General features: G+C 37.0%; 2 protein-coding genes, 1 non-coding gene and 1 pseudogene across 8 annotated transcripts; 3 read left to right on the top strand and 1 right to left on the bottom strand.

Annotated features, from left to right (window-relative positions):
• The first annotated feature begins 9,746 nt into the window (after positions 1–9,746).
• Positions 9,747–165,956, top strand: PKHD1L1 (PKHD1 like 1). The gene is given in 80 exon segments (XM_089898812.1): positions 9,747–9,894; positions 11,776–11,865; positions 20,761–20,905; positions 22,047–22,155; positions 26,383–26,440; positions 27,678–27,771; positions 30,839–30,892; positions 31,451–31,524; positions 32,437–32,479; positions 36,386–36,456; positions 37,620–37,730; positions 39,662–39,751; positions 41,619–41,887; positions 43,185–43,276; positions 46,181–46,340; positions 46,650–46,785; positions 47,550–47,693; positions 49,572–49,729; positions 50,606–50,719; positions 52,180–52,329; positions 53,335–53,459; positions 58,458–58,621; positions 59,836–60,008; positions 64,670–64,817; positions 65,333–65,487; positions 67,290–67,412; positions 68,107–68,212; positions 70,688–70,798; positions 72,115–72,279; positions 73,438–73,559; positions 75,272–75,404; positions 75,825–76,020; positions 77,694–77,836; positions 78,256–78,360; positions 79,291–79,479; positions 80,262–80,432; positions 80,978–81,204; positions 82,289–83,273; positions 86,999–87,247; positions 87,952–88,101; positions 89,526–89,700; positions 90,656–90,812; positions 91,552–91,708; positions 93,414–93,493; positions 93,966–94,095; positions 95,113–95,242; positions 99,031–99,272; positions 100,363–100,499; positions 102,530–103,559; positions 104,889–105,080; positions 107,901–108,052; positions 109,216–109,375; positions 109,934–110,105; positions 114,171–114,259; positions 114,603–114,751; positions 115,991–116,120; positions 118,171–118,289; positions 120,378–120,507; positions 122,328–122,501; positions 126,808–126,911; positions 128,219–128,348; positions 129,081–129,202; positions 130,734–130,828; positions 134,079–134,109; positions 134,112–134,163; positions 134,519–134,667; positions 134,750–134,872; positions 135,434–135,545; positions 135,626–135,742; positions 137,380–137,545; positions 140,082–140,314; positions 140,507–140,674; positions 143,286–143,443; positions 146,041–146,176; positions 148,985–149,329; positions 155,806–155,957; positions 156,357–156,503; positions 156,842–156,995; positions 161,250–161,534; positions 163,544–165,956. Coding segments are annotated over 79 exon segments (12,852 nt in total). The 5' UTR covers positions 9,747–9,821; the 3' UTR covers positions 161,528–161,534; positions 163,544–165,956.
• LOC149746924 (suppressor of cytokine signaling 5-like) lies at positions 55,492–57,117 on the top strand (annotated as a pseudogene).
• An 8,949-nt stretch (positions 165,957–174,905) lies between the features above and the next one.
• EBAG9 (estrogen receptor binding site associated antigen 9) lies at positions 174,906–206,201 on the top strand. 6 transcript variants are annotated; one of them, XM_089898811.1, is made up of 8 exons: positions 174,906–175,117; positions 176,251–176,331; positions 180,661–180,785; positions 185,027–185,124; positions 188,107–188,185; positions 188,915–189,073; positions 191,282–191,389; positions 199,326–201,897. In XM_089898811.1, the coding sequence occupies exons 4-8, from the start codon at positions 185,042–185,044 to the stop codon at positions 199,545–199,547; spliced, it is 651 nt and encodes a 216-aa protein (XP_089754937.1). In that variant the 5' UTR covers positions 174,906–175,117; positions 176,251–176,331; positions 180,661–180,785; positions 185,027–185,041; the 3' UTR covers positions 199,548–201,897. The 6 variants fall into 6 exon arrangements, with proteins under 6 accessions (XP_089754937.1, XP_089754936.1, XP_089754933.1 ...); XM_089898809.1 differs by lacking the exon at positions 174,906–175,117 and adding an exon at positions 175,549–175,678; XM_089898810.1 differs by lacking the exon at positions 180,661–180,785 and having other exon boundaries at positions 174,907–175,117.
• On the bottom strand, positions 181,713–181,816 carry LOC115801943 (U6 spliceosomal RNA). The gene has a single exon (XR_004022320.1). It is a non-coding gene; the product is annotated as a U6 spliceosomal RNA (small nuclear RNA).
• Positions 206,202–211,896: the final 5,695 nt, after the last annotated feature.

Below are 211,896 nucleotides of genomic sequence, written 5' to 3'. Positions count from 1 at the left end.
GCTACATCCTTGAAAATGGCTCCCACTGTGGGAACAGTGGGCAGAATATATATTCCAAGGACAGGGGTGGGGTTGAGGAGCCTCTGATTGCTTGGGTCCATCTTGAGGGTCAACCAATGGTCATATTCTTGATTCATTGACCTCTTCCAACAATTTCTCTTCTGTTCCAGTCCAAAAACCAACTTGAACATTTTCAGTGCACATGGTTGAACTAAAGTCTCTCTTTAGTTTATAGGATGTTAGAGAAAAGAAATTTGTTAAATGGCAAATCCAAGTTTGGGGAGTATCCTAGCTCTTTGTCTTGAGATTTTCTTGCATGAAAAAGCCTGCTGTTTGCAAGAATTTTTAAAAATAAAAACACTGTGTTGGCACACAAACCATAAAAGAACTAATCAATAAACTGGACTTCATTCAAATTTAAAATTTCTGCCCTGCAAAAGACACTGTCAAGAGAATGAAAAGTTAAGCCACAGACTGGGAGAAAATATTTGCAAAAAAATATTTCCAATAAAGGATTATAATCCAAAATGTACAGGGAACCCCTAAAATTCCACAATAAGAAAACAAACAACCTGGTTTTAAAATGGGCCAAAATCCTTAATAGACACCCCACCAGAGGTCTATAGATGGCAAATAACATGTGAAAAGATGTTCTACATCATGTGTCATCAGGGAAATGCAGATTAAGACAATAATGACATACCATTACATACCTATTAGAATGGCCAAAATCCAGAACACTGACAATACCAAATGCTGGGGAAGGTGTGGAGCAACAACAGGAGCCCTCACTCATTCCCGGTAGGAATGCAAAATGGTAGAGCCACTTTCGAAGATAGTTTGATGGTTTCCTACAAAACCAAACATACTCTTACCACATGATCCAGCAATCACACTCCTTGGTATCTACCCAAGGAGAAGAAAATTATATTCTTATAAAAATCTGCACACAAGGGCTTCCCTGGTGGTGCAGTGGTTAAGAATCCACCTGCCAATGCAGGGGCCACGGGTTTGAGCCCTGGTCCGGGAAGATCCCACATGCCGCGGAGCAACTAAGCCCGTGCGCCACAACTACTGAGCCTGTGCTCTAGAGCCCGTGAGCCACAACTACTAAAGCCCACACGCCTAGAGCCCGTGCTCCGCAACAAGAGAAGCCACCGCAAGGAGAAGCCCGCGCACCACAACAAAGAGTAGCCCCCGCTCGCCGCAACTAGAGAAATCCTGCGCGCAACAACGAAGACCCAACGCAGCCAAAAATAAATAAGTTCATTAATTAATTAAAAAAATCTGCACCCAATGTTTACAGCAACTTTATTCATAACTGCCAAAACTTGGAAGCAACCATGATGTCCTTCAGTAGGTGAATGGATAAATAAACCATGGTACATCCAGACAACAGAAGATTATTCGGTGCTCAAAAGAAATGAGCTATCAAGCCATGAAAAGACATAGAAGAAACTTAAATCCATATTACTAAGTGAGAGAAAACAATCTGAAAAGACTGAATACTGTATGATTCAAACTAAATGATACTCTGGAAACGGCAGAACTATAGAGACAGTAAAATGGTCAGTGGTTGTCACGGATTTGGGGGAGGGAGGGATGAATAGGAGTGCAGAGGATTTTTAGGGCAGTGAAACTACTCTGTATGAAACTTTAGTGGTGTATACATGTCATTATAAATTTGTCCAAACCCATAGAATGTACAAGGGTGAACCCTGAACTATAGACTTCAGGTGATAATGTATCAATGTAGATTCATCAGTTGTAACAAATGTACCACTCTGATGCGGAATGTTGATAATGGGGCAGGCTTTGCATATGGAGGGGCAGTGGGTATATGGGAAACTTCTGTACCTTCCATTCTACTTTGTGAACTTAAAACTACTCTAAAAATAGTCTATTAAAAAATAACACCACTGTAGCCTTTGTGTACCATCACATTAACTAATGCACAAGTGTCTGAGACAGGAAGAGTGTAGTCATGTGTGGTCTTATTGTGGGTCTAATAATTCCCTTAAGTAGCGATGAGCGTAAATGATGTTTTAAGATAACTCCAACAACTGTAATATCATATGAAAATATCTATGCTTTCCTTGGGTGATACTGATGTTGCAGATACTGAATAACAATACTGTGGTTTGTTGTCTACATTAATAATTAAAGGAAATGGAAATTTTCACTTAGAGGAAAGTGAAAATAAAGCTGTAGTTTTTTCCCATCTAAGTTCATGAACATCTGCCCTCAGGGATCTCAGCCATTTTTGTGTTTTTAAATTCCATCTATATGCTGATGAATAACTCCCACATTTGTTCACTTACTTGACATTTACACTTGGTTTGTAAGAATAGTTAGCATTTGTTGAGAGCTTACGATATGCTAGGGACTATTCTAAACATTTTACACTTACTAAGTCATTTACTTCTCAAAACAACACTAATCAGGTAAGGTCTGTTATTCTCATTTTACATAAAAATGTAATAGCTTGTCCAAGGTTTCCCGGCTACTGAGTGGCTGAGTGAAGAATGGCGCCCAGGCACTCTGCCTCCCAAACACGTACTCTTAGCCTCTAAGCAACCCTTCTCCTCATTGGCACCTTGAGCTCAAGTTGGGCAAATCAGGAGTATGGACCTTCTACCCCAAAACAGAACCTCCTCCAGCCTTTCCACATCATAGTAAGTGGCACCACCATCCACCAGGCATTAACACCCAAAACCTAGAGCATCCCAGGCTTCCCTTACCCCGTGAATCCATTCCAAAAGTTAATAGCAGTGCTATCTCCAACCCATATCCAGGAATCTGCCCCTTTTTTAACAATTCCAGTACTGCCATTCTAGTTCCATCTTCACTATCTCTAGTCTAGACCACCACAATAGCATCCTAAACTGATCTTATTTCCATTCTTGTCTCCAATTTAATCCCTTAACATGTAGCAGCAACAGAGCATTTTCTGAAACATGAATCAGTCTAGTCACCCACCTCCACTTAAAGTTGGAGAACTCCTTACTTGAGTCCTAAAAGCTTTTCTGATTTGCCCCTGCCTCTCTCTCCAAACTCATCTCGCGCTACCTTCCCCCCAATTTGCTATCACCAGCTACACTGGATTTTTTTTCCTTCCCAGTGTTTTTTTTCTCACTCAACCTTCTTTGCCATTTATTTTAAAAGGGAGGGAAGAGGGCAATAGCGACAAATTACAAACCATCAGCACTTACTTGATCAGGAAATACTGTGGAATGTTTCATAATATAAAGTCAAGATTAACAGCTTTTTGTCTACTTTGAAGCATTTGTTTATTACCCTTTGGCAAAAGCTCAAAGGAGGCTGACTTGTTCTCAGTTCTGTACTAGAAAAAGTTTTTTCAGCTAGGATTACCCTACCATGTAGATAGTTATTTGAGGAAGGGAGGCTTAATAACTTTGTGTCTAAAAAAAACTGGGGGTCAATATAGCTTCCATATGTAAATTTATGTAGGGTTTTGGAAAAAAGAATTACCAAGTGATTCAGCCCTCTGAGAACACTGCTACCTTATTAAATCATTTTACCCAGTGCTGTGTTTTTCAAAATGGTCTGTCTCATTTTCCAGGGCTTTTAGACAAGTTATACTTGTAAAAAGTTTGTTTCTTTCAACTCATATATAATAAAAAGAAATAAGCATGCACAAGAAACTTTTGAGCCACGATACAGGGCTAATTTCTACTATCAGTCCATGTAGCTAGGTACCAACGTGGCTCATTCACTATTACTAATGTTATATTTTTCCAAAATTTGTTCAAGAAAAAGGTACTTGTACTGCTTGCTACAACCATCTAGAGTTCTTCTTTTACATGCCTTTTAATCAAATATTGCATAGTGGTTATAATGTCAGATCTTCTCCATCCTGTCAAATAACGAAATATGAAAATAAGAGAAATAAAGAGAAGAGAATACAAAACCTCCCCTCCCTCCCTCTAAAAGCATGATTTACTGATAAAAATGTTTTCTTAATTAGAATTTTGGGGGGTTGCAAACAACCGTAACTGACTGGCAAACTACAGAACTATGGAAATTTATAGGAAGAATATCTAAAACTTACATTATCATTGGGAAACCTGGCAAATCAAAATGTGGAAAACAGGAAGGAACTAAGGCATTTTCTAGGACTGCAGGGAAAGAACCTCTGAAACAGTGCTTGTGTGAACAATCTGGTCAGGTCACTTCCAAGGCAATAAACAAACTCCAGCATTCACACTCCTCTGTTCCTCTGCTTGAGATTCAAGTTCCAGGGAGAATCTGATTGGCCTACTCTAGGTCACCTCCCCCAACACCACACACACACACCTTGACTCAACAGACTATATCTAATGGGGAAGAGATCATTCCACAAAGGAGAAATTGGGATGATATAAAAAAGGGAGAAATAAGAGTGCCCCCCCAAATAACAACTGCCTACTTCAAACAATGGACACAAAAATTCCCAAGGCAGCAATAACCAAAACCAAACCCACAGGCTTGCTCGAGAACAGAAGTTTATTCTATCAGTAGGTTTTAGAGCCTCTTTATGCCTTAACATCTTTCTAGTTTCCTGACTTTTTATCTGAGAATGCTGCTGCTGACAGTGTCATCTTAATATAGGAAAGCGATTTTAAAGTCTAGTGAGTAAAGCCACTAGCTTTCCCAAAGCTGCCTACTCACTTGCTTGTACTTGCACATTTCAAGTAGCTGGAGAAAAAAATGCTACCATTCTCATTGATTGCACTTCAATTCAAGACCACCACCCTTGGCTCACTGCAGTGACTATTTTTCCCTGGGCTATTGATTTTCCACCTCTTCTAGCTTATCTTGGCAGGCAGCCTCTACAAGACCCCCAATTATCCCTATTCTTTCAGGAATCCACTCCAATCAGGATTTCACCCCCACCACTTTACTAAAACCACTCTTATCAGTTCCCAATAAGCTCCACATTGTTCAATCCAAAGGTGATTCTCCCGTGCTCTTCTTGCTTGACGTGGCAGGAACAATTGATGGTTATTACTTCTTCCTCCTTAAAATACTTCTCTACTTGGCTTCCCACAATACTCGCAAGTGATTTTTCTGCTGCCTCTTTGATCACTCCTCCCCAGTCAGCTTTGCTTGTTTTTCCTCATCTTTCCCATTACTAAATATTGGAGTTTCCCAAGGCGCAGGCTTCTGATGTTTTCATGTTTCCATTTATATTCTACTCTCTAGGTGATTGCATTTGGTCTCACTGTTTTTAAAATATATGCTCATCATTCTCAGATTGATATCTCCAACCTGGATTTCCCCCTGAACTTCAGATTCAAAACCAAACTTGCTATTTTACATCTCTGATGTCTAATAAGTCTTAAACTTGATATGTCCAAAATGAGCTCTTCATACACTCACCCAAACCCACCCCTTCAACATTCTTCCCCTGCAGTTGACGGCCCCGGTACTTCCGGGTGTTGAGGCCCAAACCCTTGCAGTCATGTTAGACTCCTATTTTTCCTCTTACCCTCCATACTCCTTGTCAGCAAATCCTGTTAACTCAGCTCTCAAATATATCCATAATCTGACCACTTCCCACTACCAACACTGTTCCCATCCTGGTCCAAGTGACCATTATTCTTGCCTAGATCATTTGCACTAGCCATTTAATTAATCTTGCTGCGTTTGCCCTTGCCCCAGTGCAACAAAATAGCAGTTGGTGTTTCTTTGAAACCATAAGTTAAAGCATGTCACATTTCAGCTCAATATTCTACAGTGAATTCCCATCTCACTCAGAGTCAAATCCGTGATCCTCCATGACCTGCCCCTCTTCTCATTACTTCTGTGACCTCACATCTTATAGCACCTAGCTTGTTCTGGCCACTCCGGCCACTCTGGTTTTCCTGCCCCTTACACACCAGGCACACTCCCTCCTCACTCATTGGCATTTGTTCTCCCAGTTGCCTAGAATGCTCTTCTCCCAGATGTCCACGTGGCTAAGCTACTCACTTCAGACATTCAGAACTTTACTCAAAATTCACTTTCTCCACAACAACTTCCTGTTCATCCTATCTAAAACTCCATCACACCCTACACACACACATATACACACTATTCTTCCCTACTTTATTTTTTTCTCTCTAGCATGTATTACTTCCTAACATACTGTATATTTTACTCATTTATTTTGTTTATTGTCTGTTTCCACTAAAAATATAAGTTCTGTGAGAACAGAGATTTTTTAAAAAAAATTACTGCCATATTCTTAATGCCTAGTATACTGAATAATTGTTGAAGGCAAACTATTGTTTTGTAGGTACTTCATTTTGTTCACCATCTCTCACAATTAGGTGCAGATTCAAAATCAGGCTCCAGCACACAGCTCATTTTCCAAGTCAGTGAATTCCTTATTCATTCTAGTTCTGCAAGAGTTATCACTTTTTCTTATTATGTTTAAATTGAAGGATCAACAAGTTAAAAACCTGTCTTTTTTTTTATCATAAGGGCAGGCAGGACCATCTATATAATTGTGAGATCCCAAACAAAATGAAAATAGAGATTCCCCCTCATTCAAAAAGTATTAAGGATTTCAGGATGGTGACAGCAGAGAATTAACCAAACGTGGGGCCCTATGAGACTGCACAAGTCATATTCCCATGATGCTGGCCCTATAGGCAGGTTTTTGTTAGAGCTAGATTTTTTAAAAACTTAAAAAGAAGCACATAGTTTGGTAGTTAGGATTCTCTTTTCATGTTTCCCCATGTCCATGTTCCATGATAAGTCTGTATTGCAAAGGTTTAAAGATTCTAAAGATGAATACAATTTAAATCATTAGTCATGTAAGCTACGTAACCACTTTTTGTGGTTCCAAGTTGATGTTTTAGTTATACAAATTTCCATCTAGTTATTATTTATTGTCACTTATGTTAATTTAAGATTAAAAATCTCACTGCTGTATTTTTCAGGACATTGATTTATCATATAAATACACACTATTTATAATAGAAATGTTAAAGATACTCATTCATTCAAGAAGAATTGAGTAAAAATCTAAAAATGTAAATTACAGTGCCTGGCTCTTTAAGAAATTTACATATTACATGACAGGAAAGCAGGCTATTTGTTGAAATATCAGTTTTCCTAAAGCCAATTAGCCAAATGATCAGTTTGTTGAATGACTAATTTGCCAAGTTTGCTAAATTAAATGAATGCAGTTTAACGTAAATATTTAGCAGCTTGAACAAGACTATTTGATTTTGGTTACTGATGGTGAAATATATAGAAAAACTATACATGCATTTTTCATATTACAATATGTACTATTCATAATGTCATATTATATATGGATATGTGTATATATTATGTACATATACACATATATAAACGTATGTTTGTATATATATTTGTACATATGTACATATATAGCTAACTTGTTACAAGACTAGGTGTACAGGAAGTAAAAATATCTGGAAGGGACCATTTTAATCTAGAAGGGACCGTGTGGTTAGTACAAGTTAAGTAGAAAAATGAAATAAAACACAATAGGAATAACCATCTTATATATTATGCCATTTGCTGGTGGATGCCATTTGCTGATGGATATACTCAAAGAATTTTGTGAAACAATCTTAAAAATATCAAAAGTTTGGCAAAACAGAAATCAACATAAAAAGGTCCCTAATCGGGCTTCCCTGGTGGCGCAGTGGTCCGCCTGCCGATGCAAGGGACACGGGTTCGTGCCCTGGTCCGGGAAGATCCCACATGCCACGGAGCGGCTGGGCCCGTGAGCCATGGCCGCTGAGCCTGCACGTCCGGAGCCTGTGCTCCGCAACGGGAGAGTCCACAACAGTGAGAGGCCCGTGTACTGCAAAAAAAAAAAAAAGGTCCCTAATCACTTTATTGATATATCCAAAACTTAAGAAAAGTTTTCCTTTTTGTTATAAACAATATAGATCCTTTCTTTAAAGAAAGTCTACCTATTTCAATAATTCCTGATTAGAAATCATAACTTCAGTATATGTCTGTGACAAGATTTTTCACCTACTTCTTTTCCATAATACTTTTGAATGACATTTTATACTTTTTTAATACTAAAAGAATCGTAAATATTCTTTTTAGTATCATTTAGCTTATGTCTTATATTCAATTTAAATTTATAAATTTAAAAGCATGTGCAAAAATCAGGATTTTGAATAAAATTGAATTCACTTTTTAGTGAAGTCATCTAAAATTTAATTTAGATTAATTTAACTTTAATTTGAAAGCACCAGAAATAAATCAAAATTAACCAAACAATTCCATATAGAAATTCCCACATTAATTTTTATTTTGGTTATTGATATTGAAATATATACTTCTACATATTTCACAGCTAATAACCTAAAGTGAATATTTTTGTTAAAGCTGCTTATTATTTCTCTACAACACTGCAATCTTTAAATTTAGTAAATTTGGCAAATAATGAGCAAATTGGCATTCAATTAGCTGATTTTCTGCTAATTGGCCTGCTTCTAGATAGCAGAGTTCGGGAAGGGTGAAAAAAAACCCTGCAGGTATACCAATTTCCAAAAGAAGATGGAAGAGAAAAATATTAGAAGTGACTGGAGAAGCAGGAAGAAACCCAAGGCTATTAGGAGGGATGGAATTTCAAGAAAGATGTCGACAGTGTCACATGCTACGGAGAGTTCCAAAAGAAGTAAGGAAGGTCAGGGTACCTTTGCTGGCACTGCTTTCAGTAGAGTGGTGACAGTCCGTTTGCACAAAATTATAAGACGACTATAATTAACTAAATCTAACAAAAAAAATTTAACCCCAATGAGGTAGATAAAACTTCTGAAGAGCAAGGACTTAATTTTATTTATTTCACTGATTTTAAGTTCTCTCTTCTATTTCTTCTCTCTTCCCGCCCAACTAGAGTTGTCAGACTTAGTAAATAAAAATACAGAATGCCGAATTAAATACGAATTTCAGATAAATAATGAATAGTTTTTAGTATAAGGATGTCCTAAGCATTGCAAGCGTTCGCTAGAAGTCTGCCAAATAGGGGCCAGTGGCGGGCATAAGAGCCCTGGCTCTAGAGTCATTCTGCTTGAGTCCTCGCTGTACACTTAGGTATACGGCCTCGGGCAAGTTACTTAACCTTCGCCTCAGTCTATGGCTTGTAACGATGGGGATCATAATAATAGTAATAGTCATTTTGGAACTATTGTGGGTTGAAGTCTCTAAGGCGCGTGTTTGGGGACGTGCCCAGAGACCAATAAACCTTAGTATGATTGTCAATAAAAGGGAGAGCACGAAATTATATGAATGGGAAGGGGGAAACTGTGTGGGGTTTGCGTATTAGGTGGACTTTGAGGCTCACCTGGGGATGATTAATAACCAAGGCAGGCCGGCAGAGGAAAGTGTACAGGTCCAGAAATGGCCGGGGGCGGGGAGGAGGGAAGAAGAAGAGAGAATGGAAGGAAGGGAGGAAGAAAGGGGGTGAGAGGAGGGGAAGGACGGGAGGGAGGACAGAAGAGGCGAGATTGTCGGCAAACTTGCCTGTTGACCTCTCTCGCCAAGAAAAAGTGGGGCTCTTACACCTGCGGAGGCAGCCGTGGGGCGTTAGCAACCAACTCTGAGTGTGGAGGTTCCATGGTTACTGACGGGCCGGGGCCGGCTGCGTTCCCGGGTGAGGGGGGCGTGCGTCTGCGCGTAAAGCCAGGGGGCGCCCGGGCGGGCGGGGGCGGGGCGGCCCTGGGGCGGCCGAGTCCGCCTGCGCGCGTGGGACGCGGCGGGCGCGCTAGCCCGCAGAGCCAGGGCGCTGGCGGCGGCTGCGAGCGAGCGGCGGGCGTAGGCTCTGCGGAACTGGCGCCGCGATGGGACACCTGTGGCTCTGGGGGACGTGGGCCCTCTGGGGGCTGCTCCTGTGCGTCGCAGACCCCCGCACAGGTAACCCAGTTGGGACGCCAGGGAGGCAAGCCGGAGAGGTCCCTGTAGACACAACCCCCGCTGCCGGTGTCGCGGGAGAGGCTGCACCGTCTGGCACTGGCCCTGGCCCTGGGACGAGGCTGAGCGTGCGGCTGCATGGCGATCCTGGGGACTAGGTTAAGCATGGCGATCCTGGGGACTAGGTTAAGCTCTTGCCACGAGGGTTGCTGCTTGAATTATGGAACTTCACCCCCTCCATCCCTGGTCACTCAGTTGAAAGAGACGGAAATTTGGCTGGGGCTTGGGGACGCAACCCAACTCCTCCCTTTTCTCACTCTTGTTGGGTCCCTTCCCCTTTGAAGGGAGGACAGGGTCTCCCAGTGAGATAGGAATGGGTCTTTGTGGCGGGTGTCAGTCATTTCCAAGGGCAGCTGCCCAGGGCCTTCAAAGTAATACCCAAGAGAGGGCTGGGAAGAGACTGATAAGATAAGAAATTGGAGTTGTCCGTGGAGATAACGGGGAGGATGAACCTGAGATAGGTGAGGAACCGCGCTTCTACGAGATAGGATCCGAACCGCGCTTCTACGAGATAGGATCCAGCTCCCTCGCTGGAGTTTCCTACTCTTGGCTGTGGGCTGCTCGAAGTTACAAATGTGCCGGCAGCATGAGCAGCCTTGGAGCTCTTGCCAAAGACAGACCCACAGCGCAGAGTCATTGGGTCTGGGGGGTAGTCATCTTTATGCTGGAGAGCTTTTGCTATTGTAGGTGAAGTCCACACTAAACTTTTCTCAGGCAGGAATGAACTCAATCATAATTTCTTTACCTTTTTCTCATTCATCCGTTTCAAACAATTTAGGTGGCTTTTCTTTGTGTTCCCACTTAAATTTTTCCACCTATCCTGAGAATTTGTTACTGGATCTAATAATTACCAGATCTGTACAGTTTAAGCAGAAAATAAATCTTTTTAGCCATGATGTAACTTTGAGTTATTTTGAAGCATTAATTTCAGTTCACCAAAGAAGCTGCTCACTCACCCCTGTGTTTGCAGAGGCGCCTCTTTGTCTAGAAGTCTAGAAGTCTGTCTTTCCCGTAGTTGGTCCAGTCTAGCTAATTCATGTTCGCTCTCCCAGATGCAGCAGGAACACCCTTCTTTCAAGAAGCAGTGTGGATGAAATGCCCCTTCTTAGGCACGTGGCCCCTGTGCTCTCTTCTGTCACTCTGGGCTCCCTAAGCTGAGCTTTTGGGAAGTTGGGACTGTCACAGATTTTTAAATGCCCAGGAACCTAACACTGTTTGTTGAATGAATTAGTGACCTTTACATTAAGAACTCACTGTCATCAGAAGGCTAAAAAGGTCCCAGAACTGATCTTCCCTGAAGTCTTACTCTGTCACAGAAAACAATTACTTCTTAAAACACAACATTCCTTTTTTGTACCTAGACTATTCTTTCAATTTACCTGGCTTTGCATTTCTTATGGGCTTTGATAATGACCTATTTCTCCACAGAGCTATTTCTCCAGCGCTGTCTGCTGCTGTGTGGGCTGATAGCTGTAGTTACGGAACTGCAGCTAGCAGAGCACTACATGAAATTCAGGGTCTAATAAATGTTTTATAATATGATAGGTAAGAATAATGAAAATGATCATGTATTATTCCTCTTCTTTGTAGCATGTAAGACAGTGCTTTGCATAAAGCCAATGAGTATTAACTAAGTTAATGACTGACTCCCTGTCAAGTCACTGGTTAGTAATAGAACCAAAAATAAAACCTAGGTGTATTTACTTTCTGTCCTATAATCTCCATGATGTTTTTCTTACACCATTGTAATTTGTGGTACAAAATTTGGCGCTTGAAATGAAGTACTTGATGCTTTTACTTCTATTGTACTTTAATATCTTTCAGATGGCTCTAAAATAATTCCCAAAGTCACAGAAATAATACCTAAATATGGCAGCATAAATGGAGCAACAAGGCTGACTATCAAAGGAGAAGGTATTGTTGCCTTTTTTTTTTTCATCAGGGTTGAGGTATTTCAAAGGCTGTTTTACATTTAGAGATTTACGGTTTTTTAAAAAAATCCACTAGAGTTGCTTCTCCATTTGGCCAGAGTAGTGAAACTCTATCCTCTTTGACACCTAAAAAAACCCCTGAAAGTCTCTATCAACCTGACCATCTGAATTTGTATCATAATTACTTGCTGAACTCCAAGGTCTGGAATATAATGATTGAATTGAAAGAAACATCTTTAACCCAACTCTGCAGTTACTTACTTTGTTCTTCATGGGTCTAATAACATTTATCTTTTTATTAAATATAACATTTTGGGGGGTTCTGGGAGTAGGATGTTAGTAGGAGGGTATGATAGAGAAATAGAACGGTAATGAATGGAGAAAGACAACTGAAAGCAAAGCTTTGGATCCCTTCTTCTGCCACCCAATCCTTATCATATACTTCATCAAAACATGGGTTATGTGTAACTCTCCTTCTCTCGTCTTGGGATGAAAACAAAGTAGGCAATTAGGGAATATATTTAATAAGCAACTGTTCCTAGGATTAAATAGAAATATGTGGTTCTTTTAGCCATTAGGCCTTTATGATCTAAATGATAGTAGTATTAATATGCTTACAAATTTTTGAAGGTTGGGAAAGAAAAATTTTTTAAGAATATTAATAAAAACTGTTATTTCGTCTTTAAAATAAGAAGAACAGTGAGAAGTTTTTGGAATCAGAAAATTGACAAAGCAAGATATTTAATAATTCTGTTGTATGTATTGAAATGTCTTTCAATACTTCTAAGTAAAATTTCTGTAGAATTTAATCTCAATGATACACCTGAAATGGTTTGAGCCTCTAAATTGTGAACAATATGTTTTGGATTAAAGTGTGTTTTTGTTTTTTTAGAGTTAGACACCTGGAGACAATGTGTTTGTTAAAGACTTTTTAAAATGTCTTTATCCATAGCTCCCTTATATTGTATATTGCTGTTAACATTTGGTTAGATAGTGTGTTTGAAAGCTATTGGGTTTCTAACAGAGATTTAAATGCCATGAGAGAAATGTCCAAAACAAACAAACAAACAAAAAAAACAAGAAAATTGCTCAGCTATTTCCTTCTGCCTCAAGACCTGCACTTTTTCTGATCCAGGAACCATGGCTTGAGTTTAGGTACATAAACTCAGAGCATCCCTAGTTAGAAACAGGAAAAAACAAAACAAACCATTCCATTCTTAAGGCATTTTGGAAGAACATCCTTATTAACCTAGCTATAATCTTTGCTCTTTGGTAGACTTTCTGAGGCTCAGGAGTAATCCGCTTACTTAGGAAGCACAAAGTGTCACAGTGAATTTCTAGTTTTCCCATCAGTTTGTATTTCTGGATGCTTTTGGCAAAGAATTATAGAATAGTTAAATCCTATTTGAATTGCAGGTACCTGCACCCCACCCTGATGTGTCTTCTCTCTCCTTGCTTTAACCACACACTATAGGGACTGAAATTGTGGTACCTTATGTCTTTCTAAGAGGCTGAGTCTAAATACTGTTTGGGGGGCCCATGATATATACAGAATGTGTGTAAAGTAATGATAATGAACTTACAAAACAAACCAGACCTCCAAAGCTACATGAATGTGGTACTTGAACAAAGTTTATTTGGAGGAACTACATTCACATCATCCATCAGTGCTGTGTCTGACCCATACTCCATGTTTAGAATTGAATACAGAGATAATTTATTAATCACAGAAGAACACTTTCTAAATGGAATTGTAAATGCTAGATCACCTAAATGTTGGTCCCCTATGACTTTAAAATTTTTTATTTTTGTAAAGGCCACGATGAAAATGTAAAATAAATATTTGACTTGAGTTCTCTGAAATTAATGTTTTTGTGTATTCAAATGACTTTTGTCTATTTTCACACCTAATGAAACTTTACAGGCAAAAATTTGCTACTGCATTACTTTGTTCTAAAGGCTATCTTCAGGAGCCAAAGGTAAAATTTTACAATTATGTAAATATTATGTATTATGTATAATTTTACAATTATGCTGCCCAAGTAAAAGCGTCTTGAGGGCTTCCCTGGTGGCGCAGTGGTTGAGAGTCCGCCTGCCGATGCAGGGGACACGGGTTCGTGCCCCGGTCCGGGAAGATCCCACATGCCGCAGAGCGGCTGGGCCCGTGAGCCATGGCCGCTGAGCCTGCGCGTCCGGAGCCTGTGCTCCGCAACGGGAGAGGCCACAACAGTGAGGGGCCCGCGTACCGTAAAAACAAAAAACAAAAAAAAAGCGTTTTGAGCAGTGGCATGACCGTGGAAATCATTGTATTTCCTTCTAAGATGACTGATTGGATGAGGAGTGTTATCATTTTGATAAGTTCTAGAGTGTTTCTAACTTTATTGTGTTTATTACTTTATATTCATACCTTGTATTTCTCAATTGTCTTCTTTGATATTTATCTTTGTTAAAAAAAAATCTGTGAGCCGGAAGGAATAACTTTTTACTTTTGGTTCTTTTTTTTCTAGCTATTTCCCTATTACAATGTCTAGCACATATATTGTTGTTTAACTGAAGTGGTGAGTTATGTAATTTTTGCAATATTATGGAAAGCATATAGACTTTAGTCGGGTCCGACTGGCTTTCAGCTCCAACTTTGCCACTCCCACTAGGGGACTGGGACAAGTTTCTTCTCTAAGCCTCAGCTTCCTCATCCGTGAAATGGGATATTAATTCCTACCTGTTGGGTCTATTATGAATATTGAAAAGGATGATGTATCTAAGGCACCTATACATATCTGCTCCATAATTTAGAGCTATTTCATATTATTCTTTTGCATTTATCTTATACAGATGGTTTCATTTTTTAGAAGTTATGCTCCATCACACTGCACCATTTTTTCCCATTGTTTTGAATGTTACAGCTTTTAAGTAGGTTTATACACTCTCAACCCTGCTTTTTTTTTTTTTTTTTTTTTTTAACCAGAGAAACCCAAAACAGCCTGCATTGTACATGGCAACTGCTGGCTTTGACAACACATGCATTTTTCGTGATAGCAGCACAGGCTGCTATCAGGAGACCCAGGTTTGGGTGTCTGGCAAATTCTGTCTCCAGTTTTTCTGCAAAAGGAAAAAAATACATCAACATGTCAGGAATTTCCATCTGAAGCCTCGACCTTTTCTGTTTCCAGGGTACACCCATCCCTTCCTGTAATCTTTGTGCTTTGGAGTACTTCTAGAGTTATCTTCTTTATACCCAATTATTTATTTAGAATTATACTTTTAAATTAAAATTATTTTTTAAAGGTGATTCCTTTCTATTGCTTTTTAACTCTTTGGAGCTAGCTACAAAATTAGAAATATTTCTGTAGTTTTTTTTTTTTCACTAAAATTTATAATGAGAATATTTACAAATCTTATTGATTTGGTTCATATTTTCCTATATATTTTACTCCCAGGAAATATATATATATCACATATATATGAGACATATATATGTATGTGTATATATACATACATACACATATAATATTAAAACAACTCCTAAGCTAAAAACAATATATATCATCTTTTGTTGGCATTACTTTTTTAATTGTTTTTTTCTTAGGAATGCTGAAGAACAGATCTGCTGTTACCATATCACTGATGTGACATATGCCTAATAGGAAAACAAACACATGTATCACTTCCTGAGCCACGCTACAAGTAAAACTTTCTATTCTTTAGTTAGTTGCCAGCAGCCCTTCTGTGTATTCCAAACTCAACGTGAACGCCAAAGATAAGCAGAAATTGGCAAAAGGAAAGAGTGGTTTTACAAATAGCTTGCTTTTCTGTGTTTTCATGTATCTTTTCACAATTCCATTTCAGCAGTAACTGCCTTCCTATATTCAATACTGCAAACTCAATGCAAATATGTTTCACATGTTCAGTTGGTATGTTTGTACATTAGCCTATTGCTGGATGAGTCCTGTTCGGTTAAGTTTTAAGCTTAGAATAAGAGAGCAGCGTTTATTAAAATCCCTATCTTTTGTTGAGTTTCTACTTACTTCTTCTATGTATAAAGAATAGGAGAGGAGCTAAGAACATAGGGTCTGGAGGAAGTTATGTTGGATAACTGGAAATAGCTTTGTAATGTGCATTTTTAAATATTACTTTTCTCTGAATATCACAGGGGTGCCAAGCTGGCATCTACAACCTGGGTTCGAATCCTGGCCACCCACTTATTTGTTCTGTTATTTTTTTAAAAACGATATTAATACTGACTAATAATAACTATTTTGTGACTTATTATATAATAAGGATATATATTAATTGAGCTCTTAACCTGTGAGCCAGGGACCATGTTAAGTACTATATATAAATTCTCATTTAGTCTTCCTGATAATTCCTGCTAAGTAGATTATTGTCATTTTCCTGGTGAGGAGACTAAGACTGAGAGAGTTTATGTCTAAAACTAATGCTCAAGTTCATACAGCAAGGAGTTCACTGGAGCTGGGATTCTAACCCAGGATGTCAGGGTCCAAATGCCCTTTCCTGTACACAACACTGTCACCTAACATGCAATGTTAACCAGAGCTGTGGCACAGGGCTATGGCATTTGATGAACATTTGGCATAGCGAAGCCCTACTTCCAGTCCTGTGTTAAACCAGGCAGTATTCATGTTGTCTCATAGACCTTTGTAGAACATTGAAAATGTTCAGTAATTTAAAAAGCCACACCACAAACCTTTGGCAACCCCAGTTCAGCCACTTTAACTAGTAGAGGTTAATGTGAGCACATGTTGTAGTGGTGATTGTTTTGTTGAAACGTACTTGAAAACTACTGACAATTTAAGGTAAATACTTAATATTTATTTTTTTTCTAACATTAATAATATAAATACTTAGGATTTAAAGAGTTTAGTGTACCTCTCTGGGTTAACCTTTTTTTCCTGCTGATTTTATTATTGTACTGTGGGACAATGTGATCTGTAGCTAATTAAGTTATGACAGTTACATAGCTTATACATTTACATTAATGACATGGATGCAGATCTTTTAGTGTAAAAGAAAATGTTTCATAATTTCAAAAATATTTTAGTCATCAATATGGCTATACTGTTTTCTTAATCTTAAGAATTTGTGATATTCAGAGAAAAATAATATGTAAAAATGCACATATTTTTAGAACTCAGAATTTAGGAATTTTAGATTTTGAAGTAATCTGGGCAAAACATGTTTATTTACTGATTTGACTTTATTCAAAAAATATGTTATAACCTAGACCACTTTGTAGATTCACTGTGCATACTAGAATAGTATTAAGTACCTTTTTAACATTTTTATTAGAATACTTAATTTTAGGATTTAATCAATAGAACATTATCCGATTATCTTACTCATAGGTTTTATTTCAGAATTGAATGTGGTTTCAGCAATATAAAACACTTTAAAAATTATTTTATTGAAGTATAGCTGATTTACAATGTTGTGTTAATTTCTGCTGTGCAGCAGAGTGATGCAGTTATACATATATATGTAGATATACATTGTTTTTCATATTCTTTTCCATTATGGTTTATCACAGCATATTGAATATAGTTCCCTGTGCTGTATGGTAGGACCTTGTTGTTAAAATACTTTTATGTGGCATAAAAATAATTGATGTTTACTTCCAAACCTAGTTTGAATTTTCATATATTTATAGTAAGATTAAAATAATCTTCTGCTCTGTTTCACATCATCCATTTCTCAGTTTCTGTTGGATCATTCCCATCAGCATGCAAACATACTATTTCACCCACCTGAAAAAAAGCAAAAGCAAAATCATCAACTGTCCCCTTGGTCCACACCGCCCCCTTCAGCTACCCCATTTCTCTGCTTCCCTTTACAGTAAAACTCTTTTAAAGGTTACCAGTATTTGTACTCTTTACCTATTTTCCTCCATCTTCTCTTGAACCCATGCCAAGCAGTCATTTACACATTGCTCACTGAAACAGCATCTTCACCCCTGCCCCCAGTCTATTCTCACCCTGCCCCATCTATTTCTGGAGCAGCAGCTTGTGAATCTTGAAAAGACTATGTTAGATAATACCACTTCTCTGTTTTAAAGCCTCCAATGTTTCCACACTCATAAAAACAATCGAAATGCCTCCATTTCTAATCTCATCTCCTACTGTTTCTCCTGACTCATACTAATGCAACCACACTTGTTAAGCCTTGAATCCACAAACATGCTCCCACCACAGGGACTTGGAACACCCTGTTCTAACTAAAATGTACGTCCCATAGATATTCTCATGGCTTACTCCTTCTGAAAAGCTTCCATGACCATCTATGACAAGTGCCTTCTTGGCATCACCTCTGATATCATAAATGTTGCAAAGTATTCCCTGGGCTCTTAATTTACTTTCAATGTCAGCTTCCCTGGTAGGCAGAGCTGTGAGTAGTATACATGGTCAGTAACTTTATAAGGAGGAAAAGGTGGTCCAAGGTAAAGATATACATCAGCTCCTGGCCTGTGGCAGATGACTTGACTAGTACAAGATTGGAAAATCAGAAATAAGAAAGTCTTGGAAAGAGGCTGGTGAATGCACTCACGACAGTGAGCATGCAGATCTATAGGTCTCAAGTTAATTTCCACAAGAGAGTATCCCCAGCCGAGGAAATGGAACAACTAGGTCGATTGGATAACTTGTTCAGGAGCTTCTCTCCTTGGCCACCTGAGTGCTTGTGCAATGGGCCTCTGAACAGAGGGCCATTGGTAAAGGCTGTGCATGGACCAACACCAGGGACTCCCTTTTACCAACACTAAGCTACCTACCGCTGTTGCTGAATACCTGTTCTGTCAGTAGCAGAGACCAATACTGACTGTCAATGGGGACTGTCCCTCAAGAAGTACACCCAGCCACTCAGTGACAAGTCGACTGCATCACTCTCCTTCCCTCATTGACAAGCAGAGATTCACTGTTTCTGGAACTGACACCTATTCCAGATATGGGTTTTGCCTTCTCTTTCCACCATGCCTCTGCCAGCCTCATCTTCTGAGAGCATACAGAGTCTGAATTACTGCCATGAGATGCCATAAAACAGGGCCTCAGAACAAGGAACATATTTTATAGTGAAAAAATAGTGATAATGGACACATGACCATGAACCCTGCATCACCCTGAAACATGTGGCCTAATAGAATGATGAAACAGCCTACAAAAGGCAAGACTAAGAACCCAGCTTGGGAGCAACATCCTGTGGAGTGGGACGCTGTGCTCCATCATGTGCCATATGCACTGAGCCAATGGCAGATCCACACTGTTGTTTCCCAACAGATAGAATACATGGAGCTGGGAGTGAAGGGTTATTCCCTGTCATTATCACTCCCAGTGATCCAAAAATTGAATCTGTGCTTTCTGTCCTTGCAATTTTAGGTTCTGCTGGATTCTGGGTCTGAGTTTCCAGATAGAGGATGCTTCTGCCAGGGGTCCCAATATGGGTTCCACTGAACTGAAACTACCACTACTAACCGATCAGTTTGAATTGAGCAAACATAAGTAATAGACTGGTAGAGATGGTCCATTCTGATGATTGTGAAGAGGGAGGGTTGCTTTCACCTAATGCAGATAAGGAGCAGTATGTCTGGAATTCATGGTATTCCTGGAGCATCTCTTGGCTTCCATGTGCAGTGATAACTGAATAGGCATAGGTGGCAACCACAACCAAACACGGGCAAGGCAACTTTGGGCTCAGATCATCAGGACAAAGGTTAGCATCACTCCATTAGCTGAGTGCTGGCTAATGGTTAGGGAAATTACAATGGGTGATAGAGAGGGGACACGCATATTAATTATAGCCTCAGGACCAGTTGTATTACTGTGGCCTGTTGCATGTCCCACTAACCCTCTTGTATGAAATCTTTAGCAGAACTCTTAGGTGGCCACTGCCTTGTAGACCTGACAATGGATTGTACTTAAAAGTAGGGCCTGAGCATATCTGTATGGTACAAGGAATCCACTGTGTCAGATGCCTTTCTTACTCAGCCTCACATCCTGGTTCCCGCCTCTTATTCTAGCCACAGAAGTGGCAAAAAGTTCCCCATGTACTTTGACTCCATCTGTGCTTCCAGCTCTAGCCTCCAGGTCCCACAGCGTGTCTTTGTCCCAGGGCTTCTTTGATGCAGTGACTAGGGACGTTGGAACCCAGATGGCATATACCTATGTGCAGCCTAAAAGTGCAGGAAAAGCCATTTCCCCCACGGGGAACTGTCGGCTCACGGGACAGGATTTGATGAATAAATGCTTCTTCCCATTGATTCTTTGCTTCTGAGAAGCAGTCTATATTTTCCTTAAAAGTCTTTTCCAGCAAGATTGAACCCCAGCTGTTTTCAGTGGTGTCCAGGTTTTCTTCTTCAGGTTTTCTTCTCTCTTGTCCCTAAGGGATCACCACCCAAATAAACTATCTACTTGCGAGTCCTTACCTCAGATTTTGCTTTATAGGTACTCAAGGTAAGGACCCCATGTCTTATAAAATCGTGTTCCCTTTGTCTCCTCTTTCTGTGCCCTTTAGCCTGCTGTTTTCATAGTAGTTATCTCCACTAGACATAGCATCTGGTGGTATATATTTGTATATTGTCTGTTTCTCCACCCCTCCCCACCCTATTACTGGGATATAAGCCATTTGATTACAATGCACTTAACAACCTGACAAATAATAAGTTTTCAAGCATTGCTTTTATGAATAAATTAATTAAAGGCTAATTTTCATGTTTCCAAAGAGGATTACAATCATAGAGGTGAATATGAAATAGATTAATTGCTGACATCAGTACTATTTCTTATTATTTATTCAATGATGCAATACGAAATAAGTGTTGGATCTTTGAAAACAGAGTTCCATTAATAATAATTAAGTGCTTTCATTATTCCAGGTTTTGCTCAAGCAAACCAGTTTAACTATGGAGTTGATAATGCTGAGTTGGGAAACAGTGTGCAATTAGTTTCTTCTTTCCGATCAATTTCTTGTGATGTAGAAAAAGATTCAAGTCATTCAACTCAAATTACATGCTATACTAGGTATGTTTTAAAGTATCTTTAATAAAATGATTTTCATCATATCAGAACCACAGTTATGCATATTAGTATTATAATAGTTTTATCACTCTGGCTATTACAATAATGTTTTTCTGATTATCAGCTATTTTTTTCAGCTATTATTTTTGATTTCATGATGTTTAGACTATTTTATACCTTTGTTATATTCAGTTATAATACTCTTTCCACATATTGGCATGATCAAAATATATTCTAGGGCTTCCCTGGTGGCGCAGTGGCTGAGAGTCCTCCTGCCGATGCAGGGGACACAGGTTCGTGCCCCGGTCCAGGAAGATCCCACATGCCGCAGAGCGGCTGGGCCCGTGAGCCATGGCCGCTGAGCCTGCGCATCCAGAGCCTGTGCTCCGCACCGGGAGAGGCCACAACAGTGAGAGGCCCGCGTACCACAAAAAAAAAAAACAAAAAAACAAAACAAAACTATATCCTTTCCCAGGTTATTAAAGCTATTATCATTATTGATCTTTTTTAGAAGACAAATGGCCACTATTAAATTGTGATGATGCTCTTCAAAATATCAAAATTATGCCTTCCTGTCCAGTTTGATTAATTTTGTTCAGAATCTTGACATAGTCATTAAGATTAAAGATGATCATTTTGTAGATTGACATTTCAAGCTCTTTACTATAAGCTCAATTTGATGTTTGTTATTAACAACTTAGGAGAAAAAAATTAATCATTGTAAATAGCAACTTTCAGTACTGAAACAGGTAGCCCATATTTCAGAGGATTCCATCTACATTAGGCTGTTTTTCAGCTTACTTAGGGAGAAACATTATTAAAACTTTTTAAAAAGTAAAAGCATAAAATAACTGTACCGAGATGATATGTTACTATTTTAAATGATTATTATTACATTTGTTTTCCTTTTCAATAAGCACCAATGCATTAGTCAGAATAAGCATTTGCCTGGGGTCTATAATGTTAGAATTTGCAGTACAGAGTTCAGGATGGAGATCATCTTCTTTCCATAATATAAAATTGAATTTAATTGTATAACAATTAGAATTTCAGACACTTCTTTTCAAAAATGACATGTACATTAATGCTATATATTAAATAACAGAGTTTTGCATTCCTTATGTGTTCTTCATTTGCTTTCCAGAGCAATGCCAGAAGATTCCTACACTATTAGAGTCAGTGTGGATGGGGTTCCTATTGCAGAAAATAATATCTGCAAAGGTCACATCAACAGCTGGGCCTGCAGCTTCAGTGTACGTGGCATCTCCTCTCTAACTTACGTATAATCAATAGTACGCTTTCTTTCTTGCGGAACTGGGTTTTTATTTTTTAATTTTACAGATTGTTATCTATTTCCACATTAAATAATTTACTAGCATGTAGTTAAGTTTAATTTCACCCACTGTTAATTATCTTCTGTAGTAATGGAAGCTCTTTTATCATTTCGTGTTTACCTTTTTAGATTAATTTTATTAATGAATTAAACTTGTATACTTCCAAACTATTTTCTTGTTCATACTATTTGTTCTCTTTCTCCATTTCTGCTCCTGGTTTGATTTTCCTTTTTCTGTTTTCATCAGACTCACCTTCATTTTAAATAGAGACATAACTCTTTTCCCTTTCTTTGTACTTTCTAATGCAATGAGATAAGATGTGACTGCATGCAGCACAGAGCCATTCAAAATTTAGTTACCCTAAATATAGGTGTTCACTATAATAAATTTTCTTCTAAGGACCATCCCATATATTTTAAAAAATTGTATTTATGCTTTAAGTTGTCAATTACCAAGTGCTGTAATGTTCCAATGTAAGATGAAATGCTGAGGAAATTAGTTATGACTTCTGTCCTCAAGAAGCGTCTACGATTCCCAAATATATTGCCAAATATGAATCCCAAATATCTCTGGCTCCTTGCTCTCTCCTTAAATGTGGAGCCATCTTTTGTTTCCTAGAATAAAATGCCAAAATGGCTCCAAAGCAACCTAAATTCAACAAATCTCAAATTGGACTTCTCGTATTCCTCCTTAACCCTACTTTTTGTCTGGTATTTCTCACACATCTCAAGCTAGAAACCTGTTACATCCTTGGTTTCTCCCTTTCCTTCATCTTCAGCCCCAAACCATGATGATCCTACCCTGCAAATTAGCTCTAAAGTTCGTCGTCCCCTTATCTTCTTTCCTGATATGGCCTTGGTTTTGATTCTGGCCTTGTCATTTCTTACCCATTATCGCTGTAGCCTGTTGGTCTCTCTGTCCTTCTTCATTACACTGTTCACATGCAACATTCAAGACCATGCACGTTATTATTCCTTTCCCCTGTTCTAAAGAAGAAACATATTATTTCTAATGTATGTACAAATAATGTTTTATATGATTTTTTGTGATATTTCTAATAATAGGCTTCTTAATTAGAAATATATTTATTGCTATTTCTGAATAAAGTTTAACTATCAATATTATCTATAGTTAAAGTTTAACTATCAATATTATCTATTTATTGATAATTCTTACAATGGAAGATGAGAATTTAGCACCTATATTCTTACATCTATTAACTTGTACTGTGTAACACAACTCGCAAGCTTAGCTTCAAGCAGCAATAATTTATATTGCTTATGTAGCCATGGATCAGCTGTGTGGTTCTTCTGTTCTGGGCAGAGCTAGACTGACCTCTGTTGGACTTGCTCGTGTGGCTGTGGTCAGCTGCGCATTAAGTAGGAGGCTTTGCTGCTCTCGGCTAGGTGCTTTCACATTTGGGAGGCCTCAGCTGGAACAACTGAGCTGATCAGGCTTTGTTCTATATAGTGTCTGTACCCTCCAAAAGTAGCCCAAAGTTATTCATATGATGGAGGCAGGGATCCCTCAGGAGAGCAGAAGTATGCAGGGAGCCTTTAGCCCTGGGCTCAGAAATGTCACGCTCCTTGAACCACATTCTAATGGCTGAAACAAGTTCCAAGGCCAGTCCGTATTCAAGCCTCCATCTCTTGATGGGAAGAGCTGCAAAGACATTGCAGGTGAGGATGCAGAGAGAGGAAAATTATAGCCATGTTTGAGATGAAACTGCTACCCCTTCCCACCTCCAACACACACAGATATCCTCCCACTCCTTCTCTCAATTAGATTTGCCCCAGTTTGGGTTAGATCAGTATTCATAACAGGATTGTGTCTGTATAAGTAATATTCATAGCTGAAACAGATACTGTACTGTGACCACATTTCTCTCTCATACAGTATTTTGTTTTGCTTGGAGTTAATAACTGGGTTTTTATGTGTGTGTAGGTATTTGCCTAGTTTTCTGTGTATCAAACTCTGCACCAGAAATATGACATTTTTTCAATGTATTTAAATCATTAGGTAATTTATCAAATCATCTTTGCCTAAAAGACATCACTCCTGAATTCTTTTGTGCTCCTTCTCCAGTCTGGACAGCCTGTTCTCTAGATGTGCTGCACAGCAGTCAATCATCATGGGGTCTCCCTTCACCAGCTTTCTGGGGACTTCCTGCCTCTCTCCCTCATGTCACAACTTGCTCCCTAAATCTTATGTCTTCCTTTTTCTTGATTTACTACTCCCTCATGTTAGTGGAGCAAAGTGTACTTAGAAAATAAACTCCTTCTACTAATAGGTTAAAATAAAATCCTTCCAATACTAAAACTTCCATGCTACTCTCACATTTGGTTGACAGTTTAGTTGGGTATAGAACTCTAGTTTGGAATTTTGAAATCATATCTCCGTTGTTTCTTGGTCCTGTGTCTTAAACAACCCATGGTGAAGGATCATCTTTTTTAAAAGTTCCAGTCTGTTGTGGCTCAGTATTATGTAAAATACAATAAAAATGTCACAGCAATGTCCAGTTGTTTTAAACGTCTCAAAGTGCTTACCCTTACTTTTTGTTCTTATCAGGACCAATAACTTTTGCACACTTTTATTGGGTTGTTTAAAACCCTTTACAAAATTGCAGACTTGTAGCATCTAATTCTCATACTATTTTCTGATTTTATCTTTAATACTTTTTATCATTATCCTTGACTGCTGTTATTATTCAGACTAATTATTCTTAATTTTCAGAACCTTCTCCCTCATTTTCTATTTTCTATAAAATAACTTGCTCTGCCATCTTCATTGATTCTTTTCTTTGTAGATCATGTATTAAATTGAAAATCTGTTTCTAATCTAGCTCCTCAAATAATAATAGTAACTAATATGTTGTTTAATATGCACTCTTCAATTATTTTTTGCCACAGATGTAATTTATATGAGTACACTGTGGCTTAGAGAGATTGATTTACACACAACTTGGTAGTTCCTCTAGCTTTTCCCTTACTACTTCTAAAAATGATATTTTGCCCAAAGTCCATTTGACTAGGTATTATATTACTTATTACTTTTACATAGATTCTCCATTAACCATTTCTGAAGTGTGAAAGAATGAGTCTGAAGTCATTCTTAGCCTCAAATTTCAAAATTTATCTCTTCTTGGAAGTCTGAAAGAAATCTGTCCTTTTACTTTAAGTATCTGGGCATCTTTCTTTTAGGTTATTCCTGAATGAGAATTGGGGGAGGGGACAGCTGACATTTAGTGGGAGTCTACTTTGTGTTAGGTTATTTTTCTTATATAATTTTTGTATTCATGTAGAGGCCATCTTTTTCGCCACCAGAAACCTTCCTCCTCCAAAAAGCTTCAGTTATTCCTTAAAAATACAGCCCATGTTTCTGTCCTCTTCTGTTTTTCTGAGGTACCCTTGTGTTCCTGCAGATGGACTGTTCTTGATCTATTTCTAGCTTGTTTTTCTCCTACATTATTTGTTTTTAGGTGTAGATGTTGATCTGCTTGTATCCCAGTTATTGAGGAAACTTTGTCTATCAGCTCTGCTTTTTGCCGGTTCAGAATTAACTTTGTTTTTCAAATTTCCCTTTTGTGGTAATTATTTCTCATTTTGTCTTTTAAAAAGAAGTTGGCATATGTTTACTTGAATAATAATAGCCAATGCGTCAGGTGGTGTTCTAAGTATATTTTGTATAATAACTCTAGAAAATTATCGTTAGCTTAGTTACTAAAGCTTACTCTGATGAACTCTTTCCAAGTTTTGCTTCTATGTTTTTGAAAAATGCTTTGTTATTTTTCCTTTATAATCTTAACCCAAAGTAGGCTTTCTTTAATTTTATTCCACCAAATTCTTAAAAGTCTTTACCAGAGAGCCTTATTACTGTGGTTTGACTTACACTGATAACAAAAGGATGATTGAATTTTAAAATTCCAAGTAGAAACACTTTGAAATGAAGGAGGATTTTTAGGGAGTAAGGAAAAGATTTTGAATAATCAGAGTAATATTCTAAACTTTATTTCTCATATATAAAAGGAATATTTTGACAGTCATATTACGGATATTGTTCAACTATAAATAATGTAAGAAGCCGAGATATTTCACAAAACTAGGACCAAAATAGAGATGACTGCTTATCAACAATATTATTTTACAGGCAAAAAGTTTCAGAACCCCAACAATAAGGAGCATCACACCTTTATCTGGAACTCCAGGTCTGTTATATGACAGCTGAAATATCTTTTTTGTTTATAATAGTTAATTAATTTTTAGTACATAAACTTATTATGATACCTAAAAATTTATAAATAGCATTTTCTGATTATAAAACAACTAAAAAATTTTTTTAATGCTTTTTAATAGCTGCATCTGAATCTGTTATAATGTATTAAACTTTCTCTCTATTGAGCATTAGTTTGCTTCCAGTGTTTATTATAATAGCTATAGTTATACCAATGTATAATTCCAACAGGAATATATGAAAATGCCTTTTTCTATAACCTTAACAATTCTAGGTACTCATTTTATTTCAAGAATTTATGTGAAAAATTCTACTCCTATATCTTCTAGGGCGCTGGCCCTGGCTCCACCCGCTCCAAGCCCAGTGGACACTGGGTGCTGGAAGGCAGGAAGCCTTTTCTCCTTTTGTTTTTTTTTTAAAAAAAGAATTTATGTGAAGAATATAGTTGGGTTTTTTTTGAATATTTCCAGTTCTTTGACTTATGTAATTAAATTTGTATTTATTAACCATCTGTATTTCTTCTTTTTATAAATTATTGGTTCATCTCTCTTTTTAAGGCTAGTCATTTTTTTTCATATTAAGTTGCAAGAATTCTTTGCATTTTAAGAATATTAACCATATATACGTCATATAGATGGGAAATATTTTTTGAATTTATTATTTGCTTTTAAAATTTATTAGTGATGTTTCTGTCATTCAGACACTTAATTTTTATTATCTAATCTGTAGATCTTAACCTTTGTTATTTCTCCCTTTATTTTTATGCTGTAGAAGATCCCACCATCCCGATTATACAAATATTATATAAATTTTCACTTATTTTTCAAGAGTTTGTATGGTTTTATTGTTTATATTTAATTTTTATTTCACCTAGAATTTATTTCACTTTTTGGCATAAGGTAGGGATCTTATTTACATTTTTTTCAAATAAATCACCCATGACCCAAGCAATATTTATTGAATAATTCATCCTATCTTCCACGAAACACCTCTTTAAGCTATAAATACTTATAGATATCTCTTTAATACTATAATTATTTGTTCATGGTTTATTAGAACTTTCAGAACAATGCTAAACAATAGTAGTGAGCACAAGATGTAAGCGTCTGGATGCTTGTTTTATTGGGAAAACCTCTAAAGTTTTCATATTAAGTGTATGGGTATATGGATAGATAATCTTACACAGAGCTTTTTCTTTGTTTTGTTTTTAGGTACACTAATAACAATCCAAGGCAGAATCTTCACTGATGTCTATGGAAGTAATATAGCACTAAGCTCAAATGGGAAAAACGTTAGGATTTTAAGGTAAGTTTTCGATGTGGAGATGTATTCTTATAATTCATAAATGAGATGTGATATCCCATGAATAATGGGTCCAATGATATTAAAAACCACTACAATGTGATGGGATTAACTAGTGGTTTTCAGCCATATTAGAGGAAGAAAAATAGACTGTTGCCATGATTCATTGACAAAGAAGCAATGGCCAGTATACCCTTCTCTTTTAGTATGACATAATTGCTTATTTTTCTCTGATGGATTTTATTTATAGAAGGTACGTGGAAGCAAGTCCAATAGTAATTAAGCTAAAGTCACAGAACTTCATCACTGGAGAATTTTGTTACTTAATCTAACTGCCTCATTTTGTACATATTAAACAAAAACCTCGGAAGCCTGGAAGTCCATCACTTAGTCAAGGTCAGGAGGAGAACACAAGTCTCCTAACAGGCAATTTGGCACTTTTTCTACCACATGTCATGTATGGGACAGTGCTGAAACTAAAAACTGTCAATAGTTTATTAACAGGCTAGGATGTGAATCCTGGTTCCTCCATATACTAACTGTGGACCAGACGGTAACATTGGCTGGTTACCTAACATCAAAAAATACTGGTTTCCACCTTTTGGGTAGGAAACTAGCACTGTCACTAGAGTTATATTCCTCTAGCATAGGTGGGGTTATCTCAGTCCTGCCTTGAAAGACTGCAAGTCCTGTCCACTTCCTACAGAATCAGTATCATAGCTTTCAAGATGCTTCATGCTTACTGAATACATATGTAAAATGAATAAATGGATAAATAATAACTCACACAGCACACATACACATACATATGCATATATAATTTTGTAAAACATGCAATTTGAAAGGTTTTACTAAATGAAATAAAGATAATTTATCTGGCATTCTGTGGAGTAGAACTCTCAGTTAAATCACATTTGTGTGAATCTATAATATTCTAGAAATAGTCATGTTGATCTTATAATAAAAGAACTACTAAAATAGAGAAACAAATATTTAACATTTCATATGGACAGTTTAGTATAACTAAAGATTTTGTGTATTTCCATATAGTTGAGTGTTATGAATGTCTTTTTTAAAAATTGAAGTATGGTTGATTTATAATGTGTTTATTTCTGCTATACAGCAAAGTGACTCAGTTATACATATATATACATTCTTTTTTTATATTCGTTTCATTATGGTTTATCCCAGGACATTGAATATAGTTCCCTGTTACACAGTAGGACCTTGTTGTTCATCCATTCTATATGTAGTAGTTTGCATCTACTAACCCCAAACTCCCAGTCCATCCCTTCCCCACACCCCCTAGTGTTATGAATGTCTTATATTCCAATTCTTAATTTGGGTTCTCTAAGTCATCCTTTTCCTAATGATGGCAGAAAATAGAAAGTTTAACTTTCAAAGTGATTCCTTTTCTTTCTCCACTGTAGTTGAAATTTACTTCTGTTTAATACAAAGGAATGGATAAAAATTATTTCATGAAATCACAGCATCACAGTCAGAAGAGACCTCAGAGGACAGGCTACCCAGCCCCTATACTCTGGTAACCCTGAGATACTATATATAAATAGAAAAAAATTCACACACCTATTAATAGGAGGGACAAAGGTTTTAGAGCTGCATTTATCTCATTTCTACCACATTCATTGTGACACTGGGGCCCTCAAGGCATTTCACTGTGCCTGAATTCTGTTACTAGGAAACAATGGGCCGAGTTCTGGGCAGGACGTCAGGAGACCCAAGTGATCAAGCTGCTTTTGCTTCTCACAAGTCTTGTCAATTTGGCCAAATCTCCAAATTCAGACCAGGTGCAAATGATAGAGGACATACAAATGACTGAAGGACCTAGTGCCTACTAAGGCACTTTTGGTCTAAAAGATCAGGTGTGAAAAAAAGTTAAATATATGTATTTAAGGCCAAATAGGTTAGTATTACCATAGAAAGGCAAACCCAGACCACTTTGGGAATTATGGGGTGCGGTTAAGAGCACACATTGGAGTAGGACTGTCTGGGTTTGAATTCCTGCTCTGTCCCTTACTGGCTGCAGGCTTGGGCAAACTACTTAACCTCCCTGCCTCAGTCTCTTCATCTGTGAAATGGAAGGGTAATAGTTACTAACCCATAAGGTAGTTGCAAGGAGTAAGTGTGGTAAGTGCCTGTAAATGTTTGCTGCTAAATGTATTATTTAGTTGCAGCGAGGCAAGAAGTTAGAAAGAGAATATGAATTCATAAATCTCTAAAATGGTTACAGTAATTCAGTTTACTTCTTTACAACCTAATGTAATGATCAAATGAAAGAATTTGTGTGTATATTAAAAAGTTCAAAGTTCTCTGCAAATAGAAGTCCCTATTTTTTATAGTTGAGGTTTGTATCTGGCCTTATTTTGAGTATGGGATTTGCTGTCCCAGAAGCTGGGGGTTTGTTCTGATGGTGCAGAGAATGTGATAGCAGTCAGTTTACCTGCAAGCCTCCGATCTCCTTGGGTTCTATCAGCCTTAAAGCAATGGGTCGACCTAGTCAGCTGGGGAGACGTGAAGGCAGATTTTCCTCTCAGCTTCTAATCCTTCTCAGCTTCTTGTTCCCATTTCATTGACACTGATGCTGTTAGACATCCTCTTCATCCAATTACTTTGTGGGACCTCTGCTGTGGGCCTTGTTTAATTCTTATAGTATGAAACTTAACTAGAAAATTATATTTTGTATTTGAATTAATTGAACTTCAGGTGGAAGAGTCCCCATTATCTACATTTTCTATTCCCATAGTATTTATCACTTTCTAACACACCAAATATGTTATTATTATCATGTTTATTGTCATTCTCCCCAAGTTAGAATGTCAGTCCTATAAGGGCAGGGATCTTTGTTCTGTTCACTGATGTGTTCCAGTACCTAGAGCAAAAACTGTAGCATAATAAGTGGTCAGTAGATGTTTGTTGAGTGAATGAATGATGGATAATAATAAGTGATTGGGAAAAAAATATAAGGTAGCAGTAAACTTGGTGGGAGGAGAGCATTTTGAAATAATGTATTAAACACAATTTGATCATTTCCAATAAAATATTTATACAGAGTTTATATTGGAGGAATGCCCTGTGAACTTCTCATACCACAATCTGATAATTTGTAAGTAATTCAAATAATTTTCTTTAGAAAAATAAATAGTAGATACAAATATACTAGATTTAAATAGTAATTTCTAGCAATATTGCATAGCTGAATGCTTTATAACATTATAAAGATTATAACATTATAAACATTATAATGCTTTGTAATATTTTTACAGTAAATTATCAATCATTTATATAGTTAGATGTAACCTGATATCTACTATCTCCAGTATAGTATGATATGAACTGCTTTTAGATTATTTTGAGAAAGATGTTTTGAGAAATACCTTTTTCAAATAATTGTTTCACTTGGTAATGTTTTAAATTCTTTGAAAGGCATATCAATGGGGATAACCAAATTAATTACAAAATATTTAATTTTCAAATGAAGTTTTATTCAAATAACTTCAACCAAGACTGGGAAGTATTTTCATTTTACAAAAATTTTTGTTGTAGCAACAGTTTCTATCCTGATATATATTCTGAAATTCATAAGATGTTTTTAAGGGAAACACAATATTTTAAAACTTTAGTGTCAATATAAACTTTGAAATTAACATATATATTTTATTAGGTATGGTCTAAAACTAGATCACCCAAATGGAGACATGGGTTCTATGATTTGTAAGACGACTGGAACTTACATTGGTAAGTGTCAGTCGTCATTCTTCATTGTTCTCAGAAATGCCTATTTCCTTGTTTTGTATTCTCTTAGACCTCTCCTGTGGCCTCATCCCTTTTTTTTAAAATTAGCATTTCCTCTTTACCTTGGCTTCTTTTCAGTGTCATGTAAGCATGTATGAATTACCTTTTTCTAAGGTTGACATTGAAGTAAGCTTCTTCAAGTTTCTTTTTTCTTTTCTTCTGTCATCCAGATGATTCCATTACTAATTTACCTGTAGCTTTACTTTTACTCTGTTTTTTTCTCCTTGCTCTATGTACTTTAGACTCATAAACCTTTTAGTTATTGAATGAGCTTTATTCCTTCTGTCTCAGGACCTTTGCAAACTTCCCATCCTGAGAGTTTCAGATAAAATGTCATGTCTTCAAAAAACCCTGATCCCCAGCTTTACATTCTCAAAGTTCGTTCTCCTTCTGATTGATAGCTTTATCACAGTTTTTAGTTCTCGGTGTCATTGCTTTTGACTGACTGTATCCTCCACTTGGCAGTGTGCTCTTTGAGAAGAGCAAACTGTGTGCTCACCCTGCATCTCTCAACCCGTAGCTGAGTGTCTGACTCAATTAAATAGCTGTTAAATGAATGAAAGAAAATTGAGGGCAATATGGTTACATATATATTCTTTTCTTCTCCTTCATTCATTATTATATTTTGTCAGGTTTTCCTGGTTATAACCTTGAGACATATTATTTTGTATATCTTAAAGTACTAGGTACTTTAAGATATTTCAGTTTCATTTCTTTGAGGATTAGTAGACGGTTGCATAATTACAGTGTTAATTTTATATTTCTTTTCTTTGTTTTAAATCAGCTTTATAATACAGAGTTATTGTTCTCCTGTGATTGAGAATTTAATTGATTGCGTATATTAATTAATTCCAGGTCATCACAATGTCAGCTTCATCTTGGATAGTGATTATGGAAGGTAGGTCATTTTGTAAATAATAATTTTCATAATTAATTCAACCGGGTAAATAAAATAAAAGTGTACATTTACTTTGTGCTATATAGATCCCTAGATTAAAAAATTAATCACTTTCTTCCCCCAAATTAACATTTAAGGGATCTATAACTCCTGTTCACTCATAATTTGTGCCTCAGACATGGCCTTCCAATTGTTGGGAAATCTAGCATTACCTAAAACAATAACTAAAAAAATCTTTGATTGTGATATTATAAAGTGTTATTTTATGTTTTGTCATCCTTCTTATTTAATTAAAATTGTTTTGATAGCTAAGTAATTAAATTCTGATTTGAACTAATGTAAGAATAAATAAAACCTCATGGTTAATATTACCTGATAATGGTTTTCTCTTAAAGTGTCAGGACAAATAGAGTTTTGAAAGATGGTAGTTATAGCTTTTAATTGTTCATTTTAACACCAATGTTAATAACTTATATTTATGATTTTTAGTAAAACTAGAACTTATTTCCAGATATCCTAATTTCAGTCAGAAAGACCATCACACGCTTACAGAAATATCAGAATATGCAAGTCTCAACACATGTTGCAAATGTCATATTATAGATAATAATAATGAACATTTAGTAGCAGGCATGGTGTTAGGCACTTTACATATATTATCTAGTTTAATACTCCCAAAGAACCTATAAATTGAATGTTATCATCCACCCCATATTGCACACTGGGAAAATGAGGCTTAGGAACATTAAATAATTTGCCCAAGGATATTCAGCTAGTAGGAAGCAGAGCTAGAATGTGAACCCATGCAGTCTGACTCCAGGGCCTAAGCCTTTTATTCCAGTGCTCTGCCATGACTGATGGAGTGTTTCAGTCACAGAACCACATCTCATCAGTATTTAACATCCTGACTCAGGATTCTCTAACATGGTGGGATCACCCCACTCCTGGAGTATTTGCAAATGTTGGGGGGTGGCATTTGTTGGCAGTCCCACTAACTATAGCATGCTAATGGCGTTTTATGGGCAGGACCATGATGTGCCAAACCTAAATGAATTGTTCTTCCCAAAATGTCATAGCATCTTCCACTGGGAAAATGAGCTGGTTAATAGAAATCCAAATAAGTTACAAGATTTAGCCATCCAGTCCTAATATGTCAGTAGTAGACCAATGATAAAATAGGTCTATTGATTTCTTTTTTGTCTCTGAAGAGAGACTCAGTGCTTAGAAGTTTGGAAAGAGTGGCAATATTGTAATCAGAGTAGATGTTATTCCTGTTCATTGTTTACAGACTGCAAGAGAAGGGTGAGATTTGGTCCCTGCCTGTATGGAAATGCAGTTGAGTCGGTGAAACCAAATCGATTATCACTGTATTTAGGCATGAGCTAGTTCTAGACACCTAGAGGCAATATGTTTATTACCAAGTTATAAACCTGGGCTGGACACTGTTTTTTTTAAATTGTGGGTCCCCAAAGCACAGGGACTATATTTTCTTTTTAAAAAAATTTTTTAACAGTTTTTTGGCCTGTGCCACGCAGCTTGCAGGATCTTAATTCCCCGACCAGGGATTGACCACAGGCCCTGGCGGTGAAAGCACCAAGTCCTAACCACTGGACCGCCAGAGAATTCCCACTGGACACTTCATTATAGAATAATATATACTGCTCTAAAACCATGAAGAATATTATAATTCAAGATAAGCCAGAGTGGATGATATGTAAATGGTGCTAAGATTTACCTTTATGATTTACATGGGGCAAATGACACAGTCCCATGACTTAACTGTGATTTGCTGCAAGGACATGGCCTACTTACATATAATTTGATAAGATTAGACAATAGGATTTTATTGAAAATACTAGAGAAATATGTCAGAAGCAACAATTACTCAGTTTTAAATTATTTCATGAACTATATATGGTTCTTTTATGCTCTCAATGTCATTCTTCCTAAGGTGAGAAAAGTGACTTCTTAGTCCTGAGTCTGTATGAAAGGTACTAATTGCCAAATCCATCATATGTTTCTCAGAGAAATAATTACCCAAAAATAGAACATTTGAGTGATCAAGCTTGAATGTGATTAATAAGTATACGTAAGTCAATATGTGGCATTAACATGCCCCCAATTTTCAGTTTTAAAAAGTCAGAAAATTTGCACGTATATAGGGAAAAATATTGCATAAAATTGTTAATTCTGTGATCTTGACTTATAATCATTTTTTTCCTTTTTAAGCCAATGGATTTCCTTTTGTATTAGTGTCTCAGAATTTAAGAAATTGTGTTTCTATATAAAACAATCTTATGAATTTAAGATAACTGTTAAAAATATGACATTTACTACTTAAGAGCCTAGTTTTAAGATTACATGGCATTTAAAAACATTGTCATTTTATAAGTTATAAAATCCATATTTTACAAATTTCAGGAGTATTCCTGAATATCAGATGAACCAATTAGACAGTATTGTGGCACCCATTCTGTATTTCTTTTTTATTTTGAAGTTTAGTTGATTTACAATGTTGTATGCATTCTGTATTTCTTTTAATAACCAACCTTCTCTCTTCTATTACCCCAAGTTCAAACAACAGCTGTTCCAAACTGATAAGGTTTAGATGAGGCTCGCTTAATTGAGAAATGCCTAGTCATTATCAATGAATTAGTGAAAATCACCTCAGTGTCATACCAAATAAATTACATTCAAATTTTATTTCAGGAGGCAATTTTCCCACCAACTTAAAAAGCAGAGTTAATTTTTCAGATGCAGGATCTGACCCCAGACAACATTGTCGGAACTGGCATCATTTCAGATCTTTGAGAAATCAGCTGAAAAGCTTATAACATAAAAATATAAAATCTAGTATGAACTTCTTAAATAACTAATTTAGCATAAAATATTTTCAGGGACTCTTTAGCTTTGCAAATGCAAATTATAATGCCTGTGTTAGACTTATAGGGAGTTAACTCTTGGTCTCCACCACAAGATTTGCATTATCCTTTTAGATTCCAGTTCATTGTGTTATAATTATGGTGAATGGGTTTAGGTCTTAATATTAGAATTTCTTAACTTTTCTAATTATGAATTTAATTGAGGTAATTAAGAGAACAGCATTTAATTTTAGGATCAGATTCCTTCCTTTCCTAATCCTCTAGACTATGGAAGTGCAAGTATGTATCTGTCAAAAACATGAATAGGTTCTGTGTTTATTAAGGGTGACTTAACTCTGGTGGACTGTTGTGAACTTGCTGTCATCCATTTGTATTCTCATGTAAGTTAGTGGCACGAGAGGAGAACTGTGTAGTACCCAGGGCTCTGGACTCAAACTGCCTGGGTTCAAATTCTGTTTCTGCTACTTACTGTCTTTGTGATCTTGACTAAGATAAAAATTCTCTGAGTTTTACCTACTTCATGTAATATAAAATTGAAAATTTAATAGCATAATAAATTAAAAGCTTAAAAAAAATCTTAGCTTAAGAGCTTAAAAATCTTAGCATACCTGATAAGTGTTCAATAATGTTAGTTATTCTGACAGTAAATGGGTTATAAGAGCATAGAGCACTCTGGGGTGGTCATCAGTAGAGCCCAGCTTTTATGAAGGGCATTCCTCCTGTCTGTTTATTTTTTATGTTAATATAAATTCTTACTTTATTGAAGTATAATTTGCATATAATAAAATGTACATATTTTAAGTGTGCAGTTCAGTGAGTTCTGACAAATATATCTTCATGTATTTGTGTAATCAATAACTAAATCAGGATGTAGAACAATTTTATCCTCCTGAAAAGTTCTTTCCTGCTCCTTTGTAAATTATATGATTTCTATCACTAAAGTAAAAAAAAAAAAAAAAAAAAGAAACAGTTTCCTAAAATAAAGGTCATTTTTAAAGCAAGAATTTTTACTTTTTTTAAACAGGAGTTTATCACAAAAAATGGCATATTTTGTTTCTTCTCTCAATAAAATTTCAATGTTTCAAACGTATGCAGGTATGTGACCTTTCTGTGTGTGGGGTGGGGGGCGGGAGAAGAGATATTTCATCAAATCAAATACAACAGTGACTGTAAAGTGTACTATATTATGTTACGTAATTCTAAGAAAGGAAACACACCTAAGATGAGGAGTGAAATAGGAAGTCCTGACATTAAGCTACGATCCTGAAAACTACATTTCTGGTGTAAGGTTGATTGAGAAATACACTTATCACACTAAAAGAGACAGCAGGGAAACTTGTGCATCTCAACTTGGGCTGTTGATCAAGGGAGGAAAAAAAAAATCTCTGCTGTCAATTGAAACCACAAACCAGCACTCTCTGAGATTTATGCTGTCAGTGTAGTCCAAAAGAATCCTCAAGCAGATCATAATTTATTTTAATTTAATGAGGTCTAAGGTTGGTAGTGCCCCTAGGCGAGTGTCAGAAGCAAACACAAACCCTTCTGGAAGAATTGTACTTCCTTCCAGGTCTGGGATGATTCAGATTTCAAAGATGTTCAAATGTGAAAAAAATGTATGTCTTGGAATCAATCAAATATGATCTATCCTGGCTTTTTCTAGAAACTAATGTGAAACTCCTATGTAAAAATACATAGAACTTTGATAGATTGAACTAATAAGGATACATTTTAATAAGAATCTACCATATGTTATGCACTGGGCTATTTTACCAATATACCTAAGACTTTTATATATAAAGCCACAAGAATTCCAATCATAGTTAATATATTAGTATATGAAAAAAATATAAGATGTTGGCCCATAAATATAAGGAAGATTCATTCTTCAAGAGCATAGAGAAGAGGCTGTTCTCTTTGCCTTCCTGTTTTCTTTTGGAACCAAACATCTATGCTCAGCCCAGGTTTTCCTTGTTCTCTGGATCCTTCTGTTACCAGTGTCTCTTTAGTACTAGTTACCACTAACGCCTGGTCCCCAGAAGATGTAGGTCTCTGTGAAAGCCATGTTTATAGTCCTCTTTGTAGGATTGCATCAGAGACAAAATAATGAAACACCTGATACTTTCATTTGGTAATCCAGTACCTTCACTGTGTTACGTACTATGGCTAGGTAATTTGGAAAATTGGTAAAAATCAAACATTTGTGTTTATGTGTAATATTCATGACATTGTATTTCTTGTCCTTCCCCTCCCCCTCCCAGAGGTCACTAAGGTTTCACCTTCACAAGGAAGCATTCAAGGCGGCACCATGCTAACAATAAGTGGACGGTTCTTTGATGAGACAGATTTCCCAATCCGAGTTTTTGTTGGAGGTAATTTTCATGATTTTTAATAAAAGAACCAATCCTTCCTTTTCTTTAATAACATCTAAGAAGAATAACAGTCTTTTCTTAATTAATGCTTAATTTAAAAGCTGTGTATTTTCAGATGGGCATTTGGTTCTGGGGCTTGATGCTTTTCCCACTGCAATTCTCCAGTGAGGACCACTCCTTGCAGCCTTATATGACCAAGATTTGGGCTTTGAGGTCAGCACCGAAGGGCACTGCATGGCAGCATCATGGCTGCCATCAACAAATTCCTCACCACACTTAGCGACACACGTACCCTCTATTTAATAGACTCTTAAATTACCTTTTTGAACTGTTATTATTTCTTAAAGGGTTAGGTAATTATGGGAAATTTAAAGTGGTATTTAGGGACACTCTCCTCATCCCCTTGTCATATACGGTGCCTTATCTGGACATCAGTAATTATAGATGATATTGGCCTTAGAAAGAGCATCAATTAATGTGTTATATGTTCACAGCTGCACATCAGGCTTGATTCTCTGGTTATGCATCACTTTTATATGTCTGGTCCAGATCTGTTCAGAGGTAGGGTGCTAGGCAGCTCAAATAGGAAGTTGGGGATGAATGTAACAGTGGGGGTCTTCCCACTCAGTTATAATGACCTTACCTACCTTGACGTGCAGGGGACAGGATATCTGCCCATGCACCTGGCACATAATTTTTCTGATAGAGCCCGCTGCTTAGGTACTTTCTGCTTTTAAGGAATCTGCTAATGAGCCAGCCAAGATGTGATTTCAAGAAAAGAAATTCATAGAAAGCAACCTCATGTAACATTCATATAATGTCTTTCCTATCCCCATGAATCCTCGCTGGCCACCTGCATAGGCCAAAAGATTTTAAACTTTCATATAATATGTTATTCTGATCAGATACTATATTTTAAATATTAGAAGCAGGGACATAAAATATTTTTAATATATATAATATGTTTTACGATCTGATAGTATGATACAGCTTATATGCATAGATAACATGTTAAATTTTTTTATATTTCATTGCCATTAATGTTACAACCAGATTTGAGATTTTGAATCCTCAATAATTTCTTGAAAATAATGATCAGTTTTTGTATCTTTGCTCCAAACAAAATGGGTTAAGTTAGTTTAATATACTGTTAAAATGTACTGTTTTCTAGTTCAATGATCTTGCATTCACAAAGCATTCAAAATAGTGAAAGGTTGTATTGAAGTATCCATTTTCCAGGCCACCAAACAAAATGTGGCAAAGATACTTTCCTCCATTTCCCTTGCTTCACTGTTCATGGGTTATTTCCGTTTCAGTAAATAGTTAATGAGGGCTGACCTTACATGAGGCACTGTGAGGAATACATGGGGGTGTAAAACGTACACTCTTACTGAAGTCTGATTGTGCTTATGTGTAACAACAGTTATTTAGAATCTTGTCTGTTTTGGTTTCCATCTGTCTGTGGAAATACCACTTACAAGTTATTATTCCTTTTGTTTTCATTTGAAAAAGTTGGACAAAACCACCATTAACCTAAGAGGACTGGGATCATCTACTTTTGTAAATTCTGAACATCACTGATTTATTCAGAAACTTTCTCCAAGGAACAAAACATAAGGCTTTGCTTTGGACCCAGATAAAATATTTCACAGTGACATCATTTTATCAAATTTCGTATTTTGTTTCTCTGAAATTATGAAATATTCTAACTCAGACTTGTGAGATTTTGCCAGCAAAATGTAGCCTGTGGAAGTATGACAATTGATGAATGCTAAAGCTTTCATGGAGAATATGTAAAGGAAATTAAGACCCTTCAACTTTGCCTCTTGCTTTTGTAACTTAGCTTTAATTGAAAAAGCACTCCAAGATAGGCTGATGTGATTTTCATTCTGAAGCTCTGTAGTAACAGTTCTGCCCTTGCTTCTCTGTAGGTCAAGCCTGTGATATTTTGAATGTCACAGAAAATAGCATATGTTGCAAGACACCGCCTAAACCTGATATTCTCAGAACTGTATATCCAGGTAAGTCAACAAAAGGGAGAAGGACCATTTCTATATTTGCGTAAGAGGAATATTATTGACAGATATCTTTAGTGTCTTAGTCCGTTTAGGCTGTTATAACAGAATACCACAGACTGGGTAGCTTATAAACAACATTGATTTCTCACAGTTCTGGAGGATAGGAGTCAAAGGTCATAGCACTGGCAGATTGGGGATCTGGTGAGGACCTGCTTTCTCACAGATGAGGCCTTCTCAGGGCTAGGGAGAAGAGACCTCTGTGGGGTCTCTTTCATAAGGGCACTTATCCTATTCATTAGGCCCTACCTCCTAATACCATCACATTGGGCATTAGGTTTCAACATCTGAGTTTTGAGGGGACCCAAACATTCAGCCCGTAACATAGTAACAAAAAATATTATTTGAATTTTTTAGAATTTGTAGTGAGAATTATAATAAATTTCTTTCTAGTTTTTTTCTTTATACTTTCTGGATTAGGAAATTTTTCTATTAATATAGCTGCATCAAGGCTGCACCAGTGGAGGTAAACCTGGCCTAAATTTCTCAGATACCCTGTGAAAACTCTATTGATAGAGTATAAGGGTGCCTTTATTTCAGATCAAATGATTATTACTAAATTTTGGTACAGGCTACATGGAAAATTTTAAAATGCTTTATTCCTGGTTAAAAAATAAACGTCAGAGGTTAAATCCTTATTTGTCTAGAATGATTTAGGCATGATCACAGGGATGAGAGACACGGAACACAAAATTCTTTTCAGATTTTCACCTGTGACCAGTGAAAGTGCATCTGATGGCCTTGCTATCTGCAACTAGACCACCGTGATGCTGTGCATGTGTGTGCATGGATTCTGTATCTCATCCTGTGCACTCAGTGAAATCAGTTTATAATTGTGTCATTGATTGGTATTTGAAGCCAAGTAAATTCATTTTATTAACCTCTTAAATGTCCTTGTTTTGAACAATATTTAAAAATTGACCGGTTTAAGAGGAGGATTTTGATATTTATAATTGATTACTTTAAAGAAAGTTGTATATACCAGAGCATGCTGCTGCTATGAAAGGTTGAAGTGCTCAAGCTTTTCTCTCACCAGACTCAGGGGAAGAGTAGTACCCATTATTTTCCAGATTCAGGCACTCCAGACAAGCCTAAGGCTGCTGAACCAAGGCCTGAGCCTGATTGTTGTTGTATTTTAAAGAAGAAAAATAAAAAGTGAGACGGCTCATTATGATTAGGAAAAAATTACACTGGCAAGTGTAAGTTCACTTTAATGAGAATGTTCTCTCTCTGATTCTGTCCAAGAAGGAGGAGAAATCCTAGAGCAAAAGTAATGTTAAAAAGAAGAAAAACAAATACTGACAGAAATGTTAAGGCCAACAGTGTCTGTTCTTTGAGCCATTAATTGAGTAACTTTTATTAGAGAGAATAATCAAGGTGAAGATTTTGTAATCAAATGGTCTGAATCTTGAAGTTTTGAGTCTTGACTATATAAAGCAACATCAGTCATATCAAAAATCATAATTATTATATTATTACTATCTTATGTAAAGCATTCACTAAGTACCAGGTATTTTACATATGTGTGATATCTAATCCCCATAGTAGCCATGCCAATCATAGTATTACTCTCATTTTACATATGTAGAATCTGAGGGACAGATATGTGAAACAATAAATTGCAGACTGTCTTAACAGCAGTCTATCCTCTGGGTACAGATACACGTAGAGATATGTGTAATTGTTTTGTTTACACACATGCTGTAAAAATGTGAATAGAAATAGAATACCTATAATCACCACCCAAGTAAAAGACATTGAGATACTGCATGAAAATTCTGATGAAAGCTTTCTTTTATTTTTTTATGTTCAGGTGGGAGAGGCCTAAAGCTTGAGGTGTGGAATAGTAGCCGTCCAGTACATCTTGAAGAGATACTCGAATACAATGAAAAAACTCCAGGGTACATGGGTGCCAGTTGGGTAGATTCAGCTTCCTATCTTTGGCCTATGGGACAAGATACATTTGTTGCACGCTTCAGTGGATTTTTGGTGGCTCCAGATTCTGATGTTTATAGATTCTACATCAAAGGTGATGACCGTTATGCTATTTATTTCAGCCAGACTGGACTTCCTGAAGATAAGGTAGGGAAGCCACAGAATACTACTTGATATTATAGAAGCAATATGATAACCTTTATACATATCCCATTTATTCTACACCAAAACCAGTGAATATATTAACGAATTTATGTGGTGGGTTCTTGGTTATTTTAACACATGTGGTATGAACCATAAAGTTGTTAGAAAACCCATTGCCTAAAAGAAAATGCTTTACCATACCTGAGTTTTCTCTAACAAAAAAACCCCCACATACATTTCCTTTAAAATTGAAGATTATTTTTATTATGGTCACACATAGGAAATTTGGAGAAGAGTACAAGTATTTCACTATCCTGCTAGATCTGTTTCACTATTACTTGGTCATGAGATTAAAGTCTATTATCTCCTTTTGTCTGTATTTTGTTTCTTACATAAATAGAATCATACATCCAATTTTATAGTCATTTTTGTCATGTATTAGTATTTTCACATATTATTAAATAATTTATATAACACCATTTTTGATGACTGAATAGTATGCTATTGCATGAGTTTACTACCTTTTCCCATACTAATGAGTTTTTAACTTACTTCTGATTTTTTATGACCACAGATCATACTCAATTGAACATTTGTGTTCATTAAATTGTTCTGTATTTTATGTTATTTCTTTAGGACAGTTTCACAAATGTGAAACTAATGAATCAAATCATAAGAACATTTTATGAATCACTATATATATGGCAAGGTTGTCTCCCAGACTGGATGAACAAGTTTAAATTCCTGCCTATAACACATGAATTCCAATTTTACCATAGCTTTTCAGCATGTTTCCTTTAAAGACAGAATAGTCATTTCTAATGGGAAGCCCAAAGTCTTCTCTTTCTAGTATGCAGACCCAATTAGTAATCTTTGGCATCTTTCAGACCTCCTTTTAATGATCTCATTTGGATTAAGTCCCTCAGAGTTCTCAGCAGAACAAAAGAATATTTTATTTAACAATAACAACCTCCTCCCTGTATGGATCTTTAAATTTCCCATTTGCAGTTCTAATTGTGGAAAAGCTATGTTCTGTGTGTGTTCATGGAATAGTGGAGTTGATGTTAGTTAAGGGTGGAAGGGGTGAAGTGAGCTTTGATAATTTTTTAAAATCCGTTTCATCATGAAAAACAGATATTACAAGAAAAATGTGAAATATTTTAACATTTTTCTGTTCATAAAAGTTCTAAGACTGACAGAAAAAATAAATGATAAATAAATGCTGAAAAGGCTTATTAATAAGTTCTTTTCTCCCTCTCTCTCTCTCTCTCTCTGTCTCTCTCTGTCTTTTTGGGATAAGGTGAGGATTGCCTATCATTCTTCCAATGCCAACAGTTATTTTTCCAGCCCAACACAAAGATCAGATGACATTCATCTTCAAAAAGGAAAAGAGTAAGGTTTTTTTCTTTTCTTTAAATTATTGTGTAATATTTAAAAACTATAATTTTATATATAAAAAGATTTTCAATTTGTTTTATTGGTAGAAGTGATACTAGTTTATTGGTTTAATTTATAATTGGTCATTCGCTATAATTTGCTAAGTTTTGTTTCTATATTTTCAAGCATACTGGCATTCAACTAACCAGGAAAATTTGAAATCTAAATTATCCCTGTTGCAGAAATTACAATTTTGTGAAATTTACTTAATCCTGCTTTAGTTTCTTATTAGGACCTTTCAGTCAATCCAGCCATCTAATTTCTCTTCTCCTGTTTTCTCTATTGCTAGAGAAAAATCACAAAAACCACATGGATTTGTACCATAATTAATATATATTTAATATTCTCTTGATTAATTCCAGACCCTGGACCAGGTACTAGAAATTTAATACAAAGGATATTAAAATATATTCCCTGCCCTTAAGGAGTACTTATTTAGTGCTGAAAGGTCATTTCCAGGGAGAAAATGAGGATATTATTCAAATAGCTAATAATCCCATTCAAAAAGTCAATTCAGGATTCCTAGAAAACAGGGAGGTAAAAGATGATATATGCAAAATAGCTAAGTTACATGGAGAACATCAAAAGTTTCACTGAAATTTTCTTCCATTTACCATTTGTATCTGTTAGGTTTTGCTGCATAAGAAACCATTCCCCCAAATTTAGTAGCTTAAAGCAACCCCGTTTTGTGATTAGCTAGGTAGTTCTTTTGATCCTGACTATTTAGTTGGTGATTAATGGTCCAGGATGGCCTCACATATCAGGAGCCTCAGCTGTCCTGATGGGAACTGAGATATCTGAGATGTCTCACTCCACATGGTCTCTCATCTTCAAGGAGGCTAGCCCAGGCTTGTCACAGTGTCCCAGCAGTTAAGAGGGCAATTCCTAATGCACAGGTACTTTTCAAATTCTGCTTGTGTCATATTTGCTAATATCCAATTGGCCAAAGCAAATGGCCAAACTTAGATTCAGTGGGTGAAAAAATGAACTTCACTTCTTGATGGGAGGAGTTTGTTTTGTTTGTTTGTTTTTTCCATTTACCATGTCACCTTCCCAGATATCAATTAGATTATGCTCATAGGCAGCACCATGAAGGTGTGATGGAGCTGGACAGAGAGGGTTGGGATCAATGGTACCTGAGAGAAATCACACTAAGTGTTCTCACTAAAGTCTTAGGAATAATAAGCTTTCCATTCTTTTTCTCCTCCTTCTAGCACTTCTTTCTAAACTTAAGCATTTTCTTTTTTAACCAAGTTCACTGGGCCAGTTCAGAGTAAATGCAGCATCTCGTTAATACCTATTGCTATTAAGTGTCAATACGCCTTCAGGCTTTGCCTTGACCTTGGAAAATGAGTTCAATTTACCTGCTTGGCAAGAGCACAGAGCTTGCATGAAGGTGACTTGTAATACATCTTGCCCCTGGTATCTGTGCTTCTGCAAACTAGCTTGAAATTTACACTGGCACTTATAATGATGGTTGTGTATTCTGAAATTGAGGCCACGCAGGCTGGTTTATTGCACAGTGGTCCCTGGGACCTTTCCAAAGGTAGCTTGTCTTGCCATTTCATTTTACTCAAATAATATAGCCTTATCTCTAAGTGCATATCGCTTTGGTCACCCCCTTTCTACTTTGAATCCTACCTCAGTGACTAACTTTTAAATAATTTTTCAATCTTTAAGTTCTCTTAGTCTCTGTTATTCATATGATCAAACAGAATAATAATATATATTTTATAGGATTTTGTGAATATTAAATATAATAATGTCTGTGAAGTGCTCAGTTTAGTGTCTAGCACATAGAAGGTGCCTTAAAATATTTTTAAGCTGCCAGTAAGGATACAGAATTTAGTGGTTCTTCTCTGAATCCTGCTCCCTAATTAGTATTGCCCACCTTGATTTGACAGAGCTGGCAAACAGGTTGTCAGGGCAGCCAAAAGCCTGATGTAATCCTCCAGTATCAGTTCTATGGGGGAAGTGACCCAGAGCCCCAGCATCCTTGCCAGATGCGAGGTAATAAATACCCCTCATTCACAGTCTTACATGAACTGTGGATACTTATTCTCCATTTACAAGAGTATCTGTTGAATGATGTGAGGCAATTTAAAGGAACTCCTAGCTGGCCTCTCCAATGATGGGAGCAGTGGTTACACTGACAGAGATTTAGATAGGGAAGCAGTAGCGGCAGCTTTTCACTCACCTGTAACAGCTGATTAGTGACCACCTTATCCTGGATAGGCATTTGGATGATGGGCACGGGGCCTCAGGAATCAAGAATTCCAAATTTAAGGTGTGAATCTCATCCACCTTATTAGAGGGCCATCATCAATCTAATCAGTAAAAGTTTCCTGCGGCAGTGTGTTGTTTCCCAAGTTACAAGTGGAGGCAATATTTGAGGAACTTAGAGTAAGAACTTTCATCGGTGACACATACAACCCCTCAGATACAAAATATATGGTATGTCTAGGTCTGCCTGACAGTTTCTTACACACGTTAATGTATTTAACCTCTGTGTGTCCTCTGTTTTATGCCAGGAAGTTTATGTTATAACCTACAATGTAATTTTGTTTTAAGATCCTTGAAGATAGGGGATAGTATCTTTTTTAATAAATATTTATTGACAAAACTGAATGAATTCATCGTTCTCTTTATCTCTAATGCAGATATCTTACATAATTCATTTTCTTTTAGCAAACTGCTATGAAACTTAATATTTTAATTGTTAAAATCAGGGATACTACAATATAAATCATTTAACAAGCAGGTGTTTTATATCATATTGAAATTTTACTCATTGAAAGAAAAATTCATGACAAGTGCTCTGGAGAAAAAGTTACATTCTTTAGTTACACTATTTTCCAGATATTACATTGAAATCTTGCTGCAGGAGTACAGACTAAGTGCTTTTGTGGATGTTGGACTGTACCAGTATAGAAATGTCTATACTGAACAACAAACAGAAGATGCAGTGAACGAAGAACAAGTGATCAAATCCCAGTCGACAATTGTCCAGGAAGTACAGGTTTGCTATGATTATAGATCCACTTTGTAGAAAGTAAATGCTAAAATATAGGAGCTCTATTTGGTTATTAATTTTACTAGGTAAGATACTGTTTTGGGGGAAAACAGTCATGGAAAATTACTGAATTGTGCCTTGGAATATCTGTAATTATAAACCAAAGAGTCTGTTATTTGATGACTTACACATTAAAATAGTTTATCATTTGCAATAAGATAGGGCAATGTAGAGGCATTGAATAGCTGACTTATGATGCTTTTAAAATGTATTTTTCCATATAGTAAATATATGCTTTTTTAAATTGGGAAATAGGTTATAACATTGGAAAACTGGGAAACAACTAATGCAACCAATGAAGTGCAGAAGATCATGGTAACCGGCCCATGTGTGGAAGCTAATTTATGTTCACTTTACCAATATAGATTAATCTATAACAAGGAAAAAACTAGTAAGTTGTAAATAATAAGGGAGATTTTATTACTCTTCATGTATAGACAAAATTATAAAAAGGTATTTGCTCTAGTCAAATTCTACTGTCTGGAAAATATAGTTTTAATAGTATGCTAGACAAAGAGGCAAAAAAATATATCATGAAGAAAACTCTTCAGACTGGGATAGAAAATGGTATCAGTAAAAACAGCTTTCAGATATATACTATAATTTTCTTCTGTAAGGATCATGATAAATGCATATCTAAACACGCATAAGGAATTTATGTATCTGTGACTCACAGGTATAAGTTAATAGGAATTAAGTTCATCATTATAGAGATAGACATTTCAGTTTCTCAAAAGACCTATGAGACACTAATTTATCTGTTAATGAAGATATTGCATTTCTATATTTTATAAAAAACCCTGAAAAAATAATTTTGCTATTTCTGTTAATTGTTTCAATGAGTAAGTATTGAAGAGTGCTTGCTGTTTGCCAAACACAATGCTTATTACTATGGGAATATTAAAACAATAAAATATGAGCCCTATCCTCAATAGATCACAGTCCAATTAAGCAGCCAATATTATTGAACTTGAATCAATTTCAGAATGTAATTTCATTAAGTGATAACTGATGGTACAGACTATAGGTGCTTTAAAAAATTCAAATATGAGACATCAGTGCTGGCTGTGATAGTGCAGAGATTTCAACTCTTTTTTTTTTTTTATTAAAACCCCTAATCATTTGACTTTAATTTTTTGTTAATTCATCGAAAAGTCTGGCTACCTGCTGACGCTTCTGACTTCATACTGCAATCAGCCTTGAATGACCTCTGGTCTATAAAACCGGATGCAGTTCAAGTAATAAGAACACAGAATCCTCAGAGCTATGTTTACATGGTAACCTTTATATCAACTAGAGGTAAGCATGTATTTCATTTTGCAATTCTGTAAAGTTTTTTCTAGGAAACAAGTTTGTATCCTGCGCAACTCCACTGAAAAAGGTAAAAGCTCCATAAAATGACAGGGGAAAGTAAATGCATATTCATAGCCTTGATCACCTCCAGGAGAAACAGAAATAAATGGTTAATTTTGTTCTACTGTAATTTAAATTTTAGTTTTACTTCAAGGAGTGTACAACTCCAATGCATGAGGTATACACGCTATATACTACAAATACACTATCAGTATAGTAGCCTACTTTACATTTAGCAAAAATTAGTGAAGATATTAATTCTGGAAATGAAATTTAAGTGAATCAGTATTTCTCAGGAGACACTAGTCTGGCTAGATCTTGTTTGATAAAAGGATTCTCTGGTCAAATCCCTGTGGGAAGGTCTGTATACCACAGCTTCTCCTTGAAGGTTGATAGAGCTCATTACAGAATATTAAAATCCCCAAGGACTCTGGCAATGAGCAACAAACAAAAACAACAATAAAAACAAAAACAAAACAAAAAAAGCAGTGCACCTGTATTTAATACAGCATTTTCCAAAATTATTTGACTTCTTTATCCTTTTCAAGTAATGGCCATTAACTTCTTATTACGTTTTCAAGTCTTACAATTTTTTTCTTTTAAATTTTTCCAGTTTTTCTTCTGCAAGTTTTATAGTTTTATTTATTTATTTATTTATTTAATTTGTTTATTTTTGGCTGTTTTGGGTCTTTGTTGCTGCGCGCGGGCTTTCTCTAGTTGCGGTGAGCGGGGACTACTCTTTGTTGCGGTGTGTGGGCTTCTCATCGCGGTGGCTTCTCCTGTTGCAGAGCACGGGCTCCAGGTGCACGGGCTTCAGCAGTTGTGGCTCGCGGGCTCCAGAGTGCAGGCTCAGTAGGTGGCACATTGGCTCAGTTGCTCTGTAGCATGTGGGATCTTCCCGGACCAGGGCTTGAACCCATGTCCCCTGCGTTGGCAGGCGGATTCTAAACCACTGCACCACCAGGGAAGCCCTCAAGTCTTACAATTTCAAGTGTCACATTTTCAAGTCTTAAAGCCAAGTTTAGCAACCAATTTGGGTATTTGGGATATTTAGCTCATGAAATAGGTCCCTGAATATGTGTTTCCTTTCTTTGCACAGTCACTATTTTCCAATTCATATAAGTAAACTGTTACTTCAATGTTTATGTCTCATTTTATGAAGTTGTTAATTTGATTGTTGAGCAGAGAGTAAAGAATTCTATTTAACATGAATTGAAGTTCTAAAAACTTCCCAAAGGTTAGATTGTCAAAAAGCTATCTAAAGAAGATATGGTTATCTTTGTTCTCTCAGAGAAAGTTAGTAGGATTCCACTGTTAAAGCATCCTCCCAAAGAAGAGAGATATGTGAGGACAAGGCCTTATTTCTTTCAGTGAGATTGTATAAACAAGGTTCGCAGGCATGGGGCTACTTCCCGGAATTCATCTTTGTACTCCATTTGTAACTAAAGAAAATATCAATTTCCCAGGCTAGCCCTTTATACTAAGATGATGGTACCGGAAGAAAACTTAAATAATTTTTGGAATATTTTATTGCCCATTGATTTTTACCTCATGATCCCAATGCCAACTTTTGTTTATCTTACAAAACTTCCTTTTACGCTACAAAAACAGAACCTTAAATATATAGCACTTTATCTGCTGTTTTGCTGTTTCTACTATGGCTAAATCTCAGATTCAAGGATCTGCATCTTCTCCATTTATCCTTTTTTTTGTGATAATACAATTCTAAATAAAACTAGTTTTGCTACATCTGAGTTTCTATTATGGGTATATTGGTATTTAATTAATTAACTTCTTCAAATTCTGTTTGGTACTTCATTGCAGGAGACTTCGATCTGCTCAGTTATGAAGTATTTGAAGGGAACAATGTCACACTGGCTATTACAGAACAAACCAAAGGAAAACCCAGTTTGGACACATTCACACTGAACTGGGATGGGGTCACTTCTAGGCCTCTTAGGCCGCAATCATCAGACGCTGAAGTATGCTCTGTGTTAGTTTTTTAAACAGAAAGCCACTTAAGCATCAGCCTTCTATAAAAACACATTTTAAGGAATAGTAATACATCTCCTTGTCATGGTGGGTTGGAGCCAACTCATAGTGAGTGGAGAAGGGAGGAAATATCACAATGACAGAGGGAGTGAAAGGGGAGTTCTTGGATCTGTGCCAACAGGATCCAGGTATCTGCATATGGTGCAGCTGTTCATGAGGAATGTTTGCTTGTGAATTACTGCATTTCAACAACTACCTGTACAATGAGTTTGAGTTAATATTTGATGACTGAAGATTGTGCACTATTTCAAGTCCTTAATTCTAAATATCTGTGCTTTATCAGAGAAATATGGTATGGAAATTATAGACCTCATGAATGTGTGCCAGTTCCTATATAATCCAGAGTTATTATTTCTTAAATAATAGTAAGAGATTACAGTATATGTATCTCTTCTTTTGAGAAACAATGCATTGGAGTATATATTTTTTCCAGTTAATTTTGCATTAATTAGGAAAACTATTCATTTGGAATCTGTTTAATTAGGTGCTAATTCATTTAGGTTTGCCTCATTGCTGTCTTTAAAAAGCTACTAAACCAATATGCCTGCCTTATGTAATAACTAAATAAGCTAAGATCAGCCAGTTGGATATAACTATTATCATTCTAAAATAAAAGTCTTGAAACAGTCATTGGATACTGAAATTATCACATATTAACTTGAAATTATTTAGCAAATGACCTCATAATTATGGCTAACATGGGAATTATGAAATTATTTTTTAATTAATTAGTAGAATTAGTAGTTAAATTGGTAATGTTCTAACTCTTCATAAAGAAGTTACTAAAGCTCATATTGTTAATTTAGTTTCAGGCAGCAGTGGAAGAAATGGTTAGCGCTAAGTGTCCACCACAAATTGCAAATTTTGAAGAAGGATTTGTTGTGAAATACTTCAGAGGTTATGAAACTGATTTTAACCTGGTATGGAATATTTAATGAACTGTGAGATGGACCAGATAAGAAATCATATAAATGTTTGGAATTTTGTCATTTTTTGAATTAGCATTAATTCCTTTAACATTTAAAGTCAAGTTTCAAGTATAATTTTGTCATACATTTATTGGTAAGGTCTGTTCTAGCATCTTCCTGCATTATAAAATGACTCATTTGTAAAAACACACCTGAATTTTCTTAATCAAGAGAAAGTAGGCAAGATGGGTAAATGTGAGATCTGTAGGTTTTTTTGTTTGTTTTCTTCATTTAGATGCAGAGTATATTCTTTTTCCTCATTGGCTTCAGAGAATACCATTTGTAGTAGAGCGTTATACAGTAAATTGCTTCCCTTGCTTCTGGTCAGTTAGTACAATGCCTAGTCATTATTTACTTCTTGATGAAATACAAAGATTTTTCTTTGATGTACAATAAATTTAAAATATACTTAACTTCCTAATTCTTATTTTGAAGACTTGAGGAAGCCAGATATTCACCATTTCCAAATGAATACCATAGGAATAAGAAATATATAGGCTAGTTATTCAGTTCAGATCAATACCCCAGAAATGAGTCCTTAAAAATATATATCATGTCATGCTTTATGCAAACAGATTTATTATTGAAGAAAAGGGAAAATCATTTAATGGGTTACGTTTTCAACCTGTTTCAATAAATATACATGTATTTGGGTTCTCCTATCCTGAATGTAGTACTTGCAGCCAAGACAATTGAACAAGTAGTTTACATTATACTCCTTTCGTACTTCATCTCCCATCATCATCACAACACACATTCTTGGCTACACTTTACCTTGACTCTCTGAGTTTCCCAGCACCACTCTCTCCTGTCCCCACTTCTTTGCACATATTTTACGCTCTCTCTGATGCCCCTTGGCTCCCTTTTCCTTTTAAATTACTCCTGTTTATTCTTCAAGGCAATTCATTTGTTACTTCTCCGAGTCATCTGTTTTGATGCTTTTATGTGAGTTAGATGTCTCCTTTCAGCCTTGGTTTTATAATCCTTGGTTCCTTTGTCCCAAACTGGTAGGCTCCTGTGTGTAGGGATAGGGTTCTTCACTATTTGAACCCTGAAGATTAAACAAAAAACAAGCAAATGAACAAACAAGTAAAAATGTGGCATGGAATGAACACAAAAAATCATTTGTGGAAGGAGTGGATAAATATCCTTAAGGAGTTCATAATATAAGGGGAAAGAGAGGACTTGGGAAATAGTCAAATACAGATACAAGGGATTATGAGTATGTATCTAAATGAGTGTTATAGGATGAGAGCCTTAGACTTTCAAAGAAGAGAGAAAACATTTCAGGTTAAAGCAGTTTGGGAAGCAGTGGGATCTGAGTTGAAACTTGAATGACTTAGGTGAAGATGTTGGGGAGTAAAGCAGGGCAATAAATCATGTTTTCATTTGAAATATTATTGTTTCTGTAGGAGCATATTAATAGAGGGCAAAAGACAGCTGAAACTGATGCTTACTGTGGTCGTTATTCCCTGAAAAACCCAGCTGTTCTTTTTGACTCAGCAGATGTTAAACCAAACAGACTACCATATGGAAACATTTTATTATTTCCTTATAACCAGGTAAGCTCAACAAAATGATATGCTAATTAAATTTGTAAAATACCTTGGTAATAAAATTTCATGAAGTTTTAAGACAAGGAAAATTGCTTGTCATGTGAAGTCACATCACGTTGGACAGGCACCATGCTTCAATTCTGTGCTTGTGATTTCCTTGTCTGTTGATACTCAAAAAATGAAATTTTAAGAATACGTAGTACCGTGCACATGTATTCTGCTTTATCTTATAATTTCAGGAAAAAAACATTATTTGCACACAAATGTAAATACTAAAACAATTTAAAATATATAATCTCATTATTCCTTCATTTATTAAGAAGAAACAAAAATAGATAGCTGTCATAAAGTGATCTTGGGTATCCAGTCATGGAAAAGTAAAGGAGGATCACGAGCAGAGGAGACGGCAGTTTTAGGATAGGTATCTAAGACTAGCAATCATAGATTTACCCTTTCTCTTGTTTTAAAATTCTCAACTTGTAACACATGTTCTAAAGTTCTAAGTTCTAAATATATCTGGCATTTTTAAGGAGTTGTAGACCATTAAAATTAGTATTTAATAACTATTGTATGGTGACATCTCTAAATGTTCAGCTGCATTCACATCCTAGTTAATCTACCTGAATGTTTCTCTGTCTTCTCTGTGTGTTCTGGAGTTTTAAATTCATTGAAGAGTTTAGTTAGAACTGGCCTTAATCCTTATATAGCTCCATGACTAGAGGGAGTGAATTATTTCTATTCTTTTAAGGAAATCATATCTAAGAAAACAATAAAAGAATTAATCATTAATTGTGAGGTCACATCAACTCCTTCCTCTTCTATAAAATCTTCCCCAATTCTTCTGCATCTCATTGTCTGAAATTAATCATTCCTTCCTCTGTGTTCTGATACATTTTGTATAAAAAATGCTCAATAGATATTTATTGGATTGGATTGAATTCATTTGAATTGCTACAAAACAATTTAATGGTAAAATATTGTTACTGATTTTTTTTAATGTTTTCCATGTAGTTATGTTTAGCCTACAAAGGATTCTTGGCAAATTATATTGGTCTAAAATTTCAATACCAAGACACAAGCAAGATTACTAGAAGCACTGATACACAATTTACATATAACTTTGCGTATGGAAACAAGTAAGTTACACTATGAATTTGAAATTTTTAAATTATAGCATGTAAACTATGAAGGTAAAATCTGTTTGTTTGTTTGTTTTTGAGAAATCGTGTGCACCATGGATCTAACTGCAATTTTTTCTGCCTTCTACATAAGCTTCCTAACAGAGACATTTGTGCCAAAAATAAATCTATAGATTATGAAAATAAAAATTGGTCTAGTGTCATCATCACCCATGACCATTTAAAAGACAAAACAGTGGTAAACTTTAGAATTTAAATTGTATATTATTAAATCTAATAATGTTTCTAGATACTGAAGGAAGGTAGAAAGAAACTGCCTTAGCGCAAGATTATCATTAGACTTTGATCACTGAAAAACAAAATGAATGTGTAAATGGAGAAAATAAAATATTTTGATGAACATACCAAAGTTAAGGGAGAAAACATATTCTTAAATACTTGGTTTGGTTGCCAAAAGTTAGACACATAAAAATGCAGATAGAGAAATATAATGCGAGAAACTAAATGAGTCTAGAGAAAGCTGTTTAATGACTGTGATTGTCATAACCTCAATCACAATTTAGTTCTGCAAAACGATTTTTGGTTTTCATTAATTATTATATCTTCTGAAATTTGTCAGTCTTGACTTTGAATTTTCATATACAATACACACAAAAATTGTACTTACAATAAAACAATGACGACACATACACACACATACAACTTTTCTATTTTAAAAAGTATTCCTCGGGCTTCCCTGGTGACGCAGTGGTTGAGAGTCCGCCTGCCGATGCAGGGGACACGGGGTCGTGCCCCGGTCCGGGAAGATCCCACATGCCGCGGAGTGGCTGGGCCCGTGAGCCATGGCCGCTGAGCCTGCGCATCCGGAGCCTGTGCTCCGCAATGGAAGAGGCCACAACAGTGAGAGGCCTGCGTACCGCAAAAAAAAAAAGTATTCCTCATAAATTTTAAAGTCATGCTTATTGAAGTGCAATTTACATAATGTCATAATTTACTCTAAGTTCATAATTCAGTAAGCATGACAAATGTATACAGTTATGTAATCATTACCCCAGTAAAGATGTAGAACATTTCCTCTCCACAATTTTAGAAGGTTTTTTTTCATGTAAAGTTTATGTCATAAAATACCCATGGTATGATTTCCATGTCTTCAAAAATATTTCTAATACGTTTCTTTTGTGTTTTTTTCTGTCATAGCTACATAAAAAATCTTCTGTATCCTGTATCAATCTATATAGTTTTCATTGTACTTTAATACATATCATTTAAGTTGCTGCCATTCTGTAATATATAGAGAGGACTTTTCTATTCTCATCATAGGAGTGGGATTATGAACACTCAGAACTGCCGTGTATGGAGCAAGTGTGAGGCAGTCAGTGCCTCGGCTTAACTGTTCAGACAGAAGGGAAGAGAAAATGATCCAAAGTTAGAAATAGAACCAAATGATACCCATAAACAAAATAAAACAAAGACAAGAAATAACAGGTAAGATGATGAGGGAGATTAGAATAACTAGATGGAAAGAAAAGGCAGTTTTTTTCTTTTCTGGCTGCACTGCACAGCTTGTGGAATCTTAGTTCCCCAACCTGGGATCGAACCCGTGCTCTCTGCAGTGGAAGTACGAGTCCTAACCACTAGACCACCAGGGAATTCCTGAAAAGGTGGTGTTGATGGGGGAGTTCACTTCTGGATGAAGAAACTACTTCCAACTCTGCAGTTTCAAGCTTCCTGCTTTCTTGATCATCCCAACACCATTTTCAAAATGCAGGGACCAGCTTTCATTCCATACCTTTAGAAATGTGTATACTCCAAAACTCATAGAAATATGTTGGACTATAATGGGAATCTTATTTGTTAATGGTTTAAAAAACTTTTCAGATGGATCCCTCATGAGTTGGGGGAAAGGGGTAAAGTGGGGAGACAACCAGAGTTGGGGCCTGTAGATGCTCTCTCGGAGCTAGGTCCCTGAATTCCATCAGGAGAAAACAAGACGTGCCCACTGGGTCAGTGACAGAAGCGGTGACAGGCGATGGAACAGACAGGTGGGTGGGAGCACACAGAGCCTGTTGGAACTGTGGGACCTGGACATGGATATCCTTAGATACATCCCCTTCCTGTGCCCCCAGCCCAGCTTTTTAACCTGAAATTTTTAAAGAAGTTTTGCCAGTGCTTATGGCTTTCTCCCTGAAGAAGTGGAATGACCTTTTGTTAAGGGAAGAAGGGAAGTTATAGTCTTCAGCTTTCAAAATAAAATATTGTATTTGATGCATACCCCTCTGGCATCATCTCCTGAACATGTGGCCCTAATGCCCTTCAGATTTTCTGATCAATTGATAAAGTGAGGGCAACTGGGAACCGATTTTAAATATAGGTGTAGAATCTCTAACCATGAGGTAGGTAGCCATAGTTAAAATGTAGATACCCAAGAGATGTTTGTCAAAGAGAATATATTTAAGAAGAGTCTTTCCAAGAATTCTTCAGGACACATGAAAATTCTCCCACTGAATATTCCTTAGATTGTTGGAATAAGCATTAAAAGATACTTATTTGTGTTTTACCCCATGAATAAAATCTAGACATGCTTCCATAGGATGTAAAGAAAGAAAATTTTTTTACATACAGAGACAGAAAGTTCATCAGATACTGAAGTTTGGTAAACTTGGAGTGGACTTCAAAGGACAGAGAGCTGAGTGAGCTCTGTGTATGAAGTGGACAGTGTTGGCACGAGCTATAAGAAGCTGCTCCCTGAGAAAGTTGCAGGACACTCTTGGGTTTTGTTTTCTAACAAAAACTTAAGAAGTCAAAACCGATTCCCCACCCACCGCCAATGAAAGAAAAGTAATCTTCCTGAATTAATGCTTTAAAAAAATGTCCTTTTCCTGGCAGTTCAGATTTCATCCTCCAGTGGCATCTGATTAAACAGTGTATGGCTCCTGTGTTTGCACTTTTGGCATGTTTTATACATTTGATCCGTCTTTGTTTTCCACAGAAGATGAAGAGGAAGATAGGCAGAGAGAGAAGCAGAGACAGAGACAGAAAGAGACAGAGGAGTATTGAAGAAAGTGTTGATTCCCCCTCCCCATGCATAAATAGATCTTTTGAGGCTATTGCACAGTTTAATCCAATATATAAAATGGGATCGAAGTTAGCTCCTGGAATGAGTGAAGTGAGTGGGAACAATTCTGCAATTCCCTAGGGTAATTGTTGACTCAGAAGAGGCCACAACTACTCTCTGTTGGCCATCACATAGGAAGAAACAATGCCAGGGGTTAAGACAGTCCTCTCCATGTTAATAGGCAAGGAGCATGGAAAGTCTATGCACAGAATGAACATATCCCACTGCCTCATACCCAGTTTGATTCAAATCGGGTAATCCCATGATGGATCATTATGAAGTGAAAGTCCTTCTTGAAGGGACATCCCTACGTGCCCAAATTGAACAATGGAATCACAATTTTAATTTTGATCACCACCACCTGTATGCATTTCACTCTTCTATTGCAACAGGATTTTGGAAGATTTTACAGATCTCAATTCTTCCATGTTAGTCAAACCATCACTTAACCATATCACTAAGTAGGTCCTTCCTTTAGCCTGCAGTTTTTCTGCTGTGCCGTATTTTGAAGATGCCCTACATTTGATGGAGCTAATGGGCTTCCTTTACCCTAAATGCTACAAGATCTTTCAACAAGAATATCATGAGTTTTAAAAGAGGTTGGTTCTCTGATTAAAAACTATTACCAATCAAGGCAATGTAAACTCTCCTAGCTGGTATTTCTAGACCTGCTTTTATGTAGGTCAGACAGTCTACTTAGATCAACTAGGTGTGTTAGCATTAGTTTATTTTCAGTACATTGTTAGTGTCAAAAAGCATTGTTCTATAACCCTCCAGAACCAGTGATGTTTGTATTTGTAAATCAAGCTTCAAAATCCCAGAAGTAAAATCTGGTTTTCCTTTGGAAAATGGAATTATCTAGCCACAAAAGCACCATGTGCTGTTTAAGTTTTGATATCATTTGTAGTCTCCATTTCTCTTATATAAAGGGCCCTGCTCAGTGTACCATTTTTTCTAAGTTGTTTTTAGAACTTGGGAATCATATAATTAGTAGTAGAAGTCTACTTAGAGGCCCAAAATACTTTTTTTAATTTAAGGAGCACTTTAACTTAATGTAGTTATGCATATAATTTTCTAAAATGATGTCAGTCTAAGCTTTGATGCACTAGAGGTGGATCCCATGATGAGTTTGTAAACCATGAAGTTTCAAAATGAGAATAGAAGGTTCCCAAACTAGTCAGTTAATCAGTACAGTGGTAGCTGATGCAAAGATTATTGTTGAACTGTATTTAGTTATTTGAATGGCAGTATTTATCTCTTTACTGCAAACTCCTGTAACGAAATTGCTTATGTAATTTATGAGATTCCAATGCAGTTAATATTTAATGGAAGCTCTGAATCTAAATTATACGTTTAGAAGGCACTCTGCAACCATTTGAATCTATAAATAACTTAGCACCTTTTGTCCCTTAGTTATAGGGGACAATGCAACTCCACTGAGCTCTTCCAGAAGTATTATCAAGCTCCAGTTTTGCTTCTTAGTATTGGATTGAAATTGCTGCTCTGTCCCTGGCACCACTAAAATGGTTTGCTTCATTCTTGTGTCTTGTTTCTGTATGCTTTCCACCAAGGTGCATGCTCCTTAGCTTACTTACCTGTCACTGCAGAATGTTATTTTACATGCCTATGTCTACTGCCAAGGTTACAAATAAAAGAAAACCTATCTTTTGGATACAACATTAAATCTTTCACTGCCAATGTAAAGTTTCTGCTTGCTGTCCCTTGTGGCTGTTTTTTTGTGCTAATAAAGCTTGCTTATGGTCTTCTTGTGGAAAAAGAAAAACTTTTACTGTTCAAGATTTTAATGCTTTTTATAATGTATTTGTTTACATTGAACATTATAACTGATCTATACACCTAATTAAACAACCATATTTCAGCTGGACCTACACCTGTATAGACCTTCTGGATCTCATACAAACCAAATACACTGGGACCAGTTTTTCTCTTCAGAGGATTAGTTTGCAGAAAGCATCAGAATCACAGTCTTTCTATGTGGATATCGTATACATTGGACAGACATCTACAATTGCAGCATTGGATGGTATATTGTATCATTTCATATCTAAAACCTAAACCTTCTAAACCTACTTTGTACTAAAATCTTATTGTGGATGTTATTTATATTCTGTAGGTTAGATAGAAACATTAATCTCTAAATATTGTTATTCTTTCATCTCAATAATACTATGGTTTAAATCATATATTTTTTTAGTGAATAGGACCAGGTGATTATTCTAAAGATAAATGCATCCTTAATGTAAACTTTGTCATTAAAGCAGGAATTAGTTTTATAGTCCTGGATTCTGTTTACAGGTAAACTGTGGCAAACATTCTAATTTTGCCTTGTTTGATTTTTGAGAAATCAACTACCAAGATAGAGATCTGTTCCTGAAAGGCAACTGTTGACATTGACGTCTGTCTAGTAAGAATGAGCTGAAACTTTCCATGGACTTTATTGTGATAATTAGTAAAACTGTAAATGAAAACTTTATTTCTCAGAGTTTTAGTGTTTTTTCTAGTTATGTTAATAGACTCATATATGTGAGATATGCTAATAAAATAATAAAAATTAAACTGCAGTCTTTTTAAAAATCAGCCTAACTCCAAACAGTCACCTTAATAAGTGACTATTACCATATTTCAGAGGAGTTTTGGAATCCTTTCCTCTGGAACAGTTTTCAAGTGCAAGGTCATGATTCAACTGGCTAAAAACTAAATGTTACTGTACTCTGAGTCGCTCTTTTTGAATCCACTATCACCAGACCTACATTGTGATTGATGGAGCACATAAGACAGCTGATCTGTGCTGAGATAAAGGTTGTAGTTCCTTAAGCAACAGTCATTTAGCACCTACCGTGTGGCAGGCAATGTGTCTAGTACCAAAGAAAGAACAGAGGACCAGGCAGTCCTGGTCCTAACCTCATGGAACACACATCCTAGTGAGCACCACGTTCAGGGACCTACAACAGAGCAAAACTAACTGGCCCACAGAAGGCTGCATAGAACCCAGAGCTTGGTGGCTTTTCAGTATTTTGTTTTACCCAATGAGGCTCATATATCTAAAGACTTTAAAGCTTTATATTCTAGAATTGAAGGTTTGCCAAGCTTCACAAACTCCTTAAGGTCTTCTTTCTAAAATTTGATTTTTAAACAGCTTATTCCATGACACATGGATATTATTTGATGCTTTTCTTTTTAGCAGCACAAGCTATGCAATTTTATCTTCCATTTACTTTGTTTATTTATGTTCTTTAGAAATGCCAAAGAGAAGACTTCCAGCATTAGCAAATAAAGGAATATTTTTAAAGCACTTTCAGGTGAATCAGACCAAAATTAATGGATCAAGTATGACCAACCAATATTCTGTCACCATGACATCATGTAATTGCAGTTATAATATACCCATGATGGCTGTGAGCTTTGGGCAGGTAAGCTTAGAATTTTATGAGTAGCTGTTTTCAACTTATGAAACATTAGCCTTGACCTAGTAAACTTAAAACATTTTTTTTTAATGAAGAACTGACACACGGATTAGACATCTTTTAATAGAACAAGACAGTTATTCTAAGGATGAAATGAAGATTTAGAGGCTTGTTGAACTTGAGCATGAAAATTCACTTTAAACATTAAAAATTTTTTAACGAAATATATTGATGGGGAGAAAAGCAGGAGGAAATAGCCTTAAGAATCAGCTAGTCAGATTTAAGTAGAGTTTTCTCTGTTGAGGTAAAAGAAAAATTTGTGGGCTCTCCCAATAAAGATCTTTGAACAGAGATTATTGAAAGAAAATTTGAGATTCCACATATGTTTTAAAATTGTTTCTGTTATAAACACCATTTATTTTTTATTTGTATCAAAATTGATACAAGGGGAAAGAGATGGTTTTCCATAATTCCAAAAGGATCTGGACAGTATTTTGTACTGTTTGGGTATAAGATCTGTATTAAATGTTACAATTATGAGGAGTATTCTTACATTTAATTTTTTACAAAAATATACAATTAGTTAATATAATTTCCTACAACAAACCAAAACCAAGTATAATAAGTTCAAGATTAAAGGTTAAATAATAATTAAATATTATAATTTGAGTCTCACAGAGAACTTTGTGTTAACAGTTTTATGATTAAAAAGACTGAAAAACTATAAGTGTTCCACGAAAATTGCTTTTACCCTATCCAGGCCCAATGTTTTAGTCTTAGTATATTCAAGATAAATGTCTTGTAAATGTTTTTCAGTCTCTTAGCTCTCTAACAAAATGTAATAACAAAATGTAATAACGTATGTGCACATATGTTAAATGTCCAGATTAATGAATTGTTTTAAAAACTGTAACTTTGAGATAATTGTAGATTTATGTGCAGTTGTAAGAAATAATACATAAATATTTCCATACCCTTCACCCATTATCCCCCAATGGTAACATTTATAACTATAGCATAAATAGCACAGCCAGAAAATTGACATTGATGCAATTTACCAAACTTACTCAGTTACCAGTTCTACATGCTTTCATTTGTGTGTGCCTGTGTATGTGTAGTTCTGTACAATCTTTATTGCATGTGTAGATTCAGCTGACCACCACAGAACAGTTCCATCACAAGGATCCCTCATGATACCCTTTTATGTAGCCACACCCACCTCCCTCCCTTCAGCACAGTCCTATGTCTGGCAACCACTAATGTCTCTATAATTTTGGCATTTAACAATGTTGTGGAAAAGGAATCAGACTTTATATAATCATACTAGTATTTAGCCTTTTGAGATTGGCTTTTTTCACTCAGCATAATTCCCTTGAGACCCCTCCAAGTTGTTGTATGTATCAATAGTTTGTTCATTTTTGTTACTGAGTAACATTTAATGGGATGGATGCACCATAGTCTATTAACCACTTACCCCTTGAAGGACATCTGAGTTGTTCCCAGGTTTTGGGTGTTATGAATAAAGCTGCCATGAACATTTATCTGTAGGTTTCCATGTGATGTAAGTTTTCATTTTCTGGGTTAATTGCCCATCAGTGTAATTATGGGTTCATATGGTAAGCACATGTACAGTTTTGTAAGAAACTATCGTACTCTTTACCAAAGTGGCTGCACCATTTTACATTCCCACCAGCAATGTATAAGTGACCCAGTGTCTGCACAAATTCGCCAGCATTTGGCATTATCACTATTTTTTATTCTAGCCATTCTGATGGGGTATATACTGTTAGCTGATTTTGGTGTTAATTTGCATTTCCTAATGGCTAATAATGTTGAACACCCATATATCCTCTTCTGTGATATCTGTTCCTGCCTTTTGCCCATTTTCTAATTGGACTATTTTCCTATTATTGAGTTTTTAAAGGTCTTTATATATCCTAGATATAAGTCCTTTGTCAGGTATGTGGTTTGCATATATTTTCTCCCAGTCTGTACCTTGCCTTTTCATCATCTTCATAAGGTCTTTCATAGAACAACACTCTTAATGAGATCCAGTTTATCAAGTTTTTCCTTTTATGAATGGTGCTTTTGGTTTCAAGTCAAAGAACTCTACTCTTATCCCTAAATCCTGAATATTTTTCTGTTTTTGTCCTGAAAGTTTTATAGTTTTACATTTAAGGCCATGATCCATTCTGAGTTAACTTTTGTATGAGATGTGAAGTTTTAGGTCCAGGTTCATTTGTTTGCCTGTCCCTCCAGTTGCTCTGGCACCATTTATTGAAACAGCTATCCTTCCTCTGTTGAATTACCTTTGTACCTTTATCAAAAGTCAGTTGGGCATATTTGTGTGGATATATTTCTGGATTCTCTATTCTGTCCCATTGCTCTATATGTCCATCCTTCCACTGATACCACACCCTTCTGATCACTGTAGCTATGTAGTGAGCCTTAACATTGGGAAGAGTGATTCCTCTCACTTTACTCTTCCTGTGAAAAATTGTTTTAGCTATTCTAGGTCCTGTGTCTTTCCATATAAATTTTGAAATAGGCTTGTTTATGTCTACAAAAATCTTGCTGGCAATTTGGTAAGAATTGCATTTAAACCTATAGATTGCATGTAAACCTATAGAGAGAATTGACACCTTTACCATGTTGAGTCTTCCAATCTATGTACACAGTATGTCTCTCCACTTATTTAGGTCTTCTTTGCTTTTTTTTTGTCCAACGTATTTTGGTCTTCTTTGATCACATCTTGCATTTTGCAATTTCAGGTCAGATTCAGTACATTTTGTTAGATTTGTATGTAAGTATTTCATTTTCTTTGAAGCCATTGTAATGGGTCTTGTATTAATTTCAGTTTCCGCATGCTTGTTATTTATACATAAAAATGTGATTGGTTTTTGTGTATTGATCTGGTATCTTGCAATCTTGCTGAAGTCCATGAATTTTTACAAAGTAAATGCACTCATGTAATCACTACCCAGATCAAGATAAAGAAAATCATTAGACCCCCCCAAAGCTTTCTTTATGCCTTTTCTTTGTCATGAGATTACTTACCCTACACCCTTAGATAACCACTATTTTGACTTCTACTACCATTAATTAGTTTTGCTTGGTTTTACTCTTTTTAAAAAAATAAATATTAAAAACTATTAAATAGTAAAATATTCATTTATTTATTTATTTCCCTTATTTTTTTGGCTGCATTGGGTCTTAATTGCAGCACGCCAGATCTTTGTTGAGGCAAGCAGGATCTTTTGTTACAGCACAAGGTCTCTTCATTGTGGCACTCAGGCTTCTCTCTGGTTTCAGTGTGCGGATTTCTCTCTAGTTGTGGCATGCGTATTTCTCTCTAGTTGTGGCGCGAGGGCTCTAGGGCACGTGAGCTCTGTAGTTGGTGGCTCGTGGGCTTTCTCTTTGAAGCACACAAGCTCAATAGTTGTGGCGTGTGGGCTTAGTTGCCCCGTGTCATGTGAGATCCTAGTTCCCCGACTGGGATGGAACCCGCGTCCCCTGCACTGGAAGGCAGATTCTTTACCACTGGACCACCAGGGAAGTCCCTGTTTTTACTCTTCATATCAATGAATAATACAGTGTATACTCTTTTGCATCTCCTTTTATTTGATAATGTGAGATTCATGCTGTTGCGTATAGCTAGCTATAGTTCATTCTTTTTCATTGCTATACAATATTCCTTGGTATTAATATACAACCATTTATCCTTTCTACTGATGGGCTTTTGCACTATTTCCAGTTTGGGGTTATTATAAATAAAGCTGCTCTGAACATTCTTGCATATGTCTTTTGGCACTTACGTTCACTCCTTTATGTGGGCAATAGAGCTTATAATTTTATTTTATTTTATTTATTTTTAAAAAATATTTACTTATTTGCTGCACCCGGTTTAGTTGCTGCACATGGGATCTTCGTTGCCGTGTGCAGGATCTTTCATTGGGCATGTGGTATCTAGTCTCCTGACTAGGGATCGAACCCAGGCCCCCTGCATTGAGAGCACAGAGTCTTAACTGCTGGACCACCAGGGAAGTCCCCCAGAGCTTATAATTTTAAATTCCACAAAATTAGCAGAGATCAGAAGCAGGAGAATATCATCTTCACTCTTAGAGTTACAATCTATGAATTTTTATTGCACATGTTTCTTCTGTCAGTTGACTGACACTCAACATTAGACAGGTATTTCCTGAGTCTGGATCAGTCACTGTATTGATCATATACTTCCTTTTATTGTTAGTTAGGTTTTCAAGCTTCCATATGTTATTTCTCCAAAAAGGTGTTTAATTTTTTGATAGCCAAGACCGTATCTCATGTTTCTTTGCCTTCCCATTGTGATTAGCATTGTACCTTGAACAGAATGCCTGCTCAATAAATATTTGCTCCTTGAGCGATGGTAGGTGCACTCTGAATTAATGAGGTATTACTGTGGTATTACTGTGATTGCTGCACAGATGACTGAGTTGACTTGGGCCTCATTATCGCAGCTATATAGGTATAGCCTGTGTTGATTTATGTGACTCTCCTTAACGTTCTGAGGAGTCCTGAATACCTGAGGCTCATTTATGTCATGTCACAGGATTGTATGCCGGTGAAATAGAAATCTGGTAGCCATTGTTATGTTTAATCATTTTATCAATATTTATTTTGGAAACTAGACGATCACAAACGAGACAGAGAATGAGTCTGTTTACAGAGGAAATAATTGGCCGGGGGAGTCAAAGATTCATATTCAAAGAGTTCAAGCAGCATCTCCACCGCTAAGTGGCAGCTTTGACATTCACGCTTACGGACATATTCTCAAAGGTATATGGAAAAAGTTCATAACTTTGGTCTATGTATCAGTTGGACTGTACTGATCTAGACAACCATCATAAACATTTTGGTGTATTTCTTTTTAATATTATTTCTCTATGTAATTTATAGAGCTGAGATTATGTCAGTAATGTAAAACTAAATTGTTCAGAAAAATCACATTTTCACATTTTCTTCATCACCTCACCAGATATACCAGGTTAAATTCCCAAAAGTTTGTTTCTCTTTTACATCCATAGCTTACTGGTTATCTATAAAGTTAACTGATTTTTTTTTTTTAAATATTTGAGCCAAGGCTCAATGTCTGCGGTACGTTACTCATGTAATTTTTGTTTCTCAGAAATATATAAATGTATTGCCTAAGTAATATGCAGATTTCATTTTTTCTGTATTTGGAGGAGGACAGTTGGTTTACAAGTGATAAAACACATCTCATATATGTTAAGGGTGGCCATAGGTTTGTGAATTTTTGACTCCCGCTGTTTGCCATCCTTCTGCGAGTACAGGTATTCCCGCTGCTGCATCAGCTGCAGATTTGCAGTTTGCTCTCCAGAGTCTAGAAGAAGTGGGACAAGTCTCAGTTACACGAGAGGGAAGCTGTGCTGGATACTCATGGCACGTCAAGTGGAGAAGCACATGTGGAAAGCAGAATCTGCTGCAGGTTCCCTTACTTCACCTGGTTTCTGTTTTCTTCTATATGTTCGTTGCTTATTTGCACCCTGCCTCATTCCAAAAAGAAATGGAGACTGTGTGTATTTTAAAACTGCAAGCTATAGCCTAAACAGTAATAAAAGGAAACAGAAGATTGTTGTAAATTAAGTTGACCAGGCATTCTCTTTCATGGAGAATAGCTGTTAGTGCTTTATTCCTGATCCCCTATGGGAGAATATGCCGGTTAGAAGACCTTTGACAGGGGCAGGAGGGGCACAGGCAGGGGCAGTCTCAGAACTAAATCTGGGTATACGTAAGAGGAGCCAAGCATAACCAGCGTCGCTGTCCTTTAATTCTACCACTGTGCACTAGAGCTGTGTTCTAGGACCTTGGATTCTTTTCTGGTTTCAAAGATGACCTTTTCAAGTTCATAACAGAGCCACACCTTAAGAGCTCATCTAATTACTTTTGCTTAGAGTGTGGTTGGGGGCAGGGAGGGAAGTCAGGCTCAGAATATGTGACAGAGAAGGGTCTAGAAGAGACTGGGGGCTCAGATATCAAACATCAAAAATACGTTGCTTTGTAGTGATGGTGAGAGTGTGAGATGCACTCTCATCCTCGTGCACTCTTGGTGAGACAGTAAATTAGTACGAGCTTTTGGAAGGATAATTTAATTGTATCTGAATATAGATACCTTATGATTCAGCAGTCTCAGCTGTGTTACTCTCTTCTACTGAAATAATAATACAAATATGAAATGAAATAGGCAAAAAGTTAGTCACTGCAGCATTATTTGTAATAGTAAAAAAAACCTAGAAACCGAAATTCCCATCAATAGAAAAATGGTTGTTAAAATGATACAAACGGTGGAAATAAATACAGAACTCTACTTATAAAACCATTTTGGATAAAACAGAGGTGCTGGGGGACAGGAGATTCAAAAAAAGGTATATAAACAATAATCATAGACTATAACGTACCATACATAGATTGTATGGATGTCATAAAGATATGTGGGTTATTTTAAGGAAACATATGGCCAGAAACTAGAATAAGAAAATTCTGCAACTGAGACAGCTCTAGTGACTGATCTCCTCTTGGTCCTCTGCTGGTGCCTGCACACCTACTCCCTTCACTCTTTCCTGACCAGTCTCCTCTGCTTTATTCATCATTTCTGCTCCTGGTCACTTTGGCTCCCACAGGCCCAGCATGGAGACTCCTGTCTCTTTGCTAGACCCTGTATGCATCTGAAGGCTGCCATATTGGCAGCACGATTTTGGAATGACCAAATTATACGTATTGATCTGATTTGGTTTCATTTTTACCATTGACAGAAAATATAACTCCATGAGTGGATGAAAAACCAAGAGTAGTTTTGGTAGAGGCCAAAAATGCTAAAGGGGAAAAGTTGACTCTCGGGTGGAAAGAGGACTACATTTTTCAATTATTTAAGAATCATTTATCAAAATGGTCATATTCAGAAAGAGCATAGAATATTTTGAAAAAATCAAAATAAGTAAATTCATGTTCCTTAGACATGTTTTATCCTAAATATTCAAGTTAATTTTAGTCATTTAATTCAAGTTGTAATTGACGCAATATATGATACTGTAATGATGTTATGAGTTCTTTTCTTGGGTAGATTATGATCATTTTTGAAGAGGCTTCTTTTTCAAAAGTGTGATTAAATGGCTTTGAATTTTTTTCATCCTTTGGCTTTTCACTTTTAACCATGCTTAAACTTAAAAAGAAAAACTACTGTGATCATATTTATTATAACCTTTCTAGTAAAATAATCTCGTCTAAAAATAGATCAATGATTCCAACATTTTTGGAGAAAAGGCTAACGTGATGGTTACAAGGATAAAGGAAGGTGGCTTATTCAGACAGCGCATACTGGGAGACCTGCTTCGTACACCCAGCAAACAGCCACAGGTATTTTTGAAAGTTTCCTCCTGATGTAATTTTAAATGTATAACTATTTTGTAATACATTGAAGACCTGGTAAAACAGAAGAGATGACATCTTTATTTTTCATGTGACTATTTGTTAACAGATGATCAACTCAATGATATTATTTTGTGACTTTGGGGAAAATTATCTTCCTTATGATAAAAGATTTTAAGCTCTACTGTTAGTATTTGAAAATATATTCTTTCATTTAATCTTTATAGTAACTCTGTAAAGTAATTATTAATGTTACCACTTACTGATGAGGAAATTAAATTGTATGGAGTTTAGGTGACTTTCCCAAGAGCAACCTTTATTTTTCTTCATAGCACTTATCACCCCCAGGGCATAATGTGCATTTTCTTTTTTTGGTAAGTTTATAGGCTTATGCAAGGCTCTCTGTCCTACCTCCACTAGACTATACGTTCAGTAACAGCAGGGATGTCATCTGTTTTGTTAAATGTGCTTGATACGTTTACAACTGTGCCTGATGTATAATGGACACATTCGCTGAATGAATCAATGAAGTGTCAAAACAGAAAAAGTATAAATAGAATAGACTAATTTTTGGAAACCAACAAACCAGCAAACAAGCAAATTTCCATTACTTTTTCTAAATCCTATGCATAGTCTATTTAAGCATGCTACCCTTGTTACCTCTGTGTTTCTTTATTTGAAGGTTGAAGTCTATGTTAATGAAATCCCAGCTAAATGTTCAGGTGACTGTGGGTTTACATGGGATCCCACAACTACTCCTCAAGTCTGGGCCATAAGTCCTTCCCAAGGTAATCTCTTGCTTTCAAACTTAGAGTATGGGGTGGAAGACAATTAGCAAAAATGTAAACTCTGATAATGATTTTTTTATATTCTAACTAAGGCAAGCAGACATTTCTACATAGTGAAAAAAATCTATCAGATCAGAAAGCTATGGAAAGATCATTAATTATCTTTGCAAAAAATATCACTGTTGAAGTTGGACTCACTAGTATTCTGCTTCTCCAGTTTCACCAACTTCTAGGAGATATAGTACTAAAATGCCAGTAACAAGAGAGCTGCTGTTTAGTAAAAGAAAATAATTAGGTCCTAGATTTGAGAATAAGAGATAGAAAAATTATTGACAAGAACTCAGCCTAGGGGGACACATTGTAAAATACCTTCCTAGTATGTGATTGCTTTAAAAAAAAAACAGATTATATTATGTCTGAACTCCCAAGGATTGAAATAAACAGCATGACCAAGGATTGTAAGGGGTGGCTTTTTTTCAGTCAGAAAGGTAAGCTCAGATACTATAATCATATATTTAGTCTTGTTGACTAGTATGAAAATTCACCTGCTAATTATAAATCAAACGAAAAGAAAAAACCCATTGAAATCTTTAAAATAGCACAACTTAGTGTTGAAAGAATATATTCTTCAGACTTTTTTATAATTATAGTTCTCTCTAAGCACCATGCTCAGTGTTAGTCCCCTACGAACTTCCCCAGAGGCAATCACAGTAATTAATTTTGTGTGTATTCTTCCATGCCATTTTATTTGTTTGATTTTTTTTTTTTTTTTTTTTGCGGTACGCGGGCCTCTCGCTGTTGTGGCCTCTCCTGTTGCGGAGCACAGGCTCCGGACGCGCAGGCTCAGCGGCCATGGCTCACAGGCCCAGCCGCTCCATGGCATGTGGGATCTTCCCGGACCGGGGCATGAACCCGTGTCCCCTGCATCGGCAGGCGGACTCTCAACCACTGTGCCACCAGGGAGGCCCCATGCCATTTTAAATACCTTTTGTGTATAACACACATATGGTAATTTTGCCAGTTTTTTAAGTTTACCAATGAGCTATTACATTGCAAATATCATTTGCACCTTTTGTCATTCAGCATTCATTTTGAGAAATATTTATATGGTTTTATGTATATCTAATTCATCACTAAAATACTTCATGGATACACCAATTTATTTGTTCTTCTGTTGATGGACATTTACATCATTTACAAGTTTTTTGTTTTTACACATGACTCTATTGAGCTTTCTTGTACAAATCTACTATAACATACATGGTAGAGCTTCTTTAGGGTTTATACCTACATGTGGATTAATGGGTATATGTGTATTCAGTTCATTAGGTGACCAAATTGCTCCCCAAAGTGGCTGTACCTCCAGTGGGTATGAGAGCACCATATTCCCCACATCTTTGCCAACACTTCATATGATGAGTTTCTAATTTTGGTCAATCTGATGAGTGTAAGAAGTTATCTCATCATTGCTTTAATGTTGTCTATTCCCTGATTAGTAATGCACAGGAATATCTTCTTGTATGTTTCTTGGACATTTAGATTATTTCTTCTTCTGCAAATTGCTTGTTAACATCTTTTATCCACTTATCAGGTTGTCATTTTTCTATCAACTTGCACTGTATATTGTATGTTATGTTTGCTGATCCTTTGCACACATATTCTCCCAGTATTTCACTTATGATTTTTTTTTAGTATCTTGTTCATGGATACATTTAAATCACTGATTTATTTTAATTTATATATCTTTTCCTTTATGGATAACCATGGCTTTTTGTATCTTATTTAAGAAATCCATCTCTACATTAACGTCATTAAGGTATTCGGTTATGTTTCTTCTAAAATTTTGAAGTTTTGTTTTTCATTCTTAGCTATTTAAATCCATTTATAATCTGTGTTGTGTGTGATGTTATATGAGTCGGGTGACCGTGTCATTTATCGATCAAATCTGGATACCTTTAAGAGTGAATGGAGAACATTCAGTATAGGATGCTGGGCCAGCAAGTATAAACCTGGAATAGCCCAGGCACTTTAGGATGGGTATCATCCCAGATAAAGTAATCATATCCTATTTCAAATGGAAAGTGTCTACTACACTTATTGTACAGTTTATTCTTTTCTCAGGAGTTTGTGATGGCGGTTCTGTCCTAGTCTAAGTTACCATATGGAAATGTCTGTTTAATTTCTTTGTCATAAGAATGATTTTTCCTTTCCTTACAACATTCTATACTTAGTCAGATAATTCTTTCCACTAATCCCTATAAACACACAGATTCAAAACACAAAGCACTGTGCAGTAATTCAATGGAAAAAAAGTACCATTGCTAAATAAATGTCTTTTTTCCCTGCTTGCTTATAGGCTTATTGTTTATATCTTTTAGAAGATAGGCTCACTTTTCTCGAGAAATACCTGATTTCATAACAACAGATTCTATGTTTTGTCATTTTAATATTGTTATTTAAATTTATCCTTTTCAGGGTCCTATGAAGAAAGCACAATTCTAACCATATCAGGCTCGGGATTTTCTCCTAGTTCAACGGTATCGGTCTCAGTTGGACCAGCAGGTTGCTCTCTTCTTTCTGTGAATGGTAGATTCTTTTAAAATCATTATTTTTCAGTCTAATTGTTTTTCTCTAAGAGAAAGTAGAATCAAAGAGCAGTGTTATAATACTGATTTTCCTCTAGAGTACCTTTGGGGTTATGAAATTGGCAAACTGCTCTGGATAAATACCTTACCTTTTTAATCTTTGGTTATGACTACAGACTAATTCTTTCACTGTGGTACAGTGTCTTTATCCCATAACAGTTGATTTTTGTTCTTTTTCCTCATAAAGTGATTACATGAAATCTTTCCTTCTTTAGTGTGTCTCTGGGACACAAAAATACATGAATTGCAGCTCTGATATTGCATGGTCCCCTCTGCCCATGCTTTGAAAATGCCTCATTAGTCATAGCAAGAGGACATAGCCATCTTCCTGGACTTCTAGTCCAAACTTCATAGTCCTCTATGTATTAATGTAGAATTTAAAGATCATATTTTCTATTTATGGAAAAATGAGGACCATAATTATTTGTCTCCCTAAAAATTCTCTTTCATAATCCTAGGTATTTTTATTAATTTTAATAAGTTGGAATTACATAAGCAAATTCACCTTCCATATCATTTTAGTTGTTTTTTGTTTTGTTTTGTTTGCGGTACATGGGCCTCTCACCGTTGTGGCCTCTCCCGCTGCGGAGCAGAGGCTCCAGACGCGCAGGCTCAGCAGGCATGGCTCACGGGCCCAGCTGCTCCACGGCATGTGGGATCTTCCCGGACCGGGGCACGAACCCTTGTCCCCTGCATCAGCAGGCGGACTCTCAACCACTGCGCCACCAGGGAAGCCCTAAGTTGTTTTTAATTTACATCTTCTATGCATTCTTGAGATCTAATAGTCAGTATTGCACCTGTATTATAAGTGCACATTTGCTGTTCTAAATGAAGTGAAGAATGTTTTTCACTTAGTTTTTATCAGTTTTCTTGTTCAAACCTAATATTTTACTCAGTTTGGGACATAAACAATATATTAGACCAAAGTTTTTAGAATTATTCATATAAATGATCTTATAGGTTAGGATTTAAAATTCTTCTTATAGTAACTTTTTTGCCACAGTGTAGTACTCAGGAGCAAATTGTTTACTCCACTTTCATTATTATTTTACCTTACTCTTTTCTAGCCCTGTCTGATTCGTAACATGAGGTAGTTCGTAAAGGTTTTCCTCCCATTAATATATGAGTAGTCTTCCTTAGATATATTTCTTGGAGTATAAAAATGAAGGCCACTGTTTATATTTGAAAATATAAAATTTCAGTAATTTTATCTAACAAAAGCATTTCTTGACCATTTTCTTCTTCTTTTATCACAAGAAAATGAGATCAACTGCCAGATTCTGAATGGAAGTGCTGGACGTTTCCCAGTTGCTGTGTCCATAGCTGATGTTGGACTAGCACAGAATACAGAGGAGGAGGAATTACACTTCATTTATCAGAGTCAGATCTCACACATCTGGCCTGCTTCTGGAAGCCTAGCGGGTAATAGTTAATTGTTCCAAACAAAGAAAATTGCATACATTTCCATCATTTCATTGAACTGTTTCTAGAACAGGGTGAAGGGAGAGGACTCCAAACCTTCCTCATATAGAACAAAGGAGACTCCTCTTTTAGAAGGCACAGCGACTCAGTGGATGACTAATTCTTTCCTTATGAAGCACAAGTCAGGGTGACTGCTTCTACTTACATCTTAGGTTATTGAATTAATATCATCAATTATTACATTTGTCTATAACAAGCTCATTAATTATGTCAAGATAAGATTTATTAGTTATTATTCTGCTTACCAGCTGCTCCATTTATAATCACAGTCTCAGTGGAGCTACTAGACCCAGAAAAAGTTCCAGAAACAAATCAGGGAAAGGGATGCTGACGCAGAAGATGGAAAGAAAATAACACATTTTTCCTGTCCTGCTTCATTTCCTTTGCGTTTTGCTTGTTTGTTTGTTTGACCATGCTTAAGTGTAGATTTTGTGCTTTGGCCTTGATCTTTTTGGTGTGTTCTGTTTATATATATATATATTTTTTTTTTTTTTTTTGCGGTACGTAGGCCTCTCACTGTTGTGGCCTCTCCCATTGCGGAGCACAGGCTCCGGACGCGCAGGCTCAGTGGCCATGGCTCATGGGCCCAGCCGCTCCGGGCCGGGGCACGAATCCATGTCCTCTGCATTGGCAGGCAGACTCTCAACCACTGTGCCACCAGGGAAGCCCTGTTTTTATATTTTATGTTATTTTTATTTTGTTGGGATTTTTTCTTAGTTTTTCTTTTACTTAAAGGTATTAAAATTTGGGATTTTGTATGCGTCTTAATTCACTGTCATTTCCCACTGGTTGAGTAAATAGAAATAGCATAATTTCTCTTTAGGATGAAGACACAAAAACAAATGTTAGTTGCAAATCTGTGTTATTTCATTAAATCACTTAGCCCAACCCCTTTACGGCTCCAGACTCCAGAGCTCAGACTCGGGTATGTGGTGATGATTCTATATATCTTGAGGCTGGTCCTTGATCTATTTGCCAACCTGTCTCTTGGATGATTAGACAATTCTTGAGTGATGTTAGATGACTGCCAAAGTGTCTTTTTGTTATAGTTAATCAAATGAGTTTTTGCTGTCTGATTTTGTGTTTTTACTTATGAAGGTGGTACTCTTCTGACTCTATCTGGATTTGGCTTTAATGAAAATTCAAAGGTGTTAGTCGGAAATGAAACCTGCAATGTAATTGAAGGGGATTTGGATAAGATAACCTGCAGAACACCAAAAGTAAGGCATCTGATTTCAGTCATTTTTCTTCTAAGTCTGAAATTGTATGAATTAAGGAACATCTCAGTAAAGGGTTAAACAAATGCCTTATTTACCTAGCAAGTGCAGAGTTTCAGTTATGCTCTTTAACAATTATTTCTTCAACATTTTTTGCCGAGATCCAAATACCAAATATTATCTTCCACATTCTAGATACTTAACATCATTAAGGAAGACATACATATAAACCAATGTTAAATAGTGTGTTCCATTTGAAATGATAGAAGTAGACACAAAATGAAGATAAAATACAGCGGGGAGAGGGTGTCAGGAAGAGTTTCATGGAAAAGTTGATGTCCTATCAGAGGTGGAAGGATGATGAATGGGAGTTGACAAGGTAAATCCAAGGATGAAAAAAATATAGCAGTAATAAATAGTCTAAAAAATTCAGGGAAGCCATTCTAGACATTTTGGGTTTTTTTTAAGGAATATATATTTTAAATATGTTAACGTTTCAGTTTGTTGGCAAAACACACACAGTGTAAAGTTTCCCATGGAATATTACATCTCAGAACCAGTCATTGTTCTTTATTTTTTAAAATAGTGTTTAAATTTAAACCAAGACTCTGTTTTACTTACTATGTGCAAAAGGAGTGAATTCAGTCACTAATATTTAAAAACGTAGTAGATTAAGGGTGGGAATTATTATGTAGTTGATGTAGGAAAAGTGAACTTGAGCATGTGTTGGACTGAATGGTGGAGATGAGAATCTGGCAGATATAGTAAGTTAAAGCTTTGTTTAAGTTATGTCATTCAATTAAACACTGAGTGTGCACTAAGTACTAGATGCTAGGAAAACGATTTTTCCTAATTGGGAATTGTATAGGTGCTGTATTGGTGAAAGCACCAAATATTTTTCTTAGGTTTTAGTCTTGGATTCTGGAACTATGTCAGCAAAGTTTATAATAATGTCATTTGTCCATGAAGAGGAACAAAAATTACATTCAAGCCTATTTTAAGAGCAAAAAGCTCAAAACTTTAAGTATCGTATGCTTTATTAATTAGAGAATCACTTGTCTAGGGACTTCCCTGGTGGTGCAGCGGTTAAGAATCCGCCTGCGAATGCAGGGGACACGGGTTCAAGCCCTGGTCCGGGAAGATCCCACATGCCGCGAAGCAACTAAGCCCATGTGCCACAACTACTGAGCCTGTGCTCTAGAGCCTGCAAGCCACAACTACTGAAGCCCACATTCCTAGAACCCGTGCTCCACAACAAGAGAAGCCACCGCAATGAGAAGCCCGCGCACCGCAACAGAGAGTAGCGCCCCCCCTTGCTGCAACTAGAGAAAGCCTGTGTGCAGCAAGGAAGACCCAATGCAGCCATAAGTAAATAAATAAATAAATAAATTTATTTTTAAAAAAGAGAGAGAGGCTCACTTGTCCAGAACATCTGAACTATATTGCAGAACCCTGGGAAATCCAATACTATAGACGCATTTGAATTGATCATAAATACCCACAAAACCAGCTTTATCTAAAGAATTCAAACATGCAACCTGCATTTGACACCACAACTTTCTAAATATCTGATAGTTAACTCTGATTCATGACTTTGAGAAAAAAACATCTTTGGAAGTTTATTTTGAATAATTCCATTTGTTTTTAGCCATTGAATTTCTGTATCTCAACATTTAATATTTTCTAATTGTTTTATTTTTTTCCTCTTATTTCAGAGAATTGAGGGTACAGTTGATATATCAGTTATTACCAGTGGATTTCAAGCCATGGCAAAGAATGCTTATAGCTATAATTGTTTACAGACTCCAGTTATAACTGATTTTAGTCCCAAAGTACGGACAATACTGGGTAAGAAATTCTTCAATAAGATTAGTCATTTGATATATATGTATGTGTATACCATTTCTAAAAAAGCTTTTGAAGCAGTTTCTCTGCAGTTGTGTTTCTTAAAGCAAAACCTGTCACAGGTTTTCTTTTTTAACCATAAATTGGTCTGTTTATTATATCACTTTGAGCATGTGCAATAATAAGAAAAATATTAATTTTTAAAGTTCTTTGCCATATTTTTCCCTGTTAAACAATTAAACATGAATTTTATCTCCATGTGGCAGCTATCAACTCTTTCATTGATTTTCTTTTACCTCTGAAAGTGTTAGGATTTCCTAAATCCATTGAAACATAAGAGATGAGTTGGTTGACTTAATATTCAAATTTTGCACTAGATAATACATTGACTCTTTTTGTAAAACTTTTCTTTTAAAATAATAGGAGAAGTTAATTTAACAATTAAGGGTTATAACTTTGGAAATGAACTCACACAAAACATGGAGGTCTATGTTGGAGGAAAATCCTGCCAGGTCCTTCACTGGAACTTCACAGATATTAGATGCCTTTTGCCCAAGTTGTCTCCTGGAAAACATGATATCTGTGTAGAAGTCAGAAACTGGGGTTTTGCGTCAACAAGGTATGGTAATGACCATAAACTTTGACAGAGCTGTGGAACACATGGTGCTAATATATTGAGATAGGAAGAGAAATAGTCATTAACCTTATAATAATTCAGTTGCTCTCTTCACCTTTCTACAATTCCTTTTGCAAAAGATTCTGAAAATATCTCATAACATGCAGTGTGATGCTTAGGTTTGAGACCAATACCATTCAGATTAGGTTGTAAGATTTCTCTGCAGAACTAGGTTTATGTATATGTCACGTGACTTTCATTCATTCTGGAAATACTTATCAAGAAGTTACTGGGGGGCAGGCACTTTCTCAGTGCTGGATTTATAGTGGGGAATAAGAGGGATGTGTCCCCCACCTTAATGGTGCGCACAGTTTTGTTGGGGAGGCAGATTTCAAACAGATTACATCAATAACTGGATTATAAATGAGAAAAAGGATATGGATAAGAGGCCCCAGGTGCTACAAGAACATATAATAGAGCTAATTTTTCCTGAGGGACTGGGGACTGGAAAGAGTTCTCTGAAAAGGTGGCAAGTAAGCCAAGAAACGGGTGGGAGCTGCCAGGTGAAGGAGAGGGTGGAGAGAATCCTCCTCCAACTCTGACTTTCCTTTAAATAAGTGTTTAGTATTTTCTTCCCTGAAGCCGCTTGTCAACTGTAAAATTTTAGTTCTGGCATAAGGAAGTTACTGGTTTAGAGCACTTAGAAAAAGAGAAAACTGGAATTTAGGGATTAAAAAAAAGGCAAGTAAAACTGATGTCAGAGTAGAAGGAGAGATCATTGTAGAAGAGTCTTGTGGGAGGTGAAGAAAGAAGAGCAACAGTAAACATAAACTTCAGCACTACATCCCCTCTTAGATTCACAGGGCAGAGCTCACATGGTTCTAGAAGAGCTGTTGGCTTGTGCTTTGGCGTGATGATATAACGGGCAGAATTGACAGCATACAAAACTGGGTACTTGGGTGGTGGTTCAAAAACTACCAATTCAGTTATGATGAGGAAGTTAGATAAAAATTAACACAAAGACTCATTTGAGTTATGGTGGGAGCTGGGATGTGGAAGTCAACTCTATATGTCAGGTCAGAAAAGCACTGTACATTTTGATGGCCTCCTAGCAGATACATTGTAACGAAGCAAAATAAATTTAAAACCCTCTACTTGAAATAGTGGGAAGGGAGAACATGACAAGTTTTCAACAAATATAGAATGATAAATTCAAATTAATTGCACAAAATTTTACTTATACTAAATGTATGGAATTTCATTACTATTCTTTTTTATAGATAATGCTGCCTTTATGGGGTTTTGGGGTTTTTTTATGCCTTTATGTTTTATTCTAATAACTAGATAAAATATTTTAAAGGATTTCCTGTATTTCTTGTGACCTCAGTTCTCATAACCATATTTTTCCCATAGTATTTTAAGTTCTTCCATCTCAAATTCTCCTGCCATGGGATTTTCAGAAATGTTATTTTCATATTTAGGGAAACAACTATTATATATTTATATGATCCAACCAAATTGAGGTCATGATAATTATCAGATTATCTAGTTTGAGAAAGTAATGTTTTATTAAATATTCAAGTACTTCCTCTTAAATGAATCAGGTCCTAAGAAGAGTTTAACAACATGACCCCATGGAATGCTCGTTGAAATATCTATTAATTTTTCTTTTACAGAGACAAATTAAATGCTTCTATACAGTATATTTTGCAAGTGACCAACATGTTTCCACAGAAGGGCTCCTTATATGGTGGAACTGAAATCACTATAATGGGTTTGGGATTCAGCACAATACTAGCTGAGAACACTGTGCTTTTGGGTAAGAGTTTCATCCTCACAGGAGGGCTGTTATCATTTTTCTCATCTTAAATGATGTGCTGTAGGTGCTGTGTTATTACACAAATACTCTCAGTCATGGAAGCTTTGTTTTTCTATTAGCATGTAAAAGGTTAAGTGTATTTGGTTAGGTGGTAAAAATAAACTAAATAGCTGCTTTTGATTTCAATAAATAATTACCAAATGTTTAATGTGTATAAAACACTTTAAAAAAGGAGAGGTCTCTGTTCTAAAGCTAGTCAGTACTCAAACATGATTGCTATCAGAAAAAAGTACCAAAGATCCTACTATGTAATGGGGAGCTTTTGTAGGGCCTTGACTATTTACTAATTATACTTCTTCTCTGTATTTCACAAAAACTATTTGAGAAAATGTTTTTTCCCCCATCCTTTTTCTTTCTAGGGTCCTTCCCTTGCAATGTGACAGCATCATCAGAAAATGTCATAAAATGTATTGTTCATTCAACAGGGAAAGTGTTCAGGATTACCAACAGTGGGGAAGATTCAGGTATCAGACAGCATTTGTCTGCTGTAAATAATGGAGACATGTTACCTTGGAATTAATTTGATTTTTACTTATAATACTTCAGAGTATTCAGAGAATAATTATTGTTATTTCTTTGTATAAGTTGTTAATAGTTTGTCTAGAATTTATCCACTTGACATAGGGGGCCACATATAGAATGAATCAGCAAGCAGTAGACTTGAGTCTAGAAGGCTAGGCTTAGGATTTCCAAGTTCAGGAATTGCCACTTGGTTTTACTGCAGTATAGAACCTCCTGAATTACTATAGTTTGTTTTCCATTATGGGTTTCTAAATAAATATTCAAATAGAAATTATATAGATTTTTGCGTGCCTCAATGCCTGAGAAAATTTTTGTGTTTAAAGAATTGATCAGAGGGCTTCCCTGGTGGCGCAGTGGTTGAGAGTCTGCCTGCCGATGCAGGGGACACGGGTTCGTGCCCCGGTCCAGGAAGATCCCACGTGCCACGGAGCGGCTGGGCCCGTGAGCCACAACTACTGAGCCTGCGCGTCTGGAGCCTGTGTTCCACAGCAAGAGAGGCCACAACAGTGAGAGGCCCGCGTATCACAAAAAAAAAAAAAAAAAAGAATTGATCAGAGCTTTTAAAAATATTCCATGTGACATTTCTGAACAACTTGTTTATTGACTCTGATCTTTTTCAAATTGCCTCTCGGTCATCAGTTTTGGAGTTGTGTGGTTTATCTTTTCCTTAGCTTCTCATTATGTTACTTTCCATTATTTCTGTTTATTTTTATTATGTGTTTAAAGTAGACGTGTAAAAGTTTTACAATGTTAATTAAAAAGTTTTTTCACTCGTGGCTGTATAAAAAGGAAATATTTTCAAAGATAATTATTAAGAATTTTTACTCCTTTTCCTTTTTTCTTTAAAAATATGACTCAATTCTTGCTCCCAGTACACGGATTAGGTTACGCCTGGTCACCATCAGTCTTAAATGTGTCTGTGGGAGACACAGTGACATGGCATTGGCAAGCACATCCATATCTCAGGGGAATAGGATATAGAGTTTTCTCTGTCTCCAGTGCTGGAAGTGTAATTTATGATGGCAAAGGATTTACCAATAGAAGAGAAAAATCTGCATCAGGTATGTTTCCACTTTGTTGCGTTTTGCATCATGCTTCTTTTTCCCAGATATAATAAAAAGAAATTTGTTTAGATTTAAAATACTTTTGCATAAATAATATATACAAATACACAAAATGATTTAGCTGGCATTTTATTGCTATAGTAAAAATATTACAAATTTATAAAATATTCCAAATGAATGTCAGCCAGGTATTTTATACATCAGAGATGAGTTCTGATATCAGAAATATCTCTATTCATTCTGGAATAATCAACCAGAAAAATATATTGAAACAAGCGAAATACAAAGAAAATTGAAGTACGTGTTTTAATCATACCAATCTGAAAGCAAGTATGAACTTCTGTTGATTGGAATCAGCTTTAAAATCAGTCTTTCTTCTAGGACAACTTAGCGTCCAGTGTGCCTTTTAGACTGCCTGTTTTGTTCTACACATGTAGCAGTTTGAACTTTTTACTCATGAACACAAACTGTTTTTCATTGCATGTTGAGTTTTTCTTTAAGATTCTGTGAATTATGCCAGGTTTAACATGGTTTCTGTAGAAAAATTAATGCTGGATCTTGCCTTCCTAGAATATAATTTCATTATACAAGACAGTTCTTTTATAAACATTTTATAGTTGTTTTATAGTCATTTCCTTACTACTTCCTGTTGAAATATCACATGCATGAAAAATAAGAAATCTGTCACCTGCATGCACGTTTGAATGATTATTTCAAATTTCTTTTCAAAGATGCATTAATTGCTTGTATTTATTATGTGCAATCTCATTTTATGGTAGGTTCATTTTCTTACCAATTTACTTCACCTGGAATCCATTATTATAGCAGCGGGTATGTTGATGAGGCCCACTCCATTTTTCTCCAAGGAGTCATTAACGTTTTACCAGCTGAAACCAGGCACATTCCCCTGCACCTGTTTGTGGGTGGCACTGAAGCCACATATGCTCAGGGTAAGAAGGTTAAAGGTAGAAACCCTGTCACTTCGGTGACCCAGGGTATATGCAACCTTTCTGGAGTAGGAGGCAGATGACTGGGGCTAACTGTCTGTCACTAGCCGCATGACCCTGAATAGGTCGGGACTGCTCTGAGGCTAGAATTTATTCTATAAAATAAGGGGATCATGTTAATGTTGTCCTGTCAGCCTCCCAGAATCCTTATGTGCCTCAAATGAGATGTTAATGTGAAAAAGTTCTGATAACTCTGTAAGTGCCTGAAAATATATTAAAATGTGAGATGATGTTGTTTTATTTTCCCCATAGGGTCTGGCCTTAGACAAATTGAAAAATAAATTAATTTTTTATTCACTCTTTACTGTATCATCTTTGTCCAGGTCTTTCTTTTAACTTTGAACCGCCTGGGTCTCCTCTTGTCATTTGGGAAAAAAAGACTTACCAGAATATAAACCACCATCATCAAAATTAGAGTAATGCAGTCTGAAAACAATTCTTGTTTTAGAATTTTATCCATGACTTACAGGCAATTCTTTTGTCTGAAGGAGGACCCGTGAATTTGCGCTTAGGAAGCTCTGTGACAGGCTGCCTGGCGACAGAACCCCTGTGTGGCCTGAACAGTACCGGGTTTGCACATTCAGATAGATTGCTCTTTGAGCTTTCAAGTTGTTTTTCACCATCTATAAGCAACATTAGTCCATCCATCGGAACACTAAATGAATTGATAACAATTACTGGACGTGGCTTCAGTAATCTCACATGTGCTAATAAGGTAAGAATATAAAGATCTCCTTTTTACTTCTGTATACACAATAAAAGGAAGATGTTTCATCCATAACCTCGTAGTTTAATTTATGACAGCTTAATTGTGATATAATTCACACACCATACAACTCGCCCATTTAACGTGTACAATTCAGAAGCTTTTGGTATGTTCGTAGACTTGTGCATCCATCACCACAGTCAATTTTAGAACATTTTCTTTGCCCCAAAAAGGAACCCCACAGTCCTTAGATATTACCCCCAACCCCTCCGTACTTCCTGGCCCTAAACAACAACTAATTTGTCTGTCTCTGTGGATTTGCCTATTGTGAATATTCTTATAAATAGAATCATACAATATGTAGTCATTTGTGACTAGCTGTATTCACTAAGCATAATGTTTTCAAGGTTGATCCATGATGTACCATGTAGCAGTACTTCATTTCTTTTTATGACTGAATAATATTCCACTGCATGGTGTATACATTTTATTTATCCATTCATTAGTTCATGGACATTTGGGTTGTTTTCACCTTTTTGGCTATTATCAATAATGTAACTATGAACATTTTTGTATGATCATAATTTAGTTTAAGATTAATCCAAGATATGCCTTAATCAGCCCCCAAATTAATTTCATGAAAAAAAAGTTTGCACTTGATTGATTTTTTTAAAATTTGTTTATTGATTGATTGATTTTTTGGCTGCATTGGGTCTTTGTTGCTGTGCACGGGCTTTCTCTAGTTGCGGAGAGCGGGGGCTACTCTTCGTTGCGGTGCACGGGCTTCTCATTGCGGTGGCCTCCCTTGTTGTGGAGCATGGGACTCTAGGCATGCGGGCTTCAGTAGTTGTGGCTCGAGGGCTCTAGAGCTCAGGCTCAGTAGTTGTGGCACACGGGTTTAGTTGCTCCACGGCATGTGGGGTCTTCCCGGACCAGGGCTCGAACCCATGTCCCCTCCATTGGCAGGCAGATTCTTAACCACTGCGCCACCAGGGAAGTCCCCAATTTTTTAAATTTAGTTGTTGCTAATACAAAATTTAAGTTCACACTAGAGTAATGTATTGACTTGTTTTCATGTTCATTTTATTTTCAGGTTACAATTGGTAGCTATCCCTGTGTTGTAGAAGAAAGTAGTAATAATTCCATTGTGTGTCATATTGACCCTCAAAACTCAATGGATGTTGGCATCAGGGAAATTGTCACAGTAACTGTCTACAATCTGGGAACTGCTATCAACACACTGTCCAGTGAATTTGATAGGCGATTTGTACTTTTGCCAAACATCGACGTGGTATTACCAAATGCAGGGTCAACTACAGGAATGACAAAAGTGACCATAAAAGGCTCTGGATTTGCAGCTCCTTCTGCTGGTGTACAAGTCCTTATGGGTCATTTTCCATGTGAAGTTCTGTCAGTGAATTATACAGCCATTGAATGTGAAACATCTCCTGCTCCGCAGCAGCTTGTGAAGGTAAATCTTCTGATCCACGGAGTGCCTGCCCTGTGTCAAGGGAACTGCAGCTTTTCATACTTAGAAAGCATCACTGCTTTTGTAACAAGAATCTCCCCAAACACCATCAAAGGATCTGTAAAAGTTCTTATTGAAGGAGAAGGTTTTGGCACTATCTTGGAGGACATTTCTGTTTTCATTGGAAACCAACAGTTTAGAGCAATCGATGTTAATGAAAATAACATCACTGTTCTTGTGACTCCTCTTCCGGCTGGAATTTATCCTCTTAGTGTTGTGGTGGGAATGAAAGGCTTAGCTCTGGGAAACCTTACTGTCAGCAGCCCCCCAGTAGCATCTGTCACACCAACTTCTGGAAGCATTGGTGGTGGCACTACTTTGATGATCACTGGAAATGGCTTCTATCCAGGCAACACCACAGTCACTGTTGGGGATGAACCTTGCCAAATTATTTCTGTCAATTCCAGTGAAGTCTACTGCCGTACCCCAGCAGGGACAGCTGGAAGGGTCAGTGTAAAGATCTCTGTGAATGCAGTCGCTTATCCACCTCTGTCATTTACGTATGCCTTGGAAGATACTCCACTTCTCAGAGGAGTTATCCCAAGTACAGGTACGCCAATACCTGCTTTTTTGGTGTCTTGATATACTATGATCAGTAATGTTTACTAGCATAGAATTGGAATAATGTTTACAAATGATTTTTAGGATGTGTTTTTAGACAAACCCTCTTAATCAATACATGGGATTTGAGTTCTGTGTAGTCTCTATTGTGCGATTATTTTTTGCACATTCTTGGGATAAAATTTTTGGCCAAATTCCCATTTCTGTTTTAAAACAAAATCCCCATTAACTTCACCTAAATTTCAAAATGAGGAAGAAATAGATGGATACTTGTGGACTAAAATTGGTCATTAGTTTATGTCACTAATGTTAATATGACAGGCAATACCTGTTAAAATTCATAAGTAGTTCATCTTATTAACATTGAGAATTTTTTAGAGTATCTTGTTTCCAGGAAACTACAATTGATTTTTAACTTTATTAACACAACAGAATTCCTTTTAAGGGGGTAATTGGCCCATTCAGGTGGAAAAAATATTATAAAATAGGATTTACTTAATTATTTAGTATGACTTGCTCTTCTGAGCTAAGAATAGATTGAGATGTCTTCCTGATCCTTTGTCATTATGTTACGCTGTTTCTGATCACCTTCAAGCTATTGGAATGCTTATCATCTATGTAATGATTTCTGAAGAGGCAGCTATAGTCTAATGGCTGAGAACATGGCCTTAATACCTGGATTCACACCTTGGTTCTTCTACTTTCCAGTGGTGAAACTTTGGACGAGTTTCTTAAAATATCAGTTTCCTTACACATGCAGATACCTTCCTCATAAGGTTAAAAAATCTCATTCATATAATGCAACTTAAAAGTTTCCTTTAATAAAGAACTTATTAAGGGACTTCCCTGGTAGTGCAGTGGATAAGACTCCGTGCTCCAATGCAGGGGGGTCCAGGTTCGATCCCTGGTCAGGGAACTAAATCCCACGTGCATGCCGCAACTAAGAGTTCGCATGCCACAACTAAGGAGGCTACCTGCCACAACTAAGGAGCCAGCGAGCAGCAACTAAGGAGCCTGTCAGCTGCAACTAAAACCCAGTGCAACCAAATAAATAAATATTTTTAAAAAAATAAATAAAATAAAGAACTTATTAAATGTTGGGCTTTTAAAAAAAGTCTTTGTTAATTGTTAATTTACAGTGCCAGGAAATGTATCAGGTTTGGGTAAGATGTATTCTGTGCCTTCAAGAAGTTTGCTATTGAAATTTTCTTTTAGACATCAAGTTTTCTCATTTAGAATTTTAAAAAGCAAATATTAACAGTAGCAATGGCATACTTCCTCCCATATATTTGCAGTCATTGCAAATGAAGAACATATTGGCATATGTTCCTTATTTCCATGAACCATTTCTGTCTCATCTCTCTTTGAATGTATCTTTCAAAACAATGTATCTGAAGATAGATGAGACTTGTAGACAAGTGAGAACTGAGCTATTGGGTTGGCCAAAAAGTGCCTTTGGTTTTTAAGTAAAAATAAAAAGCACATTTTTCATTTTCACCAAGAACTTTATTGAACAACGTATTCACCCTTTTGTTCCAACTACTTTGCCGTTTTTCAGGCAACCCGTAATTCCATCTTCCCAAAACGTTTCGTCTTTTTGAGCAAAGAACTAGTCCAGGTGCCTTTTACAGTCTTCCAGGGAATTGAAATTTTTTCCATTAAGAGAATTTTGTAAGGATCGAAATAAATGGAAATCCAAAGGTGCAATGTCTAGTGAATACAGCAGATGAATCAGAACTTCCCAGCCAAGCTGTAACAGTTTTTGCCTGGTCATCAAAGAAACATTTGGCCTTGCGTTATCCTGATGGAAAATTATGTGTTTTCTGTTGACTAATTCTGGACGCTTTTCATTGAGTGCTGCTTTCACTTGGGCTAATTGGGAGCAGTACTTGTTGGAATTAATCGTTTGGTTTTCCAGAAGGAGCTCATAATAGAGGACTCCCTTCCATTCCAACCATATACACAACATCACCTTCTTTGGATGAAGACCGGCCTTTGGTGTGGTCGGTATTGGTTCATTTCACTTGCCCCACGATCTCTTCTGTTTCACATTATTGTACAGTATCCACTTTTCATCGCCCATCACAATTTGTTTTAAAAACAGAACGTTTCTGTGACGTTTCAGTAGACAACTGCATGTGCAAATATGGTCAAAAAGGTTTTTTTCGCTTAAGTGGAACCCAAACATCAAAGCGATGAACATAACCAAGCTGGTGCAAATGATTTTCAACGCTTGATTTGGATATTTTGAGTATGTCGGCTGTCTCCTGGATGGTATAATGTTGATCTCAATTAATGTCTCAATTTGATCGCTATCAACTTCAACTGGTCTACCCAACCGTGGAGCATTGTCCAGAGAGAAATCTCCAACACGAAACTTCGCAAACCACTTTTGACATGTTTGATCAGTCACAGCACCTTCTCCATACACTGCACAAATCTTTTTTTTGCGTTTCAGTTGGCATTTTTACCTTTCTTGAAATAATAAAGTATAATATGCCAAAAATGTTGCTTTTTTTCTTCCATCTTCAATATTAAAATGGCTACACAAAAATTCACCAATTTTGATGTCTTTTTTTAAATGCACGCTGATATGACAGCTGTCACATACAGTCTAACAAAATTGTTTCAAATGAAGTTAAAGACAACTAAGTGCTACTAGAGCCATCTTACGGAAAAAAATGTTCAAACCTTTTGGCCCACCTAATGTTTTATTTACTGAAGAGGCAAGGTATACATCACACTTAGAACACTTCCATATGAAAGGTGAAAATACCAGAGAAGATTAAAAACTTAAGACCTGAAAACATTTTTTAATCTTGTATCTTAAAACTATTCGTAACATGAAAGATCTCAATATCTATGGTCTTTAAAATGGCAACTTACATTTCAGTGACACTTACTATGGTCAGTTATGTAGTTATTTTTACTGTTACTACTTGAATTAAAAGCAAACTAATACGTGGTGACTCTGCATTTGTAACAAGTTATGTTGATTAATAACTATTCACTTATTATTTAAGTACGTAGGTCTGTGTTTGGATGCCCTGTGAAAAATTCCATGTGTGTAATGCCCTCAATGCTTTTTGTCAAAAGAAGGAAGGAAGGGAACAGAAGGATTGAGATACTTTATTCTATGTACATTTATTCAAGGCATTAACATCAACATTCATCTATAAGTCTTTAAATTAATTCCTTGTTTCTGTATTTACTATCTTACACCTAATTATATATCATAATTTGTTTATCAAGTCATATATATTGAAAATATTTGAATTAAGAAAAATAGTCCATTCATCAGAAGAGTTGCAAATATCAGGAAAGTACCAAAACTTTTAAAAAGTAAACCTCATCCCTAAATATGCTCTAACCCACCACCCACTGCTCAGGCATTCATTCATTCTTCAGACATTCTAGATCTCTCTTTTCCATTAGCCTGAATTATTAGTAACTTACAACTTTCATCTGTAGAATGGACAGATGTGCTAGAAAATAATGAACATTGAGATAAATATCTTATAATCAAGATACCATAGACTGCAATGAAATTATAGCCAAAATGTATATGACATGACATGTACTGTTGGTATTTATATTAGTTTTAAAATACTGGATATTATTTTGTTTATGTAAATACATGGGTATATCTTTAAATGCATGTGCAAGTATTGGAATTTAGGTATATATTTATATGGTTTGCTTTTTGTTTTTAAGGTCCTCCAGGGACTGAAATTCAGATCAATGGGTCAAATTTTGGTATTGATATCTTGGAAATTTCAGTGATGATAAATAACATTCAGTGTAATGTGACCATGGTCAATGATACTGTATTGCAATGCATTGCTGGAGATCATGCTGGTGGCACTTTTCCTGTTATGATGCATCATAAGACAAAAGGCTCTGCTGTGTCCACAGTCGTATTTGAGTACCCACTTACTATTCACAATATTCATCCAAGCCAAGGTAGGCATGAATGTACCAGAACCTAGAAATATTTTATATTGTTTCAGTAAACACTTATTTAGAAAGAAACATATTCTTCAAACCCTGCTAAAATGTGTAGTTCCTATAACACACTAAAATATTTTTGTTTATGCATCAAATTAATAAGCATGCAAGGGTATCAGTCATTTCAAAATATTTGTTTAATGCCTATATTTCTCTTGTGCTATATAATTTATTTAAAATTTAATATTATTGAAAATGTCCAGGTTTTATTTGGAAATTGTTTTTAAATCATGTTTAGATATCACTGGCCTGTAATTATGTCTATCTAAATAAGTATTATTTTTCTGTTTGAAAATTATTTTAGTGGTTAAAAACCTTAAGCATAACCAATGTGCTTTTAACTAAAATGGTAACTTTACATTTGTGTTTTGACTACTCAAATTCTTTGTGACATTTCTTTTAAATAAAATTTTAGTTCCTAGAAGTAGTTTAAATAAATGACCAGATGTGACATTTACTCAGTGAAGGTTTTAAAAAACTACAATCAAAAGAGATTCTGTTGCACTAATATAATATAATATAAATAATTTCAGTTCTTCAAATCTTTTCATTTAATGAAACTTGCTTCCATTTCAGGTGTTAAAATAAAGTTAAATATATGTACAGAGGAGGTTTTCTTTTCATTAACTTTGTCTTTCCCTTTTATATGTCTTCATTAGGGAGCTTCGGTGGTGGTCAAACCATGACTGTGACAGGCACTGGGTTTAATCCACAGAATTCAGTTGTATTAGTTTGCAGCTCCAAATGTGCAGTCGACAGACTGAAATCTAATTGCACAACATTATTATGTGAAGTTCCACCTAATAATGGTAAGTAGTCAGAAAAAAGAATGGAAGTCTTTGAGAACTGTTTAATTTTATAGAGATGAGTCTGAATTTCTTTTTTCAATTTTTTGTGTTCATTTGGGGCAATTGAATCACCTTTATGAATTTCCTGATTTTAAGCAATTTCTTCAGAATTTTGTTTTCTAGGCTTATAATATTTTCCAAGATTCATGACATTTGGGTTAGACTGAATTGTTTTTAGTAAATTGCAGTTTTTCAGTTTATCACATAAAGAGCATGCCAAATGGAGAACATGTTTTTAGTTCCTATTGGAGTATTAACTTTCCCTTAAAGGGGGGATAGTATAATGGTTATGAGCATGAACTCCGGTAATTCGTTGCCAAGATTCAAATGCAAGCTATGTCTTTGGGCAAGTTATTCAAGCTCTCTGTGTCTTAGTTTCCTCTTCTGTAAAATGAAAATGATCACATTAGCCTACTTATTGTGAGGCTTGATAAGTTAATGTATGTGAAGTGGATAGAATGGTATCTGAAACATGATATGTGATTTGCTATTATTATTACTCTTATTTATTTTTACTTAGTGGTTAAAAGTCTGGGCTCTAAGGAGCCCCTGAATTTGTTTTGCCACTAACTGTCACCTCAGCTAAGTAACTTAACTCCTGTCTGTTTCAGTTTGTCCATCTATTGAACGGAGACAATATTAACCCTAGTTCAGTGGGTTACTGTGAAGTTTAAGTATCTGGTATTTTAAGTACACAACAGATTTTAATTATCTAACAAAATTTAAGAGGAACTAAAGAGAGTAATATAGATGAATAAAGGATATGGTTTATGGACAAACATTTTTTTAAAACATTAACAAAATGTGATGAAGCTTTTCTAAACATTTTTGCTTCTTCTGACTTCTTAAAGAATACTGAAGAAAATGTAACACTTTTGTGACTGGGCTTACTTATCATTTCAACATCAGAGTTTGTATTCTGATTTTTTTTTTAGTGCAGTAATGCTATAAAGATTTGTCAAGGTTTCTTTACCTTAACAGTAGCTCCGCTTCTTTTTTCAGCGTTTTTGTATTGAGTTTTTGTAGCTTTTCTGTCTGTTACCTCGCTTTCAGCTGTCAGCGTGCTTGCTATTAGCCGTTCTTCCTTCTGTCCTCTCTAATTTGCAGTGTTGAATCCTCTAGGACTGGAAAACCAAACAGGCAGGTTTGTAGAATTGTCTACAATAAGAGGCTCTGAGGGAGGATCTAAGGGTTTTTCCCCTGTTGATAATGTGCGTGAATTTTGTGATGTGTTTGACTATTGCTAGAGATCTTTATTACTTCACATAGAGCCTGTGAAAGTGACTTTGGGAAAAGGAAGATGTTATTAAAAATATTTGGGAGTTTTGGACGTGAATAAGGGCCTAATGGCAGAATCGAACTCAGTTTGATTCCTCTTATCATAGGCAGGGGACCCAAGCAAGCCTGTGAAGTGAGTGTGGTCAATGGGAAGAATTCATCTCAGTCCACGACTCCTTTTATATACACCATGTCAATGACTCCACTCATCACTGAAATAGCTCCCAGGAGAGGCAGTACAACAGGGGGCACCAGACTTACAGTCCTGGGATCAGGCTTCAGGTACTGTCTTCACATGCATATACATCAGTGAATCTTTCCGGACTCCAGCTGTTATGCCTGCTTTCCCGTGCGCCAGGACAGTGTTTGAATATAGTCACGTAAAGTCTACCCACCTGCTCAAAAGCCACACTACATTTACTGACTACATACTCTGTGTCAGGAACCTTTCTACCCCATAGAAACGTCCTGCCTTACCTTCTTAGGTATTGTTTAATACCATTTTATGGCTAGAAGACTAAAATTAGAGAGGCTAAATAACTTGCCCCAGATCCTAGTAAGTAACATCACAAGTATAAGTCACCTTACTGTTACGCTTTCCCCAGAATCTCATCTCCAACCATCATCTGCTTCATTGGCTCAGTGAAACATCTCTTCATCCATTTCCCTGTAACTGTTTAGGTTCCTTCTTCATAAACATATGCATTATTTTGGCTCAGATTTTAGGTACTGCCCTGTCATCATCCCTCAAGTACATTAAGTTTGACTTCACAACCCCAGATCATTTAAATCATAGCGGGCAATGTTAATCCCTCAAGTACCTGTAACTACCTTGGACTTGCATTTTTACATGGAGATTAAATTCCAAAGTCTGTGAATGTGACAAAAAATGTCACATAGGCAAGATAATCGCTGAAAGTGTCTTACATAGGTGCCTGCTTGGAGACCAATGTAGAACTTCTCAATAATTTGAACCCAAGCAGTTTTTCTCCAGCACTGCAATACTTGCTAGTTTGTACAGTTTTATTTCCTGACCTCTTAATCTCTTTGTTTACTTTTTTCTCAACAAATATTTTGAAGTTTTACTACTGAAAAAAAAGTGTCAGTCTGCACTTTGATAGCTCATAGGTAAGATCATTAATTTTACAATAATGCGTATGAATAATAGGGTTTGACAATGGGACCTAGACATTTGAGAAAAACGTCAATGTTTTGTTTTCTTTTTTTTACTTTACAGTGAAAATATACAGGATGTTCTTGTTACCATAGCTGAAGCCAAATGTGATATTGAGTATTCCAACAAGACATATATTATCTGCATGACAAATGCCCACACTCCTTCAGGGTGGGCTCCAGTGCATGTCAACATCAGAAGCATCGGCATGGCCAAACTGGTAACAGTGCTGTTGGATAGAGTAGTCTCAGCAATAGAAAAACTAGCCTTATGGGAGGTGAAGTAATTGGTAATGGAGTTGTTGGGTTTTTTTTGGCTGTGTTGGGTCTTTGTTGCTGCGCATGGGCTTTCTCTAGTTGTGGCAAGCGGGGGCTACTCTTCGTCGTGGCACGCGGACTTCTCATTGTGGTTACTTCTCTTGTTGTGGAGCACAGGCTCTAGGCGTATGGGCTTCAGTAGTTGTGGCATGTGGGCTCAGTAGTTGTGGCTCGTGGGCTCTAGAGCTCAGGCTCAGTAGTTGTGGTGCACGGGCTTAGTTGCTCCACGCCATGTGGGATCTTCCCGGTTCAGAGATTGAACCCGTGTCCCCTGCATTGGCAGGCGGATCCTTAACCACTGCACCACCAGAGAGGTCCCATTAATGGACCTTTTACTTTGTTAATGTCTCCGAAAAATAACTAAGATGTGACTATAATAAATTTAAAGTAGGTTATTTTTTTTTGCTTGTTACTAAAATTTTATTATTTCAGATTTCTAATTATTCAGGATTGCAGGGTAATTGGTAATAGCTTTTTTAGTTTTTTATTATTGTGAAATTAATCAACAGGCAGCTCTAACATATTTAAAGTAGGTTATACTTAATGAAAATGTTCATTGTTTTAGGTTTCTTCATTTTGAGGAATTAAATGAAGAATTGTGATAAAACCTCTAAATTTAAAAGTCTCTCATTTCTATTACAGGATAATGCTGACTTCCTATATGTTGATGCTTGGTCCTCCAACTTCTCGTGGGGAGGAGCATCGCCCCCAGAGGAAGGCTCACTAGTTGTTATTACAAAAGGACAGACAATTTTGCTGGATCAGAATACCCCTATCCTGAAAATGTTGCTCATTCAGGGTAAATTTCTGAAAATCTGTTTATTAGACTCTGCCTGTGAAATGGTTCTGTGAAGTTAATTTAATCAAAATTCATGATTATGAACATCCATAGTTGTATCAGGTTTTGAATACAGAGTTTAGTACTGAGTTCTTTAAATTGAGTATTATAATCCATTTGTGGTTATGAAATTTTTTATTGCATTGCAACCAGAATCTTCTAATGAAATAGAATAGAAAATATCTGAGTGGGGGCTTCCCTGGTGGCGCAGTGGTTGAGAGTCCGCCTGCCGATGCAGGGGACACGGGTTCGTGCCCCGGTCCAGGAAGATCCCACATGCTGCGGAGCGGCTGGGCCCGTGAGCCATGGCCGCTGAGCCTGCGCATCCAGAGCCTGTTCTCCGCAACGGGAGAGGCCGCAGCAGTGAGAGGCCCGCGTAACGCAAAAAAAAAAAAAAAGAAAATATCTGAGTGTACTGCATCTTTTATATGGGTAAGCGTCTTTTAAAGTCAAGTGTTTCATGAAACTTTTGTTTCAATAACTGTGTGTGTGTGTGTGTGTGTGTATACACCAATGCACATGGAGTGGATTACAATAGTAAAAACGTATTTCCCATTTAGAAAAACACTAGTATAGTGGGTCCTATAGGGGTTATAAAAATCATAGAGATTTGTTAAATTCTATACTAAATGACCCCCCTGACTCCTCTTGGATGCCAGGTTGTGATTTAACCTTTGTCTGTGAACCTGCTTTCAACTGTTACACGAAGTTCTCTCTGCTTCTTAATATCTTATTTTTAATATAGCAAGCTAAATAGCCAGAACTGTGACAATTGTGTGTAAAAGAAACAATAATTGGCGAGAGTAAAACACTTGAGGCTTTAGTATATAAGCTTTGCCATAATGGTTTTAGCTGTTCATAGGCCTTTGCATTTTGTTTTTGTTTTAACTTCTGGGACAACAGCAGTGTTTCAGTTATTTGAAGTTATTAACTATTGAACCTTTGGATAGGTAAAGTTTCACTGTCCACAAATTTACATCAGTCTCTTAAAAAATGTATCTCAGCACATTCTTTAATAATGCTAATCAGGCTATAGCTGTTGCTAGTGCAAATTAGTGGATAAAAGTTCAGACCTAATGTTGGCATTACAATAGTTTATGAAAAGTGTTTTTCTTTTATTTTAATTTTTGGTTCTTAATTTATATTTTGAGGTCCTGTGCTTGTAGAACTAGAATTCATGTAGCTGCACTATTTAATAACATTTAAAATAACAAATGATCAAGGGGGAATAATCTGCCCTGGGGTTTGATCTCCTAGCAGCTCCCTGGGTCTTGTCTGAAGTTTTTTTGTTTTTTTTTTTGTTTTTTTTTGCGGTGTGTGGGCCTCTCACTGCTGTGGCCTCTCCCGTTGCGGAGCACAGGCTCCGGACGCGCAGGCTCAGCGGCCATGGCTCACGGGCCCAGCTGCTCCGCGGCATGTGGGATCCTCCAGGACCGGGACACGAACCCGTGTCCCCTGCATCGGCAGGCAGACTCTCAACCACTGCGCCACCAGGGAAGCCCTTGTCTGAAGTTTTTATACTTCATGTTGCCAAAGAGCTGAAGTAAAGTGACATGCATAGTGACGGCAGATAGGAATAAGAAGTTAAATTTTAGTGTATAACTTAAGAAATAGCTTTTAATAAGACTATTCCTTGTGATATATTTCAAAATTGTATGGTTTTTAGGTGGAACTCTAATATTTGATGAAGCTGACATTGAACTTCAGGCAGAAAATATTCTAATTACAGATGGAGGCGTTCTTCAGGTATACGAGAGAACTTGATCTGTATTCATTGCTAACCTCTCCATTTCTTTTTAAAATATTATGTGTAAAATGGACAGTTAATTATGCTAAACTCTCACTAGTTTATCTTTGTGTAGGTCTCTGTTCTTAGCATAAAATCTTTTTTCTGGATTTTAAAAGTTCCCTAGAATACTGTTGTGCTTTTAATGGGAAGATAAAGCATATTTTCATAGAGCAGAATTGTAAATAGAGCAGAAAAAAGAATTAGCTCTGAGATGCGGCTAAAGTCAGTCAGTATACTTTCCAAAGGTCTGGCATCGTATATTTAGCTGACTGGAAAATGTAAGGTTTATCTTTTGGAGGAAAGATACTGAGAATGGAACAGTTGATTCTCAAAAGAGAGGGGAGAAAAGAAAAGAATTTCCTTTTGAATGATTAGAGTTGTGGATAATGAGTTTTACTTTCTGAATGATGCTTGTGAAATCCCTTGCAGATTGGGACGGAAGCCTCCCCATTTCAACACAAGGCGGTCATTACCTTGCATGGGCACCTGCGATCTCCTGAGCTCCCGGTATATGGCGCCAAGACGCTGGCTGTGCGGGAGGGAATCCTGGATCTGCATGGTACGGGCCGAAAGGATTCAAGGAACTGGTCCAGGAGAGACTAGCCAGGAAGCCAGAGATAATCCTCCTGATAACTCTCTTTAAATGAAACCTTGCCAAACTTCTCCTGTCTTTACGTGTTCCCTCTTTACCCCTCTTTACCTCTTCCCTCCTTTATCCAGGTTAGATCAACCCCTACAGACCACCAAGACTCACAACCAAGGTCACTCCTAGGACGCCCTTCCTTCACATCCTTTGCCTAATTTAGCACTTGAAACAGTTCATACTGATTGTTTTCTTTATTCATCTATCTAAACAAAAAGGCATTAAGTCTAGAAGCAGAAATTATAACTTCTTATATTTGTATTTTAAAATGGGCTCTTTCTAAAATATAACTATAAATTTATATTTGCACTGTTCTATAACTATATGTACTGTGGAAAATTATCAGCAAATAAAAATGATTATGATCATGTTTGAGGTATCAGTGTAGCATTATTTAAAGGAAGCATGGTGTGAATCCTTTTTATATGAAGTCTTCTACATTGCAATACTCTACCTCTTTTATAAGTTTAGAATATATAAGGATGATACCCCATTATGATCATAAATGTCCTACATTATGCTAAATATATACACTAATAGAATTTTCAGAAATTTATACATTTCATCTGTCTCCAGATTATCAATTTAAGCAATTCCTATCAACAATGACGAAGATAATAGGCCTCTGCCCATTTTAACAGTAGTATCACACAATTTATATTGAGTTCATATAAAGATTATCATAAATGGGATATGTCATTGCAGAAGGATTTTTTAAAAACTTATAGACCTATACATGTTATTACAAACCTGATTATTACTTTTATAAAGCAAGCACTCTAAATGTTTCTTTTTTGAGAAAGGTATAAGATGCTAAGGTAAAATGAACTTTCTCAAAATTGATTCAATCCAGGAAAAGATTAAAATGCATGAAACTCTCAATATCCAAGAAAACACATCTGAGGAAATTCTCGGTTTGTATGTTGGCTCCAGGTCTGCCTGTTCCTGTGATTTGGACTCATTTGGCTCATACTGCAAAGGCAGGGGAAAGGACTTTGATTTTACACGAAGCAGTAACTTGGAAACCAGGAGATGAGATCGTAATTGCAAGCACAGGACACAGGTATGATGTCTTCTGGACCCGCTAATTTTGATTTAGAATAGAGATTTTTTTAAACTATGTAAACAAGGGATGATTCAGAAGGTCCACAACTATTTAATTTAAATTTGAAACCTAGAATAAAGAAGCGTGAACAGCCAAATATGTATTTGACAAATATTAACATTGGGTTGACCCCCAGTGTGTTGAGTTTCCACTGACTGAATTTACCATGAGAAAAAGTATAAATATATACTAATAAAAGATTTTAGTCATTTTCATGGTTAAGTTCCCATGTAAGATTTCGTTTGACAAAAGCATTCTGTTATTAAAAGTCAGTTGAAAACCTCTGAGTGAGAGCTTTAGCTAAGTACATCAATGCATGCAAAAATGTAAATGAGCTTCTTTGTTTGGCGCCACCAAATGACACATTTGAAAGAAGCTAGTGAACTCTTCTTATCTTACAGTCTTGGCAGTGGCTCCCATGGAGCAAAATTGTTAGTAATGATTGAATAAAAGGGAGGAAGGAAATTATAGTATGAGTGATGATTAACGTGACCTTTTACATGTCTGACATTTTACAATCGAGGCTGCTTATGACCCTTAATTTGTTTAATTATATATTTTAGCAAATAAGAAATAAAACGAACAAAACTAACACAGCTACACCAAGAATACTGGTGGGGAGAGGAAGCAAGAGGAGCCTTATTTTTGCTTTATTGTTCAAATTATAAGCAATAGCAAAATTGGATATAGTCGATGCTGATCAGGGAACAAATAGTAATTTATGACAAGAAACAGCTAAATTATGTTAAGGTCGTGACTCAGTATAGAATTAGAATTCAAGGTGGCATTTTGGGTTTGTCGTTTTCCAAGTTAAAAATAGACTTGCAGACATTACGAAGTGTTAAATATATACTTAGCTTTATAAGTGCCCTTTTTTTCTCTGCCCTTGGAATTGCATAATGGCAAAATTAAAAAGCAGCAAAATGACAGGGCTTACAAATAGAATAGAAAGTCCTTATTTATAGCTTTTCGGGATGAAATAAAAGAGTAAGTTTAGAATTTAGTTTAGGAATATTTCATTTTAAGAAACAAGAATTAAGGAGTTTCCCACCAAATCTAACTCATTGTTCACTATTTAATTCATAAATCCTATTTCAGAGTTTGTAATGCAGGTGGTTAAGAATACTACTTCTAGGGACTTCCCTGGTGGCGCAGTGGTTGAGAGTCCGTCTGCCAATGCAGGGGACATGGGATCATGCCCCGGTCCGGGAAGCTCCCACATGCCGCAGAGCGGCTGGGCCCGTGAGCCATGGCCGCTGAGCCTGCGCGTCTGGACCCTGTGCTCCGCAACGGGAGAGGCCACAACAGTGAGAGGCCTGCGTACCGCAAAAAAAAAAAAAAAAAAAAACGAAAAGAATACTACTTCTAAAGTCAGTCTGCCTGGGTCCAACCCCCAGCAATACCATTTACTAGGCCTGAGGTCATGTTATTTCACCTCTCTGTGCTTCTCTAAAATTGGAATGCTGTTAGTATGTATCTCAGAATTACTGTAAGGACTAAGTGAGTTAATATGTGTAAAACAGAGCAGAACTTGACTCAAAGTTAGTGCTAGATAAGTGTTAGATATTATTACAAAGGAAGAAAAGGTGCATTTAGGTGCATATAACATATAAAAATGCTTTTTTAGAAACTTCTTTTGTTTTTTTGTTTTTGTTTTTGTTTTTTTGGCTTCATTGGGTCTTCGTTGCTGCGTGCGGGCTTTCTCTAGTTGCAGCGAGGGGGGCTACTCTTCATTGCGGTGCACGGGCTTCTCATTTTGGTGGCTTCTCTTGTGGAGCATGGGCTCTAGGCACGCGGGCTTCAGTAGTTGTGGCACGTGGGCTCAGTAGTTGTCGCTCATGGGCTCTAGAGCTCAGGCTCAGTAGTTGAGGCGCACGGGCTTAGTTGCTCCACACCATGTGGGATCTTCCCGGACCAGGGATCAAACCCATGTCCCCTGCACTGGCAGGCAAATTCTAAACCACTGCACCATGAGGGAAGTCCCTGGAACCTTCTTTTCTAAAGAAATCTCTGTTCATCTGAATTCAAGAGAATTCAGGAGAGGCCAGTCCAAATCACCTGAGGGATCTTGTACTATTGATACACCCTATCTCAAGCATCCTTAATCTTCACCTCCCCCTGCCCTCTCCCCCTATAATTTCTTCCCTGGGTCTTTTGGAATTATGAGTTTCCCCATCCACCCACCATCTTGAAAAAAATAATAATAACTTTGGTCTCCTGTCTCTTGTAGCTTCTGTCTCTCTTTCTCTCTGTAAATTATTGAACTGCTTAAATATTATACCCATTTCTTCCATTTCATTCTCGCTATCCATGTTTTCCCTTTAAATCCTACAGTCTAATTTTGATCCTCATAAAAACTTTCCTAGTGACCTTCTGACTATCATCATTCTTCGCTTCCTGCATATCACCAGGTTCTCTTGGTCCTTCCCTTGAAATGCCTCTTCCACCAGCTTTCCATGCACTCAGTTTAATTTAGACTCTCAGCCCCTCACCCTGGAATATTCCATCATCTTCCTATTTGGGCTCCATTCCTCTACCTTCTTACCTCAGGAATTCATTCTGCATTGATTTATTCAGTCAGGGAAAAACTGTGATTGAATTGTGACACGTACTGGACCAAGTGCTCAGCATACAGAATGATTTAACGGGTGTCTTACCTAGAGGAGCAGACAGGTATGGGAAGGACAGAGAAGTAAATGCATGGTAGGACTGCAGTGTGGTGACCGTGAGTGCTGATGGGGCCTCACGCAGAGCTTACTGGGAATCCAGAAGAAGAGTTGGGAAAGGTGAGAGAGGTGCCTTTCAACGTGTTTCACATGCGACATTGTTATTTAAACTGGTAGTTAAAGGAGGAAAAAGATTTGCAAAGGGAGAGAGGAATCAAAAAGGAATGTCAGGAAGATACAGAGGTAACTCCTCTAAGGGCACCTCTGTCAACAGCACCAATCACGCTTTAGTAGATAATACACAATCAGCCGTAGAAACACATGTCTCTCTGAACTCAGGGGCACTTTCTGCTTGGTATCCCCAATACTTTGCTCTGTTCCTAGAAAACAGGATGGACACTCAATAAGTCTTTGTTGGAAGGACTCAGTACATGAATGTGTATATTATAGGTTTGGCCAGTCCTTTTGCTGGAACTTGGTATGTGTTGAAGGAATGGGTAGAAATGAGAACTCCTGAGCTCACCTCAGTCGTTTCTTTTCCCTGCTTAGGAACCTCCAATGGATTCCCTCTGTAAGGGTTTCTCAGTCTCAGCACTATTGACATTTTGGACCAGATAATTCTTTGTTGTGTATCATAGGACGTTTGGGTACATCCTCGGCCACTACCTTCTAGTAGCAACATAGCACCCCCAACAAGTTGCGACAACCGAAAATGTGTCCAGTTATTACCAAATGTCCCCTGGAGGGATGAAAGCATCCCTGGTTGACAACCACTGAGTGTGATCCTCAAAGTTATAAATGAATAGTACTTTTGAATACTTTATAGAACTAGTCCAGTTCTGTGAACAAGTATAGCACTTGGAAAATATTTATTTAATTGAAATGCATCTGTAAAATTTATTCAGTTACTCTAAGAAAGAGTAAAATACCGTCTTGGATTTCCTCTTCAGAATATTGTATGACATAAAAAGTTTTCCTGTTTTACAGATGAGTGTTCAGAATAGCATAAAACAAATACAGCAAAACACTGTTATGTTAATTTATATTAATTTTGAGAGTTTTTGGTTCAAATTTTTACAGACACAGCCAACAAGAGAATGAGAAAAGGACCATTGCATCCGTATCTGCTGGTGGCAGGAACATAACGCTAACTAATCCGCTGAATTACACACACTTAGGAATCACTGTCACCCTCCTTGATGGAACTCTGTTTGAAGCAAGGGCAGAAATTGGAATTCTTACAAGAAATATTTTAATAAGAGGATCTGACAACGTGGAGTGGAATAACAAAATTCCAGCATGCCCTGATGGATTTGACACAGGTAGTCTTAGCAGCCTTAGTGTGTCGCCAAAAATGTTTATAGACACTGCAAAAATATTCCCTGTGTGCAAAATCAGCCCCTGTTGAGAACTAATGGACTTGGTTATGCTCTAGCAATAAATAAGCCCCAAATCTTAGTGATTAAAAATGATAAAGGTTTATTTCTCATTGATGCTGCACGTGTCCAATATGGGTCAACAGGGGGGCTCTGCTCATTGTTATTTTCCAGGGTCTAGGCTGATGGAGTCTTAATCTCAACATGGGTTTCCATGATCTCTGAGACAGGAGATGAGAAGGCTGGAGAGTTAAGCACCAGCAGTTTGTTACTTTGGTCCTAAAGTGACATGTGTCCCTTCTTCTCAGGTGTCAATAGTTGGAACTGGTTCCATGACTATAATTAAGTTACCACAGTTCTCATGTATATTATATATATATATATGTATTTATAAAACTGTGTATAACCATATAAATGTATGTGTGTAGTTAAGAAACACAGTGCATTTCACAAGTCTCTTTTAAATATTTTATGTAATCACTACTACCATTACAATCCCATAAGTACTTGAATAATAGCTGATATAGCTTAGATACAGGCTTTTCTTCGATGGGAAGCATAAGACAAAGCTTACTGATCAATGTCAAAAGACCTGCGTTCTGATTCCATTTCATGTGCGTGGTCTCACAATGTCCATTGTGAAACCTAGTTTCATCCTGTTTAAAATAAAAATACTTCCTGTTCTGCCAACCTACTATAGTTGTAAGAGTTAAGTGAGATAATGCATGTTCTAATCTTGTACCAGTGTAAGATCGTATTAGCTACGTTAATCCCAAATCTTGGGGAAAATAAATTCAGCGATAATAAAACAAAATACCTGAGTGCTTTAGGGGTTGCAAAGGTGAACAAGACAAGGCACTTACCTTCCTTACTATGCAGAGGAGGAGATAATGTGAACGCAAATAATATGTTCCAGGGTGAGATTAAAATTGTATGTGAATAAAAAGGTATTATTAGGTATGAGAAACAGTCTTTATATAATTAGAGGATTTTGACACGGTTTTTCTTTATGATATCTTAAAAAATATTTTTAAAGGTGAATTTGCTACACAGACATGTCTCCAAGGAAGGTTTGGAGAAGAAATAGGAAGTGACCAGTTTGGTGGATGCATTATGTTTCATGCTCCGATACCTGGTGCTAACATGGTAACTGGAAGACTAGAATACGTAGAGGTAAGAGGCATTATCGTTAGCGCTTTGTCCAAAGTTTTCCATACAATTAATGTGAATTGAGCACCTGCTTTTTGCCAGATGCTACTTATAATCTGATAGAGGAGACATAAACAGATGATTTTAATACATCCAATTATTCACTCACATAATCATGCCAAATTTTTGTTTCTCTGCTTTTATCACACCCCACATCAAATTCCTTAACAAGGTCTATCCACTCTGCCCACAAAATACTGTATCCTGAATGTACTGTTTTTCTACCTTTTCCACCTGGTCCCTAACCCAAGCCACCATCACCTCTCACCTGGTCTACTGTGCTTTTCTCCTAACTGGTCTTCCTGCTTTCACGCTATCTGCAGTGAAGTCTCCACACGACAGCCAAAGTACAATTTTTAAAATGTGAATCAGATCTTGCTAACACTGTTCAGAGCTCTTCAGTGGCTTCCTATTACACCTAAAACAAAAAGTCCAAGCCTTTTCCAAAGGATCCACGTGATCTGACCCCCTGCTGGCCTCTATCTTGTGCGATCTACCCTTGGCGCCTGCCATGCTGGCCACATAGACCTCCCTGTGTCCCTTGCCCACGTCAGGCACACTCCCGTCTCAGGTTCTTTGCACTTGCTCTTCATCCTGCCTGGAATGCTCCTCCACCAGGTACTTAAATGGTTCACACTCATTTCAGTCAGATCTCTTCTCAAATGTTATCTCTTCAGAGAGGATGTTCCTCACCACTTTTATTTGAAATAGCTGCCCAAACACCTGTTTTTCTTTATTAACTCATAACTCCTGATATATTTTTAATTTGTTTTTTATCTCTTCCTCTAGAACATAAAGTCAGTTAGTTCAGATATTTTTGTCCTTCTGGTTTTCTGCTGATTCCTCTGTAGCTGGAACAGGACTTAGCCTATAGCAGATTCTCAATTGACTATTAACTGAACAAATATATAAATAAAAGAATAAATATGCAAGTTATGCCCAAGAGATCAGGAGCTCCTCTGTATCTTATTCATATTCAGCCTATATAATCTGGATTTAGCACAGTTTCTATCAAGTATTCAGTAAAAGGAAGGAATGGAGGAAGGGTGGGAAGGAAGGTTAGTAAAATCCATAAATCCATTAAATTTGGAACAGCTCACTCACCTGCAGTGAGGGTGGCAGAGTCAATGACTGCATATTGTAAAAAATAAACCTTCTCCTAGGTTATGTTACACACATGTAACATCTGGATATGGAGTGAGTGAGGTTGCCAGTGTCAATCTGTATAGTAAATATTATTAATAGTTAATTTTTATTTTTAGATGAAGAATGAAAATAAATAGATGCCCTACCATTTATTTCCAAACCTTATGAGATCATATTCCACACACACACACACGCACACACACACACGCACGCACACACACACACACAGAGGCATCTTCTGTATTAGCTTATTAGATCGTAGACCTATTGAAAATATAGCAGAGTGGTTAATAAGAGCACCAACTCTATAATTAGACCAGTGAGTTTAAATGAAACTTTGTGACCATGAACAAGATACTCTAAATTTCACTTTCTTCATCTGTAAAATGAAGCTTATGATAAGTGGCTACTTCCTAAGATTGTGGTAAAGACTGTGACCATGCATATAAGACATTTAGCAGAATATCTGGCACATGGTAAACATTCAAGAAATGTTTCTTATTATTAAAAAAGAATCAAAGTGAGGGAGAAAAAGAAATCTTTTACGAGGTATTTTGCTGAACACGAAAGTTTCATAACAGCAAGGTGAAAAGTAGAAGAGTCGAAGATGGCTTTTGTTCATTCATTCATTTGATAACAAGTATGGGCTGTTATAGATTGAATAAAACAAGGTGGGTTGGGGGTCAGATAACATTTTTAAATGATAAACAGGAATAATATGGGAGATATAAATGCATTAATAATAATTAATGTAAAAGTGGGTATTATTTTGAAACAAGAAAGTATGAGCCAGGCAAACTCTGAGTCTGTGTGTATCACTAAATAGCTGTGATTTCTGGGCTTGACAGATATTCCATGCTGGCCAGGCATTCCGGTTGGGGCGATATCCAATACATTGGCACCTGCTTGGAGATTTACAGTTTAAATCTTATGTAAGAGGCTGTGCAATTCACCAGACCTATAACAGAGCTGTTACTATCCATAACACACATCACCTTCTGGTTGAGAGGAATATTATATATGATATCAGGGGGGGAGCATTTTTTATAGAAGATGGTATCGAACATGGCAATATCCTGCAATATAACTTGGCAGTATTTGTACAGCAAAGTACTAGTCTTCTGAATGACGACGTGACTCCAGCTGCATTTTGGGTAACCAATCCAAACAACACCATACGACACAATGCAGCTGCTGGTGGCACTCACTTTGGCTTTTGGTACCGAATGAACAACCACCCTGATGGGCCATCCTATGACCGAAACATTTGCCAAAAAAGAGTTCCTCTTGGAGAATTCTTTAATAACACTGTTCATTCTCAAGGTTGGTTTGGATTGTGGATATTTGAAGAATATTTCCCCATGCAGACAGGATCTTGTACTTCTACAGTGCCAGAGCCTGCAATATTTAATTCACTCACTACTTGGAATTGTCAAAAAGGAGCTGAATGGGTCAATGGAGGTGCACTTCAGTTTCATAACTTCGTGATGGTCAATAATTATGAGGCTGGAATTGAAACGAAGAGGATCCTGGCTCCTTATGTTGGAGGATGGGGTGAAACCATTGGAGCAGTGATTAAAAATGCCAAAATAGTTGGTCATGTTGATGAACTGGGAATGGGGTCTGCATTTTGCACAATGAAAGGCCTGGTTCTCCCATTTAGTGAAGGGTTGACTGTATCTTCCGTACACTTCATGAACTTTGACCGTCCCAGCTGTGCAGCTTTGGGAGTGACGTCCATCACTGGCGTTTGTAATGAGAGATGTGGAGGCTGGAGTGCAAAATTCATTGACATCCAATATTCTCACACAACAAACAAGGCTGGCTTTCGATGGGAACATGAAGTGGTACTGATTGATGTTGATGGTTCACTTACAGGTAATGTGATGTTTTAATTTCTGATAAAATACTTTGGAAATATATTTTTTTGTTTGTGTTAACACAGAGAGTTGAATTGTCAAAGCAGACTCAGATGAATCACAGATCTTAACTGGTGCCAAACTTTCCTAATGACTTAAGGATATAGGTCAACACTAGGCATAGATGAGATATCCTTTTCTAGCAAAGTCTCAAACTATCAGATGCAGCCTCCAAATATGTCCCTTTTCTCCTGCATTTGCACTTTGGTTTTGAATTAACAGCAAATTTTGAGCAATATTTATGGAATGTTGATCACAATAGGAAGCCATTTCATTTGAGAATGCCTCCATTTTGTACTCGGTTAATTACGCAGAGGAAACTGCTTACATGACTACCCAGATTCTCCAGCCAGTCATGCCCAATAAATGTATAAATTCCAGGTTTATTTACATAAGCAACAGACTGGATGTATCCTCCTCAAGTACCTTAGAGGGAAGTAATAAGTCACAGGCCTGCTGTTAGCCTTTTTCTTTCCAATCTAAATTCTGAATTTGGAATTGATTCAAAGAATATGGGAACTCTAGTACAAAATTCAACATTCTTTGTAGGTTAAATCTTTTCTACCATTTCAAGTTCAGAGTAAGTCAAATCCTTTTGTAAATAATCATGGTTTCTAGAGTATAGCATTTTTATAAAATTTTAATGATAATGACTTGGCAAAATCAGATAGGAAGTGTGTGTGTGTGTATGATTCTGCATAATACTTTATAAGAGAGACAATTGACAAGTAAAGCTACAGATATTTGAAAGCCTTTGAAAGATGGAAGGTTCATCTCAATACTCAAACAGACTGAATTCTCAACTACAGTTGTTGACTTGTCTCCTGTTCTAACTGTGGCTTTAAGAGGGAGAACATTTAGATGGTTCTAATATTCAGAGCTTTGTGTGACCTTTATTCATTTACTTAATTCAGCTTAGATTCTTAAGTTTGCTGACAGTCCATTGGTTGAGAGCGCAAGCTCTGTGGTCAAACTGCCTGGATTTGCATCCTTCCGTGTGTCCTTGGCCAAGTTACTTATCCCACATTCCATCCCCTACTTTGGCTCTCATGGGTGCTTCAGATCCCATGTTTCAGCAGCATCCATGATAAGCTCCCTGACAGAAGAGTCCACTGCAAAGTCTTTGTAGAGGTCCCCTTACCCCATGCCAAAAAAAACCCCCAGGAAACTAGACTTTTAGATTGTATTCGTGGCACTATGGGTTATAGTAAATGTATGTTTTAGACAGTTTAGCTTTTTAGTTTTCTAACATGAAATAGGAAGTCGGCTGTTTGTGTTCATTTCCTAGGTCACAAAGGACACACCGTCATTCCACACAGCTCATTGCTGGACCCTTCTCACTGCAGTCAAGAAGCCGAGTGGAGCATAGGATTCCCTGGGTCTGTCTGTGACGCCTCGGTCAGCTTCCACCGGCTGGCATTCAACAAGCCTTCTCCAGTGTCTCTGCTTGAAAAGGATGTGGTTCTCTCAGACTCCTTCGGTAAGTAGAACACAATCATTTAAACCACTCATTTAAAGATGTTTTCCTCAATTTTCATCATCATCTTCATGAGAACACTGGGAAAAGCATAATATTTATATCAGTCAGAAACCAGGCAGGAAACAAATACCACATCCCAAAATGGGCTTGTGAGGAGTGTTGAATAAACGCCTGGACCAGCATGACATTCTGCCGATTAAGGAACCTCCAGCCAATATTATGACAGACAGCAGGAATGTTGACATAGCTTTAGGATCAAGACAGTAAAAATATACCATTTTTTCTGCCACTGAAAGCAAATTATTTTGATTACCTTTGCTGATTGAAATAGGATGGGGGGAGCATCTGCTAGGCCAATAGCTGCACAGAGACTGTTGATTTACTGATTTGTTTCAGTAAAGCTAATGTACCTGGAACACCAGATGGGCTTGACATCATTGCCTGACTAGATTGCATTAATTTACTGTCATTATTCATGATGCATCTGGCATATGCACCAGCCAGACGAGCAAGTTAAATGGGGATATAGTAGTAACCCTGGTTCTCACATGTCTCAGATTTTTCACTGTGCTGTTAGTATCTACATTTTCCCCCCTCAAGGTTTTAGAGTTGCTTTTCTTTTATCTTCGTAACAGGGTGGGGGAGCATGGTTCCTAGAGTGTTCACTCAGTCCTTCCTGCGTGATTTTCCCTCCCTCCATTAGGAATTCTCCCAGTTACTAAGTATATCTATTCTCATCACATCTGACCTGGCCTGCCCTGACTGGCTCAGATCTTTATATCATTCCATCCATCCATCCGTCCACACATCCCTCATCTGTCTATGAATTATTAGTTAAAATATTTATCTACAATTAATCCACTCTCATATCACTGTTCTGACAGACTGCAGGTTTTGGAAAATAGGAAAGGCATTGATGAACCAAACATGTGCTATCAGATGATTCTCAAATATGGTTTTCTACATTTTCTGCATAAATCTAAATGATGTAGCTTCTTGATGACAGCGTTCCCAAATTTCCACATTTAATCATATTTACAAGGTAGAAACTTGCAATTTGAAACTAAAATTATGTATCTCAATATAGGCCAAGTGAATTTTGAAATCGTGTAGCATAATTATACCAGCCATACTATAACTGCTAAAATTATAGTTGTGAGAATTTCAACTTCTGCCCTTCTTCCAAACAAAGTTCTATGCCTGTTCCCACTATACATTTTGGAACTGGAGGAATAACCATAAGATGAGCCAGTGGCCTCAGTGGACCAGGCATGAGGCTGAGCAAAGACTCACTCTAGGGCCTGGCCTTCATAAGCTGCCACTCCAGCTGGTAGACCATGGTGGCATTAGGGTGTCTGAGGGTTAGTATCAGTTCAGAGCCAGAAGCTAACAACTCTTGGAAGGTCTGGATAGTTTCCTCTCCTTAGTATGCAGTAGCCTGATAAATGGCCACAGATTTCTCCCACTCAGTGGAACTGCTTCCAGTCTGTGAATTGTCTTGGATCTAGGAAATAGGTAAGAGGTAGCAAATTTCCACTTGGGTAACTTGAATTAGATTTCTGTCCCCCCAGATCTATATAATTTTTCTGTCTGCATCTGCCAAAGGTCACCTTAGTATGCTACCCACTATTCTCCTGGGGGAGCCTCTTTGCATTGCAGTGACAGAGCCTCAAGAGGGCATGTTTCACCCAGCAAGCACTTTTAAGCCTTTGCAGTGTCAGTTCTGCTAATAGCCGAGGGACCAAAGAAGTCACCCAGTATCCACAGAGCAGGGAAGTCTATCCTGCCCTCAAGGAGGGGAGAGGAGTGGATATTTGCTGAATAATCCAAATTATTATGGTTCTTCTCATACTCTGCAGGTCTTCTTAAACTGTGAGTTTTTAGTGCCTCTGGTCATGGGCTTTTCAAAACTTAATGCTAATTCATAAGCCAAAGAATTTGTTCCTCCTAGATATTGGAATTTGTTTTGCCTTATCCCCAAAGGAAAAGAATGACAGTTTATTTTGTAATCTTGCGCCTAGCTTCTTCCACCTAACTTTGTAAGGGAAGAGCTTGCAAATTTAACATAAAATTCAATCAGAGATGAAAAGAAAGAGAAGGGAGAGGAAAGAACAGAATTAATTCATTAATCACAGATGTTTTTCTTTATATTGTGAGAGATTCTTTTCAGATCTTCAACTGAAGTTGTCAGGCATTCTCTCAAATTAAATTTTTTTCCCATTACAGGTAGTTCAGGTTCCAAGTTCATCATTCACAAAATTTAGGGTATCATCGCCAGTGTTAGAGGTAGGTCTAATTTAGTCTAGTTCCTTAAGGGCTCTGAATCAAAGCTTTCCATTCATACTTGCTAGGCTGATTTTGATTAACACAACCCATATAGGAGAATCTAATAAAGTTCAGGACTTATATTTGCATATTTTGCAGATCAAGGATTCTGAAGAATTAAGTTCTTAAAAGAATAGAAATGGAATTATATTTTTAGATCAATGTATTTTAAAAATTGCATTGATATATTTAAGCACTTTTGTCTTAGTGGTCATTATTGTCATCATAGTTCAGTTTTATTTTTCCCTAAGGAACAAAGGCTCCATCTCAATTCAGAATTCCAAGTGAGAAAGCATTTTATGTTTCAGTTAAGTGTGATATTGAACAGTGGGGCCTTCGGGTAAGCAAAGACATTTAGAACATAAGTAATGAAATACTATACTGACCTCTTTAGAGACTTCCGTAGACTAGAGTAATATTTACGTTTGCACTTGTTCATAAGAGAAGGAATTTTCTAGATGTAAAGATTACTGTGATTTGTTTTATGTTCTACAGGCACAAGCGTTGTTCCCTTTCAGAAGAAACGACTGACTCATATGTCTGGATGGATGGCTCTGATTCCAAATGCAAAGCACATTAACTGGTATTTTAAGAGTGTAGATCACATAACCAACATTTCGTATACGTCAACATTCTATGGATTTAAGGTAAACAAAGAATTGCATAATCCATATTCTAATAATTTTGATTACATATTACTCAAAAGCAGCCCACACACTCATCCTTACACCAACTGTGAGGCCCAGAATGCCCTTGCCTCACATATTGACCTGGTAAAGTCTGCACACTTTTCATGACCCATCCTAAATCTCAGAAGCAAGCCAAAAAAAACCCCCTCCTTTAAGAATCAGAAGTAAGCCATCGTTCTGCCACATTCCTATAGTACTAAGCTTGTGCCCTGTTATTATTACCATGATAATAACTAACATTTATTCAGTGCTTATGATGTTTTGGGCACCAGTTAAGGGCTTTATTATTTGTATTCTGAAATATAGCAAGTACAGAAAATAACAGGCCGAGTCCTATATTCCCACCACCTAGATCTATCTGAATCTAACATTCTGTGACTATGTACTTCAGATTTTTTTAAAGAAATAAACATTTTTAGGTGAAGTGGAAGTCCTCTATATGTCTTGCTCTGAAATCAATCCCCACTCTTCACTGCTAATGGTCACCAGTATCCTGAATTGGGTGTTTTCATCCCTGTTCACATTCTTCTACTTGTACTACATATGGGCAGCAAAAAAAAACAATACCTAGCACTGTTTCAAATGTTTTGAAACATTATAGAAACTAAATATTCTCTGAATGTATACATATATATGTATGTGTGTGTATATATATATATATATATATATATATTGAGAAAGAGAGAAAGAAAGAAAGACTTTCATTACCTTAGTGATAGAGTTAGTGTTATTACCATAGACAGGTAAAACGTTCATAAACAAAATATAAATGCAAGATGAAAACCAAACTAAAACCAAAAGTTAAGTTTTAATATGGGGTTAATTAATTAATGTCATCAAAATTAGTGTATGTTGGGCTTCCCTGGTGGCGCAGTGGTTGAGAGCCCGCCTGCCGATGCAGGGGACACGGGTTCGTGCCCTGGTCCGGGAAGATCCCACATGCCGCGGAGCGGCTGGGCCCGCGAGCCATGGCCTCTGAGCCTGCGCATCCAGAGCCTGTGCTCTGCAACAGGAGAGGCCACAACAGTGAGAGGCCTGCGTACCACACACAAAAAAAATTAGTGTATGTTATGCAGGATATTAGCATATAAAACAAGTCACTTTTTTGCAAACTTTTATAGGAACAAGACTATGTAATCATATCTCATAACTTCACTCAAAATGCTGATATGTTTAATATCATTGATATGAGGAATGGCTCTTCAAATCCATTGAATTGGAATACTAGCAAGAATGGAGACTGGCACCTTGAAGCCAACACTAGTACTCTATATTACCTGGGTATGTATTCAATAGGCAAAAGTGATTGTTTTATCTATTGCTTCATCTAAAGGAGGAGAAAAATTGCCTAATGGGCAAATGTGTTATATAGTGCCTTGTATATAGCAGGATTCAATAAATGTTTGTTGAATTAAAGAATGGAGACTAAATTTACCCTGGAAGAGGCTTGAGTTGAATTAAGAACTTACATTTTATGTTTGGATGTAGCACCAACACTCGTAATTGGCTCCAACATTTATTTCACAAAATTAGAGGAAATGAGTACAATGAACTGTCATATATTTTGTTTCCATTTTTATTATTTAATTATTTTTGGAAAATAAAAATATTTAAGAGTACAGTTTAATCGAGTTCTAAAATATTTGTTTTTGTCAAGGTATTTTGACTATGCTTCTTAATCAGACATGTGCATTTTGTCAGAATTTTTTCATACCTATTCCATACATTTGAATTATACCAAGTTACTATCTAAAGAATATTTTCAAATTGCCATATTTTGTTTACATTCAAGTACTTTGATCATCATGTTAGTTTAAACTGCTTTTACTTCACTTTCAGTGTCAGGAAAAAATGACCTTCATCAGAGCCAGTCCATTTCTGGGACCCTGGATCCTGATGTGAAGGATGTTGTTATTAATTTCCAAGCTTACTGCTGTGTTCTCCAGGATTGCTTTCCTGTACATCCTCCATCAAGAAAACCAATTCCCAGGAAGCGACCAGCCACATATAAGTATACAGGCCTTTTGTTCGTTAATATACTTAAATAGTTCTTGACAGCATCCTTTTCATATGTCATCCTGGCTGAGACACTGGTGCCCTCCTCCTGTACAGTAGGTCCCAAAGCACTTCCTCACTCATTGCTTCACTTGAGCCTTACAACCACCCTGATGACAAAATGGAAAAAAACCTCACACAAATTATGTGTGAAAGTTACTGGGAATCTCATACTTGCAGAACGTTAGATCTGGATTTTTAGACCAACTCGCTTATTATATAGGTGAGAGAGCTGAAGCCTGAAGACGTTAAGTGAATTACCTGAGATCACAAACTTCCAACAGCACCAGAAACTATGTCCTCATTGATCCAATGCTTTCTTAGCAGGTGGCATCTCTTTCTCTAGAATAACTGTCTTTTTGTGTCTGTGTATGTGAGTGTTTTTATTTTTATTTATTTTTTAAAATAAATTTATTTATGTTATTTATTTTTGGCTGTTTTGGGTCTTCATTGCTGCATGGCAGGCTTTCTCTAGTTGCGGCAAGCGGGGGCTACTCTTCTTTGTGGTGTGCGGGCTTCTCATTGCAGTGGCTTCTCTCGTCATGGAGCACGGGTTCTAGGCACGTGTGCTCAGTAGTTGTGGCTCACAGGCTGTAGAGTGCAGGCTCAGTAGTAGTGGTGCACGGGCTTAGTTGCTTCGCGGCATGTGGGATCATCCCGGACCAGGGATTGAACCCGGGCCGACTGCATTGGCAGGTGGATTCTTAACCACTGCGCCACCAGGGAAGTCCCTATTTTTTATTGAAGGATAGGTGATTTGCAGTGTTGTGTTAGTTTCTGGTGTACAGCAAAGTGATTCAGTTATATATATATACGTTTTTCAGATTCTTTTCCATTATATATTATTATAAGATATTGACTGTAGTTCCCTGTGCATACTTGTTTTTCTATTTTATATATGGTAGCTTGTATGTGACAATCCCAAACTCTTCACTTATCCCTCCCCACCCCCCTTCCCCTTTGGTAACCATAAGTTTGTTTTCTATGCCTGTGAGTCTGCTTCTGTTTTTTTGTTTTCTTTTAATTTTTAAAAAATTTTGGCTGCGTGTGTCTTTGTTGCTGCGCACAGGCTTTCCCGAGTTGCAGCAAGCGGGGGGCCACTCTTCGCTGCGGTGTGTGGGCTTCTCATTGCTGAGGCTTCTCTTGTTGCGGAGCACGGGCTTTAGGTGCACAGGCCTCAGCAGTTGTGGCACACGGGCTCAGTAGCTGTGGCTCGTGGGCTCTAGAGCGCAGGCTCAGCAGCTGTGGCACACGGGCCCAGGTGCTCCATGGCATGTGGGATCCTCCCAGACCAGGGCTCGAACCCGTGTCACCTGCATTGGCAGGCGGATTCTCAACCACTGTGCCACCAGGGAAGCCCCGCTTCTGTTTTATAAATAAGTTCATTTGTATCATATTTTAAATAGAATAACAGTCTTGGTCAAGTCTCATAATACAACTTATTTAATTTTATTTCAAATATTCAGTTTCCAAAATATATATTAAGTCTTGTAGTTAAAAATAATTTTTCTGTCTTTGAAACTTATAAAGTCCTTTACCTTTATTTCTCATATGAAACATAACTTTCTACTTTATATTATAGTAATTACCATACATGATGGTACTAGTACACAACAGTACTAGTCTTTAAGACCCTTAAAGGCATGATCCTGATTTGATGTATATTTGTGTCCCTTATGGGCAAATAATAACCATAAAAATAACGATGGTGATGATAAAAGTTGACAGTGGGCAGGTAAGAGCCCACTATTGTGCATCAAGTACAAATCAATATTATTTATTAAGTGAATTACGATTTCAGAATATACAGATTCTGCGATAACATTGCACAAAAGAATAATAATTGAATTTGTTTATATGTTCATTCAACCATTAAAAAATAGCACCTGCTATGTGCCAGTCACTGTGCTGAGCTCTGAGATTCAGTTGTGAACAACATAGATGTGGTCCCTGCCCCCATAACACTCACATTCTGTCTGAAGAGACAGATGCCAACACACGCAAACAAACAAAAAAGTAAGCAGAAAATAAAGCACATGAGTTTGAGTTGTGATAAAGGTTGTAAAGGGAATGGATGAGGGGCTGGGACAGAAGACAACATGGCAGGGGCCTCCTTTGGGTGGATGGTTAGGAACAGCCTCTCAAAGGAGGGGATATTCTAGCTGAGACCCAAAGGGTGAGTAAGAGCTGGCTGTGTGAAGGTTGGGTTCGAGGCCAAGGGGACAACTTGGGCAGAGGCCCTGATGTGGGGACGAGTGCGGCATATCCAAGAACTGAGAGGAAATCTGCATGGCTGGACCCTTGTGAGCAGGGGAGAGTGGCCTGGACATAGCATTGGACATAGGTGGAAATCAGACCATTCAGGTCATGCAGGCAGTTAGTGTTAAGAAATATGAGAAGCCTTTAAATGTTTCAGCTGATAAGTGACATTACATTTTGAAAAGGCCACTTTTACTACTCTGTGTAACAGAGGGACAGTAGAGAAAGCAGGGAGGCTCATAAAAAGAGTCTAGAGAACTTCAGAAGAAATATGGGCCATAAAGATTATTGGCCAAAAAGCCCTAGATAGTCTAAGGTAGATAAAATTATTCAATATTTACTTAATATTTATTATGACTCATTAATAGATTTAGATTGGTGTAGACCAGGATGTGATAGAGGTATGTGTTGATACACTACATGTATATGTCATAGGATAGGTGTTTTTCCTCTCACAATATGAGCTCTGCTCACTGGAAATAGCTATAATTGGAATTATTAATTGGTATTTTGCAAATAGCTATCAGTGAAAACAAACAGAATCTTGATCCAAAACTGGTACCTCAGGACTAGAATATACAGGTCTAGCTACATAACACACAAATGCTTAGTTTAAGAAGTACTGGGCTTTTTTGATTGTAACAGTGGGCAATTAGTAGAAGAATGTATAACATGTGGTATAGTGCTGCTGGGGATAAGAATGAAAGGCTTGAGAAAAGCTAGATGAACTCAACTATTGAATCTGCACAATCCTGATCAATTTATTTATTTAGATAGATACAACCTTTAAACAAACCTTCATTGAGATTGCGTCATGAAAAATGTATTACTGTGAATCTAAATAATCCTAAATGATCGTTTAATTGCTAACCTCTCTTTTAAATCCATGAAGACAAAATTTTTATGACAGGATTTTTGATCAACAGAGTTTTTAGTAATACAGCTTAGTAATTCAAATGTGTGATAAAAATGTACTTTTAATGAAACAAACTATATTGGTTACTTGTAAAATTCCTGCATTAGTATCATAGAATTTTTAAACATTTCTACTAGGTCAGGAGAGCAACCCCTGTGAACATTTTTAAATGGGAAAATGCAATCAACTTTATAATAACATTCTTTGTAACAATTTGCACTGAGATAGTTTCAAGCAGGCATAGTGATGGAAAGTGGAGACCGTCTCTCTTCTAACTGTGCTTTCCATATTTATTTCAATGTAACGTAACCTTAACTCTGGTTATAGACCTGCCGTCCTGCCCACAGCCCAGCGGCTTACCCTCATTGACCCATCCTTGCCTATTCACAGACCATTCTTCCAGCCTTCCCTTCATAGAATCTAGGCAACTATATACCCTCCTGTCCCTTTCCCTACGAAATAGCACCATATGTAAGGGTCTTTAAATGGACAAAGGATGCATTTCTTTTCACTTTTCCACCATGTGAAATCTTATAAGGAAGTTAAATTATTTACATTTTAGACAAAATTAGGGTATCACAATAAGGATTTAGTAGGAGAAAATGTGATTCAGATTGTGGGTGGAAAGGAAGTTTTCTTCAATGGAGAAAAAACTATATATGTAATTGTGTGTGTTGAGTACCTTACTAATAGCGTACATTAGCTTGTCTATTTACTGAAATTACAAACTATCCAATTTGCATTCTGTCATCCCTAAAACATCTAGTATAGTGCTACACTCTCAGGAGATGCTCATTAAATATACAGAGATAAAACTTAATGGAAATACTTCTTTTCTCTTTTCAGCTTATGGTCAAATGATTCTTTTTGGCAGTCATCTCGAGAAAATAATTATACCATACCTCACCCAGGAGCAAATGTTGTTATTCCTGAAGGTAAATGCATAAATGTAAATAAATGAAACGCTGTGTTTATACCACAATAGTTAGCAGTTAGGGTAGATACCTTTATGCAGCACACCTTGGAGAAAGAGAAAATGTGAAGAGATGGATTCAGTTGTGTCCTGGATGTCAGACGTTGCTTCTGGGTTTTATGTGGGTTTAAACCTGAATATTAAGAATAATGGATTTTCTGAGAGAGACAAGAATTAGTCATTGTGTGGAAAAAGGCTCACCAACTTCTAAATTAGGACTCACTGATAGGGCTGTCAGTGTTTTATCTATAGGCTATAGTCTATGGATTATGTTATATTCCTTATATTAAAGTCTTGTTTTATAGGAACATGGATTGTGGCAGACACAGATATTCCACCAATGGAAAGACTCGTTATTTGGGGGGTTCTAGAATTGGAAGATAAACATAATGTGGGAGCTGCAGAGTCTTCTTATAGAAAAGTTGTTTTGAATGCTACCTACATATTACTGCAGGTAAGAGTGACAGTCTTATAATTTACAGCCTTATTAGCCAAATGCTAGAATGTTGGAGATTTACTAAGCAAATTATAAGAAAGCATATGCACCTGATGTGATTAAAACACAACTGGCTCTACCGCATGAAATGCAAGCCTAAGTTCAATATATTTCTGCTCTCCTTTAAATATTAATGACACATTCCTAAAGCAGTAATTATCATGCTACTTTTTAGTGTGAGGTTTGCTCATTTTCAATCCTTTAGAATATTTGTATTATTATTAGGTAAAGTTAAACTCACAGCTTGCTGCAACTAACAGAGAATCCACTGGAGTTCTGAGGAAAAAAAGATTTCAAGCCTTTTTTTAAAAGAAAACAAACAGTATTTCTTAAAATGAATGGATGTAGGTGGGATTATGAAAACCAGGAGCAGACTAATAAAAATATTTCAGTTGTTTGGAATAATCACCTCATTCTCTCATAAACCTCAGATGGTCTTGAACATGTAATAGTTTAATTGTTCTGTCAGTCTTTTATTGGTGTTCATTTAAAAGAATAGCTTAACCAAAAAGGTATTAAGCACCACTAAAGAATAAGTGGGAGCCTTTCTTTCATAAAACTAGGCCTTTAATACTTTAAAGGTGTTAGATACAGAGCTTAGAGGTAAATTAATGCTACGATTGAATCCTTACCTCACTGTTTAATAGTTTGGTAACAGGTTACGTTATCCGACTTCTTTCTGCATCAGTTTTCTCACCTATGAAATGAGAATAGTAATTCCAGTTCATGGGTTTAGTGTAAAGGTTAAATGATATAAAATATGTAAAACCTTGCATGTTATGCCTGGCATAGAATCAGCAAGCATTTAGTGATAGCAATTTTTATTAACAGTGATGGCTCATGAATAACATAGCTTAGATATAAATAGAAGAGTATATTTTATATATGCCGCATTATTTTAAAGTACAGTGTGATCTGTTCAAACAGCACTAGTTTAGGTTTTAGGAGGTCTCAGTTTCAGGTCCAGTTCTGACAGTAAGTAGATGTTGAATTTGACCTTGGAAAAATCATTTAAACTGCCCATCCCAAAGTGGATGGGTTAAATTAAGGTCACTTCTAGTTACAGTACTGTTCTTTATAAAACAAAAATTCATTCATTTTTACTAGGGGAGGCTGCCAGTCTTCCTAATTCCTTTTTTATGGGGAAATTTTTCCTGCTCAGTTTTGAAGTATTAACAATTTTCTGCTTCACTGCAGGGAGGTAGATTAATTGGTGGCTGGGAAGATAATCCTTTTAAAGGAGAATTACAGATTGTTCTTAGAGGGAATCATTCTACTCCAGAGTGGGCTCTTCCAGAAGGACCAAATCAAGGATCAAAGGTCCTAGGTATGTGTTTCCAGATACCAAAAGAGTCATATTAGTTTTGCAAATCTACTTTAGAACATGTAGCACTAAAAGACTTGTTATGAGTTCATGATGTTACGGTTTCAGAAGTTTTTACAGACATTGATTTGTAGTAACAGGTTATAAAAGTTGCTGAGATTTTAAAAAATTAAATCATGTCACATTAAAATAGATACAGATGTGCATATTTCCAAAATGTAATTTATTGCAACACTAACATTAATGAATCACTCCATATGTATATTGTTTCTCTAATCTGGTTTTCTTCGTAATCTTTCTTTTATATAAGCAATAATATTTTTCATATTTTAGTACTTTTTCCCTAAAAGGTAACTTTCTTATGCATTATTCCTACACAGTGTTAAAAATCTGTGGATCAGTTGGCTCTGCTATTGATCTCGGGTGTTGAAGCAGGGTTTTGGTTCCCCGCCAGTGATTGAGGTCATGTCGCAGTGGTGACAGCACCAAATCCTAGCCACTACACCAGTGGTCAGTGACAAGGCCCTGGCCCTATGGCTTTACAGAAAAAGAATTCCCACAAAGATGGAAAGTAGTGAAACAAGTAAAGTGTTTATTAAGAGAAAAAAAGAGTACAGTACTTTTGGATAGACACACGGGTGGACTCAGAGAGAGAGTCGTACCCTCGTGGCAGTTTGAATCACTTTTATGGGGCATTTCTTCCCTGTTTCCTTTGACCAATCATTTTGACTTGCCTGGTTCAGAGTCCGTATTTGGTGTATCTCAGGATTTTCCCATGTGTGCATCTCTTAGCCAAGATGGGTTCTACCGAAGAGGCCTGTGGGTAGTAAGCATTAGTTGCCATCACTTAGAATCACTCCCTTTTGACCTCCAAGGAGCCTTTCTGCTCATGTGTAGTTGGGGAGGTCTCCTGACTTCAAGAATGAAGAATATGTGGTCTCTTATCTTCTATCTGGGCAGGACCCAGCCTCCTCTCTCAATTGTCCTGTTATTCCCACCGCGGAGTATCCGTCCACAAGGAATGAACTCAAACCATTTGTCCTGGGGGCCCTTATGTCTCCTGCCTCACTATCAGTTATCCAGTCGCAACTGTTGCTAAGTTTTAATTTTCCGGTTGCATTTGTGTGGCTGTACATATTCCTATTCGAGCCTAGAAAGCAAAGGACCTGAGAGGGTTTAATTTGGTCCTAATAAATAACTGCTTTTATTAATACCACTGCACATTTATTTAAAAGACACATAAATGTGCTTCAGTTGCTCCGATGTACAATTTCTAAAACAGTGACAATAAAAAAGGGGATTAAAAAGTGGCTTAAAATTGAATTAGCTCTTGCGAGACAGACAAACTCAAATCTTAAAGAAAAATTTCCTGAGGCAAACAAATTCAGTCTTAAAAAATTTTTGTTTGCTTTTATGTGTTTATTTTTTTATTTCAAAAATAACATTTCTAGCAACACAGAACCATATCAAGAGAAAACATACATCTTCTACTCTCCCCTTGAGGAAACTAACATTAACAATTTTTACATGTGTTTTTCGTGCTTTTTATCTATGCCTGTATTCATATTACATACAATGACTTGTGGTGCCTTATACAAAAACATGGTCGAACTAAATATATTACTGCGCAATTTTCTTGTTAACATATTATGAATATCTTTCCAGATTGATACTTAACATGTAACACTCTTCATTTTTATAGCATATTACACTACAGTATTAGTAATATATTCTAATTTACTCCTTCATTCTTATAATGATATACATTTGGATTAATTCTAGTTTTTCTAATATTTCCAAATATTGTTGTATTAAACATCCTCATTGATGTATCCTTGTATACTAATTCAATTTATAGAGGCCAGATTCCTAGAAGTAGGGCAAAGGGCCAAAGCCTTCTTAAATAGCCCTGAGCAGATAGCCCCGATTCTTTCCATTCATTCTAAAATGTTCAGTCGCTTATTAAAATATATCTACTAACTGTTTCATTTTATACTAGCATGTAACTCAGTTCTATGCAGTGAATAAATAGGAGTGTGTTTTTCTCCTGTAGGGGTGTTTGGTGAGCTGGATCTTCATGGAATTCCACGTTCGATATATAAAACTAAGCTCTCAGACACCGCAGAGGCAGGTTCCAAAGTCCTCTCTCTGATGGATGCTGTGGATTGGCAGGTAGAGGAATTACTATGTGGTGGAAAGTGAAAACACGCCATGGGTCAACTTAAGGTTTCTTCTTTATTCCAATGGACATTTATTTTGTCACATGATTAACCAGAAGAGAAATGTATGTTTTGCAATTAGCTTGCACTCAGAAAGCTGACTTGATAGCAGGCATTTAAAAATTGTGGTGTCAAATGTTCTTCAGAACATATAAAGAACATTATGTATATATTAGTCATGAAAGGAAAATATGAAAGTTTGGGGGTAAAAAATATTTATTTACAAATTCTTGCAAAACAGAAAAAAGAATTATTTTAAATACATTTTATTGTTATCTTGGTTATCTCTTTACTTCTAATTTGTGATTTTACATGTTAAGCATTTGGGAAGAAAACAAATCCTGATGCCCAGTGATATTCAAAACATGCCTGAGTTAAATAAGAGATTTTGGTAAAATATGAATGGTGGCAATTCTGATCTCTACTACACTCCTAGGCTTGCATAGGCCACAGACTCACACCTTTTACAAATACTCTTTTTAATGCGAAAGGGTCAAGGAAATGGATGGATTACTTTTCCGGGCTCTCAAGATTTCAGCCAGTTCCTTTCTGCTGAGAATAAGCTATAAGGTCACAGAACAAAGTGAGGCTTAGTCTGAGTAAATGAATACAAATCATCAAAACATATGGGGTTGGCTCTCTTAATGTAGTGTAAAATCAGTAAATAGAAGGAGGATTTATTGAGAGTTATTATAAGCTACTTACAGTATATTCATATTCGTGATAGTTGAGGTGTGATTACTTTTTAAAAGGTGATTAAATGATTTAAATATCCCTATTATTTATCCAATTATCATTTATTAGTATTTATCCAGTTAATATTTTCTGCATATTATTTATATAATCAATATTTAGCCTAATGTCAGACATTTTCTAGGCATAGAGGATTCATTTGTGAAGAAATTGGTCAAACTATAGGGGAAATTGCATTGAAGTGGGAGAGGCAGACACTAAATGAACAGATAAATGTGTGTTATTTCAGATTATAATCTTTGTGATGAAGGAAATAAAACAGGGATGACAGAGACTGCCATGGTAGAGGGTGGCAGATAACATTAAATAGAGTGGCCAGAGAAAGCCCCTCTCAAGGGTATGACAGGGTTCAGGACATGCTACCCCAAAATATGAATAGTTTAAGGGAAGAAATTTCTGCATGCGCAGGAAGGACTTTCTGGCTTTCCCCTGAAGCAGGTCACAAAACCTTCATGTGAGAGTTGCCCTCCTTATACCCAGAGGAAAGAGACATCCTCAGCTCTGAAGACAAAGTGACACAGAGAAGAATCTGAATGGCCAATGCTTGCTGTTTCTCCCAGTTTCCTACACTTAGCTCATACCCTATCACAATTTTCCTCTACTCTCCACTCTTCCATGAAAATGCTCAGGTTTAACCATTTCTTCAGGGCTTCATTTCCTGTGTCATATAAAATTTATATTGAATAAATCTATATGCTTTTCTCTTGTTAATGACTTTTGTTACAGGGGTCCCAGCTGAGAACTTGGAAGGGTAGAGGAAAAAGTTCTTTTTCGTCCCCTGCAAGTACTTTTGAGCAGAGACTTGGTTGACGAAGAGGAGCTTGTCATATATGATATACAGAGATTCTAAGACTTGACCGTGCCCTGTCACTTATCTCTGCCTTTCTTACCTTTCAGGAATATCCAGTGATAGTTAACTGTGTTAAAAAAAAAAAAAAAATCTGGGGGAAATTTTTTAAGTCTTAAGAGTATTATCCTGACCAATTTTTAATAAAAATATGAATATATTTGCTTTGATATATCTAATTTTAAAAATGTATATCACCTGTGATTTTATTAAGTGACTGAATTCAACTTAAGGAAATGTTGAGATAATTCAAAATATAGAATTCTTGCTATCAAACAAAACCATATTTATTTTAGAGACCTAAATGTATGATTTGTTCTCGCTGATAATACCATGGTTGTAACCAATGTAAGTTACATTAGAATTATTTAATAGTTTTTAAGAAATATAAACCTATTTTTTAAAAATTGTTCCTGAATTTGGCACTTGAATTTTTCTAAGGAAGGAGAAGAGATTGTGATAACAACCACAAGCTATGATTTCCACCAGACTGAAATTAGAAGTATCGTTAAAATCCTGCATGAGCACAAAATTCTCATTCTCAATGATACCCTTTCCTATACTCACTTTGGTAAGTGGCTGTTCTTTAACCAAATAGATATATAATTTAAATGTCTCGAAATATTCACAGTTTAGTGCTCTCCTCTGTATTTACAATCATTTGATAAAACATCTCAGATTTTTAGAGGAGCATTTCACTTAGGTTGGCACTGGTACCCAAAGGATGCTACTGTTTGTGTGTTGGCTGCAAAGAGTCCCTGCTGTGTGTATTAATTCATTCAGCAAATATTCAGCAGTGACCATTACATTCTATGGGATAAGGCTGACACTTTCTGTTTTAGGCAAGCTTCTAGAGATTCTTATGCACACTGAAATTTGAGAACCCTTGATCCAAGAGCATCTTTGTCCTGATTTGTTTCATTGACACATTCCTCAGCGGTAACTGCACTTAGACAAGCTGCAGCAAAATGGTAAAACTCTAATTCTCAAGGAAAGAAGGAATTAATCAGAATCAACTGAAGATGATCTTTCAACTTGTAGTATCAGGGCTTTCCCAGCACCCCAGCCTTTCCCCATTTCACATGCTACCTTCATCTGAATCCCAGGAAGTGGAAGCAGACAGGAGTGCAACGTTAGAAAAGCCATTCAGATACTTCTGATGCTCCTGAGAACTACAGCTAAGGTGGCATTATGCACTGGTGGATATCAGACCTGCATGAAAAGGAAACTTAAAAGAACTTTTTAAAGCAGTATTTTGATAGAAGCACGTGTCTGTCATTCTATATCACATATTTTTTCTTTAAATCAAAAGAAAAAGGTTTCTTTGAAGAACATTTTAATCGTAAAACAGTGTTTGAAGTTCAACAGTATAGATTCTTTCATTTAAAGTACCAAACACTTCTCTCTGCTTGAAATGTACCTGCTTGTCTTAAAGTTTTGGGTAAGACTTCTAGAAATGTAGAATGTAATTTAGGTTCTGTTTTTTAAAATTTTATTTATTTATTTTTGGCTGTGTTGGGTCTTTGCTGCTGCACGCTGGCTTTCTCCAGCTGCAGTGAGCAGGGGCCACTCTTCATTGCGGCGTGCGGGCTTCTCACTACGGTGGCCTCTCCTGCTGCGTAGCACGGGCTCCAGGCGTGTGGGCTTCAGTAGTTGTGGCATGTGGGCTCAGCAGCTGTGGCTCGCGGGCTCCAGAGCGCAGGCTCAGCCGCCATGGCGCACTGGCCTAGTTGCTCCACAGCACGTGAGATCTTCCCAGAGCAGGGCTCAAACCCGCGTCCCCTGCATTGGCAGGCGGACTCCCAACCACTGCGCCACCAGGGAAGCCCCTAGGTTCTGTTTTAAAATTATTAAGATGTAAATGTCCAGACTATGTTTGATATACTACTACATATTTATAAAGAATTGTAGTTGGTACAAAATATGTCACAGGAAAAGAGGAACAAACCAAGGTTTAGGCATCAGGAGAGGTAATACCTACGTATTGCTGACTGTCTACATGGCCCTGGGCAAGTTCATTGACTTCTCTATCTCATTTCCTCATCTGTTAAAATTACAGTAAGCTTCCCAACTTGTCTCAAAGAGTGTTTTTGTGTATAATTTGAAGTGTTTGCAAAATACCTATGAAGCAGTGACTTTGTAAGTGCTGATTATAATAACCTTTTTGCTGTAAATAGGAGAAATACTTTTGATTATATTTATTTTATAAATAAAAAGGTATAATTTCCGACTGCCATCTGTGTACATTTAAGCGTGTAACTCTAATCAATTCATGTATTTGTGTTGACTTTTGGCATATTAGAAAGTTACGTGGTCTGTGAGCTGCAAAGAAACTAATAAAGACAGGTATTTCTCAGTGTTGGTAATAATCTAACTGTCCTTCCGCTGCAGCTGAAAGATACCTTGTTCCTGAAACCGGTCAGAGCTACACGTTAGCAGCTGATGTTGGGATACTGAATAGGAACATCAAAATACTTGGTGAGGATTATCCAGGTTGGCTGAAGGAATCTTTTGGTGCACGCGTCCTAGTCAGCTCATTCACTGAAAATATGGTGACATTTAAAGGTTAGTACAAATTCAGTTTATTTTTCTAAATGAAATATAGCAGGGTCTCTTCTGTGTTCAGTTCTTAAATAATCCTTACTCCTTTATAGGATCATTTGTGTTAAAAAACAAAATCCAACTGAGGAAATTTTAAAGATCTTACTGGCTTTATTCAAGGATTCATGAATCGGGCAGCATCCAATCTAGCTGATACAAAGGAGCATCAAAGAGCTGTGCAAAATAAAAGACTTTTATAGGCAGAAGGGAGCAGGAACAAGGTAGTTTTACTAGGCAAAAAAGAGGATTGGTTATTGCAAGGTTACTTCCCGTGTAGGGGGCAGAGGTTTATCAGGCAGATTACCTAACCCATGCTGATCAGGCAATTCGTGATGGACTGGTTTAAGGTTCCATTTCAGAACTGAAACTGTAATTAAGTCTGTTTGATGATGGAGGGCTTAGCAAAAGTGACTCCATTTTGGGCCTGATGTCTTGTTTTTAACACATTGAAAAATAAAGGCTTGAGAGGGATTATGCAGTCAGGTACCACCCTCCAGAACCAAATTCCTAACATTACACTACTAATTTTATCTTTATAGGCAAAATAATTATCAAATTAACAAGGACCTTAGGTAGCAGCTAGCCCAACCTTGCCCTCAAACAGAAATCGTTTCATAATAAGCACACTGATCTGTTATTTTTGTTTGAAGGGAAACTTCAAATATATTTCAAAGATAGAGAAATGTATAATATAATGCTTATCATCACCAATTACCACAGGTATCAACTTTGGCCAGTCTTGTTTGATCTCTGAGCTCACCGACTTTCTTCAAGCCCACGGATTATTTTGAAGCAGCAAGCATATATTTTTTAAGATATATTTGACATATAACATTGTGTAAGTTTAAGGTCTACAATGTGTTGATTTGATACACTTATATATTACAATATGATTACCACAGTAGCGTTAGCAACATCTCTATCATGTCATATAGTTATTATTTGTGTGTGTGTGTGTGGTGAAAACAATTAAGAGCTAGTCTCTTAGCAACTTTGAAGTTTATAATATGGTATTTGTACTGTATCCCTAAGCTGTACATTATATCTCCAGGACTATTTATCTACTAGTTACAAGTTTATACCCTTAAACAAGTCCCTATTTCTCCCACCCCACAGGTTCTGATAACCACCTTTCTATTCTCTATTTTTATGAGTTCAGCTTTTTTAGATTCCACATATAAATGAGATCATACAGCATTTATCTTTCTATCTCTGACTTATCTCACTTAGCATAATTCCTTCAAAGTCCATCCATGTTATCCCAAATGACAGGATTTCCTTCTTTCTCACTCATGGCTGAATGATATGATATATGTATACACACAGTGGAATGTTTTAGATAGATAGATAGGGAGGTATCTCACATCTTTATCCATTCATCCATTGATGGACATTTAGGTTGTTTCTGTATCTTGGCTATTATGAATGAAGCAACCATGTATTACTTCATCCAGAAATATTTCACTGTGTAAATCTAAAAGACTTCTTTAAAAACATCTCTAAGAATCAGATTTTAAAATGTTAGTAATAATTTCTAAACATCAAATGATTGTTCAGAATCCTCCAGTTCATTCCTTCTTTCCCTTCCTTCCTCCCTCCTTCCCTCCTCCCCTTTCCCCTCCCCCTCCTCTTTCCTTCTTTCTTTCCTTCTTTCTCTTTCACTGTCTTTGTTCAAATCAGGGTCTAAATAAGATCCATGTTGCAATTGGTTATGAATCTTAAATCTCTAATTCATTTCTCTTTCCTTGCAATTTATTTATAAAAGAAGTTAGGTCATCTGCCCTATAGTGTTTCCAATAGTCTGAATTTAGTGATGCATCCCTAGAATTTAACTAGTCCCTGCCTCCCTTGTATTTTCTATGCATAAGTAGCAAATTTAGAACTAGCAAATTGACCAGACTGGGACTCAATTTTTAGGCAATAATTCCTCATAGTTGGTTGTTATTTTTCCATTAATAGGCACATAATGTACGATTGTTTTTCCTTTTGTGATGTTAGCAGTTATTAATTATCATTGCCTGGATCTATTGAATCACTGAGGTTTAAAATGGTGATATTTTAATTCTACTATTCCCTACTCAGTTATAATCTCAAATATTTCTCTAAAGAGAAGCTTCCCCAGACCACTGTTTGACTACCCTGAAGGATAGTTTAGATAGAAAAAATGTTTGATTCTTTCCTCTTATTAACTAGTTTTTCAAAACAGTGAGTTGGTTGCCAAGCATCCTCCAAAGGTAACAAGGAGTTTTCGTTTTGTTTTGTTTTGTTATTAGTATCATTATTAGTTCCATGGATTTAAACATATTTGATATGTTCTAATCCATTGTGAACATTAACCTTATTGATACTGAAAATGCCCTCTTGTTGACCTTCAGAGCTTTTTCATGTTGGTGCCTAAGTCCTCCTCCTTATGACTGTTGTGTTTTTTTTATTACAAATTTATTTATTTATTTATTTTTGGCCACATTGGGTCTTCGTTGCTGTGCACAGGCTTTCTCTAGTTGTGGCGAGCGGCGGCTACTCTTCGTTGCAGTGCGCGGGCTTCTCATTGTTGTGGCTTCTCTTGTTGTGGAGCACGGGCTCTAGGCACGTGGGCTTCAGTAGTTGTGGTGCATGGGCTCAGTAGTTGTGGCACAGGGGCTTAGTTGCTCTGCGGCATGTGGGATCTTCCCAGACCAGGGATTGAACCCATGTCCCCTGCACTGGCAGGTGGATTCTTAACCACTGCGCCACTAGGGAAGTCCCTGACTGTTTGGGGTTTTTTTTTTTAGCTTCTTCACTTTCTGATATGACAAGCACATGTTGTAATTTTTTTTTTTTTTTCTTGCTGAGACTGGGAGTAAGTTCTTCCTCCAAGTAACCCTGGTTCCTTTTTTTTGAAGCTGATGTTTCAATCTCACAATCTGGGTACCAGGAGTAATCCTCTATTCTTGACTTGAACTGTTTCAGCAGGAGCTCACTTGGTTACAATACTGCCTATTCCATTTTGCAACAGCTCTCATTTTAGAAAATCTTTATATTGAGCAAGCAGCTGTCCCACTATAACTTCTACCTATTGGTCATAATCTGCCAACAGAAGCTTAACTGATGAGGAGAATAGTAATGATGATCATAAAGTAATACAAGATTCCAGACACTGTGCTAAGGACTTAACACATGTTATCTCATTCAGTCCTCATAGTATTATGGCATAAATATTGTCCTCTTTTTAAAGATAAAGAATTAGATGATTAGAGGGATGAAATTACTCTGATCTTGGATACTTAAAGTCCCATAATGGACCCTATTCACATGTCAACCTTTCCTTGCTCCAATAAATTATTTTGTGATGTAAGTAAACAAAATGCATCTATGGCTTTTGTAGGCCCAGGGTCTGTAGTAATCATTTCTTCTCTGTATCTATCTTATTAATCTTATGTTCTCCACCATACACCTAATCGCTGGCTCATGGATTTCCAGACAGGCTTTTCCCTTCTAGTATAAAATGACTCTTCTCCAATGTATTTTATTAGATATCAGTTTTTGAAACAAAGAATACCCTCTACTGTATTTTTACCAGCCATGAATCTCTGTGCCTCAGTTTCCTTGTATGGAAGACAGGAATTATAAAAGCTCCTAAGTCACAGATGTTGTGTGAGAATTAAACCACACATTGCCTGTTAAGCACTTAGTACAGAGCTTGGCACAGAGTCATGGCTCATGGATAGTTATTGCTGTTCTTAATAATCTATGAAATTGCCTTTTGTCACTTCAGTGGCACTTGTGACAAACTCGATCAGCAGATACTTGGCAATGCATATTCTGGAAAAAATTATGTAAAGATTATGTCCATAACAGCTCTTTAGAGCATCAAAATTGAAATGTCAGGTAAATTATAACTTGTGCCTTATGCCATGCATTCTCAACAGGGACTGTATCACTACCAACAGGTGAAAATTGACTCTTGGGGGGAAAACAAAACGTAACCAGTTTGTGGTCCTCCAAAGGGCCTCCATACCTTGACAGATATGTAGTATATCTGTGGTATTAAAATGTCATGGAGAGGGAACGCTATTCAGAAAGAGAAATGTCTAAAAAGGTTCTTGTGAGGGGCAGTAAAAAAACAAATTCAGAAACATTGCCTTATTTGGATTAAAAGGGCAAAGAAAAATGAATACAATTTTCATGAAAACAAATTTGTCATTTGGAAAATTACAAAAACTTTAGTAGTTTTTCAAAAAGTTTTATTCAGCTTCAAGGAAAAAAAAAGTGTAACTCTTTTCCCCACTAGGAAATGCAAGAATAAGTAATGTGGAATTTTATCACAGCGGTCAAGAGGGCTTCAGGGATAGCACGGATCCAAGATACGCTGTAACATTTCTTAACCTGGGACAGGTTTGTACTTTATTTTAATTTTTGCATATACCCAAAATTAAGTATTTTGATTTTGATTTTCATTTAACTTTACTAAATGCCCATATCTTAGAATTGCTAAGACTATAATCTAATATAATAAAACTTTCTTAGATGTATTTCCCATTAACGTTTTTAGACTACAACAGTATTTGATTCCAACCATTTCATGCATTATTTAAGGTCAGTAAAAAAAAAAGGAAAATGGAGCACAAAAGGTGAAAGAATTGAAGATCTATAATAGTATTTCACACCTCTACTTTACTTTACAATGACCAAAAATATTTCCAAACAGTTACTATTAAACAAAGTGAGTGTTGCTTAAATTTCTCAAATGAAAAGCATGTCTGTATATCCATGCCTCTTTCAAAAGTGGGAAAATCAATATGCTTAGAGGGCTGCTGATTTAAGAAAAAATGAGAAAGAGCATATTTCTTATATAGAATTTAAAAAAGAATAGATACATGTATAACTGAATCACTTTGCTGTACACCTGAAACTAACACAACATTGTTAATCAACTATACTCCAATATAAAATAAAAATATGAAAAGTAAATAAATAAAATAAGATTAAAAAAATATATATTATGGAGGGGAGATAAATTGGGAGTCTGCGATTAATATATACACACTACTATACATAAAATAACAAGGACCTACTGTATAGCACAGGGAACTATACTCAATATTCTTGTAATAACCTATAATGGAAAAGAATATGGAAAAGAATAGATATATATGTATAACTGAATCACTTTGCTACACTTGAAACTGACACAACGTTGTAAATCAACTATATGTCAATAAAGATAAATAAATAAAAATTTAAAATCATGTAGGTTTGGAATTGAAACCCCTAAACTACTCATTGACTGTTTCCTACAGACATTTGAATTATAACCCCTGCCTTGAGTATCGACTTCCGTGGTTAAAAAAAAAAAATCCCTTCTCATCATATAATAAACTGTTATGAAAAATAATTTTTAGTTCCTTAGCATTTTGTAGGTAATGATAGAAATATAAATGCATAGAAAAGCACTTGAGAATTTTTAATTCACATTTAAAATAAGCATTTCTTTTTGGCTCTTTTTAATCATAAACCGAAGATATATGGAAATTTCCCAGCATTAAAAGGTCTGCTGGGAAGTCATCTTCTTTCATGGAGTGTAAATTGAGTATTTTGTTTATCAAGATTTGTTTTCTGAAAATCACCTACTTCAAATTTTTTTCTTTAAATATCCTTTAACTTTGTTTTTAAAATGTTCACTGAATCCTGATGTTTTATAGATTCAAGAACGTGGCTCATCTTATATTCAAGGCTGTGCTTTTCACAGTGGCTTTTCCCCTGCAGTTGGTGTATTTGGAACAGATGGATTGGACATAGATGATAACGTGATTCACTTTACAGTGGGGGAAGGTAATATGATAATATTTCGGTCCAATAACATGTCTTCTGAGACAACCTTGTCTGCAAACTCTAGAGCCAGGGTGTCCAATTGATCTTTCTTCAAGAATGGAAATAAAGGGTCTGTGTTTGTGCTAACATGGCAATTACTAAACTGCATGTGGCCATTCAACACTTGAAATGTGGCTAATGTGACTGAGAAACTGGATTTTTAATTTTAATGGTACTTAATTATATTACTTTACATTTAAGTAGTCACATGTGGCTATGGCTGTCATATTGGACAGTACAGCTCTAGAAGAACTATTTACCAGACCAGGATCTTATGTGAGTTATTTAATCACCAATAGTTTAAATTACTGACTTTTAACATACTTCTCACATATAAAACAAAAAGATTATTCACAAATAAAGATAATTTTTAAAAAATATATATTTGATTTGATTTAGGGGGTTGTCCTTTCTTGAATATCAGTCTAAAGCATAATACAAATTCATTTAAGGTGTATAAAATTTGTGTGTATATTTGTTAAAATCTAAGGTGGAGCCTGTGAACCCACATATTTAACAAAAGATTTTAATTCAGGTAGTCTATTAAAGAGGTAGAGTATCAAAGAGTTCAGAGGGTTCACTCTAAAATCAAAAGGGTTTGTTTGTCAGGTTCAAATGAGAAAACTAATTTCATGGAAGAAATGAAAGACATTCCCTATAGTACTCATTTGGGGGAATTTTCTTTTTTTCCAGGCATGAGAATATGGGGGGATGCCAACAGAGTCCGAGGAAACTTGGTTACACTTTCAGTTTGGCCAGGAACCTATCAGAACAGAAAAGACTTGAGCTCAACGCTCTGGCATGCAGCAATTGAGGTAGTGTGAACAAATTTAAAATTATAAGTAGACAAAATTATAATTTGTAATTCCCTTATTGAAGATTATAATTTCTGTATAATTTGTAAATCTCAAAATGTCATTGAAAATGATTTCTTCTTAGATAAAGATTGTGGATAAAGTGAGCTGATTAAAGGAGTGAATGAACTTTCTTTAAAGATGTTGTGAGCTCCAGTAGCCATTGGATTTTTCTCTGTGTTGACGTCCATTGGTTTAAATAGTTCTCTTATTTACTTGCTTCTCCAACATTAATTATTGCTTTCAAGTTCCATTACAGGGTCTCTCTGCTTCTAATTGACTGAATGCCTTACACATTTTACTATTTAACTCTGAATTTAAATGCAAAATTATAATGATAGACTATAAAATCTCTAAAATCCATTTCTCATCTAAAACTCTTATGATTCTATATGCAAGGTTATTTACTCTTATCGGATATTACTAATTGGACCTTTCTTGCTTCCCGTGAAGTTTCTTCAATTACTATAGGTATTTATTTAGATGTAGAGTGAGATTGTAAGCAAGAAAATAGAAAGTACAGAGAGGATTTAGAGGAAAGATAGCTTCCTCTTGTTTTTATCTTACTTACTTATACCATAGGAAAGAAAAGGAATTTTAAAAGCTCTCTTTGAAAGATAGGATAAGGATTGAATTTTGTTTTTGTACAACTATTAATAATTACCTTAAAGCAAAATCTGAAAGCCTGGAACTTAGTATACATTTATAAGGTAATAATGTTCTCTTTTTGTCTATTTATAGATGTTAGAATGTAATCAAATGTCAATTCCAAATCTTTAAAGTTATCTATATCTTTTGAAACCATTTTTTTTAGTTTTATGAATTCCATTTGACTCTATTTTTATCATAATCTTTAAAAATAAGGCTGTTTAACATGCTTTAAATAAGTGAGATTTGGACCGTTTTGCTGATTCTGTGTAGGCAAGAACTAAACCTTCTGTGCTCCATACTTTTCATTTTCTACCACTCTGATTTGGCTCATAAAATAAATTTGTTTAGTAATTACCTACTTGTTCTAACCCAGTTTTTTATTATAGCAGATTTTCTTTAATGAATGCCTCTACTGAATTTTATGGTCCACTGTAATTGCCTTAGTTGTCTTTTTCTTAATAAATCAAATTGGTAACAGAATATAACCAAAAAAGAGTGATAAAATTTTTGTAGCCTTGTTATAATACTGGAATTTTGTCTATGGCTTGTTAATATTCAACCACGTCCAGTGGATTCTGTGACTGAAATGAAAAGTAATCTCTTTAATGTACTTTTGTAATGAAGTCTAAAGTATAGTATCTAGTGGTAGGTTTACACCAAGAAGCTAAGGTAATTTCAGTACTTCATTTGTATTATAAATTTGAATGGGGTGAATGTGAATTAAATTTTTACTCCTGGAAGTATCGTCATAATTAGTTTTCCAGTGTATGTTGCATACCTGCTCTCATTGCATAATTGTGTAAGAGCCTGACCCAAAGCATTTTCTTTATCGTTATACTAGATAAATAGAGGGACCAATACAGTCTTACAAAATAACGTAGTGGCTGGATTTGGAAGGGCAGGATATCGCATCAATGGTGAACCTTGCTCAAGTAAGTCTTTGGCATAGAGTCACTAAAATTAGGAAATAACTTGTCCAAATTTGTTCGAAACAAATAATTATTGCTTGTGAGTTGAAAAGTAATATTGCTTCTTCCTAGGCACTGAAAGAACTCAACAAACTAAATTATTTCCATATAATATTGGGTTTAAAGAAAAAATTAAAACCAATTTTCTTCTCATCCTTCACCCCTATCACCCTTTTCCGGCAGCCCCAGGATGCCATGCTCTTCCCTGGCCCTAGGACACTGCAGCCCCAGGACCTCTCTTGAGACCCCGTCCCCATCCTCACCCTCCTGAGACCGGGCCTTGCTGCTCCCCAGGCCTCCCCTTCACAGTCACTGCCTCAGGGAGGTCCCTGAGCCCCAGGCTGAGGAAGGTGACCAGCCCTGTCCTTGTGATACCCTCATGTCCTTCTGTCCAATCCCATGCCACTAGCTGTGCCTGCCACAGCGTGTTTGCATTCCTGATCCCACTGGACATGAGCTCTTCCTTGACAAGGGTATCTTTATTCTATCCCTGTGACTGTAGAGGAGATGAGAAGAAAAGAGAAAATCAGAGGGATAACCAGGGAGACAGAGTGAGCCAGAGAGTGTAAGGGAGAAAAAGAGGGGGTAAAGTAGAGAATGGTGGACAGTTGGGTCTGATGGACTTGGGAAGACACAACAAGAGTGAAAGAGAGTAATCCGAGCGAGAAGCAGTGGGATGAAAATAAAAGGGATCAGCAGAGAGATGGGGGAGGACAGAATAGGATAAGGTGTGTTGACTAATAGTATCAAGGGAATAAAAGAAGGATAGATCCTTTAAAAACAGGCTTTTAAGATAACTATTTTCTATGTTTATGATCCAAAAACTCTTAACAATAGCTTCAGTGCTTGTTTGATGGTACTGAACAGTGATTATCTTATCCCACCATCACTTTCCCAAAAGCAACTTGTAAGCATAGAGTTACATGCCTATAGGGATATGTCACTACTTCATGCTTCCGCTTTAAAGGAATACGTGCTCACTCACTATTCATATGATAAAGCCTGCAAGCATGAAAAAAATCAAAGGACATGAACAGAGGGTTCTCAGACACATTTCTATCAGATTAGTAAAAATCAAGAATTAACTGAACAACTGCTCTCCTGGCAAGGCTGTAGGGAAATAGTAACATTTACACTTTGCTGGTTGAAGGACAAAATGATATAACCCCTACAAAGGGGAATCTGGCAATAGCTACCAAAATTATAGAGGCATTTACCTTTGACTCAGCATTTCTACTTCCTGTAATCTAACAGTTGCCTCTACAGCAGTTAGAAAAAGAGCTGTGAACAAGGTTATTCATCACAGCGTTGGCCTGTACTGGCCGAAAATGGAAAGCTACCCTGTGTCCAGTTACTGTGGGCTAGTTGTATAAAGCCAAACACTGGAACACTGGGCCCCTCTAAAAAAAAGAAGGAAAAAAGATGCATACTATGTATTAATATGGAGAAATCACCAGAACATTCTAAAATGATAAGTGGAGGTTACTTAGAAAGGGAACAAAAGAATATGTATGGTATATGCATTTACATAAAGAAACACTGAAAGTGTAAAAGCAAAAAGTCATTGAAGGTGAGTAGGAACAGGGTGACTGGTCACTTATTACTGTATAACTTTCTATAAACTCTTGACTTTTAAACCAGTTAACTTCATTATTGAATCAAAAAAGTCAAAGAATGCTAGACCTGCTGGCTTTACCTCTTGGGAAACTTAGCTAAAGGAAATGGAATTTTATCTGAAAAATGTATAGCCCTTCTACAGTTGATTTTTTTCAATCTCTATAGGTATTTTTGAAATTCTTTGAATAAGCATTTTTTTCTGTAAATTCAAAAATTATTGGACTTCAGCTAATTTTTTTCTTGTGCAAAGTACATTTTGAAGGAATAAAACAACTTCGCCACAGATATAACTGATTCCTTGATGTATGTTCTTTTTAAATATTTTAGTTCCCAACAGCTTAAAGTAGCTTTTCTTTGACTTAAATTTTTAAAATATAGGGCTTCCCTGGTGGCACAGTGGTTGAGAGTCCTCCTGCCGATGCAGGGGACACGGGTTCGTGCCCCAGTCCAGGAAGATCCCATACGCCGCAGAGCGGCTGGGCCCATGAGCCATGGCCGCTGAGCCTGCACGTCCAGAGCCTGTGCTCCGCAACGGGAGAGGCCACAACAGTGAGAGGCCCGCGTACTGCAAAAAAAAAAAGAAAAAAAAAATTTAAAATATGTAATTTCTTTACAACTTCTTTGAAGTATTGTTGTGTTTTTTAATCAAAATATGACCTGTGAATGTGAATATTTACTAACATGTATAATGCCACATAATGCATTTTTCACTGAATATATTGATCTTCCTAAATAATCGGGAGTGTTTATGAGGAGCAAATGAAATATGAGGCATCACAGAGGAACTGAGGGTTTAAGTTCCCGGAATGGGACATCAATTTACACAGTTCATCTCCCTAACAAGGGACAGGCTGGGATGCTGGGAAGGGAGCTCTGCCACACGTGGGTCCAAAGGTGGAGCCATCCTTGTCCATGGGGCTGCATTGTGCAGAACCAAGGTGTAGCCATGCAGACAGCTTCTGAGGGAGGAAACAATAGAAACCAGGCCGACGACCGTAGGTGAAATGTCAGTCTCAAAGGACACTAGGAAGAAGGGAAAAGCAATCGAAGATGGAGGAAGTCAGATCTTGGGGAACTTGGACAAGAGAGCTGGTACAAAGTACAGTTTAGGAGGGAGTGCTGCTCTTTATGGGGAAACCTTAAATTTATGCATGGCTGGGACGAGTTTTTAAGGCCACTGATCTGATTTGTACATAAGTAAAACTTTCGTGAAAATCCACTTTAATTATCCTGTATATTAATAATGGGTATAGCTTCCATTTATTGAGGCACTTTATGTGGGTTATTTCATTTCATTTTGAAACAACCCTGAATTAGACATTATAATTTTTTATATATGAGGAAACTTAAGTTATAAAATGCTAAGCAACTTTCCCAAGATCATGCAAGAAGTATTTGATGAGCACCTACCTCTGCATTACCTTCTAGGCTCTAAGAATCTGGCCATGAAGGAGCTAGACAGTTTCTTCTTTCATGAAGCTTACGTTCTTATAGGAGAGAGGAGATGAATAATTCACAAAAAAGTAGTAATTAAATATCAAAGTGAAAAAAATTTTAATTGCCATGTTAAGTGACTGAGGTGCTAACTATGAATCCGGTAGTCAGAGAAGGCCTTCTAAGGAAGTGACACTTAACTTGAAAATGGGCTGACCAGAAGGAACCAGTAACATTTATAGACAGCAAGTGGTATCATTGTGTTTTTCAAGTTTAGCCTTGTTTGAATTCAAACTTCATAATCTTTCTAAAGAAATTCATGTTTAACCAGATATAATAAGTTAAGGGTGCTAGCACTAAAGTAAACTTTTGCAAATGAATATACAATTATTCTGAGTAACATTGAAGAGACAAATTAGATAAGAGAAATACTAAATAGAATAAACTGTAAGTAGCTGAACCATACAAATATTTGATCATGTTATTAAAATTTGCATCAGGCTCATATATTTAACTTTTAAAAGAATTTCAACTTTAACTGATACTGCTTATAACTCTATGACTTGATTCATAATGTTAATTTACTGGTTCCATATTTCCTTCAAAGGTCAGTCTTATTCTCTGGAAAAGTGGTTTGACAATGAAGCCCATGGAGGTTTATTTGGTATCTATATGAACCAAGATGGCCTTCCTGGATGCTCTCTTATACAGGGATTTACCATTTGGGCATGCTGGGATTACGGAATTTATTTTCAGGTAAATGGATCCCCAAACAGTGATTGTTTATTTTCTTTTATGATTATATTTCATACGATGTAACCTCCAAGTTCTATTACAGACCACGGAGAGTGTGCGTATCTATAACGTGACCCTGGTTGACAATGGAATGGCCATTTCTTCAATGATTTACACGCCACCTGCTGTATCTCACAGAATTTCCAGTAAAACAGTGCAGATTAAGGTAAGAATTGAACGCAGCCACACAAAGCAGAAAGAGCAACTCTGACAAGGGTAGAATTCTTGAATACAGATGATTTTCTTGACCTCTTTGCCCTACTAGCCACGCCTCCTGCCTCTGTGCTCATTGCCTTCTGCCAAGAAGCTCTCGGTCCTTCCCTCTCCCCACTCCTTCCCTCAGCTCTTCTTGCTTATCACCTGCTAATCTTGCCACAATTAGTTAAATTTTCACTATCTCTATGAAGTCTTTCCTGAACCAGCTTAGGTAGTTTTGACACTCCCTCCTCTTTTTGTTCCTACTTGCCTTGCACATATTCCTATCATGGAAACATAACATCTCTTTAAATATAATTATTTACATGCCTGTCTCCCCCATCTGACTTTGAATGTCATCCACTTGGCGCAAAAATCACATCTTTTTTAACTTGGTTTAATGAATGATCCACTTCTCAAAGTTATACAGGTTGTGTTTTGCTACAGTGGCATTCATTATTATTCATTATTATGTTTTCTTTTAAGAAAAGTTATTAATAAAGCTTACTGTTTGAACTTTTTTTTAAAATAGAACTCATTAATTGTTGGAAGTAGCCCTGAATTTAATTGCTCTGATGTCCTAACTAATGATGATCCCAATATTGAACTTTCTGCTGCCCATCGAAGCTCTAGACCTCCCTCAGGTAAAGATTTTAGAACTTTTAATTTTGGGGTTCATATGAGTGCATATTCAAATTTCACTAACTTTCTTCTTTTATAAAAGGTGGGAGAAGTGGGATTTGCTGGCCTACCTTTGCTTCAGCACATAACATGGCACCACGGAAACCCCATGCAGGGATCATGAGTTACAATGCCATCAGTGGTCTTTTGGACATCTCAGGCAAGTTTAAACATAGTCTTTGAAAGTCTACTCAGTTAAGTTCTGTAAAGAATATGTAGAATATAACTAGTGATGTTTCATTGTTAGTTAAAAAAAATAATGATTAAATTAATCTGCTCAATACGACAAGCAAAGAAACCAGACATCAGAGTCAATTTCAAGAATAGTTCCCTGGCAACATTCATACATATAAAAGAACTGACATTTCATTTTCTTTTTAAAACAACAGAAAAAGCACTGGTATAGTGATTTAATATTAATTAGTTTCTCTAAATTGTAAAGCCCTTTTATATAATTAGGGTTATATTTTATTAGAAGCTTTTATGACTGCAGAAATTTTAGTTCATAGAACTTAAATGTTTTGCCAAACTCCCACAGCTGCTGGCAGAACTAGGATCAGAATCAAGATCTCTTGACTTAAAATCTGCTGCTTTTTCACTGAACCAGGCTGCATCCTTAAAAATGTAAAATAATTAAAATAGATGTAGTAAACATACCAAGTATTTTTGCTTTGCCCATTAAATACACTGAGCCAGCAAATCTCCCTTTCATGATAACTTTAACCAGTGTCACCTGAAAGAAAGCAGTTCAATAAATTAGACATCTAAGTTTTGACATATTATTTCTCATAACTTTAATTCCCAGAAATGCAGAACAAATTATCATTTTTTAGTGTTACTTGTAATGATACCCCTGCCAAAAATTATTTAACATGCTACATAGGTTTAGGACCAATAAAGGAGATCTACACAGGGAACAAACCGCATCTATTACTATAGTATTTTATTGATACTCATCTACAGGCTTATATTCATGTGTATACAATATTTTCTTAGGAGAAAATACAGTCAAGCAGGGTAGTATATAGCACATAACTAATTTAAGAATTTTTTGGACTCACTTTTTGCTGTTTTCAGTTTTGAGTTACTGGATTTTAAGTGCAAAGGGGATCGTTTTTTGATCTAATCAGTTTTATCTTTTGGCCACATAATATATGCAATGAGACCAAGAGAGCAATAATATTTCAGTTAGCCTTTGCTGCATAACAAACCATCCCCAAAATTCAAAGCCTCTAAACAACCGTTTATGAGCTCATGATTCTGTAGATTGGCAATTTGGGCTTTGTTCAGCTCGGTGATTCTTCTGCTAATCTTACCTGGGATTATTCACTGAGCTGCCATCACTTTACAAGATGTGTAGAGGCTGGTTAGTCTGGGATAGCCTCACTTCTATGTCTGGTGGCTGGTGCTGGCCCTTGATGGGGTAATGAGAGTGACTGAGCCAAATGTCTCCTAGGCATATTCACATGCTGGTAATCACAGAATTCCCCAAGAACACCAAGAGAGAGTGAGCCCTAATATGCAAGCACTTTTCAGATCTGTTTATACTACAATTGCTCTTGTCCCATTGTCCAATGCAAATCACAGAGAAAATATGCCAAGCTCAGAGAAAATATGGGAGAGGACTACTCAGTGGTGTGGATACAGTCCACAAATAGTGGTGGACTTATGTGCCACATGAGGTGAGAGTTCCATGTTCAAGGTAATGTTAAATGATCGGTGGAATATACATGAAATGAAACTGATTTTACCCTTTCTCTATAGGAAATAATTGTTTTTCTATTATTTATGTTTTAGGTTCCACATTTGTTGGATTTAAAAATGTTTGTTCAGGTGAAACTAACGTGATATTCATTACTAACCCTTTAAATGAGGATTTACAGCATCCAATCCATGTGAAGAACATACAGCTGGTTGACACTACTGAACAATCAAAAATATTTATACATAGACCCGATATAAGGTAAAATATATGATAACTCAGTTTCTTCTTTTCTGTCATCACAGTTTTCCATTGTTTTCTTCCCCTGCCATAGATCTGAGAAAGTTGCTAAATTTAAAGTAACTGTTTATGTCTATGAAATTTCAATCAACATTGTGAAAATTAAGAGTATTTAATATATCTGTGTCTTCAGGTAAGTTGAACAAGCTAGGCCTTAAAATGTATATTTTCTCATACTTTTGTTTTTCCCATGTATCATACATAGCACCATCATTAAACATAAAAGAGAATGGGTCAGAAGTATATTTGTACGTTAATATCTCTCCATTAATAGTCATTAGGAATGAAAGTCATGTCTATCATTTCTTCCCTTTCCCTTACCTCTTTTGTTTCCTTTTGCTTTACAAATATCTTATTATATGCACCCCAACATGTACTTGGAAATTAAATGGGAATCATTATAATCATTGTGACTAAAAATATGCAGAAACTTTGAACAGTGATTTTTTTTTCAATCACAGAGGTTAGTTGGTGTCAGAATATTTCTAGAAGCTGAACCACGTAGATTCTAATTCTTGAAAGAATATAGCCAATAACTGCTACTCTTCAAAAGACATGCAGACCAGGAATTTAGATATAAGACAATATTGGAGGAAAGCAAGTTTCCATTAGAGCTCTTTGACCATTTTCAGTATAGAGAGAAGACAAGAAATAATGCTAATTAGCTATGCATCTCTTCAGAGAAATGCAGTGTTTCATAAATAGTTTGACTTCATCTGATCTTATTTTGATGACAACCCCATACCTCCTCATTTAATAATTGTTGAACTGCAGTGTTTTTTGGCTCAGTAGAGCTTCTCCCCACTAGAAAGCTGTTACCTCCTATTTAGTTATCATTGAATCTTTCAAATTTAATATATAATTTTAACATCTAGGTCATGAAGAAAATATTACATTTAAAAATATGTCTTTGAGTCCTGTGCTTTTATTGGGATACTGTTGGCACAATCCCAGATCCCTTTTACTGAGTAGCTCACCCAGTCCCCAGATGCTCTAAATGTTGGCCAATAATGACCTACATTTGCCTGCTTTTCCAGAAGATTGCTCTTAGCCAAACAGAAATAGCTGTGAGAGGCTAAAGCTCTCCCTACCACTGCCTTCTTGTAGTCCACAAAAAATGACGAATTTATGCAGGAGGACGGAAGGCCAGCCCCCTTGTCTCAAAGTGGAACAGCTCTGGGTGTAGTTAGTGATCAAGAGATTCTCCTGGGATCAGATTGAAGCTAGTCTATAGACCATAGTCATCTCCCTTTTCTTTCCCTTGCCCTATATGGCTTCTCTCCTTCCCTTTTCTCTCCTTCCCTTATTGAGGACTCCCTTAATAACTCACTTGAACAAAAATCCACATCTCAGGCTCTGTTTCTGTGGAACCTGAAGTAAGACAGAGCCCTAAACCATAATGTAAGAGTGCCACTGGGCAGTCTATTCACAGACTTGCTCACAAAAACACTCTGCACACACTTGAACACAAAGAACACATGACCCACAGAAATATTTACTCAAATCATCTCCAAAACGAATACAGTAGAGTAAGGGATAAGTTATAGCTTCACATCTTTCTTTGCAAAAAGCTCAGATCTATTAAATAGTATTTTGCTGCTATAACTGTAGAATGAATTTCTATTTCCCCATGGCGTATATCATATAGTGTAAGTATGCTGTATACTATATATAATATACAATGTATAGTACATTGCAAATTAAGCAGCCATTTTATTATTATAACCAGTTAACAGTCAACACTCCAGGTAGTTCAGAGCGAAGGCAGAATACCTTCTACGATTGAACTGCATGATGAGTTTATAGTATTTCATCTCTTACAGTTCAGGTGTCTACAGAATGGTTATTAAAATATATAGCATAAAAATCATAATTTAAGTATATCTGTTTGTATATATATGTAGGCAAAAGTCTACAAGAATATATACTAATCTGTAATTGGTGATGAGCCTAAGAGCTTAGGATAGAAAGGTGAAGGGGACTGAACTTATATTAAGTATTTAGATTATTTTATAAAAAGCATATGATACATTTATAAATCTTACAGACCCATTAAAAAAAGAGAAGGAAGGGGAAAATATAAAGACTTCCCTGCTAACACAAGGATTTTGTATGTCTGCACAACTGAGTAATTTACCTGTTCTTTGGGCAATGTTAGTATATTTTGAGCAATGCACAAATACGAAATCTATCATTCGACAAAATATGGAATAGCAAAATGGAATTCTAATTTTATTTCCCACAGGTACAATTTGTCCTTTTGAAATGTTAATGGATTCATAATAGTAGACCAAATCAACACAGTGGAAAATCAGGCCTCATTACAATGCTAATTACATATGCTACTTGGTCCCACTTTGAATCCTTTCTGAAATAAGATTCAATCAATTGATTTTTTTGATACTCTTATCAAATGCGCAAGTATATTCAAATGCTCTCTAGAGACAGGGAGGTATACCAAATCTAAGTATTCATGCATTTCACCTTTTCTTCACAGTAAGGTGAATCCATCTGATTGTGTAGACATGGTTTGTGATGCCAAAAGGAAATCTTTTCTTAGAGATATGGATGGCTCCTTTCTGGGGAATTCTGGTTCAGTGATACCTGAAGCAGAATATGAATGGAATGGAAATAGCCAATTTGGAATTGGAGACTATAGAATTCCTAATGTGATGCTCACATTCCCAAATGGAAGTAGAATTCCTGTCACTGAGAAAGCACCTTATAAAGGTTTGTTGGATCTTATTCTGTTAGTCCTCTGGTTCATGAAACAAAATATATCTTTTATTTTTAATGATTGATGTACTCAACTAATTTATATTTTCTACTTATTAATGTTATGTAACAAGCAAAAGATAGTATGTGGAAGCTTTTGTAAGGAGATTCTGTTTCATTTCTAAATGTGTATTCCTATGTTTCTAGGAATCATTAGAGATTCAACCTGTAAGTACATTCCAGAATGGCAGAGCTATCGGTGCTTTGGGATGGAATATGCAATGATGGTTATTGAAAGCCTGGATTCCGACGCAGAAACTCGCAGACTCTCACCAGTAGCTATAGTGAGCAATGGTTATGTTGATCTCATTAATGGTAGGTATTCAATGTAAACAAACTAGAGTTACTCAAGGCATTCACTATTTACTACATTCATGGACGTGTCTCATAAATTATCTATCACATAAAACTAGTAAACATAGGGATTTCCTTGCCTTCTGTTTGTAAGATCTATGTGCAGGAGAGAGACTTGACTCTTCAGCAGTCCCCCACATTAGAAAGCCAGGACAATTACTCCAAATTGACCATTAGAAAAAGAAGAGGACATAGGTGTATGTATAACTGATTCACTTTGTTATAAAGCAGAAACTAACACACCATTGTAAAGCAATTTATACTCCAATAAAGATGTTAAAAAAATAAAATGCATTAATATCAAAAAAAAGAAAAGAAAAAGAAGAGGAGGAAAGTTATTCCTTGAGTAATCTTTATAGGTATGAAGGTGGCATAAATATATTTAAGAAAAAATTGATCCAAGAGTCTGCAAAAAAAAACAATTTTCTTTACATAAATTTAAAAAATGATAATATGATATTTGGAATACTTGAGAATGAATATTCTCAGCCTGCTTGTTTTTCATTCTCATGAATACTTGGAAGAATTAATCTTGAATCAGTGTGTTGTGGGGTTTTTTTGTTTGGTTGGCTTTGGTCTTTCTCATTCCTAATTCCTTTAACTGTCATGACTATCTTGTCAAGCTCCACAGTCTTAGGTCTCTTCCATTCTGGTCCTTGGTGGCTGTAGCCCAAGGAGAGGCAATGGTCTCCATGAGTCTTGTCATTCAAGACTTTTTGAATAAATAGGTGAACTTCTAAAAGTTACTGAAAACAGAGGGCAGGGACTCATTGTCTATTCCTGAAGTGCCATTGGGGGCTCAAAGATTAGTCTCTAATCAGGCTTAGGGTCTTTGGAGTGCCAAAGAGGCACATAACCTGGATCGGAAAGGTCTCTGTGTCCTGACGATGTCACAACATGTACTAAAATATTCTAAGATTCCCAAAATAGTCAATACCCTACAAGTTCATTTTTTTTTAACTTGTTGAAGAGAATAGAAGGAACTAAATCAGAAGTGTCTCAAAGTTACATGCTTTTAAGTCACTCCCCACTTCTGCCCCAATATGCAGTCTGCCTGGTTTCTATGACCTATGATCAACCCAATTTCAAATGCTGCCTTTCAGATCTTATAAAGCAGAGACTGTGGGAATAATTTTAGACCAGTCGGTGAATAATGAAGATGTTTTCGAATTGCCCTGTTTTATATGGTGGAGAAAGGTTTCATTCTATTTGTTTTTACATTTTCCTTTTCTGAAAGGCCATATGAGTTTTCCATTTACAATAGTGATATGACATTTCTCTTTTAAATAAATTTAAATTTTTAAAATGTCTCAATTTAATGAGAATGTAATTTAATGATAATGTAAACGATAGAAGCATGGCAAAAATTATGTAGGTGTTAGAAGGATTCTTGAAGCTTGGGATGCACTATACTAGGTGGAAAGAAAAATTCCCAAGATAAAATTTGTACATACCACTAGAGTTTCCCTTTAAATTTTAGTACTCAATTTTATTTTTAAAATATGGCTTTTATCACTCTAAATTTTTCATTTTATACATAGAAATTTCTATTTTCAAAACCCACAATGAAGGTTTCTTCAAAAGTGGGATTTATATTTTGGATAATAAAGGATAGGTTATGCTCTACTTAAGCTTCAGAAGTTTATATTGGTTTAAAATTCAATCAAACTTCATTTATAAATATTGATAATAATTCCAAGCAAGCTAGGAAATTAAGCAAAGCTTATGAATACCTCAAGAAAATTCATCATTTCATGTCTCACTCACTGTTTTATACTTTAAAACTGAGTGAAATAGAGAAGTTTTCTATAGCAGTCATGTTACATGTGTTCTGGATTCAGGTGCAAAGCATCCACTTTCTTTTGGTTTTCTAGAAGGTTTAATGGAGTGTTATTTCTCAGATTGCTTCAGCTATTTAATGACGTTGACCCTCCAATAGTACCTATAGTCACAGTCTTTAACAAAAATTTATTAAAATAACAGTGGAGGAAGGTTAAAGGCAATAAAAAAACACAAAAGAGTTTGTTGAATTTACAAATTAATGAACAAATGAGTGAAAGAAATAATTAATAAATCAGTGGTTCAGACATACAAATGTCCCTGTTTTCTATGTACAGGCTTTATTTTTAACAAATTATCTCTGTTATAGCATAGTTCTCAGCAAAGAGTCTGAGAAAGTTGGTTCCCCACCCAAAGTCACACTTGTTAAATAGGAGAAAGCATCAAGCATTTTCTTCCTCTCCATGGGGCCTGGACTTAAATGATTATTGAAGTAGAGATACAAGTAAATCTATTTCCTTCAGTGACCTTCCAGCACAAATCCTCAACATATACCCTTCTGACCCTGGGCAGTCTAAAAGTGAGGATAGTAGAGAGGGAGTTGCTTCCCTGCCTTCCTTTTTAAGGCAAGGTTTGAGAAATAGCTTAGATCACTGAATGGATGGGTGGATGGATAATGGCTGTAAATGCTGAACTTGACCACTGCAATTTATTTTTAATACAATTACTCTTCGGGCTTTGCACTAATAATATTCATAGCACAGAACATGAACTTTCATTTGTTTGGATGTAGGCCCACAGGATCATGGCTGGTGTGCCGGGTACACATGCCAGAGAAGACTGTCCCTATTTCATAGCATCGTGGCTCTGGGCAAATCTTATGAGGTCTACTTCACTGGCACTAGTCCCCAGAATCTTCGACTGATGTTGCTTAATGTTGACCATGACAAGGTAAGGCAAGATAGAAATTATTTCTTAAGAGTAATTGGTTTCAGGTGCACAGGCAAGTGATTGATTCAGTTATACTAATACGTGTATCTATCTGAAACTAACACAACATTGTTAACTACACTCCAATATAAAATAAAATTTTTTAAAATAAAAAAAATAATTATTGATAGCTATGTAAAAAAATAATAAAAACATAAAAATTATCTATTTCATTTATTGACTGTCAAGAAATGCACTTTGTCATTCAGTAATTCTATGAAGATTACTTCTGTTCAATTATTTGAAGTAATAAATTTTTTAAAATCTAAAAAAGAAAAAGGGTTATTGGTGTTATGTGCATATATTTCTATCTGCTAAGGACTTTATCTCCTTCCCTGTCCTCTGGAACATCGTCAGCCTTACAGCTCATTTTCAAGGACCAGTAGGGTACCATAAAAATACTGTGAGTCCAGACAGTTTTCATCAGCCTGAGAGCACATATGAATTCCAAACACCTCTCCCCATATGTACTTGTTTGTGCTTCTACATTTGAGGGGTAAGAGTGATTTCTGACTTGTGTGATTAGCAAGCACACCTGAACCTTTACATAAAAATAGCATGCATCTAAAACTGGTCACTCGGGATTATATTTTCATTCTTCCATGCTGCTATTATTTATATGTGTCAGAAATACACCTTTGGAATTTACTTCAGAGATCACAGCACATTATCTGAAGTATCTTCAATAATGTCAACTCTGCTATAAACGGAATTCAGCCGGGATGATTAACTTTATATACGCTATGTCAGTGGAAAAAGAGTATGAGGTCAAGCAGAAGTCTCATAATATAGATTTTCTTTTCTAAGAGTATGAGATTTGAAAGTCCCAGAGTAGAATGTGAAGAAAGGACACTGATAAGAGGAAGCAGAGAGAGGAGTAAGGAAAGGAGACACCTGAGAATGGCGATAGCAGTTCCGTCCTTTTAGCTGCTCAAGATAAAACCTTGGAATCAGTCTTTTTTTTTTTTTTTTTTTTTTGTGGTACGCAGGCCTCCCACTGCTGTGGCCTCTCCCGTTGCGGAGCACAGGCTCCGGACGCGCAGGCTCAGCGGCCATGGCTCACGGGCCCAGCTGCTCTGCGCCATGTGGGATCTTCCCGGACCGGGGCACGAACCCATGTCCCCTGCATCGGCAGGCTGACTCTCGACCACTGCGCCACCAGGGAAGCCCTGGAATCACTCTTGATTCCTCTCTTTCTCTCACATTCCTCATCTAGTCCATCTGCAAATCCTGTTGAGTCTTCCTTCAAAATAACCAGAATCACCACTTCTCACGTCCAGCGCTACCATCCGGCTTGAGCCAACATTATCTCTTCCCTGGATTAAGGCAGTTGCTTCCCAACTCCTCCTCCTGCTCTGCCTTTGTCCCCTCTGCTGCCTGTTCTCACCTCATTAGCCACCGAGATACCTTCAAGACATAAGTCAGAGCAGGCCATTCCTGTGCCCCAAACCCTGCAATAATTTCCCTGTTGGCCTTTGCACAAGAGCCAGAGTCTTCACAAATGGCCTACAAGGCACCCTGAGACTCTCCCCCAACCCTTAGCTCTCTGACTTCTTCTACTCCTCCAGCCATACTGGGCTCCTTGCTGTTCCTCAATATACCAGACATGCTATCACCAGGGCCTACGCTTCCAATGGTGAGTCTGCCTGGAATATTCTACTCTGGGTGGCTGACTCCCCCACCTCGTCAACTCCCATTCTCCTCAGTAGGCCTACCCTGACCACCCCTCCGTGCCTGGCTCACCCAATTACTCAGACTCTGATCTACCTTTTTTTTTTTTCCATAGCACTTATCACCTTCTAACATGCTTCATACTTTATTTTCTATTTTATTTATTGTCTCTCCTTATTCTAGAATGTAAGCTCAAATAGGGCAGAGACTTTTGAGAGTTCCTGAAATAGTGAATGAAAGAGAATATTTTTAATTTTAAAAATAAAAATGGTAACTCTGAAGTAACGTGACTGTTAATATTCTGAGCCTCTGCAAACAATCTCAAAAGAAGATTCCAAAACTACCTGTAGCTTATTAGATTCCTTATAAATTCCTCCCCACCTTTGCAAAAGCTAAGTCTCCTCACTTTATGATTATACCTGATAGCATGAATGTGGGGAATGAACATGAAAAATGACCAAAATTTAATGAGGATAGTCTTTTGACTGACCTTTTTTTAGTCTTATTACCAAAATCAGAGATAAGCATTTTTTTCAACATTAAGTGCCTAATTGTGTGTGGTTGCATTGTACAGAGCACTGCTAACTCTCCTGTTTCCCCTGCCCCTAGAGTTGAAAGCCTGTATTGAACATTACCTTTTAAAGGAACCCTCTCTTTAATTTAGAGATTGTCCTCTAATATTTTTTTCTTACATTACATTCTTTTCTATGAATGGTTGAATGTAAATCTTTTTAAAATTTTTAACTCAATATGTATCCTGAATCCATAAAAGTTAGTTTTAATATTCTCCAGAAGGCATGTATAAAGGATATTTTTTAAGTGCTAAATTCTAAATATTCTGTTTCATTGTTCTCTTAAGATGCAAAAATGTTGTTTATTTTTAACAGGCTGTTCTGGTGGGAATTTTTTTCCCCACACGTCAACGTTTGGATGTCTATGTGAACAATTCATTGGTCTGCCCCCAGAATACAGTATGGAACTCCCAAAAGAAACACTGTGAACTTAAACGACATGTGTATACAGGTATTTCCTCAGAAAAATACAGCATACATTGTATATGTATACTTAATTATGCATAACATTCTTTATAATGTTTCATTATAATATTTTTAGTTCCTTAGCCCTTGACAAATACAAGAGAAAATAAATTTTTACCCATGGTCCACCAAACACTAAAATGTGTTCATTTATAACATGTGTGTCCTGAAAGATCACTCCAGATGGAATTCTTATCTATCTGCACACATGCAGATAAAAGTTTGTGCGTGTGATGGATATTCCTTTGCCTCCTGAGAACATTTACATTCTACATATTTAGTTCACTTATTCCTGCGTACAGAAGAGATTTTTTTGCTTAAAATTTTCACCCTATCTCTGCTTTACTTCTGTTTCATAGAGGTCAGAACCTAAGTTCATTGGCAGTCACCAGAAGTATTGCCAAGAAAGCTAGCATAACATTAGTTGAGCACCATGAGGTAAATATTATGACGTAAACTCTGGATTTAAAGGAAATATATGGAAGAAGCTAACTTACCCATTTACCAGTGTTGCAAGACCAGGATTTATCTCTATTCATCGAATTTTTTTATTAAACAGGTACTAATAAGGCCAATCCATTCCTTTCCACATGTGCTACTTATCATCATTTTTTAGCTGTGCCCCATAATCTTGGCTAACGATTACATAAATGTGTGCTGTAGATCATAATATAAGCTTGACAGGAGAGTATGAATGGATACCCGTATTCATTACCATCTGCGAAGCAAGTCCTACTTCTACTAATAATATGAACATCTGATATTTCCAGAGACATTACTGTGTGTCAGGCACTGTTCTAAGTGCTTTGTGTATAATAACTAATGGTTACTATATCCTAATAATAACACTTTGAGGTAGGCACAGGCGAGTAAACTGAGACGCAAGGGGGTGAAGTAGTTTGCCAAGCTTTCTGTCTTACCTTGGGCTGCCATAACAAAATGCCGTAAACTAGATGGCTTAAAAACAAATTTCTTTTCTCATGGTTCTGGAGGCTGCTAGTTCGAGATCAGGGTACCAGTATGGTCTGGTTCCAGTGAGAGCACCCCTCCTGACTTGCAGATGGCTGCCTTCTCGCTGTGTTCTCAGGTGGCAGAGATAGAAAGTGAGGGGGAGAGAGAGAGAGAGAGTGCTCTGGTGTCTCTTCTTATAAGGGCATTAATTCATCATGAAGTCCCCTCCCCACCCTCATGACTTCATCTAAACCTAATTATTTCGCCAAGGCCCCTATCTCCAAATACTGTGACATTGGGGGTTATGGCTACAGCACATGAATTTGGGGGGGCACAGTTCAGTCCAGAGCAGTATCAAAGGTGGTAGGGGCAGAGCAAGGTACCGATCACAGAGAGTCTAGCTCTAGAACCCACGCACTTAGCTATTATGCTACATTGCCTCTTTAGAAGCTAAGAGAGTGTGTTATTTTTACGTACAAATGATTGCACATATTTACAGCTTAATTTTCATAAATTTTAACTCTTTTTTTAAAACGGTGCTTTTGGCACAAAGTACTGTATCATTCAAGTCAAGAAAATAAAAATTATCTCAACAGGCAGAATTTAATACAAGGAACTGGTTACACAAGGCTGCAAAACAATACCACCACTGCCCTTTTAGAATGATTTTTTTCTGAAATAGCATTGCTTTTAGATAAACATTTTGCTTTGATACTTGGAATGGAAAATAATATCCCTGTATTATGAATCTATACATATCTTTTTAGATTACCCAAAATGTTTATTATTATCTATATCTCTGATTCCTTCCATTACTGTGAAGACATGAGAAAGTTAGCTTGGATAAGTGGTGTACACACCTGTAACAGTAGCTTGACAGCAGCTTCAATTTATAATACAAAAACACATTTTTCAGATTCACAGAATGTTTAAGCCAAATTGCATCTAGAACTTATACTAGAAGATATTTTTAAAAATGTAGTAATAATGAAATGGCTTCTTAATGCCATTGCTATGAACGTTTATTACATTAATAAGAAATTACCTCTTTTTTCTAAGATTCTAATTCCTTTTTCTTAGTAAGCCTCACCATGAAATGTGGCAAGAAGCTACATGTCACATTCCAGTATTACTATACAGTCAGACTTTGGGCTCAATATGTGTTTGTGGATTTATTACTTCTTGGACGCTGTTTATACTCTGCCCTGAAATCAATAATATTTATTCATTACATACATATATATGTATATATAATCTCAATCACTTTTACAAAATTCAGTGCCCTAGTAGAATTTTTGTGTTGACCGTTTTCAGGCTGAAATGTAAACTTCTTTTATTGATGTAAAAGCCTTTTGAGATGTTTTAGTATATACTTCATTTGTATTACATACTTTTGTCCTTAGTAAAAATAGAAGCACTGAATCATCATTTTTCCTTAAGAGATAGCACTGCATAAACTAGATGGCTGTTAAACTTACATTTTAAAATTACCAAATGCCTTTGGTCAAGGCTTTAAAATTCTGAAAATGTGAATAGTATTACAACATAGGCTCCTGGTTCATAATTAGATTTTATTTCTCATTTGTATGTGTCTATAGCTAATTGTTTTTTAAAATAAATTTCATGTATAATTATTAATGGTATTATTTTTAAAATTGATTTTAATTTTGCATGTCAGTTCTATAAGTGTTTTTGTTTTTAATATGCACATTTTCCTATGAAAGAATGATAATGTTGAACTTTTTCGAAATTTCCTAGATTTAAACAAATATTAAATACTGCATGGTAATTACGATAATGTAAATAAATTTAACTGTGCTATTTTGGCTTTTTTCGTTCATAGAGCAATCCCTTCCTAACCTGAATTCCACTGTCCTTGGTGAAAACTACTTTGACAGAACGTACCAGATGCTTTACCTTTTGGTTAAAGGAACTATACCTGTTGAAATCCACACCACTTCAGTCATATATGTCTCTTTCCAGTTACCTGCTGTAACAGAAGATGACTTTTACAGTTCTCATAATCTGGTTAGAAATCTTGCCTTGTTCCTAAGGATATCAAGTGACAAAATCCGTGTCAGCAAAGTAATACGAGGGGAGAGTCTGCGAAGGAAGAGATCCACGGGGCTCACAGTTGAACTGGAGATTGGAGATTCTCCCCCTCAGTTCATAACCGATGACACTACAGGTATGAAAAGTAGACATTTGAGACAGAGTAATGTAATTCAAAACCACATCCATAAATAACCCTATCAAGGCTTGGTAAACCGGGCCTCAGGAAATCCCACCAACCCCACATCCTGAACCCTATAAGGGCCTAGAGACCCTTCTCCCTGCTCTACTCCCAAACTATTTTGAATTATGAAGGAACTTCAACCTTTTTTTTTTGTTATTGTAGCAGTTAATTACTTCAACAGAAGGATTTGACCTAACATAAAAGATCCTAGAGGTGACGTAAGGAAGTGACCTTGTAGCTAAGAGATTAAGGGTGAAAAGAGCTGGTCAGTGAAAAGTGGGAGGTGAGAGGCTGGAGGCTGAGGAAGTAGTTGGTGAGTTTGGTACATTTGAAGAACAGGAACGGACCCAATATGTCTGCAGCAAAGGCATCAGGAAGGACAAGCTGCCAGACACAAGGCTGAGAAGGAGGCAGATGCTAGATTGTGGGAAACCACAAGAAGTTCTCCCCTTTGTAAGGGAAGAGAAGGACAGTGGATGTTTTCCTAAGGGACATAATAGACGATTCTGAGAGGTCGAGTGGTGGGTTAGATTTCCAGAGTAAAGTCACATATTTATACTAACAAGTGCAAATGTACCAGAATATGTTGTCTTTAATTTCTGTGATTGACCTAATCAGCCTTACCAGCCATCACCGCTTTCTCTGTCCCTCACTCCTCATACCCTATTTCCTTTTTTAAAAAATTTATTTATTTATTTATTTTTGGCCGCATTGGGTCTTCATTGCTGCGCACGGGCTTTCTCTAGTTGCGATGAGCGGGGGCTACTCTTTGTTGCAATGTGCAGGCTTCTCATTGAGGTGGCTTTTCTTGTTGCAGAGCACCGGCTTTAGGCGCATGGGCTTCAGTAGTTGTGGCATGCGGGCTCAGTAGTTGTGGCTCATGGGCTCTAGAGCACAGGCTCAGTATTTGTGGTGCACAGGCTTAGTTCCTCCACGGCATGTGGGATCTTCCCGGATCAGGGATCGAACCTGTGTCCCCTGCATTGGCAGGCAGATTCTTAACCACTGCGCCACCTGGGAAGTCCCTCATACCCTATTTTCTAGGTATCAGAGATAAAAATAAACTCAGCTATCCCATCAGAGGAAATTTTGTTGGCTTAAATTATGATTTCCTTAAGGTGACTCAGTTTGGTTGGGCATTTGGGTAAATGTTCAACCCTTCAGATTTTCTTCCTCTCCATCTGTTCAAGTTGGTATCTGAATACCAAGGGGCTTTCCTGACCTCAGGCTCTCTTGTTGCCCTCTTGTTTTCATAGTCTTTGCGACAGCATGGGTGGTCTTCTCTGCTCTGTATCAGCCTCTCTTGTGGTGCAACTGAACTTTTCTGGCCTCTTGACATGGAATCACATCCCCAGCTGCTAATTCCCAACTGTACCATTGTTTCTAGTTGTCAAGCACAAGTACTCTCACCTAGGCATACCCCTCTCCAAGAAGATGAGATCTGGGTCTCTGTCAGAGGAATATTACCATCCAGCTAATGAAGCTTAAGATAAAAGACCCTTTACTTGTACAAGTTCTGGGAGGGGCTTTAACTTTCAAGGCCCTGGGAGAAGGGTCCACTTAATAATGTGGTCAAATAATTGACTGTTACTATAAAAGTTGCACAAATAAGACTGGTTCATAAAGAGAGCCTCCACGCTGTATAAATTTCAGACTCAGAAAATCCTGATCTACCCTATTCCTGTCCAGCATCTTTTTCATTAAACTCCCAGGCTCTCTTATGTGTAAACTTAGGTACTGGGTGAAGTTCTCATCTTCTGCCACTGGGGGTCATCACTCATTTCTCCAGGAGGTTTGCTTCTGAGCTTGAACCCCATGCATCTGCCACATTGCTGTTCTGGAATTCTACCAGTTAGGCAGGCAGCAGGTTCTTCCCTTGTGGGGATAAGCCTGTGAAAAGTCTTGCGTGAATGGAATGAGGTGCTCATCAACTCTCTTTGTTGAAGGAAACAGGAAGCATAGGCTTGTGCTGCAACCAGATCTTACAGTGATGTTCTCTGCCCAGTCACAGGTTACTTTCCTTCATCAAACTTGTATTTCCTTGTAGCTACAGAATCAGGGCTTTGGGCTCAACATAGTCTGTTAATTTAGTCTAGGAGTTGTAGCAGGTCCATGCCACATATATAGATTGCTCAATGACCCTTAGAAATCCCTGGTAAACTCTTATTCAACATAGTTTTGGAAGTTATAGCCACAGCAATCAGAGAAGAAAAAGAAATAAAAGGAATACAAATCAGAAAAGAAGAAGTAAAGCTGTCACTGTTTGCAGATGACATGATACTATACATAGAGAATCCTAAAGATGCTACCAGAAAAATACTAGAGCTAATCAATGAATTTGGTAAAGTAGCAGGATACAAAATTAATGCACAGAAATCTCTGGCATTCTTATACACTAGTGATGAAAAATCTGAAAGTGAAATTAAGAAAACACTCCCATTTACAACTGCAACAAAAAGAATAAAATATCTAGGAATAAACCTACCTAAGGAGACAAAAGAACTGTATGCAGAAAATTATAAGACACTGATGAAAGAAATTAAAGATGATATAAATAGATGGAGAGATATACCATGTTCTTGGATTGGAAGAATCAACATTGTGAAAATGACTCTACTACCCAAAGCAATCTACAGATTCAATGCAATCCCTATCAAACTACCACTGGCATTTTTCACAGAACTAGAACAAAAAATTTCACAATTTGTATGGAAACACAAAAGACCCTGAATAGCCAAAGCAATCTTTTTTTTTTTTTTTTTTTGCGGTACACGGGCCTCTTACTGTTGTGGCCTCTCCCGTTGCGGAGCACAGGCTCCAGACGCGCAGGCTTAGTGGCCATAGCTCACGGGCCCAGCCGCTCCGCGGCATGTGGGATCTTCCTGGACCGGGCCATGAACCCGTGTCCCCTGCATCGGCAGGTGGACTCTCAACCACTGCGCCACCAGGGAAGCCCCCAAAGCAATCTTGAGAACGAAAAATGGAGCTGGAGGAGTCAGGCTCCCTGACTTCAGACTATACTACAAAGCTACAGTAATCAAGACAGTATGGTACTGGCACAAAAACAGAAATATAGATCAATGGAACAAGATAGAAAGCCCAGAGATAAACCCATGCACATATGGTCACCTTATCTTTGATAAAGGAGGCAGGAATGTACAGTGGAGAAAGGACAGCCTCTTCAATAAGTGGTGCTGGGAAAACTGTACAGGTACATGTAAAAGTATGAAATTAGAACACTCCCTAACACCATACACAAAAATAAACTCAAAATGGATTAAAGACCTGAATGTAAGGCCAGACACTATCAAACTCTTAGAGGAAAACATAGGCAGAACACTCTATGACATAAATCACAGCAAGATCCTTTTTGACCCACCTCCTAGACAAATGGAAATAAAAACAAAAGTAAACAAATGGGACCTAATGAAACTTAAAAGCTTTTGCACAGCAAAGGAAACTATAAACAAGACCAAAAGACAACCCTCAGAATGAGAGAAAATATTTGCAAATGAAGGAACTGACAAAAGATTTATCTCCAAAATTTGCAAGCTGCTCATGCAGCTCAATAACAAAAAAACAAACAACCCAATCCAAAAATGGGCAGAAGACCTAAATAGACATTTATCCAAAGAAGATATACAGATTGCCAACAAACACATGAAAGAATGCTCAACATCATTGATCATTAGAGAAATGCAAATCAAAACTACAATGAGATATCATCTCACACCAGTCAGAATGGCCATCATCAAAAAATCTAGAAACAATAAATGCTGGAGAGGGTGTGGAGAAAAGGGAACACTCTTGCACTGTTGGTGAGAATGTAAATTGATACAGCCACTATGGAGAACAGTATGAAGGTTCCTTAAAAACCTACAAATAGAACTACCATATGACCCAGCAATCCCACTACTGGGCATATACCCTGAGAAAACCATAATTCAAAGAGTCATGTACCAAAATGTTCATTGCAGCTCTATTTACAATAGCCCGGAGATGGAAACAACCTAAGTGTCCATCATCGGATGAATGGATAAAGAAGATGTGGCACATATATACAATGGAATATTACTCAGCCATAAAAAGAAGCGAAACTGAGTTATTTGTAGTGAGGTGGATGGACCTAGAATCTGTCATACAGAGTGAAGTTAAGTGAAAGAGAAAAACAAATAACGTATGCTAACACATATATATGGAATCTAAGAAAAAAAAAAGGTCATGAAGAACCTAGGGGTAAGATGGGAATAAAGACACAGACCTACTAGAGCATGGACTTGAGGATATGGGGAGGGGGAAGGGTAAGCTGTGACAAAGTGAGAGAGTGGCATGGACATATATACACTACCAAAGGTAAAATAGATAGCTAGTGGGAAGTAGCCACATAGCACAGGGAGATCAGCTAGGTGGTTTGTGACCACCTAGACGCTGGGATAGGGAGGGTGGGAGGGAGGGAGACGCAAGAGGGAAGAGATATGGGAACATATGTATATGTATCACTGATTCACTGTGTTATAAAGCAGAAACTAACACACCATTGTAAAGCAATTATACTCCAATAAAGACGTTAAAAAAATAAAAAATCCCTGGTAAGCCCTTACATGTATTGGAGTCCAGTATTTACCACACTAGCCACTCAGATGTCCAAAGAAACTGTGATTTATTTCCTCTGTGTGATCTAAACTGCTTCACACACAACTTCTCCCACTCTCTACTCCCTTAAAGCAGTTTTATCTTGTTAGATTTGTCCAGATATAGGCATAATACAGTCTAAGAACATGGAAATAGGGGCAGGAGGAAGGACAGATCAATGACCTATTTCCCAGACTTAGATTGAGGTAGGGTTTGAGGTCTTGAGGAAAGCCCTACAACCTGGCAAGGAGTGACATCACAGCAAAATATTGGGAAGTGGCAAGAAAGATGTGCATGTATTCATAGTAATACTCCTAACTCCCCATAGCCTTCACATAGTGTCAGGCGATCCAGAAGTTCCCAGATGTCCTAGAAAGCAGTTACTTAAGTACTGAGGGGACCTCTGGATAAAGAGTCATGTCAGGAATAAGAGCTCTTCAAGTTAAGGTCTTTGGTTTCTAGAAGGCAGTCGGCAGAAATGGATGCCTTCACACATCAAATGGTCAGAGAGAACCTGTTAACAGTGCAGACTGGTCAGACTGGCCACCCTGCACCGAAAACCAGTGAGGAGAGGTGGTAGTAGTAGTGTATGGACGTGAAGCTCCTTTGTACTGCTGCCACGTGAGCCCTCCTACCTGGGAAGCCATCTTGTAGGAGAGTGTGTGGAGGGAGTGGCGGGGGGAGCCCGCTAGACTGCCATTTACCCCAAAGAGTCTGAATCAACCAAAGAGACCTTTCCAAGGGACAGGGACTGAAATTCCCCAAGGGTGTGATTTTCACAGTGTCGCGTGAGACCTGCTGCCCAAGAGTGTTGCCTCCTTCTTCCCGAGCACACTAAGCTTCAGGGCTTAGCCTTCATGGAAGAAACTCAACGATTGAAGTCCGTAAGGCATGACTCTGGATGTGGAAGGTGCTAGAATCATAGAAACAGTACACCAAAACATCCTGGCTGCGGTTTCTTAAATGATCACTCTGACTACAGTGTATGGAACGGAGTGCAAGAGGGAGAGAATGGATACAAGAAAGCCAGTTTAAAAGCTGTTTTAGTATCTCTGCTGCTGCTGGGTTAACTAGGATTTGCGCAGTGGAGGCAGATTTAGAAATTGAGAACTGATTAAATGGTGTGCGAGAGAGGTGAAGTAGAAGAAGGGTTCAAGCAAGAGTTCCAGGCTTCTGACAAAAGGAGTACAGCGTGTAGAGGTGTCCCTTCATAACATAAGGAGCGTTAGGGGGGCAGTAGGTTTAAGGGGAACTGCCAAGCTAGAAAAAGGGAACAGAAACTACCTACCATGTTAGAATTAACCTTGAAAATTGTCAATGTCCAGAGCAAATAACAATTTTTTGTTAGTAATTTAATGCTAACGTTAGCAATTGATTAATTCATACTATAAATTCGATGATGTTAATTATCCTTCCATTCCACAATTAACATTCTATTTTTAAAATGTGATATGCGATGATAGACATACATGATAGTACTTCACTTCTAAACAAAAGATGACATAGGAAAGTAGTTTTCTCAGCATGCTCTCACTCATTTTTCTTGAATTTATTTTATCTACCTTTGTTTTTTCTTTAATTCCAGCTTAAGAAACATATTCTACTGAGTTTTTTATTTTCCTGACCTCCTTAGTATGACTTAGTCATGTTTAGCTCATGTACAGTTAGAGAGCTGTAAAATTCTATAATTTGGATGGAGCAAGCAGCACAAACAAAAACGAAAGTGAGATATTCTCACATGTTCTCACTCTTCCATATTCTTATAATCCACATGTCATAACACTGTTTCCTCATAGGTCAGATGCAGTTATCTGAACTCCAAGAAACGGCTGGTTCTCTTGGACAAGCTGTAATTTTAGGAAAAACCAGTAGTATCCTTGGATTTAATATCTCTTCCATATCTATTACCAGTCCTATCCCCAGCCCAAGTGATTCTGGCTGGATTAAGGTAAGAAAATGTGACTAGAAAAATGCATTTTAGCTATTTAAAACGTTGCTTATTTCTCATTTTAACTATTTTTCTATTTCAATACAATAATTTAGAGGGCATGTCTTTCTAATTTATTGCTGATTATTTTCTTACAGTATTACTAAAATGATAAAGTAGTTGAAAAAGGAGCATATCTTCTAAAAATTATGTATTGGTATGAAATGTGCTTTGCTTTGACTATTTACAACAATGCTTCATAAATTTGCTCTGGAGGAAATATTATAATAATATTGACTTAATGTATTAAACATACTTTTAAATAAACAGTGATATAACATTTAGCCTGGCTAAGATGAGTTTGCTACTGAATGTAGTTTATCATGTGAAAACCACTTCATCACTCATGACCATTTACAGGTGACTGCCCAACCGGTTGAAAGGTTTGCATTTCCTGTTCATCATGTGGCCTTTTTGTCCTCACTGTCAGTGATCACTCAGCCGGTGGCAACACAGCTGGGACAGCCGTTTTCTCAGCAACCTTCCGTAAAGGCAGTAGATTCTGATGTAAGTTATAACTCAAAGATTTATTTAAGTGGAAGAATTAAGCTATAAATTCTGGAGGGTGAACCGACTTCACTAATCCTGGTAGACTGGCAACCTAAGGATTGCACTGCCTCTTCAAAGTTGGACTAATATCTATGACTATCACCTTTTACTGTTTTAAAAATGTTTCTTTTCAGTGAATTTGCTCCACTGCCCAAACTCTTTGTGTAGGAAAAGGAGCTTCTATAGATTTAAAATTTGAAATGAGGCATTAAAAAAAATAAAGTTCCAAATATCTTTCTTAAAAAAAGCTTGGGAACAGGACAATTGTTATAATTCTCTACTATTTTTTTCTTTAGGGTAATTGTGTATCAGTTGGGATTACTTCACTGACTTTGAAGGCCATACTAAAGGACTCCAGTAATAACCAAATCAGTGGTCTTAGTGGAAACACAACAATTCCATTTAGCAGCTGTTGGGCCAACTACACAGATCTTACTCTTCTTAGAACAGGTGAGTGTACTATTTTGGATCCTCACATATATACCCAACTTTGGGACAATTATAATTTGCTTTTAATGAACAAAGCAGTCTATACTACACTGGTCAATAAATTATAGAAATCAGAATGTCTGGCTTACAAAAATACATTTAATATGCAAAACAGAGTGAAAAAAAAAATAAGCAATTAAGGGAATTAAAACAGGTAACTTGGGCTTCCCTGGTGGTGCAATGGTTAAGAATCCGCCTGCCAATGCAGGGGACACGGGTTCGAGCCCTGGTCCGGGAAGATCCCACATGCCGCGGAGCAGCTAAGCCTGTGTGCCACAGCTACTGAGCCTGTGCTCTAGAGCCCGCGAGCCACAACTACTGAGCCTGCGTGCCACAACTGCTGAAGCCTGCGTGCCTAGAGCCCGTGCTCTGCAACAAGAGAAGCCACCGCAGTGAGAAGCCCGCACACCACAACGAAGAGTAGCCCCTGCTCACTGCAACTAGAGAAAGCCCGTGCGCAGCAACAAAGACCCACCACGGCCAAAGATAAATAAATAAAATAAAATAAACAGGTAACTTGAGGATGTACATCAAAATTATATCATGATTCGTATTTTCTTCTTTATCCATGTGTGTACTTTTCTAAATTTTCTCACTATGTATGTATTACATTTATAATAAGAAAACTTAATATATAGATTTTTCAAATTCAAGAAAAGAAAGGATAATATAGTGTCATATAATTTTAATGGCCCATGCAGGAGTTCAGAGTTGGGCTGGAAGGTGGGTCCTAGTCTTTCTGAAAGCCAATGCAAAGGAGAAAACATGAGCATTACCATGATTCACAGTCCTCTGCAGATAGACCAGTTGCTGTGGAGAATCACAACTTGCTCTGAGGTCAGAACAGATGTCTCCTATGAGTTCTCATGAAGTATACTCATGATATTGCCAACACGTAAATACATGATATCTTCAGCAGTAAATACGGTCATGACTTCCACAGTGAGGTTTCTTATATTATCTTCGTGTGGATTGATGGCATAACTCCAACTGGTAAAAGCCTTTCTACCAAGGCAAAAATATGTCCACAAAACAGGTCTCTACTGATGATAGATTATTCAGTATCGAAAAGAATGAAATACACCGTGAGAGAAAACAGCCTTAAGATGATGCTTACCCATGGAAGGCAGAAAAAGCAGGTCATCAAGGACAACACAGAGCCACTGGATCAACCTCCTCTGAAGTTCAAACAGTCCCCAGATTTAACAGATTTGACCTCATCATTAAATAGCTACAAACTGAAAAAAAAAGAAAAGAATGAAATAGACTCCTTGTACTGGAGACAGGCCTCCGTTAATCTGTTTACCTCAACCTTTATAGGCCCTAACTCCTGCAAAAGTTTTATGGTGATCCTCACTCTTCTAACCACTGTTATTTCAAACACACACACACACTACAGGTCAGAATAAAAGCCAAAGTAAAGAGTAAGAGAAGTTAAAGAATATCTAACAGTAATCTGGGTTTTTTTTTCCATAAGAACTAAATATCAAAAGCTAAAATCATTCCAAAAGAATTTTTTCCTTATTTGTTGTTTCCTCGTGCTTTGATGATGCCCTACACCAGAAAAGTTTGATCTGCCTACTGGGCAACAATATCTCAACCTAGAGTTTGATGGGAATCCAGTGGCAATGATTTCAACATTGTGCTCTGGGACAAGTACCTGGAGTGTCCAGTAAGCCTGGTGACTAAGGACAGAGCCTAATTCGTTAACAGTCAGCCTAAATGGAGGTAGGACTGGGAGCCTTTTATGGGAAATGAGGAACTTGACAAGAACCTTGCCTGAGAGAAGGTTACCCACCTCCCCAGGAAGGTGGACTCAAGAGGTGCGCAGTGACAAAGACCCAACCTGAGGATCAAGGTTTCCAAACTACCACTTCCAAAGGCAATGTTCCAAAGTAACGAGGGTCGCTGGAGTGCTGAAGCAGTAATGTAGGTTTTGACGTTTTTATGATAACAAAATAGTGCTCTCCTTTTATCCAGTATATTTTCTTTAAGAGTTCAAAGCTTCCCTTGGAGTGTCTATCTTACTTGCTATGGAGAACAATCATTGTTTCTAATTCCCTTCCTTCCTTCCTGCCTTCCTTCCTGCCTGCCTTCCTTATTTCTTGCTTTCTGTCTTGCTTTTTTTCTGTCAAGTGTAGGGTTTCAGTTCTCTGGTTGTGTATAGTAAGGAAGGTCAAATATAGTCATCTCTTTATCATTTTTAAATCAGTTAGCCGGTTTTTAGATTAACTGTAAAACTGCAGTAACAATAAAGCAAATGAATAAAGCGTCTTGTAACACTTTCCAGTAGGTATCCCACTTAATTGCTGCGCTGTGGGAAATCCCCTTGCAGATTAGGCGAGCCTGACCGCGTGGCACCACACCCTCTTCTACTTATAGCTCCGTACAGAGCAAGGCAGGGGCCACTGGGTAGAGAAGGCATGGGTCTCACACAGAAAATAAAAATGTGAGAATTAGGTAAGAAAAAAGTGCAAGAAGAAAATAAACAGCTGAGACTGCATCTTTTGAACAATCTGGATTCAAATAATATTACTAAAGGATAATAACATTGGGGACACGTTTATTTAGCAACCTATGTGATACACAGCGCTTGTTTCAGTTTCTAATGCTACTTAACAAACCAGCCCTAAATCTGATGGCTCAAAACAACAACGATTTCATTTACTCACAATAACGAGGGTCAGGAATTTGGGATGGTTCACCTCTGTTTGATGATGTCTGGGCCTTCAGCTGGGATGGCTTGATTGGAGTAGTGTCACTGAGGTTTTGATCTTGGATTTTGGCTGAGTTCTTCACTTCTCCTCTATGCAGTGGCCTCTCCACTAGCCTACCTTGGCATTCCTCACAATACTGCAGGAGAAAAAAACATAAAAGCAAAGCAAAAATATCTAAATTCTTCACATATCAAAATCTTTAAGAAAATGTATACCTGCCACAAAAATTCAGTTTTTTCAAACTGAAAAGAAGAAAGACTTAAAAACACCATTGTCATGAATTGTAACAGTGGCAGAATATTCTACAGAACAATGTCTATCCACCTTGAAAGTTATAGAATGCATTCCTATAGAAAGCACAATGTGGTCAATACATTCTCTCCTGAAAAAGAAAAGACGAGTGAAAACAGAAATTATTTTTTTTTAAGATAATAGAAAAAAACAGAAGAATGAAAACTTTGGAATTATGCCAAGTATTGCACCTTCTGCTCTGTATGGTAACTACTTTTTTTTTTTTTTTTTAGTTTGGCAGTTCACTTTATTTTTATTTTATTTTTTTTACATCTTTATTGGAGTATAATTGCTTTACAATGTTGTGTTAGTTTCTGCTGTATAACAAACTGAATCAGCTACATGTATATATATATTCCCTCCCTCCCTATCCCACCCCTCTATGTGGTCACAAAGCACGGAGCTGATCTCCCTGTGCTATGCGCCTGCTTCCCACTAGCTATCTATTTTACAGTAACCACTATTAATGATAGCAGTAGTCCAAGAAGAAATTACGTCATGGAAAAATATATTGGTTAACTGATATTCAAAACTATGGGAAGATTTAACATATGGATTAAGAAATATTTAGATGAGTGTTTCACACTCTAAATATATCTAGCATGTGTTTCCTCAAGCTTGTCTACCTTGGGTAAAAGGAAAGGGATCACTATCTTGCAACACGAAAATAGCATCTGACTTAAAGCAAATGTGGAAAACAGTTAAAAATTGTTGAGTCTAAGTCGAGGGCATATGGGTGTTTGTGGTACCATGCTTTCAACTCTTACGTTTGAAGTTTTTCAAAATAAAAAGTTCAGTGTCCATCCCCACCTATCCCAACTGAGGCTGCAGCTTCTTCACTCCTCAGTCAAGTGTATGGGGATCAGACAGAGGTTCAGCACCCTCACCTCCCTTCCCTACTGTCCTTCATTTCAAACAGCCTCTGGGCACTAGGAAAGAACCCCTAAGAAGTAGGTACTGATGCTGCAGAAAGAAAATCTACCCAGAGTCCTCCTGCCCATAGTTGTTGGGCAGATGGAACTCTTCTGACTCTGAGACCCTCTCTACACTTGTTTATACTTTAATTTATTTGACTTAATTTCCAAAAATACTTCGTTAAGGGTTACACAGTATTTGTAAGTCAATGAAAACCCAACTGGAATTGTACGAAAACAAACAAATAATAAAAGGAAGTCAGACACTGTGATGATTTTTTTTTTTGCCCTAGGAAAAAATTTTAAGATTGAATTTATCCTGGATGACGTCGTTCAGGTGGAGTCCAGGACTTTCAGCCTAGCCGCGCAGTCTGTCTCTAGCAGTGGCAGTAGCGGCAGCGGCGGTGGCAGTAGCGGCAGCGGCGGTGGCAGTAGCGGCAGTAGCAGCAGCAACAGCAAAGTGTCTACTGTGGGCACAGCTGCCCAGATAGTGACTACAGTAGTTAGCTGTCTGGTGGGAAGAGTGTTGCTCTTGGAAATATTTACGACTGCAGTTTTGATTTTGAACTGAATTCTCGGTAAGCACAGTTCACTTTTTCTATGTTTGTCCCCACATACTGAGGTACCAGAAAATGTTTACTAAATAAAGACTGAGTGCAGCATAGCACCACAGACAGAAAGACAGATCTCAGCCATTGAGAAAGTTAGAGCTTCAATGGTAGAGACAAGACCACCCTATGGAAATGCTATTCACACTGTAGGATGGCGTTTAAGAGTGTGGGGAATGAGAAATGCAGGTTACATCCGGACTCTTTCAGTTGCAAAGGGCAGAAGCTCAGCTCCAATTGGTTTAGGCAATGAAGTGAACTCACTTAATTGAGAAGTCCAGAAGTAGTCTGATTTCTGCCACAGTGAGAACCAAGGGCTCAAATGACATCATCTAGAACCTGTGTCTCTCCGTCTCTCAGCTCCATTCTTCTTGGTGGCAGATTCACTCCCAGGCAGACTCTTCATCAGGCGCCCCAACCCTCATGGTACAGGTACCACCAGCATCTTCATGTTTATAGTCTACTGGCCCAACAGCTAATCCAGAAAGAGCAAACCTCTTTCCCAGCACTTCCAGCAGAAGTCCCAAAGCTATGTGATTGACCTGGCTTGGGCCACATAACCATTCCTGAACCATTTGCTGTGGCCACGAGTTGCCGTGAATTTGAGATGGGGTAATAATTTAGAAGAATACTGAAGTATTTCAGTAGTAGAAGCCAAGACTAGATTTTAAATTTAAAAATAAAGAAGGTCAGGATGAAAGGAAACAATAAGCCTGGTTCTGGGAGTAGCAGAACAACTGGAGGCTGGGGCTTCAGGAAGAAATAATCCGTCCTTCCCTCCTCATGGTAGAAACTAATTAGAAACCAGCTGTCAAGGGAGAAGGACAGTTTGAAGAGACCCAGCCCTGGCCTCTTAAAGCTAATATAGCAGGGTGGGTTTGGAGCTGAGGGACAAAAGGTAAAGACCAACACACAGTTATTGTATTTCAATGCCTGTTTTCCTGTCTCCGGAATTCTAATAAAAGTAAAACTTGTTGTCTGTTTTATAATAGCATGATAGGTATTGCTTAAGTTCATTTGTTTCTTCCCAGAAGCATTAAAATATAAGGTATAAGTACTCCTTATTAGATATTTGTTCATTTTGTGTTTCCTCATTAAATGCATTTTTTTCCTAATTATCTTCACTGACTTTCTTCCTACTCGTACTTGACAACTTTGGGATTTTACAAAATTCAGAAAATTCTATTTTCAAGTCATTAGTAAATGATATTCTTCTTGGTGTTTTTTAGGACATTTTTTCCAGATAAAAAGTTAATCAACAGCTTCCCCTTTGCTACTAAATAATCTATCATTCTTCAGTTAAGACATAAGAAGACTTAAACACTATTGTCTTAGTCCTTTCAGGCTGCTATAACAAAATACCAAAGACTGAGTGGCTTAAAAACAACAGAAATTTATTTCTCACAGTTCTGGAGGCTGAAGTCTGAGGTCAGGGTGCCAGCATGGTCAAATGAGGCCCCTCTTCTGGGTTGCAGACTTGTCACTGTATCTTTACATGGTGTAAGGTGGGGGTTCTGTGGGGTTGCTTATAAAAATACTAATCCCATTCATGAGGGCTCCACCCTCAAGACCTAAGCACCTGTCAAAGGCTCTACCTCCTAATACCATCACATTGGACATTAGGCTTTAAAACATGAATTTGGGGGTGGGGCATGTTCAAATCATAGCCCATTGATGAAATGAAATTATGGGTTTTTTATAACTTTGCATTCTGAATTAACAGTATTTTACTTTTAAGAGAGTTATGAAATTATACTAAATAAAATGACAAAACTTGAATGTGAAAAATACAATATATAAGCACCACTATTCTCTCTCCATGGTTCCACACAAAAGCACATTAAATTGATAAACTCTGAAATACTAAGTTTTGCCTTATTAACTATACCATGAAATATTAGAAAAAGTTAAAATTAATAAAACATTTTAAAATCACACTATATTTTCTTAAAAATATTTGTATTGTTTTCACTTTTCAGGAAGCAACTGAAGTGCTATTCTGAAGAACAGGTTGAAAACACAAACACAAGAACTGCTTATTTAAGAGGTATTTTGTTGCACAATAAAAAGTCTGTAGCATTTTCAAGAAAATATACTAAAAATATTTTTGTAATATATAAAATGTATTACTTAGTTTTAATCACAAAAATCAAATTTCTTCAAAATACAAATTTCTTTTGATTCCTTATGTTTGTATGTGCTTATTTCATCAAAAAAAAAACCTTTTAGAAATTTTTGATTTGTAAGCAGATATACCACCTCCAAGTTGCTGTACCAACAAATCATGAAATACTTTAAATAGTTGAAAGATCTTTCTAGTTTTGACCTAACTGCTTTAGATCAGATTGGAAGCATTCTGAATTTCTGTATGTACCGGGGGATCTGCTTTTCTCTATCCATTCATAAGACTCTAATTTTCATAGATCTAAGCCATTTTCATTTCTAAGGATTTTGGAGAGATGAGATTGTTTTAGACAATCTCATTTCAGATTGTCTAAATTGCTGTTTTTCAGATCCACAGGAATCCCAGGAATTCTAGATTATCCTAGATTTCTGGGCCTGCCAACACTGGCCAGTCGTCTAAGAAGAGTTTCATTGGTGTCCCTTGTTTGAACAAGTCCAGACTCCTCTGCTTACCCCTCCTTTCCACTCAAAACTGTCACTACTAAGAGTGTGACCTCCTGCAACCCAAGGCTACACCAGAAGAGATACTTATTTTCAAGAGGATAAAATTAGGGAATGTAAAAAGAAAGCCACAAATTAATGTAGCTAAACTAACCAAAAGCTCTCATGCTATAAAAATTGAAAAGAAAAGTTGAAAAAGAAAAATTGAAATAGAAAAGTCTAAAGGAAATGCTATATTTAGAGGAATAACCCCAGTCAAGGCTTTGTGGCCATGTCCTGAGCAAGTAGAGTTGGTATTCACAAAAGTTACCTTCCAGCAAGTGACACTCAGGAAGCATTTGGAACAGCTGAGAGAATTCAGCGAAACCCAGAGCTTTTTCTACTGTGTACCATTTCCTAGAATGCTCGCCCCAGGTCATTGTTAACCTTGCTTAACAAAAAATTATTAACATTTACCATGTAGTAAATCCAAATATCTTTGTAAATATTTGGCATTTTGTTCAGTCAAACAAACATCTATTTAACATTTGCTAGATACCAGGCATTCTAGTGAGACTGCAAGGAATAAGATGCTGTCTTCACCTTCCAAGGATCTACAAGGTAGTTGAGGAAATAGTGGTGGAAAAGGTGATACACAAAACACAGAGATACAGTATCATATGTGACAGAAAGAGACATAGGGTGCTGTAGGGGCACAGAGGAGGGGCACTTGGCTGGGGGTAGGAGCATCCTGTGAGGATGGAGATGGATGAGGGACAGATTGCAGAATATGATGCCTGAGATGAGTGGTAAGGAATAAAGCATGAGATTAGCCAAGGAAGAGTGTCCTGACAGAAGCTGTGGGGGTAAGAACAAAGGCTGAAATACCATTAGATAGTGAGTTCCTTGAAGGCAGTAAGGCTCTTCCTTAGTAAGCATTTCTCTTGCCCTCTTACGAAATGTCTGGCACTAGTAGATGCAGACTCACTGTTTAGTGGATGAATGAAGCATGGAGCACGGGGAAATCAAGAAGCCGTCTCATGTTACTGGAGCACCAGTACACTCCCTTCAGTAGGAACAGCTTTCATGTCCAGAGAGCACGAATTAGACCACACCACTGGTTAATTGAGGACTCTCATACTTCCCTCCGTTCCAACCTCAGAGGTATGAGAAAGCTCTACCACTCAAATGGGGAGGAGGACAGAGAGACCCAACAAGAAAGACTTAAAAATCAAGTTTTCTAATGCAAATTCAGTTTACTCTCCATTTCAGGACATTTCCTTTCACTGAGAAAACTGAATTCCAAGAACTACAATTGTAGCATCTATGGAACAAATTCCTACATTCGGTTTCTGGGAGATGCAAAAATATTCTTCACATCTGAACACTGTGAAAGCCACAAAATTGGCCACTATCTGTAGTCCTTCCTTACCTCAAGTTTTAATCCAGTCCACTGGAAACTTTTTGTCAAAAATTTTCCATTGGGGCTTCCCTGGTGGCGCAGTGGTTGAGAGTCCGCCTGCCGATGCAGGGGACGCGGGTTCGTGCCCCGGTCCGGGAAGGAAGATTCCACATGCCGCGGAGCGGCTGGGCCCGTGAGCCATGGCCGCTGAGCCTGCGCGTCTGGAGCCTGTGCTCCGCAACGGGAGAGGCCACAACAGTGAGAGGCCCGCGTACCGAAAAAAAAAAAAAAAAATTTCCATAGATTTTTAATAAAGAACTTTTCAAACGTAACAGAGCAAGGGCTTGTGGGCCTGCAGCACAAAAAGCCAAACTCTGACAGGGGATGTTTGCTGCAAAGTAAGGATTTATTTGCAGGGTGCCAAGCAAAGAGAAAGGGCAGCTCAGAAGACTCCCAAACTCCCTGATGGCTTTTAAGCAAGTGTTAGGGGAGAGGGTCTTAGGATGCCTGATCAGCTCCGGGACATTCTGGCTCATTGGTTGGTGGGGAGGTGATGTTTCCGGAATCTCGTTGGTTGGTGGCTCCAGTCAGTCTGGGGTGTATGTGCTTGTAGTCAGCACGGAGTCACCATCCTCCACTGGGTGGGGGGTGGGGGTCTTAGTTTTTACTGAACAACTCATAGATATGCATCTGATTGTTGTTTATATTCCTTCAGCAGGAACTAGGAGTCGAGTCTTGTGACTCTGTTCTAATCATCAACTGCTCCAGTCTGCTCTTTGGAACTTAGCAAAGGCCTAGAAGCCTAAAGCCTTTTTTCTGCAAATAAGAAATGGGGGACAGGGAGGGACTTTTGTACCTGGGAAGGCCCCACAGGGTCCTGCTTGGTTTCAGTCCCCCTTTTTCTTTGATACTCCTCCATCCTGAGGGGAACAGGGATGGGACAAGAAAGGGAATAAGGTTTTAGATAGATTAACCATAAACTTCGCAGGGGAGCTCGCTTTTAAGGGGACTGGGTTTCACTAATACAAGTCATTTGAGAATAAAAGGAATTTCTAAATTTTTGCTTCTTGGCCACAGACTTTGTTAAAAAGTTCCTGATTTAACTTCTTTAGGTTTCTGCCTGTCTGCTTTTAAAATTTTTCTAAAGTTATTATAGTACATACCCATAATTATTTATGCCAGATAAATTACAATTTTAACTACTAGTTTTTTTTTTTTTACAGCTTTATTGGAGTATAATTGCTTTACAATGGTGTGTTAGTTTCTGCTTTATAACAAAGTGAATCAGTGATACATATACATATGTTCCCATATCTCTTCCCTCTTGCGTCTCCCTCCCTCCCACCCTCCCTATCCCACCCCTCCAGGCGGTCACAAAGCACCAAGCTGATCTCCCTGTGCTATGCGGCTGCTTCCCACTAGCTATCTATTTTACGTTTGGTATTAACTACTAGTTTTTAAAATGCCTAATTGTTAAAAATCCGTGGGCAATATGGCTTCACATAGCCTTCATTCACAAGCTGGCCACTTTTTTTTTTTTTTTAATAATGTTTCTGTGAACAATCCTGCCTTAGAAATTTGTGTTTAAATTTTAAAAAGTACTTCTAAACGTAACAAGTGGGTATTTAGCTATTGAGCAAGTCATTTAAAAATACTTTGTGTGTTAGTACTGTTTCTCCAGGATCTGAAAGATTCGTAAAGTAAGTATGATGTTCCCATTTTGGTCAATATAAGGAAGAGAGAATAAAGAGGTAGTAAGAATATCTTCCTGTATTTCTGATAATAAGTAAAACATGTATTTCTTGTACTATTGTCTCTACTCTTTTCTCAGCTGCACCACCTTCTGATCATTGCAATGATTTCTAGGTGGTCTACCTACTTTTACCTCTTCTCCATTTTATCCTGAAGAGTGCTAGCTAAAATACTACTAGTACTACTACTAATAGTAATAACAATAACAATAATTAAAGATTTACCACATCTTTACTACACTGAGTGTTCTACGTGGACTCTTTCCTTACATTTATGCTATGAAGATATTACCCCCTTTTCCAGATGAGGAAACAATACATAAAAGGATTAAATTAAATGCCCCAGTTCACAGAGCTTTTAATGGTAAAGCTGGGATTCAAATCTAACTCCAGATCTCAGCTCCAACATTTAATTGCCTCCCACTTTTCCCCAAGCAGGAGAAAGTGTTTCACTGTGAAGAGAGTTTTCAGAAAAACATATTTAGGTCCAAATTTATGTTCAAATTCTAGTTTAAATTTTACCACCTCTATGCCCTCAGGCAAGTTCTTAGTCTCCTTTATTTTCAGTATCTTCACCTATAAAATGTGGGAAATATCTACCTTGCAATGTGGTATTTGAGGACCGATTATCATATATAAGGCACCTAACCCAGTGCCCAACAGGTGGTAAGCTCTCAGTAAAAGGTAGCCACTCCTGTTATTGTTATAACCATAATGTTGCCTGTATTATGTCATTCGCTGGCCCATAAACCATTAGGCTCCGTATTGTACCAGAACAGTACCTAGCATGTAATGAACACAATGTGAGTGTTAATTATTAGAAACACTGGCCAGGTACAGGGCCACGAAGAACAAAGACTTTCTCAGCAGTGAGTGCAGCGAGAAATGACCAATTTGTGTACAGTGAGGGGTTTTTTTTTGTTTTTGTTTTTGTGTGTGGTACGCGGGCTTCTCACGGTTGTGGCCTCTCCCGTTACGGAGCACAGGCTCTGGACACACAGGCTCAGCGGCCATGGCTCACGGGTCCAGCCGCTCCGCGACGTGTGGGATCTTCCTGGACCGGGGCACGAACCCGTGTCCCCTGCATCAGCAGGTGGACCATTGCGCCACCAGGGAAGCCCTGTACAGTGAGTTTTTATAAACAATTTTGTGGCATATTCTAGGAACTTTCCTTAAAAGATGGCTATTATGCATCCCTTTGCCCTTCTGCATCCTTTCCTGTTTTTCCCGCCTAATGGAGCAAGACGTCTCCTTGCACCAGGAAAACAAATGCCAGCCCCTTTGGGGAGGGTATAGAGAACTCAGGTAAAAAGAGTTTGGGCCCCTGACCATACCAGCCTTTGCTGTTTCAGGGTTTCATTGCTACCCTGCCAGAGTCCTAATCCTAACTGATACATCTCCTGGTTTCATCAGATTCCTGAGGTGGCAAAACATGAAAGGAACAAGAGAATAGGGAATTCATCCTTTCTACAGGGGAAGGTGGGCAGAGGCAATGCCAGGGCAAGGAAATTGTTTCAAATAGCTCATACTTTTTTTTTTTTTGGCTGTGTTGGGTCTTGGTTGCTGCACAAGGGCTTTCTCTAGTTGTGGTGAGCGGGGGCTACTCTTCGTTGCGGTGCGTGGTCTTCTCACTGCGGTGGCTTCTCTTGTGGAGCACAGGCCCTAGAAGTGTGGGCTTCAGTATTTGCATCTCGCGGGTTCTAGAGCGTAGGCTCTAGTCATGGCGCACGGGTTTATTTGCTCTGTATCATGTGGGATCTTCCCGGACCAGGGCTCGAATCCGTGTCCCCTGCATTGGCAGGCAGATTCTTAACCACTGCACCACCAGGGAAGTTCCAGCTCATACACTTTTGAAGTTATTATCTGTATCCTCCAAAACAGAGATGCTTAAACCTTGATCTGAATCCATGTGTATTTGGTTTGGGAAACCCATCAGAAACCATTGGAGGGGAATTTCTCAGGTGGCCCAGTGGTTAAGAATCCGCCTGCCGATGCAGGGGACACGGGTTTGGTCCCTGGTCCGGGAAGATCCCACATGCCGTGGAGCACCTAAGCCCATGTGCCACAACTACTGAGTCTGTGCTCTAGAGCCCACCAGCCACAACTACTGAGCCCACTTGCTGCAACTACTGAAGCCCGCATGCCTAGAGCCTGTGCTCTGCAACGAGAGAAGCCACCGCAATGAGAAGCCCGCGCACCGCAACGAAGAGCAGTCCCGGCTCGCCGCAACTAGAGGAAGCCCGCGCGCAGAAACAAAGACCCAACACAACCAAAAATAAATAAATAAATTTAAAAACATTAAAAAAAAAAAAAAAGAAACCATTGGAGGGTCACACCCTTCTTCCATTCTCATCAGTGGACATTTTCAGCTTCCTCAGGTTGCCACCAGCTGACAAGAAGTGTTCAATCTCTAGTGAAAGAAACATAAAGATTTATCCCTGCCAACTTGGCCTCCCCAGAGAGTAGCTACAGACACAATGTGTAAGACCAAAAAAGAAGGGGCCTGCTGTCAGCGTTATAGTAGGTATTGATACTCGAATACTTGTGGGCAGTCTGCCCAGTTACAAACCTCTTACCACACTAGTTGCAGGCTCTGATACACTACTCTAGTTATTATGATCAGATCATGCTAAAATTAGAAAGCTCTTTAGGAAAAACTGTTCTTCCAGGAATTCTGTTTACCCTTGACAAGCTGATTTTATTAGGGAAATTCCTTTCAGTTAAGGGCTGTGTGTTCTGATTCCTCTAACATGCTTAGCACACACTGTGCCCATGGTAAGGGTTGAGTAAACTGTTTAATTAAGCAAGTGAATAGACAGCATGATGAAACTTCCTCTATGAGATTTTTGAGATAAAGAAACCCTACCAAAATATAACAGAAATTGCACTTTACCTTGACTTACTGCCTTAACATTTCAAATAACAGTGTATAAAATTCACACCCAGTTAGAGACCACTAGTTACGATTGCCATGGTAATGGGCTCTGTGCCTATGAGCAGAAAAAAATAATTCCTTTTGGGCAGGATACTTATGAGTGTGTCTGGCTATGTGGCAAGATATTTTCCTTTGGTTTTTCTTGAGAGTAATGTATGTATTTAAGCAGATGATCCTTTATACATGTAAATTCTCCCTAGGAAGAGAGAAAATAAATAAGTTCTTTATACTGAAAACTTCTAGGATGATTATAATATGGATTTAATTCTCACTTATAAAGGGTTTAATTTCAAATAAAAATTAGAGCAAGGAATACATATTTCACTCTGAGAAGGTAATTTTCACTGTATGAAATGTACATCTTAGACAGATACCTTTAACAAGAATTGCTGATATGTCTAATATTTTAAAGGGCCAGAGGTGGTCAGAGAAGGATCCAAGAGCAGCACTTTGAAATTAAGAGATTAAAAAGCAACAGTCAAGGGATTTCCCTGGCGGTCCGGTGGGTAAGACTCCTTGCTTCCACTGCAGGGGCCGCGGGATCGATCCCTGGTTCGGGGAACTAAGATCCCACAAACTGCGCAGCCCAAAAAAAAAAAAAAAAAACCAAAAGCAAAAATCGAGACAGTATCCTCCTAAGTGAATTTGCATTAATGGACAACAACAAATCTCTATTTTGAACAGGAGCGTTAGCATGAAGAAGTATGTGCTTGAAAAATATTTCTATTAATCATACGGTGACGTACTGAGCTGAACTAGAGGATCAAAGATCATTATGATAATCCTGGTGTGCTAAAATAATAGACACTGAGAAGAAAAAATGGACGAAATTTGGCAACAGATAGTATTTTGAGAAAAATATCCAGTGAGTAGTGAGAAACAGCGTGAAGAGGGAAGGGTAGGGCTGTAGGTGATTTTGTTCTAATAGCTGCTCTTTCACCCTATATCTTTAAAGCAAAGAGGCAAAGGAGGTGGGGGGTGAACTCAGAGCACAGCTTCAAAGTTGAGTGTTCCTTCCTCTTTTCCCCTTTTTAACGTGTTACTAATAAATATGTCTATTTCTGCTTGCTGATGACACAAAATTCACCTCTGTTCTCCTTAGAAGCACTATTCCTTGTTGTGAGCTAAAAGAAGATTCAGGGACTTGAAGAGGATAAACCTGTACATCTAAGAGCGTTCATTGATTTTATTGCTTTGTTTCCAACACATTTCCATGTACATTATGCCACTTACTTTGACAAATAAATCCATAAGGCAGGAATTATTAGCCTGATTTTGCAGGTGAGAAAAGGCTCAGACTTGTTCAAGATCAAAGCCATAATGTCCATCATGCTATAGCTGAATGGAGTAAGCTTTCATTGTTGATTCAGTGTTGCTTTAAGTTTTCAATTCACATGTTAGTCATGTTATAAACTGTTATGTTATATTGGTTGAATGAATCATATTTACTGTTAGAAATAGTAAATGGCATTAGATTGCCAGGTCTGCTCAGATCAAGTCTACTTAACTCATAATATAGCTGAATTATATTATAGCTCTGATAACAATATGGACAGTGCCAAGAGGTATTACACTGCTGAACCTCACTACTGAAACATAATAATGAAGAGTTCACCCCATTTTTTCATATGAATCCATTTCTGAAAATAAGACATGGATTATTTTTCTCCATTCCTATCCAGACATCTTCTGAAGGGACTTGGTTAACTCTTAATTATTCTTAAACCTTGAGTCTTCCTGTATTTAGCAATAAAAATTACTACTAATTGAAGATATGCTATAGAAATAATGATGAAACATATTTATTTAAATCCTTCACAGAATGTTAATTTTCTTTTAATAGAAAAGAAATTAAAAAGCTGCTTCAGGGTTTTTGGTTTCTCTATTAAGCAATTGATCCTAACTCTTAAATGGTGATTATGGATATTAAGAAATAAATTATGGTTTTCCATAACATTAAAATGTACTATTTTGAAAGCAAGCAAAATTCTCTAGAAAAGAAAGATCAATAAATCAATCCATTAAAATTATCACCAGATAATCCTTTGCTTTCAAATGTATCTGTTCAAAACTGTCACTCTATAAGCTACAAGGCTTTGTTTTGCTTGATCAAGAAATGAATGTGACTTTACAATCCGTATTCAACCGTGAACAGCTGCTCATCAATAAAAAGCCACTAATGTCCAAGTCAGAACAGCAGGTCTAAGATTGTGCTTAAGGAAAAAACCATCCCTTCAGTGAAAAGCCAGGGAACTGAGTTGGGAAAGACCTGGAAGCCCTGGGCTGTGTTTGCAAGGTCTGCCCTACCTCCCAGGCAGGGATGGGAGGTCAGTTGACAAGACACTACTCAGAGCCAGCTGGAGAATTCAGAACAAGGAAGCCTATCCAGGCTTTGAACTGTGAGAGTTAAGTGGTGTGTTGGAAGCTGATAGAATGAAAATAATCAAGCTGGTGATTGGGGATTGGGCAGGCAAATCAGAAGACTTAAAGTGGGCAAAATGGTCCTGACACAGAGCAGGTATAATTAACTGTATCCCATGAAAAAGAGGCAATCCAAAAAGAAATATTTCATATATCAGGTTCTATCCCTTATGCCCCTCCCACTTGACATTTGGTGGTCCTCCTCCCCACTCCACCCAAGCCTTGGGCAGAGAACAGGACTGCAAATTGCACACTGCCAAGAGTTGTCCCCAAGCAAGACCCCAAATTATTGGCACTTATCCCCAATTGTGGGATTACTACTCAACAACTAAAGATGATTTTTATTTTATTATTATTATTTTTTGCGTTACGCAGGCCTCTCACTGTTGTGGCCTCTCCCGTTGCGGAGCACAGGCTCCGGACGCGCAGGCTCAGCGGCCGTGGCTCACGGGCCTAGCCGCTCCGCGGCATGTGGGATCTTCCCGGACAGGGGCACGAACCCGTGTCCCCTGCATCGGGCAGGCGGACTCTCAACCACTGCGCCACCAGGAAAGCCCTAAAGATGATTTTTAAGTATTCTTTTATAGGTATTTTTAAAGTAAATTTTAAGTTTGCAGTCTTTAGCAAGCTTTCTGTTTGTTTTGTTGTTGTGCTGGAAAACAAGTATTCACTTTGTTTCTGGAAAAATATGTACCTTTTGTTTCATTTGCAAATGGAAAATTTAATAAAGAAAACTGAGGAATAATTAAAAAAGAAAAGGAAGAAAAGACCATAGGGGTATAATAAATAACTTGAAGCAAAGGTACACATCACTAAGGAAAAGCATTTTGAAAACATGCTCATATCAAGATGTAAACTAGCCTGGATTTTTGATTTGGGGAATCAAAAAAAAATTCTAGAAATTTTGAATTATTGGAATTTAGGCATTTGAAGAGTTTAAGGGCTAGAACAGGCATTTAAGGGACTGTGGAGGGTCGAGTGGACTTAGGGAGCTGTAGTTACTGGGAATGATTTAGTAGTAATGTAGTACTAGTAGCAGGCAGTAACAGCTCTTATTTAAGAATGCTTGCTATGCACCAGGGTCTGCCCTAAGAGCTTTGTAAGCATTGGCCATGAAGTAGGCACTATTATGGCCACTTTACTGATGAGGAAACTGAAGTTTAGGGATATAATAACTCATCCAAGGTTACACAGAATAATTCCAGAGCAAAGTAATAAACATTCTTTTTCTTCCCCTCCTGAGGATAAACAAGTTAAATTATTAATAGAAATGTGGTATAGACTGGGGTGGGGGGAGGGGGTGGAGGTACTGGAAATTTAAGTGGGTAGGTAAGTGCTGGTCAGGGTGACAGAAAGAAGGTAGTTGTAGCCAAAAAAGAGGTTAAAAAAAAAAAAAAAGGCTGGTTGAGGAACAATTTGCATGAACAGCTTTCAGTCTTTGACCAATATAAACTTCTAACCTCCCTCACCAGTCACTTTACAACAGTGGAGCAGATACTTTTCTGAGGGCCCCTTACCCACAATAGCAAAGGATCCTAGCCTTTTAACAGCATACAGGATGAAAAGAAACAAAAAACAATCAGGCTTCAAAGACAGAACCATAGAAAAAGAACACCTTAATTTGGAAGAGTGGCTAGCTCGGTAAGCCAGGAACAAATGCAGGGACACGGTGAAGTGCCACTTTTTAACTTCCAGTTAAAGGAAATTCAATCAAAAATTACCAGCAGGAGCCTAAATTCTGAATTAAACTCAGCGCTTCGCACCCCTAAAGTTGTGGAATGATTGAGATCTGGCCAGATCCATCATTTTGAGACAGCTACGACTCCCTCATTTTTTGCAATCTAAACACGTATTTCTCTTGGTCCCATCTGGTAGGGGGATTCTGTGGATTTAAGGAAAGGGGGCATGGTTGGAGCGGAGGCACTGTGTATAGAAACTAGAGCAACACGGGACGAGCCCAGACACTCAGCAAAAAAACAGTCTGTATAGCCAGGAACGGTCACAAAAATTCTACTCCTGACCAAGCCCAGGCAGCTGCCACGCCGGCCTCCGCCACTCACCCCGCCCCCCAACGCTCATTGGCTCTCAGCTCCGACGCCGGACCCGCAGCCTCTCGCCTATTGGGCCAGACAGGACCTGGGGCGGGGTGCGGAAACAAGAGTTTGGGACTACTGAGAGCCGCCTTCGAGGGCTAAGGAGAGGCAGGAGGTGGGACTGGGGGTGGGTTTCCCGACGAGGGGGCGACTATGGCAGCTGCGCGGCGGCAGCGGCGGCTGAGACGGAGCGCGCGCCCGGCTTTGAATGAGCGGGGCTGGGACTGAACCGGCGGAGCGCAAGCTCGAGGAAGCGACCGGCAGCGCGCGTGCGCGCGCCCTGTGTGCGCGCGCAGCCCGCGGCAGCTCGGAGCCTCCGCCGGGCGGGCGGGGAGGGGGAGGGGCAGGTGAGTGTGTGCGGCTCGCGCGCCCTCGAGGGCCTTCCCTCCCCCACCCCCATCCCGATCCGGACCCGGGTCTTGGCGGGGGGGGGGGGGGGGGTGTCCTCTGCCCTTCCCCAGTTAGCCCTCGTCTCTGCCCCGCACTTCCCGCCCTCCCACCTTCCTTTTCGGCCCTCCACCCGGTTTCGCCCCACCGAGGCCGACTGCCACTCTATGGTACTGTTTCCGGGTCAGGGTGACCTCTGGGGTGAGGGAACCGCGACCCGGAGCGGGCCCCGGGCGTGCAGCCCTCACCATGCGGTCTCACGCGTGGGAGACCGTGCTGCGGGGCTCCAACCGGAATTCCCGGGTCCCCAGATTCGTCCCCCACAGGGAAATTTGCCCGTTCTTCCTGCCCTTCCTCTACAGGCCTTGCTCCTTCCCAAGCAGATTTTTCTAAAATCCAAGTCCCAGTCCACTTGGCACCCACTTGGAGCAATTGAGAGCGTTTTCACCAAACGCCGTACATATGGCGTCGGATTGTGCAACCTGAAAACGCTCCTGTTGTTTTTCGCATCTGTACAGTGGGTATGATTGTTTTTTATCAGACAATTTCAAGTGGGTAATCTGAAGTTAAAACATTTTAGTTACGAAACTCGTTCCTTTTGAGCCTTTCAGGAGACTTTACTCTGCCTTTGTAAGAGCCTCAGTGGTATTTGAGGGCCTGACTTTGAGTTGCCTTAGATGGTCCAGTGTTCGCCAGCTCTCACGTTCTACTTCTAGTTCCCCTTCTCTTGCCGCTACCGAACTTTGGTTTTTCAAATTTAAGCGAGGTCAGGTGGTTTTATTTTTGGAGCCTTGTGATATACCTTAACCTACTTCAGAGATTTACAAACTTAATTTGAGGATATTCTGTACTGTACTAGATTATATGGTGTTTCAAATTTTGGTATTAAAAACATTCAAAAATATAGTTTTAGAAATACAGCAATTAGTGACTTGTTTAGTGTGTACCAACATAGATTTTGGCTTGGCTTATTTAACAATTTGTGAGATAGTGACTCTACTGAAAAGATCTCGCCAGCAGTTTACATGGAATTACAGGGAGGAAGGATACATTTAATCTTTCAGTTTCTAATGCATTTTTTTTTAAATTGTAGGTGAATCTTTTTCACTTGACACAGCCAAGCTGTCATTCCTGTTGACTTCCTAGAGATGTCATTTGTCCAAAAGCGCTGAGGGTAGGTTGCTTTATGGTTCTGAACCTTATTTCGGCTATGTCTCAAGTTTTTGTATTTTTGTAGTAATTTTTAAGGAAACTTTAATTTTAAAATTAGATTATATTAGCATTTCTCAGTTCTAGAAAGTATTTCGACAGAGTAAAAATGCAAGTAGCTTAAGATGTGTACTTCTCAGTTTGGTGATCTAGAGAGCGTTTCAAAAATCAACTGAGGCAATGAGTGTAAAATTTAAGAAGAGGTTTCTTAAATGGGATGTGGTGTGGGAAGAGCCTGGGCTTTGGGGTCAGTCTCTTTAACTTCTGGGTGAGTGAATGTGAACTTCACTAGCAGTTGAGCCTCATCTGTTAAATGGGAATAGTGAAATTCACCTCCTTTGTTTGTCGTTAGAGTTCCAGTGAGACCATAGAAGGTACATTGTCTAGAACTATATTGAGTGCTCAAGGAATGATAATTTCCCTTCTTTCAACAAATATTTGAGTACCTACAATGTGCTTAGCATTGGTTAAGGCCTAGAAATACCAACTGAGCAAGACTGATGGGGCCCTGCCTCCCTAGTTCCTTGCATTGTCACTGGCTTGTGACAGTTGAGCAGCGTACACAGGGTTTCTGTGTACTGGGTCAGTAGTGTTTCCCATCACCCGGGGTAGTATCTGTTACATAGTAGGTGCTAAATATACGTGTGTGTGATACACACACACACACACACACACACACACACGCACACACACAGAGAAATGGATTGGAACATTAAGTAAATATGGGTCCCAAAGAACTGATTCCTGCCTTCAAGTCAGTGTAATTGATAAAATCAAAAGTGTTGCTTGATGGTTAACATGATTGCATTTTCCCCCATTTCAGTTGCAATTGGTTGGAAAATTTATCTTGGAAATTATAATACCATTACTGAATTACTAAAAATGTTTATTATTAGTGAGGTATTCTTGGCTTTTGAATTAAATAGACCTAGATTTGAATCTAGATCATTGGGTGTGGGAACATGGAAACATGAGCTTATGCTCTGCTTCAATTCTATAAAAAGAGAGCAATAATATCTATCTCATAAGATGGTTTTCTGGTGAGATAATACTTAAGTAGTGCTTGGCACATAGTAGCTAGTCAGTGAATATTAGTTTTTCTCTTTTATTAATCACAAAAGCAACTTTTCCACAGAATGAGGATATTCTTAATTGCTAGGGAGAGAATTCTATTCTGGTGTCAATAATAGTCCCACTTTCTGATTTACTGTTGGAACAAAACTTTAAATTTTATTTTTAGTTACCATTAAAGTCATTCAAGTTGAGAAATACTTACTGAACAATGACACATAGCAATATTTGTGGCAGAGCGATGACCGTTGTTACCAAGCCTTTATATGAAACTTATTCTCAACTCTTCATTCATGTAAATCCTGAGACCGACTCTTTTCCCCAGTCCTTAAATATTAAATTCTCCCTTTGATGTTCTCCCTTCAAAACATCCTGATAGAGTATCTCCTCAACTCTTTCCCCTTTTCTCCCTAATGCCACATGCTCTACGGTCTCTTTTCTACCTCTTTTTTTGTTTATAATTTTTCTGAAAATTTAGGCTAAATCTTCATTTAGGGAAGTTTGCTTTCTTTTGGTTGAGAGTTTTATTTTTGACAAATTAGCTTTAAAGTGAAGCTTTTGTTCATCACCTTAATTGTTCACATCATTCTGCTCGTACTGAAGCAATCAAACCTTTCCTTCACGTCTTATTTTGCAAGTAGTAACTGGAGGTAACAGATGAATAAGATCCTCATGGGAAGGACTGTACAGGATGAATACAGTATATAGAAATAACTATGGTACAAAATAGAAAATGTAGGTGCAGTAAGAGAAAAATACTGCAATTAAAAAGACTTTGCAGTAGCTCAGCAAGAAGTAATAAAGGCTTATGCTAGGGAGATTGCAGTGGAAATAGGGAAGAATATGGATAGTATTTAGGAAATGGAATTAGGTCTTTTTGGCAGTTTGCATGTAAGGGGATAAGAGAAAGGAGGAGTCAAAAACGTTGCATTTTTTGAATCCTTTTAAATTGCTGTTTGGGGATGTTTTTGACAGAAATATTTTAGTTACTTGAACAGTGAAATTGTTAATATTTTCTTCGTTCAGTTTATTTTAGAGTCACGTTCTTTTCATCCTCTCAGTTAGTAGGCCAACTCCAGGCATAGGCATTCAGAAAATCATTCAACGCATATGGCAATACAACCTGCATATGTACAAAATGCATGAGCATTGCTAAGGGAGCCTTTTGGAACTCTTCTTACTGAAAAGAGTCTACTCGCCCTTTACACCCTTCTAACCCTAGGAGTAGAAAGTGTTTTGCCTTTCTTTAGAAGGGATTGGCAATAGTGGCTCTACAGAGCAGTTTAGGATCAGGTACTGCAAGAGTTAACTGCATTTTCCTTGCTTTCTGGTTTTGTTTCGCTTTTATTATTTTTGTTTTGTTTTGAACTTTCGTATCAAGGTATAGTACACAAGCAGTGTATACAGTAAAATAAACTGGTGTTGCCACCACTCAAATTGAGATACAGACCTTAGTTCCCTCATGCTTCTATACCACCCCCCCAATCAGAGGTGAACACCATCTTTTATTATGTAATTTTTAACCAGTCAATGTAATATCTTACTAGTTGAGAAAATTATTACATGCTCTTTTCAAGACTTTAGGAGGTTATTGCTCATATCTAGTAATTGAAAGCAAAGCAGTGCTTTCTCCTTTAATCCGCTTGAAATACTTTTTAAAATAGCATGTTAGTACAGTGATGGTATATTTATCCAGGGAGATTTAAATATTTATGTTATATTTTAAATTTCATTGCTTATCTTATATCCATATAAGATAATTTTAAAATAAAAGTCAGCATCTCAGTTTTGCGTAGATGGAACATACAGCTATCTTTTTAATTTGGCTCCATGATCATTATTACTTAAGTTACATTCTATTCCCTTTTAAGTAAATATGTATAGAACTGAAGTCCAAATATACTGTTGATGTTTTCTTATTTTGGAAAAAAATATTAAATTATGTTTTCTTTTTTTGTTTTATGGAATCACTCTACTCCAAATATTGGTGTTAACCGACTATAATGATTGCTTGGAAACTTTCTACTGATGGCCTAGGAGTAGGATAAGTTTTAGTTGTGACTTTGTCATTGGTTTTTGCCTCACCTTGAACAGAAAAGTTAACTTCAGTGTATCTTAAGTCTGCTAGTTGAGAAAGCTAAGAAGTTGGATGATACATTGATATATTCAAATTACCCCAACATAAGAATCATGATTCTAAATAGTTACTCAGTAATTTTTCTCCTTTGACAGATGAAAGGCAAGGAAAAGCTAAAACATAAAATTCCATTGTCAGAAACATCATTCCTCTCTCTGTGTGTGTGTGTGTGTGTGTGTGTGTGTATACATACCTGTAATTTCTTGTGACTTGATTTAACATGTGATCTACTCTACCTCTATACTGGAAAAATAACCATCTCTCATGAATTTACAAATTTTAGTTTCCTTTTACCTCTTGTGTATTTATTTTGAGTCTCTGAATGAGGAAACTTATGGTTACTTAATATATTTAACTCTAACTTATGCCAAAACTCATTTTAAGAAATATTTAAATTAGTGATTGTTAGGATAATATATGTAGTACATATATGGTATAGGTGACTAAAATGTGTAAAGAAATATTTGGAAATAATGACCATGTTTAAAAGGCTAGCAAAATGATACCTGTTTTGCTATTTTTGAGAATTTTTTTATCCTGTGGTTGCCACGGCTTTAACTAGTTCCCAGTTCCTTAGCATTTCTTTTATATAAATCATACCTTTTGATTTAATCATAGGGAGGCAGTATGAGTGTGATCTTTTAGGACTCAATCATTAGACTACCTGGGTTCAGATTCCACTTTTGTAACTTAACAGCTCTGTGTCTTCGGGCAGCTTACTTAACCACTCTGTGCCTTGGTTTCCCTATCTAAAATAGGAATAAAATAGTACTTACCTCCAGTCCTTCATAGGGTTGTTCTGAGCATTAAACGAGTTATGACATGTAAAGCACTAAGAAAGCTTGTATTAGAGTAAGAGTTAGCTATTATGGTATGTTGAAATGCTGCTGTGAAATCAGAGTTCCATTCCTAGAGAAATTCTGTAATATGTTTCTTGTCACTAATTGACTTAGTTTCCTACTGAAAATTGGCTCTCCACAGTTGCAACTAATCAATATAAAATAATGGTATTAATGACTTCTTTTAAGATTCTAATCAGAATCTGAAAACTCATGACATAATACTGTTTTTTTAATGTCTTATTAGATTGTTTTTACTAGATTTTTGAGCTACAGTTGACACAAAATGAACTGCACATTTTTTAAATGTGAAATTTTATCAGTTTTGATTAATATATACACTCCTGTGAAACCATCACCACAATCAAAATAGTAAGTATATCCAGTACCTCCAGTACTCATGCTCCTTTGTACTCCATCCTTCCCACCCCTTCCTGCCCCATCTCAAGTCACCACTGATCTATTTTCTGTCACTAGAGATTTGTTTGTATTTTCTAGAGCTTTTTTTTTTTAATAAATGGGATCATATAGTATATATTCTTTTTTTGTCTGGCTTCTTTTCATTCAGCTTAATTATTTTGAGATATATCCATGCTATTGCTTGCAGTAGTAGTTCATTCTTTTTTATTGTTGAGTAGTGTTCTATTATATGTATATACCACAATTTGTTTATCCATTCACCTGTTGATGTACATTTGGGTTGTTTCCAGTTTGGAGCTATTAAAAATAAAGCTGCTGGGCTTCCCTGCTGGCGCAGTGGTTGAGAGTCCGCCTGCCGATGCAGGGGATACGAGTTCGTGCCCCTGTCCGGGAAGATCCCACATGCCGCGGAGCGGCTAGGCCCGTGAGCCATGGCCGCTGAGCCTGTGCGTCCGGAGCCTGTGCTCCGCAGCAGGAGGGGCCCCGACAGTGAGAGGCCCACGTACCGCAAAAATAAAAAAAAATTTAAAAATAAAATAAAGCTGCTATTCAAAAACAACACATTTTTGAATGGGTGTATGGTTTCATTTATCTTGGGTAAATTCCTAAGAGTAGAATGGTTGGGTCATATGCTGCATGTTGGTTTAACTTTGTAAGAAACTGCCAACTGTTTTCCAAAATGGCTGTATCATTTTACCTTCCCACTACCAGTGTATGAGAGTTATGGTTGCTTCACATCCTTGACAGTACTTGGTATTTTTAATTTGAGCCATTTTAACATGTGTGTAATGGTTTTTAAGTGTTTTTCTTTTTAACATCTTTATTGGAGTATAATTGTTTTACAATGTTGCGTTAGTTTCTGCTGTATAACAAAGTGAAAAAAAAATGGAACGCTTCACGAATTTGCGTGTCACCTTTGCGCAGGGACCATGCTAATCTCTGTATCGTTCCAATTTTAGTATATGTGCTGCCAAAGCGAGCAATAAGTGTTGTTTTAATTTGCATTTCTCTGATGATTAATGATGTTGACCATTATTTCAATGTACTTATTTACCATTGTATATCTTCTTTGGTGAAGTGTCTATTCACACCTTTTGCCCATTTTTAAAAAATTAAGTTGTTTTCTTACTGAGTTTTGAGAGGTTCTTATGTATTCCAGATACAAGTTCTTTATCAGATATATGCTTTGCAAAGATTTTCTTCCAGCCTGTGGCTTGTCTTTTTATTCCCTTAACAGTGTTTTTGAATTGTAGAAGTTTTAAATTTTGATGAAGCCCTGTTTATCCTTTTTTTTTTATGGATTGTGCTTTTGGTGTCGTATCTAAAAAAATATTTGCCTAACCCAGGCCACAAAGATTTTGTCCAATTTTATTTTTCTAGAAGTTTTGTAGTTTTAGTTTTTGGTTTTTTTGTCTGCGTTGGGTCTTCATTGCTGCTTGTAGCTTTCTCTAAGTGCAGCAAGCGAGGGCTACTCTTCTTTGTGGTGCTCAAGCTTCTCATTGTGGTGGCTTCTCTTGTTGCAGAGCACAGGCTCTAGGTGCGTGGGCTTCAGTAGTTGTGGCATACAGGCTCCGTAGTTGTGGCTTGCGGGCTCTAGAGCACAGTCTCAGTAGTTGTGGCGCATGGGCTTAAGTTGCTCTGTGGCATGTGGGAGCTTCCCGGACCAGGGCTCGAACCCATGTCCCCTTCATTGGCAGGCAGATTCTTAACCACTGCACCACCAGGGAAGTCCTAGTTTTAGGTTTTATATTTACATCTGTGGTCCATTTTGAGTACTTTTTGTAAATGGTGTGAAATATGGATTGAAGGTTTTGGGGTTTTGGTGGCTTTTTTTGGCATATGGGTATCCAGTTTTTCCAGCACTATTAGTCAGAAAGACTGTCCCTTCTCCACTGAATGGCCTTCACATGTTCATAAATTTCAGTTGTTCATATTTTGTGGGTCTATTTCTATACCTTCCATTGATCTATTTATCAGTCTTGACTCCAGTACTACATCATTTTGATTACTGTAGCTTTATAATGAATCTTGAAATCAGGTAGTAGCCCTTCTGCTTTGATTTTTTTCAACATTGTTTTGACCATTATAGGTCCTTTACGTTTCTATATGAATTTTAGAATTAGCTTATCAAATTTTAGAGAAAAAAGCTTGCTGAGATTTTGATTGGGATTTCACTGAATCTGTAGTTCAATTTAGGGAGATTTGATATCTTAAAAGTATCAAGTCTTTGAGCCATGAAAGATCTTTAAGTTAATAAGGGTCTTTTAATTTCTCTCATCAATATTTTATAGTTTCTAATACATAAGTCTTTCATTAGATTTGTCCCTAAGTACTTTATATTTTCTGTACTCTTATAATTTTTAAAAATTTTAGTTTGTGATCATTTGTTGCTAACATAAAGATACAGTTGATTATAGATTCCATTGAATTTTCTACATGGACTATAGATACAGTTTTACTTCTTCCTTTCCAGTCTGAATGCCTTTTATTTCCTTTTCTTGCTTGACTGCACTGGCCAGAACCTCTGCTACAGTGTTAAGCAGAAGTGACAAAAGCAGATGTGCTTATGTTGTTCATAATCTTAGGTGGGAAGTGTCCAGTTTTTCACCATTAAGTCTCATGTTACTATGGGTTTTTCATAGATGTCCTTGGTCAGGTTGAGAAAGTTCCCTTCTATTTCTAGTTGGTTGTTTTTAAGGAGTTTTGTGTCTGTTCATAAGATACTGGTCTCTAGTTTTCTTTTCTGATCATGCCTTTGGTCTAGATTAGTGTCAGTGTAATGGTAGCCTCAAAGAGTGAGTTGATAAAAAATCCCTCTCCTTCAGTTTTCTGGCAGTGTGTGTAGAATTGGTATTACTTCTTAAGTATTTGATAGAATTCACTCATGAAGCCGTCTGGGCTTGGGGGATTTTTAACTACAAATTCAATTTCTTTAATAAATACAGAGATTTTCAGGTTATCTGTTTTTTCTTGCTGTGCTTTCATAACTTGTTTCTTTCAAGGAATTTGTCCATTTCATCTTGTCAAATATAGGCATAAAGTTATAATACTTTCTCAATATACTCTTCATATTTGCAGACTCTCTAGTAATGTCACCTCTCTTTTATGATATTGGCATAATTTGTTATTAGGGACATGTGTTTTGGGTTCTTATGTACTTTTGATTAACTGACCCCTTTATCACTATGAAATGAACATTTTTATGTCTGCTAATATTATTTTCCCTAAAAATCTACTCTGTGACATTGAAATGGTCAATTTAACTTTCTTTCAGTTAGTGTTAGCATGGTATATTTTTCCGTCATCCTTTTGCTTTTAACCTATTTGTGTTTTTATACTTAAAGTACATTTTTTGCAGGCAGCGTGTAATGATATAATTCCTTTTTTTATCCTATCTAACAATCTCTGGCTTTAAATTTGCATTTAATGAGATTATTGCTCCAGTTAGATTTAATTCTGTCCTCTTGCTATTTGTTGTTCCATCTAATATTTGTTCCCCTTTACCTTGTTTTCTGCTACCTTTTCTATTGAGTATTTTCTATCTTCTCTGTTGGCTTATTAGCTATAACTGGACTTTACCCCTCAGAGAATATGATTTAATTGATTTACTAGGGGTGGGCCCAGTTATCATTATTTCTTTAAATATGTGTGAACTACTGGACTAGATGATCTCTACAGTTCACTTCCAGTTTATTAGCTATGTGCCCATAAGTTATTTGACCTGTCTTAATTTCCTCGTCTACAAAATGGGTATGATAAAATGTATCTATCTAGAAGTTAAAAGTTTTATATATTTTGAATAGTATTAATATGTTCATATGATTCAAATTTCAAAAGGTGCAGAAGACTCAGTATATACTGTTTTATACTTTTTTGATTTTTCATTTTTTAATAGAAAAATTATAAATAAATTGTAAATAGATGATTTAAGTACAATTTAAAAAAACATTCTGAGAGTAGTTTGAAAAGGTTTTTTTTCCTTCCAACTATTCAAAACTCTTCAAAACTTTCTTGTCAATACGATTTACATTTTAATTTTAAAATTTACTGTGTTATATTTGTACTTTCTAAAGGAAAGTAAAAAATATGTCTGATTTTTACAGTTCATAGTAGGACTTTTCAGGTTGACTTCAGAACATGAGTATAGCTTATGAAATCACCTTAATGTATTTATTTTTGTGCTTTTTCCACAGGTTTTGATTCCCACCATGGCTATCACACAGTTTCGGTTATTTAAAGTTTGTACCTGCCTAGCAACAGTATTCTCATTCCTAAAGAGATTAATATGCAGGTAAAGAAATTTTATGTTCAAATTGACCTGGTTATCTTCTTGCTGATTTTAGATACCTTTGTAACTACAAAAAGGCAGGACATACTATATTTAAGCTAAATATCTTGATTGCAATATTCATTTATTAATCTCTAGTATTTTTAATATTTTTTTCAGATTTTTATATATTTTTTCGGATCTAGAAAGTAGAGGTTCAGTTCTTTTCTTTCAAATTCTTACATCTTCCATTAAAATAACATTCTCAGTACTATAGAATTTCAGAGATAAACTAACTTTCATTGTTGTAATCATCAGAAAGTTTTTATGTACATAATTGTTTTACTATCAGGATATTTTAAGATGGTTAGGTGGAACTAGGCATAGGCTTTTCTTTTTTTTTTTTTTTAATTTATTTTTGGCTGCATTGGGTCTTTGTTGCTGTGTGCAGGCTTTCTCCAGTTGCAACAAGCGGGGACTGCTCTTCTTTGTGGTGCACGGACCACTCATTGCAGTGGCCTCTCCCGTTGCAGAGCACAGGCTCTAGGCACACGGGCTTCAGTAGTTGTGGCTTGCAGGCTCTAGAGCGCAGGCTCAGTAGTTGTGGCACACGGGCTTAATTGCTCTGTGGCATGTGGGATCCTCCGGAACCAGGGCTCAAGCCCCTGTCCCCTGCATTGGCAGGCAGATTCTTAACCACTGCGCCACCAGGGAAACCCCCATAGGTATTTCTTTACACATTACATTATGAGTGTTATTTTTCTGTTAAAAAAAAAACCACTTTAACAGAGAAACCCCAAACAGAATAGATTTTTTTTTTGTCTCTTAAATAATATTCCAGAATGTACAGGTAGTCCAGGGTAGATAAGTCCTTCTGCTTCAGTAAGTCATTCAGAGACTCAGATTCCTTCTATTTTGTCATACTACCAGACCCTAGAGCTATAGTTCCTAAACCGTATGCCAAGGTACTTCAGGGCTTGCATTACACTCATGGGGTACTGTAGGATACTTCAAATTTTCCAACAAAACACAATGAATGTGATAGTGTCTATTAAACACTAAACAAACTGTTGGCTCAAGGTAGTTCACATTTGCAACATTAGATCCTGCAGTATGTTTTGATGATGTTCTTGAATATTTGAGATAAGTTTTTGTTTACTTGTATTTTGGGTGACCTATCTTTGCAAAGCTAGGTTGTATTTAAAAGCAAGTACTAAACCAAAATTAATATGGAACAGAAAATAAGGGTGAATCCAAGGCTTGAGGAGCTGTGCAGTATCCAACAGGCACACACATTCCATTAATAAGTAATTGTGGTTATTAAAGAGTGAAATCAACATATTATTTTTTCTTTAAATTCATATGTATTTTTTTCTAATGGCTACTAAGCAGATAGGACATACATAAGTATTAAATTGTTTGGGCCTAACTACTTAATCAGTGGAATTGTTAGGTATTTCTTTTGGCCTAGGAGTACTGTGAAAAAAGTACCGACACAGTAAGAGTAGGATAGAATAAAAGAGGAAATGGAAGGCAGTCAGCTCTTATTTTTAGTGGATATGATTTAGAAGTTACACACAATTCTGTTCACAGCCTATTATCCAGAGCTTAGCCACCTAGCTGCAAGGGAGGCTAGGAAATGTAATCTCAAGCTAAATGGCCATTTTATAACTTCTAAAACTCTGAAGATTAAGTGGCATTGAATTTATTGTTAGAAGTAGCATAGCCAGAAAAAAACTAGGTTAAAGCAGGATGAGTGTGGGTATTAATGCCAGGAGGCTGGAGGTTAAAAAGAAGTAGTTGTGTTAACAGTGGTGGTAAATTATAGGTGCTTTTCTCTTTGCATCTGTTATTTTCTAAAACTTTTGTTGAATATAGATTACTTTTAGTATAAGATATTGCCTTTGATTTAAAAATATTAAGGACATTTTTGTTGTCACTATGAACTTCTCTTGTCAACGTAAATATGTTTAGGATTGATTGTATGTTCAGTTTGAAAGAAAACTGACCCTTTGTTAGAATAAGCTTTTCTTGTCAGAAAGAACCTAGATCATGTGTTCTAAAATACCAGGTTGACATCATAAATTTAGTAGTAGACTGTATTACTTTTTTTATTCATCCTTTAAACAAAGTATGATTTCTAAACTTAGCTGACTTTACCAACTAGTTCTAAGCAGATGCTTCATAGATTATTTGAAATGAAGCAAGTGACTGATCGTTTATAATAGCTACCAGTTTTTAATGTGTTATTAAAAAGCAGGCACAGTCTAGTGTCTAGCTATTTTAAATGTCAGTTAAATCCTCACAACAACCTTGCAAAGGTAGGTTTGAATACCTGCCTTTTACAGATGAGGATACTCAGGCCGAGAGATAGGTAATTCTAACTAGATTCATAATTAATAGAAGTAACATTGAAAACCATGGTTTACACAGATTCCATAGCCCCTGCTCTTAACAACTCTGTGACAATACTTATCTTCTTTAATATAGTACTTTTCCCATTAATCCTTAAAACTTGGGTACAGTTTATAGTTGAACCCAGTGATTTTCAAACTTCTTAATAGTTTAATAGTAATCTTAATGAGAAACCAACTATGTAAAGCAAAAGCCAGGCCACCCTGGTTAAAGCAGCATAGGTATCCGAGAGCTTCACTTACAGAATTCACAGTACTCTTAGGAGCATGGTTTGAAATCAGTTTGTGTTTTTGTTTTTGGCTTTATATTCTTCCTGAATTTGACTATAATTCTGAATCCTAAGCCAAAAAGCTGTTGGGTTATCCTGTCCAGTATTTTAAAAATATTTAAAAGATATTTGATACATGCCTTTTCTTTTCATATCTTAACAGATTTTTCTTTTCATATCTTAACAATTGTTAATTATTAAAATAAATAATTCAAAAATTGAAAAAGACCTTCTCTTATAAGCCTTAAGTTACTGTCCATAGTGCTTTTACCCATGCTTGTTTTGGTAGTTTCTTGAAATAAATTATTTCATTTTTGTTTTAGATCTGGCAGAGGACGGAAATTAAGTGGAGACCAAATAACTTTGCCAACTACAGTTGATTATTCATCCGTTCCTAAGCAGGTAATTTTTTTTTTTGAATGTTGAATAAGTGTTCCAGAACCATATTTTTCAAACTGGGTTGCCGACTATTAGTATGTCATGAAATTAATTTGGTAGTCAGGGTCAGGATTTTTATTGTTGTTACTAAATTTTTTTATTCTAAAATTTTTATTTTGTTCTTTATTTTCTGTTTCTTTGCTGAGGATTTCTTTTTTTTTTATTGGTTTTAAGAGTGTTTGCTATTGCTTATTGAAGCATTTTTATAATAACTATTTTAAAGTCTTAGATAATTCCAACATTTATATCATCTTGGGTTTTGTGTCTGTTGATTGACTTTTTCCATTCAAGTTGAGATTTCTTCATTGTTCATTTGCAGGTTACTTCATGGATATGTTGAATATTATGTTTGGGACTCTATCTTATTTAAATACTATAAAGAATGTTATTATTTATTATTTTATCAGGCAATAAACCTGGTTAAGGTTAGATTGCAAGTTCTAAGTCTCCTTCTGTGGGCTGTAGTTTTAATGTCAGTTCTATTTTTAAAGCAAAAAAATTTTCTTTTGTTTTGTTGTTTGTATTTTTTTAATGGGTAGAACAGAATGTCCAACTCATAGAATATTTCTTTTAAACTTTTCATCTAGTTTTGGTATGTGGTATAAAATTTGTATTTTCCCATTGGTCAAAAAAGTTTGAATAACCAATGTTTTAGAAAGCTCATTTTTCTAATAAATGGTGAATTAAATTTAGACAGATGTTGAAGAGTGGACTTCCTGGGATGAAGATGCACCCACAAGTGTAAAGATTGAAGGAGGGAATGGGAATGTGGCAACACAGCAAAATGCTTTAGAACAACTGGAACCTGACTATTTTAAGGACATGACACCAACTATAAGGAAAACCCAGAAAGTATGTTAAAGATTTGTGCTTTTGGAGATAAAACTATTAAACCACTCTTCAGATTCCTATAATTAAAATTAGTATAATTGGTATTTGTTAGAAAGCCTATTTCTAATTAGCAATTGTGTTTTCTGTCATGTTAAAGAAGCTTATATATTCAAGTGACCTGGACACAGATCTAGTAAATTGTACCCCCAAGTCTTTTAAAATTGTGTCTAAGCATTTATAGAAATCCTACTGTATGTCATATTCTAGACTCCAGTCTCTGCTATGGAGACTAAGCTGAATAAGATACAGTTCTAACCTTAAAAGATTAGTTCACAGTTTAGTGATGTCTACAAACTGATAAGTAGTTTCCATTGTTTATAACCATTATCAAACTGATGCAAGGCTCTGAGAACTTAGTGTAATCGTTGTGGGTTTGTGTAGTCATCCACACTTTATTTTATCCCTTTTGAGTTATATAGTTATATATGGACAATCACTTAAAGATGCAGGGAATTATTAGAAAAAGAACAATGGCTGAGTATTTTCCTTTCTTTTTATCAAAATAGTACATGTACATTTGAAAGTTGTTTTTAAATTTATTTATTTATTTATTTATTTTTGGCTGCGTTGGGTCTTTGTTGCTGCGCGCCGGCTTTCTTAGTTGCGGCGAGCCGGAACTCCTCTTCATTGCGGTGCGCGGGCTTCTCATTGCGGTGGCTTCTCTTGTTGCGTAGCATTGGCTCTGGGCGCACGGGCTTCAGTAGTTGTGGCACACGGGCTTAGTTGCTCTGTGGCATGTGGGATCTTCTTGGACCAGGGCTCGAACCCATGTCTCCTGCATTGGCAGGCGGATTCCTAAGCACTGTGCCACCAGGAAAGTCCCTGAAAATTGTTTTTAAATCAAAGAATATAGAAGAGCTTATAATGAAAAGCAATAGGGCTTCCCTGGTGGCGCAGTGGTTGAGAGTCCGCCTGCCAATGCTGGGGACACAGTTCGTGCCCTGGTCCGGGAAGATCCCATATGCCGTGGAGCGGCTGGGCCCATGAGCCATGGCTGCTGAGCCTGCGCGTCCGGAGCTCCGCAACGGGAGAGGCCACAACGGTGAGAGGCCCGTGTACCGCAAACAAACAAACAAACAAACAAAAAAAAAGAAAAGCAATAGACTTCTGCCCCATCATTCTTCATACCAGTTCTCCTTTCTAAAAGCAGCCACCCATAACTTTTTCTGTTTGGGCTTCTAGCATTTTTCATCATATCTGCATATAGTATTCTTATATTGCTATGTCCTGATTTACCAATCACAGATATTGTCCACTGACTGCATACTATGGTAAACGGGGGTTTATTTCATACCCTCTTACCCCCTTTTCAAATACTGTAATGTTTTTATTCCAGTCTACCTCATCAGTCATCCTGCTGTTTTCAAAAGAAAAAAATACTTAAAGTTCCATTGTTCAATCAAGCATAGAAAATATTTTTTATAAATATACTTATAAAATGAGGACATTATTTATTCCACAATTCTCTAATAGGGTTTTTCACCCTCTTCTAGCTTCCAGCCAGTTTCATCTGTATATTTATTTTTAGATATTCAAGGCTGATAACATTTACATGCTGTAATCATAGTTGTTTTTGTTGAGTTGTCCAAATGCATTAAGTGGTATATTTTTCAAGGAGTTTTAAATGAATTTCTTAGTAGATGAGTACCTTTTATTTTGAAAGTCTATTTTGCTGCTCTTAATAGGAACTCAGTATATTACAATAGTACCTTAATAAATTAGTTAGAATGAAAATACTTTTAAGCTACAAAACTAATACTACTGGCCTGAAAGAGTTAATGTATTCATAGATACCCACATGCTTAGAGAACTGGTTATACTTCTGGTAGGATATGATACATGTTCTTGTTTAATACAGTGACTAAAAATGCCTAATTATATTTTGGGGGGTCCAGGGAAAGTAGGGAAAGAGGAAGAGGAAAATTTATTGTTTTAGAAAAAAGTGAAATATAATTTTTCTTAGTATGCAACTGATTTGTGTGACAATTGCCTAAGAATTTTGGTACTCTATATAAACTTTAAAAAAATTTTTTTACATTTTAAATTTTAAAAGAAGAAAGGTAGAACATATTTTAAATAATTATAAAATGCTTTGGTCAGTTAATTTGTCTGTGTTTATATAGTGATGTGTAAAATGTTCCTATAATTCTCTTTCGATTAATCTTTCAGATCATTATTAAGAAGAGAGAACCATTAAATTTTGGCATCCCAGATGGTAGCACAGGTTTCTCTAGTAGACTAGCAGCTACACAAGATATGCCTTTTATTCATCAATCTGTAAGTATGCTAATGGTATCTAGGCAAGAGCTTTTTTTTCATTTCTATTTTCTTAAAAGAAGAAGAAAAAAATTAAAATGAATTGAACATAGTATTTGTATTTGTATGACTTTGAAACAGGTGTAGCAGATCAAGAGACGTTACCAATCCTGTCCTTTTATGAGATTATAAATTATATCAGATATGAAGATCAGGGTCCATTGTACACATAAAAGATAGAGACAAAAATGTTGTTGAAAAATATGACCTTTACATTTTTAAGTCTTTTGTCATTACAGACAGTTCTGGGTGTACTCTGATGCTTTCGCAAAAATGTTCCTATAAAAGGGTTTCATCTTCAAGGAATTCATGGAAAAGACTCTGACAAGTACAGGTTTCTGGTAACTGCCTATACTGCTGAACTGAATGAATAAGCATTTTCAGAACTCTAATGGAAAACTGATGAATTCATAAAAGTGCTAACAAAAGATCAAGATGAAAAAGAAATTACATGGGACTAAGTGAACTGATGAGGATGATTACAATTTTTGTGACTTTCTGTTTGAATAAAAATAAAAAAATCCCACAAGGACTCAGAGGCAAAAAATATACAAATCAATTTTCACTGCAAAGTAAAGGACCTGTTACAGTGGAGGATTACTGGACTGAATGTCAATATTATGACATAGTGTGAGTGTGTTTAGTGTTTGGTAATTGCAGTCGTTGCTTTTGTTGTGGTCATCCATTTACAATGCTTGGTGTCAGTTTATTTATCTCTTGTAAAAATAAAATACAGTGTGTGTGTGTGAAAAAGAAATATGACCTTTAAAGAGATTACCACTAAAATTTAACCTTAATAGCAGGTTATTTTTAAGTAAGTTATGAATTGTTTCCCTAGTAGAGTATATTTACATTTAAGTGTGGTTTAACTTAAAATAGATTTGACTTAAATACAACACTTCTATGGACAAAAGTAGTGAGGAAAGTATATAGCTGTGATTTTCAACCTTGGAGGCTATCAGAATCAGCTTTGAACTTTTTTTTTCTTTTTTTTTATTGATATAGAGATGTCACATTTAATTTATTTGAAACAAATTAAAGGGAAAAATCATTGTGGAAACTCTCCTATAAATGACTGAAATTCTTATATCAAACTAAGTCATTTTTTTATCTAGTGTTGATATGAGAAAACTCTTTTCTCAGTAGAAGTGCTCTATTTCTTAAGTTAGCTCCATAAATCTCTACATTCTTTCCAACTGATTAAGACAAGTTCACATTTGGAATATGAGGAGTCTGAAATGGAAGTCGAAGGTACTCAAAAGTATATATAAAGTACTTTCTAGACTAAAAGCTTTCCTTAGAACTGCGATATAAAAAGCAGTGACTAAATATATAAAACGATAGCCAGATTACCAATAAGTGTTCATCTCAAACGCAAACCATTACTTTGCATTTAGGGAAGAAAAATATTAAATTCTTGCATCTTGCTTAATGTTCAATCTGCTTATGTAAGTAGATGTTGGTTTTTTGGGTTTTTTTGTTTTATTCAAATAGAAAGTCACAAAAATTAAAATCATCCTCATCAGTTCACTCAGTCCCATGTAATTAATTTTTTTTATCTTGATCTTTTGTTAGCACTTTTATGAATTCATCAGTTTTCCATTAGAGTTCTGAAAATGCTTATTCATTCAGTTCAGCAGTATAGTCAGTTGCCAGAAACCTGTACTTGTCAGTCTCTTCCATGAATTCCTTGAAGATGAAACCCGTTTATAGGAACATTTTTGCAAAAACATCAGAGTACACCCAGAACTGTCTGTAAATGACAGAAGACTTAAAAATGACCACGGTTAAATATTTGATGAAAGTTGATGATAATACAATTGACAAGGAAATTTAGTTATTTCTGAGATACACATTTTAAAGTAATAACTAGGACTTATAACATTCTACCAGTACATATAAGATTTTTAGGAATTTCATGTAATGTCTGAAACATTTATATTAATATATTTCCATACAAATAACCCAAAGAAAGTTTAGTTTTTGTTTTTAATAAATTTATTTATTTATTTATTTTTGGCTGTGTTGGGTCTTCGTTGCTGTGCCCAGGCTTTCTCTGGTTATGGCGAGTGGGGGCTACTCTTCATTGCGGTGTGCAGGCTTCTCATTGCGGTGGCTTCTCTTGTTACGGAGCACAGGCTCTAAGCGCGCACGCTTCAGTAGTTGTGACAAGTGGACTCAGTAGTTGTGGCTTGTGGGCTCTAGAGCGCAGGCTCAGTAGTTGTGGTGCACGGACTTAGTTGCTCTGCGGCATGTGGGATCTTCCTGGACCAGGGCACGAACCCGTGTCCCATGCATTGGCAGGCAGATTCTTAACCACTGTGCCACCATGGAAGCCCTTTTTTTTTTTTTTTTTTTAATTTTTAAATTTAATTTTATTTATTTTTTTATGCAGCAGGCTCTTATTAGTCACCAGTTTTATACACATAAGTGTGTACATGTCAATCACAATCACCCAATTCAGCACACCACCATCCCCACCCCCCCACGGCTTTCCCCCCTTGGTGTCCATATGTTTGTTCTCTACATCTGTGTCTCAACTTCTGCCCTGCAAACCGGTTCATCTGTACCATTTTTCTAGGTTCCACATGCATGCATTAATATACGATATTTGTTTTTCTCTTTCTGACTTACTTCACTCTGTGTGACAGTCTCTAGTTCCATCCACGTCTCAACAAATGACTCAATTTTGTTCCTTTTTATGGCTGAGTAATATTCCATTGTATATATGTATCATTACTTCTTTATCCATTCGTCTGTCGATGGGCATTTAGGTTGCTTCCATGACCTGGCTGTTGTAAATAGTACTGCAATGAACATTGGGCGGTGCATGTGTCTTTTTGAATTATGGTTTTCTCTGGGTATATGCCCAGTAGTGGGATTGCTGGATCATACGGTATTCTATTTTTAGTTTTTTAAGGAACCTCCGTAATGTTCTCCATAGTGGCTGTATCAATTTACATTCCCACCAACAGTGCAAGAGGGTTCCCTTTTCTCCACATCCTCTCCAGCATTTGTTGTTTGTAGATTTTCTGATGATGCCCATTCTAACTAGTGTGAGGTGATACCTCATTGTAGTTTTGATTTGCATTTCTCTAATAATTAGTGAGGTTGAGCAGCTTTTCATGTGCCTCTTGGGCATCTCTATGTCTTCTTTGGAGAAATGTCTGTTTAGGTCTTCTGCCCATTTTTGGATTGGGTTGTTTCTTTCTTTAATATTGAGCTACATGAGCTGTTTATATATCTTGGAGATTAATTCTTTGTCCGTTGATTCGTTTGCAAATATTTTCTCCCATTCTGAAGGTTGTCCTTTCGTGTTGTTTATGGTTTCCTTTGCTGTGCAAAAGCTTTGAAGTTTCATTAGGTCCCATTTGTTTATTTTTGTTTTTATTTCCATTACTCTAGGAGGTGGATCAAAAAAGGTCTTGCTGTGATTTATTTCAAAGAGTGTTCTTCCTATGTTTTCCTCTAAGAGTTTCATAGTGTCTGGTCTTACATTTAGGTCTCAAATCCATTTTCAGTTTATTTTTGTGTATGGTGTTAGGGAGTGTTCTAATTTCATTCTTTTACATATAGCTGTCCAGTTTTCCCAGCACCACTTATTGAAGAGACTGTCTTTTCTGCATTGTATATCCTTGCCTCTTCTGTAAAAGATTAGTTGACCATATGTGCCTGGGTTTATCTCTAGGCTTTCTATCTTGTTCCATTGATCTACATTTCTGTTTTTGTGCCAGTACCATATTGTCTTGATTACTGTAGCTTTGTAGTATAGTCAGAAGTCAGGGAGTCTGATTCCTTCAGCTCCGTTTTTTTCCCTCAAGACTGCTTTAGCTATTCGGTGTCTTTTGTGTCTCCATACAAATTTTAAGATGTTTTGTTCTAGTTCTGTAAAAAATGCCATTGGTAATTTGATCGGGTTTGCATTGAATCTGTAGATTGCTTTGGGTAGTATAGTCATTTTCACAGTATTGATTCTTCCAATCCAAGAACATGATATATCTCTCCATCTGTTGGTATCATCTTTAATTTCTTTCATCAGTGTTTTATAGTTTTCTGCATACAGGTCTTTTGTCTCCCTAGGTAGGTTTATTCCTAGGTATTTTATTCTTTTTGTTGAAATGGTAAATGGGAGTGTTTCTTTAATTTCTCTTTCAGATTTTTCATCGTTAGTGTATAGGAATGCAAGAGATTTCTGTGCATTAATTTTGTATCCTGCAACTTTATCAGATTCATTGATTAGCTCTAGTAGTTTTCTGGTGGCATTTTTAGGATTCTCCATATAGACTATCATGTCATCTGCAAACAGTGACAGTTTTACTTCTTTTCCAATTTGTATTCCTTTTATTTCTTTTTCTTCTCTGATTGCCGTGGTAGGACTTCCAAAACTATGTTGAATAATAGTGGTGAGAGTGGACATCCTTGTCTTGTTCCTGATCCTAGAGGAAGTGCTTTCAGTTTTTCACCATTGAGAATGATGTTTGCTGTGGGTTTGTCGTATATGGCCTTTATTATGTTGAGGTAGGTTCCCTCTATACCCACTTTCTGGAGAGTTTTAATCATAAATGGGTATTGAATTTTGTCAAAAGCTTTTTCTGCATCTATTGAGTTGATCATATGGCTTTTATTCTTCAATTTGTTAATATGGTGTACCACATTGATTGCTTTGCGTATATTGAAGAATCCTTGCATCCCTTGGATAAATCACACTTGATCATGGTGTATGATCCTTTTAATGTGTTCTTGGATTCTGTTTGCTGGTATTTTGTTGAGGATTTTTGCATCTGTATTCATCTGTGATATTGGTCTGTAATTTTCTTTTTTTGTAGTATCTTTGTCTGGTTTCGGTATCAGGGTGATGGTGGCCTCATAAAATGAGTTTGGGAATGTTCCTTCCTCTGCAATTTTTTGGAAGAGTTTGAGAAAGATGGGTGTTAGCTTTTCTCTAAATGTTTGATAGAATTCACTTGTGAAGCCATCTGGTCCTGGACTTTTGTTTGTTGGAAGAGTTTTTTTTTTTTTTTGCGGTACGCAGGCCTCTCACTGTTGTGGCCTCTCCCATTGTGGAGCACAGGCTCTGGAGGCGCAGGCTCAGCAGCCATGGCTCGTGGGCCCAGCCACTCCGCGGCTTGTGGGATCTTCCTGTGCCGGGGCACGAACCCGTGTCCCCTGCATCGGCAGGCAGACTCTCAACCACTGCGCCACCAGGGAAGCCCTGTTGGAAGATTTTTAATCACAGTTTCCATTTCATTACTTGTGATTGGTCTGTTCATATTTTCTATTTCTTCCTGGTTCAGTCTTGGAAGGTTATACCTTTCTAAGAATTTGTCCATTTCTTCCAGGTTGTCCATTTTATTGGCATACAGTTGCTTGTAGTAGTCTCTTAGGATGCTTTGTATTTTGGTGGTGTCTGTTGTAACTTCTCCTTTTTCATTTCTAATTTTATTGATTTGAGTCCTCTCCCTCTTTTTCTTGATGAATCTGGCTAATGGTTTATCAATTTTGTTTATCTTCTCAAAGAATCAGCTTTTAGTTTTATCTATCTTTGCTATTGTTTTCTTTGTTTCTATTTCATTTATTTCTGCTCTGATCTTTATGATTTCTTTCCTTCTGCTAACTTTGGGTTTTGTTTGTTCTTCTTTCTCTAGTTCCTTTAGGTGTAAGGTTAGATTGTTTATTTGAGATTTTTCTTGTTTCTTGAGGTAGACTTGTGTAGGTATAAACTTCCCTCTTAGAACTGCTTTTGCTGCATCCCATAGGTTTTGGATTGTCGTGTTTTCATTGTCATATGTCTCTAGGTGTGTGTTTGATTTTCTCTTTGATTTCTTCAGTGACCTCTTGGTTATTTAGTAACGTATTGTTTAGTCTCCATGTGTTTGTGTTTTTTAATGTTTTTTTCCCTGTAATTCATTTCTAATCTCATAGCGTTGTGGTCAGAAAAGATGCTTGATATGATTTCAATTTTCTTAAATTTTCTGAGGCTTGATTTGTGACCCAAGATGTGATCTATCCTGGAGAATGTTCCTTGCACACTTGAGAAGAAAGTGTAATCTGCTGGTTTTGGATGGAATGTCCTATAAATATCAATTAAATCTATGTGGTCTATTGTGTCATTTAAAGCTTCTGTTTCCTTATTTATTTTCATTTTGGATGATCTGTCCATTGGTGTAAGTGAAGTGTTTAAGACCCCCACTATTATTGTGTTACTGTCGATTTCCTCTTTAATAGCTGTTAGCAGTTGCCTTATGTATTGAGGTGCTCCTATGTTGGGTGCCTATATATTTATAATTGTTATATCTTCTTCTTGGATAGATTCTTTGATCATTATGTAATGTTCTTCCTTGTCTCTTGTAACATTCTTTATTTTAAAGTCTATTTTATCTGATATGAGTATTGTTACTCCAGCTTTCTTTTGATTTCCATTTGCATGGAATTTCTTTTTCCATCCCCTCACTTTCAGTCTGTATGTGTCCGTAGGTCTGAAGTGGGTCTCTTGTAGACAGCATATATATAGGTCTTGTTTTTGTATCCATTCAGCAAGCCTGTGTCTTTTGGTTGGAGCATTTAATCCATTCACATTTAAGGTAATTATCGATATGTATGTTCCTATGACCATGTTCTTAATTGTTTTGGGTTTGTTTTTGTAGGTCCTTTTCTTCTCTTGTGTTTCCCACTTAGAGAAGTTCCTTTAGCATTTGTTGTAGAGCTGGTTTGGTGGTGCTGAATTCTCTTAGCTTTTGCTTGTCTGTAAAGCTTTTGATTTCTCCATCGAATCTGAATGAGATCCTTGCCAGGTAGAGTAATCTTGGTTGTAGGTTCTTCCCTTTCATCACTTTAAGTATATCATGCCACTGTCTTCTGGCTTGTAGAGTTTCTGCTGAGAAATCAGCTGTTAACCTTATGGGAGTTCCCTTGTAGGTTATTTTGTCATTTTTCCCTTGCTGCTTGCAATAATTTTTCTTTGTCTTTAATTTTTGCCAATTTGCTTACTATGTGTCTTGGTGTGTTTCTCCTTTGGTTTATCCTGTATGGGACTCTCTGTGCTTCCTGGACTTGGGTGTCTCTTTCCTTTCCCATGTTAGGGAAGTTTTCGACTATAATCTCTTCAAATATTTTCTCGGGTCCTTTCTCTCTCTCTTCTCCCTCTGGGAACCCTATAATGCGAATGTTGTTGTGTTTAATGTTGTCCCAGTGGTCTCTTAGGCTGTCATCATTTCTTTTCATTCTCTTTTCTTTATTCTGTTCCACAGCAGTGAATTCCACCATTCTGTCTTCCAGGTCACTTATCGGTTATTCTGCTATTGATTCCTTCTAGTGTAGTTTTCATTTCAGTTATTGTATTGTTCATGTCTGTTTGTTTGTTCTTTAATTCTTCTAGGTCTTTGTTAGACATTTCTTGCACCTTCTCGATCTTTGCCTCCATTCTTTTTCCGAGGTCCTGGATCATCTTCACTATCATTATTCTGAATCCTTTTTCTGGAAGATTGCCTATCTCCACTTCATTTAGTCATTTTTCTGGGGGGTTATCTTGTTCCTTCATCTGGTACATAGCCCTCTGCCTTTTCATCTTTTCTATCTTTCTGTGAATGTGTTTTTGTTCCACAGGCTGCAGGATTGTAGTTCTTCTTGCTTCTGCTGTCTGCCCTCTGGTGGATGAGGCTATCTAAGAGGCTTGTGTAAGTTTTTTGATGGGAGGGACTGGTGGTGGGTAGAGCTGACTGTTGCTCTGGTGGGCAGAGCGCAGTAAAACTTTAATCCGCTTGACTGCTGATGGGTGCGGCTGGGTTCCCTCCCTGTTGGTTTTTTGGCCTGAGGCAACCCAACACTGGAGCCTACCTGGGCTCTTTGGTGGGGCTAATGACAGACTCTTGGAGGGCTCACGCCAAGGATTACTTCCCAGAACTTCTGCTGCCAGTGTCCTTGTCCCCACGGTGACCCACAGCCTCCCGCCACCTCTGCAGGAGACCCTCCAACACCAGCAGGTAAGTCTGGTTCAGTCTCCCCTGGGTTCACTGCTCCTTCCCCTGTGTCCCGATGCACACACTACTTTGTGTGTGCCCTCCAAGAGTGCAGTCTCTGTTTCCCCCAGTCCTGTCGAAGTCCTGCAATCAGATCCCACTAGTCTTCAAAGTCTGATTCTCTAGGAGTTCCTCCTCCTGTTGCCAAACCCCCAGGTTGGGAAGCCTGACGTGGGGCTCAGAACCTTCACTCCAGTGGGTGGACTTCTGTGGTATAAGTGTTCTCCAGTCTGTGAGTCACCCACCCAGCAGTTATGGGATTTGATTTTACTGTGATTGCGCCCCTCCTACTGTCTCATTGTGACTTCTCCTTTGTCTTTGGATGTGGGGTATCTTTTTTGGTGAGTTCCAGTGTCTTCTTGTCGATGATTGTCCCTTTGAACTTTTTAAAACACATCACTGTCCAGACCCCTCCCCAGACCCTAGCTTTTAAGTATGTTTTGATTGGTTAATTATTGATTAGTAATTATTGACTGCTTGATTACATTAGTTATCCATTGTTGTATAACAGCCCCACACTTAGTGGCTTGAACAACAATAAATATTTTTTTTATCTCATAGTTTCTGTGGATTAGGAATCCACAGAATTCCTAATTCTGTGATAGCTCTTTTTATACTAAGGATATTAACTCTTTTCTGTCATCTTTTACAATTTTATTATCGGCTTTATAATTTGGTTTGGATGTTTTTGATGGGCAGATGTATTTAGTTTTTAATGTAGCAAATCTGTTAATTAAAACTTTTTCTTTTTTACTTAGAAGACCATCTCTACTAAAGGATCAGTTACTCTTTTTTTTATGGTCTTAGTCATTTCACCTTTTTTGTATCTAAATGTTTTATACACTAAAAGTCAAACACCTCAGTGGAAAAATGGATAAATTTACAAATAAGAAATAGACATAACATGATAACATGAAGAAAAGTTTGATCTTATTAGTTCTCAAAGAAATTCAAAGTAAATTAACAAGACACCATTTTAAATCTTAACATATTAGCAAAGATAGAAAAGAAGGCAATTACCTACTCGTATTGACAAAAATACAAGGAAACAAACTTCCACCTACTGCTGTCAGGAGAATAAGTTGGTATAACTTTTCAATAGAGTCATTTAGTGACTTAGAAAATCCTTTTCTTTGATTTAGCTAGTTTACTTTTAGAAATTTACATTAAACATACAATCAGAATTTTTTAAAAAAAATTTTTTAACAGAGGATTGTATCTCATTTATGGTTAAGAGCAGAAAATTCAACACATTTTATTTCGGTTTTAGGTCTAAGTACTCAAAAGAGAATATAATAAATCTGTTCACAGCTTGGTGCCAGTTATTTTATGCATGTAATTATTTCCCCACCAACTAAACATTCTAGAATGAGCATTTTCATTGTTTGTGGAAGGAAAAAGTGAACTTTTAGAGGTCTGGCCTGGGGAATAGTAGAAGGTAGTGTGGCCAGCCCAGTGGTATCAAGTAAGTAAGACAGGCAAAAGGAAGCACAATATAGAAGAAGTACTCCAATAAAGAGTAAATTTTGCCTGACTTGTCATTTTTGCCTGGGACCGAGACAGTAACTGCCTCTGAAAAATCTAGAAAATTACTTGTGCTTAAATGGAGATGACTATGCTAGTTTGGAGACGTTGGTTCTCCCAATTCATCTCCCCAGCACAGAGTAGTCCAGTCAAGCATCTCTAATCCAGCCTGGGATCAGTCTGTCTCTTCTCTTTCCTCCACCCGCCACTCCTTCTTCTTATTGAAAAGAGAGAGAACAGAGAGAACAAATGTTCTATTCTTGTCTATTCCAAACTAAAGTAGGCAAAAAAAGAAAAGTTAATATAAAAGGAGTATCGTTTAAAACATAAAATAGGAAGAAAGCTGGACTTGCCAGGACTGTTGAGTATGGAAGGTCATGCGTCTCAGGAAATCCCTCAGTTCCAGGCAAACCAGGGGCAATCATTTGAGCCTATATAGGATGTGTTAAGAAAGTGGAGAAGATACAGGGCAATGACAAGGTCTGAGTTATGCTTTAAAAGATACTCTTCTTGGGCTTCCCTAGTTGCGCAGTGGTTAAGAATCCGCCTCCCAATGCAGGGCACATGGGTTCGAGCCCTGGTCCGGGAAGATCTCATATGCCACAGAGCAGCTAAGCCCGTGCACCACAACTGCTGAGCCTGTGCTGTAGAGCCTGCGAGCAACAACTACTGAAGCCCACGCACCTAGAGCCCGTGCTTCGCAACAGGAGAAGTCACCACAATGAGAAGTCCATGCATCGCAACAAAGAGTGGCCCCCGCTCACTGCAACTAAGAAAGCCGCGCACGCAGCAATGAAGACCCAACACAGCCAAAAAAATAAATAAACAAATAAATAAATAATAAATTCTTTTAAACAAAAATACTGTCTTGACCACTGAGTGGAAAAAGGATGGCTCTTGAGCATTGTAATTTTGCTTTGTTTTGTTTTATTGTAGCCTGAATTAGGTGACTTGGATACCTGGCAGGAAAATACCAATGCATGGGAAGAAGAAGAAGATGCGGCCTGGCAAGCCGAAGAAGTTCTGAGGTATTTGAGTAATATTTACACTGCAGCCTGAGTAGAAGAACTGGTTTTGTTCATGTCGCATTTAAGGTCAAGAAAGCTTATTCTGCCAAATGTTGTATTTTTCGTCATTCTCATTTGAACCTTGATAATATGGGATAGTTTTTTTGTATTTCAGACTACATATGCTATTTTATATGATTAAAACCTCACAGAAACCAACAATTTAAAGCAATATAGATACAAAAGAATAATTTATTAATGGAGAATGAGACCTTTTACATATATACACCATATTGAACTATATGCTTTATACTTCATTCCCTATAACATATATTTATCTCTTGAAATGTCCTACCGTGAAATGTGAGTCACAACAATGTATGTTCTCTAGGTCAGAAGTTATACCTTTAGTTTTGTTTCCCCGTGGTCTGGCATAGTGCCGTCACTGCTCATTTGAAGAGAGCAGTGAATAGCACTGCTATTTGAAAATAACTTGTATTGTGCTCTACATTTGTATGTGTACTTCAATTTATGTACTTGAAAGCCCTGAGGTAGATAACATAAGTCATATACTTACTGCCTGCTCTACAGAAAATATTATTCTGGAGGTTTTCAAGTTTGTTTTTGTTGGTTATGTTCTTATTTTTTTGTTTTTGTGAGCAGTAAACTTAATTCTTGATACTACCACATTAGGTCAAAAAGAAAATTTACCTTGAGAGAGTCTGTGACTGTCATCACTGATGAAAACTCAGATATGTAAATGTATCTAAATTACTTTTGCATTTTTCAAGATGATAAAGTAAAATATAGCAATGTGTTTTTTTCAAATATGGCTTTTATAATTGGATAGAAAATGAATTACTCTTTATTTGACTATCTTAACGAAACAACTGATTTCATTTTTGTGTTGTCCTTTCCTGCCTTTACCAGTAAATTATAATTACCTTGAACAACCAGCAGAGGGTGTAGTTAAATAACTGGGAGTTAAGGCTGACCTTTTTTTGATCTTATCCTTACTGTTTTCAGCATTTTTTTTTAAACAGGAAGGGGTCACATTAGTAAATTTGTGAGAGTTTTAAATATTTAGTCCCTGCTTGATAATTATTCAGTATAAAGGAAATAGTTTTAAAATTGTAAACATTTATGTTGCATGGATTTCAAAAAAGGTGTCACTTATTTTTTCATTTTTTATTTTTTACTCTGTTTCTTTTGGATAAATCATAGATACAGAAGTCTGGGTATTTTAGAACATTTTGGGGATTCTAGTGATGATTGGTGTCATCAACCACAAGGATGATAAAGGAAGGAGCTATTCATTTTGAATCCAGTAATCTTAATGCCAACACTGTAGAGTTTATGAGTTCACAAGTAGCTGAACATTCACTGTACAAAAACCTTTTCTTTTTCACCCTATCTTCTTGCACCCTGAACAAAACAAAACCAAAAAACTCAAACTTAGTGCTTTTGATATGACAGCTTGGGAGAGGGAGCCTATTAGTCAGTAATAGACATGTTTCTTGCTTCAGGTTGCATAAGCAGAGCCAAAAACACTTCCATATGTTGTTACCGCCCTCAGGATAACACTGAGAATTTTAAAAGTGTATCCATAATCCATAGCCTCTAACCTAGCCTGTTCCCCATTGCCACTTTAAATACTACCAGTACTATGATCAGTATCATTAAGGAAAAAGATTCTGGTACCTTAGTGATTCCAGACATGTATCTGGACAGGAAAAATATATTTTGTCTGCATTAATGTCTAATTTGCCTCTTGTACCAGAAATATTAATTGTTGATGTTTGTATATCAGCTAGTAACTAGGTCAAAGCTCGATTATCTTATTTGTTTGTAACCTAGCCAGCCCTTTTTAATTCTTTTTCTCTTTCTTTTTTTGCCACAGACATTTTGATGTTTTTAGTGCAGATATCAGTTTTGCCTGAAAGTGAGCAGAGCTAGTGAAAAGTAGATTTTTAAAAACTATTCTTTTGAAATTTTAGTTAATTGATGGTGGCAGTCAAAATGTTGCCTAAACTAAGTCTCTCTACTTTCTTGAATTGTGGTCATCCATACCTCTGCTTACTCCCATTTGTAAGTATGGTTGAGAAGTGTGTATACATTTCACTCACTATAGCCAGCTTTGAGCTGTCCCATATATGGGTAATCCACACTAGATTTTTCTCTATATAATCCAGTGTTGCCTATCTGCTGCCCAGCTGTGCCCTATAGCTTCCTTCCTCAGCCTTGTGTGCTTCTTGACTTATTTTCTCATATCCTATACCTTCAGACTCAGGACCAACTTCTGTTCTTCTTTGTCCTATTTCATCACCACACTCCTACTCCCACTTCCCATACAAATCAATGAGATAGAGCACTTAGATGTGGAATCTAAAATATGACACAAATGAACCTATCTACGAAACAGAAACAGACTCACAGACATAGAGAACAGACTTGTGGTTGCCGGGCGGGGGTGGGGGTGGATTGAGACTTGGAGGTTAGCAGATGCAAACTACCATATATAGAACGGATAAATGACAAGGTCCGACTGTATAGTATACAGACTATATTCAATATCGTGTGATAAACCATAATTGAAAATAATATTTTAAAAAATGTATATATATGCATAACTGAATCACTTTACCATACAGTGGAAATTAACAGAACATTGTAAATCAACTCTACTTCAATTTAAAAAAATCAATAAATATAGAGGGGTTTAGTGATTCTAGATCAGTGGAGTTAGGGAGGTACTGGGGGGAAGGTATTTCATAATGTGTAATTAGTAAATACCCACCATTCTGCCCCTTCATTAGTAGAGCTAGTCAAATCTTTAAATAGATTTCTAGCTTCTAGTTGGAAGTCATGTCTTAGGTTTCCATTTTCTCTTTGCTTTGTGCTCTGTACATCTGTGTTCTTGACATCCTTTAGCTGACTATTTTTAACTATTATAATAACAATATTTAATCCTAAATATCAGGCTTTTCTGAATGGTACCAAAAAGAAGGTGTGGTCCAATGGTAGTAGTGTTTTAGTGAAAATAATCTGAAGAAGAGGGATCAGGAGATGTGGATTCTTAACCTTAATCTTATGATTTTGGACATTTCACTTAACCTGAATGCCCCATTTTACTTTTTTTTTTTTTTTTTTTTTTGCGGTACGCGGGCCTCTCATGTTGTGGCCTCTCCCATTGTGGAGCACAGGCTCCGGACGCGCAGGCTCAGCGGCCACGGCTCACGGGCCCAGCCGCTCCACGGCATGTGGAATCTTCCTGGACCGGGGCACGAACCCGTGTCCCCTGCATCGGCAGGCGGACTCTCAACCACTGCACCACCAGGGAAGCCCCCATTTTACTTATTTTTAAAACAGAGATAATACCTTTTTTATTTTGCAAGCCATGTTCTAAAGATTAAAAATATATATACTGTTTTTGAAAATCTTTGAAATTTCAAAGCAGTGAGAAGAATGAAGACTTTTTAAACTTAAATTTGATGATAATAAAAGGGCAGTGCTGTTTCTTTCTGAAATTTATTCGCCATTTTACCTGTGTAGTGTTTTCTAAAAGTAAAAATACGAATATGTTTCTTTTCAGGCAGCAGAAGATAGCAGACAGAGAAAAGAGAGCAGCAGAACAACAAAGGAAGAAAATGGAAAAGGAAGCACAGCGGCTAATGAAGAAGGAACAAAACAAAATTGGTGTGAAACTTTCATAACAAAATGTCCTTCAGATGCATAGTGCCAGTGGGAGAAATATGAGCTCCACAACCCAAGCAACATTTGTATGGAGCTAAGAGTATTTTCAGAATACAAATACTCTGCTTGATTTTGATGCATTCATCAGGCCATACAGGACACCAGGATTCTCTCAAAGTCCCTTGAACTCTTGGTGATTGAGACTCAAAGAACACAAAAGACTTGTGAGACAATATTTTCTTCAACATGTTCCAACTGTAAGACAATTGTTTGCTGTAGATAAATTATTACAAATGGAATATATCAGTACCTCTTCAAGCTAGTGTTTCTAGCTAATTAAATGGGTGTAAATTTTATGGTGGGAAAGAACTCTGCTGTCTATAATGCTTTCCTTCAATGTGCATAATGATAAAATAAATAATTTTAAATATTCTTTTGTTTCCATGATTACCTGACCTAAATCAGACAGACTTGCAGAGCTTTAACTTCTTATTTTTGTTGTCAGAAGCTGGTATTGGCACACATTTCCTTTAACTTGAACTGGTATTCATTAGGGATCTGGTAATTTCAGTTTTCAAGAAAATGACATTAAATGCAATAATTTTATTTAGTACAAATATTTTGTACATCATTTTCTTTTAGATGGTGTTATACATATTTGTCATTTATATTACATGTATAAACATTGAAAATCAGTTAAAATGGCAAATTTGTTTTACATTATTATCACTTGTGAGTTTTAAAAGCTAGTATTAGTAGTTTTTCCCTGTCATTGTAGATTTTAAGATGTTATGGTATCTTTAAGTACCTTAGTTCCTCCCCACCAAAAGGTATTAATTTACAAATGCATATAGCCTTCAGTTTTACTATTTCAAAGCTTTTAGATAATTTCTATATTAGTTTTATATATCTGACATAATACAGGTTACCTATGTTGTTGACTAAGGTAACATTATTGATTTATTAAAACAAGATAGGAATAATAATACTTCTATTTTCAGATGTTGACTAGCTCCAAAATAGTTTTCAGGAAATAGATATAGACTGTGTTCATAGGGAAAAATGTAGATTTGATAGTTTAAAATCTCATTAATTTTGTCGCCACAATTAAAATACATCCAGCCTGACCTTCTATGGCTTTAGAATTTAATATTTTTACTTTCTTAAAAGCTGTTGCCCAAATGAACATTTTGTGGATTTTGAAAATGTCGTAAATACTCTACAGGCCAAATACTGCTAATTTATTTGAATTAAAGTGATATTTCATGGTAAAATCACAAACTATACAATGAGCTAAGTTCTTACCCTAAGCTCCCAGACTAAATGCAATTTATTTTTTATTTTTAAAAAATTTTTATTGGAGTACAGTTGATTTACAGTGTGTTAGTTTCAGGTGTACAGCAAAGTGGAATTGGTTGAAATTTAACTTTGATAAAAAAACTTCCTGTTATAGCCCCAAGCTATATTTTCAGTTATGTTTATTAGAGAGTTTTTGCCAGTAAACTCCCAATTAAATAGAATTAGACTCAAATTTTTAATAATAAATGAATTATCTTATGTCATTTGTATTTATTTTAGTTATTATAGGAATGCTACATGCTTTCTCTAAATTGGGGGTTCGAAAGGATAATTTCTCCTTTAGTACAATCAGTCTTACTGTTTTTCCCCCATAGTTTTTTTTCTTTTTTTTCCCCCATAGTTATTGAAGTCTGCTTTGGTCATAATTTTCATGTGTGAGATTTTGTTTTTTGTTTGGTTTTTTATTTTTGTTTATTTAGAAATAAAGACTGGATAGAAATTATAGTCTGTATAGATTAATTAGGACGAAAGAGATTTTTCTCATGGAAAGAATAGATAGGAATTCTTGAATTTTTTGACCTCTGTTGGTATGTAAACTAAACTCCTGTATTAAATTGGGTATATTGTTCCAAAAGAAGTCATGGAGTTAAATACATATGATAAATCCTTTAGTAGCAAGCTGGCTCCTTTAGCTTCTAAATTTATGGTTTCTTAATTTTAGCAAAGGATTATCAGTTTTAGAAGCTTATTAGTAGAAGTGAAAAAGAAATATGGATAGGCATAGACAGAATTAGTGAAGTGCTACCCATCATCTGAATTGTGCATTTCATGTACTGAGATAACAAATAATCAAAAACATGTGAAACTTACTCTGTGTTTTTTATATATATATTTCATGGTTTCTAGCCATCTCCTTTTATTAAGCTTTAGCTAGGGATATCCTCTAATTGAATCCTGGCTCTTTTTTAGTAGCATCTTTAATTGAGTCAATATTCAGCATCTGAATTCCTCAGTTTCAACATGTACTCGCCTCTGGCCAGGGCAGTGACTGTTCCTGGATGAAGATTGGTGGTTGGGAAGAAGGTGGTAGCTCTAGAAACTGGCATCTGGATTGATCTTCAACACCACTCTACAAGCTTACCGCTAGAGTATAAATTTAACCACGGCCAATGTTCCAAAAAGCCTAAACTTTGTCAATACAGGTATACCTTGTTTTATTGCACTTTGCTTTGTTGTGCTTTGCAGATACTGTATTTTTAACAAATTGCAGGTTTGTGGCAACCCTGTGTTGAGCAAGTTTATCAGCACCAATTTTCCAACAGCCTTTGCTCACTTCTTTACATTTTGGTATTTTCACAGTATTTCAAACTTTTTCATTATTGTATTTGTTATGGTGATCAGTGATTTTTAATCTACTGTTGTTTTTGGGGTGTGAACCATACCCATATAATACGACAGTGAACTTAATTGATAAATGTTGTATGTGTTCTGCCTGCTTCACCAACTAGCCCTTCCCCTGTCTTTGTCCCTCTCCTCCCACCTCCCTATTCCCTGAGACACAGCAATATCGAAACTAGGCAAATTTAAAACCCTACGATGGCCTCTAAGTGTTCAAAAGAAAGGAAGAGTCATACATCTCTTACTTTAAGTCGAAAAGCTAGAAATGATTAAGTCGTGAGGAACGCATGTTGAAAGTTGAGATAGGCCCAAACTAGGCCTCTTGTGCCTAACAGCCAAGTTGTGAATGTAAAGGAAAAGTTCTTAAAGGAAATTTAAAGTGCTACTCCAGGGAACATACAGATAAGAAAGCTTTATTGCTAACATGGAGAGAGTTTTAGTGGTCTGGATAGAAGATCAAACTACCCACAACATTCCTTTAATCCAGAAGCCTTATCCAGAGCAAGGCCCTAGCTCTCTTAAATTCTGTGACGGCTGAGAGGTGAGGCAGTGGTAGAAGAAAAGTTTGAAGCTAGCAGAGATTTGTCCATGAGGTTTAAGAAGAAGTTATTTCCATAACAAATGTGCAAGGTTAAGCAGCAAGTGCTAATGTAGAAGTTGCAGAATATCATCCAGAAGATCTAGCTGAGATTATTAATGAAGATGACTGCAGTAAACAACAGATTTTCAATGTAGGTGAAACAGGTTTACATGGGAAGAAGTTGCCATCTAGGACTTTCATATTTAGAGAGAGATCAATGCCTGGCTTCAAATCTTCAAGAGACAGGCTGACTCTCTCGCTAGGGGCTAATGCAGCTGGTGACTTTAAGTTGAAGCCAATGCTTATTTACCATTCCCCAAATCCTAGGATCTTCAAGAATTATGCTAAATCTACTCTGCCTGTGCTCTACAAATGGAACAGCAAAGCATTGATAACAGCACGTCGGTTTACAATATGGTTTACTGAATATTTTAAGCCAACTTTTGAGACCTACTGCTCAAAAAAAAAAAAAAAGATTCCTTTCAAAATATTACTGCTTATGGACAATGCTCCAGCTCTGATGGAGATGTACAATGAGATTCATATTGTTTTCTAGCCTGCTAACACAGCATCCATTCTGCAGCTCATGCATCAAGGAGTAATTTCGATTTTCAAGTCTTATTATTTAAGAAATACATTCTGTAAGGCCATAGCTGCCATTGGTGGTGATTCCTCAGATGGATCTGGGCAAAGTCAATTAAAAACCGTATGGAAAGGATTCATCATTCTAGATGCCATTAGGAGCATTCATGATTCATGGGGAAAGGTCAAAATATCAACATAAAAGCATTTGGGAGAAGTTGCTTAAAACCCTCATGGATGAGTTTAAAGGGTTCAAGACTTCAGTGGAGGAAGTCACTGCAGATGTGGAAATAGCAAGAGTACTAGAATTAGAAGTGGAGCCTGAAGATGTGACTGAATTGCTGCAATCTCATGATAAAGCTAATTGGATCTGGAGTTACTTCTTACAGAAGAGCCAAAGAAAGTGGTTTCTTGAGATGGAATCTGCTCCTGGTGAAGATGCTGTGAAGATAGTTGAAGTGGCAGCAAAGGATGTAGGATATCACATAAATTGATAGAGCAGCACCAGGGTTTGGGAGGAGGGACTCCAATTTTGAAAAAAGTTCTACTGTGGGTGAAATGCTATCAAACAGCACTGCATGCTACAGAGAAATAATTCCTAGAAAGGAAGAGTCAATCAATGCATCAAACTTCATTGTTATCTTTAAGAAATTTTCACAGCCACCCCAGCCTTCAGCAACCACCAACCTAATCAGTCAGCAGCCATCAACATTGAGGCAAGACGCTCCACCAGAAAAAGATTATGACTCACTGAAGGCCCAGATGATGGTTAGCATATTTAGCAATAAAGTATTTTTAAGTTGAGGTATGTACACTTTTTTGACATAATGCTATTGCACACTTAATAGACTATAGTATAAACGTAACTTTTCTATGCACTGGGAAACCAAAACATTCCTGTGACTTGGTTTGTTGCAATATTTGCTCTATTGTGCTCATCTGGATGATGTATTTACTAAAGGCATGCTCTGGGCCACATAGAGCTAACATTTACATTTTCTTCAATCCTTTGTAGTTCAGCTTTGAGATAACCTACTGAAACGATTTTCACACTCCTTAGCCCCTTGTTCAGAGGAAACCTTTCATAAGTGTGTCGGCAAATACAGCAGTTACCAAGGTGGGTGCTTCTGGCTGAAGTCAAATTGGGAGGTTGGGGTGCTCTAGGGCCTGCAGACGGCTGCAGGCGAAGGAGCTTCTCCCCTCTCTTACAGGTGAATGGAGGGCTGAAGAAGATGGTGGATCCATTAAGAGCTCATTTTAGTAGCTAATAACTTAATCAGCTTGTTTTTCCCATTATGCAGATTTTTAAAATTTAAGTTCTCTCCTAATATCAAAGACAGCTTTTTTTTTCTTTGTGTAATTTACTTCCATTTTCTTTAATACAACCAAGGCTGTTTCAAGGTTATATCAACAGCTAGTAACTTTCTTTCACTTTGCTTTTTTTAAAAATTATTATTTATTTATGTTTTATTTTGGCTGTTCCAGGTCTTAGTTGCGGCACGCGGAATCTTCCTTGCAGCCTGTGGGATCTTTAGTTTTGGCATGCGGACTTCTTAGTTGTGGCATATGGACTTCAGTTGCAGCATGCATGAGAGATCTAGTTCCGTGACCAGGGATCGAACCCAGGCCCCCTGCATTGGGAGCATGGAGTCTTACCCACTGGACCTCCAGGGAAGTCCCTCTTTTACTTTGCTTTCTTTTTTTTTTTTTTCCTTAAATTTGTGTATTCATTTATTTTATTTTTGGCTGTGTTGGGTCTTCGTTGCTGTGCGTAGGCTTCTCATTGCCATGGCTTCTCTTGTTGCGGAGCATGGGCTCTAGGCGCATGGGCTTCAGTAGTTGTGGCTCGTGGGCTCTAGAGCGCAGGCTCAGTAGTTGTGACACACAGGCTTAGTTGCTCCGCGGCATGTGGGATCTTCTCGGACCAGGGCTCAAACCCATGTCCCCTGCACTGGCAGGCAGATTCTTAACCACTGCGCCACCAGGGAAGTCCCTACTTTGCTTGCTATCTTTTATTTTCAGTGTCCCTTAGTCGTGGCCATTGGACTGCTCAGTAACTAGAGTAAGTTTTGAGAGTAGTTAATTTGCTTTTTCACCAGAAGCCTCAATCTCCTAAGCTGGAAAGAGACACTATTCTAGAAGACCCCTCATCCTCCACCCCATACAACAGATTTCTACCCTTGCATAACTGCTGTTGCAACTGCTAATCCACAATCAGGAGTGTTACAGAGAAACTCACTAGAAGTCTTTGACCACCCAAGACAATCTCAGCCTTTCCCTTCAGGGAACTTCCATGGCTATTTTTGCAGGGACCTTGCCTATATACTGCTCTGATCACATCAATTTTGAGAGCTTCTCAGAGTTCTCCAG

This window comes from Delphinapterus leucas, chromosome 17, assembly GCF_059928025.1.
Source record: "Delphinapterus leucas isolate spDelLeu-1000000601 "Yukka" chromosome 17, BTC_Dleu_Yukka2, whole genome shotgun sequence".
NCBI lineage: Eukaryota > Metazoa > Chordata > Mammalia > Artiodactyla > Monodontidae > Delphinapterus > Delphinapterus leucas.
This window is presented reverse-complemented; position numbering and strand designations above follow the sequence as displayed.

Coding starts and splice junctions, on each gene's coding strand:
- EBAG9 (XM_089898807.1), top strand. CDS start 175,325: ATGGTACTGTTTCCGGGTCAGGGTGACCTCTGGGGTGAGGGAACCGCG. Junction 175,679..185,026: donor TTTTCGCATCTGTACAGTGG/GTATGATTGTTT, acceptor CTTTTTCCACAG/GTTTTGATTCCCACCATGGC. Junction 199,408..201,526: donor AGACCCTCCAACACCAGCAG/GTAAGTCTGGTT, acceptor CTCCCAATGCAG/GGCACATGGGTTCGAGCCCT.